Raw genomic sequence first — 285,000 nt, 5'->3', positions numbered from 1 at the left:
AAAATATATACTTAAATTTAAGTAGGCCTACAAAAAGTAGAGGTAGCCTACTCTTTATGCAGAATGTCAAGTTTGAAGTTTCAAAAGTATAAAAAAAAATGTATAGGCGGGCCTAAATGTAGGCTATAGTTTAGGCTGCTTTCTTTTCCAGTTTCCATGCAGTGATGTGCACATGACGAGGCCTGGGCTCTACGGAACCCTCTCTGCACGTCTGACATAACCAGCAAACATAATCACCATTCTATCTGTCATGTCGTCGGCCCGGGATAAGCGGTAATGCCGCATGGCATGCGCCATAAGTCATAATGGACGTGTCACGTGCGTGGTGGTGGGATTGTGTGCGTGCGTGCGCGTGTGTGTGTGTGTGTGTGTGTGTGTGTGTGTGCGTGTCGGTGCCACTGCGCTGGGGGCCTATTATTATTAAGCCTCATTTATGCTCCGTCGCACGACGGTGTTGCGCGCCGAAAATATCATATGCAGCAGCGAGCTGTAATGTAGGCTAGCTGTAGCCTCGCGGCTAGCTATAGCCTACATGTGTCGGCTATACTTTCTACGCGCGAATGGGGCTTTAGTTTAGAGCAGGCATGCGCGCGCTCGTGTTGGGTGGGTAGGGGGGGAGGGGTGGTGGGGCTTGGGGGGCATTCAAATTTCCGTCGGTCCTCCTCCTCTGTCACAAGGAGGGATCCCCCCCTCCTATAGCTGCCCCCCCCTCCCTCTCTCTCTCTCTCTCTCTCCCCCTCGTCTCCCTTTCTTTGTTCCCCTCCAATGATTCCCTTCACTGACAGGGAGGAGGGGGAGGGGGGGGGGGACAGGGCAGGGAAAAACGCAAAACGCACCTCAGTCTCGAACCACAACACTGCCACCCAGCGGCGACGGTGGCGCGCGTGACCGTGCGTCATGCGTGTGTTCTTTGTTGTATGGCTGCTCGAACCTATAAATCCACATGGAGATTTTATTTACCTCTGCCCAAAAATGCCGTGCAATAATAATATTGCCGCTATATTACCCTATATTATAGCCTATATCCTATATGCGATACGTATAACAGTTGTGTATTCTTCGATGGGAGGCCGTATATCTTCCTATGAACAATGAGGGGATCTTAATTAATCAATGAAGAGAATTATATAGCATATATAGCAGCCTATCTAATTTAATTAGATCTATACGGCTAGTGGTTAACGAGGCAGCCTACTTACCGCCGGGTGATGTTAATTACAGTTTCTATATAACCCTTCATGATTTGACTCCCAGGGCATATAATTCCGTTCAGCACCTTTAAGGGAGATTAATCAGTCATATCTGTATTTCCCACAGTAATTAATTTATTATAAGGCTCCCTTCGTTCATTTTCAGGTGCAGGATTTCATATATGAGCCTATTTATACTACGAATAAAACATGCTTTGGTAAGGTACAATCCAGCAATAAATTATCCGAATCTCTATTTTTGCATTTCGCAAATCATCATCACCGGTCATCACCGGCTTCACCGCTGCAAAAAAAGTATTAGCTAGCCGTGTGCACGTGTGCAAACTGTGCATGCATGTGTGTGTGTGTGTGTGTGTGTGTGTGTGCGCGCGCGTGTGTGTTGTAATTTTTTTTTAAGCTAGCCTGTTATAGCCTGTTATTAAAATAATAAACACTCTGCCTCAAGTGGCCGAGCAAAAATATGTGTAAAGAAACAGATGCAAAGATGAATGTCTGTAGTCCATTTCCAACAGAGGGCAGTCACTCTGTAGCCTACAACAATTCTGTTCTGAATGCTCTCTCTCTCTCTCTCTCTCTCTCTCTCTCTCTCTCTCTCTCTCTCTCTCTCTCTCTCTCTCTCTCTCTCTCTCCCTCTCTCTTTTTTCACAATTTTCACATCTCATCCAGCTGAGCTAAGAATAGCTTTATAAATAGCCTCGCCCATGCACATCTTGTAACGCACTGTGTGTGTGTGTGTGTGTGTGTGTGTGTGTGTGTGTGTGTGTGTGTGTGAATTGAATTGAATTGAATTGAATTGAATTGAATTGAATTGAATTGAATTGAATTGAATTGAATTGTGTGCGTGTGTGTGCGTGTGCCAACCAACATAAATTGGGAAAATAGTATAGATCTACAAATTCACAAGACATGCACAGCTATTTGTCTCTTATGAACATCTGGTTTGAAGGAGTATGGGGACCCCAAAAAAAGCACTTATTTTCTACACACCCCATGAAAAAAAATCTCCCTGAATTCAAGGCTTCATGATGTGTGTTGATAGAAAATAAGTACATTTTCGGGTGAACTACTCCTATAAGTGCACATGGTTAAAATGCATTCAGAGTGTGTCAACAAATAGCACATTCATGAAGGGTTGTGTGGGTTTGTATAGATTGGCTATAAGACAAAGTTATGGGATTTCAGATGCATTCAGAGCGGGTCAACATAGCTGACAGAAATACACATTCTTCTTACTCTCCGGGTTGGGGACCATGTGACCTGTGACCTTAAGCCCTTCAAGAAGCAGATGCATCTTCACAGCTCATAAATAACATGACGTAGCATTAGATTCTTACCTCATAAATGATACGACTGTTGAAAAGAAAAATATATGTTTTGAAATAATTATTTTCAGTGTTGTTGCTACGCATGGGCTGGTCTATTTATTGGGCTATATACCCAATCAAAAGTGTGGGATCGGCCTGGGCCGTGGCTCAGTGCGGTCCAGGCACCTTATGGTAATCCAGTCTGGCAGTGTGTGGTTCGACTCCCGATCCCAACACCCATTACTGCATGTCACCCCCCCCCCCATCTCTCTCCCCATTTCCTGTCAGCCTACTATCTATCCCTCTATAAACAATATAAAATATAAAAGAAAGTGTAAACTATAATAATTAAAGTATATATTATTAAATCAGGTTACTGCATGGTGCATGATATGGAAAATAAGATTTGTTCCACTCAATGAAATCTACTTTGGGAAAACCAAGGACATTGCCCTTCTGGTTACAATTTACAATTTAGGCATTTAGCAGACGCTCTTAATCCAGAGCGATTTACATTAAGCAATTACAAAAGCATGGCATACATCACATATATAAAAAGTAGTTATCATGAATCATGCGTAAACTAAGAACGTAACAGTGGAGTATCTATGTAAACTATGCATACTATACTATATCATATATTATACATGTGTACTATAAAGTGCTATGACTGCATAAAGTGCAATTCTAGAGCTGTCTACGTAACAAGCTATAAGTCTGTTTAAAATACTATCTAAGTCTCAACTACTATCTAAGGTTCTCAACTGAGCCCCCCAAAATAATCAAATTTGAACTGGGGAACCCCCAAAATAGTCATATTTGAACTGCATGGGACACAGACACTCCAGTTTTCATAGTAGTTTATTGATTACATTTGGAGCAGTATATGCCTATAATGCTGCAGGTCTTAATTATTGTCTTTCTTTGAGATAAGATTAGAAAGGTTTCAAAAGTCTTTAAATTGTCATTTCACTTTCATCTGGGGACCCCTGACACCCCCCCCCCCAATCATGTGGGGACCCCATGAAGGTCCCGACCCACAGGTTGAGACCCACAGCCCTAAAGCATACAGAGAGAGTCAGCTTTGATGTCACGAAAGATGCCCTTTGTGTCTGACCCATGCACTGACATTGTATGAGATATACCCAAGCGATGCTTTTCTGGGTATATGTTTCCTGCTTTGGAAGTTGGAACCATTAGTTCAGTGGAGTGTAAAAAGACTCACACAAACATTTAGACACTCCACCACACCATGCATGTCATCAAAGACTCCAGTTTATCTGCGTATAGGTATTTTGTTGAGACGTTGACATTCATTGATTTCCACAATTGACTGAATTATCCACGTATAGTGGTGGATAAACGTACTAATACTCAAAGTTTTTACTTATGTAAATTATCAATACTGCAAGAACTACAGAATGTGAATTTAAAGTTGTCAAATGTATAAGCATATTTTGAGCTTGTAGATCAGCTATTATCAAATCGCCAAAATGTATATATTGCTGAAGTGGTTAATGTATGTTTTCATTGTTTTGTAATAATAATCAAAATCTACAAAGTAGCCTATAGTAGGCTAACACAAGTTTTCAAATAAATAAAAAGTACAATATTTGGACCTTAAAGGAACACTTCAACACTTATCTTCATATAATTGGTCCTCACTAATGTTCATGATAAAATACCACCATTTTCTTCTACTCAGTCTGTGTCTTATATAGTCAGGGGATATTAATACAATCTGGGAATACATTTCTTACCAAGAATTCTCTTCACCAATGTGTTTGTAAAGGTGTCTACTAACATATCCAAAGTTGGGGTACCATACAATACATTATAAGGCAAAATGTTCTAAATTTCATTATGCTTTAAGTAGCATGTGACGTGTCAAACTAGGGTGTTTACATGATTCTGAATCCATTCCAAGCATTCGTTTAGCTATGGCTAAAAATAGCCATAGCCGTCATCACAAATGTGATGAAGTCAGCACATTTGGGCATATTTGGGCAAGTGGCTATGGCCAAACTAGTCTATATGGCCAAACTAGGGGTCAAACTAGGCGTTTTTCATTATTCTGAATCCATTCCAAGCATTAGTTTTGCACGAAAAACACTCCTTGGGCTTAAAAAGGTCATAGCCGTCATCACAAATTTGATGAGGTCAGCACATTTGGGCACATTAGGGCACATTTGGGCAAGTTATATGGCTGAATTTAGCCTAAACGAGTGCTTGGAACGGGTTCAGAATCATGAAAACCCCCTAGTTTGACCCCTAGTTTGGCCATAGACCCCCTAGTTTGGCCATAGCCACTTGCCCAAATATGCCCAAATGTGTTGACCGCTATGGCCGTTTTTAGCCTAAGGAGTGCAGAACTAATGCTTGGAATGGATTCAGAATGATGAAAAACCCCTAGTTTGACATGTCACATGCTACTTAAAGCATATTGAAATTTAGAACATTTTGCCTTATAATGGTTGTATGGTACCCCAACTTTCAGCAGCTGTCAAAAATTCCCCTAGGGTGGTTGAATATAAACCAATGTGGGATATGTTAGTAGACACCTTTACAAACACATTGGTGAAGAAAATTCTTGGTAAGAAATGTATTCCCAGATATACATGGGAATACTGATAATATTCCCATAGGAGGGCTGTGGGCAGTTCAGAAACCCATACACCAGTGACATCATCATTAGGCAGATATTTTTTTAAATAAGATTACAAAATATATATTAGATTTGTATATTATCATAAGAAGATGGCTTCCATTATCGTATATTGCAACTTTTCAGGAATAGAAAGCCTGCAGTTTCTATTAGCTTGGATTCCCCATCGATGATGTCACTGGTGGATGGGTGTCTGAACTGCCCACAGCCCTATATGAGACACAAACCGAGTAAAATTGTGGCATTTTATCATGAACATTAGTGAGGACCAATTATATGAAGGCAGGTTGAAAAGTGGTGAAGTGGTCCTTTAAGAAGTAGAAGTAAAAGTATTGGAAATTGGAAATACTCAAGTACAAATATCTCAAAATTGTAATTAAGTAGTCATATACATGCAGTACTTAAGTAAATATACTTATTACTTTACAACACTGCGTATATATAGGCTACACATTAATTTGAAAAACGTGTATTTGATTAATTAACTTACATTGTGTGTGTTTCTATTCATTCAAACACATCATAAAGAGGTGTAGCATTTGTCAGATTGTGACACCAGCAGCCAACATGAACTGGACAGCTCCGAAGTCTCCAAACACAACAATGACCTTGAGTGGTGTTGAGCTGTGACCTCTACTGGGCACCGCAGATTCTGCAGTGTTCCGTTTCTCTTGTTATTATTAACATTATTACAGTGTATAGTAGGCATAGGCCTATTCAATGCTTAATCATATTTAGGTGATATATGTCATGTTTTTGAAGAACTTTGGAAAATCACCAGTCCTTTCATCTCGTTTCGATTTTTTTTAATTATTTTTCCTTCCCTTTCTCGATCCATTTCTCCTATTCTACTCTTTTCGAAAACTGTGATGGGATGAATGTGGCTATATATATATATATTATTAATGAATGAATTAGCTATATGTAGCTATCAAATGCATACAACATAGGCTACGCTTTAACACTGATGATGTTTATGGTGGGTCACTTTTTAAAACGTATACGTAGCCTATACACTTTAAAGTTGGGAATAGGCTAATTCTCTCCCGGAGGTTTGTTGACGCAAATAAGCATGAGGGGAGGGCCAAAATAAATAAATAATAATAAAAACTGTCCAAGAACATAGCCTAAGCATTTGGCCTGCAGTGGGATATAAGTGAAAAGTTGCGGTTTATAGTTTATTTCTGTCTCACTCTCATTTGATCTCTTGTAGCCTATACTGCCATACAAACTATATGCAAAAAAAAGATTTAAAACGTTTCAATTCATCAGCCAAATATAAGTGATATGCATATTTGCATGCTTGTATATTCTTGACATGTTTCCCCCCCAAATCATGACCTTTGAGACAAATACGTTCAGTGTGAAACGTGGTTACTGCACTTTGGCGTTTGGCTATAGTTTGTAGCCTATAGGCTATATGCAGAAAACTGAAAAGGAGTTATTTTTGCTTTAACCAATTGTTGGTTTATTAAATATGCTATGTTGACACTGCGCATGCGTTGGATATAGTTCTTTGCGGCCATAAGAATATGATTAAGGGCAGGTCGCTAACCCGGGGGCCCATCTCCTAAAAACAGCTGAACAAAAAAATGTAAGCTTATATATAAGCTATGACTCACTATAGCCTATAGCCATATGAATATGATTGCAGCCTATACCTAAAAGTTAAAATGTGACAGCTTTATACAGGATAAGGAAAGTAACCATCAAACAGAATATATAGCATCATACTGATATGGCATGCAATACTATGTTGCAAAGACGGTGTTGTCTGTCTTTCTTATAGTGGTTTGTTGATGTTGGGTTTGAGACTTTCCAGTTCCTCTGTTTTTGGTCAAGGATTCCAGATTTCAAGCTGTCGTGATGACCCATTCGTAAGCTACGCTTTATGGGAAGAAAACGAATAAAAACTTCGAGGAACTATAGCAGAGATTTAGCCCACAAGTTGAAAACTATATATATATAGGCTTAAAAAAGAGACGAAAAACATTTGGGCTAAATGAGATCGCCAGTCTCTCTCTCTCTCTCTCTCTCTCTCTCTCTCTCTCTCTCTCTCTCTCTCTCTCTCTCTCTCTCTCTCCGTATGGCCGTCTCAAACAGTAGGCTATAGCTATAATTTGATGTGATTGGATATTATTTCTAATGTAGCCATACCTACTTTTTGAGCATATGCACTCAATTGTCAAAGGTCACATGCAGCAGCTTCTTAAAGGGAATGTCACAGCTTGTTCTATATGGCGTACAGGCTATCGTCTGCAATGCTCTGTATAATATCAAATATGTGATGATACATTTTTGACAAAACAATGTCAATAATAATAGCGTTTTGAGTCGGCTGCGATAATTGATTAATTACTGAGTGTAGCCTATACAAACCACGCCGATACAAAATTACCTTTGATGTTGCTTGAAGTTGAGTTCAAAGGATTTTCTTTTTTGCGTATTTTAAACAATTAATTGAAAATAAAAATTCTCAACTATTGGTCCGGGGACATCCAGTGGTCCTTGAGGAGGTTCCAGGTGGTCCCCAGCTAAGATAGTTGGTAACCAAATTGACCTTTATAGATCTTGAACTCTCAAGAGTTAAATTATTGTTAAACATCGAGCATGACTTAATTTACAAGAAGTCTAGAGAATAGAAGAATTTTCAACGTTTGTCTGTTATGGGTACCACATCACCATACTACAGCCTGTATGGAATTGTGGACAAAATCTTATCCAAGGATGACAACATATTCTTTCGTTCTGGGTCTGAGAGGCTAAATCCCATCACTTGGTGCATGTGCCGCATGGTCCGTGGCTCAAATGCAAAATAAAAGATAGTCCTTATATGAAAAGGGTTGAAAACCACTGAGTTAGAGATACATAAACGTGCATTATAGCCTTAGCCTATACAAGGTTTCTTTATTGTTACATTTTGTTTGCTACATGTGAGTATAGCCTATTTATTTTGTCCTTGACTGCCCGGGATGCCAATATAAACACTGTCAGGAATATGATCATCTTTTTTCCACGCACTACAGCTATTTTTTCCATTGGGGATATGATGTGGTCTTACAAACCCTTTCAAAGAACCTCCCCACAGCAAATATGGAGATTTATACAATTGTATACTGTATATTAAAGACCTTTATTTAAACGGATTGAAATCACTATATATCACTATATGAGAGGCCTGGCCCTGTGGCCCCTCCAAAAGGGGATATAGAAAATTATAGCTAGATAGGCATCAACAGGCACATAGCAAACGTGCAGCAAACATGATCAGAATATCATTAAAGTTGTCCTTTATTATTATTATTATTATTATTTATTTATTTATTTATTTTACTTTTCACTCAACTTTATATAGAAGGTTACGACCTTTGCATATTTTGCAACCAATATAATAATTGAGATTAAGATTTGACTTGGTTATATCACAAAGGTGTAATAAAAACTTGAAGTGGGTGAAATTATTTGTCGTATTGTAGGCTCTTTTGATCTTTGTCGTGAATCAATGCTGCCTGTCACTTCCTTGCATGAGCCTTGTCGTCACTTTTTTGGCTCACTAACGCCAATGTAAAATGACTGTGACGTGAGACCATCGTAACCTGTGTGACTAATCATTGTTTTTAAATCGTTGAGGTCTATTCTGTCAAAACTGATGCCGCTATAGCCTAATTGATTTATAGTGGTTTCGTGGATGTTCCTTGGATCAAAGTTCATTCAAATCAGCTGTAGTCAACACGTTTCTGTAGTAGGAGACAGACATCCTCTTCCTTTACCATGCTGAAGTTCTGAAGTTCACGTTTTCGGATGAATGACTATATAACCAATAACTTTTGAAAAAAATATTGTAATAAATATTGATTCAATATTTTCTCAACATATAGACTTTAATTGTGGACTTAATTTCTGAACACACTTGTAATAATGTAGTTTTAGTGTTCTTTTTCGTTCATGATCTTGTCACGTGTCTCACTCTCATTATTTATTAATAATTTATTATCTCACTCAACATATAGGCTACCTCGGTCTTGTGCTGTGCTCTGCAGCCTTTGCTCATGGCAACACATCAGCGCTTTCAAAATGAGTCTGACATCTTGCTGCCTGCACATCCTTTGTCCAATGTCCTCTCTCTCTCTCTCTCTCTCTCTCTCTCTCTCTCTCTCTCTCTCTCTCTCCCCCATCACTCTGATCCCGCGTTGACCATTCATCAATCTGAACTCACACATTTATCTCAATTTCCACCCCTCCCCAACGTACCAGAGTCAATTATCGAATCTGCATAAATCTGCATCATAAGCAGAAAATCCTGACGCCCGAATCGATTCACAGCCTTTATGCACAGACGATATCCCATGCATTCACAGATGTTGTGTCAAGGACAGTCATGCAATATATTGTATTTGGTCGCGGAGGGCGGACCCCTGTAGAGTTCAGTTTGTGCCTGCATGCAGGGTTTGTGCCGCGGGACCACTATACAAGATTGTGTTGTAATGTATCAAAAATATTCAAAATTAAAATAAGTAAATAGCAGATCTACAAGCTTCACAAGAATCACATCATGACAAGTCGTGAAGCTTAATTGTAGATCAGCAATTTTCAAATAAGCTACTGTATATGGTTAACTATCATTTTGCGGGGACCACCGCGCCGCCTCGGGGCGTCCCCGGACCCCACTTTGAGAACCGCAGCCTACTACGTCACCCCCGTCACACCCAGACCTATTTTTGAGGGGCTAGCCCCTCCTATATACACAGGTTTAATGTTTGTCTTTAGTTCATTTTTTATTTGTAAACGCTATTGACAATGAAGGGAAAATGTTGTCATAATGTGCCTCATTACGTCATAGTGTCTCTTTATTGTTAATGGCGTTTAATGTTTGTGTTGGCACCGTTTGTTTTACATCACCATTAGGCTACATCACCTAATCAACATGCATTAGACTTATATCAGCGCCCCTCATCCTCACTTCACACGGGTGTGATTTTTTCCCTTCAAGTGACATATTTCGTGCCACTCATGGTCATGCATGGCGCAATTAATTCATAAAACGCACCGCAGGCTATATATAGCCTATATTATGCTAAAGGTGCTCAAGCAAAAATCAAAGCATGACTTGATCTTGTCATCTTGATCAAGATATTGCACTATATCATTCGTAATTTAATGACCAAATGACTATTGCATAATATTTTCCACTGCATAGTATCCCTATACTGCAGAAATGTAATTATAAACTAGTTCAATTTGAAACGCCACATTCTCAGTCAGATGAGTTGGATTATAGGTCGGATGTTGTGCTTGTGCTGCAGCTTTCAGTGTTGGAAGAAGTAGCATACACACAATTAAGTCACAAGTAACTTAAGTAAAAGTCTACCACAATTTAGAAATACTCAGTTGCAACTAAGTAGGCTAAAAGTCCGGTACAAAATAATAAATATGCCTTAAAGTAGGCCTATAAAGAATGTCCCATGTCACAAGTTCAATACAAATCTTTTGAAAATAGCTGAAGATAAATCAATTTTAATCAAAATCTACAAAGTAAGTTTTCAAATGATTGTCGTGGAGTAAAAGTAGGCTACCCTACAGTATATTTTCCTCTGAGATATAGGCTAGTCAACCTGGGTGAGATCGGGCTGGGCTTATATGGAGTGTAAGTATTGAAAACTGGAAATAATTCAGTAAAGTATAGGCTATATAACACCACCAAATTGTACTTAAGTATAGCCTATACAGGTGTAGCCATAGGCTACACTTTAATAGTTACATTCCCTCCACTGGTTGGCTGTTATTTAATATTTGGTCTGAATGCAGTGAGGTGGAGTGATGAGAGAACATGCATGTGTTATGCTATTGCTTTGGAAACATCAGTTTGAATATGTGGATTTTCTTCATATCGATCAATCCTGCTGAGAGCCTTCTAGAGCAGCTGGTTTTCAAAGTGGGGTCCGGGGACCCCCGGAGGTCCTTGATGGGCAAGGGTTCCAGGGGAATGCGGTCCCCTGTTTTCTTTTTCTTTTTTTTTAATTGTCGACATACAAGCTCTCATGCGACGCCAAGGTAGTCGAATGTAGCCTACCTACACTACAATAATTCAGATCAGGTTTGGTTTCTCTCTTAAAATTCTATAGCCTTGATGCAAGGCTAATTCCCATGTAGGCTATATAATTCTATACTATTACTACATCTAATCAAATAACCAGATCCCTGGCACCAAATAGTTTCAAATCGAGGGTCCGCGGATTAATAGGCCTACGTGTGGTTTTAACGTGGGAATATTTGAGAAACACAGTTCCAGAGAGAGCAGCTTCATTTTTCTTTCTTTTTTTCTTCTTCTTTCAAACAGCTCCATGCGCGTCAGCTGATCCATCACGTGATCCTGTGTCGTGTGGGTCACTTTTCTCTCTTCCCTCTTGTTCAAAATGGAGTTGTGCGCGTCGGTGCAGAGAGGACTGCAGTGCATGTCGGACCCGGCCGTGTTCGACCTGCCAACCTTCGCCGCGCTGCTAGACGCCGCGTACCGTAGCCTGCTCTCCGCCCACTCCGATCGCTCTGTTCTAGGTAAACAAATAAAAATAAAGCTTCAATCCGCGATGTCTGTCTCCCGACCGTGTCTTTTGTCTAAAAGGCTGCTTGCTTGCTTCCCACAGCTTCCGGTGTTCTTCTTTCTCTCGGTTTCTCTCGCTCATCTCTCTCAAAGGAGAGCAGCTATGTCTAGTCTAGCTGTTTGCGGTTTGGACAAAAAAAGGCGGATGACGACCGCTGTTTGCAGAAAGCTTCGCGCAGGAATCTCCCAATCTCTCAACCCTAAACGCATCCTGTTCTAATTCACTAGCCTATAAGCTAGCTCTAGACAGCAGCGTATGCTAACCTTTATATAAAAAAGGTATATCTTCGTTATAAGCTGTTAAAAAAAATCTCATTGGTTGGCTATGCGAGCGTCTGTTAACTACCAGATCGCAAATCATCGCATGGTAGTTGACAGTATTCAGTATTGTACTCTATTTTGGTGCATAATAATGACCATTAGTTAAAAAACGTACAATGGGGTGCCTGGCTGATCAATGTGTAAATTGGGCAGTTGATGTGTTGTTTAGAAGTCACTAATGATCAGTTGATTACTGCTGCTCGTGATAGTCCAAATGACACCAAATTAGTCAACATTTGCATAATAGCCTTATTTATGCTAATTTAAAATGGATGCTTTAACAGAATTGAGGCTTTTTGTCCAAAGCAAGCATGCAAGACATGTCTTCACTGTGGCTGCATTTAACAAAACATTTTACTGAAATATTGGTGATCATGAATAGACCCACATTCTGTATACTTACATACAAAAGTGGGGGGGGGGCTATTGCTTTTAAAGGTGCCATTCACATGCAAATGATAGATTGTCATTGTGTGTAGGCCTATGCCTATCTGGAAGACACACTTTATAAAGCTGACATTATAAACTGAATGTATAATTAGAATGTTGTCAAATAAAACTACCACCAACTAACATTATAGACATGGCTATCTTTGTGTGGGCTGTGGGGGTGCATATAAGTGCTTGCTTTATAGAATAAAACAAGGAGTTGTTCCTGTTTCAAGCATCAACACACACACATGCACATGCACTAGTCTCGCACCCCAATATACATACACAATTGAAGCATCACTTAAGTTTAGTTTATTGGGAAGGTTGACTGCACTTGGAACAAAGCACCTTTTGTTACAAGTCATGCATGGGTTGTTCACACATCATTCTCACATACTTTCCTCTGATTATTATTATAGCTCAGCCTGAGTTGAAGCATGTGGACCAGATTCTCCTGAAACAGTGTCACACAGCAGTCACCACTTTCATACTGGAGGGGGTCAAACAAAATGCAGACAAATCAACAATAAGGTAAACTAAACTACTATACAAAACAAGCCCGCAAAAAAGATTGATTGATTGATCAGTGATATTTTATTGTTCTGTGTAGAGGTTCTGAAATCTGTGTCTTGCAACAAGGAGTACCTAGACCAGGGGCGCCCAAAAGGTAGATCATGATCTACCAGTAGATCATAAAGCCTGTGCAGGTAGACCACATGACATGCCTACAAATATATTATTTAAATGTAAAAAAAAAAAAAATATACATGCAAGAAAACTACCAATTCAAAATGTTCCCTCTGTATTTCCCATTCCAAGTGCGTTAGTCTTATATGTAACACCATCGCCATTATTCCAAAGCCCACTCAAGGACATTGTTTAACTATTTTCAGCAATTGGATAACATTTCTTTGGTGGGTAGATCTAGTTGAGCTTGTCATTTTGAAAATAGTTCTCAAGTCAAAAAAGTGTGGGCACCTCTGACCTAGACCTTTACTGATCTCACAGGAAGAAGAAGCAAAAGTCGTTATGGCAGTGCCACAGTTATTTGCAAAGAAAATAATTGCACGTCGACTTCATTCAGATGCAGGTGCGATGGACAGTGACAAATGCAGCAATCGTGAACAAACATCCATGAACAAAACTCCCTGCTCCTGCTCAGCAGCATCCGCTTTTATTCAAACTGACATGACGTTTCTGTCCCTCTGGACCCTCATCAAGAGTGTCTTGTACCACAGTTATGAAACACAGCAGAGATACAGACAAAGAGATGCAACTATATTGGTTGGCAGAGGGAGTGTAGTGCCCAGGATTACACTAGACTATAGACAATTGACACATGGGTGAAAAAAATGGCTTACAAAAATGGTGGGGTAAAAAAAAAATACTTTCCAGACAAGATACATTTAACTTAACACTCAAATTTGATCTGGATTCCATATTTGATTTTAGGATCAGCCTATTTTGGTTATAATGGATACAGTTAAAAATGCCCTCCAAAGCAAGCCAGAGTTATCTCCTATATTTATAGTATTAAGACTGTGAGAATGCATGGTGCAGGCGCTGTGCAACAGTTCTGTTTTTAGATCATGACCTTTAAGGTCTTAATCAGAATGGGTTTTTACATTCTCCATGCACTAATAAAAGGTTTGCACGGCATGCAAGGAGCTTATAGACAGTCTTGTTCAATTTGTACTAATGTTCTTTGTCATGTTCATGTTGCCATATATGAAAAGAGAAGGGAAGCCGCACACTCATATGCTCCAAAGGATAAATTTATTGACAACGTTTCGAGCCAAGGCTCTTCATCTGGACCAGATGAAGAGCCTTGGCTCGAAACATCGTCAATAAAACGAAACGTCGTCAATAAATTTATCCATTGGAGCATATGAGTGTGCGGCTTCCCTTCTCTTTTCCTATGTTACTTTTTGAACCCAGCACCTCCATGAAGTGATGTGCGTATTTTACTATAGTTTATGTTGCCATATATGCCTGCACAGCAAGATCCTGAGCGTTGTTTTAACTTTGAGAGAGCGTCAAAATGGACTTCAAGGTGTAGATTATGGACTATAATATGTGACATATACCTCTTTTAAAATGGACTCTGGAGGTTTATGTAAAACCGCAATAAGCAAGATGTCGGTTCCAAATCCATGCGACTGAGTTTAAACATTGGTTTTACTATATACACGGAAGCTTCCATAATGCTGTGTTATTCTCATGGACAAAGTCATCTGTAATTTATATGAGGTTAAATACTGGTTATATGACATTCCACATATGCACTAATAGCAAGCAAGCTCCCTTTTAGAGTCAACCCCTGTCTCTTAAATGACTTTCTACAATGTTTGGTATAACAAACTAACTTATGACAGATGTTAAAAACATGAAAGATTATATATTGGATTGTAGAGAACATAAACAAACAAAACAAATTGTTTCAATTTTCATATTGCCTTGATGTGTCATCACCCTATTTTTATGCTTCAGCTATTATCAGAACAGTCTGTTGATGGGATTAAACTATTTGTTCTTAATCAGATCTATGGGGCTAATATGATGATGAACATACGGAGTTTATTAATAGAACTTACACAAAAAAGAGTTGATGATCTTATTGTGACAAGAGAAATAATGTTTCAACAGTCCATGCTGTCTTAATCATGACTTCCTCAAAGTCATCTGAGGCTAAATGTCATGTGTGTCGCAGAGATATGTAACTAAGTAACTATTAAAGTACATTTACTCAAGGGCAGTATAAGTAAAATTCTGAGGTATGATTTTACTTGAGTATTTCCATTTTTGTATACGTTGTTCTTCTACTCTCTACTTCTACTCTTCTAATCTCAGGAGCAATTGTTGCACTTTTTACTCCATCATATACGAAACATTTGCTTTGGCTATTTGAAAATATCCAATGTGATGCTTTGTGAGCTTAGATCTTATTCTCATGAACATTTTAGAAAAGTTTGAGCACTTTATATTTTGTACTTTATAGAGTTTGATGCCCATATACTTCTTTTTTAATATACAGTATTTTTCTTTGTGGTTTACTTTTATGTAAAAACACTGAGTACTTTTTCCACCACTGAATTTAAAGTAAAATATATTGGATAAACTATACTAAAGGATTGTGTGTATGTGTATATGTACATGTGTGTATATATATTATATATAAAAAAAAAAAATTCTCTCTGCAAAATGAGAGATGAGACATTTTGCATATTCTGGCATTAAATGCTTCCCCATGCACTCTCTTTTTTTGGTCCTTGCAGCTCATGTCTTGAAGATGTCTCATTTGATCCGGAGAGAACTGAAATATTGTATGACTCTTTACAGGTGATGGTTCATATGATCATGTATTCCAATTCTATATATAGCTTAGCTTCCAATCTGACCATTTCTTGTCTCAATCAATTTGTATTTTATAGAAACATAAAGATCAACTAGAGGCTCTTTTGACCAGGTAAGTAAAATACACATGAGTCACCTCAGTCCATGACCACATAACAGTGGAACTTTTAGTAAACCCAGACCAACATTTGCACAATGCACAACCTTTGTATTTGTTCACTGAATGTTTTACCTCCTTAAAGGGGCATTCCACTCATTTTCAACATTTTACTATACTACTATACTATATACTAGTATACTATACTACTACCTTAGAGCTGTTGTGTGGAAATAGTAAAAAACGTCCCCCCCATTCTGTGTTTTCTAGAACTGGAGATCATCAAGATGTGTTTCACCATGTTAATGATTTTTTTCATACTTACAGTTCTAGGAAACACAGAATGGGGGGACTTTTTAAAAAATATTTCCACACAACATGCAGCTCTAAGGTATATTAATAGTAAAATGTTGAAAATGAGTGGAATTCCCCTTTAACTCTTCTTTAATTAGCCTATTGTTTTGGTTATAGTCTATTTGTTGCGTTGCGATTTCTATATAAATCTGCTGTTCTGTGATTTAGATTAAATATAGGTCGTTTAACTGTTTGATTTAAAATACTAAATGTCATTTTGAGAGAGAGTCGAGAGTCGAGACCGCGTACGACGAGCGTGCATGCATGTGTTTATGACGCGCTATAAAGTGCAGCTTCAACTACATGTGATACTGAATCATGCTGATCCTTCCCTTAAATCCTTTGTCATCGTGTTGGCACGCATGCTTGAGAAAAACAATCTCTGTTTTCACACCGACCGGACTGAAGCGCCGTGACACGAGTTATGCGTAAGGTCATGACATTTCACTGCTTGTGCCCCCAAAACAAAAAACAAAAACATTTTTTAATAGGCTATACTTCATGCTGTTTTATATAGGATTTAGTCGTGCATGTGCATTTGTGTTCACGAGTTGTTAATGTTGCTGATTGCATAATCGCCTCTGTCGGGTGGAAACCTTGTAGATTATTATTATAGGCCGTTATTAAAATAGCCAAAAATGCAGCGTTTGTGAGCTTGTAGGCTAATTGGCTATTTTCACTACCTGTGTGCGACATGTTCTATGACCTATATAGGTCTATGAAAGAAGAAAAAAAGTTGATATGGAGATAGGCTAAGGTTTCTGCTTGTGCATTCTCTGATTAGATTAATTGAAAATGGAGGACCCTTATGACTATATTTTCTGGTTCTATCCTCAAGTAACAGTTTTTGTATTATAGGCTACTTTCGTTTGAAATGTATACCCATTCGGCATACTGTGAAATTAAAATTTCTATCAATCAATCAGCTTTTTCTGACTTGTACTCTTCTTTACGTTAGCATAGGGAGATGTCCACCGCACATTAACGATGTATCATGGCGTCTGCAATACCACATGAAGGTAATATATAGGCCTCTATACTCTCAGGTTATAATTTAAGACGAATACAAAAAAATCCCTTAAGACATTTTTGTTACACTTGACTTAGCCTCACTGAGAATTTGACATCATAGGTTGCAGTTTTCGTGTGCCTTCCATATATATGCAACCAACAAGTCATTTTATTTATTCCCATCACAGAATGGACACATGCAGAAGGTCAACGAGCCTTTCTACCTCCTTTCATTGAACGTCGAGGTAAGATATAGGCTCATTATTGTAATGTAGGCCTACACGAATCATGATTATAGCCAAAATACAGATTTAACTTTACCCCCCCCCCCTTCTGAAGAGTTAAATTAACTGTGCAATGTCTCCCGTTTGATTAAACAATCATGTTTATGTCTACACATATACGTAACTTACTTTTGACAGAATGCTGGCATGATGGGAGCCACTGAGGATATCAACTTCAGCTGCTCAGTGGAACAGCTACAGGTGGAGTATTATAACTTCTGGGAAGTGCTTTTTAGCACATGCACGTGGTTATTTTAGTGATAGATTTACCATTTTACTTTTATTCTAATCCCTTTCCTTCACGAGGAAGTTATATTCACTGCTGGCTATTAGCTCTCTGAACCGAATTATTTAATTATGAATACGTCTTCATGCAGCCAAACAAATAGGCTAAATAAAACATGAAACTAGAGTTAACTTTTTGCTGCAAGCCCTAATAGACGGATATACCAAATCCAATGATGTACAGTTTAGTCTAGGTTTGCATGTGTTGGCTATTTTCTTTATTTTCAGTTGTGTTTTAAGGGGTGATTGAATGCCAATAATATAGACTCCGCTACGTCATATGTCAGACACAAACCAGCTATAGGTCCATTTAATTTGAGAGTGTGAGTCTTCAATATTGCATTGTTTTCAGGATCTGGTGGGGAAATTGAAGGACGCGGCCAAGAGTTTGGAGAAAGCCACTCAAATGTGATGAGATGTTTGCTGGACTGGAATCACCTGCTCGATGTTTTGTGACCTGCAGTGGAGTCCAGTTTCACATGGCTCTGCACCGCAAGCAGCCAAGCACTGAAGTTCAACCGTTTCAAGCTGCACTGTTTATTTGTGATATATTTTTAAATGAATGTAACCGCACAGTGAACATCCCCTGTTTTTATCTGAGAGTATAAAAAAGGTAGCCAAATAGACATGTATGGGTCCAACGGTCCATTTGGTTATTTGTATTACTCCCAGAGTAAAAACAAAAGTAATAAATTAACACACTTCACCTGCTTAGAAAAATCTGACATTCCAACTTTGTTGCCATTAAAATTAATTATTAAAAAATGTATCTTGCGTTCTCCCGATAAGCTAAGTTTTGTTATTTCTTGCACATTTTAGCCTAGTTTATAAACACCAGGCTATTTCAGGTACGTATAGGTTTACCATAGCCTATATATATGAGTCATAATGTCAAGAGAGGAGACAGGTTTAGCTAAAAGATTGGGCGTCCGTATAGGTGCATGGTTGACAGGCCAAACATTTAATCAAAAATCAATAGACGTTAAATGTTTTTTATTTCCCCTTTTTTTTGCCATGTAGCCTATATAGTTGCATAAGGGCATAGCTCGTGTTTCCGCAAACGTGCTGTTATGGGGCAGTGAAAGTGAGAGGAGAGGAGAGACTATCTACTTCGGTTCAGACGAGCTGCTGAACCAACGCACTCCGATGGCTCCAATTCCATAAACATCCGAGACCTCTTTTATTTCAGTCCCGGCTAAAGCCAATGAATGCAACACGCCGGGCAATATTTCAAAGCCCCGCTATAGCCTATACAGACCGCAGCCACTATAGAAGTCACATTTGTCACAAAGGTTTATTTGGCAAGTGCGTGGTTTTTAAAATAGTGCAAGACTCAAAGAGCACTGGCTGAGCCTCAACACGGAGCAGAGAGCAGTCTGCATTAAACCCGTAGGAAATAGGACCTAACAGACGGATGCTTTGGCTATAATAAGTTAATGTCTGCGACATATAAACGGATCACATCTTTCTGAGTCGATGTATGGTTAACACGACACCACCAGACTTATATATATATATTTTGTCATTTCATCGCCGTGCACATTTCAACAGACCAAGAATACACCGACATTAATTTCTAGGCACCCTTAAGGAATGAGACCACGTGATCGTCGCGGGGCGGTCGAACTACAAGCCATTTTGGGGACGGCGGTGTCGGTTACCACAGAACAGCAACACACACACACACACACACACACTGCTGCAGTCTGCTCCCTCTGTGGGGACACCAACTTATCATCTGGTACCCGAACTGTGAGCTTTTTTTTGCACCGCTGTTGTGTGGGAACACCGATCATCAGGACCGTCCGGCGACAGAAGAACCGTAGCCTCGGAGACGGGAAGGAATATAAAGGGATTTTTTTTACGCGCATGTTTCACGCGCTCCCACCGGTTTCGCCGTGCGCGCCCCGCGTCTCCTCTGCGCTACTGACAGCGTCTGCAGCTCGTTACAAGATGGCGGCTCGGATCGTATGCGTTTGCTGCTGATCGCCGTATAACCACAACTTTCATTGTCTAATTCCGGCTCCAGCCCCGCAGTCCGGCGGTCCAGCTTCGTGGGTATGTAATGTTCGATAGCGGCTCTCGGCGAGCCGCCGATGCGCCGTGTTTCTGGGGCGGCCGATCGCTCCCTTGCGACGGGGTAAATAAAGACGATCCAGCGGTGGATGTGTTGGGGTTTGCTTGCTTTGGATGGTATATGGCTGCAGCCTCTCATACCGACGTGGAGAGAGCTGCCTGTGTGTCTGTCTCACGGCGGAAAAAAAGCTCCGATCTCTCACACGCACGTCGATGAAACTGCACAAACACGCACATCGCATGCTTTATTCTTCATAGATTGTGGCGTTTTGAGTTCGCCCCAGTGCGGGGGTCGTTTTGTGTGGTTTAGATTTGTTCGAAGCGGGCGATCTCGAGCGAAGCAGGCTGGGATGGGTGAGATGTTTACGGCGTCGGAGTCTTCAAGTCCCCCTGCTCTGGATATATGTTTATGTTATGTCTCTATTTTATAGAGTTGTGATCTTTGGGCTATAGCGGACTGGGCTGCGTGTTGACTTTGGCCACACATGGCCAAATGCTGGTTTTATTAACTTAAGTTCCCGCTTGGACGGTGTGGGTCCCATGGAACGTGACAAGTCTTGTAAATTATTCACAAAATATGTGATCACGGTCACTTGTTCAATGCGGGATCGAAGCTGAACATGCGCTGACAATGGGATAATTCTGGTGCACGGTAGCCCCCATGGTTCAGAGGTTTTGGCAATTTTAATAGAAATTTTAAACCAAGCGATAACTTGTCCACCAGGGCATGTGCCAAAGGCAATGGTGATAGCGTCGTTATAGCCAGCTGCTATGCACGCAGAAAACATAATTCCAGTTGGAATAATGTTTACCGCAAAAGGGATATATCATTTGCGTTTTGTTTAGGCATTTTAAGATTTGTTGTCTGTTTGGGGTGCCCTTAAAACGCAGGTTGTTGGAACGGCAGATCAAAGCTTTTTTGTTCGTGCAGTTCGTCTTTGGTTGACAGTCTGTCATTGTAAATTGCAAGGCTTTCTTTCTATGAAAATAAGTGTGTGTGAAAATAAGTGTGTGTGTGCATGTGGTCGGTCACCGGTCAGTTGGGAAAATTGTTGATTCACTCATGACTCATCTTATAAGTCAAATATTTGAACACTTCACGATGACGGTGCCACATCTCGCCAAAAAGACTGCAATTTATGATTCTCATTGCGAGACCTTTTAGAAGGCTCATGCAGCATGCATGCTTTGTAGGCTAACAAAAGCCTAAATCCACGGTTTTGACACTGTTCATTCAGGTTGCCTGTATATACATACTGTTCAGTTTTGCACTGCATGCATGCCATTTGATTTTTTTTTTTTTTTAAATAAACGAGTGACAGTGGCTCGTTTGAGGTCAATGGGGTCTTTCTTTCCCGATCATTGTCAGTGGCTTATTGGGGTTTTCCATTTGATATATGATATAATCTGCTTGTAACGGAAACCTCTGGACAGGTGAAACGGTATAGGCTATAGAACCTGAAATCTGAATAATGTTAGAACATAATATCATTCATGCCTATACGGGAACGTGTAACCTGAATGTTATGTCAGAGTCCTGCGTGCAAGCGTATGTTATGTGTGCTTAATGAGGTGTTCAGCTCGTATACATTTCCACTTTGGGTCATTGGAAAAACTGAATGCAATGGTATGTTTTTAATGTGTGTGTGTACAGGGGGTGGCTCTATTGGGGTGTCAGCATAATCTATAACATTGATTCGGCTATAATCTGGGCCACTAAAGACATCCAGGCAGCGATGTCTGGTATAGAATTTAAGCTAAATAGACCTTTACGTGTAGAGTAGACTATCGTGTGTGTGTGTGTGTGTGTGTGTGTGTGTGTGTGTGTGTGTGTGTGTGTGTGTGTGTGTGTGTGTGTGTGTGTGTGTGTGTGTGTGTGTGTGTGTGTGTGTGTGTGTGTGTGTGTGTGTGTGTGTGTGTGTGTGTGTGTGTCATTCCGTGCGTTGCTTCAATGCAGTCGCCTGTATAATCAAGCTCCCATAGGACGGACAGAGGGAACAGTTGCGCAAACAGCAACTAATCGATTAATGGCGTATACGCTGTTTATAACCGCTCAAGTTGCTCAACCCTTCTCCCCTCATGTCCACTCCAAATGTGCTTGCTTACTGCTTAGCCTATATAATATATCAGTATAGAATCAAAACCAAAACGGTACATAGAACGAGCCATCTGGGTCCTATGTTATATTGGTATTAATTTATAAACGTCAGTTTCAATCAAGAGGAATGCATGGTCTCAGATATAGTTCAACCCCCTTGAGAAGAACTCTCATCCCATGAATGGCTGCATGCAGGGCTCCGATCCAACTTGTTGACAATATTATGCTTTCACATATTAGGCTATACACGGTGATTGTGTTCATCATGTGTAGCCTATATATTCACAGGTTTAAACTTCAGTTGTTCGCGGCGTATATCTGTGGCTCTGTATACTATATTATAGGCTCAAAGCAGCCAGTTATTTAGCATATATGATGTGTAATAACTATTTTGATGACGCGTTATGCACTGGCTATATTCTCAGACACACAGACATGTATATCCTAGACCTGAACGGATCAGAACGGGATACTTTTTGGGGGTCAGGGGGGGGGGGGGGGGGCACTTAATTAATTTCACGTTGGATCTTGATACGGCGGTTTCCCCCCACTTTACCACTGGTTTATCTGTTTTTTTTTCTTCAAGTGCATGCCATGGTATTGTGGAAACGGCAAAAACAAACCACAGATAGGCTATAACCTATATATATATATATATATATATATATATATATATATATATATATATATATATATATATATATATATATATATACACGACTCACGAGATGCGTCTCCCTCCGTGCATGCAGGGGGGCAAGTTGGGCAACGACGCCGAATAAATTAAGAAGCACTCGTGATGCGACGTGTTTCAAGTTCAGTTCAGGCACACAGACTGCAGGGTCCGTGCTGTGTCCATGTTGTTATTGCACCGTGTGTGCAAACTGTGCATGCGCCGTGTATATGTTGTAGCAAGCCTGCACAGAGAGAACTTGGTGCTTGCTGCCTGCATGCTGCGCAAGCGTGCGTGCGTGCGTGCACCGTGCATGTGTGAAAATATTAAATGGAAAACATGCACCCCGAACTGTTTATTATTATTCCTCCTAATAAACCTAGATGCGTTTCAAACCGTTCCGGTGAGAAGCAGAGAGGAACCCAAACAGAACGCGTTATAATATTGCATCTATATAGGCTGTATGAATCCTCCTGGATGTGGATCGTAGTAGTGGATCGGGATCTTGAAGAGGGAGAGAGGAGAGGAAAACAAGCCCCAGTCCGCTGCCTACAGTTCGCTCCAACCAGCAGCAGCAGACGGGGGTTTCTTTCACAAAATGGCAGCCGTGTGTGTGCTTGCCTATATCGGCAGCACGGCAAAATCTATGTGCGGCGCTGCCTTGTGCATGCTGCTATCCTTTATAATAGTGACGGACAGACAGGGCTGAGCCAAAATAATGTTCAATAAGCCTATAGGTTCGGCTATACTTCGTCACTCAGCGTCGCTCGCCGACACGAGCTTGCAGATCGGAAAGCGACGCCTTCGTAGGCTACTAGGCTACTGACTGTGTAGCCTTTAGCATTAATCAGGCTTTTGTATAGAATTCTTAATTTGCCACATTTTATTCCCGAAGCGCCCACACGTGATTGCCACATGGGATTGCCTATCAAGCCCGTTTGGCAAAAACCCACCGTCTTGTAGTTATTTATCTCTGCTGGCAAGATGCCAGGTGGTCGAACGAACGCCAAGGAAGTTGCCATAGAAACGCTTAAGATATTCCATATGTGGCACACCTGACACGGAGTGAATATGGACGGATGGATGACGGACGACGTGTTCATCTCTTAAAAAAAAAAACCTCGGTCTTTTTTTTGGTCCAACAATCCGAACCACACCGAACAGAACACATGGCTCCGTTGTCGGGAAAACGAGTGACCCGCTCGGTCAATGCGTGCATGCCTGCGTTCCGGTTCTGCACAGTCATACATGCACACATAAGAAACTTTGAACCTTCGGGCTATGTTTGTGCTCATCGCCTGTTGTGCGCGTGTGCCTGTTGTGCGCGTGTGCGTGTGTGTGTGTGTGTGTGTGTGCGTGTGTGTGAGAGACAGTGATAATGTTAACGAAGGGAGAAGCACCGCGATGATGCTATATAAGCGTGTGTTTTTCCACACGTTGTGGAGCAGGCGATTGACGATTGATCACCCTGTGATTGATTTATGATCGCTCATTGAACCCTCCTCGCCCAGGTCATTCGGTAGGCAGGCATGACAGCACGGAACATGTTGCCTCCCACCGAGCCCTAGGTTATTATAGACTATTAGCATAAAGTATATGCCTGCTTGACACAGTTAAATAAACAATATAGGCTATAAACTATCCTCCAAATGGCCCATGCAGGTCAAACTGCAGTAAACCCGGTTGTGTTCTGTATTTTATTTAGTTTTTTTTGTTCAACATGAAGACTTTTTCATGGATTAAATTTCGACTGATTTCAGTCTTTGGGATTCCACAGCAGCAAAGTCTTCTGTAGAAGCATCTCTTGTACTAAAAATAAACTAAGCTCACATCTTGTATATCTATTTTCAGTTATGTTGTTTCAAGATTAAAGGGTATTTGAAGTGGCCAAACTAGAAAAGTTGTTCAGAAGTATATATCTTCCATAAAACAGCCTCAATCTAGAAAAAATAGAATGATATCATCACAGTCCTATAATATTAGTTCATTGCTGTTTCACAAATCACAGATTTGGACTGACAAAACTCCTAATCTGGTTTCAGTCGTGAGATTTTACTTAGCTTTGTTCCATGCTTTTTCTTCTTTTTAAATAGTAAAGGTGTTTATTTTTTTTCCATCTGTCTCTCCAGGGCAGTCCATTTTTCTATTGAACCATGCATCGAACGACCAGGATAAAGATCACAGAGTTGAACCCTCATCTCATGTGTGTCCTGTGCGGGGGATATTTTATAGACGCAACCACCATCATTGAATGTCTACATTCATGTAAGTAAGCTATATGTATGTATGTATATATGGTGCTTCACACAAAGTTGAAAAAGTGTTGAGTTGATGCTTCTAATGTACACTATGGCCTTTTGACATGGCTTCAAGCAATTTATTTGTTTTGTTAAAATGCATTTTAATGACTATATTCCCTATAGATTGTTAAAATAGAAATAAATACATAAATTGCTATAGACTGTTCAGTAATCGTGTTTGTTCAGTATAACAGGGGCTCTCCAGGTCTTTGGTGAACAGAAAAATAAGGCTACATCTTATTGTGGGTTACCAATTTCATCCAATCAGCAGAGAGAACGCCACACAGGTCATTTGTTAGCAGAGAAACCCCCACAAAGGCCAATTTTGTCTTAAAACATTGTTTTTCCTTCCAACTTCACTTGTTTATCATGCATCCTGTATGTTCTCTGTCCTGATTGGATATAATTGGCATCCCGACCTGAACATTTATTTTCTGTTTATAAGAGCTGGAGAGATGGTAGACCCCTGTTACAGAGCAAACACTATATAGCAATGAATATATCAGAATTTAAAGTTATTTTTAATTTTTTGTTTTTTTTAGTTTTAACCAAGAAAACTAAAAAATATATTTAAATACATTTTTTTTTAAATCCAAAACATGCAACTTCACTAGCAGGCAAGTCTTATTTATCCTGGTTTATACTGCTCAATTATGGGATTTTCTTATCCATGGCAACAAATTAGACACATTTGATAGTTCAAGCTATATGCCTTTTGTGTCTAGTGCAATTGACTGAGTAACTAATGTTGTTGTTCATACTATTGTTGTGTGTTTCTGTGTGTGTTCCAGTCTGCAAGATGTGCATTGTGCGCTACCTGGAGACCAGCAAATACTGTCCCATCTGTGATGTGCAAGTCCACAAAACGAAACCTCTTCTCAACATTAGGTGAGCTTTGTGATTGTCTGCATGTACGTACTCTTATTTAATATGCCATGTCTTTTTTGTGGTTTGAAGTAGTTGTCTGTGCATACCCATTGTATTTATGGCTTAAGCTGGTGGACCAGGGGATCCCCAGCAAAATGTAGTTAATATAGCGTCACAATCATTTTAACCACTTTAACCATATTTTATGCTTTGGTTATGCGCTATGCTCGTATAATTGCTATTTTTGAAAAATCTTAAAACATTGTGCAAATCTATATGTATCTATTTTTAACAAACATTGTTAACTCAAATCTTTGCTTCTGGAGGTCCCTGGCACAAAATACTTTTGAGATGGGGGGGGGGGGGGGGGGGGGTCCGAAATACATATCAATCTGGTTTAATCAAGGGAATCTTCCTGTGAGATTGAAGTATTTTGTCTAGAATTGTCCCGTAGAGTCTATAGACTAAACAAACTAAACAAACAGTGTTGCCTCCTTGGCTTACGAGTGCCCCCTCTGGGCATGGAATGATTGACTGTAGTATTTTCATTTCAATTTGTGGTGTATAACTTTCCTGAGGGTGAAAGTATAACTTCTGTCTTGTATGACTTGGTGAGATCTTTCCTCACTTCAAGAGTCACACACAGGTCCTTGAGTGTTTGGATACTAAACTTGATGTCTGTCAGTTTATTCTAACCTGTTTTTCTTGTTTTAGTCACAAACTCCATATCCAGACATTATTAAACCATCATGTTATGTGTGCATTTGGACTTATGTAAATGTTTTGAGTATCTGTATACTTCACTTATTTGCATTTTTGGATATTTATTACTTTCACTCCACTACATTTCAAAAAACAAATACGGTTTCAAGGAAGGGAAAAAGTAGGCTATACTTAAAAAGCTTTTCTTAAAAAGCAACTAGGCTACTTTAACTCAGGTACCCATTTTGATGTTTAGCACTTTGTCCACCACTGTAAATTAAGTGTTGGGTTTAATAATCTAAAACAGTGGTTCTCAAATTGGGGTCCGTTGACACCCAGTGGTCCTTGAGGGTGTCCCCAGCAAAATGAGTAAATATTGTTGTTGTCGGGCAGAAACCTTGTTATTTTAATCCTGAAAAGTTTACAGTTTAGGACATTATGAGGTATGCAACCGACAGAGACAATATATCAAAATCTGTAGGGTAAGTGATTTTCTTGTGTTTGTTCGGTAACAGTACATATCCATGACTCTCCAGCTTTTTATTAAAAAGAAAATGCATTTTCAGGTCAGGATACCAATTTTATCCAATCAGGATAGAGAACACAGTCAGGATACAGATGAAACAAGTGGAATTGTAAATTATGACAAATAAATGAGCAGACAGAATTGGAACTGGAACACAAAATAAGCTGATAAATGGCTACTTTCTACTGATTGGCTGAAATTTTGTCACTATACCTGAAAATGTATTTTCTGTTTATTAAAGAACTGCAGAGCTAAGGAAACTACTGAACAAACACGCTATAGCAATGATTACCGTATATAGTATATAGTCAGAATAAAGAGAATTTAACCTTTTAACAAAAAATATCACTTACCCTATTTAGCTACTTTGACCCCTATATAGCCTGCAGTAGCCTACATCGTGAATGTGTGTAATTTTTATTTCATTATTTTTTTAAACGACAGTAAGCAAATCACCCTGTAGATGGTGAGTTGTTCAAACACATATTTTTTCAGATGCAGCGGTTAGCGGCCAAATAAATCAATTTGGGGGTATTTGACAAAAGTTTGATAACCACTGGTCTAACATCATACAATTGTCCTTTTATCTTTCTCTCTGAAGGTCTGACAAAACTCTACAGGACATTGTGTACAAGCTGGTCCCTGGGCTCTTCAAAAGTAAGCACAGAGAATGCAGTAAAACTGTGCATGCATTCAAATTTAAATCCAAATAGACTTTGTCATTATACAGCAGCACAACAGACTTGAAAATGTGCTATGCCTAAAAGATGCCTTCAACAGTCTAAAATTAAGTTGCAAATGTATGCGTACATTAATAATTAAAACTGTGTGTGTGTGTGTGTGTGTGTGTGTGTGTGTGTGTGTGTGTGTGTGTGTGTGTGTGTGTGTGTGTGTGTGTGTGTGTGTGTGTGTGTGTGTGTGTGTGTGTGTGTGTGTGTGTGTGTGTGTGTGTGTCAAAGGATGGAAGGTTAATTTGGTTCCATTTGTACTCTCTTCAGAGTCAAATTAAGACTTGAGGATTTTGCTGTGACGTCACAATAGAACAGCGCAGATGCCTTGCTAATTACCATATTGTGTATGGATTCATTCACGTGGCAAGAGTTCACTGATCAGAATATCACCATTTACTTAAATATCAGTATATAAACATAAATGTGCATATTGTATAGTAACCCCACTCCCTAAATAATTATAATACATAAATACAAGTCCTTCTCAGTGTTTGTTCTCATCTAAAACATTGGTGTTAAAAACGCAAAGGTAGTCACTAAAGCTGACACTACAACACGTACAACAGGAGGAGCGTGGAAACTTAAGCGACTTTAATAATTATTCATTAATGAGCAGCATGGCTCAGAATGACAACATAAACATGACTGACGTTGAGGGTGAACAGGCTTATGATGAATCCCTGTGCTTTGCAGATGAAATGAAGAGGAGGAGAGATTTCTATGCGGAACACCCTGTAGACGGTGAGTTGTTCAATCCATGCACAAATGGATTGATTGCAATGGGATTGTGTTTTATTGTGATTTGTATGGTTCCAATTAATAAATAATGGCTGTGTGAACTGATTTTTGTTTTTACGCTTTGATATTGGTGTAAAATTGTTGTTTTTTGGCGTGGTTAGTTGGTTGATTATCTTCTCCCGTGTTAATGACTTGTTTTCAATGTATTTGGTGACAGCGTCCAACGGATCGAATGAGGACCGGGGAGAGGTTGCAGATGAGGACAAGAGAATCATAACAGACGATGAGATCATTAGCCTGTCCATCGAGTTCTTTGACCACAACAGGTAGACATTTAAACACACTTATAGAATCCTTACATCTCCATATTTCAACATTCTTTGTTTTTTCTTTCTTTTTTGTGATCAAGTTTTTATTTTTATTTTTTGTTAAAAAGGGGGGTTTCCCCACCCCACAGGTTGAACAGCGAAACAGATAAAAAATTACAATACATCAAAAAATAAATAAAGCAAGACAGGTACTTTACCATTGGGAAAAAAAAAAAAAAAAAAAAAAAAAGAAAATAACAGTCATCAGAGATGTTGGCATGATTTAAGTTTTTCTAATGCTGTGGATAAGATGTCAAGTGTGTTTTCTTGTGCCCCATTGGATCTAGCTATAGAGAGAGAGATCATGTCCATTAATGAGAGGATCCATTGTGAGACCTCAAGTTTATGGGGAGGTTTCCATCTTAGGACGAGCAATTTTTTTGCAGCTGTCAGCCCTTAGAGCAGGAGTCTTCTACGTGGCATTGTCAATGTCAACCCAATCGCTGAATCATCATTCAACAAAAAAATATTAGGCAAGAGGGGAATTCTGGTTCCCATTACCTCAGATAGTACTTCTGAAACTCTAGACCAAAAACGATTGACATCTGGACACTCCCACATCATGTGCATGTATACGTCCCCAGTTTGTTATTGTTGCATAGGGTGCAAACACTGCAAATTGGTGTCGTACAGAGCCGGAGTTGAAAACGTTTCCTTGGAGTCAAATAGAATCTCTGGATACATTTGAAATTCAACATTTGATAGTTATAATTTCGTGATGAGAGAGAAATATTTTTCTCTCTCATCAGAAATATTTTCCAATTCGTCGGCCGCTGCCAACTCTTTAAATCGACATTCCAGACTCTAGAGACACCCATGTAGAGACACCCATACACAACATGTAGATTATCTTAACTTCTTATACAAATAAGATACAAAGCCTTCAGATTTGGGAATCTTCAGATTTGGGAATCTTCAGATTTGGGAATCTTAGTTATGTAATCAGTAGGTGAACAGGTAGAGCATTTCTCCACGGCACCTCATGTGCTTGAAGAACTGCTCTTAACTGTAAATAGAAGAAGAAACAACATTCTGTGTTTTTTCATAAATTAATGCCCCATGCTCATCGTGCTGATCTACAAGCTCAACCATGCGACAAGTTGTTGAGATCAATCATCGCATACATTTAATCATTGTTTTTAATCCAACAATGCCTGTCAAAATGTCTTGTCATCTGTTAAAAGTAAAATAGGTTCAAAATCATTCAAACCCAGAAAGAAAACATGGTCCATCTTTTGTCCAAGATGGACCATGTATAGCAATCCTTTACTTTAGTATTACAGTAAATTCTTGTGTTCATTTATGCATTTAACTCAAAATGACATCGGATTAAGCCAAGGACAACTGGCTTGCATAATGAACGTGTCTGACCAAAATTGAAAATAGTTTTTTTCCCAGTCAGTCACTCTAGTAGTCTGCATGAATCAACTACTAATACGTCTTATGGCTTTATATTAGTCTTATCATAAATACTCACAAAGGGTATCCCTTGTTGACATTTTCATATATCTATAGACACACATACTTATCACTTGTCATATTGCAAGAGTATTGTTTCCTTGAAACCAGACCACTGAGACGAGACATTATTGTATTTCCTATATAGCATTGCCACTGAATTGCATTTAGTTAGAAACTGGAAATTAAATTATGTTAATGTGTGTAAAGTGGTGCTCATATATTTTGATGATTATCAATGATCACTTCTATTATTTATCCGTTTCCCCATGTGATCTATAGACTTAAACTGGGCAGTGGGCCAGAAGACAGGCCTTCTAAAGAACAGGTAAGAAAATGTCTACTTGTTCACTTCACTAATCATTGTGAAAACAAATATGTGATACTGCTTTTCCTTTTTTTGTTATCTACAAAAATAAGTTGTTCATCTTCCTTTTTTAAGGTGGACCGACCTTCTGTAACATGTTGATGCACTGACATTTATATACATATTTCTTACGATGTCTATTTCTGGTACTGTTGGATTGTATAAGTATTGTATAAGTAGGGGTGCCCACAATTTTTTGACTTGAGAGCTAATTTTAAAATGACCAGCTCAACCAAATCTACCCACCAAAAACATTATATACCATTGCTGAAAATAGTAAAAAGTTTACCTTTGGGAAACAGAGGGGGGAGGTGGATGGAATTGGCAGGGCTTTTTATATATAACTTTGATATTTGTGTGCAACACTCTTGAAAACAAAGTATTGCATCGGTTTGATTTGACAGGCCCTTTTTTAAGTGACAGATGCCAAAAAGATTTTTTTCTTTTTAATAATATATATATATTTAATTATATATATATTTTAGGTGCATGTCATCTGGTCTACCTGCACAGCCTTTATGATCTTCTAGTAGATCGCGTATACTTTTGGGCACCCCTCTTGTATATTGTGCAATATGCATTATAGCCTATCATTTTGTTGGATTATGATGAATTGTAAATTCTGTTGGATTATATGGTGCATTTCATTAGTAAATCTTATATTTTGTTGTATTATGATGCATTTTTAATGTTGTATTTTATAGGAGTATGATGCATTGTAATTGTTATATTTTGCTGTGCATTGTAAAATAATTTTTTACTTTCAGGTGGCTAACAAGAGATATCTCCAGTGTCCGGCCGCCATGACAGTCATGCACCTGAGAAAGTTCCTCCGCAGTAAAATGGACATCCCCGGTACCTACCAGGTATGCATGTCCTCAATGACAAGTAATGCATAAGAAAGCATAGGAATTGTTAAAATGGTTGTAAATCCCAATCGTAATAACATGAAGAAAGTGAAGTTGGCAAACAAAATGGCACAGAGTCATCCTTTTTAACACGGGATAATGTCTTATCATTTTTGTTTCTCTCCAAATGAAAAATAATGTTAACATATTTTAACCCACATTTTAGGTTGAAGTTATGTATGAAGAAGAGCCACTGAAAGATTACTACACGTTAATGGATATAGCATATATTTACACTTGGAGGAGGGTAAGAGAACACTTTTGTTTATTTGTGTTTTTAATATAATCTATGTATTTATAAGTAAGGACCATTCATATATTATTATTTTTTGAATCCCAAATATTGTTGATCTTTTAAGCATGAAATTAGACCAACTCACTGGTGAATTGATGACTATATATTGTGTTTTTCACCACAATGTAGGAATATGTTTAACCATATCATTGTTGATATTATACTTTGCCTAAATGGAGTGCTGATGAAAATCAGCTAATCAACTTGGCAAGTTGGCAGCATTTACATTTGTCTTTAACTTTTCAAATAAATAAATAAAATAATAAATCTTTAAATTAAGTAGGAAAAAAGAGGTTGCGCATCAACAATGTGTTTTCTTAGTGAAGTGCTAGACGCAAGATCCAGTATGCATGTCATCCAAAGTAGGAATTGGAAAAAAACCTTAAAAGGTAGCACATCCGGGGGCGCCCGCTGGCCAAGTGGTCCAGGCGCATGCCACATGCACAGGCTTTGGCCTGACAACGTGTCACGTGGTCGAGTCCTGTTCATGACGACCTTTGCTGCATGTCTCTCCCCTTCTCTCTCTCTCCCTCTTTCCTGTCAATCTTCACTTGATGCTATCAATAAAGGAAGAAAAGCCAAACAAATCTTAGCACAATATTTCAAATAAATGGAGGACAAACACCGTTTATTGGTGTGTGTGTGTGTGGCAATACAAATGTGGAAATGTGAGGACTTTGTCCTCCATAATACATATGAGTTGAACATATAACCGGTAGGCTATATACTCAATGACATGTCATAATATGGCTTTGGGGAAATTAAACCGTTTAAATTCCATCCGTCCTCCCAGAACGGCCCGTTGCCACTGAAGTACCGGGTGCGACCCAACTGTAAGAAGATGAAGACGGACCACAAGCAGCAGCAACAGGAGGGCCAGAACAGCACCGGGGCGAGGTCCGGTCCGGAGAGCGACTCGGCCAGCGATAAAGCCAGCAGTCCGGCCAGGGGGGGCGTGCCATCCACGTCGTCGTCGCTGCCCAGCCCCGGCACCCCGCACGCCCCCCAGTCCCCCCACCATCTGCACCCTCCGCACCCCCCGCCCCAGTGCCAGCCCGCCCACAACGTCACCACGCCCGCCAACGGCGCTTCCACCTCCACCCCGCCCCCGCCCCGCCCCTTCGCCGGCAGCAAAACCCCCCGGAAGGCGTCGGCGCTCATCGGCTCGACCGGATGATGACTCTAGTGGATGGACGGACGGATGGATGGACGGACGGACGGACAGACGGACGCGAGCGACTCGGACGTCGGGCGGCCAACGCCAGAACCCCGTCGGCTATAAAACTAACCACTTTAAAGCCCTATTTTCGAAAATCGTCCGAAACGTTCAAAATGTTTGGATTGTTTTCGAAAATGTTTTGTCACGGCAGGCCCCAAAAATAGGGACGCCAGGGACAAAGTGGTAAAAGGATTAGTTCAAAAAACAACTTATTTTCTATCAATTTAGTGAATTTACACACCCCATGAAGCTTTGAATTCCTAAGCCGATGATGACCGGCGGAATCTCTGGTATACAAGACCCGGTCGAAATTTCGAATTATTGGCTTTGACAAAAAGAAAAAAATCTCCATCAATTCAAGGCTTCATGGAGTGCATGTGTAATTGATAGAAAATAAGTAATTTTTGGGGTTGAACTATTCTTTTAAGCTCAATTTAAACTCCATTGTGCGACGGTATATATCGCTTGCATTGCTGACGACAAACTGCTCTACATAGATGCTATACAAGTTCTTGCTTTCGTTTGTAGGTCACTTCCTGTTGGCAAGCGCCACTGTCGTATATGGGGAATAAATTAGGCGTCACTGTTTCCATGCCAATTGTAGTTCCATTGTCGTAGAGGCTCTCTTTCTTTCTCTCTCTCTCTGTTTTTTTTATTACCATTGTTATAAATATTATGGAATATGTAAGTTTAACTGTTAGTGGGAAGTGAAACATTTCAACAACAAAAAGAAAATGAAAAAAAAGAGAAGGAACTGGGTGGGGATTTTTATAACTTTTTTTTTGTGGAAAAGGTGGCATTCATTCACGGTTTGACATTGTATACAGAATTTACAGGAGAAACAACGGTAAACATGTATTCCCCATGAAGCTACACTTTCAGTTTTTTTATTTTACAAGCTACACTTTCAGTTTTTTATTTTACAGATGACTGAAGATGGTCTTTTATATTCTTGGCTTCACTGATTCTATATATATATTTTTCTTTCCTTCCAAATCGAATGTGTTCATATGTGTTTTAAATTGTTAGAGAAAAATGTCAGCTATAGGCCTAAAGCATGCTCATAAGACACCCGCTTTTTTTTTTCTTTTAAGAAAATAAAAAGTTCATGGAGGGTCTGCCTAAAACTTTTTAGTTATTATTGTATATTTTTATTATTTGTATTTGAGAGAGGTTTGGTTAAAGTGAACAGTGCGCACCTGCAGAAGGAACTTGTAAAGGTGGCTCTGGAGAAATTGGAAAGGAATTAGGTTAATATTGAAAATAAATATGAATCTTAATTGAGAAGGAGATATTCAAATATCTCCATAAATTAATTACAACAGTGCTCTACTCCCCCTCCCCCCCGTGTCCTTTTATTCGTTGTGTAGCTGCAGTGGCATCCAAATATTCTTCACATGTATCTTTTAAAACTCGAAAAACATTTTTTTAGAAAACCCACATGTAAATAGACACCAAGAAAAAGCATATTTAATCAGCGATGACATTAATCTGTTCCCATTTTACCCCGAGGAGAAGGCCGGGCATAATACAACAAACAAGCATCTCATTCTCAGCGCCATTTCATGCTCAAAGACAAATGTTTTGATGTCTCCTGTGTTTCCGTATTTGTATCGCTCGATTGTATGATCAACTATTGTATTGTTACTGTTGCACAGTATAAAGACGTCTAAATAAAACATTTTACACTTATAAAAACACGTGATTTTCAGTCGTTTTTCTTTCTTGTTTTAGACCGCAGACAGAGTAGACTGTTCAGGCTGGGGGACATGATGACATTATAGCGTGAAATGAAATGGCAGCGTCAGACAATGCAGGGCAACACCACGGACAGATGTCTCCTAGTGAACCAGCACTTATTTAAGTTAATTTAATTTAAGAAAGGACGGCAACTTGACAAAACAAAACAGACGTGTTTACATGTTCAAATCATTTGGATTAACTAGCCTACTTGAATGTTTTCAAGAAGCCGAAAACGGCAATGCGTGCGAGAAACATCTAATAATTAAGATATTGTGTTCTATTTTTTTCTGTTTTCCTACATTGATTGAATGTGTTGTAATGTATAGGTATAGTGAACTTGTCTTGTGGGGACAGGTGCTCTGACTTTTGACAGCAGGCATCGCGGCGGGATATGAGATGTATAGGCTACATTTGATTGCGAGAGCGATCATAATATACATTTCTAGTTAATGATTAAGTGGTTAATTAATTGAGCTTGCATTGAACATTGGAACATATAACATTAGAACAAAAATACTTTTATTTATATTTTTGTTGCCCTTCGTGACGCTTTGTAAGCAAAAACTAGACAGATATGACAGTTCAATTAACTATAGACGCATATTGCTGAAATATGCAACGAAACGACTTGCAGTTTTGCTTAAAAAAAACACATTCTTCTACACTTAATATATAGTTAACAAAAATAACGAAATTGTCGGATCTACAAGCTCGCGATTTTTTCAAAACAGTAATGTTTCAATAATAATAATAATCATCATCATCATCATCATAATCATACGTAGGCCATCATTTGCCATAAATTCCCAAAATAAACGCCAGGATAAAAACTGTGGATGTAAATGTGACAATTCTATTCCAGCTGTTTTCATTAAGATGAATGGAAGGGAATTTGGAACCGTTTTGTTATCATACGATTATTTATGTATGTAGCTGTCATGCTGTGTCCAAACCCTGGGTCGGTAATTTCAAAAGATTTTCAAAAAGTAAAAGCATTATGATAGCCTTGATAGGCATATTAATACTAATACATTATTATAATAATTGCAAAAACAATCACCTTTATTTTTTTTAATGGATATTTCACCTTAAAAAAACATTTGGTCATTTTATCATCTACTCTGGCTTTTATGAAAACCCCAGGCAGTTTATAAGTTACTTGATTCAATATTTAGATATTTTATATTCATTTTAGCTGCCCCGCCCCTTCCTATACAAACCAATTGTAACTTCAAACTTCATTTTAACCATGATAGATTAATCGAAAACACCCGACTTTTTTCAGTTGACTGATATTGCCCCTCGAGGGGCCATGGTTTTTTTTTATTTACTGTTTTCATTTATTTGTAATATTTATTTTGGGTGTTTTTCTGGAGCATTGCGTTGATGATTTACCCCGAATATACGTTTAGCCGCCCGTGACCCAAAAGAGGATTACTCCCTTGGACCCAAAGCAGATCTACAAGCTCACAACGCGTCGCTTTGCGCCACGTTGTCAGCTTGTAGATCGTCTATTGTCACTAGACATAGCCTGCTACTAAAAATTACTTGAAATTACTGAAAAATAAAATAAATAATTGAATTTGTTTTTCATTCATGAAAAATGTATAGCTTTTTATTGGAACGGTTTAAAAAAAGAATGCTTTGAAATGATAATAATTAAAAACAAAATGTAGGAAACAAAATATAAAGGGACTCGTAAAATGAGTTTGGGAAACAGTGATGTGATGACGGTGCATTGATTGTGCAATCATGTGCATTATATATAGCCTATACATTCATACACCGATGGCGGAGGAAACCATGCAATCCAACCTGCACATATAGGAGCAATAGGGGTTCAGACGTCTTGCTCTGGGGCGGCGCCGCGGCGGTGCATGGTCGAGTGGCCGGATGGGTACCGGTTTGCAGTTGATCGAACCCGCGGCTCCCCCAGAGTTAGTGTTGAAGTGTCCTTGAGCAAGACACTTAACTGAACCCCTAATTGCTCCCGATGTGCAGGGTGGTGCCCTCACTCAGCCTTGCATGGTTTCCTCCGGGCTCCGGCATCGGTGTGTGAAAGGGTGACTGTATGCACAATCTATGACATCATGTAAAGCGCTTTGGATAAAGGCGCTATATAAATGCACAATTTTGCTCAAGGACACTTCGACACTATAACTCTGGGGGAGCCCGGGATCGAACTGCAGCTCTACCGGGCCCGGTCATAGGCTATACACCTGAGCCATTATGCCCTGATAGGACAACAGAGCCGATTACATTTAAATTGCTTCAGCTTAATACAGGCAGCATGCACTGGAAATCCCCCATCTGCCACTTATTAGACAAGACAGTTCTTCACCTCAGCACTGCAGATGTAAGCTGTTCACCTTCTCAGCCTTCACACACGCACACGCGCACACGCGCGCACGCGCACGCACACACACACACACACACACACACACACACACACACACACACACACACACACACACACACACACACACACACACACACACACAATGGGTGAATTGATGCACAATCTATGTAAAGCGCCTTGAATAAAGGCGCTATAAATGCACCATTTATATTACCATCTCTGTTCCCCAGTTTATAGACATGACTTGCACGTGGTAGATGTGGTTTATGACAGCTTAAAGCGGTTGTCATGCCAATCTCTATATTATATATTACATGAATGTATTTTATTTTTAGACTTAAATGATTTATTTTCATGTGATTATCTCGGTTGAAATACAAATTTAGCAAAATGACACATTTGGACTTTTTGAGTAATATTTCTTCATACCTTTCAGTAGATACTGCCACCTCGTGGTAGATGCCAAAATTGCATTGGGCAACCGAATACTCAGTGCCACAGCATGTTTTATGGAATCGAAGGATTGTAATTTGAATGCACATGACCAGAGAGGTTGTATTACAATGAATTAGAACAGGATTATAAGAATGACAAATAGTCCTATACTGGTTGTACTTGTAATTGAACACGCCTGCACCTGATATGATGCTATATGCCGGATGTCCGTCCACTTTGTGACGTCCTCTATACCCTTGCTTTTCACATAATTAGGCCTATGTCCCAGCTGGCTGCTTTCCTCTAAAAATCAATTTCATAAGCGGTAAGACAATATATTATAATTAGATAATAATGATCACTAAACATACAATTCAGATTCGGAATTCTTTATTATTTTTGCCAAGTATAGGCTATATTTGCAGATTTAATAATAATAATAAAAAACTAAAAAACGTGAGTTTGTGGTAATAAATGTTTTTTACCAGTGTTGCCATGTTTTGATTGATTGATTGAAGAATTTATTAACAGTTTGCAGAATTACTGCAGACATTACTGCAGACATTACTGCAGACATTGCAGAATGTCTGCTTATAATAAGTGACTTTGGGCTTGTTTTCAAAGTGTAGTTGCTTATTGCGGTTTGCTTCCTTATATTGTTTAGTGTTTGAGTGGTTCCCACATTTTTGTCTGCGGACCACATCTTAAAATACTGTGCCAGAGACCCACATTGGTACCTTTTACCAAAATAGCAGATCTCTTCTTCTTTTTTTTCTTTTTTATAATGTTTTATTGGGTTTTTCTTTTTTTCTTTTTTTTTTAATACAAGACATACAAGGAACATATACACAACACAACAAAAAACAACAAGCCTTACAAAAAATGATTAAGAAAGAAAGTTGTAGGCAAGAAATGACCATATAAAAGAATGGAAAGAAGAGAAAGGGATATTAATTGCAGTTAATTAATATATGAAAGAAAAGGGTCCCATGCAGGTTGTAGAGAAATTATTCAATGAGCCTCTATTGAGAATTGTATTTTTCTAGGTGGGTAAAGGATGACAGCCAGGTCTTTTAGCCAGGTGGCAGGGCAGGGGGGCTAGGATTTTTCCAGTGAAGCAAAATGCAGCGCCTGGCTGGCACCTAATGTCTGAATCTGCCCACCACATAACAGGAGACATACCGAAAATAGCAACTAGGGGAAATGAAATGAAATGATTACTATATTTACCCAGGGTATCTGGGCTAAGCTCAAGAACTTGTTTCCAGCCAGGCCCTGCTCATAGAACACATTTCATCGTAGTGGTTCAATGCCTTGTTCAAGGGCACTTCAGCGGTGGTAATTTTAACGGTGGTAATATATATATATATAATAATATATATATATATAAGCAGATCTACAAGCTCACAATGTGTTGCGATGTGACACGTTGTGAGCTTGTAGATCTGCTATTTTCAAATAGCCATTATTTTGTTTGTTTTCATAGACCTAGTCCTAGTCGCTTGTTTCTGTTGAAAAATCTGGCAACACACTGATTACCTGCATTACCCCTATCCTATACTAATGTTGCGTTTACACGGGTTAGATTATATATGCCGTCTACCATTCATTGTCAAAGGAAGCCGCTTTGGTATGACGCTGCAAAGGCTCAACAATGCATGCAGTAGCTGCTCCAAATCAACTCACAACGCGTCTTTGCATCGTTTCAACTGCCCGTGTGAATCCACCAGGGAGGAAGTGAAGAGATTGATAAGAACGACGCAGGCAGAAGCAGAAAAAGGCTGATTGATTGGAGAAGGGCCAAGATTAAGGTGAATATAGCTTTCTGCCTATAAAATGTAAAGCTATTTTAAAATATATTCCTGTAAACGGAAATGCCAGCTTCTTCCGATTTCGGGAGGTGTGACAGAGGGGTCAGACTTCCATAGCCTAAATACTTTTGCTTATAGTGGCACAGTGGCACTATGTAACTTATTTTAATGAATAAAATGTACATTTGTCCAATCTGTAATTCTGTATGCAGACTAGAGAAGAGGCGAATACTGTCGTCAATACAATATAACTTTAATATGAATTCAGTTGCCAGTGTAATTTTGCCATCTGCCAGAAGGTGGCACTGCAGTATCTGCTCAAAAGATTTTGACAAAGAAACATTACTCCATGTGTAATTCATTTTTTTTGTTTTTTTTCTCAATGGAAATAGTCACACAACAAAAATCAGTGGTAGGAAAAAAAAAATCACTGTACACAAGGTGTGTGTGTGTGTGTGTGCACGCGTGCGTGCATGCGTGCGCAGGAGTAATGGTACTCTTCCTTATTTCCTGGTCATTTTTCCTCAAGCTCAGACAGGTTAAAGGGATATTTCACTGTCCAAAAAACTTTTGGTAATTTCATCGCAGTGACAGTGACAGTGATTGCAACTCTAGAGTTGCAAATTGTGGCTAGATAATTGATATTCATTTTTGCTGCCCCGCCCCCTTCCTATACAAACCCATTGTAACTTCTAACTCCCTTTTAACCATGATGGATTCATCAAACACCTGTCCTTTTTTCTGGTGACTGACATCGTCTCTTTAATATGTGAGGGGGGCGTGCTTTGTCATTTACTGTTTTTATTTATTTTTAAATATTGTTTTTGGGATATAGCATGTACCTCCACATGCGTTACGCCCCCCTAGTGAGACCTTTCACTGTCGGGTGGAAAGAAGATGTTGGCTTGATGGCCCGGGTATCGGAGGAGACCCGAGGCTTTCTTCACCCTCCCAATGACTGATTGTGGGGGTTAGCAGAGATGGAGTACTTGTAGAGAGGCTGGGGAATTGGGAATTGGCTTTACTAAATTGGGACTTGTAGTAGTAAGTAAGTAAATTGGGACTTGAAGGGGAGAAAATGTTTTTCTTTTGTCTTGAAGGGGCATGTTTTGCACAATAACAGTCTTTTCATTATTATCTGCCCACGATCTCTGTGATTCATACAGTAGGCTATGTTTGTTTACCTCAGTCACTGATACTAAAATCTATCTATTTTTTCTATGAACCTGTGACTTGACACCCATACTGTTATAAAACGAAAATAAAAAGATTTTGAAAGAAAAAATATTGTTTTTGGAAAATAATTAGGAGGAGGACTACTCTGCTGCACGACGGAGGAGACTAAAGAATCAAAGCAATATTTAAACATAAATGAAAACAGTAAATGACCAGACAGCCCCCTCACGTTTTAAAGGGACTATATCAGTAATCTAAATACTGAATCAAGTGACTTAAAAACTGTCTGGGGTGTTCACATAAGACTGAATAGATGATGAAATGACAAAGTTTTTAAATAAACTTTATTCAAAGAGTATGAGCATGGCATCATATGCAAGTTTCACAAAAAAGAAAATACAACTCTTTGTTTTTATATTTTTCTCTCGCAACTCCCTTGCACCCACCCACCATCTTTCCCAACGAGGCCAGATGTACAAACAACATACAGATATAAAACGAATAGATTGAGTACATAACTAAGATACAAAGACAGGGATCACATGGTTATGTTCACAGAAATAATTAGTAAACAACTTAAAAGGGGGGGGGGGTAAAATAAGAGGAGGCAAAAAAAAAAAAAAAAAAAAAAAATATTTTTAAAGTGAAATATTCCTTTCACCACTTATGCCCTCTGGTCCCGGACCTGAGATGTACTTGGATGGTGCTCTCTTTCATCTCTCTACACATCATGTCTTTAATAGCCAAAGAAAATTGCAGATCAAAATATTTTGAATTCAGGTCCTTGTAACTTTTTTTTGGTATTGATATAATTTTACACTGAGGCCACGGAGGAAGGGATGAAGATCTTTTAGCTAGAAGGGAGTTTCAACCGCGCCTCTAGCCTATGGCAGGCCAGTCTGGTGCATCTCAGAAGCAGGACAGGTTACATGAAAAAGAAGGCACTGGGGCAGCTCAGACAAATCAGGCCCTTAATTTAATAACAGGGTGCAAATAAAAGTGACAACGTTTCGATGTTTAAGTTACATCTTCGTCAGGCCATGATCTTTAAGCAGAACACTCAGCTGTAACAACAAACAGAAACAAAAACAAGGGGTCATTAGTTGGCAATCTATTTTTTTTATTTTATCCCACAATCCCACAGCAGTCCAAGCTGCTACTTTTCACCTGACAGGGGGGAGTTTCCCCGGTTGGACATAGACGTATTTATTTAGACATTTAGCAGACTCTCTAACCAGAGGGACTTGCAATAAACAAGGTAAACGATAAACATACATCAAATGCAGAGACGGAGACAGTTCACAGTGCCTCAGTAAACTAAGAACATGAGTATATAGGCCTACTATACTTGTGAGGGAAAATTGACCGTGAGAGGCCCATAAAAATGGTTGATTCATTGATATATACTTTAGTTTAGTTTTAGTTGTGCGATACTGTCCCACACCCAAAATAGCTGACAGTGATACTACATACAAGCTCAAAATGTGATTTGTGTTCCAGTGTGTGACACCAGCATGCAATGATCCATTTAAACCCCATACGGGTGACCGGAGCCCCTCTGGGCTCTATACTAGAGTCTTTTCTGTTAAAGGGGGGGTAGCCGTTCGACAAGCCTAATTTATAAAATGACTGTTCTAAAACAGGTTCCAAAACAGTGGGTCGGGACCCATTTGTGGGTCGCGGATAACATTTTTATGGGTGTTCCCCCATAAATTAATTAATTAAAAAATATTTCCAAAAAAGCAATTTTTTTTCATTCATTGTAAGTAATTTCTTGAAGAAAAAAATAATAAATTAGAAGAAAAAAACAACTAGTGAAAACAGACGATCCTTAAGCGCACACCGTGGTGAAAAGCAACGTGTTGTAAGATACCCATAGATACGATATTTTCACTAGTTTGGATTCCGGGGAGACGTTTGGGAACCACTGTCCTAAAATGTTGACGTCCTCCTCATGTATATTAATATTAATATTAAAAACATGACCCACCGCTCTTCGGCAGCATCAGGATGTTTTCACTGAGAACCCCGGTGTCCAGCGCGAACTGCACAAACTTCTCCTGCAGGTCGGCGCTCACCTCCTGGGACCGACCTGCAAGCATAAACAACATGCCTCCGTTTTCAAAGTCAAGTATTTGTCTTTGAAATGTAGTGGAGTGAGTCATGAGAACCCCAAAATACAAACACTCAAGTAAAGTACAGGTACTCCAAAAATTAAGTAGTAAAACAAAAAAGTACAGTATGTAATGGTCCATCAGTGGCTTCTACAGGCCCATGATACTCACTGTAGAGCTTGTTCATAACCTCAGGCACGTCGCCAACAGTCTTGATGGTGTGGAATATGGCGTAGCTGTCATAAACAGCATCCACCACACGCATGTCATTCTCATTGTTCCAAGCTGTGGAGCAAAGACAGAGTGTGTGTGTGTGTGTGTGTGTGTGTGTGTGTGTGTGTGTGTGTGTGTGTGTGTGTGTGTGTGTGTGTGTGTGTGTGTGTGTGTGTGTGTGTGTGTGTGTGTGTGTGTGTGTGTGTGTGTGTGTGTGTGTGTGTGTGTGTGTGTGTGTGTGTGTGTGTGTGTGTGTGTGTGTGCGCGGAATTATTGTTTTGTAATAATGAAAATGCTTAAACAGTTTCTTTCTATCAATTAAACACCCTATGGCGGCAGTGGCTCATGAGGTAGACCGGCCGTGTGATTCAATACTACGGCCTGGTCTCTCGTGGCTCAAGTTTGCTAGAGACGGCACCCCTCCGTCTATAAAAAAAAAAAACTAGTCCGCGGTTGTTGGAAAAATAGTCACGGTGTTAAAGAATATAACATATATAGGGGTGTATATTCTTTTGACCTTGTGTCCTAGTGTAATCATATTGACCCGTGTGATATTGTACACTATATGATATTGTATTCCAACTTTGTACTACCAGTATACTTGTACCAGAATTGTTGCGATACAGAGTTGTTTTGTCCAATTGTTTTGTTATGTTTGGTTTCGTGGGTTATGTGTGTTCTCACTTGGTACCAAGTGAAATCATCTAGTTTCATAAGCCAGCGAACTTCTCTGGCACATCCAGAATGTTCTGGGATGGTATGTGTTTTTGTGGATAAGTTCTGGCGCAGGCCTCGGAACATGTCTTTACCGGACCTGGCCGTGGTCTAGGAGTAGGCAGAGCGGCCAGTTCGATCCCAGGCTCCACCAGAGTTACTGTCGGAGACACTAATTGTTCCCGATGAGCAGGTTGGTGCCTTGAATGGTTTAGTTCCGCCACTGGTGTATGAATGTGTGTGTGTTTGGTGAATATAATACACAATCATTGTAAAGCGCCTTGGATAAAGCCATATAAATGTACCATTTACCATGAAGCCTTGAATTCATAGTGTTGTTTTTTTTGTTTTTGTCATATTCCAGAGCCAATTATTTTATGGCCGGCAAAATCTACAGAGCACCCACCCAGTCCTCGAATTATTGGCTTAGGAATAGGAATGCGACAAAAACAATAGCATCTCCATGAATTCAAGTCTTCATGGGGTGTGTAATTCATAGAAAATAAGCCATTTTACGCCTTTAAGCTCAGTCACTGACTGCTTCTGCTCTTCTCTTAGCTAGATCACTCCATGTGGTGCATCCTTTTACTCACCTTTTCTATTTTGTAATAAACATTTTCGTATTTTGATTTGCTTATAGCAGGATACAGTTTTCCATATCAGCTCGTGTGCCTGCCTGCCTGCCTGCCTGTGTGAGCTCTACTCACTGTGGCTGCGGAAGCTGAAGCGTCCGGGGGTGTCTGTCTTTTTAGCGAGGTGAGTCATTCTCCAGCAGGTACCAGCAGGACTAGTACAGAGAGACGGAGAGACGGAGTGGGGGACTTCAAATAGAGCTTGTGCTTTTCACTCATGATACATTTGTTGAATGTTTGCTGTGGTTTTAACAGCTCACGTGAGGTTGGCATAAGAGACATCGAGGTCTCCTCCAGGAGTTGGTGCCAGCACAGTAGTACCAATCTTCATCGTTTCCTTGTTTGTCACAAACCACTGAGCATTGGTGGCCAGTCCAACCAAATACCACTTACCAGCCATCTGAGAGAGAGAGAGAGAGAGAGAGAGGGAGATTAAATTAATGCCCTGACAATGTCAAGTATCAAAAATAGCAGACTTCTGAATAGTAACAGTTTTGGACATATCTCCCAACAGAGACGATATGGAACAAACTCCCAGAAAACAAAGTAAAATATATGTTTACTGAAAAATATCTTCTTCACTGTAATTTTAATGTTTTGCATAAAACAGTTTGTATGTTTGTATGTAGATAATCTGTGTGTTTTCTTTGATCTCCCCCTCTTCCCATTATGTTTTCGGAAATAACATATGATGGAACTATGCACAAAAACTAATTTCACCCACTTTGTTTTTTTAATGCTGAGGCAACACTATTTTCAGTGCAATATACCCAAAAGTATTATGTCTGAACAATAAAAAATCTCTCTCTCTCTCTCTCTCTCTCTCACTCACCTTCTCCAGGTCGAAGTCAGCAGGAGGCATGACATTGATGCAAGTAGCCAGTGTGCACAGCAGAGCTGAGAGCATCAGCAGAGGTGTGGTCTTCATGGCTGCAGCTTGGCCTTGTGTGTTTCTGTGCGTATCCGTAGCAGGTAAGGACAGAGAGGAGCCGAACCAAACTCCTTATATCTCCTAAATTCCTGACCATTCGGGCTCCTCCCCGAAGCACATACACACACAGACACACAGAACTCCCTATGTCCCTCCCACTGCACTATAAAATATCCCTTGCGTTGCACAACTGGCACGCACGTGAGGATGGAGACAGAAGTGTTACAGAAGGAATGAGTGATAGCAGAACTAAGGGAATAAACAAAGAGAAGGAGGCAGTGGTGTAAAATAACTAAGTACATGACATATAGTCAAGTCCTGTAGCCCTTAACAATATTGAGGTATTTTGAAGTTTGAAGAGGAAGAAAAACTTCCAATCATTCACTCAGGAATAGTGCTGACTGTTGACATATTTTGAGATTTAACAGTCCATTCTCAGTTTGTAAAACGTGGCTAATACTCTTTCTACTCAATGGTGGCATATTTGTGTCCCTATAATGCACACGAGAACCTGAGCCCTTTGTAAACTGAAGAAAAGAAGCATCTGTTTGTGACTGTGTGTGTATAAGAATACAGGGCTACTTCCATGGGGGAATTCTTTCAGAGCTCAAGGATATTGATGGAATTATCAGAGCTCCCTTTGTTATAGGAGTCGGACACAAGACCGGCACTGACTTGCAAGCAGCTGGTTACATAACTCGTGCTCACACATGCACGCACACACGCACGCACGTGAAGACAATTGGTCGGGGCTAGGGTTTTGTAAACCTCAATTTAGTAACCTAGTTTTGTAATCCAACTCCCTAACCCCTCATGGACCCAACATCTGGTCTTTATTATCCTCCAACGCCGAGCCTCTCACACACACATTGAGTGAGAGAGAAAATGCACGTGCATACATTACAAACCACAAACCATATGACACACACACACACACACACACACACACACACACACACACACACACACACACACACACACACACACACAGAGAGACACAATATGACACCAATATCTCACACCCCCAAAAAGAAAGGAATTGCAAAGAAAAACAAGAGCTAAGTGTTTGTATAGCTACATTTGAGAGCATGTAGATCAGCTCTTATTTTTTTTCAAATTTACATTTTGCAAATTGTATTCACACTTCACACTAAATTAGCAGTGTCAAAATTTAGTTGGAGTCAGGAAGCCTTCTGAGAGCTTCCTGTGCAACGATAATTGACTTAAAAATCTCAAAATTGTCCAGGTTGACGGCTCCGTGATGCAAGTGTTTAATAGATGGACCTAAGCCATAACCAGTAAGTAGCCTGAGTAAGGGCGAGGTCGCGTGCACTGGCCATATATGGAGCGTGTCTTGAGTGTACAGGGTGCGATGAGGTCAGATCAATATATGGAATGTCAGAACAGGTCAGCTCCATATATGGAGATCTAAGTGTGGCAGCCGGGGCAGTGTCTTGAATGTACAGGGTTTGATGAGGGCCCAGGTAGGGCCGGGCCTTAACTTTCTGCCATGTTGAGAACTCTAGTTTTCGCCGGCTTCCAGGCGCGGCTGCACAAATAGCTTTGGGGCAGGCCCGTCTAGAGTTTAAATGGACACGTATCAGTCAAAAGGGAGACATCGAAGAGGAAGGATGGATGGGGAAGGGCTTAATTGGGGAAGGGCTTGACGTGACGTGACGTGACGTGACGTGACGTGACGTGACGTGACGTGACAAAAATGCAAGGTTTCACAGTTATCTGCGACCTTTGGTTGCAATAAGCCTATCTCACAGAATTTCCCCGCCCCCTTAATACGCCCCCTTTCGGGTTAGTGGTGATAGCGTGACGTCACTCCATAGACGCTACATGTTAACAGAGGTAATTTAAGAAGTCTACAACTTTTGTTTTCTCAAGGTAAGGTTTGTTCTATCTGTTCGAGCTGATTTACCATCTTGTTTGCTTCATAATAATATTGGTCTGTCACATTTTTACATTAGAAAATGTACTTAGATTCTCCAGAGAAAAAAACGTGTAAATGCTAATGTTAAATGACACCACTATTTACCGGAAGTGGGCGTGGAAAGCGGGCTGTGAGATAGGCCTATAAGAGATCATTTAACTTCACTTCATTCAAAAGTCAAACCACCTCGTTTTATTCTAACAACTTTTATTGTGTCTACACTCTCTGAGGAGAATCCTGAAAATTCACTGGCCGGACAAGATAAGCAACAACGATCTCTGGATGCAAACTAAACAACTCCCTGCAACAGAGGAAATTGGACAAAGAAGATGGAGATGGATCGGGCACACACTGCGCAAGCCAGTATCAAACACCACCAGACAGGCTCTGACTTGGAACCCTCAGGGAAAGAGAAACAGAGGCCGGCCCAAAAACAGCTGGCGGCGGGATCTCCAGGCAGACACCAAGAGGCTGGGATGCACCTGGTCGCAGATAGAGACGAATGCCAGTGACCGAGAACTCTGGAGGACCCTTGTCGACGGCCTATACCCCAGTAGGGGTGTCAGGCGTAAGTAAGTAAGTAAGTAAGTACACTCTCTTTAAATGATCTTTTAAGTAAGTTAAATCATAGAATAATCAAATGTTAGGCACATCGTTGCATAGATATGTCCTGCAGATAGATATACGCTTATTCAGCATGGGGTGCGTAGACAATCTGAGAGGGAAAGAAAGAAAGAACATCACACAGGAAATTATGGAGGGATTGTTGCCAGGTGACAATTTACATTTTATTTAGCATTTATCAGACGCTCTTAATCCAGAGTGATTTACAGTAAGCAAATACACAAGGTAATGCATAAAATGCATCGAAATAGTCATCTTGGTAGGATCATAGGTATACCAAAGAACCTACCATCAGTCTCAACTATATAAAGCCTGCCGGTAAATCAACTAAAAGAACCTACCATTAATCTAAACGATATATAGCCCACCATAAATGAACGACAAGCCTAATGTACTTACCGATGACGTGGTCCTCATCCACAGAATCACAGTAACCTAACAGACGAAGAAACACTGGGTTATTGATTCTTTGATTTTTACTTATGACGATACAAGATAGACTTAACCACATTAACGCTGCATGGTGTTAATTCTGATGTAAACAAGTCTCAGTGCTTTTTCTGGTTATATCCTCAGTAGCAGGTTTTGTATTGACCTGTACCCATTCTACAAACTGTGAATACAAAATGTCAATCAATCAATCAATCAATCAATCAATCAATCAATCCCTATTGCACATTGTCCACATTACATTAGCTGTGAATGCATCCAATTTTCACTATACTTTTGTGCGATGCTCTTGTATGACGAAGTATGGTAGTTTACTAATTTATGAAAAATAAAAATATGGTTTATATATGGTTTCAGTCACATTTTAGTCACCTGGAATATTTTCCTACACCAGGCTTTTCAGTTCGCGTTTATGCGAATACGCACACACGCGCCCGTGCAAATTTAGGTCCAGTCCTATTTTAAGTACAAAACGTGCGTGAAACGTACGCTTAGTTTTAGTCATCATAGCTTAGTTTTCATTTAGTTTCCATGTAGTATTCGTCAGTGGAAAAAGGTAGTCGACGAACATTTTCCGCCTTAGTTTTAGTCAACGAAAACAACACTGAATTCAAGAATAAAAAGAGTCCGCACACACACCGAACTGGCAGTAAACATGCTGTATGATGTGTTGTGTTCATGTACTGTAAATGTACAGTATATGACATTAAACATACTATATGTTGGAAAGGTGACGAGCCAGTTGAGATTCAGTCCTTTCTTCTCCGCAGCCATCTCATACTTCTCCAAGATGGGTTCTGGTGGGACGTTCTTTGATCTCTCTGCATACAGGGAACCAAACGGTACTGTTATGATAAACGGTACTATATTCAACAATTTCAACATGAGTAATATATAGCATTGTTCACCAAACAGGTGAACAATGCTATAATGCTATGAACAACAGACCAATTTTGGGGGTTCTTGACTTGAAAAAGCTTGAGAACCACTGCTTTACAGAATTACAGTTACGCATACATCTCATGTTACCCTCCCGGCTGCGTCAAACCAAAGAACCGACGGATATGAGGACCTACGGTAGAACTTGACGGTGACCTTTCCCCGTCTCTGATAGTAGAGAATAGCATAGGAGTTGTAGTCTGTGTCTCCAATCACTACATCCGTGTCCATCTCTGATCGCCGGCCTGGAGGTTAAGCATAACATTCAATTCAATTCAAAGGAGCTTTATTGACATGAGAAATACATACATTTACAAAACAACCAAGTTTTCCAAACATGCAGATAAAAAATAAATCACACGTGTGAAGTGAGGGGCGCCACATGACCTCACGGGGGGCCATGCTGAAAAGGGGGGGTGCTTAAAGCAAACATTAAAAGTCCATAGACTTGGCTGCCATATGACGTCATGTCTGAAAGCCAGACATTGGGAGGTGATAGCGCCCCTCATAAACAATTTAAGGGGAAAAAAGGGAAAGTATGTACATTTGGAGGCGGTACAGCATTGCGTTAAACAGAGCTATGTCACATTGATTGCAATGTTATGTTGGCAAGGGTATAAAGCTTTTTGAGACAAATAGCACCAATCTATTGCAGCCACTAAAACTAGCAGCTCTTTTTATATGTGCAGTAGGTCTATGTCAGAGGTCCACTTAGTACGATAGTGCAGGAAACACAATGGTTAAGTTGTAGGTGGTCGCATCCATGGCGGCTTCACTGCAGTTGATGTGTGCGTCGTTGTGTTTGCGACTTTGCGTGTGTGCATGCGTGAGTGTCTGAGTGCGTGCACCAGGAGACTGACCTTGAATTCGTAGGAGACCTGGTGTTTTGGTTTGACTGTAGGCTTGTCGTATCTCCCAACATTGGTGATTACTGGAGGAGAGGAGAGGAGAGGAGGGGGTAGTTTGTTTTTTCTCCTACTGCGTGAGGGGAGTAGGAGAAGATCAGCTGAAAAATATACTGCTGCCAAATATTACTATGGATGTTCTAATCTAATCCATAAGCGAAAACATGCGCTCTCTCTCTCTCTCTCTCTCTCTCTCTCTCTCTCTCTCTCGTGTTTGCACCAAAAAAGGCAGCAGCAGTCAGCAGAAACTAGAAAGTGAGAGCAGCCCGTGGCCTCAAGTCATAAACCAAAGCGTTCCCCTCCCGCCTGGGAGTGGGGCTTTCTGTGGTTCAGTGTTGAACAACACATGGGAGTGTTTGTGAGAGAAGAGGTGTTTAGGGTGTTTGCACATGTGGTTATACAGATGAACCAGAGCAGAGAAACTGGCTGCCATGTTTTTGCACACTGTGTATTCACGCAAGTGCGAGGACAGAATACTGTGGTTATATAGAAATGCCAATCTGGGAAGTGGGAACCCGTCAGCAAAAAAGAAAAACTGCGCTCTCTGCCTTTGAATTTACCTCTGGTGGCGGCACGCAATAGAGAATGTGGATAACGGCATGTTTGGCCGCCCTCAGCCCTCCTTTTCCCTGTGGGGCGCCTATGTTTTCAAATACTCACTGGTGTATTTTGGTGCTGACATTCATGGGCTGGGTGGAGTGGAATACTCACTGGCATGTTCTGGTGCTGACATTCATGGGCTGGGTGGAGTGGAATACTCACTGGCGTGTTCTGGTGCTGACATTCATGGGCTGGGTGGAGTCGAAGGGAGGGCTGATGTCGATAAGCGTCGGCTCCACCCTGGACGCGTGTTGTATCAGGCGTTGACATTTGGAAGCTGCGATGTGCAGGTACCAAATCCCTGCCATCTACAGCACATGAGGGGTGGCCATTATACTGTGTATATAGAGAGAGACTGCACTTTGGAACACATAGGATAAAGTAAGGAAAGAGAGAGAGAGTGAGAATCGAGATAGCGGTACATTTGAGGTGTGTCCACCATCAGAGAGAGAGAGAGAGGGAGACAGCATCTGCCCGTCTTGGCCAGAACCTTCTTGTAAAATAAGTAATTGGCAAAAAAAAGAAGGAAGAGGATGTAGGACACACAAGAAGCAATGTTTAAGGAAAGAATACAATGTACATATTTGTGCTCTACTCACTTATAGTTTTTACTTTTGTTTTCAATTTGAGTTTAGTTGTAATTAGTTTGTGAAGTGGATTTGCTAGTTTATGTTTTGAAAAGGCTTATAGGCTTATTATTATTACTTTGGTGTTAGTTTTATAAAGCCTCGTTTTTGTTTTTATTTTTATTTCAGTTATCTGAAATGTTTTGTCAATTATACTTTTTGTTATTTGTTAGTTTTAGTTAACTATAATAACCTTGGCACTTTACTCACTCATCAGTATCATGATCGGGAATGATCAATCAATATCAATAAGTTATCTAGCTTAACTCTGGCTTGCAGTGAGGTGCTGTGGTTTGGTTCCAGTAAGGTGCTGTGGTTGCGATATCCTGGCAGAAGGTAGTCAGACTCAATCTCTGCAGCTGAGCAAAGGTCAAAAAGGTCACAGAGCCTATTTGTCTCACTGTTGCAATATGTTGTTCTAATACTGAAGCTGTGTCTAGTTGCCTGAAATATGTTCTTTCCTTGTATATGCTTTGTTTTTGTTGGGCATGTCATTCAAGATAATTAAGAGCCTGATCAAATCAACTCACTATATGCTCCAGTGTTATTCCTACAATTTTCCAATCAACTATAGTACAAGCTCTGTTGAAAAACAAATAGAGTAAATCAAACCTTGATATATCCAATTTTAGACTAATTTCAAAATTACCCTTTCTTTCAAAAGCCGTATATTCACAACGTTTAACTTTTATGAATGACAACTCACTTTTTGAGATGTTTCAGTCTGGTTGAGACTTGACTTCTGAATGTTCTAAGCTCTTTGTTGTACTGTGTTGGAGGTGTTGCTTGACAATCAACCCCAATATTTGATTGGATCGACTGGAAAACCAGGTCGGTGTGACTGGGACTGGGACCGCACTTGATTGGATTAGGTCCTACCTGAGTGACGGTCAATCCTTGGTCTGTTATTAGTTTTATTTTCTTCCTCTTAGGTCAAGTTATTTGCAAAATTTTAAAAATGTCTTCCATTTTTATGCTGACAACTGGTCAGCTTCCACAAAGCATTTAGAATCTTAATGCATTGTGAATTATCTAAATTTGAGATGATCCCTGTATTCGAGTAGGACCACTGCTGGTTGATAAGAGGTATTGCCTGGAAGTCAATGGAAACAACTTGCCTTGCCAAACACGTTCTCTGTTGTAGCTCAACAGTAGGCTACATGTTGGCTGAGCCGGGACCAAATCCCGGGGTAGAACATGAAAGTTACAGATTTTGTTTTTTTACTTACTCATACATTTACTCATACATTGTTGTATTTCTTGAATTTCTCATTTCTCACCTGTTGTAGGTCTACATCCATTGCAGGTTGTACATCATCGAGTGGCTTTGGTGGTGTCTTTTTTTTAGGTTTGGGGGGCCTGGGTCGACTTTTGGCCCCCGCAGACTCTGTGTACCCCCAGAGACAAACGCACATCATCAACACCATCAACAAGAGACACCGTACTCCAGCCATGCTAGACATGGCAGAACCGCAATGTTCAGTCGCGTTGTCTTGGTGAATGGAGACAACCGTTTTGCTGTACTTCACTTTACTCCCTTTTTGTGTAGTGGTGTCTATCACTCTGTTTGAAACATGCCCACTCAGTCTCTGACGTTTTCCATAAATAAATACGCACAGGCAAACATAGCTATGCAAACACAGAAACGAGACAGAGATACAGATAAAAGTCACGTGATGGAGAATGGGAGTAAACATTGAGTTATTTATTATAGGACGACCTCACCCATTTCTGATTGGCCCTCACTAATGCTCGTTATAACATGGTACACTTTTTGTCTATGCCATCTGTGTCTCAGAGGAGGGCTTTGGACAGCTCAGAAACCAGCCTACCAGTGACGTAACCAACAGGGAATCCAAGCTAATAGAAACTGCAGGCTTTCTATTCCTGGAAAGTTAGCATGCTATAATGGAAGCCATTGTTCCCACGATAATACAAAACTAAATAAAAGATGTGAAATCTTGTTTATGGGAAGAAAAACAATCATGAGCATTAGTGAGGGCCAATTATGGGCATGCTGTAGTGTTGAGCTTAATTATTTGACATACCAGCAGAGCAAACTAAGATCCAGTAAAATATATTTATTGACAAAGTTCCGTTATTGAAACATTCATATGTAATGATACAATGTGACATAAAGAGGATGTTCTGTTATTGAGACAAACATGTTTGAGATTAACGGCAAATTCCACAAAACATCAACAGTCAAAACGTAACCACTTTCAACATGGCATCCCTATTTTGTGCATGTGGTGAACACACAATTCCCCAAATGTCAAAAACACTTTGGTTACATTTGTACACTCTCAGAGTTAGACACTCAGGGCCATTTGGAACCCACTCAAGGACACGTTGAGACACACTGGTGTAGCAGAATCTTTCCAGTAAGCCAACATGCACAATAGCAGCACTCTGACTCTGTTTGACCAGAATGGAACCTTCATTAGTATCATCGGTGAAGGAATTCAGGGAAGGGGCCCAAGTTCTTTCCAACATGGCATGTGTGCATAGAGCCCATTGCAACTAACATGAGCAGATTGTAAGTTATTCTGGTAGGATGGGGGATGAGGGTGTTTTCGGACGTTCTTCTCATGGACAAGGATATTGTGTGAAGTTCTACTCGTCTTTGTCTGGTTTCTTGTCCTCTCTGGGGTGGAAGTCGAGAGCGACACTGTTGATGCTGAACCGCTCGCCCGTGGGGTCTGGTCCGTCTTCAAACACATGGCCCAGATGTGCGTCACACTACACACACACGCACACACACACACACACACACACACATGAACGCACGTGCACACAAAGACATGCACATCATGCACATGCACAAAATAAGAAATTGTATTTTATTCAACAACATTCTATACATGGATGGATGTAAATAAAAAGGATGTTTATGTTTTCTAGAAAATGTGCACGTCTACTCGGTTAAAAAAGCTAAAAGTGATTCTTTATTCGTATTTTTTGTAAAACAAAAAGCTAAAGCTCTATATTCGCTTGTGAAAATACCCCAAATCTCATATGTTTTTCTTTTTTTTTTAAAATAATTCCATGAAAACAAAATCCAATAATTAGAGACATCAAATTTCTCTTTTGGGTCTTGAGTTAAAACGTTTGGGAACCGCTGCTATAGTGTTTGTTCAGTAACAAAGTAAAAATAGGACGGCAATTTTATCCAGTTAGGAGAGAGAACCCAAAAGATCAGCTTCAATTTGATTGTGTTCCAGTAACAATTTTGTCGGGTCATTTTTGTTATAGTTTCATAACTTCTAATTGCACCTGTAGCCTCTATGCGTTTTCCCTCCTGGTTGAATAAAATTGTATTTTCTGGTTACTAATGAGCTGGAGAGACTGGGAGTCCAGTGGTTCTCAAAGTGGTTCTCCCTGAGGGGGTTCCAAATGGACCCTTATAAAGTTTGGAACTCTGTGACTCACGAGAGTCCTTGAAATTAAAAGGTTTTAGAGCCACTGAGTCGGTCAGAGTAGACCTTCGCTCTGAGAAAACAACTCACGTTTTTGCACAGGACTTCTGTCCCGGTACTGCCCAGGCTGTTGTCTGGTCGACGGATGACGGAGGCGTGGCTCTCGTCGCGCCCCCACGTCCCATGAGCCTCTTTAAACGACGGCCAGCCCGTCCCCGAGTCATACTTAGCCTCTGAACTATCCCCGGAGATACAGAGATAGAGGGAGAGAAAAGAGAATAGCTGACTGGCACTAAGAGATAACAGGTAAAAGGTTGGGGGGGAGTTTTGGTGAGTTAGTGTTTTGTTTTTCTAGGACTGGACAGGGTCTGTAAGTAGAGTAGTGCATAGTGTATATCGGCCACAGGTCACGCCCCTACACATACGGCTAGACTGTTGAACAAGACCTGTCACCTGGCTGGCCATGGACTTTACTTTTCCAATGCATCGATAGGGCTATACTCTTTTTGTCAAATGTCACACTGCTTACCAACTTGTCACTACCGCGCACCTTATATTTAACCTCATGTACATACTGTACCTGCCTATGGTATGTGTACTGTATAGCCTATGTAGGTATCTTTGATTGCTTTCTTTACGTGTCGCTCTTTACTGTTAGATTTGGTATCCTTGCTCTCCCTGCCACCTCTTCTTTTCTTTTCTTTCTGAAAACAACAAAAAAACAAATTTCACCCACTTCTCTTGTAGTGGTCGTCGTAAAGGATACAGAGCCACCTCCCCGACAATATGTTTATTTATTTTTGGACCACAATGCTTATATGAGATGATTTTAAGATGACCCAAACTCCTGCAAACCAGGACATCAGGACGGGAAGAAATGTATTAGCACAGGGCCATTCAGGTTCAGTGGGCTCAACAGATTAAAATGCAATTTCTAATCCGTGTGATAAGGACATGTCTAACCAATGACTAGTCTAAACTAAGTATGCACCCCCATGTGAACATGTGTTGTGTCTCAAGAGCTTCCTCCTTCTGAGGCCAGATCTAATTGATGCTACAGAACTGAACTGGTCATGAACTGGTTGACCCTGATGAAGGCCCATGCAGGCCGAAACGCGTTGGTCGTGTTTTTAACCCTTGTTTTTAATATTTAACTAATTAATGCAATGGGAAAGGGCCTTTCTGTGTGGAGTTTGCATGTTCTCCCCGTGTCCCCTAGGGTAGGTACCCTCACATGTTCTTCCCGTGTCCCCTAGAGGTACCCTCACAAAAGCATGCCGTAATCCTGGTCTCTAAAACTACCTCCCCCTGGCCAGCCAGGGCGCCTGATGGAGGGAAAAGGAACTGGTAACTTCCACGCGCTACGTCCGGCCGGGGAAATTCCCCCCTGTCAGGTGAAAAGAAGCAGCTTGGACTCCTCATGCATAGAAGGAGGCATGAGGTCAGTCCGCTGCCCCCCTCCCCCCCTAGCGCCCAGGATTACATTAGATAATTGGCACTGGGTGAAAAAACTGGGTACTTTGCTACTCAGTCTGGAAAGTCTCCTATCTCCAAGGTAGGCGGGACATGCCAAAACTGAGAATCGACTCGAGGCTTCTGAGTGGTCTGTGGTGCGGGTTGGGGCAAAAACACCAGTTTAACGTCTTATCGATGCGAAGCTACAGCTGTTGCCCTGCGATGCTTCGTCCCCTTTTCATTCAATAAACTGCACTCCACATAGCCAGCAGTTTTTTGTACTACTGAATCTGACATATAGTGGACTAGTGAATCAAATCAAACTTTTTACCGTAGGTATTATTCTCGAGTCTCGAACTGGCCCTTTTTGTTTTCAACAGTGAGAAAAGCATGGACAGAGTGGCGCTGGCTGATGACGTATCAGCAACAACGTGGCTACGTAACAGGTGACGTTATGAAATACGAGTCAAACAGGAGCCTGGCCAGACCTTAGAGTATATTAATAGAGACGGCACCGGATTTCTCCTCCCATCCACTTGCATTAAGTTGCTCAAAAGCGCATGAGGCGATTTCACTCCTCCTTCCGGGTAGGAACAGAGTGCATTCTGGGATTGATTGGGCCCAAACACATGAACGCGCTGGCCGTTGACTATCATTGCACACGTTCAGCGTTCACGTGTCACCATGAACGTGCGCAATGATAGTCAACGGACCAGCGCGTTCATGTGTTTGGCCCAGCGCTGCAATACCAAATTCGGCCACTATGTCCATTTCGCCTCAGGGTTTCCTCCGGGTGCCGTCTCTATTAATATATACTCTAAGGGCCAGTCCCGGGCCAGACTGAGTAGCGAAGTGACAACAAATCACGGAATGCAGCGAATCACGCTGGAAGGCGGCTAACCTTTAGATGTTTTGAGCAGAGTGTTACCTGAACAGTGGGACGTTACAGCAGACACAGTGGTACATCCCCACCTCACTATGGTTCAGATAGACGCCACTGAAAGGCTGGGAACAAGTGCGCACACACACACGCACGCACGCACGCACACACACACACACACACACACACACACACACACACACACACACACAACACAGATGCACGCACGCACGCACCACAATGCACACAAAGTCAGTATAGCATATATAGCTGTGAGCCAAACTAGTATCAGAATGTTTTGAATTATGGAATCGAGCATCTCCCATCAGTCAGTGTGTTGTCGGGTACCATATATGGTGCCCAGGTCTCGTGACATCATGTGACATCATCAGGGATGGAAATGTGGAGACCCTGATGTCATAGAAAATGCGACCTGCTGTCGCAGTTAAGCCCATATATGGAGATCCCTGATGTCATCACTATTGGCCAGCAACTCTACATCTGACCTCGAAACCCTTAGATCTCCGTATGGATATACTGTATTTCTTGCACATCTGCTATTTTTGAATAGCCAACGCAGAAATCTAAAATGACACAGATGCTTTCCTGGTTTTAATGGGTTAAACAAAGTCATGTGACCAGGCTTGTGTCAATGAATGTTTTTTTTTAACCCTTGCACAGAACTGGACATTGTCATTGCCTTACAATCATCTGCAGTGGACAGCAGATGATGAAAAAAGTGTTGCGTTGCAAGCTTGTAGATAATCTATGCCAAAAACACAATTAAATCTCAATTATTTGTGTGACAATTAATCGTCATCTTAAATGTGTAATCGTGACAGCCGTAGTGTTACAGGTTGGCCATATAAGCTGGACATTGTATACCGGTAGTTCAAAATGCCCACGTGCCTTGTAAAAATTTAACTTCTCTCAAAGTCCAACTGTGCCAATCCCAATGGCCCTGTGTGTTGAAAAGGTTTATGATGAGGTTGAAATCTCTCGGTGGAGTTTTTATTTTATTTTTTTTACAGTTTTTTGCAGTCCATGTGAATTTGTAACATTATCTGTGCTTTGTGCTTTGAGAGAGAGAGAGATAGAGAGAGAGAGAGAGAGAGAGAGAGAGAGAGAGAGAGAGAGAGAGAGAGAGAGAGAGAGAGAGAGAGAGAGAGAGACTCACCTCTTCTGTCCCCTTTTCTCTGGTGACCACAAACTGTTCAGGGCTCAGTTTTTTATGCCAGTCTGTAGTTTTGTTATATCTAGTGAGAGACTTCAAGCCTGAGCAAAGGCACAAATGAACACCCAAGTCAATTGCAGGATATTCAGTCAAATGCATTATCTCTTCCCAGCAAAACAGGCCTATATGCTATACTGTTTTATTCATAGTTGGACTTGGCTGGTGATGGATGGCTGTTTGGCACCTTCAACCGTCCCCCCCCCCTTTTCTGCCTAATTGAAATAATCTGCTATTACATGAGAGAGAGAATAGAGTAGCCTACAATTGCCTGTTTATGATCAAAGCTAGGCTAAACAGTGCATTTAATCACACGCAATTACTAAAGAATTCCCCCGAGGTAACACAAGCAGCACAATAGCCTACTGCCCTACTCTTTACAGATGAGTTGACTTTGACTTGCACTTGCAGCCTGAGGCGAATGGTGTCCACACACAGACACAGCTCAGACAATATGGCAACAATATACCATTCCATTTACCTTGACTTGTGGAGACAGGGCAGATGCACACTACTGGAATTCTCTTTGGTAATAGCACAGACTTGGCTGTCGCTCGCTGAGAAATAACGTGGGAAACACGGGCGATGAAACGAGACATGTTGTTTTTCCTTCTGCGCTGCGGTTCCACTGCGTAAAAAAAGTCAAGTGTTGTTTGCTTGCGCTGCGCGCACAGAGTGAGTGGAGTGGACCTTCACTAATCTGAGACAATCTCAGCCTTGATGGAGGCCGGCTGCTCCGGTCCTTACTTGTCTGTTCTGGACTGCAGTGTGTGTGCGTGCGTGCGTGTGTGTGTGTGCATGTGTGTGTGTGCGCGTGTGTGTGTGTGCGCACGACTGTGTGTGTGCAGCAGTGGTATGATTGATAATCATACCATCCATGACCATTATGTAGGTCACGCCTGTTGATAAGAAGACTAGATAGCGGCCTATGTTGGTTGAGCGGATGTTTATTGCTGGACAATGTAGGCTACCTACTACTAGTGCACATTTATTACTGACCGGGTGTGGGGGAGAGATTTACAAGCAGTAAGCAAGAACAAAAACATGGTTATACATCAAATATATCAAATCTATTGACAGATGTGTGTATTCTCTGTGTTCATGTCAATGTATGAGTTTGTCCATGTGTTCAAATATAATGTCTATGTATTTGCCAGAGAATCACTGTGTTTACTTTAATTTATATTCATAATAATAAATGTTTCCCTTAAAAAAACTGCACTATCGCCATGAATGAACCAATAGCGTCCATGTATCGTATCATCAACCATGTACCGTGATACATATCATGCCGTTACACCCCCATAACATTTCCAGCCTTTGTAAACGGCATGTTTTGAGGGCTAAACAGCAGATAATATGTAACCTGCTCTGACGTGCAGACTTTGGCTCTGGCTTGCACGTATTACTGTTTGCCCTGCATGGCCTGACCTATAGCCTGCTGTCGGCAATTACAACGTGGAGCAGCATAGCTGCAATGTTTCATTAACCCTTAAGACCTGCAAGGCAGATTCTACAAATGCCTTCTAAATCAGTGTCTTTCAAACTCTTTTGTGGCAAGGCAAGGAGGACCCCCAAATTGATACATTTGAACGATCACAAAATCATGATGTAGTGATTATCTTGAACAAACATTAGCCGCTTGGCTGGGCACAGAGAAATCATTTTTGACTCGTTCAATGTCCAAACTTCAACCGCCGTCGTTGGGTGATGTTCCCATTCATTGTGTTAAACAGGAACTAACAGCATGTTGTGGCATGTTGTGAGTGCCCAAAACTGCCCATGCCACCCATCAACCAGCTTGCTGCACCTGTGTCCCTTATCTTATCTCATTACCTGCGGCACCACCGCCCACAACTGGCCAAAGGCACATATACTTTAGGTCAAATTGTAAATTGTCAGGGGTTTTCAACAGGTGGTCCGTGGACCACTGGTGGTCCGTGAAGGTATTGCATGTGGTCCCTGACCATGCATTTAGTAATGTAGCAAAGTGAAGATTTTGTATTTTCTTCCACGGAACAGTGCACTAAGCTTCTGTGCACTGTTCCTTGGAAGTGTGTCACTGTTATCAGAATTACTGGGAAGTCTGAGGTTAAGAAATTCCACAGAAAAGGCAGTTAGAATCTCAAGAAGGGTAAGTGTACCAGCTTGCCTGATTGAGCCATCATTATTAGTGTGTGGATGTAGATCGGCTAGTTGAACTTTTTTTAAATATTTTTCAAGATAGTAAAATATGGCAAAAAAGTTTAGGGCCACATGTGTCAGTACTGTATATCAGTTAAGTCCGTGGACCATCGTTTGAGAAACAGTATATACATGAGATGCATTCCATAGCAAGTGTTATGAAAGCACTAATCTTAGCCCATATCCCATTGCAACACAACAGTGGTCCCCAGGTTGATTCTTAGTCAAGGTGGTGGTCCCTGGTTCACAATCAGTTGAAAACCCCTGCTTTAGGTGGAATGGGCTCTATGCATACACACAGGCTACCGATGATACTAATGAAGGCTCTGTTCCATTCTGGTCAAACAGTCAGGGTGCTGATATTGTGCATGTTGGCTCACTGGAAAGTGGAAACATTCTGCTATACCAATGGGTCTCATAATAGTGGCTCCAAATGTCTGTAACTCTTAGAGTGTACAAATGGACCTTGAAATTAAAAAGTTTGAGAACCACTGTGAATTTGTATCATCGGTAACACCTGTGAAGGAAGTAAGGAAGGGGCCCGGAAGTAGGACAAGTTATTCTGTGTGCATGGAATGCATTTAATAGTATTTAGCCATCCACATTGTGACATTATTCCAGATCTATATAGTCTGGTACTGTATGGCAGCTGGCGTGTTGGATTTCAGTAGTCTCCCAGGCTGGTGCATGAGGTCTACTATGTAGGCAGTGAGCAGCGGGGTGCGGTGCCCACGGATGTGGGGGGTCCCCTCATCCCCCTCATCAGGGAGTAGAACCTCGTTCCAAGCCCGGTTGTACTCGCCTCGAACCAAAGTACAGCTCAGTCCAACACGGTCAGACAGACACTAAGAGATACCAGAGAGAGAGAGAGAGAGAGACGGAAGACTGTAGTGAGGAACTCAGATCATGGAAGGAACGCGTGTGGAGTCTTATTGAGCTAATAGCTCCAGACTGCTTGCTCAGGGGACACATTGAATCTTGACCCATCAGGTCAAAATTCGTCAGATCCTGTGTCTAGGTGAGACATGACCTTTGACACGATCTAAATGTCTCAATAGAAGAGCAGGGAGACAGTGTTGTTGTATTAACAACAACACAAAGAAACGCGATCACATTACACACATCCTAGCTGCACTGTTAGCTTTAGAATAGATTTTAATTGGTAACTTTTAAAGCCCGGCAGGGATTGGCAGTTGGCACCCATGCAGCTACATCAAAGCCTTTCTGCCCCAACCAGGCCGCTGCCTTAGATCCTCGGGTAAGGCCCTCTTGAAAGGCCATTTTGCCATTCGGGCATTTGCAATCCGGGCACCCACGCTTTGGAATGCCCTGCCTGTGGAGCTGAGGCTAGCAAAATCAGTGTCTTCTTTTAAATCACGTCTAAAAAGCTATCTTTATGTTAAGGCCTTTTCTTAGTGGTTCTGCTTTTGTTATAAGGTTTTTAATTGTTTCTTCTCTGTTATTTCTTGTTACCCATTGATTTATGCATGCTGTTTTAACCTGTATTGTTATTTGCTGCTCCTGCATATGTAAAGCACTTTATAAGGTTGTTTGGAAAAGTGCTATATTAACATACTCTACCATACAGATTGGACACAATGCAGTGTGTACCTTGTAGAGCAGAGCCCTGTGGCAGTAGATGCCCCTGCAGACACGACCGACAGGGATGGCGTTGGAGCGCAGCTCGGCCTTCAGCTGGCTGAGGTGGAGCTCCCAGGAGAACTGGTGCCACCTCTCCGCCTCCACTGCCCCGCCCATGGCCTCGCTCACCAGCCTGTGACGACCAATCACACGCGAGTTATAGCTGACTGACAGTCATACAGCCTGGGCACACTTGAACTTCCATGCATGCGCAGCCAAAGGAAGCTGTGTTTTGCGTCATTTCCGAGTTTTTAGACAGCTGGTGGATGGAAATGAAGCTCCACCCACGCGGCAGAATGCCGCTGGGGCAAGCTTTTCCGGGAATCTGGCCGACGCGGCAATCTGGCATGGGTGGAGCTTCATTTCCATCCACCAGCTGTCTAAAAACTCTGAAATGACGCAAAACACAGCTTCTTCTGTCCACGCATGGAATAAAGTGTGCTCAGACCCACAGAGGTGGTATAGGTAACATTTACTACGTACACTACGTACGGCCGGGGAAACCCCCCCTCTGTCAGGTGAAAAGAAGCAGCTTGGACACCTCATGCATAGAAGGAAGCATGAGGTCAGTCCGCTGCCCCCCCAGGTTGGCAGAGGAAGTGTAGCGCCCAGGATTACATTAGATAATTGACACTGGGTGAAAAAATGGGTTGCAAAATCGTGAAAAAAAAAAAAAAAAAGGTGTAGCACCTGCCGTAGCACTTGCACTAGCCTCAACGACCTTACAGGTGTATGCAAAGGCTACATTTATGTAATTTAGATTTATAATTTAGCATTTTATTAGATTTATAATTTAGTATTTTATATAGACGTAGCACATAGTCTAATGTGTACCGTATACGTACTTACTGTACAGATAATCTACTGTTAGACAGATTAGGTTTTTACCATGTGTTCTTGCTTACTGTAAATCACTCTGGAGTAGTAGTAGACAAAAGTATAGTGAACATTGGGGGGTGGGAGGGAAGGGTAACTTTTTTGTATGCTATTGTTTTATTGACCCATCATGCGATTTTGAAAATAAGGAGGACTTTGACGTATTTCTTCCCCAAGGGCACTGACTGCCAAGGACGACTTTGAGGACTTTTTGGGGGGGTTTTATATATTAGATCGCTAATTTCACCATCGTCTGGATAGCTTTCAGTTACTAGGCGATGGATGAATCGGAAATGGTCCGTCAGTGGAAAAAGTTCCCCTCCGTCCACTTCAATGTTAACTGAAAACTTTAAACCCTTTTATCTTGGATTCTTTTCCCAGATTGACTTTTTTGATCAAACAAGCTTTATTCACGGCTCATTATTAGTACAGTGTCGCTGCATGGTCAAAATGAAAGGCGTGTCACCTGGCTAAGGCAGCGCACACGTCACCCTGGTCACCCAGCGGGAGGATGGACGCGCTGGCCTGGGCGCAGAGTGCCCGGAACGAGGGGTCAAAGGGCACGCTCCATGGCTTCTCCGTGGAGGCCTCCTGCTGCTGCTGCTGCTTGATGTCGCTCTCATCCTTGCGCTTGTCCTCGTCCCGACGCCCTCTGCTCTTCCCTCTGCTGCAGAGAGAGAGAGTCTTTTGACATATCTTTTATTTATTTATTGATTACGTTTCATAACGCTGTGCTGCATGTGTCTGTATTACTCTGGTTGCCGTGCGATGGAAGCAGGCTAAACAGGACAAAATTGGAAGTGAAAAGTCTGCTGGCTTTGATGTCTCATGGGAACAGATTTTTTAGAATCCATAAAATCCATTTTTGATCAAAACAAGCTTGATTTGCGGCTCATAACTAAAGCAATTATGATCGCCGGTTACAATATGTATGTTTTGGGTGAATTAAATAACATTCACGGGACACATTACATATTTTATTTTACACTTCCTTTTTTTCCGTTTCCGAGTGAAACGGCTTTCAAAATAAGACGGTTTTCCGTTGGTATGTGCTGGCGGCAGTGCTCGAGTATAAATTCAGCCCCTCGATGGTGGTGATGGCGGCGAATGAGTGTTGTCACAAAAAAACGTTTGAGTAGCACCGTGCTAGGGTCCATGTGGCTAACTCCCACCAAGCCTCACAAATACACACCTTGGGGTCTTGGAGCGCATGCTGGGGGGGCTGTCCGGCCTGGCCTCTGAAGGGTCCACGTGCACCCTGGAGGAACGCAACAGTCACATGCGTTGGCTTTATGTAACACAAAACAACATGCATGTATATTATGTTGCGTGTGTGAAATGAAATGAAATGAAATGAAATGAAATGAAATCTATATTTACCCAGGGTATCTGGGCTAAGCTCAAGAACTTGTTTCCAGCCAGGCCCTGCTCATAGAACACATTTCATCGTAGTGGTTGATGCCTTGTTCAAGGGCATTTCAGCGGTGGTAATTTTAACGTGTCGGACGGCTGGTTCGAACTGGGAACCTTCCGGTATCTAGACCGCGCCGCTATCCGTTCGGCCACCGCTGCCACTGTGTGTGTGTGTGTGTGTGTGTGTGTATGTGCGTGTGCGTGTGCGAGTGCATGCGTGCGTGCGTGCGTGCGTGCGGAGAGGGAGAGAATTGTACTTTAATTCCCCCACAGCATTTCCCCAGAAGAGAGCTGTTTGACATGCAGCAAAAGTAGCAAACACACGAACATACGTATGCACCACGCACGCACAAGACCATCTTGTGTGTGTGTGTGTGTGTGTGTGTGTGTGTGTGTGTGTGTGTGTGTGTGTGTGTGTGTGTGTGTGTGTGTGTGTGTGTGTGTGTGTGTGTGTGTGTGCGTGCGTGCGTGCGTGCGTGCGTGCGTGCGTGCGTGCGTGCGTGCGTGCGTGCGTGCGTGCGTGCGTGCGTGCGTGCGTGCGTGCGTGCGTGCGTGCGTGCGTGCGTGCGTGCGTGCGTGCGTGCGTGCGTGCGTGCGTGCATGTGTGTGCGGTGTGCGCGTGCATGCATGTGTGCGTGTGTGTGTGTACTGTGTAGTACAACAAAATGAGGTGTGAATGAGGCTCCCCTCAGGGGGCACACTTGTCTCTTTGGTTGGTGAACATAATTAATCTAAATGCTAAAAGCTTGGACAGGAACACAAGCGATCGTGCATGGCTCTCTGTGCACTGCATATATATGTGTGTGCGTGTCTTTTATGAGTGTATGTGTGTGTGTGTGTGAAAGTAACACAAAGGCTCTTTAGCTGTGCATGGGTCCGTCCCTGGCTTGGAGGAATGGGCTCGCTTGTGGGGCCTAATGGGGGGGCGGCGGACCCCCCAAATTATTTATTCAGATATTTATTCAGATGAATAGTTTAATGTGCATCTTTGTTTTCTCAACCAACTGTAAACAAACCGCCATGCAGTATAGGTGTATAGGGTACAGGGTATCTGCACATTTCTAAAGTTACAATTTAATATCTTTTAAGACATCTTTAATAGTACTATCTAACCTCAGATGAGGTCCTAAAACTAGTGACCTCTACTAGACCTACCACCTGCCCTCTGGGCCCCATCCCTTCTCCAATCTTCCACACCACAACCATGTTTTTGTTCTTGCTTACTGTAAATTGCTCTGGATTAAGAGCGTCTGCTAAAGGCCTTAATTGTAAATTGAAATTCCAAATTGGCCAAAATGTCAAATATTATACGTAAGAAAGAGGCAAACATTGTGAAAATAGCTGATCTACAAGCTCACAACGCCTCGCAGTGTGAGCACTGGCGTAGGGCGGCATAGGATGGGCAAAATGTCAGGATCGGGTTCATTGCCCAAGTTTCCCAATGGCCGCTTATACGCTTGTGAGTGCGGCCATTTTCACAATGTTTATCTGTGGAACCTATAGTCAAACTAAATGTAATGCCTGCAATTCCAAGTGCTTGTCAGGGGGGGTGGGGGTCCCCAGTTCAAATAGGATTATTTTGGTGGGGGTTCGCACGGCCTGAAAGCATTGACCTAATGCATATCAAACTGGGGGTCCTTGAAATTAAACGGGTTGATTTAAATCAGTGGTTCTAATCTCAACCAGTGGTCCGGGAAACCAATGTCCACCGTGGTCCTTGAGTTGGTAAGCAAATTGACCCCAAATTGACCCTCTTTAACTCTTGAGAGTGTGAAATGAAACCAAATGTACCCTTACGGGTCCATTTGGTTTCATTTTACAGTCTACACAAGTGTACCTGTTATCTCTCCTAATGGTACCACATCAATACAGCATGGAATTGTGGACAAAATCGTATTCCAACGACGACAAAATATTCTACATTTTGGGTCTGAGATGGCCTGAATTTTCAATTTGTTTCACTTCATTATTAATGAGCGTGGCTAGGGATTCAGGACTGGAGCCAGGCAAGGTCTGACATCAAATGGTGGTCCGTGGCCCAAATGCCAACTAAATAATGGACCTTGATATGAAAAGGGTTGAAACTGACTTAAATGATGAAATGCAACAACATGTCATCATGACATTCACTGATGTGTGCAAGAAGCTCATACTCTGCTGCTGCGTTGACAAAAATGACGGGTCGCCACTGGTTGACCGGCTGTCTGGACAGCTCCTCTAGCGAGAGCACCTTCTGACCCGCATGGACCTGACGACAGACAGACAGACAGACTGTAATCCCATTGGGAACAAAGCCAATAAGTCATAATAACCATAATAAACCATAATGACATTTCATTATATTGACTTAGACCAGTGGTTGCTGTAATATTTAGTTTTAGGTGATTCTGTTGTGGAAACTCTCACCCTCACTCTCTCTCTCTCTCACACACACACACACACACACACACACACACACACACACACACACACACACACACACACACACACACACACACACACACACACACACACACACACACACACACACACACACACACACACACACACACACACCTGTCCAGCGTCATAGAAGCCGTCGGAGGTGATGTCGGTGGAGGCCAGTCGGCCGGTCAGGCTATATTTGACGGACAGGTTGGAGTCCAGTAACCGTAGCAACGCAGTCTCGCTGAACCTGCTCCTGCGACTCAGCGACTGGTTGATCTCCTGCAGCCATTCCAAGGCTCTGACGTCATGTGACGCACACACAAACCAGGGGTGGAAAAAGTACTCACATTTTACTCACTTTAAGTCAGTGGTTTTCAAAGTGGTCATTGAGGGGGCTCCAGGTTGATAACCAAATGGACCCTTAATAGATCTTTAACTTTCAGCGGTGGCCGGACCGGCACGTTAAAATTACCACCGCTGAAGTGCCCTTGAGCAAGGCATTGAACCCCTACCATGAAATGTTCTATGAGCAGGGTGTGGCTGTAAACAAGCATCTCGAGCTTAGTCCACTTCCCTGGGTAAACAAAGAACTTTTCTTTTCTAACTCTTGAGAGTGTAAAATGAAACCAGGTTTCATTTTAAGCCCTCAAGAGTTAAATTGTTAAACATCTGCATTACTTAATTTACTCTACACCAGGGGTTTTCAGCAGGTGGTCCGTAGACCACTGGTGGTCCGTGGAAGTATTGCATGTGGTCTCTGACCATTCATTTAGTAATGTAGGATTTGTTGATTTTTAAAAATGTCTTTCCACTATAGTTGATAAACAGTGATCTGAATGACCTGGTGGCGTATGATGGCCGTTGGGTTGGAGGTCAAGAAATGTAACAGAAAAAGGGAGTTAGAATCTCAAGAGGTGGAAGTGCACCGGATTGTCTGGTTGAGTCATTATCATTAGGAAATTATAATTATAAATAATTAGAGAAACAGTGGGATGTACACACATGGGATGCATAGCAAGTGTTACAAAAGCACTAATCTTAGCCCATATCCCCACTCAACAGTGGTCCCCAGGTTGATTCTAAGTCAGGGTGGTGGTCCCTCGTTCACAATCAGTTGAAAACCCCTGCTCTACACAATTAGAGGATGTAGGCCTAGAAGAATTGTTATTTTGATCGTTTGCCTGTTATCTCTCCGGGGCTAAATCTCATCAAATGGTGGTTGATCGTGGCTCAAGTTACAAGTAAAAGTCTTGAATTCAAAACTTGCTTGAGTAAAAGTACTAAATTATTGGCATAAAAATGTACTTAAAGTACCAAAAGTAATATGGAATGTCCCATTTCGAGTTTTCAAGATGTAGGCCTATAGAAATCTGTATATTTTCACTAGTTTGGTTCCTGGGGAGACATCACATTTCTCTTTAGGGTCACGTAAGGTGCTAGATTAAAACGTCTACAAAGAGGTACACTCAATACTGTGTTTTACCGCCATCTACTGGCTGCTCAGCAAACTGCACTGCTGCCAAAAAATTGCACTGTTGCTGGGCAGTGGGCACTCAATCTAGTATTCTAGAGTCTCATGACCTTTAGTTTAGACTTTAGATCAGGGGTTTTCAAAGTGGGGTCCTTGAGGTGGTTCCAGGGTGGGTCCCCAACAAAATGTAGGCTACAATACAGCATGACAATCATGTTAACCCCTCTATCCATATAGAGCAGCTATTAAAACATAACAGATATACAAACTCACAGCGTGGCACTTTGTGGCGGCTATTTTCTCAAGGTTTTTATACATTTTATACATTTGAAAACTTGTCACTTCGCTCCACGTTTCGAGTTTGTGGATCTGCTACTTTTGATGCTTTTGTGTGACACTCTAGTAAAGCAGGGCATTCATTTACGAAATGAATTTCCCGACAGCAAAGTGACATTATTCTCTCACCCATGTCTCCACATCTCCACTGCAGTAAGCTCGTCGTTGGCACAGACACTGACGGCCCAGCAGGCATTGCAACGCACCTCCGCGTGACTGGAGCGGAGCAGATTGACCAATGGAGGGATGGCGCCGGCACTTCTCAGCTTAACGCGCCACAAGATAAATGATTACATTATTTGATTCCACTGATACTGTTTTGTACTGTTGTTCGATAGAGCCTTAAAAAGTAAAATAAAAGTTCAGGATTATGATTTAGAGTGAATTATCTTTTATTGCGTGGCTTATCTTTTATTCTTTTCTTTATTTTGCTGCAGATTCTGGGCTTTTCTATGGATTGTAAAGGATCACCCGTCAGACTCTGTATGAGGGATTACCAAATAGCAGCCAGGAGAATGAGACTATAGCGGGACACTGCCAAAGGCATCAAGAACTGCCAGCCAGCAAACTGGTGCTCTGGGAACCAACACACGGGCATCGATCACAAACTGGTGCTCTGGGAACCAACACACGGGCATCGATCACCAGGACGTCCCACGCTAACATACGTGGATGTACTCAAGAGCGATGCAGGAGTGCAAAGCACCAACGAGCTGGCCGGATGTATGGAGAACCGGGATGACTGGAAATGACGATGGAGGGCTCGTCTGAGGACGACCAGAGATCCGTGGCACTTATGGTTAGTGATGACTGAGTCAAGTCCAAGTGAAATTGAGGGCGAGGCCGAGATGGAGTACATGAAAATGTGGACTCGAGACGAGTCAATGATCCCAGTACTACAACACTACACACACACACACACACACACACACACACACACACACACACACACACACACACACACACACACACACACACACACACACACACACACACACACACACACACACACACACACACACACACACACACACACACACACACACACACACACCTGTGCCCTGGCCTCTGTGTTGCTTGCCAGTACGGCCAGACACTGCGTCACTGGGACCAGTACGTCCGTGTTCCTGGAACGCAGCGGCTCCACCAGGGCCCGCACGGCTCCGCCGTGCGACAGGATGTGACCTCGCAGGGCTTCCTGTTCGGCCATGTTGGCGAGGGCGGCGGCGGCATGGACCACCGACCCGGGGGAGGAGGCTCCGGCGCTGAGCAGCCGTACGAGAGGCTTCACCCCGTCTGCCTCGTGCACTGCGCTGGAAAACCACGCACACACGCACGCGCGTGCACACACACACACACACACACACACACACACATGCACACACGCGCGCACCCACAATGGAGACACATTAATGTGTGTAACGGACCTTGCGTATGGCCCCCCCTCCCCAGATTACGTAAAAAAAACGAATCTAAATTATTCAAAATCCTCCAAACATTTTCCGATATTTTTTCTGTATCGTGCCTTCCGCACTTCCGCCCTCATGTCGATACACCTCGGCCAATGAGGCTTCTATTTCTTTTTTTTTTATATATCTATGCTTCTTACTACAAGTTACTATAGTCCTTTCCGGGCAGTGACGGATTAACCCCCATGAGGGCCCCTGGGCCGGTAATTTTCGCAGGGCCCCCATAGCATGCGTGCACGCAACATTTTGTGTTTTTCAGTGTTTTTATCACCTTTTTGACCTAAATTTAACAAAATCAATGGCCAATGAAGGGCCCCAGGAGCCCTTTTCAGGGCGTCAAACCGAGTACCTCACGGTCCAATTTCCCTGAAGGGCCCCTGAGAGCCATGGGCCCCTGGGCCACGGCCCCACTGGCCCAATGGCTAATTTGTCCCTGTTTCCAGGTCTTTACACAACCGTATGGGAGCTGTGAATGACGCGGTAGAGACAGCCTGTCTGTCTACCTGTATTGTATAAACAGGCCGTAGTATGAACTACATGTACTCAAGTACTGTACTTGATTACATTTTTTACTTTACTGGAGTATTTTCAATGTTCTGTACTTTTACTTCTACTCCACTACTCAATGGGGAAAATATTATATACTTTTACTCCACTACAATTATTTGAAAACTTTATACCAGTTACTTTGTTGGTTTTTATTATTATTACAAAACATACATTATCCACTTCAGCCCTATATACATTTCGGGCCATTTGAAGATCTACAAGCTCACAATGCGACACACCGTGACGCATTGTGAGCTTGTAGATCAGATATTTTGAAAAGGGACGTTCTTGCAACAAGAACTTTTGATATTTTAAGTAGGCTTACATTTTGAGACCAATACCTTTGTACTTTTAGTTTTACTCATGTACTCATTTTTTACTCCGGACTTTTACTTGTACCAGAGTATTTCCACATTGCAGTACTCATCCTTTTGCTTAAGTAAGAAATTTGAGTACTTTTTCCCCCCCACCACTGTGGTGTAGGAGATGTTTATGATTCATGCTTCATTACCTGTCTGTAATGACGCATGAATCCTAAAACATCTACTCGAAAACAATCAATGTTTAGAGATTGTAGACCGGTCACAAATGGCTCTACAACTGTGGCTGTAAACAAGGACCGTCGCTAAGGCTAATTTCACACTCGTTTCTAAACGCAGCCGACCGTGCATGTTTATTTGTGTCGTCTTTAGCACGGAGGGCATGCACTTTTCATGTTTTCTGATCGACAGAATAAAAATCACACCCGTGTGAACTGAGTGGTGTAAGGTCTTAGATAGCCTGTCTGACGTAATGAAATCATGTCTGACGTAATGAAATCACACCCGGGTGAACAGGGTGAACATAGCAACCATGTTCATTTTTTCTGCACAGACTAACAAAGCCAGTTGTAGGAGTGGTTTACACCACTCAAATCACACCCGGGTGAACAGGGTGAACATAGCAACCATGCTCATTTTTTTGCACTAACAAAGCCAGTTGTAGGAGTGGTTTACACCACTCAAAAAAGGAGAAGAAGCGACATTGCACAGTAATGCCCCATCAGCACAGGGAGCGAGCGTTCCGAATAGGGGTGGGCAAAATAATCCATTCAGGGATATATCCCGAATTTTAATGCCACGATATTAAAAGTTCAGAATCGATTTTTATTTATGTACGGTATTTATTTATTTTTATTTATTTACTTTTTCACGTCAGAAAGACGTGTTTTTTATAGTAGAGTCAAAGGTCACTCACAGGGCGTTGGGCTGGTGGTCGTGTGTGAGGTTGGAGAGGGCGTGGCCTGCTGCCTCTCTCACCTCCACACTATCACTGTTGCCTAGCAACCGTACCACTGCAGGGATGCAACCTGAAACACACGCGCACACACACACACACACACACACACACACACACACACACACACACACACACACACACACACACACACACACACACACACACACACACACACACACACTGATGTGAGCACTGGAGGTGTGTGATTAATTTGTTCCTGTGCACTCATTAGTGCGCCATGTGCACGTTTATTGCTGTATAGTATATAGCCTGCTGTGTGTGTGTGTGTGTGTGTGTGTGTGTGTGTGTGTGTACTGTGTGTGTGTGTACTGTGTGTGTGTGTGTGTGTGTGTTTCTGACCCAGTTCTCTGAAGGTGTCCTTGCTGGACAGATGGAGACTCATGCCGGCCACGGCACGGCAGGCGGCCATCTTTACGTGGTCCCCGTCACCAGACAGAAGCTCCACCAGGGCCTCCTCCACACCCTGCTCATGGAGCAACCTGCGCTTCTCAGCTGCACGCATCACACACGCACGTACGCGCACACGCAGCCACACACACATGATTTGAGACTCTGAGGGAATGAAACCGGAACCGACCGTCTGTTTCTCATTTGGCTGCGAAATGACAGCAACGAGGAGTTCATCATGGACCATGAGCAGTTCTGTTCTGTTGTGCTATCTGTCTGGGTCTGCCCAAGCATCCACAGACTGTTCCCTTAGGCCAGTCAATCTATAAGGTTTGACCCAAAAGGAATTGCAATAGTAATCGTTCAAGGTTTTTTATGTCCCTTAGGGTCATCCAAATAATAAATAATAACAATTGTGAATGAAATACTTAGTGGATCATGGTAAATTCAGGGGTTGAACGTTCGGGCACCATTAACAACGTACTGTATATAAAATATATGACATTTCATGTGGGGGGTTTTCATGATTCTGTATCCATTGCAAGCATTAGTTTTGCACGAAAAACACTCCTTGGTCTAAAAACGGCCATAGCCGTCAATGTGATGAGGTCATCACATTTGGGGTTGGGCCATGGCCAAATTTAGCCCAAGGATGTTTTTCGTGCAAACTAATGCTTGCAATGGGTTCAGAATCATGAAAAACCCCTAGTTTGACACATCACATGCTACATAAAGCATAATGGGCCTCATGCGCCAACCGTTCTTAAGAAGTTCTTAAGAGGAAATTTGTTCTTAGACCCACTTAGGACGTTTTTAAGAAGGTTTTGGGATCCCTCAATCTTTTCTTAGCTGTGATTTGTTCGTAGGTAAGAACAGAATCTACGCACACTGTAGAGCACTCTTAGGGTGCCTTTTTCGTTCTTAAATGCAATCTGAAAACATAAAGGAAAAACAGCGCCATCTGCATGATGCTCAAAGTTTGGTCTGAGGACCTCAAGGGGTCCTTGAGGAAGTTCCAGGCAGTCCACAGCAAAATATGGAACATTTTACCACTTTAATCCCATTTTATACTTGACAATACTGAAAATAGTCAATCTACAAGCTCACAAACGCGTCCCATTACTGCCCATTTTGAGCCCATTTTGAGCCCATTTTGAGCTAGTTCAGTACCTCCACAGTATTATTGATTTTTAATAATGTTTGGAGTTTGGTGTATATTGAAAATATGAACATTTCTGTTCAGTTCAGTACCTCCACAGTATTATTGATTTTGAATAATGTTTGGAGTTTGGTGTTCCACCATATTTAGACTTTAGTTTAGGTATTCTTGACTTCACTCAACTTTATTTCTATGTGTGAGGTCCTGTGATTTCTGTGTGCTGCAATCACACACAGGTGTGACTGCAGGCAAGGCCATGGAGTCATGCAAAACCACACCCACCTGGGTGAACACAGGTAGGAAAGTGAATTCCCAATGCCTTATATGGGATTGGTGGGGTGGTTCAGTGTCTGTGATTTCTGACCTGGCGTGAGAACCGAAAGCTGTTGAAGACTTGTCTTCAGTTTCTGGACTACTCTACTCACTCTACTGTGACACTCATGGCCCTTTTTTTGCCAGAGCGGCAGTGCCTTACTCCTTATCCCTAAACTTCTTTGCCTTTTTCTTTTACTATTTTACTATAAAAAATAAAAAAGGGCAAAGAAGTTTAGGGATAAGGGGAAAGGCACTGGCGATAACAGGGGCCTCAGTCTCCAGCTCTAATCTTCTCACAAGCTAGTGAACGCCTCCACAAGCTTCACTAAAGCAGAAGAGCATAGCGTCCATTGGGCCACTCGGGGACAGGCCCAGTCAATTGAGATCTTGCCCAGGCTAGCTTCTGAAATACTGGGGCGAAATAACAAGAAAATATGTTATTTCTTCATTCAGAGCACACCAAGCCCAATACATTACACAGCATAAGAGAGGTGATGGAGCAATCGGTGTAAATGTATGACAGCTATAATTTCAATAAACATGGACATGACATGGCGTTGAAGACACTACGTGTAAGTGTAGGTTCTTCCGTAGTAGAAAGGGCTGGAGACGGCAAGCAGGATTATGTATCGAGCACTGATCCATTTCCGGTTGCCGGAGCCGACTGCCGTAGCCGTCGTTGCTTAAAGTCCCTATTGGCAGCCCCTCACCCTGCATGCGGAGAACAAATTTCACTGCGGTAACGTGTGACAAATCGTACGACTTTGCCCAAAATCACACCAACCACAGCAAGCCGCCCCCCATTAGCAAGTCGGCAAAACCGGTCATGATGCTAATTGGCCCAGTCAACATTTGAATCCACGCTATACGCAGCTGCACTGAAGACGTATTTCTTGTGGGTGTGCATTCCGTGCACGTGTGCGTGCGTGTGTTTTTGCTTACAGCTCTGTGCGGTGCGGGCGATGCATTTGAGAGCGTTGGCGCGGACCTCTGGCGCGGTGGTTGGCGACAGGATGAAGCGCATCAGCGCGCTCACGCCTGCCACCTTGTGGATGAAGCGGAGACTCTCACCGTCCTCCATGCAGTTGCACACCACCTGCAAGGCTTCCGCATGGAGCTCACTGAAGTCCTGCTGGCGGTGGTGGGGAAAAAGCACTCAAATGTTTTACCTAAGTAAAAGTAGGCTATCAAAAGCAATATAGAAATACTCTGTTACAACTTACAAGTAAAAGTCCGGAATTCAAAATGCACTTGAGTATTCCAAAAGTACTCAGAATGTCTCATTTCAGGTTTTCAAATGTATATCATTCTTTTGAAAATAGCTGTACCTCTGAGATGTAGTGGAGTAGAAGTAACTGTAAGAGTATTGGAAATTGAATTGAAAGTACAAATACCTAAAAATTGTACTTAAGTACAGTACTTAAGTAAATGTACATAGTTTCCACCACACAGAGAGGGACAGTACAAGTTTGAGGTATTTTTACTTTCTTCAATATTCACTCATCCAACCGCACACTCACTCCATCTTCATACCGGCAATTTAAACTGGAAGTTCCTGTTTGCTTGCTTGCTGCTGCTCTGATTCTGCTGTGCGACTGTCTGCTAAACTTTGCTGCTCACCCTCCTCCAGCCCAGCTACCACCTGTCGTTATGGATCTGCTGTTTAAGTATTGGCGATTCGGAGTCCCTATAGTTGGGACTGATGCGCTTGAGTACCTAAAAAGCAGATACAATTCATCGCCAAACCATAATTAATATATTGTTAATTTTATATATTATTCAATAAATATATATTCCATTCATGAGTTGTCCTGACTGAACTAATTCTCAGAGGGAAATATTGTAATTTTATGAAAACTAGTTACTACGATTATAATTATTATTATAACAAAACACACTAACCACTTCAGCCCTCTCTGATCTACAGTACAAGCTCCCAATTGTGAGCTTGTAGATCGGTATTATTTCTGAAAAGGGACATTCTACACAATGAGTACTTCAACTTTTGTATGTTTACTTTTAGGTAAAACATGTGCGATTGTGCGTAGGCCTGTACTTCTTCCATCACTGCACTGGTTCTGACTAATAAGGTATTCAATCAATCAATCAATCAATCAATCAATCAATCAATCAATCAATCAAAAAACAATAACCTTGTTATTGAGGAACTCCATGAGTTTCTCGAAGCCCCGCTGGTCTCTGAAGACGGCGCGCGCGTCTCTCTCTGCAGCGGTTAGGGCGTCCAGGGTGTTCAGGGCTAATCGCTGGATGTCGGGGTAGTCTGACGTCACCATGTGCAGCAGTGGAGGGACCCCGTCCAGCTCCTGGACCCCCTGGCGACTGGGCTGGTCCTGAACATTGTCATAGCAGACAGACCTCTTATCTCCATATTATTTCCACTTTTTGTGCTTTCTCGTCAATTAACGCCGCACGAAAGCATCAAAAGTATCAAATCAGATCCGCAACCTCGAGCTAATTGTCGGTTTGCTACTTTTGAATTTCAACCCTGAAAAGTAACAGTTTTGGACATGTCAGGTCTTCTGATATCGAAGGGATGTCCGCACACTGTTTCACTGCTCCCAGGAAAATTCTTTATTTATTGAACAACATTCCGAAACATTTTCCTTTTCATTGTACGTATATTTTTGACCAGCACCTGTAGAATTTCTGGAGATGTGCGTGCTTCCTGTTGGATCCTATATAGGTCTTCTGATATCGCCATATTAATTATCTCTTTAACTTGTGGATCTGCTCATTTTGATACTTTTGAATTTGAATCCTGAAAAGGAAAGGTTTTGGACATATGTGGTTTCCACCTGCGAGAGCCTTTTTGTTTGTTTGCTTTAATTTAATTTGTTTGTTTGTTTTTGGTCATTGGGTCGATTCCACATGTTGTATACATTATGCATGTTCACACCTGAACCATGTTGAAGATGGTCTCCAGTGTGTTCTTCTTGACGTCAGGGTCTGGGCTGGACAGAAGCTGGATCAGAGGAGGCAGCCCCTTACTGTCAAAGATCTTCACCTTGCAGTCAAAATCCACGGACAGAGATGCCAGGCAGAGAGTAGCAAACTCCTGTACTACTGAGTCCTCTGAAAAAGAAATATCACACCCGTGTGAACTGATCGAGCGGTGCAACTACCAGTCCAGTATACTGTCTATTATTGTTATAGTTACTGTGTGTGTGTGTGGGGAGCATGCCTCCCCATGCCTGATTGATTGACAGCCAGGGCATGTCATGTCTTTCCTTGGTGATTGTGATTTTCTTTTTTACCAGGTTATATGAGAGCCACAGCAGAGAGAGAACAATACCATAAGGAACTGAGAAGCGGTTTTGTACCAATGCAGTAATGGATGAAGTTAAGTAAAATATGCAAACCAAATATGATATACAACCTGTGTGTGGTGTGGATCGATCAGTGCAGGTTTTGTTGACTATCGTTAAAATGTTTGGAGCCGACAAAAGAGCCACTTCAGGAGACATTTTAACTTTTTCACCAGAAGAGTGCCTTGTTTTTTTGATTTTTTACAAGTGGTTCAATCATACTCATACAGTACAAGAAGGTAGATGTGTCTAATTAATTAATTAAAGCAGCATTTTGCAACATTCTTCTTCTTTTTGAACACTATACTGACATTATTATTATACCATTGATCATGCCTGCTTCTCAGGGGATAAATTGAATCTTGACTCAAAATGTGTGTCAGATCCTGTGTCTAGGTGAGACACGACCTTTGGCACAAACTAAATGTCTCAATAGAAGAGCAGGGAGGCGGGGTTGGCGAAAGGGCCTTTCTGTGTGGAGTTTGCATGTTCTCCCTGTGTCCCCTAAGGTAGGTACCCTCACAAAAACATGCAGTAATCCTGGTCTCTAAACTGCCTCCCCCGGGCCAGCTGGGGCGCCTGATGGAGGGGAAAGGAACTGGTTGGAATAACGTGTTCCTTCCACGCGCTACGTCCAACCAGAGAAACTCCCCCCTGTCAGGTGTAAAAGGAGCAACTTGGACACTCGGGCATGAAGGAAGCATGAGTTCAAGTCCGTTGCTCTCCCCATGTCCCCCATACTGTATATGGGGACTAGGTTGGCGAATTGTATACGTTATATGTGGTATTCATTTCTCACAAAAAGTGTTTATCCATAATAAAAGTTACATAGTGCTGCTTCCATCCATTTGTTATGTTACTATTAATCAGCAGTTGATCTAAACACACACTGAGGACCACAACGTACCTTCAGGTGACAGTTTATCAATGATTGACGGGATGATGTCTAGCTTCTTTAGAGCACTCGTTACATCACCTGTCAATCAAAGCAGAAACAAAGGTGAAATGACATAATATTAACATTCAGTCCGTTTTACTCTGACTGCCTGTGGCTGTCCAGCCAACTAACCAACCAGTATACATCAAATCAGTCACTACAGTTAAACCATTGGCCTTGTGGTTTGAGTGTCCGCCCTGGGACTGGGAGGTTGGGGTTCGATCCCTGGCCGGGTCATACCAAAGACTCTGAAAAATGGGTCCCAGTGCCTCCCTGCTTGGTACTCGGCATCAAGGGTTGGATTGGGGACGGGTAAGTCCCTGCAACATAGCGTCATGTCCAGGGGGTGTATAGTGTATACATGTACTTGTACATCAAGCTGCCTCACGCTAAGCAAACAGGAGATAGGCTCCTGCCCTACTGTATATGGGCCTCATGGCTCGGCAAGACTTACTTATCTCAAAGTGGGGTCTTGGGACCCCCAGGGGTCATTGAGAGGGTTCCAGGGGGTCCCCAGCTAAATGTGTTAAAGGTATACTTGAAGTTCAAATCCAACTAAGAGTTTGCTTTCCCCCCTCCCCTCAAAAATAAAAAAACACGACCCTGCAAAGGATGAATGTCAACTTAAACATAGGAAATGTCAACATAAACAGTGGAACAAAACCAAAATACACCCAGAGGGATGTGTCTGTCTGTAGGGAAACACAATAGTGCATGGCTGATGGAAAGGAAAATATTTATATAGGCCTACATATATTTTAAACTTTATCTATCTTTCAATAGCTATTTTATATCACTCTGTATATAATTTAGCTCCATTTTGGGTTACCATATTGACATACAGTAGGGCGATATGTCTCACGCACCGTTGGTGGCCATGATGCCCAGCGCCATGACAGCGTTACGTCTGACCAGCTTGTCCTGGTGGGTGACCAGCTCACAGAGGGGCTCCAAAGCCCCCAGCCCCAGCAGACACAGCTTGTTCTCATCTCCTGCCACCGGGGGGAGACAGACAGCAGTGGATGTATTTTAAAGCATGGATGGACAGGAAAGGCATGTGTGTGACCTTGTGGTAGTGGTGTTGTAGTATTGCAGTATACCGTTATGTAGCATGTATTGTAGGCCATTGGTTCTCAAAGTGGGGTGTGTTAATATAACCACTTTAACCATATTTTATACTTATATATTTTATACTTAACCATATTTAATACAGCTATTCAAAAATAGCAGATATACAATTTACAATTTAGGCATTTAGCAGATGCTTTTAATCCAGAGCGATTTACAGTAAGCAAGAACAACACATCGTAATACATCAAATACATACAAAATCACACTATATATGGGGTAGGCCTACACACTAACACTGGGCATATAGTCATCAAGAACCATAAGCAAGCTAAGAACCTAACATCTGTCTAACAGTAGTATATCTGTACAATGAAACTGAGACTATAGACACTATAGAGTGCTATGTCTACATAAAATGATCTAAATCTAAATTCTAAATTACATAAGTCGAGCCTTTTCATACGCCTGTAAGATCGTCGAGGCTAGGGCAAGTGGCAGTGCTATACTGCAAGTGCTATATACGGGCTAAGGTGGAGTGAAGAGGTGGTGTGATGCAATCTGCATGTGTAATCTGTGTAGGCTCATAGCGCAACATGAAGAGCTCTCTGTATAGTTCTGCTATTTATTTTGAAAGATCGTGAAAATGTGCGCAAATTTTTTGAATATAGATTTTTAACTCTAATCTTTGTTATAGTGGGGGTCCCTCCCCGGCACAACACACGTTTTCAAATAGGGGTCTATAGCGGCCAAATCAATTTGGAGGCAAAGGTTTGAGAGACACTGTGAATGTGACTGCATCAAAGCCAACACCCGGCGTGTGTGTGTGCGTGTGTGTGCGTGCGTGCATGCGTGCGTGCATGGGGGGGTTGCAGTAACATGTTGTACCTTTCTCTGCAAACGTATAGATTGCATCACAGGCTTTGATGAGGACATCCTCCTCGGGAGAGCTTAGCATCAGCACCACAGTGGCTGGCTTTTTACTCTCGATGGGGAGCGGGTCAAACTGTCAGAACACAGAGATGCTTAATGCTTATCATATAGGTCAATTCAAGTATTACAGGTCAATTAACCCATTCTGGGCGGGAACCCCTTTTGGTGTTTAAAGCATTATGTTATACTTTAGCTATTGAAAAATAGCAGATCTACAAGCTCATAGCGCGGCACCGAGTGGCGCGCTAAGAGCTTGTATAGATCTTTTTGAAAAATCGTGAAATGTAGTGCAAATCTTTATATATATTCTTTCAGAGTGAACATTTTTAACTCAAATCTTTGCTTCTGGGTGGGGGTCCCTGGAACAACATATTTTCCGATGGGGGTCGGCAGCCAAATACATATATTTTTGGGGGTCCTTGACATGAAACCGTTTGAGAACCACTGACATAGAAACATAGGTTTTTTCAGAAAACTGTCAGGATTTAGAAGACAATTTTGTAGAATCGGTCTACAAATATTAGAGGTCAATATTACAGGTCAATTAAAGCAGTGGTTATAAAGTAACCTCATGTATTCAAGTACGATTTTGAGGTATAGGCATACTTTTACTTTTACTCTTACATCTCAGAGGCAAATATTGTACTTTTCACTCCACTTAGTTTTTCTTATAGGCTAGATTTCGATTATTATTACAAAACATACATATAGCCTCTTCAGCCCTACATACACTTGGGCTATTTGAAAATAGCTGATCTACAAGTAGCTAGATCTGATATTTTCAAAAGATTTGTATATGGGACATTCTGCATAAATTAATAAAATATGCCAAAACTTGTGTACTTTTACTCAAGTGAATTTTAAAATAACAGATTTGTACTTCTACTTGTATATAGTTTTACTTACCGGTATAAGTAAAAGATATTTGAGTACTTTTTCCACCACTGAATTGAATTCACTGACTCACTGAGATCAAGAGGTTATCAATCATCTAGGGGTACTTGAGGGAGTTCCAGGGGGTCCCCAGCCAAATGATAGTTAGGAACCAAATGGACCCTTATGGGTCTGTAACCCAGAGAGCGTACAAATGGAACCATTGGGTTCCATTTGTACACTCTCAGAGTTAAATCAACTTTGATTTTACAATATAAATTGGGGGTCCCAGAGATAGAAATGTCATTCAATGGGGGTCCGTACCCTATTGCATATCAAACTGGGGGTCCTTGAATCACTGCTAGAGCCATACAAATCTTCTCTTATGGGGGTCCCTGGCATGTTTTCAAATGGGGGTCCGCGGTCTATATGAGTGTCAATTTGGGGGTCCTTGACATGAAAAGGTTTGGGAACCACTATCTGAGGCACTTACTGTGTCCTTGCATAGGGCATCATTCTCTTTCTTCACTTTCTTTCCCATTCTGAAACAAAGTGAGATAGCACAGGGAGCTGAGTTATCGTAGAGTGCAGGGCACCTGCAATGAGAACTCTGCATGGGCACCATATTCTTGATATGTATTCAGCTGTGTTATAAATAGGGATCTGTATCTGTTGGGTAATATTTTTTTTTAAATTGCATTAAGGCATAATGTTTTTACAAATGCAACAAATTGCCACAAAACATGTGGATTAGCCATGCAGTCACTACAAGAAGTTGGAGGGTCGTGCCTCACTGCCTCCAATGCATGTTCAACATAAATCATCCATGCAAGGGTAGGCCAAGGGTAGGGTAGACCTTTTTATTAGCCTATATATTTCCGACCATTTTCCAAAGCATAGCCCATGGCCATTCTTTATTATTTTTTTTACATTTGGGGATAAAATAGGCTCCAATTTATCATTTCTCAATTCAATGTGCTTTACAAAATACTACAAGTATAGCCTACAGGAAACACAAATTATACAATGGCGGGTGCATAACAACACCGACTTCAGGCTTAATTCTTGGCTTGTCAATGTCTGTTAACTTCAATTAGGCTACTATAATCCAGCTACGCTAAAAATATCACTTCTGTTACGAAATGTTTTAGTCAATCAGTTGTGTTTGTATTAATAGCTAGAACCGGCCGCCATCACATCAATTCGAAAGAAAGAATACTGACATTATTTAAGCCTATAGGCCTACTAGCCTACCTGTTATTCAGCCCAACTGCAGGTTATTGTATTTATATTAGCCAGAGTGCCAGACTCAAACAGCAGTGTTTTGGAAGGTAGGCTACGTTGACATTACGTTGCTAGGCAACGGTCCACGTTGGTTCGAAAGAAGGAGGGTTTCAATTGGACTTGTATAGTAGCCTAGCACAATTTGTGTGCCTCGATAAATGTCTCTATGCCGTAATATGATTTGTCTGAGAAAAGAAAAAACTAAGAAAAGTTTATTTTCTTTTTAATGCGTTAATTGCAGGCTTGCAGCTTGTGGGGTTGTTAATTTATAGGCTACTGTAGGCTACTTGTTTACGGAGTATAGGCTAGCAGCGCAGCGGTTTGTTATGATCTCTCTCTCTCTCTCTCTCTGTGCGTGTGTGTGTGTGTGAGAGAGAGGAGGAGAGGACAAACAATATATTGTGCATGGTCATGGCTGATGACTGACCAAAACTGCAATGTAGAAAGTTTCTACTGGAAATAGTAACACTGAGTAAAAGTCCAGAAATCTAAAAGTAAAAGTACGAAAGTGTTCAAATACTTGAACTTGAAGTAGGCTACCAAAGGTAAAAAAAAGTCCTCATTGAATGTCCCGTTTAAAGGTAGGCTACGTATAAAATGTATTAAAAATCTTAAATAGCAGATAGCTCACAACGTGTCACATCGCCTCACATTGTGAGCTTGAATATCTGCTATTTTCAAATATCCAAAGTTTAAATAGGGCTGAAATGGTTAATGTAGGATATGTTTTGTAATAATATACAAATAACTATAAGTAAAGTTTTCAAATAGCCTAATTGTATAGTGGGGTAAAAAGTACATAGACTATTTGCCTCTGAGATGTAGTGTATAGTTGAAGTATAAAGTAGCCTATTGAAAATACTCAGGTAAAAGTAAAAAAGTCAAAATTGTAGGCTTACTTAAGTACAGTACTTGAGTAAATCTTAGTTACTCAATACCACGTGCTGCAGCAGACATATATAATACTACAACATGACGTAGCGATATCATCCGCTCCCGACCGGTTCATGAACCTGAAATGGAATGGTGCCCAGGCTAACCTCTGTCACATGGCACGTTCATTCATCTCACATCAACCAATGTAAGGATGGGGGATGGGATGTTCATGCTTTAAAGCAAACGCATTAATAGTAATAATATTATTATTAATAACCAGTAAGATGCCTGAGGGCGAGAACGTGTGTCTTGAGTGTACAGGGTTTGATGAGGTCAGATCAACATATGGAATGTCAGAACACCTCAGTTCCATCTATGGAGATCAAAGGGTGGCAGTGGTGGCAGTGTCTTGAGTGTACAGGGTTTGATGAGGGCCCAGGTATAGGGCCGGGACTTAATTTTCAGGCCTGTTGAGAATGCGGCTGCACAATTAACTTAAGCAGGCAGGTATCAGTCAAAAGGGAGACATCGAAGAGGAAGGATGGATGTGGAAGGATCAACATATGGGACCATATATTGATGACATCAGGGATCTCCATATATGGGCTTAATTGCAACAGCAGGTCGCATTTACTATGCGACCTGATGATTTACTATCATCCCTGATGATGTCATATAGTGATGTCACGAGACCTGGGCACAATAGAGCGTAGCGGTCCCGCCCCCTTTCATGACGACGCCAGGCCCAGGAAATAATTCCCAATGCATTTTTCCCATAGACATTTCAAAAAGTATTTATTTAAAGACCACAATTTTTTGGGACGAACAAATAATTAGAAAGAAGAAAAAAACGGCAGGTTACAACAATTTTTGTTGTTGTTTTTCTTCTTTGTAATTATTTGTTTGGTCCAAAATATTTGATTATTTTTGGAAAAAGGTTACCGTGTGAGACAAGGTGGTAGGAGAGAGAGAGAGAGAGAGAGAGAGAGAGAGAGAGAGAGAGAGAGAGAGAGAGAGAGAGAGAGCAATGTTGTGATTTGTTTTGTTGTAGGCCTATGTAGGCTATGCTTTGGCAATGTAGAACACATTATTTTATCATGCCATGATGCCAATAAAGCTTGTATAACATTGAAGTGGATCATCCATCAGGTAGTCCTACATAGTGCAGGTCAAAAAACTATGTATTTTGGTCGAGGCAATAGGCATCCTTTTTTCTCCTTTTCTTTTTTGTAAATACATTTTTGTAAGCGAAAGGATTGTGTAAGGCGCAATTTCAGTGTCACCAGAAATGATTACAAGTAGCCTACACATCAATAACAAGTCATCTTGATAATTTGGGGGAAGTTATTATTATTATTAATTCATGAAGGGAAAACATCCAAAACATTTGAAACTTGAATTATTATCATCTTGGTGAGTGCAATTAGAACAATATTTTCTGCTCTGACTCTCTTCCCCCTTTTGAAACATGTAATCATAATAATCTTTGGTTTATAGTTTATTCTTCATTTCAATCAACTAACATTGGAAAAGGAAAGGGGGTGGTGGGCGAGTCTGTAGCACTTCCGCTACCTAGACTCAGAGGGAGCCATAGACGACACTGAGGGGGCAGAAAACTGAGCGCTCGAGTGCTAGCTGTTCATGCAGCCTGGAGAGTGACAAGCTGGAGTTTGAAATACATTGTTTTCAACGAGGGCGGCGCAAATATCAGTATGACAACTGTTTTAAAGTATTGTACAGTGACGACTAAAGTCTCTGTAATATGTATGTTGTACTATTACTAAAACACTGTAAAACGTTCTAAAATAAAGGGATTTAAGATCATTAAAGCTGAGCTGTTGCCTGAGTCCAGTGCATTCTGCCAACTTCCGGTCCAGGACATTGTCACTCTTCGGCCCAATACTTTAAAAAAATGCTTAGTATGAGGTATAAAGTATAGCAGCCTTGTGTTCATAAAACAGAAAGATTGGGTATTGGGTAAGACTGACGTTATGTATCTTTCAGGACCTTTCACTGCTTTGTCTCAACCATTACTCAATGGCTCTGGTCTCAGCCACCACGGATATTTTGACATTCCCTTTTTATTTTATTTTTATGTTGCCACTACTGTTGGAGCAGCCATAAACTACACAGGTTCATCCTGATGTTCTGGACATCTTTGTAATGTTAGTGTTAGTAAAAAGCAGGTAAAAGAGTAACGTGTGAGGCAGACTAACATCAGTCACTCTACCGTTCACTGTAGTAGAAGAGGTGTGCCTGGTGAGGGTTTAAACCCCGCAGCTATGTCGAGTCCGCCTCTACAGGAAATACGTAAGCTGCGACCATGAGACCTGTTTCTGAATTCGTCTACAACAGTGACACTTGGTTTTGAAAACCAACCAAATGCAATTTCCGTGCTCAGACACAGCCAGCCACACACAAAGCTACTTAAGGAAGTGGTTGCACTACTTAAAAAGGTTGCCAAATTGTGTAACATTTTAAAGCACCAGCCTACCCTCTTGTGGAGTAGCGAATGTTCTCCAATGTCAAATGATGTGTAGAACAACATCATTAACCCATGATTTAAAGGTTGGTGCGAATTTTTCCTTCCATTTAAATAGTATAGAGCGTCGCAGTCCCGCCCCTTTCATGACGACGCCAGGCCCAGGAAATGATTCCCAATGCATTTTCCCCCATAGAGTATAAAAAAGGATAGAGACTGATCTGGCGCGAAGCTCCACCAAAATTTGGTGCCCAAAATGCGGAAGTGCAAACGCGCTCAACGTTAAAGCCCAGCTGCACGGGGTTTCCTCGTCATACTTCCACGGGTCCGCATGCAGTCCCTCCTCTTACCGCTAGGGCCCAGTGCTTCAACGTTGGAAAGCCTCACTAGCCCCTTGATTTTCCCCAGACATTTCAAAAAGTATTTATTTAAAGACGGTTACTCCACGGACAAAGCCAACTCGAGTTGTGACAACTCATGACAACAAACACAATATTTTGGACCAATCAAATAATTACAAAGAAGAAAAACAACAAAAAGTGTTGTAACCTGCTGTGTTTTTTTCGGCTTAAAAGGTCTTTACTTTTTGAAATGTCTATGAGGAAAATGAACGAGGAATCATTTCCTAAATTCCTGGGCCCTGGTAGGGGGCAACCGCCATTGGACTGGCCCCATGAAGTGAACGGAGTTGTCGTAACTGTGTTAATCTATGGCTCTGGCTAGACTGACAACTGTTCTGTAGACGTCACGTTAGCATGTAGCTCGCTCGCTAGCGAAGGTCGGGCACGACAGACAGGCAGAGAGACCCACAGTAACAGATACATAGGAGACTGGAGAGCCCATGTTAGCTTTCCTTGAAGCGTACATGCATGGTGTTGTTTGCAACTACTGTTTGAAAGCGTCGTTTTGGTTTACTTCGTGTATCGTAGTTGTCAAACAGCATCGTGGAACATATGGCTTATGGCTACTAGCCTATGGAGCAATATGGCACCTATCGATGACAGACTTGAAGCGGACATACGATTGATTCTACTTTCTATTCTATTCAAAATAAAACAAACTATTTTATATCGGCCGTGCACTTAGTTGTAGATTATATATTTTGTTTTACTTTTCACAACATGTACCCAATAAGATAAAAAAACAAACAAAAAACACAGACTTTTCCATTATAAGACAGCATGCACGTCAAACGTCAAAATATCCTTATGGAGGAGGATGGCACATTATTAGCCAACAACACGCATCCGTTTATTTTGAAGTCCACCGTCCACGTACAGGAAACACCTTGTTGTATTACGCCTGACTTGACGCAGGCAAGTAGTGTGTGTGTGCGCGTGTGTGTGTGTGTGAGTGAGTGAGAGAGATACACTCACAGACCTGGTGGGGAGGAGAGAGAGAGAGCGCGCGAGCTGGAGAAGGAAGAGAGGAAGAGGAGGCGAATTATGATGTGGACTGACGATGAAGGGAGAAGTGTGGGATCGATAAACGAACGCGAGCACGTCGTTATCAGCTGAAGGAAGGAAGGAGAGACGTGTATGTACTGTATATATTTCCATTCCTCCCGCAACGGGACAGTCAGAAATCCGCGGGGCAGCAGCAGCAGCAGCAACACCGCCCAGCTATACTATAGACCCAGACACACTGCTGCTGTGCTGGCGTGCAGCGGCGTTGGACCGCACCAGAACCGGGGGAGATATATACGGGGGATCGGATTGGACACGTCGGACCTTTTGTTGGTGAACCTCCATGCCTTAAAGCAGAATAATGGTGATAATGACGACTACTAGAAGATCCCGTCTTCATTGAAGACTGGTGCTGCTGGGTGCCCCCCCACCCACCCACTCACTGCCTGCTGCCGCTGCCAGAAGCGAGCTGTCATCGGGACTGACACACACACACACACACACACACACACACACACACACACACACACACACAAACACCACTGCAACAGCAGCCAATAAGCCGGGTTGTGGGAATTCTCTGTTCCCGGCCATATCATTATTATCACCATTATTATTATTATTCCGATAACAAAAAGATGGCCACGACGGCGAGCAGCATTGCCGCATCCATTGCGAGCAAGACCAAGACCAAAAAGAAGCACTTCGTCGCCCAGAAAGTCAAGCTGTTCCGTGCCAGCGACCCCCTGCTGAGCGTGGTCATGTGGGGAGTCAACCATTCGGTGAGTACGTGTTGTCATTCAGTGACCCATCATCATCCAGTCAGTTAATGATCCATATGATCCATGCATGGGCATGCACAGCAAATATTTAACTCTGGGAATGTACAAATACAGGTAGAGTTCATCACTTGTCTTGAACCCCATATGCTTGAGCCAACACTGCTGCAAATAAAATAGACCACAAGGGGTCCCTATGAAGGGACTCTTATTATTAGAGCAAGCCCCCTCCAGTCCATTTGATTTCATTTGTGTGGCTCACAGAGTTACAAGGGTCCAGGGCCTGAGGGTGTGTGTGTGTGTGTGTGTGTGTGTGTGTGTGTACCAGCCAGTATGTGTAGACGAATCAGAGATGACAGCTGTCCAGCTGTCGCACACAGTGACAGTGCTGTCAATGCAAATGTGTGGCTTTGACTGAGCGTGTGTGGCTGTGTGGGTGCAACAGCGGTTATGTTTGCTTTAGTAAGGCTTGTGCAATTACATTTATATATTCCGTTGCTGACGGACAGAAACCTCTAATATGTCCATACTTAAACTTTTTCTGTTTTTGCAAGCTCGAAACGGGGCGTGTTTTTTTTTTTAGCTTGTGGATCTGTTATTTTTGATATTTCTTTCAATTTGAACCCTGAAAAGTAACAGTTTTGGACATGAGGTTTCCACCCAGATGTTGCTGTAATGCAGTGGTTCTGCAAAGTGAGGTCCAAGGCAAGCCCGGTACCCTCAGGGTTCCTTGACCTTGAGGGGGTGTGACCCTTACAGGACTGTAACACATGTTATGGGGGTATTACAAAAATACAAATTAATTAAAAAAAAAAAACATTTCAGAACCACTGCCTTACTATTTTGGCAGGCACACTCATGGCTATGTGCGTGTGCCTCCCGGAAGCCAACCCTAGTTTCTCCCTTGCATCCTGTTGTGCACATGTACTGTAAGGATAAGCTCTGAGGCCTCTGCATGTCATGAGAGAGAGAGAGCTTATCTCAGTTCCATGACTCTTCCTCAATGAATTCTCTCTGACACAGCAGCAGCTACGCTCACATCAGAAAGGGACAAGATTGTGAATTTGGCAGAGTTGTGTCTTGCAGGCCTGTAAAGTCGGTCTTTGTCAGCAATCTTCTAATCTTGATTTGTTTTTGTTTTTTCCCCACATAAAAATAAAATTAAAGTAACTCTACTCTTCTACCCAGGATTTAAACCAGGAGCTAATATAGCCTGCCGGCTTGCTCTGGGGATAAATTAAATCTTGACCATCAAGTCAAAATGTGTGAGATTAAAATAGGGTGCATTTTGCATCCCAAAACACAGTTTATAGTTAATAAAACAACGACCTCTGCATCCATGGGATGCACTACTGTACTCAGCATGTACATGTAATGTCGTTGGGGGACTCATACAAGTGGGACTCATAAAATAAAATCATAAAATGTCCCTGGGACTCATCTAAAAGACCATCCCTGCATCCCGGGACCCATTACATTGAAAACCTATTTACATCACTGTAAATGTATAGATTGTATTAGATTAACATACTCTACTATACAGCTTGGGTACTACAGAAAAAACTAGATATCCAACATCAAACGTGTAACGTTTGTTTCAAGCACGTTCATTGACATGGAGTGTGTTTTCATGGCATAACAAATAGCCTACCCTTCAATATTTCGTTCAGCAGAAGAGCCCAGACACACACTGCGGTTTGTTTACTAGAAGTCTTAATGAGGTATGTTAGATTGGACAGAAAGGCTTCTGAAACGTAAACAAAGATGTTTAGCGGCTCATTTATCTTGTCAGTTTATACATTTCGGTTCATGCGCCTGACATTATTTCCATGTAGGCCAAGCATATGGTTTTAAGGGATATGATTGGCTAGTTTACACAAGTTGAGCAAAAAAATAGTAGTTATTTTCTTTTTGATGCAGAGGACTTCTAGTCTTCTCTATTTTGTGTGTGTGTGTGTGTGTGTGTGTGTGTGTGTGTGTGTGTGTGTGTGTGTGTGTGTGTGTGTGTGTGTGTGTGTGTGTGTGTGTGTGTGTGTGTGTGTGTGTGTGTGTGTGTGTGTGTGTGTGTGTGTGTGTGTGTGTGTGTGTGTGTGTGTGTGTGTGTGTGTGTGTGTGTGTGTGTGTGTGTGTGTGTGTGTGTGTTGTTTGTGGAGACCTGTAGTCTAGTGTGTGTGTGTGGTGCACATAACAGTAGAATATTCAAATCCAGCTTTCGTTAGGGCTGTCTCCGACTCAGGCTTTATCTACAATGTTCGTGTTTATGATCCGTTCAGGAGTGGATTCTAACCAATGTCATGTTGGTTAGAACGTCATGATGACTACTGGTTTGTAGTCATCAGGCCGAAACAACCAATCCAACCAATCCATCATAAGTACTTATTGGAATAGTTTGTTTGGTATATCCATCTTTTATTCTAACTCGTATCGACTGGCAAGACTAGGGGACAAAGGAGGAGAGAGAACGAGTAGCCACGGCAGGGTTTCTGCATTAGTCCGACACCCTACCCCAAATCCTAGCCTAACCCTAACCTCACAGGGAAGCCACGGGTGATTTTTAACCGGCAGCGCATGTCGGGAGCCTGCACGGTATACTGCCGTGGCTATTATCGGGAGTTGCGGCGTCTGGACCGGCAGCCGGCGGACGGACCGACACTGCCGCGGCAGTGGAGTGTCATAATCTCCCCCCACCCCTTCCCCGGCAGTTGCCGCCCCTCCCCCGGCAGTGCCAGGATCACACAGGCCTGGCTTTCCTCTGAGGTGGAAAGTCTGGTGACGCGAGGTTAGGCTTTATCTAGTCGAATGAATCAGAGTCGGAAGTTTAATGCGACTCGTGCAAGACGAAAGAAATAACAGTAAAGAGAAGACAGAGAGATATATATACCTGATAATTGCACAGTCAACCTTTTATCAAAACTACAGCTGTGTGCATCTCTTTACTGCTGCGCTTTACTTTAGCCAGCATGAGATAATTAAAACCACTCACCTAATTATACAGTTCAACGACCGAGAGCTCCACAGTATAGCCTACATTAGTAACTGAGTCAAACTGACTCAAAAATAATTGAAACAAATATATAAAATAATGCCTCGAATCGATCAATCAACTGAGGGGGGTCTCGATTGACTATTCGAATCGTCGACTGGCTGCTTCGCCCAAGGCAGAAGAAGTTTTCTCCCCTTTGGTGCAGGTCTGCAGGAATACCTAATAGACATTAGACAGTTGAATGGTGTTATTTTGTGCATCTATGTGACCTAATGCAAGGGTTCCCAACAAAGTAGTCATGGTTCACTAATAAAGGAAGAGATAATGGCAGACAAAAACGGTCTCTTTATCTTTAATCAAATCGATGGAGAAATTAATTATGTCACTCACAACAGATTTCCACTTCCTCTGACAACATAGACAGTAGAATACAGTACTTAAACGTCAAATCCTAATGTCATATATTCAACCAGTGTTGAATCAATAGTATTCAAACAGGTTATGTTGGATGTCTGTGCAGCATGTGATGTAATTGATCATATCTTGCTTTTAGATAAGCTACAGTGTTATGGTTTCACCTCCAATGCGTTGCCATGGTTCATGACAATAGAGTCTTCTTTAATGGTAGCTATTCAAACTGGAACACCATTAACTGTGGGGTTCCCCGGGGCACGGTGGCACAGTCGGTAGTGCTGTCGCCTCACAGCTAGAAGGTCCTGGGTTCGATTCCCGCTCGGGACGCTGTGGGCACTGGCGGCGTGTCCTCTACTCCGCATCATCAGTGCCCATACCCGAGGTGGGGTTGGCGAAAGGGCCTTTCTGTGTGGAGTTTGCATGTTCTCCCCGTGTCCCCTAGGGCAGGGGTTCTCAACCCGTGGGTCGCGACCCCTCGGGGGGTCGCCAAATTATTTTAGGGGGTCCCCAAATTATTTTCCAAAAAAAAAAAAAAAATGTTTTAATTTTATTTTCACGATTTTTCAAAAATAGCAGACCTACAAGCTCGTAGCGCGCCACTCGGTGGCACGCTATGAGCTTGTAGATCTGCTATTTTTCAATAGCTAAATTATAACAATGCTTAAAACACCAAAAGGGGTTCCCGCCCAAAATGGTTTAAGGTTATTGTAGCAGTCAATTTATATTGGGGGTCGGGACTCGGGAGGGGGCGGGGCGGGGGTCCCGAGACATTGCCAAAGCATTTCCGGGAGTCCCCGGCCAAAAACGTTGAGAACCCCTGCCCTAGGGTAGGTACCCTCACAAAAAACATGCAGTAATCCTGGTCACTAAACTGCCTCCCCTGGCTAGCTGGGGCGCCTGATGGAGGGGAAAGGAACTGGTTGGAATAACGTGTTCCTTCCACGCGCTACGTCCAACCAGGGAAACTCCCTCCTGTCTGGTGTAAAGGAGCAACCTGGACATGCATGCTTGAAGGAAGCATGAGTTCAAGTACGTTGCTCTCCCCAGGCTAGGGTGTGTAGAGCCCAGGATCACATTAGATAATTGACACAGGGGTGAAAAATGGGTTACAAAATCGTGGGATAAAAATTATTAGAAAAAACAACAACTGTGTGGTTCCACAAGGTCCAGTAGCTGCCTACGGTCTTTGTTATACTCCATCTTTACTTAATGATTTACTGATGTGTGCAAAAAAAAAATATATATATATATATATATGCTGATGACCCAACATTATACAGTGGCGCTACATCTGTGCAAGCTTTCCGCTTTCATCACTCCCTCCACATTTTCACTCTTTGGTTCTGTCTCATTTAGACTGCTGCCCTGTAATCTGGTCGTCAGACAGCTACAGTACATAATAGAAGAATAAACTAAAGCGGCTCGTCTGGCACTAGGCTGTTCATACAGGACAAGTATTAGCTACCATATATGCCTGAACATCTGGCATGGTTAACCCATTTAAAAAATGTCTTTTTAAAATGTATATTTTTCTGAAAAACCTCGCAGACCTACAAGCTCGTAGCGCGGCACTCGGTGCCGCGCTATGAGCTTGTAGATCTGCTATTTTTCACTTAAAAGTATAACCTAATGCTTAAAACACCATATAGTACGTCTATAGTTCTCAGGATGCTGGACTGTTGGATTTGATTTTATAATGTTCATTTGTACTTCTGTATTGTATTCGCTTTGTTCAGGAGCCCAGGGAGACTAGAGGCTCATTCATGTGTGTCTAATGGGGATCCTTTGATAAACACAAACATGTCTCCCGCCCGTGACCCCAAAACGGGTCTTTGACCCACTGTTTGTGAAACACTCCATTAGAGGGCTGACCCCTAGAGTGGACATTGATATGGCACACAGTAGCTGACTGGACCTTACAGCGACTGACCGCATCCCCGGTAGGGATGTAATCATGTAACCGTATACCAGTTTACCCTCTACTTGGTAAACTGGACCCAAGTTGTGTCTCTCTGTACTGTACTTGGACCCATTTCTTCTGTCTAACACCAAATCTATTTGCCAAGAATAGCCAATTTACAAGCTCACAAAGACGTTGTCGCAAAGCTGATCAGCTATTTTTGACCAATGTTCCCACAGAATATGAATGCCAGGGTTCAAGTGTTTTACGACTTAAGCCTAGTTGAGGCTTACTGTACATCGTGCTGTGCTGGTGAAAATGGTCAATCTACAAGTAGGCCTGTCACAATTATTATATAATTACCTAATCACAATTATTTAAGATAATCGCACATTTTGTTGCATAATTGTCATAATCGTGATAAAATTTCAATGTTGAAAAATTATCATATTTAAATCTTTAAAAACAGTGCAAATAGCAGATCTACTGTACAAGCTCAAATCACGTCACGTCGTGACTGCTACTTTTACTCTTTTTGAAAAATGGCTATTTCCACTATTCATATAAATTATAAAGTTATTTCATTATGTAAGTTATCTGTCATATCTGCCCCATGCACCTTTTGTTTACGAAGTCGTATTGAACGACAATTTAATCATCAATTGCGATCTTTTGTATGAAAATTGATAGTCAAGTAAAATGTCATAATCGTGACAGACCCTCAAGTAGGGGCATTTATTTACCCCAAAAAACACAAAGTTAGAATATAGAGATAAGAGGTTTCTGCCTGACGGCAATGATAATAATAAGATGGAAGAACAGAAATAATTTGGTTTTCTAAACCATCTGTATAGTATACATCTGTAAGTATAAATCCAAGGCAGTGCTGTAAACAGATGCACCTTCTGGACCTTTGATTTGTTTTCATAATGACGATTTGGGAATACTTTGCATCTAAGCGTTTATTTTGTCCATGGAATGTAGTGGAATTCATCATAGTATTACTATTTTTGTTATACGCCTCTCTCTCTCTGATGTTTTAATCGCACTGCAACGCTGTCTCCTACCCCAACAACCCCCTCTGTCCTCCAGATATTCAAACGTAATGAAAGTTTGTTTCAAACGAAGCATTATGTTTCTTCAAAGCAATATAATATGTTCCCTCCAGTTATTTTCACTTCTTCTCAGATAGGAGACTAGCATAGAAAGACAGGAAACCAATGGCAGAGAAAGCTAGAGACATGCAATGCAAGACTGGGGGTTGGAATCGAACTGGTCCTTGTGCCTCACAAGCAGCAGCAGCACATGGTCCTTGCACTTTATTATTATTATTTTTAATACATTTAACCCATTAAGACTTCTATGAATGCCGTCTAAATCAGTAGTTCTCACACTTCCTAGATGTGTTCAAAAATAAGCTTGCGAATAGCCAACAATGACACAAATGCTTTCCCAGTTTTAATGGGTTAAATTAAGAATTCCGTGACAAAACTGTAAGCCGCCATATTTTCAATATTTTCGTAGTAAAAATGTCATACCGTTACAACCGTAATTGTCATTGCTCTCCTTTACCCTCAGCTTCCTGTCTCGCTATCACTAAGCAAAGAAACAACAATAAAAGCCTCAACAATTATATACACTAATAAGGATGAGGTACATGGACGTTTTTTATAATCTTGATCAATTTAGTCAGCCACATTGTGACGTTGGACCTAATGTCAAGGGTGGTGGATGATGCATAGCCTGCTGTCCTTGAATCCAAGGCTGCTTCACATCCAAAGCAGTTCACTCAATATGTTGAGGTGTTGTGGCCTCAGCTGTAGTGGCCTCAGTCACCACACTGACATTTAAAATTGTAAATGCAGCTTTGCCCTCTATGCCCTTAGGGTTGGGATTCGGAACCGGGTCCGTTTCAGACCCGGTTCCGACATTGCGGATCCGGAGCCGGTCCAATCGTTTTTTTATTAACAGTTCTCCAAACGGTTCTCATCAGTCGTCATTTAGCTCCACTGTGTCTGTGCGTGCATGCATGCAAGCAGAGCCAAGTTACTGGGATGACGTCACTCACAACATGAGTGAGTGGGGTCGGGGAGGATACCACTGTTCTGTGCATTCAGCGACCGGTCACCGTCACGGAGCGAGCGCGACAGTATGTCGAAGAGATCTCCAAAGTGTGGTTAACAGAGAGGGAAATGACTCTGAGGCTCAGCTGAGCACGCAAAGTGCAATAAATGCATGCGATGCCATAGTTCCCTGCAAAGGTTGCACGTCCACATTGAGGAAACATCTCAAAATCAATATGCCTACACGAGTCCACAACTCACAAGATTAATCTAGGCACATCGTTTTTGAGAGCCTGCGGAAAGCCGTGCCCGCACTCCCCACAGCTCCTGCACAGCCGGCGGGGGACGAGGATGATGAAAGACTGGTTCACTTTCCCCAGGCTAGTAACGTTAGAAAATAAAAACTACTAACTTCTACAGAGCTTTTCATTAGGCGTATTGTACAACTGTTGTTAATGGTGTTAATTTAGAACACCAATGACTCAACGTCTTTCTGTCTGATATTTTATGAATCACGTTAACTATAGAGCCATGAATTAAATAAAAATCAATTTGTCTGCACTTATTTTTACAACTTATAAGCAACTCAACTGCTTTTGATTTGGCTCTAAATGAATCGCGCAACTGTTGAGAGCCCAGCCTTTAGGTGCATATATAGATTGATTACTTCATAAACAGTTTGCAGAAAAAAACACAGGAACGTAGCCTACAGTTCAATACAAGGTCTAGCTAAGAGGATTTTATAACCCAAGAAAGCAGTATGGCTTGTTTCCATTAGGGTAACTGGGGTCCTTCATATTAACTTATCCTATACTAATGAATCCCAACCCTATATGCCCTCTGTACCTGACAAACTACCTAAAAAAAGTGAGTAAAAGAGAGGAAGCGAGAACAACGATTTGGTACCACCCACTTTCAAAACAAACATGGGCAAATTCTCCTTCTACAGCACTGCCACCCAAGTGTGGAATGCCCTGACTCCGTCCCTTAAAAAATGCAAATCCCTGGCGTCCTTTAAAACAGGCCTGAAAATCCACCTTTCAGCATGCCAAAGGGAGAGGAAATGATCCCCCCCCCCCTTAGTCTAGTGCAGGGGTGGGCAACTTTGACGATGGAGGGGGCCGCTATACTTCCACACTCACTCCAGAGGGCCACATTGCATATTACTGTCGTAGCAAAAATAGCCGATCTACAAGTTCAAAACGTGTCGTGCTGCGACGCGTTTTGAGCTTGTAGATCAGCTATTTTTGCTATTATTTGAATTGAAATACTGAACTGAGTTTTTGCTATGTTTCAATTGGAATCTAAATACAAATACATTGAACTTAATAAAAACATAATAACATTTAGTACTACTCATTAAGCTACTAATTTAGACTGAAGTAATTAAAGCGGGTCATGTTTGCAAATCAATAATATATCGGTATTCTGATATTGACCTGATGGCCACATTAAGTGAAGGTGGGGGCCGCATGTGGCCCCCGGGCCGCCAGTTGCCCATGTACGGTCTAGTGACTACCCCCTTATAACCCCTTCTTTGTTCCCCAACCTGTACATATTTTTGGTATTTTTACCTTTTTATGATGATTAGATTTTTTGTTGTTATTTTTTCATGTCATGATTATGAATTGAATACCCAGGACCTGAATGGAAACAAGACCGCAAGGACTTTTTCCGGTGATCCCATTGGACGTGTATCGCACTGCATGATAAAAATCAAACCCACTGCTGTGGTGTTAGGCCTTGAAGAGAAAAAAACAATACAAAGTTACACAAGAGTGTTTCTTCCACACGGGCAGGCAGCAGCAGCAGCACATTAATCACTCCCTGAGCATCTCGCCTTGTCTTTTGTAATGTCTCAGAGGGATGAAGTTTTGAACGCAACGAACCACTTGGTGCCCCGAGTTGTGAACGAACGTTTCATATCGGAGAAGTCATCAGTTAGGCTTTATACTCACATTTTGTACTAGTAAAAGTACCAATACCACAATGTGGGAATACTCTGTGACAAATAAAAGTCCGGTATTAAATATGTACTTGAGTAAATGTACAAAAGTATTCACATTAAAAATATACTTGTATATTACTGAAAGTAAATGTTCTACAAGCTCACAACACGTTGCAAAGCGACATGTTGTGTGCTTGTAGATCTGCCCTAGTATACTTAGGGCTGAAGTGGTAATGTTTTGTAATAATAATCAAAATCTACGAAGTAACTAAAGTTTTCAAATAATTGTAGTGGAGTAAAAAGTACAATTTCGGCTGTCTCTTACTCTCTTGAGATGTAGTAGAGTAGAAGTCAAGTATTGGAAACTGGAAACACTGCAGTAAAGTAAAAAAAAAAAAAATCCTCAAGTCAAAAGTGTACTTAAGTACAGTACTTGAGTACATGTACTTAGTTTCTTTACACCAGTGCTTATACTGTACCAGTTGCCAGCCAAGTAAGTAGGCTGCACGTCTGCACAGTCATATAATAGTGTAGTTAAAGTGAGCCACAGACTCCCTGCGATAGAAGGCTGAGCTTTTGGCATCGTTGTTGTCCGATGTTGAAAAGTGTCTGGGCTGGGCCAGCATCTTTCATTCTGTGTGTGTGCGCGTGTGCTTGTGTGTGTGCGTGCATGCGTGTGCGCGCACCTGCTCAATGGATCAAGCATGCAAGTGTACTGTAAGTCCTAAACGGTCCATGGGCTCCCCAGAGTGTCAAAGATAAGCCTCAGTGGGGCTAACACAGCCCTGACTCCCGGACTTAAAAAAACGTGCATGAATTAGGCAAGGCTAACGTGTTCAAACCGTTCTCTCACATTGCACAACACAGACCCCGCATATTTCCTTCTCATGCCTGAGGCTACTTTGTGCCTCCTGCTTTTCTCATCACCGGGTTGATGACCCCCTCTAAAAAGGCATCTTATGGGGATTATCCTTTCAATAAAGGTATATATATATGGTAGTAGTGGATACGGCACTCGTTTTCCTGCACCGCGGGCTATTTGCAAAAAATGACTTTTCCCAAACTTTTCACTTGAACATTCAAGTGACGTTCTTGTCATTGAGAGAGCATAAGAAGGGCTTTGCATCTTGGCATTGTCGATAGAGGTCCGCTTTCAGAGAGCGGAGGAAGTGGGCCTCTCTTTGCCCCAGGTTGGAGTAGGGGTCAGCTGGCCTGGCATGCCTGCTAACGACGCCAGCGTTCTGCGGTGGAATGGAGCAGAGGAGGGGGAGGTTCGAGAAAGGCGAGAATGCAACCCGACAGCCAGCGCACTGCTGTGACTGCTGCTGCAGACACCACATATACTTATGCACGCATGCACGCACGCACACGCATGCACACACAGAAACAGAACCCCCCCCCTCCCCTTATCTCCTCGGGGGGCCTATGAATCAAACGTGTCCACTCTCTGGAAACCAGCCCATTTCCCTGCATTCTTGCAGCTAGAGAGTGATGCATGGGAAGCTAGAGGGATGCCATGAAGCAGGCCTGGACATTCAGCTCAAGTTGTTGCCAGATTATTATTTTTTGCGAGAGAAATACGCAACCGGGTCCTTGAAAAACGGGACTGTAGGCCAGATGAGCACTTCAAACATAACATATATGCGTTGGCTATTTGAACATAGCAGATCTACAAGCGTTATGAGCTTTTTAAAAAGAAAAACCTTGAGGGGGGGGAAAAAAAGTGTGGAGTTCTTTTTTTTAATTGGCCTCAGGTCTTTATGGGTTAAACCATAACCCAAAGAAATGGCATGAGGCACTACACCACATGATGTAAGAAATGATGCCTGTAGGCTGTAAGCTAGTTCATGCAGATCAAGAGGTTTACAACACGCACAGGCAGCACTATGTGGGCGATGCACTCACTCACTGTATGTGATTGTGAAGTGCCAACTTGCCAAGCAGCTGAGCGTATTGGCGGTTTATTTAAACCTGCGAGCCACTGGAGCACGGGCGTATAGGCTCCGCATGCGTCGCGGTCTATGACTTGCGTGTTTGAAGTGTTTGAATGACACTGCACAGCGTGATTTAAAGATGACGACGGCTGCTTTACCAATAGCATTCCTGGAGCATACCGGCAGGCAGGCAGCCCAGTTTGACTCCCAACATTTTCTTTTCTTTGACCCATTTAGGCCTGACGTCGAAATTTAAAAAATTACCTTTTTTATCGTTTTCTGAAAAACCTCATGTTTCTATATCAGTGGGTCTCAATATTTCATGTCAAGGACCCCAAAAAGTATATGTAATATGCCTCCGCCCCCCCATCTGAAAATATGTATAATAAGATTTGAGTTAAAATGTTCACTCTGTAATAATATATATTCAAAGATTTGAGGCACATTTTCACGATTATTCAAAAATAGCAGACCTACAAGCTTGTAGCGCGGCACTCGGTGCAGCGCTATGAGCTTGTAGATCTGCTATTTTTCAATAGCTAAAGTATAACGTAATGCTTTAAAACACCAAAAAGGGTTCCCGCCCAAAATGGGTTAATCCCAGATGTCCCAGAGGTGTAAATATGCGTCAAGTCTTCACAGCCAGGGATTAATAAAATGACAAGATTCCATTGAGTGGAAAATTCAGGTCAGTTGTAGTAAAGCTTAAACAATGACAAGATTAAAAGAAAAGAAAAAGAAAACAAAGAAAGATGAAAACCTTCACTGGAGCAACTCCCTGTGTCACCCTGCTTGACTTTACACTTTGCTGTCTATTAAAAGTTCTACCCTATATTTTGAGAGAGCATTGATCACGTGCGGCGGTCCCTCTACTGTACCCTCTACTGTACTGTCACTGTACTGGCACACCCGAAAGCATCATATATACAGTTAATATGTGCGTGTGTGTTTGTGTGTGCGCACAGGTGGTGAAAAACAACCATGTTGTTTTCGTGCTCATACCCAGCCAGCCAGCCACCCACACACATAGCTCCGTAAGGGAGTGGTTGCACCACTCAAAAAGTTTGAGAACCACTGACACAGAAACATAGGTTTCTCAGAAAATGAGAACTGATTTTAGACATTTGTTTTCAGAATCGGCTTCAGGTCTTGGGTTAAATCTCACTGGAGTGGATAGATGGCACTCCGGGTAAGAGGACAAACATGTTTTTTTGGACTTTGGGTGAAGTGCCCTTTGTAACCAAGGGTTGTCGTGAACCTTAGCATCCCTATTCTGGGCATGGCACAATAGGTTGAACATTTTACCAGCAAAAACAGGCTAACTACAAGATCTCAATTTTAAAGTTTTTTATTAAGCATAGTAGAGGGGTTTGGACAGGGAAAAATGCAGTACATATGTTATGTTATGCTTCTTTTTCTATTACAAAACAAAACAAAACAAGACAAAAACAACCCCCCACCCTCCCACTTGGAACTTTGACACCTTCTCCTTTCACCGTATAGTTTTTTTTTTTTTAATAAAATAAATAGTAGCAATAGCCAGCAAGGATTTCATGAGCATGAGAGAAGAGAATAAATATATGAGAAGTAGAAAACAACTACAATATCTCAATGGGCCCGATTCACTAAGCTGTTTACACCCATATTTTGGGGGTTAAGGAATTTTCCGAACTTCCCACGTTAGTAGTCTGATTCAGTCATTTATTTTTGTCTGTGAATTTTGCGGAGGGCTGCTCTTTCTCAAGTCTGCCGCGATGCAGAGCAGACTTTCATGGGACCGAAGCTTGCTGAATGTCATTATTCTAGACCACTAACGTGGGAAGTTTGGTAAAATTCCATTATACTCAATCAAAATATTGGTGTAATCATCTCAGTGAATCAGGCCCAATGTGTCTATTGTCGGCAAAAAGATTTGGTGGTGAGGGGAAAAGAACCAAAGTCGGAGGCCAAGTACAGATTCCTGGGAGATCCCAGTCTACAAAGTGGTTTAAACCATTTTGGGCGGGAACCCCTTTTGGTGTTTTAAGCATTCTGTTCTACTTTAGCTATTGAAAAATAGCAGATCTACAAGCTCATAGCCTGCCACTCGGTGGCGCGCTACGAGCTTGTAGGTCTGCTATTTTTGAAAAGTCGTGAAAATGTGGCACAAATCTTTGAATATATATATTTCAGAGCGAACATTTTTAACTAAAAATATTGGCTTCTGGGGGGTCCCTGGAACTACATATTTTGAGATGGGGGTCTGTGGCCCTATAGAGATAATTTTGGGGCTCCTTGACATGAAAAAGGTTGAGCACCACTGACAGAAACATGGGTTTTTCAGAAAAATGTTAGGATTTAGAAGACTTTTTTTTATCGACCTCAGTCCAAAATGGGTGCTTCTGAGAGACGACGTGAGCTTGTAGATCTGCTATTTTTTAAACTAAAGTTCTCCTGAGACTAGTGATGCTATAGGGTTCAAGAAGTGGTTAGTGTAAATTCTTCTGGCAGATGTGGCAGACCCCCTGCAGTGACTCTTGAGGACCCCCTGTTGTATAGAACCCTGTGGACTATACACGCCGTCCCAATAAAGCCATGGCGTGAGCGTAACATGTCAACTCTCTCTTGAGTGGCGTAATGTTCACCTTCAAATCAGTCCATGTGAAGAAAGAATAGCTGCTCTCTCTCTCTCTCTCTCTCTCTCTCTCTCTCACCACTGAATACCCAGAGGATATTGGAGGCGCCTGGCCGCCTGCTGTGCTAGCTGAAATAGAACCAGCAACCCAGCGGGCAATGGTGCCACTCTCTTAACACACTGACGCCAGTGGTGGACAAAAGTACTCACATTTTGCACTAAAGAGTAAAAGTATCAATACTGCAATATAGTAAAATAAGTAAAAGTCTGGAATTCCAAATGTACTTGAGTAAAAGTACAAAAGTATTGGCATCAAAATGTACTTAAAGTACCAAAAGTAAAAGTACTCATTTCAAGTTTTCAAATGTTTAAAAAAAATCTTTTGAAAATAGCAGATCTACAAGCTCACAATGCGTCATTGCATTGCATGCATGCATTGTGAGTGAGCTTGTAGTTCGGCTATATCCAAATGGCCGGAATGTATTTAGGACTGAAATGGTTCATGTATGTTTTGTAATAACGATCAACATCTACAACGTAACTAGTAGCCTAACTAAAGTTTTCAAATAAATGTAGTGGAGTAAAAGTACAATAATTGTCTCCGAGATGTAGTGGAGCAGAAGTAAAAGTACAAATACCTCAAAATTGTACTTACACCCATTTTGGGCGGGAACCCCTTTTGGTGTCTTAAGCATTATGTTATGCTTTAGCTATTGAAAAATAGCAGATCTACAAGCTCATAGCCGCGCTACGAGCTTGCAGGTATTTTTTAAAAATCGTGAAAATGTGGCACAAATATATATATATATATATTCTTTCAGAGCGAACGTTTTTAACTCAAATCTTTGCTTCTGAGGGGTTCCTGGAATAACATATTTTCAGATGGGTGGTCGGCGGCCCAATTACATATAATTTTTGGGGTCCTTGACACACTGATACAGAAACATACGTAGGTATTTCAGAAAACTCAGCATTTAGAATGAAATTTTTTAAATGTTGACGTCAGACCTAAATGGGTTAAGTAAATGCACTTGGTTACTTTTCACCACTGCACACTGACGCCAAGTAGTGTCTGCAGCCCACAGGACCTTGTCCTCCCCTCCTGGGTTGGATAGATCTGGTCTGTAAGAAGCACAACGTCACAGCAATCCATTCCTGTCCTCCAGTGTTTCCTCTACTTTCAGGCAGTGCCAGACAGTAAAGCCTGAGTTATACTTGGCTGCGAGCAGGTGTCGCGCACCAAACAAATAGCAGATCTGCAAGGTCATGACGTGTCGCAGCACGGCGCGTCAGGAGCTTGTGGATCTGCTATTCTTCCGTTGCGCAACGCTGGCACGTAGCCAAGTATAGGTCAGGGATACTGCTGCTAAAGCTACTGTATGTAAAAAAATAAAAATAAAACAAAGCTGCAATCATTAACCCTCCAGTGCCCAGTGTTTAACATATCAAGAAGTGTCGCAATTGGAAAAGCGACAGATGCAGTTTCTGGACTGAAACAATGTTCGCTTAATGGTTAATGTGGTTAAACGCTAACGTGACATGGATGCGTTCCAGGTCTCAATTGATTAAAGAGTAAAAATGGACCTACGCTGATCTGACTGTGAGATGGGGCCAACAGAGGATGAGCGAGCATAAAATATAAACCCTACTTAAGTTACTCACCTGCAATTATGGATCGGAATGGATCTTTTCTTTCTTACCGTGGAACAGAGAAATGAGAGAGGTAGTCCGATTTAGAATCCATGCTGTTCTCATTAAAAGAGGGAAAAAAGAAAAATGCCAGTGATCGATCTTCGGGGGCCCCATGCAGGCCTCTGATGGGGAAAAACCTGATATTGCTTGGCTCGCCCAACACCATTCTGGTGGGGTTGTTTTGAGTTGCCAAGCACGTTTTGTTTTGTTGCAGAAGTATTTCCAACCGTGTTGTGATGTGTGGGGAAACGCTCTGGAAATGTGACCTAACTGCTTGGCCTCATATACACCACTTCAAGGCTAACTGTGTCACAAGACAGAATTCAGTGAAAGTGCAAAAGTGTATCATTTTGGTTCCTGTGGGGAATCCTCCTTGTTGCTGGTGGTAGTGCTAACCTAAGATTTAGACTCTTGTAGTCTCATTTTATTGACATTTGACATTTTAAGTCTACGAGAGTCTAAGTACCCTTCCCCCTGTGGACACTGCAGGGATACCAGCTGAGATCCTGCAGCTCCGAACATGTACAAATGCAAAATATAAAGTGCTTACCCTCTTGCCCCAAATGTTAGAGAGGCTGCCGGATTTCTTGTGCAATGTATCAGTCCGTAGTTTTCAATAAAGAAGTGTTTTAACCCCGCAGGTGGTCGATTCTGTCAGAAGTTCCCAATGGCGGTAGTGAGTAGGCGCATCCGGAATTACACTCAATGTGAACTGGAGGTAAACGACGAGGGGCAAATGGCGAATTGGGACTAAAACACTTGACAGAGCAATTGCAAATCAAATTATTGATAGTCGCTGCCCCAGATTTAATTCTGGCCAACCTTAACCTGTGAAATAACATTATTTTCCAGTCACGCGACATTAGGAAGACTCAGAAACCTCCCGCGGTTCAATAATGAAACAATAATTTGTGGATCGATGGAAAGCAGCAGTGGCTTAATGTAGGACAGGGTTCCCCAATTAATTTTCCTCAAGGGCCATATTTTGACTAGGGTACCAGGCTGGGGGCTGAGCCCACGCGCATGAATTATTTTTTTTTTTCATTAATTAATTAAGCTTAGAATAGAGGTAGAACAGTGGTTCTCAACCAGTGGTCCGGGGACCACCAGTGGTCCTTGAGGGGGTTGGTAACCAAATGGACTCTTATAGATCTTTAACTCTTGAGAGTGTAAAATGAATTCATTTTCAGGGCAAGACACCATTTGAAAAGATATGGCAGTGCTCTAGCAGTGATTCTCATCAATTTAATTTGAAGGGATGCCCACTTTGACATGCATAGGCTACTGACCCCCATTTAATGCCATTTATATCTCAATTTTTTATAACTTATTTATTTATTTTTATATCGTAAAATCAATGTCAACTTAACTCTTGAGGTTGGTTCCATTTGTGCACTCTCCATTTGTACACTCTCTGCCAAAAGCCCTTGAATTATGATTAGATTACTGTCATTATGGTAATCTCACACTTCATATCGCACATCTTTTATTTTTTTATTTGCCCTAAAAAAATAAAACCCTAATAGGCGGGCCGCCTATTAGGGAACCGTGATGTAGGAAATAACATGTCTTCTCAACCATTACACTGTACATCCAAATAAATGATCCATTCCAACATAATCTCTTATATATATGTATATTTTTTATTTACTTTAGTCGACAAAGCATGCATGGGCCCTATGGATGGGCCGGCTGTTGACCAGCTGTCCTCCCTGATATGTTGATATATGAACTGTCAACCTTTTTCTTTTCCTTTTATATTCTTCTTTAATCCATTCTCCAGCCTGGATCTCTTGTCTCTCAATCATAACACTCTACCTCTCTCTCGCTGTAAATGGTAAATGGTGCATTTATATAGCGCCTTTATCCAAGGCGCTTTACATAGATTGTGCATTACATTCACCCATTCATACACCGATTGCGGCGGAAGCCATGCAATGTACCAACCAGCACATCGGGAGCAATTTGGGGTTCAGTGTCTTGCCCAAGGACACTTCGACATGTAGACAGGAGGAGCCGGGATTCGAACCGCTGACCCATGGATCGTTGGACGACCTGCTCTACCTCCTGAGCCACAGTCGCTGTCTCTCTCTCTCTCTCTCTCTCTGTGACTCAGAGTGTCTGTCTGTGGATTGCATGAGAGAGAGAGAGAGAGAGAGGGAGAGGGGGGGGTGGTGGTGGGTTTGGCGGCTTGCGGTAATCTATAAATATCCACAGGAGCCGACCTATAGCTAATGTGATTTGATGAATATGGGTGAGGAGAACAGAGGAGATGATGAGAACTCACAAATAAGACTTCTAGAGAATCAAACACAGGCGTGTGCGTGCGTGCGTGCGTGCGTGCGTGTGTGTGCATGCACCTGCCCTAGCCCTTCCAATATCTGCATCTACAGATTGCACTATATTGATCCTTGGTGTGCTGCTTCTTCAGCATGCAGCATCGCATGCTTATGTGCATGGCATTACTGTGTGTGGGTGTGTGTGTGTGTGTGTGTGTGTGTGTCCTGTGTGTGTGTCTGCAGCTATTAAGCACAAAGGCTCTCTCCTGATTGCTTGAATGCAGTGTGACATGTCTTTGTCAGACGCCATGACGTTTTACTTGATGATCAATTGTCACTCAAACAATTTGCGATTTCATTGTGTTTCTGTCGTCGAACATTATTGGAACGTTATGAATAAAAATAGCATTTCTGGTTACGCCATAGGACACTGACATGGAATGGCATTGATGTGTTAGACATGCAGGTCTTGCTTAGCTGGGCTACGTGTAGTAGCGTGCGTGCGTGCGTGCGTGCGTGCGTGCGTGCGTGCGTGCGTGCGTGTGTGCGTGCGTGAACAGGAAAGGTGCTAATTCAGATGTCTCCTGAGTCAGTGACAGAATAGACTGTGATAAGCTGTTAGTGGTGCTACTGAACAGGTGCAGGAGATCACACTGTATGTACTCTAATACTCTATGTATTTTTCATATCTTATTTTCACGTCTCACGTGTTTTGGAAGGAAGTGAATAAAAAAGGTTAAACTTTTAGCTGAAACAAACTAAAACCAAAACGAAAAACTATGCGGAACAACCCATTTGAAGAGCGGTGACGGGTGATAGTCTGATAGAGCTGTGCAACACCTCATGGCAGAACAACCCATTTGAAGAGAGGTGACAGGTGATAAAGCTGTGTAACACCTCATGAGTATTGAGGCTTGGCTGAGCGAGGATGTCCCGTTTTGCAAATCGATCCCTCCGTCCCGGCGTCTCACCCGCGCCATGTTGAGTGCAAGGACTTGAGCTGCAACTATCCATTATTGTCCTGCCGATTTATTCGATCTATTACTTTTTGGATTTAGCAAATAGGACAAGAGGTGGGTTTCTTCTATTTGGGAAGTGGGAACACCGTTTTTAGAATCGTAATACCTTGGATTCTTCTTTTTGGCTCAAAATATTTTTCAATTTCTCAAGACGATATCCCCGGTTACAAAATGTATGTTTTGGGTGAATTGGGCGGCACCTGTTGCATAACTCACTTCCTGGGTCTTAGTTTCCGAGTGAAACGGCTTTCAAACTAAGAGTCTCGCCGCATTAAATGACTGGCTGACACCAGACGGGGTGTCGGTAAATTAGTTAAATGTATGGACATTTTTCAACATGGAAACGATTGACGATTATGCAAACATAATTGTGATTATCGCAAATAATTGCGATTTAGGCGATTATGTAATAATTGTGACAGGCCTATTAAATCATTATGGCCAAGCAGCACAGAGAGAAAGACAGAGGGGAAGAAAACGAGAGCTTGCTCTATGATTTAGGATTTTTACTAAGATGTACAGTACACTGCAGGGAGGGTTGGCACATTTGCCCTGAAACTGCAAGGGATTATCTTAAACATAGGCCGTCACGTATATTGTCACACGCACCAGATGTTTTGTAATCGCCCTGAACTGAAATTGTCAGGTGTGAGTGCTGAAACACAGCATGACGCATCACGCCGCGGATTAAAGCTCTCAGTCGCCAGGGCTGATTTCAGTCATTAGGATTACATGCAGTCGTCATGTCTCTCTCTAAAAGGATGTTTGATTGTACTCTGTTGCAAGCCGGAGTCCCGCTGGGTGGCGTTGTGATCTTGTAGATCGGCTACCTTCGGTGCAACAACTACAAATTAGGCACAACCCTAACCCGTGTCGCTGTGAATTTGTATGTCTGCTATATTTGAATAGCAAACGCAAACAATCTACTGGTTGGCTGCATGTGGAACAGCAAGAACATACGTCTAACCAGCTTGTGCTAATTGTTTAGGAAACACAGCAGCGCTATCAGTGTTGCTTGGGTTCCTTTCATTCAGTTTCATAAATCAGTGGTTCCCAAACTTTCACGTCAAGGACCCCCAAATAGACACTAATCAGCCCCGCGGACCCCCATTTGAAGAGATATACCAGGGACCCCCATAAGAGAAGATTTTTAACGGCTCTAGCAGTGATTCTCAAGTATTTTAATTTTAAGGACCCCTAGTTTGACATGCTTTAGTCTACGGACCCCCATTTATAGCATTTCTATCTCTGAGACCCCCAATTTATATTGTAAAATCTATGCTAATTTAACTCGGAGAGTGTACAAATGGACCCGTTAAGGTCCATTTGGTTCCATTTGTACACTCTCAGAGTTACAGAAATATAAGGGTCCATTTGGTTCCAAATTATCATTTAGCTGGGTCCCCCCTGGAACTCCCTCGGGTACCCCTGGGACCCACTGTCATAAATCACAGATTGGGACTTGGAATCAGATGTTGATTGTTAAAACTATGACGAAAAATATTCGTCGACTACCTTTTTTTCACTGATAAAAACAAAATAAAAACTAAGCTATGATGACTAAATCTGTGACTAAATATACTGACAATTTCGTCAACAAACTAGACTAGAATGTTAGTTAGGGAGGGGCTAGTGGAGAAGAGATCCAGTAGAACTGAAAGATAAGTAATTTTATGTTTGATGTTGCACTCTGAAAATGGCAGATCTACAAGCTCACAACGCGTCGCACTATTGTCAGCATGCCAGCAAGTGTATAAAATCAGGCATTACGGCGCCATCAAGGGCCACTAAAATACATTGTAGTCGACTAAATCTACAGTTGATTTAGATGACTAAAAAAATGTGACTAAAACTAAATTACATTTTATTCAAAATACTATGACTAAACTTAAATAAGAATTTGCTGTCAATATCAACACTGCTTGGCATGACATAATTTGTCATGCATAACGGAGGAACCAAACCAACGGCTGGTTTTGTGGTGACCCTTGCCGTGACCTATTTCAGGTATAGTAGTCGGGTGACTCATTGTGGGCCTAAAAATCACACCGTTAGCTAATGTTGCTTTCCCAACATGTTAACGTTAATGACTCACGATGACTCGAAAACAGAAAAGCGTGTTGTAGTGGTAAAATAAATGGACGCCCTCTGGTTATTCAAATACTTGAATACTCCCACACCATACTCACTGTGCACTATCGGAGCATTGAAACCGTGTGAAATTATCTCATCCAGAGCACCGGGCCCTTTTAAGGTTCTGCCTGAGGTCAGACCACATTTAACGGTGATGGGAGATGTCATCGCGGGGAATGTGGCTTGAGCGTTTTGGTGCCAATGTTAGTAGCACTCAAAACCCATGTGGTGGTTACGCAATACATGTTTTTCTTGGGCTTTTGCCATGGCTGCAGTCAGCATCTATATGGGCCTAATTTAGCTAGGTGCTGCTGTATCAAGCACTTTGGTGGCATAAACAGCCAGCCATTGCTCAAAGGTCCTATTTTATATCAGCTATAGACATACAGTATATTAGGCCAAGAACACTGGTTCTCAAAGTGGGGTCCGGGTTCATTTGGGGGGGGGGGGGGGGTACCAGGGGGTCCCCAGCAAAACTAGCATCACAGTCATTTTATCAACCACTGAACTGAACCACTGAAAAAAATCTTCTAAATCCTCCAGTTTTCTGAAATAAATATTTTCACGATTTTTAAAAAATAGCAGACCTACAAGCTCGTAGCGCGCCACTCGGTGGCACGCTATGAGCTTGTAGATCTGCTATTTTTCAATAGCTAAATTATAACAATGTTTAAAACACCAAAAGGGGTTCCCGCCCAGAATGGGTTAAGGAATATATTTAAAAAAAACCTGACCAACCAAACGGAAATTTCTAAAAGTAATCGAGTTGTCGCAAAGTAAACAATCGATACTAGTTTCAGACTACAGTTTAAATCGAACAAGTCAACATTGAGCCGGTATAAGGTTCTTGATCTCTCACCGTGTCTTGCAGCCAAATGGAACAAGGGAGACATACTGTATCCTTGGTGGACTGCACTGCCAATGGGGAGACCAACCAACCCCCTGTAGATCCCACACCTAGTTACCATGCCTCGGAGGAAAGCACAACAACAGTTTATACTTCACAAAGTGAACAGTGTATAATAACATATAGAGCATATACAGTAGGCTTTGGCTAACTTTATATTCATGCCCTTTGGTTAAATGGCTCCGGGCTCTTGCAACAGGTCAGGTATAGTGAGGTGATTGCATTGTTAATTGGCCAATAAAAAGGTCAAGTTTAGACTTGCAGTAAACTCGGTCCATTACAGTCCATTGCAGTTACAACAGCACATTAGACCTTAGTCTCGTTATCTGGCAGTGAGGTTGTTCTGTATGTCTTTTTTATTCATAATGCGATATAGCAGGGGTCTTCATTCAACAGGTGTCCCTTTTATGTCCATATATGTGTCAGAATGATGTCAGAACAGTCCAGCTCCATATATGGACGCTGGGCAGGGGCCCTGTCCAGAGCCCGGGCAGAGGCCTTTTTGTGGCGGTTATGGAGAACCGTGGGTCCGACCGACTCGACACCGGGCACTGCACTCCCTGTGGGGGTGTGGAACGCACGCGTCGAATTTGAAGTCGGTGGGGCGAACAGTTCTCGAGTTGCGTGGATTACACACGTACGTACAGTACAGGTGCATTTATAGATAGATATTTAAAAAAAAATTATAATAATATTTGCTTTTACTCACATGTTAGACAGCTAAGATGTGAAAGCTAAAATAAAATAAAAGCTCACTTTGTGACCTTGTAGATCGGCTATTTTCGGAGAGTGACACCTGCTCACAACAAAGCATGAAATAACTTGTCTTAGTTCTACTGGATCCCTTCTCAAATAGTCCCTCCCTAAGATTTTAGTCTAGTTTTTAGTTGGTGACGAAATTTATTTAGTCATAGTTTTAGTCATCATAACGTACTTACATTACTTACGGTGGTATAAAAAGGTAGTCGACAAACATTTTTCATCATAGTTTTTGTCAACACTGCTTGCCGACTCCCTGTGCAGTCCGGCCTCTTCTATGTAATAATGTGATGGCCGGGTGAGTACATACATAATTGGACCTAATGTGGATAAATTGGATTGGTTTGTAAGCGAGTCTGTCTGCCAGCTAATCATCCATCTTGATTATATCTTCATCACAGCCGCACGCACGCACGCACGCACGCACGCACGCACGCACGCACGCACGCACGCACGCACGCACGCACGCACGCACGCACGCACGCACGCACGCACGCACGCACGCACGCACGCACGCACGCACACACACACACACACACACACACACACACACACACACACAGGTCACATCATGTAAACAAACATATGCTTTGAAGGATGAGCACTAGTTAGCAGGGAATCCGGGGACCCCCAGGCCAGGGGTCCTTGGGGTGCAGGGTTTTCACTTTCAGTACACAAATGCACTTGAGTACATGTATTTAGTTACTTTCCACCACTGCCTGCTACTAAACATTCCACATCAATGCTTCTTCTCAGCATGGTGAAAACGTGAGCGTCACAAGCTCCTCTCTATACTGTCAACATTATCAGGGAGGAAGCGAGCATCTCTGAGGTCTGTCGTGTCGTTTGTTCCACGTTGATAACCCACGGCCGGGTTGATGCTGACTGAGCACGCTCACTACACACAGCCACTTCCTGTCCTACGTAGACAGACAGCACTGTTACCAAGTCTGGTTAGCCACCTTGACTTGTTTTTCGGTAAAAGTCACGTAGCTTGTTCAAATATTGGTAGTTGTGTTTAAAGCAGTCATTATCTAAACATTTTCATCCTACTTACCCCCAAAATAATATGGGGGTGGGTCCTCTGACCCCCATTTGAAAGGTTTTTTGACCAGGACAATGTTGTTGTTGTTCTTCACATTTTCTGTCAAAAATAGCAGATCTACCAGCTCGCAACGTGCGACTTTTGTTGAAAATAGCTATCGGTTGAAAGTAGTTAAACTTTCTAGTCAATCATTTTTGGGCTGCTTGTTTCTTCTCATAGACCCGGTGGGTCGCGTGCATTTCTCGACGAAATCTGGCAACACTGTCTGCCACAGGGCTCGACAGACGGCGCTCTGCTTCGGAGGGCCGGAAAACAAGCGCTGGTCACCATGGCAACAAACAGGAAGCTGCGGTGTGAAAGTTGGCTGCAGACGAGCAGATGGCTGCAAGGAGATAACGTTAGGGTGACATTGCCCTTAGAGTAGCATGATTAGGCTAAACTAGCCAGAGAACCCAAGAGCCTGCGTGAATTAACCCATGAAGACTGATTCTACAAATGTCTTGTAAATCCTGACAGTTTTCTGGAAAAAAAACGTAAATATTTGAGTTAAAAACAGATTTGCATACATTTTCAAGATTTTTCAAGATTTCTTTTCAACAGCTAGTGTCACAGATGCGTTGCAGGTCTTAACACTTTTAGTGCCACTAAAGTCCTTCAGTCAGTGCTCTCGCTGTGGTGCCAGCCGAATGCAGGGAGCTTTTATTCTTTCCACTTCCCCCAAAAATCAGGAGGTGAAAGTAACTTCACGCTAGTCACGCTAATATATTGATTTATCTTTAGAAGCGTTAATACATTTGTAACCGTGATGCAGCATGAAGTCAGAAATGAGCCCAGAACATCGCCGATATGTTCAACCTGTATGCTTTGTCTAAATGGGTTAATATGTCTCAACACATAATAGCACAAACAAATGTGCAGTGTGACTCACTCCGTCCATAAGGCCTGTACTGTGTCTTCAGAGGTTCAACCACAGCAGCAGCAGCAGCATTAGGAGGAGGAAAGGGTCATGGCTGAGGGGAAAACACATTCCAAAATTCCAACAATTAATTTTCCTTATCTTTCCCCGCCAAACATACAATCAAGTAGAGGACTTTTTTTGAGAGGGAGAGAGAGAGAGATCTTGGCATCACATTTTTTCATATCCGTCCATTCCAAAGAAGAACACAGGCCGTAATAATAACTGCAGCACAGAGAGAGAGACGGACGGCTCTCCCTTCCCTTGTCACCACGAGATCCCTTTGGCCTCGCAGCACCCATTCATCTCTAATGAAGGCTCCGTTCCCCATGCCGTTTCCTGCCAGTATACGGGCCATTCAAAGTTGATGTTGATGTGTTTTTTTAAGCATCGCCCCCAATTAAATCCTCCATTGTCCTCATAGGACCTCGGACTGTAAAAATACAGTCGGTGGCAAGCTTTGAAAATACATTAACTTTATGGTGAGATTAACTTTATTGCAAGTTCACTGCAAGGTGTTTGAGGAAGGACAATGCACCAAAAGGTGCGTTCAGACTTGGATGGTTAGAGTGGCGCGATTACATACAAAGTCAATGCAAAGCTGAGAAGTTGCGCGAACAACTATATATATATATATATATAGCTGAAAGCAGCTTTAGAGTTCTCTCTTTTGCTGCCTCAGTAGGTATGTCCTTCCTGGCACGCGGAAATGGCTGGTCTACAAGCTCCGCAACGCATCCAGGTTTGGCACATTCTTGGCTTGTAGATCCGCTATTCTCCAACTAAGGCTCGAAAGGTGTGTACCGGCTAATGAGCCTTCACAATCAAAATACATTACCTGTGCAGCTGGGAAACATACAGCTCACACACACACACACACACACACACACACACACACACACACACACACACACATGCGCACACACACATAGAGCAGGTAAACAACCTGAAGGAGTCGGTGTGTAGACCTCATTAAGGGGAAAAGGCTCCGGTCCTTTGGGGGACGTCCCTGCCTGCCTGTGCCCACACCTTGTATACAGTAGGTGGTGCTCATTTGCAGTGGTGGAAAAAAGTACTCTCAATGTTTTTTACGTAAGTGAAAGTATCAATACGGCAATATAGAAATACACCGTAGTCTCCGTTACAGTAAAAGTCATCAAACCCGGAAGTAGTACTGAGTGGCAAAAAACTACTTTCTGGCCTTGGCAGCCCATACATCCAAACAGAAAAGTCCTATCTGATTGCATTAAACGACATTAAACAATGTTAAACTCACTTTGCCTGTCACTTTGCCACTCGATTTGCCACTCGATTTGCCATTCACTTTATGCATGCGCATACCCTCTATTAGGCATCAAAATGTACTTAAAGTACCAAAAGTAGGCGTTTGTCTCGGACACTCTCATAAATGTAAGTGGGGGACCCCATATGGTGACTCATTTCTACCGTTTCGGACGTGGGGCGGCTCGCCGGTCCTATGGGTCTGGAACTTCCGGGGTCCCCCCGGGGACCCCCACACAGAGTTGCACCACTCACTTCACACGGGTGTGATTTTTTTACATTATTGTGTTTAGTGTGTAGGAGGACACACAACGCTAGTGTGTGGTGGCTCCTTTCACGCTGTTTTACAAATTACATATTAGGACTTGGCCTAGCAAATTTTTATTTTATTTTGCTTACGGCATGGGAGCTGAGCAGGCCTTTATAACGCTCACTGCTCCATTATTTAGTGTTCTGAAAGAGCGCATATGCGCTTGCCGCTTAGTACTCAATTGAAAAGTATAGGATTATGAGAGGACGCTTAAGGCAGTGGTTCTCGAACTTGTATGCGCCAAGGCAAGGACCCCCAAATTGGTGTGTAGTATTTGGCCGCAGACCCCATCTGAAAACGTTTCGTGCCAGGGAGTGGGGATCGGCCCCCTGAAAAGAAGATTTTGTTTGGAAAAAAAAACCTTGTGTGTAATGCCAGCCTGACAACGTGTCGCGGGTTCGAATCCCGATAACCTTCGCTGCGTGTCGCTGCTCATCTCTCTCAGTCTACTGTCCTATCAATAAATGCATAAAAGCCCCAGAAATGTATCTTAAACCATTTAGGCCTGACGTCAAAATAAATAAAAAAGTCCTCTGAAAGAATATATTATATTCAAAGATTTGTGCCACATTTTCACGATTTTTCAAAAATAGCAGATCTACAAGCTCATAGCGCGCCACTCGGTGGCGCGCTATGAACTGCTTGTAGAACTGCTATTTTTCAATAGCTAAAGTATAACATAATGCTTAGTTAAAACACCAAAACGGGTTCCCGTCCAGAATGGGTTAAAAAAGGGGGTTAAAATGAGTGTGATGCTGTTACATTTTGCCGGGGACCCCCTGGAATCTCCTGAAGGACCCCTGCCAGTCATTTCTTTGTATACAGTATTTAATTTAAGTTATTTGTCATATCTGCCTGTCCTGTGCTACTTCTGTTTACGAATATACAAAGCCTAAAAAAGCCTTTATATATATATATATATATATATATATATATATATATTCAATGCCAAACACACAATAAAATTGTATTATTTGTGTGAAAATGTATCACAAGTTAAATGTAATCATCGTGTCAACCCATAGCGGAGAGTCATCCATCTTGATTAAGAGTCACTTCCCCCCGGCAAGTATGAATTAGATCTCGTCCGCTGAAACATATTAGCATTTTAGCAATCTGATTTTGTAATGTAACCTTTTTGATGTAACCTTCAAAATAAGGAGCAATATGTATATCCTTCCATAGGCTACATTTAATGTGTGTGTGTGTGTGTGTGTGTGTGTGTGTGTGTGTGTGTGTGTGTGTGTGTGTGTGTGTGTGTGTGTGTGTGTGTGTGTGTGTGTGTGTGTGTGTGTGTGTGTGTGTGTGTGTGTGTGTGTGTGTGTGTGTGTGTGTGTGTGTGTGTGTGTGTGTGTGTGTGTGTGTGTGTGTGTGTGTGCGCATGTGATGCATTTGTAATGTAACCTTCAAAATAATCAGCAATTTGTGTGCGTGTGTGTGTGACTGTGTGTGTGTGTGTGTACTGTGAATGTGTACCTGAAGAGGTACCTACATTGTAGTGTCTCTATGAGTGAGTTCCTCGCTGTCTTTCTATCAATGGGCTGTGTGTGTGTGTGTGTGTGTGTGTGTGTGTGTGTGTGTGGCAACATAACAGTAGCAGTAGCTACATTGTCTCCTCGTCCTCCTATACCTCCGTTGTGAGAGACGCGCATGCGAGTGCGTGCGTGGGTGTGCGCGTGTGTGTGCGGTAATGTTGTGAGACCGGCCTTTGTTGTTTAGGTGACGTCTCCACGCTGAGTGAGCACCCACAATGCATCTGTGCCACACCGCGGCAGCAGCACTGTGGCGTCTCTGCCTGTCACGACAAGGCTCTGAGACGTGCGCGCACACGCGCACACACACACAAAGCTGTCTCTCTCTTCTCCCGTCTCACTCTCTGTTTCTCACGCTCTCTCAACACGTACATGTTGTATGGTTTTTTTTGGCCCCTTTGGGCCTTTCATCCTCAAACAAATCTAAAAATGCCTTTTTTTGCGTTGCCGTGTGGACAAGGTATGACTGTGTGTTAATTAGGCACTTTCAGCCTGGTGTGGTGTCATGTTATTATAGGCAAGCATAACATTAATCACCTGTGAGTGGGTGCAACAGCACTGTACTCTGTACTTCTCGTACTGTACTGCACTCCACTGGTATTGCTGAGGTGTTTCAGCTGCCTGTCCGTGCTCGGACAGACACAGGGACACGCATACATAGGGACACACATAGCTGCGTAATGGAGCGGAGGCACCGCTCCATTACGCAGATCAACAAGCTCCAAACACATTGCGGTGCAATACGTTGTGAGCTTGTAGATCAGATTATTTTAGTTTTTCATTTATAGGGCTCACAAGTGGGAAAAGGTTATATATGTATTGCTTTTACCCTAATATATGCTTGGTATCGGGGCAGAAAAACCTTAGCTCCATATTCTTTTCGTGAATTAACGAAACTTGTCAATACTACATCGTCACACAAAAGTATCAAGGGTAGCAGATCCGCAAGCCCGAAGCACTTGTAGACCTGCTTACTTTGGCTGTTTTTTGGATTTGAATCCTGAAAAGTAACGTTTTGGACATGGATTTATGAGGTGTCCACCCGACATGGACCACGATATTTACTATGTGTGATCCTTGCATTTAGAAAGTGAGCATCTTTAACCGTTTCCACCCATCCAGTAAAAGCATGTCTTTCCCGCACCCCAGGGATTCTATTTTGAAGGAATCCCGGCACTGATTGTGTTAAAAACGCTGTGGTCGTTGAACTCCAGAGCATATCGTCTCACGTTGCCAGACGATTAGCCTCGCGTAACCAGACAACTATTCCAACCTCTCTTTAAGTTTTTTGTTTAGATTTGTTTTTCGCTTTTCTGCCTTTATTGATAGACAAGTGAAGATGGACAGGAAAGAGGGAGAGAGAGAAGGGGAGAGACATGCAGCAAAGGTCGTCATGAACGGGACTCAAACACGCAACGCGCTGTCAGGCCAAAGCCTAAATTTGGCATGCGCCTGGACCACTTGGCCAGCGGGCGCCCCAACTATTCCACATTCTCTGAATGCTATAGACAGTACAGTCTGGAACTACACCTCCTGAATGCTATAGACGGTACAGTCTGGAACTACACCTCCTGAATGCTATAGACGGTACAGTCTGGAACTACACCTCCTGAATGCTATAGACGGAACAGTCTGGAACTACACCTCCTGAATGCTATAGACGGTACAGTCTGGAACTACACCTCCTGAATGCTATAGACAGTACAGTCTGGAACTACACCTCCTGAATGCTATAGACGGTACAGTCTGGAACTACACCTCCTGAATGCTATAGACGGTACAGTCTGGAACTACACCTCAGGCGTTGCCTATCATTGCTACGCCGATGACACCCAGCTTTATTTTTCTTTCAAGCAAAAAGACATTGATAAACTATCTACCCTACGTGATTGTCTCACAGCAATCAATAATTGGATGGCCCAAAACTTCCTTCAGCTAAATTCCAACAAAACAGAGATCTTAATCATAGGCCCTGAAAGCATCTCCAACGCCGTACGGCTCTCCCTAGGCCCTCTGGCATCCAACATAAACGATTCCGCTAGAAATCTGGGTGTCCTCTTCGACAACCGCATGAACCTGGAATCCCATGTTAAGAAGGTCACCCAGTCATGTTTCTTTCACCTTCGTAACATCTCAAAAATCAAACCAGTCCTCACTCCCCAAGACTTAGAAAAAAATCATCCATGCTTTCATCTCCTCCCGCCTCAACTATTGTAACGGTCTCTACACCACCCTCAGTTCCTCCTCAATCCATAAACTTCAACTAGTACAGAATACAGCTGCCAGGATTATCACAAACACACACCGCAGATCTCACATTACTCCCGTGCTTGCTGCACTCCATTGGTTGCCAGTCAAATCCAGGATCAATTTCAAAATTCTCTTAATAACATATAAGGCATTACACGGACTGGCTCCACTTTACATCTCTGAACTACTGCATTCTAAGCCAAATACACGTTCTCTCAGGTCCTCTGATAAAGGCCTTCTGTCCATTCCAGCAACTAGGCTCAAAACAAAGGGTGACCGTGCATTTGCAGTGGTTGCCCCCACTTTGTGGAATGCCCTGCCCTTTGTGCTAAAGAATGCAGAGTCTGTCGACTGTTTTAAGAACTTGTTAAAAACGTTTTTATTTCGTCAGCACTTTATTTTAGGATGTATTTTTTCTTTGAAAAGTGCTCTATAAATAAAATGTACTTACTTACTTACCTCCTGAATGCTATAGACAGTGCAGTCTGGAACTACACCTCCCGAAATCCGAGCAATCCGTTCACGGAAATATATTCTCAAATATCTTTACTTAATTTTATTTATTATTATTTCGTTTTCTGCTAAGCAGCAAGCTATATATGCTTTAGGTTATTTCTATTTATATGAGGATAAATTTGCACGACTGTAAAGACGAAAGGGAAGTGGGGAGGAGGCTTTATGGCGTACTCATGATCCAGACTGATAACATTTTAGTTTTTAAAGTATTATTTTAACGCCACGTTTTGAGCTTGTGGATCTGCTGTTGTTGATACGTTTGTGTGACGCTGTAGTATGATCAAATATTTGGGCGTTAAAAAAACACAATGTTAAAATATGGAGATAAGCATGTGTCTATACCTGCACACTGCCATGGCTGGGAGCAACGCACGCACGCACGCTTTGGATGACACAGGCTTTGGATCATGCTTGTGACAGGTTGTGGGTGGTGGGTGGCCAGCTCCAAATGGAAACTCTGCCACACAATCTCCACCCTCATGTGGTTCATTGAGCATTGCTCACTCGGCTCCGGCCTGGGCCGTGGCTGAGCGGTCGAGGCACCTAGGCCGGTAATCCAGCATGACGGCGTGTCGCTGGTTCGAGTCCCGAGCCCGTCGGCCTTTGCCGCATGTCTTCCTCTCTCTCCTCCTTTCCTGTCTAATTACTGTATCCTACCAATAAAGGCAAAAAAACACCCCAACAAATATCTTAAAAATAAACAAATAATGGTGGTCCCTTATTGGCTGTTGATGGTGACATAACTAAGGTACGTTTCAAAGTTAAGGTCAATAACGGGTCTAAAGCAGTTGTAATAGACATTAGTTAGTAGCAGTAGTTGCGCGCTCTGATTGTGTGCAAGTTGGCACCTCGACAGTGCATTTCTAGTGATTATTATTATTAGGTCCACTCCACACTCCTTTGCATTTTTTCTCTTTTCTTTTGTCATTTCATCGTCTACTCGGGCTTATTGGAGCACCCCAGACTTATTATTATTCATATTTTACTGGAATTTATTTCATATTTTTGGTTTCTTAACGGTTGGACTTGGCAACTCTCTCCAACTCGTCCTTCTTCTTGATGGCGTATGAGTTGGACGAACCCTTGGCTGCATTGATCAGCTCATCGGCCAGACACTCGGCGATGGTCTTGATGTTCCTGAAAGCGGCCTCTCTGGCCCCCGTGCACAGCAGCCAGATGGCCTGGTTGACCCTGCGGAGGGGGGACACGTCCACAGCCTGTCTCCTGACCGTTCCGGCACGACCGATACGCGTGGAGTCCTCGCGTGGTCCACCGTTGACGATGGCGTTCACCAGCACCTGGAGGGGGTTCTCTCCGGTCAGCAGGTGGACGATCTCGAAGGCGTGCTTGACGATGCGCACGGTCATCAGCTTCTTGCCGTTGTTGCGGCCGTGCATCATCATGGAGTTGGTGAGACGCTCCACGATGGGACACTGGGCCTTGCGAAAGCGCTTGGCGGCGTAGCGGCCGCTGGAGTGGGGCAGGTACCTGGCGTGCTTCTCTTTCACGGCAATGTAATCCTGCAGGGAGATGTCATTGATCTGGACATCATCAGTGCTCCACTTCCCAAAGAGTTTAATCTCTGGGGTCTCGGCCACAGCTGGGACGGTCCCGAAGTTCTCGGTCATTGTTTCTGCCGTTCTGCACCACACTTCTCAGAGACGGAAAGACAGATTTTTTTAAGTTGCTTGATTCAGTATTTGGATATTGATATTTATTGCCGAGGTCCTCTTGTTATCTTGGGGGGACCTGTAGCTTAGGACTGTATGAAGGCGGCTGATTAACGAAGCGACGAGCGGAGAAAGTCAATCACATTCCTGGATACTCCATAATTATACTCTTATTAGATTAACTGAGCTATACTACATCGTACGCCAGTTTATATAAGGCTATGTGACGTCATGCTGTGACGTTGCACTGTCATCGGTTTCCATAGTTACAATATAAATCTTAGCTGCCCGCTCCCTTGCTATACAAACCCATTGTATATCAAACTACTATGACTTGCCGATCTGAACTGCGGACGAAGTGTGCACTCACAACTCGTTACCGTCCCAATCTAAAATGTTTCTGTCTGTACGTGTGTACGGCTGTAATCCACGTAATTCGAGAACCGTTCGCCCCACCGACTTCAAATTCGACACGTGCATTCCGCACCCCCACGGGGAGTGCAGTGCCCGGTGTCGAGTCGGTCGGAGCCACGGTTGTCCAGAACCGCCACAAAAGGCCTCTGCTCGGGCTCTGGCCAGGGTCCCATGGTCCATATATGGAGCTGGCCTGTTCACAACACTCCATATTTGGGCATGCCTGACACAGAACTCCATATATAGGAATAAAGGGACACCGAGAGACAGATCCAGATATCTCCATATATGGGTATAAAAGGGACACAGACAGATGGGTGGAACGGGTACTCTGACATGGGTACAACGAGCATTGCATAGCCGGGTGGGGGCATGGATCTCCAACTTCCATCGTTACCGACTCGGTGCTTTACAGCCGGTGACCGGTCTAGTTGTAGGATATATACACATTATACGTATATAATAATAATAATAAACTTTATTTATAGAGTGCTTTTCAGAACAAAATTCACAAAGTGCTTTACAATACAGTAAGAGGTAGAGGTAGTTTGTGGGATAAATCAACAACAAAAAAAAACTGTTTAAATCATTGAACGGAGCCCAGGCGGTGGCGTAACCGTCTGGGCACCCGACTGGTAATCCAGTCGCAGTGTGCCGCGGGTTCGACTCCCGAGCCCGACACGGCCTTTACTGCATGTCTTCCCCCATCTCTCTCCCGTTTCCTGTCAGCCTACTGTCTGTCCCTTCAAAAACCAATAAAAGGCGTAATCCGCAAAAGAAATATCTTTAAAAAAAATATATATATATCATTGAACGGACAATAAATAAAATAACATAACACCACATAATAAACAATAAACAGGCTATCTATGGGAAAGCCTGTGTAAAAAAGTTTTTTTTTTTTTTTTTAAAGACAGCCACTGAGGGTGCGTCCCTCAGGTTCTGGGGTAGGGCATTCCAGAGTTTCGGTGCCCGGGCTGCGAAGGCCCTATCGCCCATGGTAATAAGTTTTGTTTTAAAAGGAGTCAGTAGACCCCTGCCTGCCGATCTGAGGGTACGTGTGGGGTCGTAAGGGCTGTAACATAGCTAAAATGTAATTTGGGGCCAGCCCTCGCACAGCTTTAAAAGTAGTCAATAAAATCTTAAAATCAATTCTAAAATGTACTGGCAACCAATGCAGGGAGGCCAGTACTGGAGTAATGTGTTCACACCTCCTGGTGTTGGTCAGTAGTCTTGCTGCAGAACTTTGCACTAGTTGCAGGCGGGCTATGGCTTTTTTGTTGAGTCCGGAGTACAGGGCGTTACAGTAGTCTAAACGTGAGGAAATTAATGCATGGATTACTTTTTCAAGATCTGTAGATGTGAGGAATGGTTTTATTCTGGCGATATTTCTTAACTGAAAAAAGCATGTCTGTACAACCTTTGTTATTTGGGCATCAAAAGTGAGGTTAGAATCAAATAACACGCCCAGATTTCGGGCTGAGGTTTTAACATTATTTGCTAGGGGTGCGTGCCTTTACTGCCTTGAGCCCCATAAGGTTCTTGAAGGAGTGCTGTGGATGTGATGAGGCTTGTGCTACTGCAGCACACACACCCTGTCCTCCCCCAGCCCTTGATTTACTATTCCTCCCACACAGTGCTAAGTGAGAGGGCAGCTGAAAAATACCAGCACCAGGCTTTCTCTCTCAGAGGCTTGTGCTTTATTGTTGTTATTTTTTTTTGGGGGGGGATTTGGTTGTGATCTCAAAGAGATTTGGTTGTGATCTCAAAGAGATATGGTGTAAAAACAAAATCACACCCGTGTGAAGTAAGTGGTGGGTCCCCGGGGGGGCCGCCCCGCGTCCGAAACGGTTGAGAAATGACAGTTACCGTGTGGGGGTCCCCAGGGGGTCCCTCTACTGTACTGTACTGTCACTGTACTGTACTGTCACACCTGAAATCATCATATATACAGTTAATATGTACGTGTGTGTTAGGCTGCACAACAGTGACACTTGGTTTTGAAAACCAACCAAATGCTATTTTCGTGCTCGGACAGACCCAGCCAGGCAGCCAGAGACTGACCCAGCCAGGCAGCCAGAGACACACAAAGCTCCGTAATTAAGTGGTTGCAAGACCAGTACTTGATTCTGATTTCAGATGAAAACATTTTCAAAACATTTTCTATATTATACAAAAAAAGAAAATCTTCAAAAATAATAGCCGATCTACGAGCTCACAGCGCGGCACGAAGTGGCAGCGCTGTGAGCTTGTAGATCTGCTGTTTTTGAGTAGCCAGCGTATAAATGGATATTAAGTGGTTAAAATGACTGTGATGCTATGTTTGTGGGGGACCCCCTGCATCTGTGTGTGTAAATAAAATGCTACATATTACGTTTTGGTCATGAAAAAACATCCCTAACCCCCCTCCCTCTCTCTCTTCCTCTCTCTCTGTGCAGATAAACGAGCTAAGCCATGTTCAGATCCCCATCATGCTTATGCCCGATGACTTCAAGGCCTATTCCAAGATTAAAGTGGACAACCACCTCTTCAACAAGTGAGTCATCCTTTAATCCCTACCTAGATTACATAAGTATACACGCACGCACGCACGCACGCACGCACGCACGCACGCACAAACACACAGTATCGCCAAGAAACAACAAAGTCTGTTTCATCTGAATAGCGTTGGAAACCTTGTATGTCCAGAACATGTCCTCCCCCCCCCCCCCCCCCCGCTATCTTAATAACATTTTAAAGTAGTGAAAGGAGCCGAGCTGTAGATCTATTTTCACTACTTTTGTGTGACACTCTTGTATGGTGATATAGGGCTTTTATTTATGAAAGAACATAAGTTCAAATTTGGAGATGGGAGGATAGCAACGATGTGCTTTTATCTGCCCTTCAAGCTACTTTTATCTGGTTTTATTGCGCTCTTTATCTTGCACTTATTGTCTTTTGCAGCTTGTTTTCTTTGACTATATGAAGTCTTCTATCTCGCACCCTGTCCACTGTCTTGTAAAGTCGTTGGAATGCTCTCTGTTCTTGCATGTGTTCTTCCAAAATCAAATTCCTATTTGACAAATAAAGAGGTTCTGATTATTGTGATTTATGTACCGATGTGGTCACGCCAAACTTTTATGACTTTTCTACCACTGTCTGATGTGGCGTGCGTGCGTGCGTGCGTGCGTGCGTGCGTGTGTGCGTGTGCGTGTGCGCGTGTGTGTGTGTGTGTGTGTGCGACTGTGTGCATGTGTGCGCGTGCGTGTCTAGGGAGAACATGCCGAGCCATTTCAAGTTCAAAGAGTACTGCCCCCTGGTGTTCAGGAACCTCCGAGAGAGGTTTGGCATCGATGACCAAGATTTCCAGGTGCACACACACACACGCACACGCACACACACACACACCAAAAACGTTGAGAACTACTGGTGTACAGGGTTTAAGTGCTTAAGCAGTTAAAACTCAAAGCCTAGTATGCTACTAATAGTTTCCAAAAGTTATTGGACCTGGCCTATCAGCACCGAGCTGTTGCTCCGCACTCCTTTTTCCTTTTTCCTTTACTTCCTTTGCCCTCCCCCTTTCTCTCTCTCTCTCTCTCTCTCTCTGTTCCTATCTCTCTCTATCCTTCTTTCTTTTTCCCTCTCTGTCTCTCTGTCTCTCCGTCTCTCTGTATCCCAGTAAAGTCCTCCTCCCACGGCGAGGCAGAGAGTTGGCAGAGCGTGTCGGTGGAGAGGTCAGACCGTCCCGGGCTCTCTGTTGCAGCTGTCGTTGGTTCCTCTGGTGTTTACATTAGCGCGCGGCTGGCTGACTCCAGCCAACGGGCAGTGGGTGGGTGGCTGTCGGGAGGAGAACGCCCTTAGCGCTCAGGGACCAAACAGTGGTGTCCGTTTGTACGTTTTGTACTTAATATCTGTCTCCGTCATGGCGGGGTCTCTCGTGTTATTGAGGGAATAGCTTTCTCACATATTTCCACATTCGCCAACACATTTCTGTCTCTTTGGCGCTATTCCTCGATATATACTGGCAGCGTTCCTTAATGTAATAATAACCAAGGACTTGCCAGCTGTGAGCTAGCGTGCTAGAAGACGGCTAACTGTAGCAGAACCAATTGGTTTTAATTGGGTATTGTAACAATGTTAACAAGAAAAAAAGTGATGAGGAGGTGATAATAAACCCTGCGCTCCACCTTTTCTTGGGGTAAAAAGATGGCATGACATTGAGTTTGAAAATGTGATCCAGCGACAAAATAACTCCCAAATGGGCGTTTCGAGCTTGTGGATCTGCTACGTCGGATACGTTGGTGTGCCGCCGTAGTATGACCAAGACAAGTGGGTCGTTCATTTACGGAAAAAACACCCAAACGTTAGAAAATGGAGATTTCTGGAGGTTTCTGCGTGAGAGCACTGACACGTACAAGCTCTCCGCGTGTCATAACTGCCATAATTGTGTCACAAGAGCTTGTAGATTAAGGGTGACGGTGCACCAGTACACTGCACTGTCCTGCAGACACGCCGGATGTTCAGCCCAGAATGATAGGGATGATAAGGTGGTTCATGTGGTTATTGAACACAATACAGATGAAATGCAATACTAACATGAAGGATTACATCACGGATGGAATACAATACTAACAGTATACATTATAACATTGCAGATAATGTTCAGAGGATGCGGGCACTTTCAGGGAAAGGGGTGGAGGGGGGGTGGCAGAGAGTTCGACATGGCATGTGTAGGATCGTGTTACATTTTGGGCTCAATGTTGTGGTCAGCAGCTGTTTCTGTGTGTGTGCGTGTGCGTGTGCGCGCGTCCTTGTTCATATGGAGGATCAGCTGGACAGCAGGTGAAGGGTCGCCAGGGTCGGACGCTGCTTGTGGGCCATGGAAAGGTTGCTAGGTTCAGGACAGGTCCTCCTGGGCCATTGCTAGGGGTCCTCCTCGCCCATGGGAAGGTTGCTAGGTTCAGATCCTCCTCGCCCATGGGAAGGTTGCTAGGTTCAGGTCCTCCTTTATTGAAGTGCTTGTAGTCCAAATAGAACAGCTAAAACTTCAACCACATGAATCCTATGCGTCCGGGGCGTCCGTTCTTGGGGCAGCCATTTGCCAAATATACTGTGGGCCCTATCTTGCACGCCGCCTTACCCCTTATGCCTAAACTTTTTAGTCTATGGTCTTTATAGCTTGTGCTTGTAATCACTTTAACTACCACTTTATTATTTAAATTTTTAACTGTTGAAAAATAGCAGATATACAAGCTCCAGGTCTTTGGAACAACATATTTTCCGATGGGGTTCGGTGGCCAATTATATATAATTTTGCGGTTACTTGACATGAAATAGTTTGAGAACCACTGATATAGAAAGAAACAAAAGTTTTTTTTTAAGAAATTGATTTAGAAGACATTTTGTAGATCCGGTCTCAGGTCTTAATGTGACGACGACATACAAAAGCAAACAAAGACTTTACACTGTTGCAATTTAGACTTTTTCCTATATTTTGTATATATATGGCCTCATAGACTTGATTGACGGCATCATCAGTGTTATGTCAATTAATATATTTTTTTGCTTGTTTCAAACATTTAACCACTTGTAAGTTGTAGTACCCTCAATACTTAGTAAACTTTACCTTTTGGCTCTGCACTTGCACGACATATCAAAGGCCTACTTACCTCATCACCGAAACCTGGAGTATGAATAGGCCATCAGTGGTTAAAAGTTGGTCTGTCTGTGACCCTTTTCCAAATGCTGTGGGGGGGAAAAATATTGCATACAGTAGCAAACTATCACATTCACAGTATTCCTTGTCGCTCAATATGGGCCCCCGATCCTGGACCGAACAGCTGTAATTGAGCCTTTCTTTCTTTCTTTCTTCCCCCGCAGAACTCACTGACGCGCAGTGCTCCCCTGATCAGCGAGGCTCAGGGGCGGAGTGGAGCGCGCTTCCACACCTCGTACGACAAGCGCTACGTCATCAAGACCATCAGCAGCGAGGACGTGGCCGAGATGCACAACATCCTCAAGAAGTATCACCAGGTGCGCTCCCTCTCTCCGCCGCGCACGTCACTCACCACCTCCACCAATCACAGTTCATAATAACACGATACATTGTGTAGAAGTGTTGTAGCCTCGGCCGGGAGGCGAACCCGGCGACTATAAATCCTATGGCACGCACGCTCCAGTGCCGCTGGGATCACAGCGTTGGATCCTATTGGTTCACCCATCTGAGCCCCCCCCCCCCCCCCCGAGGCTACAGGGAACCCCACACCGAGTGAGATGAAAGTGCTATATCTTTATTTAGAACTATTATTTTTGTCAGTTGGTTCCATGTACTGCAGTATAACGTTATATCAGTAACCCCGTATCTAGGAAAGACTTCTGGGATATCCATAACGTTGCTGTCGGGCAGAAACCTATTATCTCCGTCTTCACAACTCGTTGTGTTTTTTTTCATAAATTAACGGCCTACTAGTGTCACACAAAAGCGTCAAAGAAGCAGATCTACAAGCTCAAATGCGTTTCGAGCTTGTTGTAGATCGGCTATTTTTTTGCTTCTTTTGAATTTGAATCCTGAAACGTAAACTGTTTTTGGACTTTCCACTAGACAGAAAGGATATTTGGGCCAAAGGGAACACAGACGGACACACAGGGATTTGCGGGTTAACCAGCTGGATTATGCAACTGTCAGATCAGAGCTCAATCAGCGACTCTGAGAGATAGAGTGGAGAGTGGGATGAAGTGTGGTGTAATGGCTCAGACAGTGCAGCTCAATAAGCCGAGTGATGCGACACATTGTTTGTCAGCTTGTTGGTAGATCAAATCGGGATTTTGCCTGGATTATGTCCAGGGTTCGCCAAAATGAATTATATTCGAACTGGGGACCTTCCCACCCAAACAAGCACTTGGAATTGTAGGCATTACATTTAGTTTAGAGTATAGATGTCCCGATACTGTATCGGTATCGGTATCAGCCCTTATTGTGGTATCGGAACGGAAAAAGTGTATCCCGTCACCCCCCCCCCACACACACACACGTACACACACACAGTTTTTGGGAACCATTGCTTCATGTGGTCGACGGTCGGACACACAATCTGGTGAGCTCAGGGTGCACGGATGCGTTGTGAGCTCCCAGGGTGCACGGATGTAACGCGAGGAAGGAGGGAGGGATTCAGGCGGTCTGCAGGACAGTGCAGTGTACTGGTGCACTGTCACCCTTAATGGCAACGACACCCCATATCCCTGCACTGGTCGATGAATCATGAGACAGCAGATGTCTCTCTCTCTCTCCCTCGCTCTCTTCCTCTCCTCTCCTCTCTCTCTCTCTCTCTCTGTATCTCGCTCTTCTTGTGTTTCGTGCATATACGCACTAAAGTCCTCCTTTTTAGCCAACATTTTAAAAATAGCAGATGTACAAGCACGATTGATCGGTTTCATTTGGTGGCATAAAAAAAGAGCACAAAAGCACTTTCTGACATACAGTCATTGTATCACCGAGGATGAAGACACAGTGAAACGTTGTTGTGGTCGTCTTCAACAAAGAAAACACTAAACGGCAAAACAAACGACAACACGTCAACAATACATCAGACAGATATGCATAAGAAACATGCAAATATATATATATATATATATATATATATATATATACACACACACACACACACACACACACACACACACACATACACACACACAAGCACACATTCTTTTTTATTATTATTATTTTGCATGATTTGACTGAGAGATTGGCAGTGATTGCATAACATTTTTGCAATAGAGAATCATTCCATTTGGGCTGTGGGGGTGCTTTAAGGGCCACTTCACCCCTTTTGCAACCAGATTTTTATTTGAATGATGTTTGGGAGATAAACACTTTCCTGGGGTTTTTATGTGGGTAATGTGTGTTTTTAGATATGTCAGTATTTCAAAGTGTCCATGGACTCCATGAGTCATGGACACTGGGCTCACTTACTTCCTGGACTACATGTTGTCTCGGTAAGACAGTCCTCCCCCTATCCACAAGGAGGAGCAGTGGACCAAAGCATTATGGGAATTGTAGTCCATTTTGGGGCGGGAACCCTTTTGGTGTTTTAAACATTATGTTATAATTTAGCTATTCGAAAATAGAAGATCTACAAGCTTGTAGGTCTACAAGCAGACCTACAAGCTTGTAGGTCTGCTATTTTTGAAAAATCGTGAAAATGTGGCGCAAATTTGGAATATATAACGTTTTTAACTCAAATCTTTGCTTCTGGGGTGTCCCTGGAACAACATATTTTCAGATGGGGGTCGGAGGCCAATTACATATAATTTTTCGGGTCCTTGACATGAAATATTGAGCACCACTGATAGGAATTTCAGAAAAATGTCAATTTATTTTATTTATTTATTTTTTTAATTTCGACGTCAGGCCTAAATGGGTTAATCGAGGTCAGCCCTAGTAGACTCAAATTTGCGATAAAAGTCCTGAAAAGTTGGATGTTTTTTTTTCTTCTTTTCTTCATCAGTTCATCGTGGAGTGCCATGGCAACACGCTGCTGCCTCAGTTCCTGGGGATGTACCGCCTCACGGTGGACGGAGACGAGTCCTACATGATCGTCACGCGCAACGTGTTCTCCCACCGTCTCTCCGTCTTCAAGAAATACGACCTCAAGGTAAGGGGAGGGCGGGGGGTAGGGTAGGGGGCAAAGGAAGGAGGTTCACAGAGAAATAAATTACTGTTGTTGACGTTTGTTACAGCCCTTGACTTGTCTAGCCGATAATCTTTCTCCCTGACACAAATTCAAATCACACGACGAGCCCAACTGATGAGACAGATTTTTGTGTCCCATGCCGTCGATCCCCAGACTGAGATCCAGACTGAATTGCTACGTTCGGCAGATATTTTTTGTGTGTGACATCATCATCATATTTATGAGTTATGCGGGAACGCCTACTGAGTGGCAAAAAACGACTTCCTGGCCTTGACAGCTCACACAAAACATTGTAAATGCAACCTTGCCCTCAGTGCCCGCATACCTGACTAAAGGCTCATTCATAGTCTGGACTTTCGGTGGTGAGGTGACCACCGCTCCGGTGGTGAGGTGACCACCGGAGCTGAAATAACGTTGAGTGGTGGTGAGTAAAAACAGAGAGAAGGGCTGGGGCGGTGGCGGTGGTTTGCTCTTCACCGCGGCTCGTGACGTCATGTTGTAGTTTGGTGGTCACCCCACCACCAAAAATCCAGACTATGAATGAGCCTCAATAAAGTGAGGGACACCCACAGACACAAAACTAGAGGGAGTGAATACAACGATCTGGTACCACCCACTTTCAAAACAAACCTGGGTAAATTCTCCTTCTACAACACTGCCACCCAAGCGTGGAATGCCCTGACCCCCTCCCTCAAAAAATGCAGATCACTTGCATCTTTTAAAAATCCACCTTTCAGCAGGCCCAAGGCAGAGGAAATGATCACCCCCCCCTTCCTTTTTCCCATCACTGTATTTGCAGTGTTTTATTTTTTACTGTGACTATTAGATTTTTTGTTGTTTATACCTGTGATGATATAGATTGTTGTTGTTATTGTTCATGTCATGTCTATGAATCGATTGCATGGGGCCCAAATGGAAACAAGACCGCAATTTTGGGCTGAGTGTTTGACTGTACTCTGTTGCTGTTTATACATGCTTTAAGCAACTAGTCGACTATTCAACTAGTCTACCTGTAAATCCACTAGTCGACCTTGTTGGTACTAGTTGACTAGTTGAAAAAAAGGCGTTTTTTTGGGGGGGGGTTTCGTAGTGTACACAGTTTTTAAATGTACAAATATCATAATAGGTTAAACAACAAGAAGTGAAAGCCCTAATACATTCTGTCTAATAAACTATTCAATCAATCAATCAATCAATACATCCAAACAGAAAAGTCCTGTCTGATTGCATTTACCCATTTTGGACCTTCTAAACCTGACCTTCTCCTGACCTTAAGTTTTCTGAAAAACGTCAAATATTTATATAGCAGCATCACATTTTTTGAATACTGTACATACTGTACAGAAGCCCCAAAAGGGGTTCCCGTCCAGAAGGGTATAGGGTTACAAAAAGGGGTTCCCGCCTAAAATTGGTTAAAACTATGTTAAACTCACTTTGCCTCTCGATTTGCCACTCGCTTTATGCATGTGTAATACCCTCTACTCAGTGTGGTCAGGGTCCTACTATTTGACTTGTACCCACACCCCCTCACCGACCAATCAGAAGCCACGCACGGGCCGTTTTCTCCTGTTTCCTCCCGACTTTTAAATAGGAGGCTTACCAGACTTGAGTAGCGACGTGAGAAAACAAATCCCCGGACATAGTGAATCATTCTTGGATTCTATGCTAGTCGATCTCAATTTTGGATCAGCATTTTAAATTATAAGCAAAACAATATAAAACTAGAAGAAGTGCCCTTCTGGGCACAGGTCTCCACCAGGAGGATAGGACTGTGTGAGATGTTTGGCAAAATGTTTAGGAGTAATATAAACATGTTTGCCTTTGATGGAAATTGGATGATTTGAGGCATTTTGTTCCAAAAATGTGTTTTGCAAAAATCAACCTGTTGGTGGCGCTATAACAGGCCAATGTGAAAAGGGTGGGATATATTCCTCAGCCTAGTAAGAAAATGTGTGAAAGATTTCACGTAAATTGCATGCTGCGTTCATGATTTGAGGCTATTGTTCAAAACGGGGCAATCTTGCAAACTTTGAAAGCCAATTATAGCCAATTAGGATGGAATATGAAATATGGGACAGATCCAACTTGAGCACATGACCATAGAGATACTGTGTAACGATTTGTGAGATTTTTGGACAGAATCTGGAGGAGTAATGTAAAAAAATGTGTTTTACAAAAGTCGGCCTCCTGGTGGCGCTATAAAAGGCAGATGCGGAAATTGCAGGTCAAAGGTTTGTCCTTGGCCTCTAGGGAGTGTGCATGCAACGTTTCACGCAGATCGGTGCAGTTTTAGGTAAAAATGTGAAAAGCTGCCTCATGGTGGCGCTATAACAGGCCGTTCTGGAAAATGCGGGGCAGAGGTTCATCGTTGCCATCCAGGGAGTGTGTGTGCAAAGTTTGGCATCGACCGGGTTAACGGTGCCGGAGATTAGCTGTACACAGACGGACGGAAGGAAGGACGGACACACACACACACGGACGGACGGACACACACACGGACGGAGTGCAAAACATACTCTCTCCCCATGCCTTCGGCCTGGTGGAGACAATAAGAATAAAGACACAAGATATACCGTATCCTCTTTATCGGGTGGACAGTAACACCTCATGGGACCGCCAGCTACGATATACAGTATAAAACTTCTAAATGGCTGCAGGCAGGCCTTGGTAGTTTGGTCCTCACATGCAGAGACAGAAGAAGGCAGGCCTTGGTAGTTTGGTCCTCACATGCAGAGACAGAAGAAGGCAGGCCTTGGTAGTTTGGTCCTCACATGCAGAGACAGAAGAAGGCCTTGGTAGTTTGGTCCTCACATGCAGAGACAGAAGAAGGCAGGCCTTGGTAGTTTGGTCCTCACATGCAGAGACAGAAGAAGGCAGGCCTTGGTAGTTTGGTCCTCACATGCAGAGACAGAAGAAGGCCTTGGTAGTTTGGTCCTCACATGCAGAGACAGAAGAAGGCAGGCCTTGGTAGTTTGGTCCTCACATGCAGAGACAGAAGAAGGCAGGCCTTGGTAGTTTGGTCCTCACATGCAGAGACAGAAGAAGGCCTTGGTAGTTTGGTCCTCACATGCAGAGACAGAAGAAGGCAGGCCTTGGTAGTTTGGTCCTCACATGCAGAGACAGAAGAAGGCAGGCCTTGGTAGTTTGGTCCTCACATGCAGAGACAGAAGAAGGCAGGAATGAGTCAGGAAGAGAAGAAAGAAAGCATCCCCCATCATGCTCCCAAACAGCATCGCAGACACCATGACTCATTTATTATTTTTCCTGCCTTTGGTGTATAGGGTTCCACTGTGGCGAGAGAGGCCAGTGACAAGGAGAAGGTACGCACACACACACACACACACACACACACACACACACACACACACACACACACAATATGCCAGCTAAGCACAACACACAGCAACTCGCACTAATGATGCACTGGCACCGTTGCAAAATGTGTTGCATTTTCACTTGTTAGTGCGACACACACACACACACACACACACACAAACACACGCACACGCCCACGCACACGCACATGCACACACCTTGATACTTACTTGAGTCACAAACGTTTTAACCTGTTTAACCTCATCCTAACCACTCCCCTCTCCCGGTGTCTCTCTCTCTTTCTCTCTCTCTCTCTCTCTCTCTCTCTCTCTCTCTCTCTCTCTCTCTCTCTCTCTCTCTCTCTCACACACACACACACGCACACGCACACGTGCACACACGCACCCAATCCTCTACCGTCTCCACCAAGCTAAAACACTGAAAATGAAAGTCATTGATTGTGGATGAAGTTGCCCGCCCCACTCCATGTCCGATATGAACGCCATGGGGGAGAGTCTGTGCTTTTCTTCCAGTAGCTGACTGACCACCGCCCACTGCCAGTCTACTGTCATCACTCAAACCAAACGGACCGCCCCCCAACGTCTGGCATCACTCTGGATGACAGTAGCAGATATCCATCTCCATCCCTACAGCCACTCATTGTGCCACATCCCTCCCTCTCTCTCTCTTCTCTCTTTGTGTCCAGCCCTCCTGCACGCTCTGGTGATATGTGTGTGTGTGTGTGTGTGTGTGTGTGTGTCGTGTCCCCCCATCCCTTCCCTTTCCTATTCCTTGCTTATCAACCCGTGCTTCGGCTGTCTCCCATGAGTCCCTCTGCTTGTGGCGTGCGTGTGTGTGTGCGTGTGTGCGTGTGCGTGTGTGTGTGTGTGTGTGTGTGTGTGTGTGTGTGTGTGTGTGTGTGTGTGTGTGTGTGTGTGTGTGTGTGTGTGTGTGTGTGTGTGTGTGTGTGTGTGTGTGTGTGTGTGTGTGTGTGTGTGTGTGTGTGTGTGTGTGTGTGTGTGTGTGTGTGTGTGTGTGTGTGTGTGTGTGTGTGTGTGTGCATATTGAATTGTAGTCCTCCCTGTGGAGTTGTATTGTAGTCCTCCCTGTGGAGTGTATAGTGATTGTACCATGCCAAGGGGATGGTTGGACGTAACTGTGTGCGTGTGCGCGCACGCGCCTAACATAGTTTGTGGTTCAAAGGCACTGGGAACTGTTTCATACCGTAGTTCAGAGGAAGGTTATTTTGAGTTTGATGGAGTGGTTTGGTCACAGAGCCACGTGTCTCCAGAAAGTGATGTCATTGAAATCACTGAGGCAGCAATAGTTCCGCTCAGGGTTTTTAGAACTTAAACGACCCAACGTACCGACAAGAGTAGTTTCAGGACAAATCGCAGCTGGCTCGCTTTACTCAAGAATAACTCTCTGGAATAAAAAATACTGTATGATTCCCACTCGGGAAGGAGCAACTTGGACACTCAGGCATGAAGGAAGCATGAGTTCAAGTCCGTTGCTCTCCCCATGTCCCCCATATATGGGGACTGGGTTGGCGGAGGGTGTGTAGAGCCCAGGATCACATTAGATAATTTACACAGGGGTGAAAAATGCTGTATGTACTCTGTTTGTTAGCGAGTATGGTTCAAGACAGCTACTATACAACAGGTAGTTCCAGCCAAGCAATCTAATTGGTTGAAATAGGCTCTCTACCTGTGCTCAAACGAGCATGTCAGCACACTTGAAATCCAAATGAATCTAATATGAAAATAAGCAGAGCCGATCAGACGGCGTCTCTACAGAGCAGAGCTGGCTCATTGGCTAGACTAAGCAGTTTGCATGGGGAAGTTTGCAGACGTAGTGGCTAAATCTGGCATTAAAACAATTTGTATTTCTATTGAGCATCTTAATTATACTCATGAACTCTGTGTTCATAATGAGAAACCATCTCAATGCTGGTAAAAAGACAATAATAGAGACAACACGTGCGGAAAAGGTTGTTTTTAGAGAGCGAAAGAGAAACGATATGAATACATGGTTTTATTTTGATGGTAGCTGTTGCTTAATTGAGGGTGACGCTTGCGACACTCGGCCTCCGCCTTGTTCCTGACCACATAACTGTCGTGCCAAAACTCACTGTTCACGCACATCACACTCCCATGTAATATTCCTTAATTGACCCGACATCGTGAGGTAATTGTTCAGGGCTCTGATAACCCAAAGGGACAAAGCTCTTTGCACAGTGCTTTGTTCTTCAATCTAAAGGCCATTCTGCTCCCATCATGTGAAACCACATCTAGGTTCTTCTGATGATGATTCAGTGCATTGTGTACTTTTCACCTGGCTCATTTAGTTTTCGTGTCTGCATCAACACGTGCTCAAACAAACACTCGTGTTGACAGGCAACAGTCATTTCTTTGGACTGAAGAGGAAGCTCTTCGTGTGTACCGAAATGAAGAATGGAAACTCTTATGTTGAAAATGCAGAACAATCTGGCAGGAAATGTGTAGAGTTTTCCATCACATCCTTAAGAGAGCATTAACCCTTTTCTAGCACGAACATATGAACACATCGCAGCTAGCACATTGTGACTTGTGAGCTTGTAGATCGTTATTATTTTGCCGAAGAGATTCGATGTAGAGCAGTGGTTTTCAACCCTTTTCAAATCTAGGTACATTTTTTCCCGGCATTTGAGCCACCATTTGATATTTAGCCTTGCCGACCCAAAACTAGAGAACTTTGTTACCATTAGATAAGATTTTGTCCACAATTCCATGCTGTATTGATGTTGGTACCGTAGGAGAGATAACAGGCAAACATCGATCAAAATAACAATTATTATTCGTATTAACATTCTCTAATTGTATAGTCCATTTGGGTTCATTTTACTCCTCTCAATAGAGGTCTAATGAGGGTCCATTGGGTCCCGGACCACTGGTTGAAAACCACTGATCGTAGAGGGAAACACATACTAGCAGACTATGGAGCCCTGGGGGATCCCGGGAGTGGTTAAGAGAATGCATGTCAATGGTATTTACAAGCACGGCTTCCGAGTAAAACACGTAAAGCCAGCTTATTGCCATAATCACACTAATGCTATGCATGGAAATGCTTCAACCACATGACTTCCAGCAGCAGATTGTTCACTGTGTACTACTGTCTGTCTGCAAGGGTTATTATAGTTAACTAAAACTAACGAAATAACCAAAACTAGAATTTGACAAAACCTTTTAGTTTATTGGAATAAAAATAAAAACACAATACTGAAACTGTATTTTGTGTTTTTACAAAACAAACTGGCAGACAGAGAGAGAGATTTGTCAGCATCCAATATTTGTCTTAGCTCACAACATGTCACAATGTGAGCTTGTAGATCGGCTATTTTCACAATTTTTTTAATCTTTCCCCACTGAGACTATCCCATATTATACAAAAAAAAGAAATGATCACATAGTGATATTTGTCAGGTGAAAGAAGCACTTGTTTCCTTATTTAGTAACGAATGCTCCTCTCAACCGGCCGGTCTCAATCGTAACATTACGTTACATAACATTGGGTGTCTCTAAAGATTTCTGTTACCTGCTTCCTGTTACCTGTCATGTGACCTGAGTAACCAATACATGACAGCAGCGTGTGTGGCAGCCAATCAGGACTATGTCCTCAGTATGACTCATGTATGACTAGGTCTTCTACATTCCATGAGCTGTTGTTAGTCAGGTTTCACCTAGCCTCGGAAACCCAGACGTTTTTTTTCCAGGGAGAAAAAAAAAGTCTGGGTCCGAGTCCACTTCAATTCGGCATAGAGTAGCTCAAACATCTCTCACTCTCTGCTGATTTCTGATCGTCTGCACCTTTGTTAAATTGACACACACATGTACACACACACACTCCTCTCTCTCTCTGTCGCTCTAAGTAATTAGTCTCATGTCGTGCAGCTGCGCATAGTTTCTCCCGGCGGATCCTGCCGGGAGCTGCCTATGCCATAAAAAGCATAGGTGAGTTCCAGGCTAGGTTTCACCTGACAAAAAGAACAACAACAAACACAAAATAAGCCTTTTTCACAAAATAGAAACTAAACTAAAATAGCAAACCCACTTAAAAATAAATAAAAGAAACCTACAGTAACAGGAATAGCTAAACGTGGAGTCAAGACTACATGAAAAAGGAAAAAAAAGGAAAGCTATAATAACCTTGGTGTCTGTTTGACTGGCTGGCTGTGTGTGAATATTATAGTCAGACTCTGTGCAGGGTCATGGTTTGACCGTGAAAGGTCTTAACTTTCCACTGGACCTTGTGCTGTAATAGGTGGGCTTAATCAGCAAGCAGCAGAGCATAGCGCAGACTCCAAGGGGAATCCCCCCCCCCCCCCACAACAGACACACACATCTAAATAGAGGCTAAATATAGAATGGAGGGGGGGTTAAAACACCTGAGGATTAAACCCCCTCTGTGTGTGTGTGTGTGCGTGTGCGTGTGCGTGTGCGCGTGCGCGCCTGCGTGCGTGCCTGCGTGCGTGCGTGCCTGACCCCCCCAGAAGCAAAGATTTGAGTTAAAATGTTCACTATTGAAATATTAGAGGCACATTTTCACGATTTTTCGAAAATAGCAGAATAGGCACCGAGTGCCGCGCTATGAGCGGCACTCAGTATAACATAATGCTTTAAACACCAAAAGGGGTTCCCGCCCAAAATGGGTTAAAATGGTTGTGATGCCATATTAATAATTGCTAACCATTATATTACATTATATGTTATTAATTAGTCACTATGGATGATCTGTCTTGGAAGAGCCACCCATCGACTAATCTAATATACGGCAACCTTCCCCGTGTTTCTTCACTATAGTCTGACAATGAGGTTATATCTTCTCTTCTTCTCTGGAATCCTGCCTTAAAGCAGACTTTCCCTGATGTCATCGCTGCTTTTGTCGAAAGACATATAGACACAGTATAGGCATTATAGGGTTTGATAACGACCTTCAAAGACACAATGACTATTAGTGCGTATAGAGATCACATGAGAGAGAATGGAAAAGTGACAGCTTGCTTCTCCACAGGACACAGTATACCTTCTCTCACGTACACATGCATGCACGCACGCGCACACACACACACACACACACACACACACACACACACACACACACACACACACACACACACACACACACACACAATATGCCAGCTAAGCACAACACACAGCAACTCGCACTGATGATGCACTGGCACCGTTGCAAAATATGTTGCATTTTCACTTGTACTAAGTGGGGATTAGCATACAACAGTAGTCTGTGTAGTTTGTGCCATGTAGAATATGGATATGCGTTTGTTGTTTATTTTTATTTTTATTTTTTTGGGGGGGGAGTGGGTTGCTCACGATGCAGTGTGTGCCGCTGTTGTTTCACACACGGGCACACACACACACACACACACACACACACACACACACACACACACACACACACACACACACACACGAGCACAGCAGAGTTCTCTCCTGACTGCATGACTGACTCCCTCCCATGCATGCGTATGTGTGCACATTGCATGGTATCTCCTTTTTATATCTGTGGCTATTGTGTGAACCCGTGTCCCCCTGCATCATGTTGCATGTTGTGGACATGTCCTATTTATTACTTCACAAATGACATGTACAGTATTTGATCCATCCTGTTTGTTTTGGTGTATTTCTACCACGAAATATACAGTAGATGTGGTTTCCGGTAATTAGTGCTCCCGGGGCGCAGCTGGCCAATGGCAGCGGATTGCTCCGAGGTCAACTCGGTCTACTGCGGGCCTAGTATTTCACAAAGCAGGACTGCCGTTGACTTATGTGACTCATCCAATTAATCATCTACTACAACTCCTCTGCTTATGGTCTGTTATTATTTTCTTTATTTATGACACAACATTGCTCCCCATGGCGACTAGGCTTGTCTTATCCAGTAAGGGCACATTTATTCATATAACTCTAGGTTCCAAGAAGCTCAAACACAAAAATGAGTTTAATTAAACATACCAATGCTTTTTTCATGTGGGGCACTGGGCGCCCAACCATTTGCACATGATTAGTTCCGGGGTTGGGGGGCAACCCAGCTTTAAAAGGATAGTTCTGTCTTTTATTTATATTTGGGTTTGATGTCGTACATTCCAAGGTTCTGGGCAAGCGGTTGAAAACCATCGGCACGGCGGTTGCTGAGAAATGTCCGCTGGAAAGATTGTGCTAATGGAAATGAATGGTGTTTAGTGCGTGTAGCCAGTATCTAGAAGATACTATATATACTATTTGAGAAGAACCTTTTTATGTACGATCTCAAACAACCCGGAAAAATAGAATAGTCTTTAACCCCTATTTTGGGCAGGTCATTATAGACAATCTACAAGTTCAAAAACGCATCGCATCACAAGGCTTTGTGAGCTTGTAGATCGGTTATTCTCGCTATCCGTCGTACGCCAAAAGTGCATCGATCTTATGTGGTCAAGGAGCTGTTGTAGGTGATTCTTGTTGTTGTTGTAGCGTGCGGGCTTTATGAAGTAGCGCCTGTAGCAACTTCCATCTCTGTAACTCTCTGCCTGCTGCTGCCACCACAGACATAGAAAGGTTATGTCCAATAGAAAGCCTCATTCGGGCCTGGGCCGTGGCTCAGCGGTCCGGGCACCTTGGCCGTTAGCCCGAGTCTGCATGTCACTCCCCCATCTCTCTCCCCCATTTCCTGTCTGTCTCTCTATAAAAATAAAAATAAATAAAGGTGAAAGCCGCAAAAAAAAAACGAAAGCCTCATTCGCCACTGCAATTAATTGGAGTGACTGAGGGCAGAAGTCCGTTATATGGACATGAGTGTCATGGCGGCCTCCAGGCACGTGACTCACGTCTCTTCCTTTCATTGCGTTCCTTGGGACCAACCAAGGAAGCTTGCCCTCACTTGAGAGCATTCGCCCCAGAGCCGAAAGAGCCGTCTACCTTTCTATGTCTATGGCTGCCACTGTGTCTGTAGCAGCTTTCAGCTCTGTAGCTCTCTGCTGGCTGGCTGCCACTGTTGTTGTTATTGTTGTTGTTTACGCTCCGCTCTCCATGCCCCGGCCGGCTGGCATCTCTGGTGCGGGTCCATGGCTTTAAAGCAGTAGTTCACACACAAATATATATTTTCTATCAATTTCGCACCCATGAGGCCTTGAATCCATGGAGATTTTTTTTTGTCACATTCCTCCTGAGCCAACTATTTAGATGACCGGTGTGGTCTATCCGGTAGACTCAAAGAGACGATCTTTTCTTGGGTGACTCAAAGAGTCCTACTCAACTGAGCAGCCCACCCGGTCATCGAATTATTGGCTCAGGAATGCGACGAAACCATAGAGTAATAAAAGGATAGAGACCGAACCGGAGCGATAGGTTCAACGTTCGAAACCCCCAAACTCCACGAATCAAAGGCTTCATGGCGTGTGTAATTGATAGAACATTTCTGGGGTGAACTACTCTTAACATGGCGTGGTGTGTGTGATCTGTACTTATGTAGCTCGACGACGCTGACCATTTCAACAAGTGCCAGTCAATGCCGCATTCTCCGCTGAAACTGACGCACTGCGACTCTATTCAAAGAGAAGGATCTTCATAGATTTCATGGATAGCTTCATAGACTTATAAAGAGGGAATAACCAGATGCTCACCAGAGATATAAAAAAGGTGATAATGGTAAAAAGGTGCTCACACGGATCAAAACGGGATCAAGGCATAGAAAAAAGAGAGACGATCTGGGCACTCAAAAGTTAAAAAGAGAGAAAAGCCTTTATTAAATTAAAAAGGACCAATGGTCGAAACATGTTGGCAGTTGCAAGGCTTTTCTCTCTTTTTAACTTTTGAGTGCCTGGATCGTCTTGTCTTTTTTTCTAAGCTTCATAGACTTGTTTGACAGCACTAACGTGTTGGATTAATGTTCATGTGTCATTTCAGACATTTAACCACCTAAACCGTCAACCCCCCCCCCCTGTTAGTAACTTTGAGGATGCCCCTAGGGGTCCCGGACCCCCTGTCAAAGACCCCATGGTGTAAAGTTTTGTTAAAAGTCGGGGTGCTGGGGTTCAGTAGGTTCACTCCATGCAAATGAGCCTGGCGTAGCATAGTGGACCCGAGTTCTGCTTCTTTCCCACTGGACATGTGCCAGGCTGCCAGCTTTTCTCTGCTGGGCCAGGTGTCCATGCCAGCGACGCTTACGGCATAGAGTAGACAAAACACACACACACACACACACACACACACACACACACACACACACACACACACACACACACACACACATTCTTCTATCACTGATGGCTCTCAAGAGACATTTGTTTGTTTGACTGATTGAAGAAAAAAAAAAGCAGTTCAAGAATTTTACGGCTTATAGATCCTTTGTTTCTTCTTCAGTTTTTCTTTTCATTTACATCTACAGTACCATGACATCCACATTATGTTGCGGCAATGCAAAAGGTGGTCAGTTTCTCTGTGCTTGTCTATAAAGGAGGGCATTGCTTCTCCCGTGTTCTCCCGGCATTGGGGCGGCTTGGAGATCGGGGAGTTCAGGGCCACAACTTCAGACCTCCTCTCTGTGTCATGTCGTCTCCATAACCAGTTGTGTACACTGTATTTCTCTTAAACACTCTGCCTTTACTTCCAACTTCCTTCCTCCTCCTCCTCCTCTCTCCCCTTCTTCTCTCCTCTCTCCCCTTCTTCTCTCCTCTCCTACACCTCCCCGACGTCCCCTCCCAAACACCCACCCTTGCCCCGCCCCACCCCCCAAAACGCCCACCCCACCCACCCCCGACACCTCCCCTCACCCACCCACCCCTCTCTCTTAGCCGCAGCGCCCGCCAGAGGACACGCCCCCGCGCCCCAAATCGAGTAACGTTCAGCAAAGGCTGCAAACGCTGCGGATCGCCACGCGCTTTTACTGCGCTATGAAACACGTAAGAGATGTAAGGGAACCTGGACGGCTCATATTTATACCAGGCATGATCTATATCATATCAAAGAACCTTTAAGAATTGTGTTATCGCCTTTTTTATTTCATTTCTCCCCAACCAAACCTCTCCTCCACCTCCAAGCAGGACACAGCTGTGGTTTTTAAAAAAGACACATCTTCTCACACTCACCCTTTGTTTCTCATCTGCAGTCAGTCGCTCTTCCTCTGTCAGCCCCCCGTCAGTTCATTCCTCTTCTGGAACAAACGCTCTAGACGTTATTAGACAAGACATCTTGTCGCTGGGGTGGGTGATCGAGGAGACAAATTGTAGAGCTTGATATACAACGACCTTGAGTGCCCTGAAAGGCGCCTTATAAATACAATGTATTAACAATGGTCGTCTCTCTTTGGGGTGGAAACCTCATGTGTCGAAAACTGTTCCGCTTTATGATTCAAATTTAAAAGTAGCAAAAGTATCAGATCTACCAACGCCGTTTCGCACAGCGTTTCGAGCTTGCGGATCTGATGCTTTTGATGCATTTGTGTGATGCTGTAGTATGATCGTTAATTTATGGAATGAAAAAAAAAACCCCACAAAGGTTTAAAAGTCGGAGAGAGGACGTTTCTGACCGATATCAGGTTTAACTGTGTACAATGTTGGATTCACACTTGGTCAGGAAAGGATAATGGGTACAGAGAGACCACACACACCCACAAATGCACTTGCACTGACCCTCCAAAGTTTGAACTTTGAGAGTATTGCGTTAGTGTCTCTCTAAACCCTGTTAATGCTGGCCCGCTCACAGAGAGGTCTCCATGCCTTGGAGGAGTGTTGAAATGAGGCCGTTAATGTGCTGCTTGGCTGTCTGGCCCGCAATCCACTGTCGCCTACACAGCTCTGTTTTGCAATACAATGTTTATTTCACAGTCAACAAGTTGTTGGCTAAGGACAAACAGCTCCAGGCCTAGGCTAAGAGATTAGTCATTTACTGTTTTCCTCGAGGCATAGTTAGAATTAGAGCTTTTTTCAAAGGAACAGTGTGACTCCCTAGCATGCTTTTATATTGACTATAGTCCTGGGCATTTGGGGAAGATATCAGTATTTACATCACTTCCCGAGTGGAAACCTTGTGTGTGAAGAACTGTAACTTCTCAGGAAATTGGAGGACACAAAGTATCAGATCAAATTCCAATGGTTCTAATGTAGTTATTTATTGGGGTTGTTATTTATGCACAAGCTCTTTTTAAAAGCCCACAGATACACTTAACCACTTTCACTTTCAAAATGTTTCCAAAAGCCGATCTATAAATTCCCAACACGCAACACGTGTGAGCTACTGGATTGGCTACATACACTAAGTAGTAGGGCATATTCACAAAAAATATAAATAAATAATAATAATAAAAAGTTGAAACATGGATATGCAAGTTTTCTACCCGACAGGCGACAGATATGATAATGCTTCAGGAACCCATCTAGTTATTATTCGTCTCTGTCGTGTGGAAACCTCATGTCCAAAAGTGTGTCATTTCAGGATTAAAAATCACAAATGGCAAAAGTAGCAGATCTACAAGATCAAAGCGGCCCGCATCGGGCCATGTTTCGAGCTTGTATATCTGCTTCTTTTGATGCTTTTGTGTGACGCCGTAGTATGATCGAGTTGGGCATTAATTTCCGAAAAATAACACAAAGTTTAAATATGAAGATAAGAGGTTTCTGCCCGACAGCAACATATTATTCTTGTATTGATGTCAGTAGTGTAAACTAGAGACTGCTATTTAGGAAACAATGTTCACCGCGAATCTTATGTTGTTTCCCAATGTTGTGCCGCATTTACATACTCGTGTTGGCGAGTTCCATACATATTTATGCACATTGTGGTATTACTACTTTTACTTAAGTAAAAAAATCTGAGGGCCACTGTTGCATGTACATAATTCGGTACACATACATTCTTCCCATGTTGCAATCTCTTTGCAACTGCAAAACAGCCTTGAGCAATGCATGTGCATGCTCTCTCTCACACACACACACACACACACACACACACACACACACACACACACACACAGTCACACACACACACACACACACACACACACACACACATACACACACACACACACACACACACACCCAAACAGTTCATTATGGCTGTATGACAGTACAGTATGCGAGTATAGTAGTTGTGTAGCTCAGGGGTCGTGGCTGACCCAGATTCTGTGTCGACAGGCTGCAATGACGCTGATGGCTGGCTGTGTCAACTAGTAGGCAAAAACCTGAGCAAATAAGACAACTACTGTTGTCATAGAGTAGTGGTTCTCAAAGTGCACACCCCCTTCGAAAATGTTCCCCTGCCTAACGAGCCTTAATACATTATAATTGCCCTCTATAACTAAAATTAAAATCTAAAACACCTTCAATATTTTCATTATTTTGGAAGAATACTGGAAAGCTTGCCTCAAAACCGTTACCCCGGGGCGCACAGACAGCAGAACTGCTCAGCCAGTATTCCTAAACGTAACCTCAGTGAACTATGCTTAAATGGTTCAACCTAACCTTATTCCCAACCTTAACCCCAGTAAAACGGTGCCAAAACCTAACCCTATTCCTGATCTTAACCCAGGTGCAACTGCCGTGAGTGACTATGAAATGTAATGTATGTGCTAATAAAAACATTTTAAGTATTGTTTTGATGCTCAACCTTAGGAAGTGTTAAGTTATGTTTAGGTTTACAGTTTAAGTAAGATTATGTATTGCTGGACTACAGGTGGACAAAGATAGCAGCCTTTGTAAAATGTATCTAGGGTTCAGGCAAATAAAAAACAAACAAACTGTGAATGCTTCCTTTTAAAGTGGAGTATCAACTCATTAAAAAAAAGTCTTCTAGCCTTCTAGCCTCACAGCTAGAAGGTCCTGGATTCGATTCCCGCTGTGGGCGCTGGGGGTGTGTTCTCTCCTCCACGTCACCAGCGCCCATATGGGGTTGGCAAAAGGGCCTTCACCCTGTCAGGTGAAAAGAAGTGGTTTGGACTCCTCATGCATTGACGGAAGCATGAGGTCAGTCCGTTGCTCTCCCCAGGTTGGCGGAGGGAGTGTAGATTCGAGCCCAGGATTATATTAGATAATTGACACTGGGTGAAAAAATGGGTTACAAAATCGTGGGATAAAAAATATAAAGAAAGTAAAAATAGTCTGAGTAGAAACATGAAATATGCTTTTGATGTTCGGAGAGGTTTTCATCTGTTTTCCAACTTCAACTCGACTTCAGTTTGTTGGTGTCTCTCTCATCACAAGTTTACACCAGGTATAATAGAGCTTCTGTCTTTCACTCCCAAACTTTCCCTTTGTTCCTGTCTCTTTATTTAATTTTCATACAATACCTTTTTATTCTGTTTTCTCTTCCATTTCTTGTCTTGTTCTTTTGTTTGTCTCAGTTTCACACACGACTCAGGCGTCACAAGTTTGTTTTTTGAAGCAAGGGAGGAAAATCAGTGACACTCCACGAGTGATCGAAATCCCACGACCGTCTGAGATAACAACATATTAAGAACAGAATTAAAAACAGGCAGGGTTTAGAAAAGCGTCCACGGCAGCACGGAAAAAAGACAGATGGAAGGAGGGATGAATGGATGCATAGGACGGTTGAATGAGAGAGAGCGAGAGAAAGCGCAGACGTGCGTCTGGAATAAGCGAAATTGGCTGTCAAGTGGAGGTGACAGTTCTGCAAAGTGCTTTTCTTTGTCTAAGCCAGTCTTTGCAGTCGAGCCTTGCAATGCATTCACATTTTTGACCTTTATGTTTACCAACACCTCAGCCTTAGTGAGTTGCAACACATCATATATTGTTTTAGTTCCCAGCCAATCCAAGGTCTATGTCTGTGTATATATGTGCTCAAAGGTCCTATCTGTGTTGTTTCATGTATTTGTCTGTCCCTGTGTATTCTATGTTGTCTGTGTGAGAAGTGTGTGTGTTTCTGTCCTCCGAGGCTCATTTCTAGTTCTGTTTCGTTTTGAGACTGCCCTTCTCCCACTTACAAGTGGCCACAACTGCTGCCCTGTTGCCTCATTTCCTGCTCTCTCTACTTCCTCAGAGCCTCAGAGCATACACCCCCTTCCTTCCTACCTCACATGACACATCTGCCCTCCACAGTCCATTGGCGGTATTACAACGAAGGACATTTGAACAAAAAAAAAAAACGGCTTCATTCAGCCTTGCTTTTTGTGAGGCTGAACGATGTGGGGATGCAGGAGAACACTATGGATTTAGAGAGTTGCTGCCCATACATTATCTGAACTGTGAAATGTCTTTTTTGAAAAGGGACCAAAACAAAACTAACCACAAAAGGCATCTTATCTTGTCATTCGCCCCCTGTTTCTACTGTATATACGCCAGACGAGAAGTGACTGGGAACCCAGGACCATTTTAATGAGGACATTTCACGCCGTTCAGATGGCTTTTCATCAGCTAATGCCTGATTTACAGTCTGTTGCGAGCTGGCCGTTGTGCACTGAACATAATAGATCTACAAGCCCACCACCCGTTGTGAGCTTGAAGATCGGCTATTATTGGTGCGAGTTGCCGGCGCATGACTATGTATAAATCTGGCGTAAGTGTACAGTTCCACCAGATGCTTTTCTTTTTTCTTTTTTTTTCACAATATAGACATAATGAGTTTCATAGTAGAAAGTGATAATCTGCCAAAAAACGATTATGCCCAGATTATGTCTATATAGCTGCGTTCATTTGGATCAAATGTGCAAAGACACGTAATATTATGTCTGTGGCAATAGGTATGTCTTTGAAACGGAATGATCACAATTGTGGTCAAATAAGTATTTGCTTCTAAGTTTCTATATCATATGCATAGTGCGTACTACTACTATATAGAGTCCGGGTAGTCCGCCTCCTTCCTGAACGCAACAACGTGTGAAATCGATCTTGCGTGGGCGTGAAGCGTTTGCTTACTTGCACAGACAAGTAAGCAAACGCTACAATTACACAAAGACATACCATTGCTATGTATGTGCACTATTTTCACATTATGAACGTGTGATGGCGATAAAAGAAGCACAGCTGTGGACTGGCCGGACAGGCGCTCACATTTATTTTTTACATGACACCACCTGTCATCCAGCTGGGTTGATGCATGGCATGATGTGACCACAGAGAATTTAAACAATAAATATAATATAATAACATCTCTCTACACATTCCACAGCGTCTCTGTCAGGTGGAAACCTGTTACGTTTTTCGGATTCAGATTAAAAATATTGCCAAAATAGCAGATCTATCTGTAAGCTCATATTTGAGCCTGTAGATCTGCTATTTTTGCTACTTTTGCATGGCACCATAGCAAGAAGTAAGGTATTAATTTATGGAAAAAATATAAAAGTTAAAATTCTGCCGATAAGAGTTTTCTGCGCGACAGCAACGATAGGCAACAATAATACTCCAAGTTTGTTTGTTTCACACTTGGAAAACTTTTTTTTATGAAAGTATACATGTACTAGTGTACAAGTATGGCGGAAAAAAATGCACCAGGTGGATCTATGCGCTAAACGTGTGCATGCAGCATGCACGTGAACCTGTGAAGTCATTCCACAAGCACCTCCTCTGTTCCGTTCTGGGACGAGGTCAAGCTTTGGTTTGGCAGTTTGGAACTTCTGTTTTTACCCTACACACCTGTATACGGTGTTTGGCTGAAGCAGACACGCATGTTTATTAATCAATAAAACACATGGTGTATTAATAACAAAACGATGTGCGAGGGGTTTCAATAAGGCATGAATTCATAGTCAGCTACAGTAGGTAACCGTGGAGCATTTTAAAATGACATCAAATATTTGAATGTATCATTATTCTTTTTTAATCCAGTAATGAACCTACAGTTAGCATCCTCATTCTGGGGGGAAATCGCAGATCTACAAGCTCACAAACCTCTCAAAAATCGTTGAGAGTGACACCTTTTGAGCTTGTACTGTAGATAGGCTATTTTTGCCAATGAGATTTGGTGTAGAGGGGGAAAAAAGGGGACCAAGGCCAGAGCCCTGGGGGACCCCCAGCCAACTCAATATATAGTTTTAAGTGGTTAAAATACAAATGTAGTAGTTTTATTTATTTAGTTATCTAGCAAGCTGACTTGTAGTTCATCCTTCTTGAAATCCCACGCCTCTGTACTGTATATGTCTGAATATGTTTTCTATGCTTAATATGTTTTCCAGACCTGGGCTAATATAGTGATATATACTTTTAAATTAAAACAACAACATGCATGATGATTTAGAGATGATCGTGCTGTCACCGCAATTATTTTTAATATGATTTGATTTTAAATGAGTGACTAATACTCACAGATTGGATTCCTAAACTCTATATAAAACATTCGAATAGATTTTTATAATCAATTAGTATTATTATTATTAATCGATTAGTCCGATTAACCACTTTTTTAATATTTCGTCATATAACTGGGTCAATACCTAAAATAGCGAATCTATTGTACAACAGTACAAGCTACGTGTTGAGAGCTTTCAGTCGGCTATTTTCTTTCTTTTTGAACATTTTAGCAACGTTTTTTGGGGGGGGAGGGGAAGAAAGGCCATTTCAGATGTTTCTCCAAAATCTATTATTATTTCATTTAAATCGATTCTTTATTTATTTTTTTGTAGTCGATCAAAACAAATTAGTTGGATTAAAACTGCTGCAGATCAGATTTGTTTTGTCAGCAACAGGAACGAGCTATATTTAAACCCAGGTCTGCTGAAGCCCCCTCCCTCCCTCCCTCCCTGCCTGCCTGCCAGACCAAAGCAACGTGGTCTGAACGGTGCAGGTGTCATGTTTCTGACTGCTTCTGTGTTGTTGTTCACCCCCCGGGGGTCCGGGGGTGGTCCTCCTGCCCCACTCCTCCTCCACTACTATAACGGACCACCACCAGGCCAAGGAGCTGCCCACGTACAAGGACAACGACTTCGTGAGCGACGGCCAGAAGATCCACATCGACGACGAGAACAAGAAGATGTTTCTGGAGAAGCTGAGGAAAGACGTGGAGGTATGTACGGTACAGTACAGTAGGTGTGTTGGTTGGATAATATACCAATGAATAAATGAATAAAAAACTGAAAAAATACTAAAAACATATTAATAACATTTTTAAATTGTGGCATTAAAAATAGCGATATCAGTGCCCATACCCGAGGCGGGGTTGGCGAAAGGGCCTTTCTGTGTGGAGTTTGCATGTTCTACCCGTGTCCCCTAGGGTAGGTACCCTCACAAAAAACATGCAGTAATTCTGGTCTCTAAACTGCCTCCCCCTGGCCAGCCGGGGCGCCTGATGGAGGGGAAAGGAACTGGTTGGAATAACGTGTTCTTTCCTGTCAGGTGTAGGAGCAACTTGGACACTCAGGCATGAAGGAAGCATGAGTTCAAGTTGCTCTCCCCATGTCCCCCATATATGGGGACTAGGTTGGCGGAGGGTGTGTAGAGCCCAGGATCATATTATTAGATAATTGACACAGGGGTGAAACAAAAGGGTTACAAAATCGTGGGATAAAGATTATAATTAAAAAAAAAATAGCGATATATAATATTTGAGTGAATAATATGTTTTTGCCCACCCCTACTTATTGCTTTGCACCGCTGCTTCCCGTCCTGTGTCCCATCATGACAGTTCCTGGCCCAGCTGAAGTTGATGGACTACAGCCTGCTGGTGGGCATCCACGACGTGGAGCGGGCGGAGCAGGAGGAGGTGGAGAGCGAGGACAACGACGGCGAGGACGACGGCGAGAGCGACGGCGGCGGGGGCATCGGCACGCCCCCCGACAGCCCCAGCAACACGCTGGACAGCAACAAGCCGCTGTCGCCCGGAGAGTTCGACCCCACCATAGACGTCTACGCCATCAAGAGCCACGACAGTGAGTGCTGCCGTGGCCAACCGTGTGCTTCAGGGAAACGACTAATAGATATAGGCTCGAAACGTCGTCAATATTTTTTTTCTATTGCAACACTGTGCTTCAGCCATGATCTTGTTATTACCCAGGGGTCTTCGACAGAGGGATCCGGAACTAGGCCAGTCACAATGATTACATTAATTATTTGAGACAATCGCAATTATTTTTTTGCAGAATCGTCAATCGTTTCCATGTCGAGAAATGTCCATACAGTTTTTTCAAAAATGACATGTTACATCACGTCACTTCGTGACAACTATTTCCGCTATTTTATAAATGTTTTGTAAAGAAAGAAATATTAAATGTCAGTGATTTCTTTGCATATTTAAGTAATTTGCCATATCTGCCCGGTGTAATTAAATCGTTAATTGTTTTTTTTTGTTCTGTTTGAAAGTTATCCGTTTCAAATCAATATATTTTGGTTTAATTGTCCAGCCCTAATGCATTGTGGGTACGTTGCTCTCGCCCTCCAGACGCTCCCAGGAAGGAGGTGTACTTCATGGCCGTCATCGACATCCTGCAGCACTACGATGCCAAGAAGAAAGCCGCCCACGCTGCCAAGACCGTCAAACATGGGGTACGTACGTATACTATATACGGAGCTGTGTGCTGCCTACCTGTCATTCATCATGAATGCAGACAGGCTTCTTCACAGTATGTGTGGTTGAGACATTATCTCCTTAGTGTCCGGGTAGCTCAGTCTGCGCAGGGGTCTAGCGCATTGTTACGGGGACAGACTCCCACGTGTGGAATATTTGTGAAACATTTTAACAACACAAAACTTGTACGGGCGTCCCTGCCTGCCTGGCATAAAATCTTTTCATATGGGTCCATGGCCCAATCCTGCTATAAATGCGCCACGTCTCTGACTGCGTGCGTGCGTGTGTACGGTTGTAATGCACGTAACTCGAGAACCGTTTGACCCACCGACTTCATATTCGACACACACGTTCCACACCCCCACAGGGAGTGCAGTGCCTGGTCGGACCCACGGTTCTCCAGAACCACCACAAAAGGCTCTGCTCAGGCTCTGCCAGTGGGCCTAATCAGCCTAAATCCCCTCACCTGTGCAATTTCCAGCCTCTGCCTCAGCCAATTGATTGCCATGGCAACCCCACACCTGACAATTGATTAGCCTACTTAACCACAGTCAGTCAGTTTGCCCTCTTCACACACAGGCAGATACAGAGATCTCCATGTGGGACACAGACAGACAGTTAAAACGGGTGCTATGACAAGTTGACAACGGGTATTATTAGGTTCCCAAGTTGCATCGTTCTCAAGTAGTCCGGTAGCCGACGGGTCACGTACAGGTCTAGTACATATTAATGTAGGGTCCTTGACATGGGGGGGGGGGAATTGATAACCACTGACCCATAAAAACTGGTAAAAGACAAAACCGTCACTACAGACACAACCAGATGAAACTCGTTGTTTCCTCTATCCATGATTTATGTCTGCTGGCTCTGACAAGTACAGTAAGTACAGTATGCCAACTATACTGTATGTAACAATGTTCTGCCGTTTATGCACTTTGTAACTAGTGGCATGTTCTCCTATTGTCTTGACAGCACTGACAGTGTTTATGTCCTTTGTACAAGGCATCCTTGTACTTCTGTTTTTGTGGACATAAATACACATTTTGTGTGTGTGTGTGTGTGTGTGTGCATCGCTGGGAGCGGTGGCCGAACGGTTTGTGGAGCGGTCTTGATACCGGAAGGTTGCCAGTTCGTATCCCCGGACCGGCACGTTCAAATTACCACCGCTGAAGTGCCCTTGAGCAAGGCATTGAACCTCAACCATGAAATGTTCTATGAGCAGGGCCTGGCTGTAAACAAGTCTCGAGCTTAGTCCATTCACCCTGGGTAAACAAAGAACTTTGCTTTGCTTTGTGTGTGTGCGTGTGTGCGTGCGTGTGTGTGTGCCCGTCCCACAGGCTGGAGCAGAGATCTCCACGGTGAACCCAGAGCAATACTCCAAGAGGTTCTACGATTTCATCACCACTATCCTGTCATAGCCCCGCCCTGCCCCGCCCGACCCACCCACCCAGGGGGTGGGGTGGGGGGGCACCCACGGGGACAGACAAGTAGGGAGCAAAGGAGAGGAAACACATCCACGTTGAGAGAATTAGGTGCTGTGATGGTCTTTGTATCAGTCTCTCCCTCGAGCCGTTCTTCCTCTTCCCTTCATCTCTCCCTGCTTCCCTCTGTCCCGTCGTCCTTCTCTCCTTTCAAAAAGGGGAGGCATCGCATCGCGCTCTGCAGCTACGAGGGAAAAGAAAAAGAAAAAAACATAATTTGTTTACATTTATAACCTCTCCTCCGTTTTGTTTTGATTTATTTTTGTGGTTTTCTTTCTTTACGTTCGACGAGGAGAGCTGTGGGTTTTCAAGTCGTGTTTTGTTTTTTGTTTTTTTATAATTTGTTTTGACTTTGTCTGATTTGTTCATGTTTGGGAAATATGGCTTTTATTATTGCCTGCTCTAATGCAACGTCCCGCATCCATGGAGTTGTGTAGTTTTTTTTTTCCTTGTTTTTGTCATTTGTCACGTTCTGTCTGTTCCCTTTCCAAGGGCAGGGGGGGATGGGCAGGTCCACGGGGGTGTCAGAGGTCACAGCGAGTAGGAGAGGGTCCGACCAGGAAGTAACCAGGGTGTTTACGTTGAGCCTCGTCCAATGCAATCGCTTCGCCTCAAAGGAAGCAGGAAGCAGTCTTCCAATGGGCCAACAGCCCGATATCCCTCACCCAATCGCCATACACATGTTCTCGGCCAAAACTATTCGTCCCACTCATCCCACCAATCACCTGCTAGCACCTCCCCACCCTGGCTTGTTCCTGGTTGTTCCTTTCACCCGTTTACATTTGACCCCCGGATCAGAGTCCCCGGGTTATTGTCCTGCCACACACACACAAACAAACACACACTCGTGCTCTAAACGCACACCCCGCCTCTACTAAGTTGCTGTCCATTGCCTACCAGCTCGCACCGCGTTAGCTCGTAGGTCGGCTATTCTCGACGGGCGACATCGGCGCGCAAAGAAAGCATGACTCCGGCTTCGCAGTCAGTATAAATCACAGCAGACATTTGCAAACTCTTCCTAAAAAAAAAACAATCTGTGAATGGAAGTTGTAATGAACGGGCGTCATAGTGCCGGCACCGGTCTATGTTCCCTCGTAAGGAACGGGCGTCATAGTGCCGGCACCGGTCTATGTTCCCTCGTAAGGAACGGGCGTCATAGTGCCGGCACCGGTCTATGTTCCCTCGTAAGGAACGGGCGTCATAGTGCCGGCACCGGTCTATGTTCCCTCGTAAGGAACGGGCGTCATAGTGCCGCCACCGGTCTATGTTCCCTCGTAAGGAACGGGCGTCATAGTGCCGCCACCGGTCTATGTTCCCTCGTAAGGAACGGGCGTCATAGTGCCGGCACCGGTCTATGTTCCCTCGTAATGAACGGGCGTCATAGTACCGGCACCGGTCTATGTTCCCTCGTAAGGAACGGGTGTCATAGTGCCGGCACCGGTCTATGTTCCCTCGTAAGGAACGGGCGTCATAGTGCCGGCACCGGTCTATGTTCCCTCGTAAGGAACGGGCATCATAGTGCCGGCACCGGTCTATGGTCCCTTGTAACTGTGGGAAGCTTCCCACAGAAGACTTGGCAGGCCACGGCATTTGGTTGGTAACTGGTTTGAGGTCATCTCATAATAGGGTCTCATTTTGAAAACGTCATCGGCCCCTTAACTTTCCACTGACATCAGCACCTTATAAATACAAGACAAAAAGATTGCACTTTTTCTTTTTCTTCTTCAAATGAGTTGTTATACAATAGAAGCTAAATGTTACATGCAACGCAGCAAAAATAGCGCCAATCGAAAGCAAAAAGGAAAGAGCAGTGCTTCTGTAATACAATCTCACGGGCCCATGCAGCCGTCCTTTCTTAATTCTACCCTTAATACACGTCCGAAAGGACTGGATGGAATAGAAGTTATGGCAATATTTAAACAGGGCGCAGTACACGTTAAAATGGTGTGGAGTGCTCATTCAGAACTGGGACAGTGGGGCGACCGAGGCCCACTTGGCCACGCCACTCCACGCTTCTAGGACAGACAGAGATACAGACAGCTCCTTAACGCCGGAATCATACCAGCTGCACACAAAACTAGGCTCATTTAAAATTCATCAAATGGCTGCATCGTCCAACCAAAAATGACTTGTTTTGAACAACAACAAAACAACAAGCCGATGGGGGGGGGGGGGGGGGTGTGTGTCGGGAGAAAAGATAGCAAGACAAAGGTTGGAATGGAACAATATAGTTGTTTTTCGCCTAATCGTACGGCAATGTCACACGTCGGAAATAGTGGGGTCGACCTACAAGCTCTCAACACGTCGAGGATGCAACCTGTTGTGAGCTTCTAGCTCTGCTATTTTGCGACAAATCAGGCTTTTTGTTTTGGTGATTTTGTTTTTTAAGCAGTCATGACACGCCAACCCAAACCCCCCCCCCCCCCCCACCATTAACCTCTAATCTAACCTGGCTGTGAGTTTGTTGTTCTTCATCGATGTTTGTGTGTTGATGTTGATGCTGACGATGATAATGTTGAATAATTGTTGAAAGGTGGTTTACCTGTGTTTTTGAATTTAGTGGACTTATGAATCAACATAGTAATCTTCTCTATGTGTGCGTGGTGTGTGTTTTTGTTTGGGTTTTCTTCTTTTTTTTTTGTATATTTTGCACAAAAGGAAAGGAACCAAATGTTTATGCATATGATTATCCCGAGTCCCGGGTCCATGTGGTCTTAAAACAAGGGAAATGCAATATTACCTGTGCATATACGTGAGGAGAACCTTTTTGGCGCGTGTGTCAGTCAGTCGGTGGGATTTTAACCGACGTATTAAAGCGTCTGTGTCCTCTCTCAACGACACACACACACAAAAAGAAAAAAAAAAAGACTTCCATCCATGCCAACGTTTCGTTCAGATATCACAGATTATATCCACATTTATATTTTTACATTGCAATTTTAGTCGTGTATACATAGTTGTATTTTAGTCAGGGGAGGGGGGGGGGAAGAAACTAAATATAATGTAAAGAAGTGAAAGACGAACCCATCTTTGTGAGTGAGTGAATGTGGCATTTGTGGTTTAAATGAAGAAGCGTTCTGAAATGAAAGCTGTACATGGCTTACTGTTGTACTGTAATGTACTGTAAAGTTTAAAAACAAAAAGGCAGAAAAAAAAAAGTTAAACAAAATGCATGTTGCGGGATGGCGTTTCCTGCACCCCCCCCCCCCTCCCCCCACCCCCAAGTCTGTGGTGTTTGCTGTTTCCTGCATCTGTTCCACTTTAACCTCTCTGTGTCCCTCTTCAGTGTAATAATAATAATATTAATGATATTGATAATAATGATGATAATAATCAGTCCCTGCCATGCTTTAAATAACTGTTTTTTTGGTTTTGTTGTTGGGTTTCTTCATTGTATACACTGTGGAAGAGGTGTGCCTTTATACTCCAAGAATTATTTAATTTTGTATTCTTTTTTTCTTTTCTTTTTTTCTTTTTTTTTTCTTGTTTTTGAACAAAGGCTATTTTAATAATAGGGTGTTTACTTTAACATGTGGTATTATTCCCCGACTTTTGCCCCATTGTTCCAAAACGTATGTTTTTTTTTTTGCTTTGTTCACGTTAATCAAAGTGATCAACGACAACGACAAACGTCATTGATGACAATAATTATGTTTGAACAAAACAAGCAAAACGTCTCTGTCGGGTGGAAACCTCATTATGTTTAAAACTGTTACTTTTCAGGATTCAAATTAAAGACAAATGCCAAAAGCTAGCAGATCAACAAGCTTTCCCATGTGCTACTTTTGATGCTTTTGTGTGAAGCTGTGTAGAGTGATCAACTAGAGCAGTGGTTTTCAAACATTTTGATACCATTTTGATACCAGCGCTCACTATTTATTCTGCATTTTAGCCACTGACCACCATTTGATGAGGTTTAGTTCTCTCAGACCCAAAACTAAAGATTGTTTTGTTTTTGTCCACAATTCCATGATGTATTTAGGAGAAATAATAGGCAAACGATCAAAATAACAATTCTTCTACATTGTCTAATTGTGTAGATTCTTGGAAATTAAGTAATTCAGATGATTAACAATAATAATTGAACTCTTTGGGAGCGTAAAATGAAACCAAATGGACCCGTAAGGGTCCACTGATGGTCCCCGGAACACTGGTTGAAAACCACTGAACTGGGGCGTTCATTTATGAAAAAAACACACAAAAAGTTTAAATACGTATGGAGAGGTTTCTACTGCCCGACGGCAGCAAAACGGAGTCGATGGTATGTCTGTGAATTGAAGGTTCAGAGTCGAGGTCTGATCTCAGGATCAGTGGTCGTTTTGAGGTCAATCCTGTTCATCAATCTGATCGTTCAGTTCATCTGGGGACATTGTCTACCTCCGTGGTCGTTGACACAGTTTCTGTGCTCGTGTTAAACCCCTGTCCGCCTGTCTGTGTGTGTGTGTGTGTGTGTGTGTGTGTGCATGCGTGTGTGTGTGTGTGTGTGTGTGTGTGCGCGTGTGTGTGTGCGTGTGTGATCCGCCATCTTCACGTATTGTCCAAGCATTAGCCCCAGATGGCAACGTCACACATCAGGGATGGGGGTTTTCCTACGTCTGTTACTCAAACCACATGTTATTGCTAAGAGATTTCTTTTTTTACCTTCTTGCACTTTTACTTTAACCTGGATTCATGTTGTCCAGAGTAGACCACGTCTGCCTGCCCGCCCCGTGTGATTCATAAAAGAAACATCTTGACCCTTTTTTGGCTTTCACTAAAACGGGCTACCGATATTAGTGTTTTCTTTTTCTTTTTTTACTCTATACTATAAACATCAAGCAGGGATCACGAGTGATTTCCAGTCCCACTCTGCTGTTTTGGCCCTGGAGGCCTCCTGTAGTCACGAGAAAGGTGCAAGCTCACTTATAGAACCAACAGAGTGCATGCTGGGAGAGCGAGTTTTCCCTTTTTTTTTCTTTGTTGGGGGGAGGTGGGGGATGATGGTGCGGGTCGGATGTCATCAGACACAAATGACAGACGATTGCACGCACATTTCAGCCCAGTACACACACACACGCACGCACACACACACACCCTTCGCCTTCCCCACTGCGCTCACCCCGTGTTCATCCCCTCACCTCCTTTTCAACCAGTCGGCTGCAGCGAGGATTTTGCCAACAGCAGTTGTCACTCTGTACATCCCACTGACGAGTCAAAACTACACAGCAAAATGCTCAGCGTTCATTGAGTGCTTAACCTCAAAGTTAAACCCCTGTAGTCCTAGAGAGCTGGACTTGATGAGTTACAACTATTGTTAGAACCTTTGCCATCCACTCTTTTTTTTGTGGCTTTCGCCTTTATTTTATATTCTTTATGGAGGGACAGACAGTAGGAAATGGGGGGGGTGACATGCAGTGGGGGCTGTCGGGATCGGGAGTCGAGCCCGCGGCACACTGCCAGACTGGATTGCCAGCCAAAGTGCCTGGACCGCTGAGCCACGGCCCAGGCCTGCCATCCACTCTACACCAAATATCTTAGTCAAAAATAGCAGATCTACAAGCTTTATGAGCTTATAGATCAGACAATTATTTGGCAAATGTTCCACTCAGAATATGGACACCGGGTTCAAGTGGTTAAGCCCTGTATACTTCGCCGTACGTACTGTACGTTGAATAGAAAAAGTAGCAGATCTTTGCTTGTTGATCGGATATTTTCGCAATAGATAGATAGATCTGAGCTTATGGTGTTTATTAACAAAACACACAATCTGGTATTTTTGACACGCAACCTCCCCCACCTTCTGACAAAGTATGAATTGGGCTGAGATTTTCCAGAGTTAACCCTAAACGCCGAGCATTCTGCTATGTAACCTACATTTAGCTTGAATAATATCGTACGGTGTGTAAATGTATAATGTTTGTTTGAATCAAATGTATTTTTTTAACGTGTGCTTGCTTGGGGGACGGTGGGATTTGTCCAAGTTACAGGGAACAAAGTTTTGTGTTTGACATGGGATTTAATTTGTCAAGTGCTTAAGGGAATTAAATGGAGACTGTAAATACGATAGGTGACCTGGGGGACAGGCAAAATCTGGCAGGGCTGCGGCAATTTCCTTTGGCCTTTCCGATTTACGAAACAAAAATGTCTCCAAAAATGTTATTGGGAGACTAATCTGTTGAATTTGCACACGAAAACAACTTGGGCAAGGAAACCCCCTAATAGGTTATGCCTCCCCAGAGTTAACATTGCTGTGTGTGTGTGTGTATGTATGCGTGTGTGCGTGCGTGTGTGTTTGTGTGCGCGCGTGCGTGGTCTGCGATGATGGTTGTTTGGTGGACGTTCCCTCTCCCATGAGAGAGGCCAACTCATGTTCTGTGATGTTTATTGTTCTACACATATATTGATGAATATAACGATAATAATACACTCCCTTCCATAAGCGTTCACTCAAACCAATTAAAGCACTTGTTCTGCTCAAAGCAAAGTCTAGTGAAGTGGTTTGTGCTTTTGGCTAGTGTTTATACACATCTTTTCACTGCATAATCAAGGAAAGTATTGATTATAATAATTGTTTGGGTATTGGCCCAAACCCAAAAGTGTGTTGGCATATACCTCATCTGGAATGTGTCCTCTACAGATATATCAGGGGTCTTCAACAGGGGTACGGGTTCTTCAGGGTCATAGCAGGCTATATAATCTTTTTCCCTTTTTTACATTTTGGAAGAAAAACTAACTTAACACAAGGTTTACAAGCCTAACACAACAAATGTCTCACAACAGCTCAAAGACCCAAACATCTGCTTTAATATACAAGGCTGAGACTAAATCTGCTTTAATAGTATAAGGCTGAGACACATCAATCTTCATAATAAAACATAGTAATGAGACGTTGGGGATATAGGGTTGTCCCGATCCGATCACGTTATCGGAAGTCGGGGATGATCACGTCATTTTTAAATGATAGGAATCGGATTGAGAGCAAAAAAACGTGATCGGGACATCCTGATACAAGGATTATGTTATGTATCATGTCCTATGATATTAAACTGGATATTGTCTGTGATTTTGAATATTTTGATATGGCATAACTTCTATAAAAATATAAATGTCGGATCGGGCAAAGATCTAATGATCGGAATCGGATCGGGAGCAAAATAAACATGATGGGGACATCCCTAGTTGGTTATCAAAGTGGGGTCCAGGCTGAACCCTCATGGTTCTGTAACTCTGAGAGTTCTGGGGGTCCTTGAAAGGATCAGGCTCCCGGCTGGTAGCTCTCCACTCTGGCCAGTAATACCTCTGAGTAGCCGGGGGAATAGTACCTGCAACGACACAACACAACGGTCAATGTACTGTACCATAGCAGTGATGTAGATAGGTCTTCAATGTAATGAGTCCCGGGATGCAGGGATGGTCTTTTAGATGAGTCCCAGGGACATTTTATGAGGAGTTTTATTTAGGAGTTATATTTTGCCATTTTTACAAATTGCAGCATTTTTTTAACTGGTTATATTCATGTAGAAAACAGAACAAGAAATTATTATTTTAACTAAAGCTAGCAAAATAAACTAGAATAAAAAAACAGTACAGTAGTGCATCCCGTGGATGCAGAGGTCGTTGTTTTATTGCGTCCCTTAACTATAAACTGCGTTTGGGGATGCAAAATGCACCCTATTTTAATCTCTGCCATAGTAGATAGATAGATAGATGGATAGATATTGATTGACTCAATACATTATTGAGTCAATCATTGTGGTACAATCTAAATAAAAGGAAAACATGATAAAGTCCTGGTGAAGACAGATGGCCACCAGAGGTCAGTCTAAACTCAAACTCAGACACAAGACGGTGCAAAGCTACAGGTATACTACAGTATGGATAAACCTTATTCTGCTTCTTTATGCGTTTATGCTTCTTAGTTATTGCTTTTGATTGTGTGTGTGTGTGTGTGTGTGTGTGTGTGTGTGTGTGTGTGGCGTGCGTGCGTGCGTGTGTGTGTGTGTGTGTGTGGGGTGAGTGACAGTGAAAGGAAAGATGGCAGAGTGGGAACAATATGAAGCAAATGGCGTGTGGGCGTAGCGTGCAAGCTGTCATCCACCTGATGATCTCCTCGGGGTAACATCCGTTGATGGTGTTAATGTGCTCCTGCAGGGCGGAGCCGGGTTCGACCTTGACCTCCAGGACCTTCTTCAGACCCCCGCTGGTCACAAACAGCCGGCGGGCCTTGCTGTCGTGAGGCAGCACCTGTTGTAGAGGACAGGAGGATGAGACACAAACCAAAACCCTGCTCCTTCACACTGGTGCATGGCCACTGACTGGACACAAGAGCCACTGGAGCAGAACGGGGGGGGGGGGGGGGTATTTAGGGCTGCTCAAGGGTAGGCCTACTTCAATGTAATGGTTGGCGGTATAGAGCGTCGCAGTTCCGACCCGGAAAATAAATCCACGTTCATTTTCCTCATAGACTTTTCAGAAAGTATTTATTTAAAGACGTTTACGCCGCGGACAAAGCCAACTCTTGTCGTGACAAATCATGACAATAAACACGATGTTTTGGGCCAAACAAAGAATTAGAAAGTAGAAAAAAACGGCAGGTTACAACTTTTGTTGTTGTTTTTCTTCTTTGTAATTATTTGTTTGGTCCAAAATATTGTTTGTTGTCATGATTTGTCACGACTCGAGTTGGTTTCGTACGACGCTTAGAAGGTCTTTAAATAAATACTTTTTGAAATGTCTATGGGGAAAATGCATTGGGAATTATTTCCTGGGCCTGGCGTCGTCATGAAAGGGGGCGGGACTGCGACGCTCTATAGAGATAGAAGCAGTGGTTTTCAACCTTTTTCATATCAAGGACAAAATGGGGGTCCGTGGCTCAAATGCAGAATAAATAATATTCAGCATTTGAGCCACGGCCCACCATTTGATGATGAGATGTTAGCCTCTCAGACCTAAAACTAAAGAATATTTTGTTATCGTTGACACACAATTCCATACTGTTGGCAAATGTTTATCAAAATAACAATTCTTCTACGTTCTCTAATTGGGTAGACTTCTTGTAAATTAAGTAATGCTAGATATTTAACAATAATGTAACTCTTGAGAGCATAAAATGAAACACTCTTAAGATCCATAGGGGTCCCACTCCTGACTCCTGAGGGTCCATTTGGTTACCAACTCTCCATTAGCTGGGGACCACCTAGAACCCCCTCAAGGACCACTGGTGGTCCCTGGACCACTGGTTGAAAACCACTGGTATAGAGTTCACAGTGGTGGAAAATGTACTCGCAAGTAAAAGGCTACATAAGTATTGGTATCAAAATATGGTCAATTATGTGACCATGAACCAAGATGACAGATCCTAATTTGTTTGTTGTTGTTTTCTGACTGGTTTCCAGGACTTTTTTCAAATGACGGACCTGGAAGGACCCGAAAAAATGGTTCCGAGATCCGAGTGGACCCAACATTCGTTTTTAAAAGACGTACGGGCCGAGATCCGATTTGTTCCGAGATATACTCCCTTTTTTCTATTTCTTTATTATAAAAATAAAAAAATAAAATCTATTTTTCAGTTGCCAAAGCAATTCCTTATAGTTTGGGAACTGCTGCTGTATAGAGATAATATATATTTGCAAAACTAACAACTAACTAACTAACTAACTAACTAATATATATTTGAATATGGGGACTATTTCACATTTGCGTGCCAATTTAAGCTCAGATATGTATGTGAATCATTCCCTTGTATTACAGGATTGTGACCCTTTTCCGGGACTAGAGTATAGTCTCTATAGAAACTAGTTCTCAAACACTTTTGGCTCAGGTCTGGGCCCTGTAAATATCTTTTTCATCCATGGCATGCTGTAAAGTCGCAATGTAACTAAGGGGGAGTTACATTGTGACTTTACAGCACCTTACATGTACTAGACTTGTACTTGCCCGTCGGCCACCGGCCTACTTGGGAACGATGCAACTTGGGAATAACCTAATAATACCCGTTGTCAACTTGTTATATAGCAACCATTTTAACTGTCTGTCTGTGTCCCACATGGAGATCTCTGTATGTGTCTGTTTGCCTGTGTGTGTAGAGTGCAAACTGACTGTGAAAAGTGGACTGATTAAGTAATCAATTGGCAGGTGTGTGGTTGCCATGGCAATCAATTGGCTGAGGCAGAGGCTGGAAATTGCATAGGTGAAGGGATTTATGCTGACTAGGCCCACTGGCAGAGCCTGACCAAAGCCTTTTGTGGTGGTTCTGGAGAACCGCGGGTCCGACCGACTTGATGCCGGGCACTGCACTCCCTGTGGGGGTGTGGAACGCGTGTGTCGATATCCCTTTTCATTATGACAGTTTGAAAATTAATAACTTTATACTTGACGTTTAACCACATGTACCCCAGCATCCCTAGTGTTGTGGACTTGCTTGTTCAGCTGTTTTGGGGCGAAGAGATTCGGTGTAGATTGAAAAAGAACGCAGCAAAGGTACAGAGCAAATCAGGTCAATTTATTTGACTAAATTGTTGTTTAAGTGGTTAAACTGAAGTGATAAATTCCAAACATTATCAAAGTATTCTGCGGCACCCCTTGACCTGCGTCACAGGCCACGGCACCCAACACACACAGCCAGGGGCAAAGACGGCCTCACCTCCACCAATTGTTGCCTTAGTTGTCGCCACACACATTGCTGCGGGAAAGGTAAGTTCACCGAAGTCGGAACAATACACAAATCCATCTCTGCCAGAGCAGATGAAACATGAGATGGCAGGTCTGTCATGTTCCCTGCAGGATAAACTTAGCTGGAGGAGATGGATGACATGAGCAGCAAAACCAAAACATGTGGGCAGCAGCCATGCTCACACCGCCTCATTTAAAGTGGATGCTGCACACCTGTGTACACATCATTTTCATGTTGTTCTGGGGCTCTGAAACAGCCCATGCCAGGGGAATCAGGGAGGGAGAGGGACGCCTTCACTATCATCTGCCTGATCATGGTGTCATGTGTGGGAAACTTTCTTTATTTGGTGCATTATTCTCACTTTGGCTGGTCAAAAACTATTTTCACCTGACACCAGCTAAAGCACTTGCTGTATGTTCATCACTGTGGTCAGTGGGTTGGTACAGCATCTGCTGTACCTCTGCCGAAAGACTGGCAAACTGCCCTGTTAAACCTATAGACGATACATAAATAATCACACAGTGAACTCCTAATATATTAGTTCATCAAGTGGCTACAAAGTGACTAGTAGACAGTTAAAGGGACAAATAAAAACAAATATGTTAATGACGTTTAGAAGATTTAGAATACTTTCCTGGGGGTCTTTAGGTGTGTAATATGTGGTTTTAGATATTTTAGATTTCAGCAGTGTCTGGTCTACATGTTGTCTCAGTAAAGGCTCATACATATTTGGATTTTCGGTGGTGGGGTGACCACCGAACTACAACATGACGTCACGAGCCACGGTGAAGAGCAAACCACCGCTCCAGCCCTTCTGTCTGTTTTTACTCACCACCGCTCAACGTTATTTCAGCTCCGGTGGTCAGCTCACCACCGGAGCGATGGTCACCTCACCACCGAAAATCCAGACTATGAATAGGCCTTAAGACAGCACTCACCCTATCCACAAGGAGGAGCAGTGCACCAAAGCATTATGGGAATTGTAGTCCAGGAAGGAAGTGAGCCACTGGAGCAGCACCCAGAGGGCTCCAGACTTCCGTCTTCAGAGCAACATTAGTAACTTCCTTCTGGCGGATCCCGAGGCATTCCAAGGCCAGTGAGTCGATGTAATCCCTCCAACTGCGCCTTGGTCTGCCCCGGGGTCTCCTCCTAGTGGGACGTCTCTCGTGTGACTGAAATTCTCACCCTATCTCTAAGGGAGATGCCAGCCACCCGTCGGAGAAAACACATTTCAGCTGCTTGTATTCGCGACCTTATTCTTGACTTTCGGTCTTGACCCACACATCATCACCATAGGTGAGAGTAGGTATGAAGATTGCACAGTAGACAGAGAGATTTGGTGGCAGCGGTGGCCGAACGGTTTGCGGAGCGGTCTTGATACCGGAAGGTCGCCAGTTCGTATCCCCGGACTGGCACGTTAAAATTACCACCGCTGAAGTGCCCTTGAGCAAGGCATTGAACCACTACCATGAAATGTTCTATGAGCAGGGCCTGGCTGTAAACAAGTATCTGATGCTTAGTCCAGTTACCCTGGGTAAATATAGTAACTTTACTTTGCCTTTTGGCTCAGCTCTCTTTTTGTCACAACAGTGCGGTACAGCGACTGCAATACTGTCCCTGCCGCTCCGATTCCCCGGCTGATCTCCTTCTCCGTCCTCCCCTCACTCGCGAACAAGCCCCCGAGATACTTAAATCCTTCGCCTGCAGGGGTAATGTCTCATTAGCTACTTGGACTGCACAATCCATCGGTTTCCTGCTGACAACCATGGCCTCAGATTTGGAGATGCTGATCCTCATCCCAGCCGACGTACACTCGACTGCGAACTGGTCCAGTGAGAGCTGAAGGTCTTGGACCGATGGTGCCATCAGGACCACATCATCTGCAAAAAGCAGTGATGCAACCCTTAGCCGTATACACTCTCCGCCACGACTTCACCTCGAGATCCTGTCCATGACCATGCAAAATCACAAACAGGATAGGTGACAATGCACAACCCTGGCGGAAGTCAACCCCCCACCGAAAACACATGTAGACGGGATATGCATACGCCCAGGCCTTCTCCAGAATCCCTGCAAGAGTATATATCTGGTCAGTTCCACGGCCAGGACGGAATCCACATTGCTCCTCTTGAATCTGAGGTTTGACTATAGGCCGGACCCTCCTTTCCAGTACCTTGGCGTAAACTTTCCCAGGGAGGCTGAGTAATACCTCTGTAGTTGGCACACAGTGCGGCAGTGGCTCAGGGGTAGTGACCGGATGGAAACCACAAGGTTCCCAGTTCGAACCCGGGCTCCCCCGGAGTTAGGGTCGAAGTGTCCTTGAGCAAGACTCTGAACCCCTAATTTCTCCCGATGTGCAGGTTGGTGCCTTGCATGGTTTCCTCCGGCATCAGTGTGTGAATGTGTGTGTGAATGGGTGAATGTAATGCACAATCTCTGTAAAGCGCCTTGGATAAAGGCGCTATATGAATGCACCATTTACCATTAACCACACCCTCTGATCCCCCTTTTTAAACAGTGGGACCAGCACCCCGGTTTGCCACTCCCTCTGCACTGCCCCAGAATACCACGCAATGTTGAAAAGACGTAACAAACCAAGTCTATAATGTACTATAACCAAGAATATACACATAACTATATGTATTGTATATTATGCCATTTTATACTATTTTCTTTTCATCTAATCATTCTGTTTCTTGTCTTATTCTGCTGTTTGTTTGTTTTTTGTAAAGCATATTGTTTTGTTTTTTGTAACTTTGTTTCCGAAAGGGCTGTAGCCTATAAATAAAGTTGAATATTGTTGTAGTGGGTAGTAAAAATATATAATGCACATTTTGGCATTGTGTGTAATATGATGTGTTTTGGCTGCACCATTTGGTTGGGTTATTAACTTGTTTCTGTTCCAGTGTTGGCTATTTCTAACCTTCACAAGTAAACTGGCTACTGGCTAGCTATCTTACTATTGTTGTCTTCGTCATTATCATGTTCTCTCATAATCTCGATTTAATGGCGTTATACGTTTGCTGCTACAAACTGCAGGAAAATTCTGGGGGCTATAGAAACTTGTAGTTCTTTATTAGTGAAATCTCTCTCTCTCTCTCTCTCTCTCTCTCTCTCCCTCCCTCCTCTGCACCCTCTGGTTTGCATTACCTCATCATTGTCTCCACCAGGCCGAAGGCATGGGGAGAGAGTATGTTTTGCACTCCGTCCGTGTGTGTGTGTGTCCTTCCGTCCGTCCGTCCGTCCGTCCTTCCTTCCGTCCGTCCGTTATCAGCTAATCTCCGGCACCGTTGGCCCGATCCATGCCAAACTTTGCACACACACTCCCTGGATGCCAACGACGAACCTCTGCCCCAAATATTCCTCAACGGCCTGTTATAGCGCCACCATGAGGCCGATTTAGGCAAAACACATTTATGTAGATTACTCGTACACATTTTATCCATACATCACACAATTCGTTATACACTATCTCCATAGTCATGTGATCAACACGGAGCGGCACCATTTCCCATCTTCCATCCTGATTGGCTAAGATTGGCTTCCAAAGCTCACACGATTGGTCCGTTTCGAACAAAATGCCACAAATCACAAACAGTGTGCAATTTCCGTGAAATTATACACGCACATTTCCACTAGGCTGAGGCCACAATTTTTTTCCCCAAATCAGCCTCACGGTGGCGCTATAACAGGCAAATTCCTGTTTTTAGCTATAACTGCATCGATCTGTATACAACTTATGTATGTGCACTCCCTAGAGGCCATGGAAAAACATTGTCCCTGCATCCCTCCACATCTGCCGGTTATAGCGCCACCATTAGGCCGATTTCTGCAAAACACATTGCTTATGTTAGTCGCACAGATTTCATCCAAATCTCACGCAAATCGGTCCACATGATCTCTGTAGTCATGTGATCAAGACGAGTCTGTTGGATTTCTCCGATTCTACACTGATTGGCTAAGATTGCCTTCCAAAGTTTTCAGGAGTGGCCCGTTTCATTCAAAATGCTGCACATGTCCTGCTCATCCAGAATTCTATCCTCAGAGATGCTATGAGTGGATCTGCATTTCCTCAACAAAATGAAGAAAATGGTTGCAAAAAAACTAAAACTAAAAAACATGTTTATATTACTCCTAAACATTTTGCCAAACATCTCACACAGTCCTATCCTCCTGGTGGAGACCTGTGCCCAGAAGGGCACTTTTTCTAGTTGCAGCTGGTATCATTACAATACGTAGGCTATTACTGCTCACAGGGTTCTGTTTAAATACCTGCATGACTGTAAGTCTGGATTTCTGTCTGTCTATGTTGAAAGCTATAATTGGCAGCATTGCCATGGAGTTTGCTGTGTGAATCTTCTTTCTCCTTAGAGCACAGATCTTGGTGACCCAACTGGTTGATTTAGTGCCACCTTGAGGTTAAAATAAATTCCAATTACACACATTACGATGACCTCGCTTAACCCATTCTGTACGGGAACCCCTTTTGGTGTTTTACTTTTAACTAAGCATTATGTTATACTTTAGCTATTGAAAAATAGCAGATCTACAAGCTCATAGCGCGCCACCGAGTGGCGCGCTACGAGCTTGTAGGTCTGCTATTTTTTTTAAATCGTGAAAATGTGGCACAAATCTTTGAATATATATTCTTTCAGAAGACTTTTTTTATTTATTTATATTTAAATGTACAGTATGTACAGCCCATCCAACCTGTTATGAGAGCCAATCTGCACCACAATAAATATGCATGCAAACAAACCACCAACTTTACATTATAGTGGCACAATATTGTCTAGGCTGACAGTACATGGAGGGAGATGTAGGCTAAATAAACGGATGATTACATCTGTAACAGACATTTACTGTAGACGTAGTGGTGGCACCACTGCCGTATCTGTCTGTCTGTCTATCTATACTGTATTATGAGCTATCTTTCGTCAAAGTTTAAATTATATTTAAAATTATGTCCTATTGTCACAGACCAATCTCGCTGCACAATGATAGCAAAAACCACATAGAAAATATAAGCACTAATTTTAAGATATCGCAATAGAATATAATAGTGTATATTTATATATAAAGTCAAGAGGTACCACTTTCCATTTCTAATTATTTTGCATTTCATCTACATTACTCACTGTTTCAATTCATCTAAATTGTTATGCAAATGAACACTGATGCCCTGTCAGAGACTCAGAATATGATAACTATTTTGCATATCAGCCTCCTTCAAAAGTGCATGTGTGGACAGCAAAGCGCACTGACAAGAGGACACAACAGGTCAAGGTCTGGTTGCAAGTATTATACCTACCATTTTATCAGTATTATAGTTATTTTTTATTAGTATTATGTTGTAAAGGTGTTTTGATTAGTATCATGTTATGTGTTTTGATTTGTATCCTATTACAGTATGTTACAGAGGAGTTTATCTAATCAAAGTGTCTCTTATGTCTCTCTGTCTCTGTCTCTCTGTCTTGTACTGTCCTTTGTTAGTTTGTCTAAAATAATTTACTGAATTGTGAAAAGACAGAGCGCACTACAATCAAAGCTGCCAGGAAGATGAACACGTCAAATGAGTCCTCCATCTACAGCAACGCTAACATTGTACTCATCACCAGCACAACAATCAACCTGGTCCTGGGAGCCCCCATCAACAGCTGGGTTATGTGGCTGGTATTAACCGGACCAGCTGGAACAATGGCCTCAGAGTTCTTCACACTCAATCTGAGCGTATGTGAGATCATCTTGAGCTTGTTATATTCCGGCTATCTTCCGGTTTATATCAATAATAAAATTATCCCGCTTGGAATATTCATTAATGGTTTGCTGTTTACCGGACGTCCCGTCTTCCAGTGCTGTATGTGCGTAGAGAGGTTCATGGCAGTCGTTCACCCAGTGCTCTTCCTCAAGTACAAACCCCTCAGGTACAGGGTGGCTTGCTCCGTGGTGGCCTGGTTGATCATTATTGGAGCTTCGCTGTTAAATGTTCTGATATACATGCTGGCTAATATGAGAATTTATTACGCTTATTTGATTGAATTCCTGTTTTTCATGTCAGTCATGCTGTTGTGCAGCCTGGCCGTTCTCAGGGCTCTGAAACAGCCCATGCCAGGGGAGACGGGGAGGGAGAGGGACAACAGCATGAAGAGGAGAGCCTTCATTATCATCTGCCTGATCATGGGGTCATTTTTAGGAAGTTACTTACTTTGGTGCATTTTAATTATTTTTTTCATTCAAGGGCTAGATCTAGACCTTGAACTTGGGAGTGCAGTATGTCTGCTCATTGCTGTGGTCACTGGGTTTGTTCAGCCTCTGCTCTACCTCTGCCAAAAGACTGGCAAGCTGCCCTGTGTTAAACCTATAGAAGATACATAAATACCGGTAATCACACAGTGAACTCCCAAGATATTCATTCATCAAGTAGGCTACAAAGTGACAACTTAGATTTATTAATTGATCCCTATATTTAAAGTTACCGACCAACTATATGAATAACTATATAATGCCATTTCATACTATTTTCTTTTCATCTCATCATGCTATTTCTTGTCTTATTCTGCTATTGTTTATCTTTTTTCTTTTTTTTTGTAAAGCACTTTGTAACTTTGTTTCATAAAGGACTGTACCTATAAATAAAGTTGAATGTTGTTGTAGTGGGTAGTAAACATATAATGCACATATATTGTCATTGTGAACACTTTTTTGACTGCACCATTTGGTTGTGTTGTTTCTGTTCCAGTGTATTTCTAACCTTCACAAGTAAAGTCGCTACTGGCTAGTCTCTTACTATTATTGTCTTCATCTCTCGTTTAAATGGCGCTATACGTTTGCTGCTATAAACTGCAGGAATATGCTGGGAGCTACAGTATACAAACGTGAATCTTCTTTCTCCTTAGGAGATTATTAGTACATATGTTGATTTAGTGCTACCTTGAGGGTAAAATAAATTCCAATTACACATACTGTATTAGCGATGACATTGCCTAAAAGTATCTACAGCCCCGCGCCCATCATCTGTACCACAATAAATATGCACCACCAACTTTATACATTATAGTGGCACAATTGTCTGGGCTGACAGTACAGGGAGGGAGATCTACAGTAGGCTAAATATACAGGCATCAGTGGTGTGCGTGCACAGACATTTAGAGGGGCAGGTGCTCAAGTGAAAAAAGGCACTTTGTGCAGCGCGTGGAACAGGCCGGTTGCCTTAATAGTGTGAGATTTATAGACCAATTATTTGTTGGGAGACCCGAAACCCCGATTACCTTGGGATGTATTTTTGTTTTAGTTATTCTATTTATAGTGAGTCAGTGACTCATAGGAATAGACTACGTGACAACCAGGAATAGTCTGGTGACCACCGGAGAGACGGGTGGCAGCCGGAATGTAGACGGCACCCGGGAGCAGTATGGGTTGGCGCCCCAGCCTGTGTTTTCTGCTGTTTCTTCTAGCAGAAAATATTTTCATATGGGGGTCTGCAGAATGCAGACGCAACGGGACTTTGCCGTTTTATCTGGAGATGGTCGCCGTCTAAAAGAGGCCTTAGACTTTAGTTTAGGTATTCTTGACTTCACTCAACTTTATTTCTATGTGTGAGGTCCTGTGATTTCTGTGTGCTGCAATCACACACAGGTGTGACTGCAGGCAAGGCCATGGAGTCATGCAAAACCACACCCACCTGGGTGAACACAGGTAGGAAAGTGAATTCCCAATGCCTTATATGGGGTTGGTGGGGCGGTTCCCTATGGTAATTAGGATGCTAATTAGGATATGTGGGGCATCTACCTATGATAATTTGAATGAACTGGCACACCCCTTCAAGTTACGAGGATTTGGATTAATCATCATAAGAACATGCTTATACGAACAATTCTGCCTACTTAAGAATGTTTCATGAATTTGACTGGCCCATTGGGCCTCATGCGCCAATAAGTTCCTAACTTTTCGTCTTACATTTCTTCCTAAGTGAATTCCTAAGAGTCAGATTCCTGAAACGGTTCCTGAAACAGAATTGTTCGTAAGCATGTGGGTATGGTGCGTTTGTTTGGGTTGGGTTGTAAACTCTAAACCACCAGTGGTTCTCAAACATTTTCATGTCAAGGACCCCCAAATTGACATGCATTCTGCAGACCCCCATATGAAAATATTTTCTGCTAGGGAAATGTTTTGAAGATTTATCAAAATGTCTCGAAAATAGCCGATCTACAAGCTCAAAATGGGCAGTAATGCACGCGTTTGTGAGCTTGTAGATTGGCTATTTTCAAAGTATAAAATGGGATTAAAGTGGTAAAATGTTCCATATTTTGCTGTGGACTGCCTGGAACTTCCTCAAGGACCCCTTGAGGTCCTCAGACCAAACTTTGAGCATCATGCAGAGGGCGCTGTTTTTCCTTTATGTTTTCAGATTGCATTTAAGAACAAAAAAGGTAGCCTGGCTAATAAGCCAGACTCAAATCACACTGTCGTGTGGTATTTGAGTCTGGAGATGCTGTGTATGGATCTTGTTTCCCGGGGGGCGGGTTCAAACATTTTCTCTTTGACGCAATTGGTCAGAGCTACTGTCAGTCAAAGGTCTCAAGCATTGAACGTCACTGTACCAAAGCCCACCCATATTGCATACCGTGTCCCGATTGGCCACACCAGTTCTCTGGTGTAGGAAATGGGCGTACAATTGAGCCTCTCCAGACCGTAATCCGCCGGCAGGCAATTTTATTTTTGCCAACGGCTGATTCGATCTGGCTTATTAGCCAGGCTACAAAAAAGGCACCCTAAGAGTGCTCCACAGTGTGCGTAGACTCTGTTCTTACCTACGAACAAATCACAGCTAAGAAAACATTGAGGGATCCCAAAACCGTCTTCCTTAGTGGGTCTAAGAACAAATTTCCTCTTAAGAACTTCTTAAGAACGGTTGGCGCATGAGGCCCAATGGGACTGGGCGCACGGGTGACTGTTTCATGTAATCAATTCCCAACAGATCTCCAAACCTGTTGTTTTGGGGAGCGCTGGTTTCAGTTCATTCAACCTCCTCTTGTGTGTTGGCTAGTGAGGTGCACCCTAGGAGACATTTATACTTCAAAGCGCAACAGTATTGCGCACAGAGAACAGCTAATATACAAGCTCACATCGCATCGCGGATGCGACTGTTGTGAGCTTAGAGTTCTGCGCCTGAGACACCGTCGCGGGACGAAGCATTAATTATACTTGATGGGCTGCAGGTGAGGCTCTGCTGCCGTGAACAGCGACTGGAGGTGTGGTTGAGGACAACTGATTTGAATTGCTATTATTGTTCAAACACAAACAGAAACCAAGGATTATATATTTCAAGGGCGAGAGATCACAATAATAAACCTAATCATTCTTCCTCCACACTGGGAGAAAAACAACATCTGAAAGTTTGATGGTGCATCTTTTACACGTGAGTGCAGTTAGAACTTTTCCATTGCCTCTTATGAGTGACAGGGTTCTTGTGCTGCCGGTATGCGCGCGCATGCTGTTGCTTATCAGTGTGACGTCATCTGTTAAGGCGTCTATAGATTTTGGGGCCTAAATAATATATTAGAAGCTTTTTTATCAAGAATTGATCAATGTCACCATGGTCCACATACTGTACAGTGTACACTGTACAGTATTTTTAAAGGGCACATTTGTCCAGAGGGAAAAGGGCAGGGATTGCTCTAGCACCCGCTAGTGTCTATCTGTGCACACCACTGACAATTGTGTACAATTGTGCATTTACTGTAGACATAGTGATGTGATACTGTTGTATCTATACTGTATTATGAGCTATCTTTCTTCAAAGTTTAAATTAAAATGATGTCCTATTTTCACAGACCAATCTCGCTACACAATGATGGCAAAAATACACATTGACTCTCACAAAATATAAGCATATAATTTGAAGATGTCTTATTAGAATATAATACTGTATATTTATATATAAACTCAAGAGGTACCACTTTTCATTTCTAATTATTTTGCATTATATCTACATTATTCACAGTTTCAATTAATCAAATTTGTTATGCAAATTTCAAGTCACTCTTCTGTATATTTCAGCTGCCTGAGTGACTGCCTCCAAATGTTTGTTGATGATGGATGAACACTGATGACCTGTCAGAATATGAGAACTATTTTGCATATTTCAGCCACTTCAACAGGTGGTACATTGCATGTGTGAACAGCAAAGTGCACAGACAATTGGACACAGCAGGTCAAGGTCTGATTGCAGGTATTATACCTACCATTTTATCAGTATTATAGAGTCATTTTGATTAGTATTATGTTGTAAAGGTGTTTTGATTAGTATTATTGTTGTGTTTTGATGTGTAGCCTATTATTTGAGGTGTTTAGCTAATCAATATGTCTCTTATGTCTCTCTGTCTTTGTCTCTGTCTCTCTGTCTTTTACTGTCCTTTGTTAGTTTGTCTAAAAGACTTTACTGAATTGTGAAAAGACAGAGCGCACTACAATCAAAGCTGCCAGGAAGATGAACACGTCAAATGAGTCCTCCATCTACAGCAACGCTAACATTGTACTCATCACCAGCACAACAATCAACCTGGTCCTGGGAGCCCCCATCAACAGCTGGGTTATGTGGCTGGTATTAACCGGACCAGCTGGAACAATGGCATCAGAGTTCTTCACACTCAATCTGAGCATATGTGAGATCATCTTCAGCTTGTTATATCTACCGGCTGTTATCAAGAGTAACATTTTCCCGCTTGTAGTATTCGTTCGTGGTTTCCTGTTAACCGGACGTCCCGTCTTCCAGTGCTGTATGTGCGTAGAGAGGTTCATGGCAGTCGTTCACCCAGTGATCTTCCTCAAGTACAAACCCCTCAGGTACAGGGTGGCTTGCTCCGTGGTGGCCTGGTTGGTCATTATTGGAGCTTCGCTGTTAACTGTTCTGATATACATGCTGCCTAATAGCCAGATACTTTATTACGCTTATTTGAGTGAATTCCTGTTTTTCATGTCAGTGATGCTGTTGTGCAGCCTGGCCGTTCTCAGGGCTCTGAAACAGCCCAGGGCAGGGGAGACGGGGAGGGAGAGGGACAACAGCATGAAGAGGAGAGCCTTCATTATCATCTGCCTGATCATGGGGTCATTTTTAGGAAGTTACTTACTTTGGTGCATTTTACTTATTTTTTTCATTCAAGGTCTAGATCTAGATCTAGACCTTGAACTTGGGGTTGCAGTATGTCTGCTCATTTCTGTGGTCACTGGGTTTGTTCAGCCTCTGCTCTACCTCTGCCAAAAGACTGGCAAGCTGCCCTGTGTTAAACCTATAGAAGATACATAAATACCGGTAATCACACAGTGAACTCCCAAGATATTCATTCATCAAGTAGGCTACAAAGTGACAACTATTTAAAGTTACCGACCAACTATATGAATAACTATATAATGCCATTTCATACTATTTTCTTTTCATCTCATCATGCTATTTCTTGTCTTATTCTGCTATCGTTTATCTTTTTTTTATTTTTTTTTGTAAAGCACTTTGTAACTTTGTTTCATAAAGGACTGTACCTATAAATAACGTTGAATGTTGTTGTAGTGGGTAGTAAACATATAATGCACATATATTGGCATTGTGAACACTTTTTTGACTGCACCATTTGGTTGTGTTGTTTCTGTTCCAGTGTATTTCTAACCTTCACAAGTAAAGTCGCTACTGGCTAGTCTCTTACTATTATTGTCTTCATCATTATCATGTTCTCTAATACTCTCGTTTAAATGGTGCTATACGTTTGCTGCTATAAACTGCAGGAAATATGCTGGGAGCTACAGTATACAAACTTGTAGTTATTTATTAGTTATATCTCTCTCTCCCTCCCTCCTCTTACCTCATCATCATTGCAGCTAGTATCATTACAATACGTAGGCTATTACTGCTCACAGGGTTCTGTTCTGCATGGCTGTAAGTCTGGATTTATGTCTGTCTCTCCACACCAAGATATGTTGAACACTATTGCCATGGAATTTGCTGTGTGAATCTTGTTTCTCCTTAGGAGATTAATAGTACATATGTTGATTTAGTGCCACCTTGAGGGTAAAATAAATTCCAATTACACATACTGTATTAGCGATGACATCGCCTAAAAGTATCTACAGCCCCGCACCCATCATCTGTACCACAATAAATATGCACCACCAACTTTATACATTATAGTGGCACAATTGTCTGGGCTGACAGTACAGGGAGGGAGATCTACAGTAGGCTAAATATACAGGCATCAGTGGCGTGCATGCACAGACATTTAGAGGGGCAGGTGCTCAAGTGAAAAAAGGCACTTTGTGCAGCGCGTGGAACAGGCCGGTTGCCTTAATAGTGTGAGATTTATAGACCAATTATTTGTTGGGAGACCCGAAACCCCGATTACCTTGGGATGTATTTTTGTTTTAGTTATTCTATTTATAGTGACTCATAGGAATAGACTACGTGACAACCAGGAATAGTCTGGTGACCACCGGAGAGACGGGTGGCAGCCGGAATGTAGACGGCACCCGGGAGAAGTATGGGTTGGCGCCCCAGCCTGTGTCTTCCGTGAGGAAGAAGCCCAACAAACCCACGGTGAGGCCTTTATAGGAGGGCCATTCAAGCCTCAAGCTCAAGGCTGGGTCACCTGAGTGAGGGGTATGATGTTGGGAGACCCGAAACCCCGATGACCTTGGGATACATCACTGAGGATACGTCCCAGGTGCATCCATGCGATGTATTTTAGTTTTTTTGTTTACAAACATTGGGCCTCATGCGCCAACTGTTCTTAAGAAGTTCTTAAGAGGAAATTTGTTCTTAGACCCACTTAGGAAGTTTTTAAGAAGGTTTTGGGATCCCTCAATATTTTCTTAGCTGTGATTTGTTCGTAGGTAAGAACAGAATCTATGCACACTCTGGAGCACTCTTAGGGTGCCTTTTTCGTTCTTAAGTGCAATCTGAAAACATAAAGGAAAAACAGCGCCATCTGCATGATGCTCAAAGTTTGGTCTGAGGACCTCAAGGGGTCCTTGAGGAAGTTCCAGGCAGTCCACAGCAAAATATGGAACATTTGACCACTTTAATCCCATTTTATACTTTGAAAATAGCCAATCTACAAGCTCACAAACGCGTCCCATTACTGCCCATTTTGAGCTTGTAGATCGGCTATTTTCCCTAGCAGAAAATATTTTCATATGGGGGTCTGCAGAATGCATGTCAATTTGGGGGTCCTTGACATGAAAATGTTTGAGAACCACTGGTTTAGAGTTCACAACCCAACCCAAACAAACGCACCATACCCACCACATAACCCCCCCCCCCACCCGCCATCACCCCCCCCCCCCCCCCCAAGTTGACTATTGTGAGATAAATAATAAAATACATTCATGAATATTGAAAATATTGAAAATTTGAAAATTTCTGTTCACTTCATTCAGTACCTCCACAGTATTATTGATTTTTAATGTTTGGAGTCTGGTGTTCCACCATATTCAGACTTTAGTTTAGGTATTCTTGACTTCACTCAACTTTATTTCTATGTGTGAGGTCCTGTGATTTCTGTGTGCTGCAATCACACACAGGTGTGACTGCAGGCAAGGCCATGGAGTCATGCAAAACCACACCCACCTGGGTGAACACAGGTATGAATGAATGAATGAATGAATGAATGAATGAATGTTTATTTCGAACTCTTTTAAATAAAAATGACAATAAAAATACAAAATATACAATAATGCATTAAAAGAAAAGAAAAGTTAAAACAAAAGCAAAACAAAATATAGTACAGTTCGAAAAGGAGCAGGAATGAAGCCTGAGCTTATCTGGTCCTACCCCTAATTATACAATTTAAAAATAAACAAATGTGTCAAGGTTCCCTTTATATAATATTATGATTTGTCTATTTATTTTAGCACTAAGTGGAACCATAATGTACCCTCAACCCCCCCTCCCCCCCTCATGCTTCTTCTCTGTAGCTCATAAGCAAAGTATATTTAAACCTCTTCTTAAACAGTGCAATAGTTCCACTATTTTTAATTTCATCATCCAGACCGTTCCACAGAGTCACTCCACCATGTGAAATGCTCATGTTCTTCAAGTTTGTACGCCCAAAACGTTTCTCAAAATTATTTTTTCCTCTTAAATTATAAACACAGTCTCTGTCCTTAAATACATTTTGAATGTTCCTAGGAAGTAAATGATTCTTTGCTTTGTACATTATTTGAGCAGTTTTGAACTTGACCAGATCCATAAACTTAAGACACTTGGAATTCAAAAACAGTATATTTGTATGATCCCTGTACCCAACATGGTGTACAATTCTCAATGCTCTTTTTTGTAGTATACATAATGGTTGTAAAGTTGTTTTATAGGCATTACCCCAAACCTCCACACAGTAGGTCAGATACGGCACTACAAGTGAACAATATAAAATATACAACACCCTCTGTTCTAGTAAATGTTTGGCTTTCCCCAGTACAGCAATGCTCCTTGATATTTTGGATCTTACATATTTTATCTGCGGCTTCCAAGAAAGCTTGCAGTCTAGAAATACCCCTAGAAATTTTATTTCATATACCTGCTCAATAGCAACCTGGTCCACTACCAGTTGCACTCTTGCATCTAATTTTCGATTTCCAAAAATCATTAATTTGGTTTTATTCAAATTCAATGATAATCTATTGACATCAAACCATATTTTTAATTTATTTATTTCTATTTTAATCATCTCTAAGAGCTGCTGTAAATTTCCTCCAGAACAAAGGATGTTGGTGTCATCTGCAAAAATGACAAATTTAAATTGTTTTGATACTTTATATATATCGTTTATATACAAAATAAATAGTTTTGGACCAAGTACCGACCCCTGCGGGACTCCACATTTAATCTCTAAGCATGATGATTTGTGATCTCCCAACTGCACAAATTGTTGTCTGTTGCTGATATAGCTTTTCAACCACTTAAGCCCCACTCCTCTGATTCCATATCTTTCCATTTTACTAATTAATATATCATGATTAATTGTATCAAACGCTTTCTTTAAATCTATAAATATTCCTACGGCATACCTTCCCTTATCGATGCAATTGGTTATTTCCTCTGTTAGCTCCATTAATGCCATATTGGTTGACCTGTTGGCTCTAAATCCATATTGGCTATCTGATAACAAGTTATGTTTCTCTATAAAGTTGTCTAACCTATCAATGAAAAGTTTTTCCAAGATTTTAGAGAATTGTGAAAGTAGGGACACAGGTCTATAATTAGTGAAGTGGTGCTTCTCCCCTGTTTTAAATACTGGGATCACCTTTGCAGTTTTCATTTTACCTGGAAATATACCCTTTTGAAAAGACAAGTTAAAGATGTGCCTTAAAGGTTTCACAACACTCTCAATGACTTCCTTGATCACGGTCATATCAAGCCCATTCCAGTCAGTAGAGGTTTTGTTCTTACTCTTGTTGATAATATCAATAATCTCGTGCTCTTCAACAGCTCTCAAGAACATTGAGTGTGAGTTTATATCTATCCCATCTCCCGCTGCCTCCGCTTCTCCTGACCGATCTGGGATGCCGTCAGCCAATCTTGGTCCCACGTTCACAAAAAAATCATTAAACTCATTGACTACCTCGTTCATGTCGTTTATAGTCTTATTATTCTCAACAAAATAGTCAGGGTAATTATTATTTGCTGTTCCTTTCCTAATTATATTATTTAATATGTTCCATATCCCTTTACTATTATTTTTATTTTTCTCTACTAATTTATTATAATAATCCTTCTTACAACTCCTCATAATGTTTGTAAGCTTATTTTTATATTTTTTATACTTTAATCCAGCTTCAGTGGTTCTATGTTTTATGAATTTCCTATATAATGAGTTCTTCTTTTTGCTGGCATTTTGTAACCCCTTTGTAATCCATGGTGATTCTATGTGCCTTTGCTTCCTATTGCATTGTTGCATTGGACAGTATTTGTCATATAGTGTTTGGAATCGTTCAAGAAAGGCATCATATGCTCTGTCCACATTACTCTCCTCATACACTCCTTCCCAGGCCTGTGCCAATAGGTCTGTTCTGAGTGCACTGAGGGATTCTACTGTTCTCACTCTCTTGTATTTGATTATGTTATTTTCCTTCATATTCCAGTGATCACACTCATACACCACAAAAACAGGCAAGTGATCACTTATGTCATTTAGAAGTAAACCACTGACTATACTGCTGTCCATGCAGTTGGTATAGATGTTGTCAATTAAAGTGGCACTGTATGATGTCACTCTACTTGGCTTAGTGATAATTGGAAAAAGGCTCATAGTTAGCATTGCATCAATAAACTCATCAGTCCTTTTATGCTTATTGGGATTTAAAAGATCAATGTTGTAATCACCACACATAAAATGTACCTTCTGATCTATTTTAGCAAACATTCTCAGGTAGGAAAGTGAATTCCCAATGCCTTATATGGGGTTGGTGGGGCGGTTCCCTATGGTAATTAGGATGCTAATTAGGATATGTGGGGCATCTACCTATGATAATTTGAATGAACTGGCACACCCCTTCAAGTTACGAGGATTTGGATTAATCATCATAAGAACATGCTTACGAACAATTCTGCCTACTTAAGAACGTTTAATGAATCTGACTGGCCCATTGGGCCTCATGCGCCAATAAGTTCCTAACTTTTCCTCTTACATTTCTTCCTAAGTGAATTCCTAAGAGTCCGATTCCTGAAACGGTTCCTGAAACAGAATTGTTCGTAAGCATGTGGGTATGGTGCGTTTGTTTGGGTTGGGTTGTAAACTCTAAAGTCTAAACCACCAGTGGTTCTCAAACATTTTCATGTCAAGGACCCCCAAATTGACATGCATTCTGCAGACCCCCATATGAAAATATTTTCTGCTAGGGAAATGTTTTGAAGATTTATCAAAATGTCTCGAAAATAGCTGATCTACAAGCTCAAAATGGGCAGGAATGGGACGCGTTTGTGAGCTTGTAGATTGGCTATTTTCAAAGTATAAAATGGGATTAAAGTGGTAAAATGTTCCATATTTTGCTGTGGACTGCCTGGAACTTCCTCAAGGACCCCTTGAGGTCCTCAGACCAAACTTTGAGCATCATGCGGAGGGCGCTGTCTTTCCTTTATGTTTTCAGATTGCACTTAAGAACAAAAAAGGCACCCTAAGAGTGCTCCACAGTGTGCGTAGATTCTGTTCTTACCTACGAACAAATCACAGCTAAGAAAACATTGAGGGATCCCAAAACCGTCTTAAAAACTTCCTTAGTGGGTCTAAGAACAAATTTCCTCTTAAGAACTTCTTAAGAACGGTTGGCGCATGAGGCCCAATGGGACTGGGTGCACGGGTGACTGTTTCATGTAATCAATTCCCAACAGATCTCCAAACCTGTTGTTTTGGGGAGCGCTGGTTTCAGTTCATTCAACCTCCTCTTGTGTGTTGGCTAGTGAGGTGCACCCTAGGAGACATTTATACTTCAAAGCGCAACAGTATTGCGCACAGAGAACAGCTAATATACAAGCTCACATCGCATCGCGGATGCGACTGTTGTGAGCTTAGAGTTCTGCGTCTGAGACACCTTCGCGGGACGAAGCATAAATTATACTTGATGGGCTGCAGGTGAGGCTCTGCTGCCGTGAACAGCGACTGGAGGTGTGGTTTTGAGGACAACTGATTTGAATTTGCTATTATTGTTCAAACACAACAGAAACCAAGGATTATATATTTCAAGGGCGAGAGATCACAATAATAAACCTAATCATTCTTCCTCCACTCTGGGAGAAAAAAACATCTGAAAGTTTGATGGTGCTATTTTTTACACGTGAGTGCAGTTAGAACTTTTCCATTGCATCTTATGAGAGACAGGGTTCTTGTGCTGCCGGTATGCGCGCGCATGCTGTTGCTTATCAGTGTGACGTCATCTGTTAAGGCGTCTATAGATTTTGGGGCCTAAATAATATATTAGAAGCTTTTTTATCAAGAATTGATCAATGTCACCATGGTCCACATACTGTACAGTGTACACTGTACAGTATTTTTAAAGGGCACATTTGTCCAGAGGGAAAAGGGCAGGGAGTGCTCTAGCACCCGCTAGTGTCTATCTGTGCACACCACTGACAATTGTGTACAATTGTGCATTTACTGTAGACATAGTGATGTGATACTGTCGTATCTATACTGTATTATGAGCTATCTTTCTTCAAGTTTAAATTAAAATGATGTCCTATATTCACAGACCAATCTCGCTACACAATGATGGCAAAAATACACATTGACTCTCACAAAATATAAGCATATAATTTGAAGATGTCTTAATAGAATATAATACTGTATATTTATATATAAAGTCAAGAGGTACCACTTTCCATTTCTAATTATTTTGCATTATATCTACATTATTCACAGTTTCAATTAATCAAATTTGTTATGCAAATTTCAAGTCACTCTTCTGTCTAATATTTTAGCTGCCTGCGTGACTGCCTCCAAATGTTTGTTGATGATGGAAGAACACTGATGCCCTGTCAGAATATTTGAACTATTTTGCATATTTCAGCCACTTCAGCAGGTGGTACATTGCATGTGTGAACAGCAAAGTGCACAGACAATTGGACACAGCAGGTCAAGGTCTGATTGCAGGTATTATACCTACCATTTTATCAGTATTATAGAGTCATTTTGATTAGTATTATGTTGTAAAGGTGTTTTGATTAGTATTATTGTTGTGTTTTGATGTGTAGCCTATTATTTGAGGTGTTTAGCTAATCAATATGTCTCTTATGTCTCTCTGTCTTTGTCTCTGTCTCTCTGTCTTTTACTGTCCTTTGTTAGTTTGTCTAAAAGACTTTACTGAATTGTGAAAAGACAGAGCGCACTACAATCAAAGCTGCCAGGAAGATGAACACGTCAAATGAGTCCTCCATCTACAGCAACGCTAACATTGTACTCATCACCAGCACAACAATCAACCTGGTCTTGGGAGCCCCCATCAACAGCTGGGTCATGTGGCTGGTATTAACCGGACCAGCTGGAACAATGGCCTCAGAGTTCTTCACACTCAACCTGAGCGTATGTGAGATCATCTTCAGCTTGTTATATCTTCCGGCTGTTATCAAGAGTAACATTATCCCGCTTGGAATATTCGTTCGTGGTTTGCTGTTTACCGGACGTCCCGTCTTCCAGTGCTGTATGTGCGTAGAGAGGTTCATGGCAGTCGTTCACCCAGTGCTCTTCCTCAAGTACAAACCCCTCAGGTACAGGGTGGCTTGCTCCGTGGTGGCCTGGTTGGTCATTATTGGAGCTTCGCTGTTAAATGTTCTGATATACATGCTGGCTAATAGCCAGGTATTGTGTTACGCTTATTTGAGTGAATTCCTATTTTTCATGTCAGTCATGCTGTTGTGCAGCCTGGCCGTTCTCAGGGCTCTGAAACAGCCCAGGCCAGGGGAGACGGGGAGGGAGAGGGACAACAGCATGAAGAGGAGAGCCTTCATTATCATCTGCCTGATCATGGGGTCATTTTTAGGAAGTTACTTACTTTGGTGCATTTTACTTATTTTTTTCATTCAAGGGCTAGATCTAGACCTTGCACTTGGGATTGCAGTATGTCTGGTCATTGCTGTGGTCACTGGGTTTGTTCAGCCTCTGCTCTACCTCTGCCAAAAGACTGGCAAGCTGCCCTGTGTTAAACCTATAGAAGATACATAAATACCGGTAATCACACAGTGAACTCCCAAGATATTCATTCATCAAGTAGGCTACAAAGTGACAACTTAGATTTATTAATTGATCCCTATATTTAAAGTTACCGACCAACTATATGAATAACTATATAATGCCATTTCATACTATTTTCTTTTCATCTCATCATGCTATTTCTTGTCTTATTCTGCTATTGTTTATTTTTATTTTTATTTGTAAAGCACTTTGTAACTTTGTTTCATAAAGGACTGTACCTATACATAAAGTTGAATGTTGTTGTAGTGGGTAGTAAACATATAATGCACATATATTGTCATTGTGAACACTTTTTTGACTGCACCATTTGGTTGTGTTGTTTCTGTTCCAGTGTATTTCTAACCTTCACAAGTAAAGTCGCTACTGCATGGCTAGTCTCTTACTATTATTGTCTTCATCATTATCATGTTCTCTAATACTCTCGTTTAAATTGCGCTATATACGTTTGCTGCTATAAACTGCAGGAAATATGCTGGGAGCTACAGTATACAAACTTGTAGTTCTTTATTAGTTATATCTCTCTCTCTCCCTCCCTCCTCTTACCTCATAATCATTGCAGCTAGTATCATTACAATACGTAGGCTATTACTGCTCACAGGGTTCTGTTCTGCATGGCTGTAAGTCTGGATTTATGTCTGTCTCTCCACAACAAGATATGTTGAACACTATTGCCATGGAATTTGCTGTGTAAATCTTCTTTCTCCTTAGGAGATAATAGTACATATGTTGATTTAGTGCCACCTTGAGGGTAAAATAAATTCCAATTACACATACTGTATTAGCGATGACATCGCCTAAAAGTATCTACAGCCCCGCACCCATCATCTGGCAGCCGGAATGTAGACGGCACCCGGGAGCAGTATGGGTTGGAGCCCCAGCCTGTGTCTTCCGTGAGGAAGAAGCCCAACAAACCCACGGTGAGGCCTTTAGGAAGGCCATTCAATCAAGCCTCAAGCTCAAGGCTGGGTCACCTGAGTGAGGGGTATGATGTTGGGAGACGCGAAACCCTGATGACCTTGGGATACATCACTGAGGATACGTCCCAGGTGCATCCATGCGATGTATTTTAGTTTTTTTTTTTTTTACAAACATTGGGCCTCATGCGCCAATAAGATCCTAACTTTTCCTCTTACATTTCTTCCTAAGTGAATTCCTAAGAAAAGTCCAGTCAGATTCATGAAACGTTCTTAAGTAGGCAGAATTGTTCGTAAGCATGTTTTGCATGACTCCATGGCCTTGCCTGCAGTCACACCTGTGTGTGATTGCAGCACACAGAAATCACAGGACCTCACACACAGAAATAAAGTTGAGTGAAGTCAAGAATACCTAAACTAAAGTCTAAATATGGTTTAACACCAGACTCCAAACATTAAAAATCAATAGTACTGTGGAGGTACTGAAGTGAACAGAAATGTTCATATTTTCAATATTTTCAATATTCATGAATGTATTTTATTATTTATCTCACAATAGTCAACTTTCACCACTAGACATCAATGTAAATTTGCTGCAATTAGCATATTAGCCATGTCATGTTCAGAAGTAGTAGTAGTGGATATACATAGTGTTGATGGTGATGCAAAGGGTGGGATAGGGGGGGCTTGCAGGTAGGAAGCTTACAGGAAAATGGAGGTGGTGGCTGTCGGTACATGGGGTGGGGGTGTATGGGGGGGGGGGGGGGGGGGTGATGGCGGGTGGGGGTTATGTGGTGGGTATGGTGCGTTTGTTTGGGTTGGGTTGTAAACTCTAAACCAGTGGTTCTCAAACATTTTCATGTCAAGGACCCCCAAATTGACATGCATTCTGCAGACCCCCATATGAAAATATTTTCTGCTAAGGAAATGTTTTGAAGATTTATCAAAATGTCTCGAAAATAGCCGATCTACAAGCTCAAAATGGGCAGTAATGGGACGCGTTTGTGAGCTTGTAGATTGGCTATTTTCAAAGTATAAAATGGGATTAAAGTGGTAAAATGTTCCATATTTTGCTGTGGACTGCCTGGAACTTCCTCAAGGACCCCTTGTGGTCCTCAGACCAAACTTTGAGCATCATGCAGAGGGTGCTGTTTTTCCTTTATGTTTTCAGATTGCATTTAAGAACAAAAAAGGTAGCCTGGCTAATAAGCCAGACTCAAATCACACTGTCGTGTGGTATTTGAGTCTGGAGATGCTGTGTATGGATCTTGTTTCCCGGGGGGCGGGTTCAAATATTTTCTCTTTGACGCAATTGGTCAGAGCTACTGTCAGTCAAAGGTCTCAAGCATTGAACGTCACTGTACCAAAGCCCACCCATATTGCATACCGTGTCCCGATTGGCCACATCAGTTATCTGGTGTAGGAAATGGGCGTACAATTGAGCCTCTCCAGACCGTAATCCGCCGGCAGGCAATTTTATTTTTGCCAACGGCTGATTCGGTCTGGCTTATTAGCCAGGCTACAAAAAAGGCACCCTAAGAGTGCTCCACAGTGTGCGTAGACTCTGTTTTTACCTACGAACAAATCACAGCTAAGAAAACATTGAGGGATCCCAAAACCGTCTTCCTTAGTGGGTCTAAGAACAAATTTCCTCTTAAGAACTTCTTAAGAACGGTTAAGGCGCATGAGGCCCAATGGGACTGGGCGCACGGGTGACTGTTTCATGTAATCAATTCCCAACAGATCTCCAAACCTGTTGTTTTGGGGAGCGCTGGTTTCAGTTCATTCAACCTCCTCTTGTGTGTTGGCTAGTGAGGTGCACCCTAGGAGACATTTATACTTCAAAGCGCAACAGTATTGCGCACAGAGAACAGCTAATATACAAGCTCACATCGCATCGCGGATGCGACTGTTGTGAGCTTAGAGTTCTGCGTCTGAGACACCGTCGCGGGACGAAGCATTAATTATACTTGATGGGCTGCAGGTGAGGCTCTGCTGCCGTGAACAGCGACTGGAGGTGTGGTTTTGAGGACAACTGATTTGAATTGCTATTATTGTTCAAACACAAACAGAAACCAAGGATTATATATTTCAAGGGCGAGAGATCACAATAATAAACCTAATCATTCTTCCTCCACACTGGGAGAAAAACAACATCTGAAAGTTTGATGGTGCATTTTTTACACGTGAGTGCAGTTAGAACTTTTCCATTGCCTCTTATGAGTGACAGGGTTCTTGTGCTGCCGGTATGCGCGCGCATGCTGTTGCTTATCAGTGTGACGTCATCTGTTAAGGCGTCTATAGATTTTGGGGCCTAAATAATATATTAGAAGCTTTTTTATCAAGAATTGATCAATGTCACCATGGTCCACATACTGTACAGTGTACACTGTACAGTATTTTTAAAGGGCACATTTGTCCAGAGGGAAAAGGGCAGGGATTGCTCTAGCACCCGCTAGTGTCTATCTGTGCACACCACTGACAATTGTGTACAATTGTGCATTTACTGTAGACATAGTGATGTGATACTGTCGTATCTATACTGTATTATGAGCTATCTTTCTTCAAAGTTTAAATTAAAATGATGTCCTATATTCATAGACCAATCTCGCTACACAATGATGGCAAAAATACACATTGACTCTCACAAAATATAAGCATATAATTTGAAGATGTCTTAATAGAATATAATACTGTATATTTATATATAAAGTCAAGAGGTACCACTTTCCATTTCTAATTATTTTGCATTATATCTACATTATTCACAGTTTCAATTAATCAAATTTGTTATGCAAATTTCAAGTCACTCTTCTGTCTAATATTTTAGCTGCCTGCGTGACTGCCTCCAAATGTTTGTTGATGATGGATGAACACTGATGCCCTGTCAGAATATTTGAACTATTTTGCATATTTCAGCCACTTCAGCAGGTGGTACATTGCATGTGTGAACAGCAAAGTGCACAGACAATTGGACACAGCAGGTCAAGGTCTGATTGCAGGTATTATACCTACCATTTTATCAGTATTATAGAGTCATTTTGATTAGTATTATGTTGTAAAGGTGTTTTGATTAGTATTATTGTTGTGTTTTGATGTGTAGCCTATTATTTGAGGTGTTTAGCTAATCAATATGTCTCTTATGTCTCTCTGTCTTTGTCTCTGTCTCTCTGTCTTTTACTGTCCTTTGTTAGTTTGTCTAAAAGACTTTACTGAATTGTGAAAAGACAGAGCGCACTACAATCAAAGCTGCCAGGAAGATGAACACGTCAAATGAGTCCTCCATCTACAGCAACGCTAACATTGTACTCATCACCAGCACAACAATCAACCTGGTCTTGGGAGCCCCCATCAACAGCTGGGTTATGTGGCTGGTATTAACCGGACCAGCTGGAACAATGGCCTCAGAGTTCTTCACACTCAACCTGAGCGTATGTGAGATCATCTTCAGCTTGTTATATCTTCCGGCTGTTATCAAGAGTAACATTATGCCGCTTGCAATATTCGTTAATGGTTTCCTGTTAACCGGACGTCCCGTCTTCCAGTGCTGTATGTGCGTAGAGAGGTTCATGGCAGTCGTTCACCCAGTGCTCTTCCTCAAGTACAAACCCTTCAGGTACAGGGTGGCTTGCTCCGTGGTGGCCTGGTTGGTCATTATTGGAGCTTCGCTGTTAAATGTTCTGATATACATGCTGGCTAATATCCAGGTATTGTATTACGCTTATTTGAGTGAATTCCTGTTTTTCATATCAGTGATGCTGTTGTGCAGCCTGGCCGTTCTCAGGGCTCTGAAACAGCCCAGGCCAGGGGAGACGGGGAGGGAGAGGGACAACAGCATGAAGAGGAGAGCCTTCATTATCATCTGCCTGATCATGGGATCATTTTTAGGAAGTTACTTACTTTGGTGCATTTTAGTTATTGTTTACATTCAAGGGCTAGATTACATTCCTTTGCCTGGGGCTGTATGTATGCTCATTGCTGTGGTCACTGGCTTTGTTCAGCCTCTGCTGTACCTCTGCCAAAAGACTGGCAAACTTCCCTAATTTAATTTGAATTGTTAAACCTATACAAGGTATGTACTGTAGATACTGTAATCACATGGATGAACTCCCAATAATTATTTCTGTAGTTGCATTTATTAATCAAGTATAGTGAGGGGTCATGTCTATAGTAGGAGTTCAATGAAATGTAATCCTATATTGCGTTTATTTTATTATCTATTTTTATTCTTTCATCTCTATGCCATGTTTGCTTGTTTTGCTGTAATTTTAAATCGCCTTGTAACTTTTCTTTGTGTGTAACAGTGTAACACTATACCGTAAATAATGTTTATTATTGTAGTGGGTAGACAGATAATACACATGCTATTATTGTGAACACTTTTATACTGTAGGTATGATGTGTTTTGGCTGCACCAGTTAGTTGTTTCGCTAAGGTTGGACTTTAGATTTTGAAAACTGGTCCGCACACACTACAAAATAATGAAAATAAATCTCCCATCAGAAACACTCATCAAACACACTACCCAACTTTAAAACAATGAGGCATTTCTATTCAGCTTTTCCACTTGCTGGTTGTTCAGTTTGAGGGTCCTTTTTTCCACATTAAAATGTTTGAGAAACACTGGTCTGTGACTGTCTTCCTATGTCTAACCTCCCTTTTATAAATGGTTTATTTGACCCAGAGTACTCACTATACTCTCCACACACAAAATACAGTTTACACTAGAAAGGAGGCGTCATAGAGGTATGTATTTCATAGACATTTTTTAAAGCATATGTCTGTCTCTGTACCTTCGCCTCACTGATGGCTTTGAACTTTTCAAAGCATCAGACTATCAAAGTACCTTCCAGGGTTGTAACAGGGTTACAAATTGCTCCATCTACGCCTTCCTTCTCAGCTTTCCAAATTATTGTCTAAATAAAAATCTAATTATCCAAAACAATTATTCGACAGCTTTATTTAGTAGTCACTTTGCAGATTTAGTTTACTATTATAAAAATATATAATAACCAACCACTTAAGACCCTATTTTATACTTCAGCTATTCAAAAATAGCCCATCTACAACAAGCGTTATTGTGACATTCTGCATGCGTATTGGGTGGGCATTTTTCTGCCAATACTCATTCAAGTAAAACTACTCAGTATTTCTACATTTTCTTGAAATGTACATAAACAAGAACTGTGAGTGCTTTTTCCATCACTGGTTGAACCCCCCCCCCCCCCCCCCCCCAACCTGACATGCATGCAGTGGAACCCACTCACCTTGCTGAACTGGCAGACCACGTGTTTGAGGATGTTGCTTGGAGCGTCATACAGCAGAGGCTCCAGGGCTGGCAGGTACGTGCACTTCTGTAGGACGGCCTTCAGAGCCTTCTTACACTGACAACAACACAACACAACACATTTCATACACTGACAACAACACAACACACTTACACTGACAACATAACAAAACATGCATGCTTATTATATGGAACAAATACACCATTGGACCACCTAAATCAGTGTTTGTCAACGGTAATTTCTTCCTTGGAGCTCACCTTCATACATCTGACAAAAGCTGAGACACACGTGTGCACACTTGTTTTTGTCACTGCCTTACAGTAAGCCCTATAGGCCTATACTATGAGCTTTTTCTTTGTACGTTTTATAGTGGCATGCAATAGTCAGACTCTGAGACTAGAGAGATACTCGCGGCCGGGTGATCACATCAAAACCTTTTTTCCAGTGTTTTCAAATGTTTTCAGTAATGGATGAAAGCAAGTTGTGATTTTGAACATATTTTACATTTTACACTACCTCCTCAAAACAGACAATTAAAGGTGTGTCTTCTCTTGTCTCACCTTGACCTGCAGGTCTTCTGACCTGTTGGCGTCCATGTAGAGTGCCAGCAGCTTGGGCAGCAGGTTGGCTGTGGCGACCGCCCTGGCGTGTTCGGGGCTGTGGCGCCCCACCTGGCCCACGGCCCAGGCCGTCGCTGCCTTGATGTGATCTTCGGGCTCCTCGGACAGACACAGGGCAAGCTGGGGCACCCCCTGCACGCATGGGGGATGTGAGGGTACACACACAGCAGGCATGCAGGTTTCTCAAACTCAGCATATTGATTAGCCCCTTTCGGGACTTTTCATCTATTTGGGACGTCGGTAGTTAACCAAGGGTCCCGAAAGGGGCTACGTGTTATCAGTTCTCACAAGATCCTGGGATTCATTCCTGGCTCATTGAGCAGTCTATGTCCTCATTCATGATGACTCGTGACTAAAACAGTGGTGGTCAAACATTTTCATGTCAGGGAGGGACTCCCAAATTGATACTATATGTATTTGGCCATGCACGAGTGCCTGACTATGATACTGACATGATACTGGCCATGATGCTGACCATGATACTGACTATGATACTGACATGATACTGACCATGATACGGACTATGATACTGACATGATAGTGACACGATACTGACCATGAACCTGACATGATACTGACCATGATACTGACCATGATACTGACTATGATACTGACATGATACTGACCATGATACGGACTATGATACTGACATGATACTGACCATGATACTGGCATGATGCTGACATGATACTAACCATGATACTGACATGATGCTGACATGATACTGACCATGATACTGACAATGATACTGACCATGATACTAACATGATACTGACCATGATACTGACATGATACTGGCATGAAACTGAAATCATACTAACCATGATACTGACATGATACTGACCATGATACTGACCATGATACTGACCATGATACTGACCATGATGCAGACCATGATGCACACCATGAACCTGACATGAGACTGATCACCCTGACCGTGATACTGAGCTACAAGTTCACAACGCATCTCACACGTGGAAGACACACACAGTAACAGAGACAATACACAAACCTTGGAGACAATCACAGCCATCGCGAGGGTCTCAGTGTGAGCTGCTACGTATCCTAGCATCATGATCCCCGGCAAACGCACATTTCCACGGCTATCGCTCAGGTAGTCGACCACCGCCGCTACACCGCCACAATTCACAATCAGCTGGGACAGCTGGATGGACACACACACACACACACACACACACACACACACACACACACACACACACACACACACACACACACACACACACACACACACACACACACACACACACACACACACACACACACACACACATACATATTTGGAATTGTGACAGCCCTACGCCTAGCCTCGGTACCCAGGCTTTTACTTTCGTTCGCCCTGCCCAAAGCTGTGGGGGGGTTGGGTGTTAGATGTGTACCTCGGGCGTGTGCTTCACCACCTCCCTCATCAGGGTGGCGGCGTTCTTCCTGACGTACTCGTCGGGGTCCCGGAGACAGGCCAGCGCCGCGGGGAAGATCTCCGCCTCCACCACCATCTCTGCCAGACTGATGGAGTGCTTGCTGATCTGACTCAGAGCTGACAGCACCTGCCTCTGCACGGAGGTGGAGAAAGAAGGACCATGATAATAATTATGAACTATCTGAAGCACTATATGCGTGCGTGCGTGTCTGCGTGTATGTACGGTTGTAATGCACGTAACTCAAGAACCGTTTGCCCCACCGACTTCATATTCAACACACGCGTTCCACACCCCCGCAGGGAGTGCAGTGCCCGGACTCGAGTCGGTCGGACCCACGGTTCTCCAGAACCACCACAAAAGGCTCTGGTCAGGCTCTGCCAGTGGGCCTAATCAGCCTAAATCCCCTCACCTGTGCAATTTCCAGCCTCTGCCTCAGCCAATTGATTGCCATGGAAACCCCACACCTGACAATTATTGATTAGCCTACTTAACCACAGTCACAGTCAGTCAGTTTGTCAGTCAGTCAGTTTGCCCTCTTCACACACAGGCAGATACGGAGATCTCCATGTGGGACACAGACAGAGACGGATGCTATGACAAGTTGACAACAGGTATTATTAGGTACCCAAGTTGCATCGTTCTCAAGTAGGCCGGTGGCCGACAGGCACTTACAGGTCTAGTAGTTTCAATGTTCATATTATTATTTTTTTGATATTATAATGTTTAGACTGATGATTCTTTATTTACCAATGATCCTATAGATTATTGAGGCACTACACTGTCTCTTTGCATTTGATGTATTGCCCTGCTTACTGTAAATCGCTCTGGATTAAGAGTGTCGGCTAAATGCCTAAATTGTAGATGCATTCTACTCTAATGTATCAATATTTTTATAAGGAAGTAGACTATAGGAACTCAAAAATGTGTTGCTCGCTATTTGTCTCCATCATCAAAGGCTCACAAATGTCTGCCGTGAGCTACAGCTCAAGAAAGTTGCAACACAAATAAATGAAAGTCACGTGTCCTTGCATGTTAGCACGGCCTTGCCTTGAGCTTGGCGTCGGGGTTGAGGATCATCTGTGCCAGGTGGGCGATGGCGCCGGCATCCACCACGGTGTGTGCCAGCTCTGGGGTGTGTTTGGCGATGTCGCTGAGGGTGGAGGCCGCGATGCGTTTGAGGGCCATCTCAGGCTCCTGTACAGACAGCACCAGCAGGGGGATGGCACCCGCATCTACGACCGCCTGAGCCAGCTCTACACAGGGTTGGGAGAAACCTGTTATGATGTCATGGGGTATAGAAGGAAGGCACTGGAGCAGACTTGGACAGTCATGACCTGACGGAGATGTTATAGTTACATCGAAACGTCCTTTTTTTTACTTGCACCCTGCTAAATAAAGGCTTTAACTGTCCGAGTTTTCTCCAGTGCCTTCCTTCTATATCTCATACCAGTCCTGCTCCTGAAATGCACCGGACCAGCCTAAAATACGTAGGCTTGAGGCGTGGTGGAACCCCCTTAATTGTGATGTGATGATGTCATCTCAGTCTGTCGGGTGCGGAAACCTCTTCAAAAATTTTAAATTGCAAAAATAAGAGAACTACAAGCTTCCGAGCTTGTGGATCTGCTACTTATGAATACTTTTGTGTGACGCTGTAGTATGATTAAGTAGGGCATTCATTAAAAAATCACACCCGTGTGAACTGAGTGGTGTAAGGTCTGTCTGACGTAATGAAATCATGTCTGACGTAATGAAATCACACCCGGATGTGATTTCACAACTGGCTTTTTTTGTGCAGAAAAAATTAGCATGGTTGCTACGGTCATCCAGTTCACCCGGGTGTGATTTAATTACGTCAGAAATTATTTTGAACATAGCAACCATGCTCATTTTTTCTGCACACAAAAGCCAGTTGTAGGAGTGGTTTACACCACTCAAAAAGAAGAACACACACAAATAAATATGGATATAAGATGTTTCTTCCCGTCAGCAACGATATGATATGTTATGCTATGCTATAGCTATGATGTGATCTCTTGTTTTTCGATGTGCACAATTTATACTATTTATAATAAAGGCAGAGGTGGACTATGATAACATAAGCATGTCTGTGGGCTCGGTCTTACGTGCGTTGTGTCGTGCGATGTATCCCAATGCCCAGACCGCGGCCTCCTTCACCCCGGGGTCAAACTCCTCCAAGCAGAGCACCAGAGCGTCCACCCCGCCGCTGGTCACCACCGCCCCGGCCAGCTCCGGGGAGTGCTTGGCAACCGCACGGAGCACGAACGCTGCAGCCTTCTTATAAAACCTCTGCACGCACGCACGCACACACGCACACACACACACGTCAGTGCACAGAGGAAATCAAAAACTTTACCCATCTTTGGCAGCAAGGCACATTGCTCTCTCTGTGCATGGAAGACATTTCAGGATCCAGAGACCAAATCTCAGGATATATATATATATATATATATATATATATATATATATATATATATATATATATATACATATCTCCTGAGATTTGGTACCTGATCACCCCTATATCTCCATATATGGAGCTGGCCTGTTCTGACATCACAACACTTCATATTTGGGCATGCCTGACACAGAACTCCATATATAGGAATAAAGGGACACAGAGATACAGAAATCTCCATATATGGGCATGCATACAAGGGACACAGACAGATGGGTGGAACGGGTACTCTGACACGGGTATACAACGGGCATACATTGCATAGCCGGGTGGGGCATGGAAGAGTGGTAGGGCAGTTGAAGAGGGGGGAGACATGAGAGAGGAGAGGAGAGTCAGAGATTAATAAAAAGAGGGCTTACAGTAAAAGGGGCTCTTGTTCTGAAGGCAAAATGGCACAACATCAGTCATCATATATTCACCATTCAAGACTCCTTCAAAACCGTTCTCAAAGAGCACTTACGGGCGTCTGCAATTTGAAACAGGCCCATGTAAACAAGTTAAAATCCCTGTGCACATTTTCCCTTATTTTTTAACCATGTTGATGATTTTTGTTTATTTTTTTGTGTAAATGTTGTGATGAATTGAAAATGGAGGACCCTTTATGCATGTATAAACATTGTCTTAGTGCTTTTGCTGGCTTTATCCTCTTCGCAGATTTTGCATTGACCAGCCTACCTTCCTTGAATTGTACCCATTCAACAAACTGTTAATACAAAATATGAATCAATCAATCAACTGCTGCTATAGTTCTGCTATTTTCACTGTAAAAATAAATAAATATGGAATTACTTTTCTTAATTTGTTCTTTTTTTTAAATATATAATTAGGCCTATACATTTTTATGAAAAACGGGGGGAAAACATGTCCTCTGCAACAAACAAACAAACACTGACGTTCTGTGAGGCGAGTGAGGAGACCAGCTGAGGAAGGACGTCTCCTTTCACCACGGCCTCGGCCAGATCATCACTGTAGTTGGCCAGCCGACCCAGGGCTAGTGCTGCTGTCTGCTGGATGCTGGGCACCACGTCTAACAGCAGAGGGCGCAGCAGGGACATCACACCTGGAGCACGAGAGGAGATGAGAGGTATATTTTTGTATAACGTATTTATATTTGTATAGCATAGCTTTACACAAAACATTGTGAGCATATTATGACTACTTTCAACCTGGCGTCCCTATTTTGGGCATGTCATTATTAGGCAAGAATTTTCAAAACATTTCAAAAATAGCCAACAAGCTTTTCAAAAACATTTTAAGTTCGATGTTCACGTCTACACTGCAGTAAACCGTGCATGTATTTCAAATGCAATGCTTAATGTAGATTATAGTGAAGTAACTGGTTTAAAGACAAAAGAACACCTAGGCTACAGTTAAAATAGATAACAAATAGTTTGGAAAATAAGAATAAGCAAAATAAAAGATTACAGTGCGAGTGCAGCCAAAATAACCCTCAACAGCTGGGACGTGGATGTATTTTTACAGGCTACTTTTCTTACCTGCGTTTTGTAGCGTCTGTATGTTCTGCGGTCTATTTGCCAGTTCAGCAACAGTCTGCACAAACTGCATCCTGGACTGCTGATACTGCTCAAAAGCTGCAGAACAGATATGGAAATCAATGGCATTGAACAAGTCAGGTATAATCTCAAAATAGATCATATAGAATAGAACGTATCCTCTGTTCAAAGAATAATGCTATAAATGAATCTCATCTCACCTTGTAAAATCTGTCTCTGAGTCATTATTGCGGGACGTTTTCAAACAGACACTTATCTTAATGCGTTAAATGTTTAAACTACATGTAACTGGATTTGTTTGCCACCAATTTAGCCACAAAATGGCATTTATTATAACAGGCTACTAGACTATCGCAGCTGCTCTCCTTTCAAGTTTTAGTTGGCATTACTGTTGCCCTGGCAACAAACCGGAAGCACAGCTGGTGTTAGGGGTAGTTTTTGCCTTGCAGCCTATTCTTCTTTTATATTATGCTTGCATCTCAACAATTAGTCCTGACATTATTTGTCTGTCTGTCTGTCTGTCTGTCTGTCTGTCTGTCTGTCTGTCTGTCTGTCTGTCTGTCTGTCTGTCTGTATGTCTGTCTTTTTAAGGGACCAAGAAGTCACGAAGTGACTTTGGTCACTTATTGTTTTTGTGTTTTTAAGAGACCAAGAAGTCACGAAGTGACATTGGTCACTTATTGTTTTTGTGGGTTTTTTTTCTTCTTCTTCTCCTTCCGCCAAAAATAGCAGTTCTGGCTGAACCGTGCAGTCGGTTTTCGCGAAACGCGGTAATCTGGTAGAGGGCCATGTCAAACGGTGACTATGTGAAGCCCATGACGATTGGCAAAATGGTGGCGCTATAGCACTCAATTGAAAATGCAAACTTTGAACACGCATAGCTCATGAACCGTTTGACCGTTGGCAATGACACTTTGATACACATGTGTCTCCTCATGCCGAACAACTTTCGTGTTCTGACTTTTGACCTCTGATCTTTAGATCACCCGCCATTTTGAATTATATGAAAAACAGTTAAAATGTATCTCCTCCCAGGATCTTTGATAAAAATGCACAAAAACGTCTACACGTGAACTTTGGACCTATACAGACAAAAAAATCGTAGTACATTTTTTTTAAGTGAAAAAATGTTTTTTTATGAGCCAATGAAAATTGCTGTTTTGTGAAAATTCTTCTTCTGCCTCTAATACATACATGCAGCGTCATATGCTTACCGGTATGTCACTTTACAGTATAGTAGAGGATCATGCCAAATAGCACTGAAAGTAGTCTTACTCCAATTGGCCAAAGGGGGGCGCTATAGCAATTTTTGGAAAATGAAACCTTTGAACAGGCTTAACTTATGCCTCATTTGGCCAAAAGTCATGGCACTTGTTTCCACATGTTCCTTGACTCATGTGGAACACATCTCTCACTTTGACAAATAAGCTCCACCCTCAGATTTTCCGCCATTTTGAGCAGTTTGAAAAATGTCCTACACACAATCTATGGACCATTACCTGAAATCCCAGTTGAAGAGAAGTTTGTACGTGAAAACATTTACAGCAAAACACACTGTAGTAATAGACATCCCCAAAACCAGGACACACATAATTGTGCCCTACCAAACTATAGGCTAGCAAAATAGGTTGGAAAGAGCAGAGAAGTAGTCACATTTTGTTTTGGGAGGTATAAAGCTTAGTCTTCAGTGACATTGAGATGCTGGAGAACCAAGAGGTGGAAGCATAGTCAAAGGAGGGCTGAATTACGGCTCCGGCAAGATAAGAGTCCTTGTTGACAAAAGAGAAAATTCTGCCCAGAAATCCTGTTGATTTTGATTTACTTTTTTGATCACCCTTGTTGCCATGCATGCTTTCACCTCTCACCTTGTTGTCAATAATACAGCCCAGATATGTAATCTCGTCTTTGCTGGAGATGACTATTTCATCAACTTTCACCTTGAAATCATTTACATTGACCTTACTGAGCGAATGTTTGGAACTTTGGATCCCCAAAAAGTAGATTCTGTCTTATCACGGTGTAGTGAGAGTTTGCATTTTGTTCTCGCCTGAGTCGTCCTCGAACAAGAACAATTTTCAGTTACAGGCAGCATTGATGTCTGATGTCATTGATGCATTGATAGAGCAATGTAATGGATGCATATTATAGGCTTTAAGTGTTGTTGTCACCATCATTTTACTTGACGATTCGTTGTCACATAAATGATTGCGATTAACACATTAATCAATTGTGGGGGTTTTGCATTTAACACTATAACATTCTTTTAGGCTTTATTAACCAATAACTCAATCAAATATAACCATGACTAAAAAAGGCCATATTTAACACATCTATGGAACTTGCTGCAAGTGCACACTGCTGCGTCTTCGAACCCGAATATCAGAGCGAATTTTGTTCCCTCCGCTCCAAACGTGTGCAAACACCTTTACTCAGAATGTTGTTTAAACAGCGCACACAGTTGATGTGCAAGCTCACAACGTGCCACGAGGGAGCTTGTAGATCAGCTACACCAGTGTTACCTGTTCTGACTACATGTCATTTTTGGAGTCCTGTTATGAGTTCTCTGGTGACGTTTGAGATGACCCATTTGCTAAACCATTTCCCACACTCGTCACAGGCATAGGGCTTCTCTCCCGTATGAATTCTCTTGTGTTTTTTTAGAGTACTGATCTGGCTGAACCTAGTCCCACACTGGTGACTTTTGAGATCGCTGCTGGTGCTGAACCATAGGGGCATTTCCTTTAATCCACCCGACACTGAAACATATCATTATTACGTCACCATCGAGAGCCAGTTATACCCTGGCATTGGTACATATCTTCATCACGTCATATGCAGCCACGGCATACGCATCAAACGACCCAAGTAACCACAGTATACTGCTAATCAATTTACAAATTACATATACATATATATACATAGAGGCATTTCCTTTAATCCACCCGACACTGAAACATATCTTTATTACGTCACCATTGGGAGCCAGTTATACCCTGGCATTGGTACATATCTTCATGTAATGATTAATTTGTTCTTGATATGGCATTGGTTTCAGATTACATACATGTATACATAGGGGCATTACCTTTAATCCACCCGACACTGAAACATATCATTATTACGTCACCATCGAGAGCCAGTTATACCCTGGCATTGGTACATATCTTCATTACGTCATACGCAGCTACGGACATACGCATCAAACGACCTATTAACTCTTAATCCACCGCCATTAATTAATAGCGTACTGCCAGGGTTTTATCGCGCGTAACACTTACTTTGATGAGCCAAATATCCGTAATTGTAATGTTACAGTGACAAACTGCTGTGTTTGTGGTGTCTTGACCGGTTGTTGTTCTCTCGGTCGGAGGTGGAAAAACCCGACCGCGAGTATCACAGCGCCTGCTACAGGCCGTTGAAAACACTTGTCTGGGCAAAAAACTGCCCCTTAATGTCGTTTCTGAGATACAGGGCTTTGAATGCAGGGCTTAGAATGGAAGTGGATGTGCGCATTTTCAAAATGGCCGCGGCCACTGTCCTACTTGGTGTTGTTGTGTTAGCGAGCGGTGGCTAACGATACAATCGGAACAAAACATGGATTAAAGAATGTAAACCCTGGAACACGAGAAAGCCGCGTTTGGCGGGCTAGGGTACTAATTTAACCCTCTGTGTTCCTCGTTTCTGGCGGGCTCCTTGTTAACCAATAACTATAGCTGATGTGCAAGCTCACAACGTGTCACAAGAGAGCTTGTAGATCAGCTACACCAGTGTTACCTGCTCTCTGACTACATGATATCTTTTGAGAGTCCTGTATGAGTACTCTGGTGTTGTTTGAGATTACCGCTTGTGCGGAACCATTTCCCACACTTGTCACAGGCGTAGGGCTTCTCTCCTGTATGAGTTCTCTGGTGACATTTGAGATTACATCTCACACTGAACTGTTTCCCACACTGGTCACAGGCGTAAGGCTTCTCTCCTGTATGAATTCTCTGGTGAATTTTGAGATCACTTTCCATGCTGAACCATTTCCCACACTGGTCACAGGCGTAGGGCTTCTCTCCTGTATGAGTTCTCTGGTGACATTTGAGATTACATCTCACACTAAACTGTTTCCCACACTGGTCACAGGCGTAAGACTTCTCTCCTGTATAAATTCTCTGGTGAATTTTGAGATCACTTTTCATGCTGAACCTAGTCCCACACAGGTCACAGTAGTAGGGCCTCTCTCCTGTATGAATTCTCTGGTGACTTTTGAGGTGACTTTCCATGCTGAACCTAGCCCCACACAGGTCACAGGCGTAGGGCTTCTCTCCTGTATGAATTCTCTTATGACGTTTGAGATGTCCGTCCTGGTTAAACCGTTTCCCACACTGGTCACAGTAGTAGGGCTTCTCTCCTGTATGAATCATTTGGTGACTTTTGAGATTACCGCTTTGGCTGAACCGTTTCCCACACTGGTCACAGGTGTAGGGCTTCTCTCCTGTATGAATTCTCTGGTGCCATTTCAGATGACATTCCTTGCTGAACCTAGTCCCACACTGGTCACAGGCGTAAGGCTTCTCTCCTGTATGTATTCTCTGGTGACATTTGAGATTACTGCTCTGAATGAACCGTTTCCCACACTGGTCACAGTAGTATGGCTTCTCTCCTGCATGAATTCTTTGGTGACTTTTGAGATTACTGTTGTGGCTGAACCATTTCCCACACAGGTCACAGGAGTATGGCCTCTCTCCTGTATGAATTCTCTGGTGATTTTTGAGGTGACTTTTCATGATGAACCTAGTCCCACACTGGTCACAGGCGTAGGGCTTCTCTCCTGCATGAATTCTCTGGTGACGTTTGAAATTACTGCTGTGGCTGAACCGTTTCCCACACTGGTCACAGGTGTAGGGCTTCTCTCCTGTATGAATTATTTGGTGCTGTTTCAGATGACTTTCCATGCTGAACCATTTCCCACACTGGTCACAGGCATAGGGCTTCTCTCCTGTATGAATTCTCTGATTACATTTGAGATGACTGCTCTGGCTGAATCTAGTCCCACACTGGTCACAGTAGTATGGCTTCTCTCCTGCATGCATTCTTTGGTGACTTTTGAGATTACAGTTGTGGCTGAACCGTTTCCCACACTGGTCACAGGCGTAGGGCTTCTCTCCTGTATGAATTCTCTGGTGACGTTTGAAATTACTGCTGTGGCTGAACCGTTTCCCACACTGGTCACAGTGGTAAGGCTTCATGCCTTTGTAAATTATCTGGTGTTGGTTGATATGACAATTTCTGCTGTAGATATGTTTGAGTTGGGCAGGAACGACATCTGGGATATGGAGAATGAGGAGAGAGGAAAGAAACAAATAGAATGTTTTAAAATAACATGCAAGCTGTGTTGTATTATTACCATCTGATACCGTCGCTAGTAAAATATGACACATAACAATGCAGAATCACATGGTATCCAAAAACATCTTATGTCTGAGGCCATTTACCCTCAACATCTTATTTATAAGATAGAGTTTCTATTTTACATTACCATTAAATTAAGCCAATACAACTATGTCTGTACTGGCATGCAGGATTGTAGTATCAAGAACAAAGGCTTGAATATTTATTTATTTTAAAATTACCTAATTGAGTTTAAAAGGGTACCGTTCCTTTTAGACTGACAAATGTGTAGCATTTTAATCAAAAATATATGCAGTCAGAATAAGAGTAGCCTAAAGGTACCATGGGTGGCTTTAATCAATTTCAAATTTGTTTGTCTTTTATTTGAATAGCAGCCTAATCAGCAGCTAAGCAAAATGTAATAAACAATGTATTTCTGAATGAATTATTCGTCTTTAGCAGCACAAACATATGCGTAGGGCAACCAAATGGTCTCTCTCTGAAGAGGCTACTACTCAGGAGAGAGTAGTAGGATATGACGTAAGCCTCGTATCCAAGGAGTTGCTATGCAGGGAGTAGGCAGAAGTGCACAGTAGAAATGAAGACACTGCTACTAGTGCACGCACGCACGCACATGCACACATACACACACACACACACACACACACACACACACACTCACACACACACACACACACACACACACACACACACACACACACACACACACACACACACACATACAGAGTGCTTATCTACAGTTTAGTGCTCGGAGGAAGCATTACATGTGTTTTCTGTTGAAGATGAAATCAAAGTGTACAGTGACATGAAAACATGCACATACCTTTTCTGTGTAACTTCATCACAGGCTGCTTCAGCATGGCTGCCTGGTAGATCTGTTCCTTCTCTATTCTGTGTAACTTCATCACAGGCTGCTTCAGCATGGCTGCCTGGCAGATCTGTTCCTTCTCTATTCTGTGTAACTTTATCACAGGCTGCTTCAGCATGGCTGCCTGGCAGATCTGTTCCTTCTCTATTCTGTGTGACTTCATCACAGGCTGCTTCAGCATGGCTGCCTGGTAGATCTGTTCCTTCTCTGACACAGCAGCTGAAAAGCTGTCTCAATTTTATTTTAAAAAAAAACAATTAGTAGGCCTACATCTCCTTCGACCTCTGCTCTGCTCCTTGACTAAACTCCACCCACTCTCCGCCCACTGCGCTCACAGTCACATATCAAGTACCCCCCCCCCCCTTTTGTTTTCTTTGAGGCTTTTATTTTGACGTGTTTCCTGCCCCAAGTCAGTTCTCCAGGGCTTTTATTTCAAGGGTTCAATCAATCAATCACTCAATCAATCAATCAATCAATCAAACCCCCTTAAGTTATAATAGGTCTAAGGTCTTCCACAGCCATTTACAAAGTGCATACATAGTAAGTGAATATTATCAGAAGAATGTCCAATCTGGGAATAAATTCCTTACTAATTAATGTCTTCACCATTGTGTTTGTAAAGGTGTCTAGTGACACATCTCACAAAGATTGAAATTCAGTTTCCCTAGGGGAATCTAGACAGCTGCTGGAAGTTGGGGTACCTTTTAATATTGGCCTGTAAGGCAAACTTTTCAAATTTTCATTCTGCTTTAAGTAGTCTATATGTGACGTGTCTTTAGGTATAAGGAAACATTACACAAAAAGTCAAAATGTGTCATTTTGCTACATTTTTATTTCAACCGAGATAATCACATGAAAATAAATCAGAAGTCTAAAAAAGACATTAATGTACAAAAGATATAGAGATTGGCATGACAACCCTTTGTGTGTATGCACACATCACACGTCTGCATTTGTTTTGTGCTGAGCTGGGATTCAGTCTCCCACTTGCCAAACCGACAAACTATCTACAGTGCCAATAGAGCTGAGACCGATTGGCAGAGTTGACAGAGTCAGAGTCTGGGGCTGGGGCACTACACATGCGTGCATACGTTTGTGTGTGAGTGAGTGTGTTGCGGGGCAGGCGTATTAGGTAGGTATATAGGGGAGGACACTCTCCTTTATTCATTCCCATTCTTTTGCCCCAAGCTCAGAAAGGTTAAGGGCTGACTTCAGTTTGATGCATGCTTTAGTGTGCTTCTGGAGGGAGCAGATAAGGGCTGCCTTGGATCAGTGTTCGGTATGGCATTGTGCACGTGGTTAAGCTGAGGGCTGTTGTGTGTCCTCATGGTGCAGCTTTCAGTGGTTGCAGACAGAGTCAGGAGGTGGACTGATGATGCGTCAGGACACTTACATGTGAGGACTGCACTCACCTGTAACAACAAACATGAGAAAAGAAGAGGAGCCATCGGGGAAGGAGATCAGAAATGCAAGAACGGACAAATGGACATAATAGGCTTAATTCAAAACCGCATCGAGCCCTGCCTCCCGAGTATAAAACAAACATGCAAATGTCCAGTCGATCAAGATCAATATGGATGATGAGTTGACGCTGAGGGCGATGATTATTAATAATGGGTGCAGATTGAGAGATTCTATAATCTCTCTCTGAGACATGACACTAAATTCCTTGATCGTCATCGACCTGGGAACCACGGATTGCTGAACCATTCTCAGTTTTCGTATAAACAGGACGGTGAAGAGACTGACGCAGAGTTTTCTTCATGATGGAAATAACATCCATTGTGCCTTTGTGTTCGGCCGAAATATACTGTGTGTGTGTGTGTGTGTGTGTGTGTGTGTGTGTGTGTGTGTGTGTGTGTGTGTGTGTGTGCGTGTGCGTGTGCGTGTGCGCGGGCACGTGTGCGTGCGCATACTTAGGTCTATCAAAAATATCTACCGTTCTTAGGCAGGATCAGGATGTTTTCACGGAGAACCCCGGTGTCCAGAGCGAACTGCACAAACTTGTCCTGCAGGGCAGCGCTCACCTCAGGGGATCGACCTGTAAGCACGACAACACCTCCTTTACACACAGGCCTGGAGCAACATGCCTTTTTAACGGCTATTCTATGGTATGGCTCATGTGTGGATGAGAGAACCTTACTCACTGAAGAGCTTGTTGATAACCTCAGACACGTCAGCTGTGTCTGTGATCTTGTTGATGTGGACAATAGCATAGCTGTCATACACCACATCTACCACTCGCAAGTCGTAGTCGATGTTCCAAGCTGGGGAACAGAGATGGCAATACATCAACAAGTGTGTATATATGCGTGTGTGTGAGTGTTGTAGTGATCAAGCGTCGGTATGGAAGCACAATTCAGTGTCATCCAGCTTCCACACTTACTGTACAGTTATGAGCAAGTTCTCCTGTAGAGGTGGAGCCAGAGGATGCTTTTTGCCCTACAGTCCACCCTCCTGACCTGTTGACCCTCAACAATGTTCCTCAAGAAATGGGACATGGAAGTTGCAGCTTCTAATGTGAGTGTGTCCATGCGTGTGTACAGTATAGGCGATCTACTCACGGTGGGCACGAAAGCTGAAACGTCCGGGTGTTTCTGTCTTTTCAACGAGGCGAGCCATTCTGTTGCAGGTACCATCAGAACTATGAGAGAGAGAGATCATGCTTTCACTCACAGTTAATTTCCATTTCCATTCAGCATATTGCGTTGCATGTGGGTTTCAAAGCTCACTTGAGGTTGGCAGAAGTGCCATTGACGTCTCCTTCAACAGTTGGCTCCACCATAGTAGTGCCCATCTTCATCGTTGCCTTATGGATCACAAACCACTGAGCATTGGTGGCCATTCCAACCATGTACCACTTACCAGCCATCTGAGAGAGAGAGAGAGAGAAAGACATTTTGTTAAATTGTTTTTGTTAACAGTATTTTGATGTATATCTATCTTAGAATTGCCCTCAGGCTGCCAAGCCAGCCGGACGGTGTGCCGGGGGTTCGACTCCCGAGCCCCGACGGCCTTTGCCGTGTGTCACTCCCCATCTCTCTCCCCTTTCTTGTCTGTCTACTGTCAATAAAGGCAAAAACAAATGATGATCGGTTGGGGTCCACCCATAATTCCGACGACCCGGTGTTCTGAAGGGTCGCTGTTCCGAAGGGCCGGTGTTCCGATGATATATTTTGGGTCGGTGTTCCGACGATATATTTTTGGGTTGAACTCTGCAGTCTGCATGCTCTGAAGCTGCGCTGCAGCCCTGCCTCTGTCAGACCATGCAATGAATGTGATGAAGGCATGTGGATGGGTGCAGCAGTTCCCACACTATCCCAAACTGGCAGTTTGGGATAGTGTGGGACGGTGCACCAGGGCAGGCAATGTTTTGGAGGTGGAAGAAAGCTGTTTTGGTAATCTGGTTGACGTGGGACTGGATAATCAATGAATATGTTTTTTTCATTAATCAGTACTGAAGTATGCTCGCTTTTGATTTGTTAATATGGAACCAACACAGACATTAACATGTTGGTAAAGCTGTATGAAATGGTTACATGGCACATGTCTGAACCAAATTAAAATATAGTTAATATTCTGTCAGTCAACTAATTAATTATTCAATTCATTGTCGTCGTCCCCTCTCTCTCTCTCTCTCTCTCGCCATTCAATTTCAATTCAAAGTGGCTTTATTTGTAGGCCTATGAGAAAACATACGTTTACATTGCCAAAGCAAATGCTGGAACAAAATAAAATAATGTACCATATGTAGGCCACTATAGGCCTACAATTAAAATAAATAAATAAATGTGTAAACAGAGCTGTGCCTGTGTTACGTTGCAACTTAGAAAAAAGCTTACAAAGCCATACGAATTGCACATTTGCTGTCAGAAATAGTAGATGTAGGAGGTTAGCTTGGGATATATCTCTCTCTCTTCTCTCTCTCTCTCTCTCTCTCTCTCTCACCTTCTCCAAGTTGAAGTCAGCAGGAGGCGTGACATTGATGCAAGTAGCCAGCGTGCACAGCAGAGCTGAGAGCATCAGCAGCGGTGTGGTCTTCATGGCTGCAGCTTGGTGTCTGTCTGTCTGTGATGTGTATCAGGATCAAGAGCAGGTATAAGGACGCTGAGCTGACCCAAACCTTATATATCTCCTAAATGTGCAGCCCCCACTAGACTACTGCCCCATTTCAGGCCCCTCCCTGAAGTGCATGCACACACGCACGCATACTGAATAAAATTTCACTCCCACTGCACTATAAAAGATCCTAGCCTGGTGTTGCATTACACGACTGGCACGTGCTGGCGAGGATGGAAGGGTTCAGAGGAGTGAGGTGAGTAGAACTAAAGGAAATAAACGAAGAGAAGAAGGGGGGCAAGAAAGGAGATGTGGGATGACCTCTCTCTTCCTCCCACCCCTGTGACCACACAGCGTTCCACACTGTCCTATGATAAATATGACCATGACAACTGCAAAGACCCGGTCCCTACTGTATATACTAACTCCCATGGTTTATGTTTACATGCACCTAGTATACTAATCATTATTCTGTTATGCACATGTTTATTACTTTGCTTTGAGTGTGTTCACTGTTTTATAATTTATTAGGTGCAGGTGCAGGTGCAATTCTGCAAGATGCAACATTTTATTTGACCTGAGTTTCGGGCAATGACTTTTAAAAAGCTGAATGTCTCTCTGTCTCCGTGTCTCTCTTTCTCTTTCTATGTATCTCTGTTCTTTCTCTTTCTATGTATCTCTGTCTACACCCCCCCCCCCCCCCCCCCCCCCCCCCCCCCGTCTCTCTCTCCCTCCATCCCTCCGAGTTGAAGCTTAGTCATTCTTCAATGACTCAACAGTTTAACTTACTAAGTACTAAGTATTCACTCAGGTCAAAGCTGACATCAATTCCTACTTGAAAGTTTGGGGAATTTACTGTCCATTCTCAGTTTGTAATAAAAGTGGCTGAATAGAACCCTGTGGTCAACTCAAAATGGTGGCATGCGTCCCTATTAATAAGGTGAGGACCTAAGCCCTTTGTAAACTGTGAACAAAAGAAGCTTTGTTTGTGACAGTGTGTGCGTGCGTACTTGCGTGCATGTGTAAGAATATAGGACTACTTCCATGGGTGAATTCTTTCAGAGCTCAAGGATATAATTGATGGATACATCAGAGCTCCCTTTGTTAAGACAGGAGACAGGCACCGAGTTGCAAACAGCTGGTTACACAATTCTCTCTCTCTCTCTCTCTCTGTCTCTCTCTGTGTGTGTCTCTCTCTCTCTCTCTCTCTCTCTCTCTCTCTCTCTCTCTCTCTCTCTCTCTCTCTCTCTCTCTCTCTCTCTCTCTCTCTCTCTCTCTCTCTCTCTCTCTCTCTCTCTCTCTCAGGTCTGAGGTCAAAAGTCAGAGCACAAAAGATGTTCAGTGAGGAGACGCATAATATGCGTCTCCTCATGCTGAACATCTTTTGTACACATATTATGTGTATTGAAGTTTTATTGCTGGCGGTCAAACGGTTCATGAGCTGTGCCTGTTCAATGTTTGCATTTTCAATTGGTGCTATTGCACCACCCTTTGGCCAATGGTTGTGGGATTTGTGTCTTCACCGACATTTGGCATAGCCCTCTCCTCTACCATATTGCAGAACTGCAAAAAGTGGAAGAAGAAGAAGAAGAAGAAGAAGAAGAAAACAATTAGGCTATAATAATAATGGATTGCATTTTTAAAGGCGCTTTTCTATGTACTACGTGCTTACTCAAAGCGCTTTACAATGGTCCATTCATTCATACATTGGGAGGAAGCGGCGAACAGTCAGCACCAGCGTCCTCACTTCCCACATTCACACACCAATGGTGGCGACCACTGGAGGCAAGGTGGGGTGGTGATATGACTGGTGTCTTTAGTGGGCGTATAGCTTTGTGTTCTCGCTGCTGTGTCCAAACGTATCGATAGGCAGACATCTCTGATCGTCTGGCAACCGCAGGCTACTAATGAAACGGTAACATGTTCCGAACTCCCGTTAGTCCGACCCATCCGGCCATATTTAACTATTTATTTTTATTTTATTATAGTTTTGTTAGTTTTAGTTAACTATTATAACCTCCCCAGTGCCTCCCCAGTATCCCCCAGTGCCTTCCCAGTGCGCCTGCCCCAGCGCCTCCCTAGTGTCCCCCCAGTACCTCCCCAGTGTCCCCTCAGTGTCCCCCCAGTGCCTCCCCAGTGTCCCCCCAGTGCCTCCCCAGTGTCCCCCCAGTGCCTCCCCAGTGTATGCCCAGTGCCTCCCCATTGTCCCCACAGTGCCAAGAGGTGCATAGTTGAAGAAACCTTGTACGAGGGCTCCTGTTTGTTGACCAGTGAGGAGATACTGTAAAGGAATCTTGTTCTTTGGTTGACTTTTTTGATTACGTTGGTGGCCATTTTATCACCGGAAAGATTAGCCTCTAGGATGGAACCTAGGTAGGTAATTTCATCTTTTCGTGTGATAATATTGTCACCCACTCTGACTCTAACCAAGAAGCCATCTGCCTTGCTGAGATTACTATTTGATTCCAAAGAGAATGGATTCAGTTTTTCCCAGGTGTAAGGATAGTTTGTTATCAGCGAGCCTGCAGGTGCAGATTCTACCCACCGAGTTCAGAGCTAATAGTGTGGTACGAGACGTCAAAAAAACAGCTCCCGTATGAGCTGTGAACCCCAGCAACTATGAGAAAATGCTGGGGTTCAAAATTCCGGGCCCCCACCCCGTTTCTGGGGGGGTCATCTATTTGGAAATAGTAGCATGCCAAAGTTTGTGCTATTGCCATTGAGAATGCATTGGGCGTTTAAGTTAAATAACTCCGAAACTACAAATCATTTCAAAGTAAAAGGTTCCAGCATGTGTCTCCACAGTAAGCTGAATTATAAAAATCACACCCGTGTGAACTGAGTGGTGTAAGGTCTTATATAGACTGATCAGCTGTGGTCTGACGTAATGTCTGTCGTAATGAAATCACACCCGTGTGAACTGGGTGACCATAGCAACCATGCTCATTTTTTGGTACGAACAGACAGACAGACAAACTAACAAAGCCAGTTGTAGGAGTGGTTTACACCACTCAAAAAGTGTGAATGGAGTTTCTAGGTGAAAGTGCTTTTTTGACGTGCCAATATCTGCCATTGAGCCCCATTGTGAATTTCTCAAATTTGAAAGCACTATATTTCTAAAACTATGAAACATTTCAAAGATTTCTTTTCAGGCAAACATGTCCACTGTAAGATGAACCTAAATAGGTTTGAATGGGGTTTCTAGGTGTAAGTATGTAGGACTAGTAGCATGCCAAAGTTTGTGCTATTGCCATTGAGAATGCATTGGGCGTTTAGGTTAAATACGGGGGGGACATATTTTGACAGCAGAAACTGCCTGTCATAATTCCAAAGCCCCCCCAGGTACATTATATATTTAAACTATTTTCAGCAATGGTACACTTATTTTTTCAGTGGGTAGATCTTGTTGAGCTGTTCATTTTGAAAGTAGATCTCACATCATAAATGTGTGGGCACCCCTGTTTTAAAACATTCTGAGTTGATTTCCTAAACTTTTAAAGTGAATCTTTATACTGACTTTTGGTAGGGGTGTTTCCTCACCTGGGTCCCCCCGGACTGACCCCTGTGCCAATAAGTTCTCATTACATTCCTCGCTCTGCTCCTGTTCCAGTAAAACCAAATAAATAAACTGGAGTTTAGCGTAATAGCGTTAACCACTTCACTAATCAATGACATGATGTATTTGTTTTTGCCCTGAAGTAGGGCAATTGAAAGGCAGAGAGTTGACAAAAGTTAGCCTTTTTCCTTGAAAATAATGAAAGGCAGACCAAATTAAACCTGTGAACATTCCCACCTCAGAAGATCACACTTCTTGAGAAAGTTGTCAGCGACATTTCACGACACGTCGACATTTCTGTCGACGTCTGCTCTCGGCAGGTTAGCTTGAACAATTTCCAATTGAGATGTCTGCTCTAACACCTTCACTAAGACAGAGGGAACTAGCAGGATTGAGGAGATGACTATTAAATGAAAGTAAATTGGGCATCACACTGTGATGATGTGGAGCAGACTCCATGTTTCATCTGCAGGAGCAGAAAAGAAAGACTAAATTTGCAGGCAATCAAAAAGTGTGATCCTATGTTCTACCTGAGTGTTCATAAGATTCTCAATTTATCCGAACCCTTACTGTGACTGTGATAGGTATTTCAAGTGACCGATGATAATTGTCAGACTGGCCAAATTATTCAAGCTTGCAGTGGTGGACATAGTACACAAGTACTGTACTTAAGTACATTTTTGGAGTACACTCGGTCTCGATCCTCCCCCCCACCCCCTCGGACTTGTTCTTTACTTGGACTCGCTTTAGGTGGACTCGACTACAACACTATAACTGTGTAACACAAAATGTTATAAATAATACTGAGAATACTAATAAACAATCAAAGTACAATACATACACCCAAGACACATAAAAACATACACAACATTTCTAATATTAATCAAAAATAGTTAGAAAATCACAGAAATGGGTGCAAGAGTAGGGCCAAAACTGGTCCCGGACCCCCTGTGGAAGACCCCTGGTATTAGCTACTACTCATTTTTGTTATCAGAGCCCAGCTACAAAAAACGTTTATGCTTCAATTATGATCTAATTTGACATTGTTCTGCAACATAGTCTACTTGCCAGAATGTGAACCTGGACGTTTTGAGTACCCTACGTTTTTATGTTAGAAATGTTGAGTATGGGTCCCCAGCTTTTAGAAATTGCCGGATGCTAACTTGCATATGTTGAGCAATTTTTATAATTAGCATAATAAGCTGGGGTACCATAGGGCTGCCAAGTCTCACGCTTTGAGAGTGAGAGTCACGCAATTTGACCTTTTACCACGCACCACGCCACACCTCTCATTTCTCACGCACGCACAATACGCACGCCGAGGGGGGCATAAAATGTGCCAAAAAAGCCAAGCCGGCTATCATAATAACAATTTTCTCCGCGGCTCCGCCGCGTAATAACGCGCGCCCATGTGTGCGTCCTCACAAACGGCAAAATAGCCGATCTGCAGGAGATCATGCAGCGCTGTTATATGCAGTAGAAGGGTAACCAGGCAGTGGACCACCAAATCGTCAGCAGGGTCCCTGACTGTGACGCATGGAAATGAGCCATGCAGAGTTTAACATCGCATCGAAATATTTTTCATGGAAGACAATATAGCCTCCACAAGTTACAACATTAAGTGAGTAAGTCACAAGTGACTATCTCTCTTCTATACTGGTGTGTGGCGTGACTGGCGTCTCTTGCGTGATATGAGGAACGGTGCCAGTATCCTACGCACATTATAGGGACAAAGTCGTGTGTGTGTGTGTGTGTGTGTGTGTGTGTATGTGTGTGTGTGTGTGTGTGTGTGTGTGTGTGTGTGTGAAGGGGGAGGGGCCGCATCGCAACTTGTCGTTATAGTTCTGTTCAGAGAGGGGGGGGGGGGGGGGGGGAGAGAGAGAGAGAGACCACAGATGTGTGGGCATGGGGAAATTAAAAATAATAATAATAATAATTTCCACTGAGATTATGGGGTGAATGAATGTGGCCAGACCCATCTTCTCTTTCTGTCATAGTGACATTGTCCTGCATCAGATCATGTCCAAATCAGGTTCTCCAATCTCCAGTAGCCTCTTCAGTTTTTTGAAGATTTTTTGAGTGGTGTAACCACTCCCTTACGGAGCTATGTGTGTGGCTGGCTGGGTCTGAGCACTATGTGTGTGGATTGCTGGCTGGCTGGGTCTGAGCACTATGTGTGTGGCTTGCTGGCTGGCTGGCTGGGTCTGAGCACTATGTGTGTGTGGATTGCTGGCTGGCTGGCTGGGTCTGAGCACTAGTCCATGAGCCAGAATTTGCGCGTTAATTACGAAATGGGTGGGCAAATTCTTGTTTGAATTTTTGACTAGCTGTACTTGTCTACTTCACATTTTTGTATGATAACAATCGCAGACTAGCAGCTTAGTGGTAGTTATCATGCATTGAGTACATGCACCCCTATATTGCCACATGCAAATTGTGACAACAAATATATGATCAACTTTTGAACCTTACTTTGTGCAGAGACCAATGAAACCACTTTTCTGCATAATTCAAATATGGGGAATTGATTGGAATGGTTATTTTACTTCCACAAAACTTCCATATATGCTTAAATGGGCTTTTAATGCAGTATTTTGCACACACATCTAAGAAATTTAAAATAAGGCTTGCAAATATCCCCATTTTGGAAGTGTGTGCTAAGAACCAACATGTTCCTAATGGCTATAGAAAACTGCTCACCATTCTAAGCTTTAATATGAGTGGTAACATGTGTTTGTACGTTTTGTAACTCTAGAGATACAATCAGAAACACTATTATAGTGTGATAACACGAGCCAGGGCCATAGCTATAGAATCAAATCGGTGGGCAAAGCTGGTGTGATGTTTTTGACTTGTTGTGCATCTCTACTTCACAGTTTGGCATGATAACCATTGCAGACACATAGCTTAGTGGTCGTTATCATGCATTGAATATGTGGCCCCCTATATTACCACACACATTCTTACAAAGATATATGATAAACGTTTGAGCCATTATTGTGTAGAGACCTATAATCACACCTTTCTGCATAATTCAAGTATGGGTAATTGACTGGAATAGTCATTTTACTTATTCAATACTTTCATATATGCTTAAAACTCGACACCAGGCTGGCTGAAGAAGTTCCTCATGCAGAAGACCCCAACACGTTAGTGTCTGGCCCTTAGACTTATTGACAGTCATGCCGAAGCAGGGTCTCACTGAAAACTGGTGGGGCAGAGTGAATGGATAGATGATGTTGGTTGGACACAGGGTGATGCGTGGTCGTGGACTGAGAGTGCATCCCGCATTGACACCAACCACAGATCTTGCAGCTTTAGGCGTGCATCTCGTGCTTTGTCTGACTCAGCTCTCTATGCACGTTGTTGTGCGTCACGCATCCGGTTGCAGTATAGGCTCGGGTACCTTTGGGCATATTGGCATGTAAAAAAGGTGATCTGTAACTGCCATCTATTAGCCAATTCATCGTTCTGTTGAGCTGGTCAAGTCATGGTGATGTCAGCGGTATCACCTTTTATGCCCATCTTTGTCAGGCATGCCCAAATATGGGGTCTATGCAGATGTCAGAAGTCGGTGGGACGAACCCGTATTTAGGCATGCCCAAATATGGAGTTGCAGAGGCAGAGGCCTTGTGATGTCAGCTGTGGCCCGGGCAGAGGCCTTTTGTGGCGGTTCTGGACAACCATGGGTCCGACCAACTCAACACCGGGCACTGCACTCCCTGTGGGGGTGTAGAACGCGTGTGTCGAATTTGAAGTAGGTGGGGCGAACGGTTTTGGTGTTACATGTATTACAGACGTACAGCTGTACAGACACAGAGACTTTGCATTTATAGTTAGATGATACATTGGCTACTATATGGACATTGAATATTCCCTCATTTAAAACCTTTGATTTTGACATGTTAACAAAATGAAATAAGAATGTTGACTCTGTCAATACAATATTCAATTGACAGTCATGCAAAATCAGGCATATTTACCTATATAATGCCTAATTTGCATATTTAAATATACAATTTCAGAAAACTTGTAATACAATAAATCATTGTTTTCATGTAATTAATCAACTATAGGCCGTGTTGGGACCCCAGAAAAAGTGCCTAGAAAATGAATTTCGTTCCCGCGTCATGGGCACTACTCATTCAATGCATTTTTTCAAATCAACCTGGGGACCACTATTGTGTTGGGTGGGGATATGGGCTAAGATTAGTGCTTTTGTAACTTAACACTTGCTATGCATCCCATGTGTATACAACATCCCACTGTTTCTCAACCGTTGACTACTACTGGTAAAATGTCCTAATAATAATGACTCAACCAGACAATCCGGTGCACTTCCCCTTTCTTGAGATTCTAACTCCCTTTTTCTGTTGAATTTCTTGAACTCCAACTTGTCAGTAAATGACTACATGGATGGACTCATCATAGGTCACCAGGTCATTCAGTGCACTTCCCCTTTCTTGAGATTCTAACTCCCTTTTTCTGTTGAATTTCTTGAACTCCAACTTGTCAGTAAATGACATGGATGGACTCATCATAGGTCACCAGGTCATTCAGTTCACGGTTTCTCAACTAGTGGAAAGAACATTTAAAAAAATCAACAAATCCTACATTACTAAATGCATGGTCAGGGACCACATGCAATACCTCCACGGACCACCAGTGGTCCACGGACCACCTGTTGAAAACCCATGGTCTACTAGATGGACGTGTGTATGCACGTACAGAGATTTTGTGCATTAATTATTTAATACTCCTATCTGTATCAATATGAATGTGTATATTAGAGTGTTCTAGATAGATGTAATCATACATCAGAGCATTTCAATGTGGCCTACTAGGGAAGTTTCATGGTGATCACTAGTTCTTAAGTTTTTTCATCCTATTCACATGTATATAGGTGAAAATAACAAAATGTGTGATAAATATGAAAAAGCTGCTCCTGTGGAAGTGTTATCATATATTAATTTACTTATATTGACCTTCTAAACAATTTAATATAGGTAAGGTTTTGCCCACTCATTTCGTAATGAAAACTTGTCTGGCTCATGGACTATATGTGTGTGGCTTGCTGGCTGGCTGGCTGGGTCTGAGCACTATGTGTGTGGCTGGCTGGCTGGCTGGGTCTGAGCACTATGTGTGTGGCTTGCTGGCTGGCTGGGTCTGAGCACTATGTGTGTGGCTTGCTGGCTGGCTGGCTGGGTCTGAGCACTATGTGTGTGGCTTGCTGGCTGGCTGGCTGGCTGGGTCTGAGCACGAAAACAGCGTGGTGGTTTTTCACCACCTGTGCGCAACCAAACGCAAACACAAACACACATGCACATATTAACTGTATATATGATGATTTCGGGTGTGCCAGTACAGTACAGTACAGTACAGTACAGTACAGTACAGTACAGTAGTGGGTCATTTCTCTACCGTTTCGGACGCGGGGTGGCTCGCAGGAACCGGTCCGGCACCCTGGGCTCTATCCTGTGGGTCTGACCCCCCCCCCCCCCGGGGACCCCCACACGGAGTTGCACCACTCTAGGGTGGGATGTCTGTATTCCTCTAAAATTGGCCTTTTTTAACATTGATTTAGAGTCTAAATCAATGTTAAAAAAGGCCAAATCGACATTAAAAAAGGCCATTTTTTTTCCGCGGCCGCCCGGTGGGCGGCGTCGAACACATTAAGACACTAAGGTCTCACTCTTGGCATTTTCTGAAACTTGGTAGCCCTCGCCGCCGGCAACATTTTCAAAATGTAATTATGCTTTAAGTAGCAAAAAGTTTTCAATGATTCTGAATCCATTCCAAGCATACGTTTTGCACAAAAAAACACTCCTTGGGCTAAATCTGGCCATAGCCAGTGTTTAGCCGAATGAATCAAAACGTCCAGGTTCACATTCTGAATGAGTGTGCATCCGGCAGTTTCTAAATGCTGGGGAGTCGGGACCCATACTCAACTGGCAAACAGAGCGAGGAATGTAATGAGTTGATGAATTGAACATGGTGGACCCTCTTGTAAACAAGTGTAATGCTTAATTGGTTCGTCCACTCACAGTTAACAGTCTTTGTATTGAGTTTGTGCTTGAAATGTACTGTAATTCTGCAAACTGTTAATAAATATTTCAATCAATCAATCAATCAATCAATGAGTACTGAGATGAGTCCGGGGGTCCCGGGTGAAGAAAGACCCTAGCCAAAAGTCAGAAAATATTATTCTGGCTACTTTAAGCGTTTCTTAAGTGTAAGAAATCAACGTAGAATATTTGAAAACCTACAAAACAACACTAATATTATGAAAATCGGACATTAATTGTCTGGCAGATGCCTACTATAAAGGGATGGGGGTCGGGAAAATTTGAACCCCATCATTTTCTGACAGTTTGTCCCCTATAAAAGCCAAAACAGCAAAACAATCAATTTTAGCAAAGACATCCTACGGAAGTACACCTCGTACCACACTATAACTTAAGGGCCTTTTCAACCTGCAGTTTGTTCCTGTCCGAGACCAGCAGACAGTGCTGACTGCTGAGTCATCTGCGAAGATCCAGTCACAACTTTACTCAGTTTAAATCTGCGCTGAGTTAGGTTTGTCCCCGTCCGGCCGCCGTAGAAATATGCGTCAAGTACGTAACGTCACGTGACCAAAACATTAACAACAAGCAGAAGAGTGAGTCAGTGACTGTATGAGCGACGTGAAGGAAAAAAACAACAACAACAACAACCACCCAACCAAGTACACGGTATGTGCGTGTGGCCGTGGGTGTCCGGAGTCCAGAAGACTGTGTGTGACATGTGCGTGCTTGTGTGTTTGTGTCGCTAGTCGTCGCTACATTCTGTGTTTGTGTCTCTCTTTGTCTGTTTGTGTTTTTGTGTTTCCGTCTGTCTGTCTGTCACCTTCGTCTCTCTCTCTGTGTGTGTGTGTGTGTGTGTGTGTGTGTGTGTGTGTGTGTGTGCGCGTGCGCTGCCTCCAATTTAAACGCACATTACACAATTAATATATCGAGCTATTTAACAGGTTTTCTCTAAATTGTGATAGTATAGTACTCATCATAGTGTTTGTTCAGTAACAGTGTTTAATGGCTCTCAGTGGTTTTCAACCAGTGGTCCAGGGACCACCAGTGGTCATTGGGGGGGATATAGCTGTTCCCTAGACGCAATTTGCAACTCTAGATTTTTTTAATGATGGGATTAATCTAGAGTTGCATTGCAATACCCTCCATTGACTCCCCATTCATCCAATTTGCGTTTGCGATCTGCTTGTATTAAACAACGTTAAACTCACCAACATTGCAGCTCTAGGCCAGGCTTGAATTATCCTCTTTCAATCTGCCGAGCTTTTGTTTCATAAAAATCCACCTTAGACATGTTATGACTTATGAGCTATACATTCTGTCAAGAAATGATGTGCAGGTGATGAGAAAAAAAAAGAAAATTGCTGTTTGACACATTGGGAACTTCTGCGTTAGATAATGAATCGGGCTCTCTCTCTGTCTCTCTGTCTCTCTCTGTGACGGTAGTGATGTCGGAGGAGAATCTTGAAGCTAAGCTGAAACAGCATCTCAAACAGGAGAAGGTTGAGTTATGGAGTCCTCCCTTCACTGAAGACACAAAACCTGGACTGCAACATATGCAGGTGTGTAAAAAAACTGGACTCCATCACATGCAGCTGTGTAAAACCTAGACTCCATCACATGCAGCTGTGTAAAAGCTAGACTCCATTGTGTGTGTGTGTGTGTGTGTGTGTGTGTGTGTGATAGGAGCTAGCAGAGCGCTATGCCTCGCTGCTGTGTGTATCTGTGGGGCAGGTAGGGGGCGCTCTGGAGCGCATCAGAGCTCAAGCCGTTCACAGAGGAAGAGGAAACCAGACCTACAGAGAGACCAACGTCGCCACGCTGGAGTTACTACTACCTAGAGAGTACAGAAAGGTACTTTTACTACTATACTATTACTACAAGAATGTACTGAGTACTTTTACTACTATACTATTACTACAAGAAGGTACTGAGTACTTTTACTACTATACTATTACTACAAGAAGGTACTGAGTACTTTTACTACTATACTATTACTACAAGAAGGTACTGAGTACTTTTACTACTATACTATTACTACAAGAAGGTACTGAGTACTTTTACTACTATACTATTACTACAAGAAGGTACTGAGTACTTTTACTACTATACTATTACTACAAGAAGGTACTGAGTACTTTTACTACTATACTATTACTACAAGAAGGTACTGAGTACTTTTACTACTATACTATTACTACAAGAAGGTACTGAGTACTTTTACTACTATACTATTACTACAAGAAGGTACTGAGTACTTTTACTACTATACAATACATCGTCACCACCATTCACTGTGAGTACGTCGCGACACACCCACTCTCACAGATTGATTGTGATTTAATCCCCCCCACTTTTGACCACCCGACTGTTTTTTTGTTTGTTTTTTCCACTTGGAAGTCAGCGACAACTCTGTTTCCCCTATATGAAAGCCTATTGGCCCATTTAAGATTGATTGAAAGGGGACTGTGCCATTTTTGCCTAGCCAAAGCATGCCTACCTGGGAATTTTGGCCGGGAATAGGCTAAAAATAGAACACAAATATATAAAACATCCGGCGCGCGGGCATCGTCCCCTCGCCATGCTCACCACCCCCCACCTTCAGATACCCCATGACACCCCTGCCTGAGTTTAGGGCTAACCTAACCGGATCCAACATTGAGGAACCAGGAATCGGTTCCATAACATTTGGGACCGTTTCCGGACACCGGTTTCATCACACTGTCAGAGCTGGCATATGGACTTCATGCTTTGTGAACTGGTAGATCTGCTATTTTCACTAGTTCGGATCCCGGGCAAACGTCTAATTTCTCTTTTGGGTGTTGAGCTAAAAGGTTTGGGAACCACTGGTCTAGACTCTAGAGGGTGGACTGGACACCAAAAGAAGAAAATGCATGGATTCAAGTTCTCAGTCACCACGACTGATTTCAGTCATTTAGATTCCATAGAAGCCAGCATGCCTTCTATGGAAGTGAGTTGCTCAGCAAAAACGACAATCTACAAACTCTCAATGCGTCTGAGAGCTTGTAGATGATCTGTTTTTGGTTATTAATTTAAGCATTTGTAGTGGTCAAACTAGCAATATGTTCAGAAGCATTTCATGAAATCTAAATAGTCTAAATGTGATATTTCATACTTTTGTATAAAAGCAAAGCTTAAACTCCTTAAAGCCTCAGTATGTGACTTCTTCACCTGGTTGGCTGTATGTAGACCAGCGATAATGTTTGTATGGCCACTTGGCCATACAAATATTTTCAGTCGTGAGATTTTATTTTGCCAGCTTGTGGCAAGCTAAACCCTTACTAGGTTTGTAATAATAACTGCAGTTTTAGGCCCTGCCCCTAAACCGATGAGATTCCAGGCCTGCCTGACACACCTGGTCAGATGGGGGTCTGTGGACAACATACTGTATACATTTTGGGGGGGGTTTATATGAAAATGTCTGAGAACTACCAGGATAGGAAACGCAGCGTTAGTGATGACTCCTCTCACAATGTTTCACTAATCAATAGTAGTACTCATAGATTTGAACTTGACCCAACAAATGTTTTCAGTTGTGATAGATTTGTTTTTATTTGATCTTTGGGGGGAAATAAAGAGTACAAATTTAAAGATTGTTTTTGTTTCTAGGAAGCTAAAAAGAAGCATTACCTGGAAACTAAACTGGACGTTCTGGCTCAGGAAGTCATGGACAGGTAAACACACACACACACACACGCACACACGCTGATCACCACGGACAGTGCATTCGTTTTCCGAGAAAAAAGCTTGCAAAGGCGCGGCCTAAAACGGAAGCTAACGGCTATTGAGAAACTTTTGCATTGTGGGCGGGGCCCTGGCAACCGTGCATAGCAACCGGATCGGTTCCAAAAATGAAACACAGCGAGGCAACGTCATATAGCGATATCAAACGCCTCAAGACGAGCCTGCTCGTCATCTGTACCCGTCATTCATTTATAGGACAGGTATACTGGTCATACGGATCCAACGTGTTAACCCATTTTGGGCGGGAACCCCTTTTGGTGTTTAAACATTGTTATAATTTAGCTATTGAAAAATAGCAGATCTACAAGCTCATAGCGCGCGACCGAAGCGCGCCACCGAGTGGCGCGCTTACGCGCTACGAGCTTGTAGGTCTGCTATTTTTGAAAAATTGTGAAAATGTGCGTGCAAATCTTTGAATATATATATATATATACTTTCACAGTGAACATTTTTAACTCAAATCTTTGCTTCTGTCGGGGTCCCTGGAACAACATATTTTCAGATGGGGGTCGGTGGCCAAATACATATAATTCTAGGGGTCCTTGACATGAAATATTGAGCACCACTGATACAGAAACATGAGGTTTTTCAGAAAATTGTCATGATTTAGAAGATATTTTTTAAATATCGACGTCAGGTCTAAATCATGTTAAAGATTGTCAATGAATTGTCATGAAAGCAATTCAAAAGGAAATCTCTTGTTCTCTGGTTGTTGTTTAGGATCGCAGAGGAATACGGACTGAAATACATCAAACTGATTCTGAACGGAAGAACTCTGTCAGCTGGTGAGAGCGCGCACACACACACACACACACACACACACACACACACACTGTCTTCATGTGGGAGAAAAAGAAAGCGCTCAGTCCTGGAGTCAGCGTGTACCAGGTGTGTGTGGGGCGGCCGCACGCCACAGAGCTTCCTATGATTTGGACGAAAAAATCATTTAACCGATCACTTCATCCTGGCACTGTGTGATAGTAGACAACCAGAAGGTTAGAAACTCCGGTAAGATCATGGTCTTGAAGCTCAGAGTGGCGTTGTGGTGCGTATGTTTTGTAGATCTGCGTTTGGACGAGCAGACGGTGAAGAACAACAGCAAGGTGATGGTCCTGAAGGTCAGCGAAGAGGACAGGAAGCGTCAGATCTCTGAGGACCAGAAGAAGAAGAAGCAGAAGAACGACATGCAGAGAACCAGCAACGCCTTCACCATCCTGTCTGAGAGAGGTCTGTAAGATCTGCTATCTGAATGATTCACCGTCCTGTCTGAGAGAGGTCTGTAAGATCTGCTATCTGAACGATCCACCGTCCTGTCTGAGAGAGGTCTGTCATCTAAGGTATACGATTATGCAAGGGATTATGTATGACGCGGCGGTAGTTGTTGAAAAATAATGACCGACAGGATGTTTAAGTTACACAATGAATGTCACCTGGTGGACGAAAGTGGTGGTGCTTGGGTGCCACGTGATGAGAAGCAATTCCACTATGACCCGCGTCCGGTTTTGGATGAGCAATAGTACCAATGCTAGCAAGCTAAGGCGAGGGCCATCCTTGCTCTAGAAAACGCCAATGCTCCAATCGCGATCACCGGATAATCAGAAATGACCTCCAAACATCGGCAATCTGTTCAAAACCACGGACAGTATTGTATACTGTAGTTTCCGAGAAAAGAGTGTACAAAGGCCGTGGCTAAAACACGCTAATGTGGTTGGTCGCGCAGACGAGGCCCCAGCAATCGTCCCTATCAACCAGAGGGCACCTTAGGACGAGTATACCCGTCTTTAGCATCATATGTGTTAATACTTGGCATCCAAAGTTAAATCCCGAGGCCGATTTTACAAATGGTTCTAAATCAGTAGTTCTCAAACATTTTCGTGCCAAGGACAAATGTAATATGTGTGTTATTGCAGACGGTACTGATGATCCTGGCACCACCCCCTTCCTGGAGATCGCTGACCAGAAAGGAAACCCTTTGAATATCCCCCACGAGGAGAAGAAGGTGTGTGTGTGTGTGTGTGTGTGTGTGTGTGTGTATAGATGGTGATGGTTGAAGAGTTAGATTTACAATTAGGGAAATTTAGTTTTAAATATAATCTTAAAACTACAACCTGAATCTTTTCCTATGTTATACTTTGTTTTGCGTCACACACCGGAAAAATACGCAGATCTACAATCTCACAACGTGCTGGATTCGATGGCTGACACGTTGTGAACTTTAATGTGTCCTAAAATGTGTATGTAGTAATACAAACCTGTGTGTGTCTCCAGGCCTTGATCGTAGCGATGGGTCTACATGAGAAAGGTCGCGCTCTGATGAAGAGGAAGCTCTACGATGATGCTCTGTGTCATCTGGTTCAGGCTGACCAGCACTTTGGGTATGACACGCACGCACACGCACACACAGTATTTGTGAAAATGTGTCTGAGTTAGGGCATTCACTTCTAGTCATTTTTACTAGTTTTACTAGTCTATTATCTTTCTTATCAACTAGTCAACTAGTACCAACAAGGTTGACTAGTGGATTTACTAGTCAGTCGACTAGTTGCTTAATGCCCTCGTCTGATTCACATCAAAGGACTAATGTCAAGTCTCACCTGTTTTCATATTTATGTGAAATGGCCTCTATAACTTATATAACGCTATCAATCCCGCACCAACCAACCTATGTGTCGTCAAGTCATGGTGTCCCCGAGCAAGTCTTGGTTCTACTGGATCTCTTCTCCACTCGTCCCTCCCTAACGTTTTTTTTAATAAGAAATTGTCAATATATTTGTTTAGTCATAGTTTTAGTCATCAGAGCTGAGTTTTTTTTTAAGTTTCATCAGTGAAAAAAGGTAGTCACTCACTGGTGTGTGTGTGCGTGCGTGTATGTGTCGTCTAGGAGGTGTGACTCTGCTCTATTGAACACAGTAGACAACTATGCAGTACTGCAGTTGGACATTGTGTGGTGCTATCGCGCTCTGGAAGCGCTGTCCTGTCTGGATGACGGGAAGCTCCGCCTCCACAGGGCCGAGGAGTGTTTCACACAGTGCTACGGAACGCAGTACACACGCCTCATTAACATCAAGGTGAAACACACATGTTTTCAAAAGCCGTAGTCTAGCTTTTCTCAGACAGAATACCATAATTATTCTTGTTGTCGCGCGTTCAAAAAAAGCACATCACTGGATGGAACTATTCACTCGACTCCGTATTCGATACGATTCATCACAATAGACAGTTGAGTTCACGCTACAATTTCCTCTGTGTGTTTCAGGGGAGTACAGGTAAAGAGGAGGTGTTGTTTCTACGCCTCTACCTCCTGCAAAGTCTGTTGTCCTACATCGATGGAAATGACGCTCTGGCCAGAGCCAAACTACAGCAGGTAAACCTTTTTTTTATATTATTTTTTAATAGAGGGACAGACAGTAGGCTGACAGGAAATGGATAGAGAGATGGGGGGGGGACTACCGGCCAAGGTGCCTGGACCGCTGAGCCACGGCCCAGGCCAAGCAGGTAAACCTTTTTTTAAAGACATGGCCAAAGTATCTTTGGGGATCCCCAGCCCAAAATGTTGAGAACCTCTGTTTTAGGTGTGGAGCGTTGTCCAGGGTGTTTTTATGGGGGGTTCAGAGTGGCAGCTTCTCTATAGTGGTTATTCCATTGTATTCCAGGTGGAGGCGCTCTACAGCAGGCTTAGTGATGACTCGGAGAAGATGAGTCAGTTGATGTTGATAGGCTTCAGTGAGAGAGAGAGCAGGCTGGCTCTGAGGGCGTGCGAGGGAGACATTCAATCATCTGTCGGGTACATCACTACCAGGAGACAGGTAATACACACACACTCAGAGTATATTTCTATATTGCAGTAACGATAGTTTTACTTAAGTAAAAATCACACCTGTGTGAAGTGAGGGGCGCTCTTATCATACATCAGTCAATCAAATCATTACATTCCGTGCTACAAACACACCTACACACAAAGCTGTGCATAGGAGGGGCTAGCGCCCCTCAAAAATGGTTTCCCACCACTGCGTGCGAGCGTGTAGGAGCGTGAGGACCTGAAGCAGAGGGAGAAGCAGAAGAGGAGGTCCAGGATGGATGCCATAGCTTCACTCACCTCCATGGGATTCAGCCGGAGAGACGCAGCCAGGGCTCTGCAGCAAGCTGACGGAGATGTCAACACTGCTTACAATGTATGTGCCTGTCTGTCTGTCTGTCTGTAGGGTTGTCACGATTACTAATTAAATTTGACGATACATTGTTACACACATATTTGTTATTAACGATTTAATTGTGTTTTTGGCATTGAACATCGGAACATATGAATAAAGAATAAAATTCTGTTTGCCTGGTAATCAAAAAATGCACAGGGCAGATATGACGAATAACTCCACTGAAATATACGGAGAAATTATTAACATTCGTTATTTTTGTTATTTATTTTTATTTATTTAAAAAAGCGGAAATATCGTGATTTCATAACTCTGCAAGATGTTAAACTCTGGGAACCTCAGCTTATTAAGCAAATCAGAATCGCCTAGGCGAGATCATCGCCTGTCGCCATCTTGTGGTGTTTATGCCACGCGATGGCGGCAACCCCTTAGGTGCTTCTCGAGTGAGAGAGCTTAAATAAACTGTTTCATGCTTTTATCTCAAGTAGCAATATACTCCGGTTCTCTCCTAGATGATCAGAGATCTGTCTGGTGAAACTAGTGGAAACGATTTAGATACATTTATAAAGAAATACCGGCTTCACAAAGCCGATGCAAAGACTTTAGGGTGCTTCTACATATACATATCTCACAGCCCTTCCCCGCCCCCTTTTCTGAGCTAATGGTGTTGACGTGATGTCACTCCATAGACATTACATGTTAAAATACCTACATTCAGAAGCCATAAACAACGCTTTTTCTGAAAGTAAACTTTATTCTATTTGTGTTAGCTGTCTTACCATCTTGTTTTCTTCATAATAATTTGTCTTTTACATTTTAACATTTGGAAACGGCCTTAAATGGTGCAGAGAAAGCAGGTAGGGATGTAGCTCTGGTCCATGAGAAAGGCTATGGACCAGAGCTACATCCCTACCTGCTTTCTCTGCACCATTTAAGGCCGTTTCCAAATGTTAAAAGACCAATATTATTATGAAGAAAACAAGATGGTAAGACAGCTAAAACAAATAGAATAAAGTTTACCATCAGAAAAAGCGTTCATGGCTTCTGAATGTAGGTCTATGGAGTGACGTCACCGTCGCCACGTCAACACCACTAGGTCTGGAAAGGGGGCGTGGAATGGCTGTGAGATAGGCCTATTGGGATGGTATCGGGATTGGTTTTCAAAGCACTGGGTGTAATTATAACTCAGTAAATGACAGTAGACTGAGCTCTCTGGTCTTATGGCTAGTTGGCTACATGTCATATCATAATGGGACTAGACTGCTGACAAAAAAAAGACACTTTAGCCCATTGTTCTAAACGTCTTTCTTCTATGAAGCTCTTAAAGTATTATTGTTGTGATTATGTTGACAGATCCTGTTAGACGCCCAGGCCAGCGAGGTGACCAACCTGGGCGAGGTGACCAATAACAACACAGGAGAAGTGGTCAGCGAAGAGAAGCTGTCTCAGGTTGGCTGATATTAACTCACATTTATGACCTGATTGGTTGGTTGGTTGTCGCTGTCAGCTGGAAACCTTGCGCGTCCAAAATACATTGCAACACCCCATGTTTTGCACATATTGATGAAGTATGAACACGACCCATAATGGCTTCCCAGGTTGCGTCAGAGATATCCTCCTCCAGGTCTTGGGGCCCAAAGATGTTTATAAGCAGTGGTTGAGGGTAAATGAAGATCAAATAATGAGGTATAGACTCAGTAATGATATCATTACCTTAAGACTAAGATGAGCTGATGCTATGAGTATGTCTACGGGTGAATTAGGTGGTATAGTCGGGAAGCTAGTAAATCTTTGACGAACAAAATCACGGACTTGCAAGTAACGGAAAAAGTGGGTTCTGGGTAGATCGTACTTTCGAGCACTCTGTTCAAATGAAGCAAATGTGCCACCGTCAAACAAATCTTTGACTGACTTAATGCCATGATCATACCACATTTCTGATCTTGTAAGGAATAAGGAAATAATGGATTTGCATACAGCGGGGATATTAACCGTTTCCCTGACAAACCCACTAAACCCGCCATTTGTTTTGTTTAATTCGCCGTTTTTTGATAACTTTTAAGACATATCGGCCTCGTCGCGGACATCGTGACGAGGACGACGCTTTATGATGACGTAACCGGAAATTGACCTATCACTGGCTTGCAAGGGCTTCTGGGAAACTGAGGCCAATGCAAGAGTTTCACGGCTGCATCCATCTGGCTCATCTGCTCTGTGTCGTTGTTTAGTAACAAACTCGGTAACAAACAATGGGACTATTTTCAGCAGGATTTTCAGGAAATGGATTATGGAGGTACAATTACGAAGCCTTTATTCTTCAAAGGTTCATGAACAAACAGGTCATATTATTTAGATCTGAATCCGTCAGACAATGCTTCATGTATGTAATGATAATGAATTAAAGGTCAGAACAGATTGAGATTAATCCGTCATACAGCATTAATAAAGGAAATGTCAATAACTGTTGTCAGAGCATGACTTGGTGGATATCCTAATCCTTCCACTATTACACTTAAATGTAGTTATTAAACCAAACCACACCAAAGCCATGTCTAAACTTAAAGGACAACTTTTCAACCTATCTTCAATTCTTCATATAATTGGTCCACACTAATGCTCATGATAAAATGTTGCCATATTATAAATGATGAATTGATGAGTGATCATTTCAGCTATTGTGCACTTTACAATAATGAATAACGCATTCAACCTGAGAAACAACGTTTTTCCAAAAAGGCATAGGCCTACGATGAACAATAATGTAATATTTACAATGCCATTTTCTTTTTTTATGATCAGTACTTTATTTGGATTTTTTACAAATACAGAAAACAGGAAAAACGAACACAAGCAACAACAACAGAATACGTATGCATGGACATTATGTATGAACACAGAAACATAATATAAAACTAGGATAGACAAGATAAAAATACAAATAAATCAAATTAAAAGTTTAAATTAGTTTACACGACCAAACACGCAGCATCATCAACCGTATCATATGTATCTAATACAGTAAACAATCAAAAGGGCATTGCCTGACCATGGATCACATCAAGGACCTGCAACATGACTGAGGAACACGTTCCACTTCGAATCATATTTATCCAACTGATTATTCATCTTAAAGGATAACCTCTCCAAAGCAGCCACAGTACCAAGCTGAGTGAACCATACATGTGCTGGAGGCAAAACCTCAGACTTCCATTCCTTAACAATGATTTTCCTGCCCACCATTAATGCTGTATGAATCCAGTCAGCTAGAGGTGCGGGGAGGTGTTTTAATGGCGATGGATCACCCAGAATAAAGAGAGCAGGTGTGTAAGGAATATCCTGGTTTGTGATTTGCATTATATTCTCATGATCGAATAGCACACCATAACGTCTGTACCCTAGGGCACTCCCACAATACATAAATAAGTGTACCGGGGTCCTCATCACACCTCCAGCAAACCGGACTATCTCTGAGCTTAGCCTTGAACAATCTTGTCCAGTAGACTCTATTCATTATTACATTGCCATTTTCAAAATACAGTTTTTTCTACCACGAGTAATCCAATAAACAACAACATAACAAATGGCGGAATCATTGAAATATATTCCTCTCTCCAGTGGGAGATTTAGATTAGATTTAAACCATAGCATCACACAGGTCTGGGGAGAGAGCACGGCAGCTTCCCAGCTTTGTGCATGTAGAGCAAAGGATGAGCAAACCCTACCAACATGGCTATTGCATATGTGATAGCAACAACAACTGGGAAGATATTCAGTAGATTCAGCAGAGTAGTGGGAATGTAGCTCATTGTAGTCATTGACATCACCACCGAGCTGACCAGAATGATTCTAAAAGCTCTTCTCTTCAGGTTGTTTCCGTCCCCACCGTCCCTCTGTCCTTCTCCTGGTCCAGGCCGTTTCAGAGCCCAGAGGACCGAGATGCAGCAGAAACACACCACGGAAATGCACGCCACGCAAAAGCCCAGGAAGATGTAACAATATATTCTGTTTAACCAATATTCAATCAAGCTGAACGTGAGCCCCGTCAGCCAGACCGCGCAGCAACAGGTCACCTTGTACCGAAGAGCTTTGTACCTGAGAAACACCACGGGGTGAACCACCGCTATGTAACGCTCCACACAGATACAACACTGGAACGACGGGGCATAGAAGACGAAAAACAAAATAAAAGTAAAGTGCCAAACCATGTACAAAATTGAGTCGTATGTGAAGAGCCATGCAAAGATTAAGGAAGAGGCCAGGGAAGAAATGGTCACAGATACGATCAGGTTGAGATAGAAGAACTCGGAGGCGATTGTCCCACCAGCTCCACTCAGTATCAGCCACAGAACGTAGCTGTTGACTGGGAGACCCAGAATGAAGTTGATGGAGTGGATGGTAACCAGTATTGCCTGACTGGTGTCGTATGCTGAGGATGTGAAGGGGATGGAGGAGTTGGTGCCATTCGCCAGTGTGTCGTTCATATTAAGGCTCTGGGTGTGCCCTGTAACTGGTATAGAAGATGGATTTGAGTGCAGTTGATTGACTATAGCAATGACACAATTAAATTAAACATTTAACCCATTCTGGACGGCAACCCCTTTTGGTGTGTTAAGCATTATGTTATACTTTAGCTATTGAAAAATATCAGATCTTCAAGCTCATAGCGCTACGAGCTTGTAGATCTGCTATTTTTAAAGAATCGTGAAAATGTGGAGCAAATCTTTGAATATATATATTCTTTCAGAGTGAATGTTATTAACTCAAATCTTTGTTTCTTGGGGGGGTCCCAGGATTTTCAGATGGGCGTCGGCGGCCAATTACATATGATATTTGGGGTCCTTGACATGAAATAGTTTGAGAACCACTGACTGTCTTCAAAATCCCAACAGTTTTCTGAAAAACCTCATGTTTCTGTATCAGTGGTGCTCAATATTTCATGTCAAGGACCCCAAAAACTATATGTAATATGCCTCCACCCCCCATCTGAAAATATGTAGTTCCAGGGACCTCCCCAGAAGCAAAGATTTGAGTTAAAATGTTCACTCTGTAGTCTGTAATAATATATATTCAAAGATTTGAGGCATTTTCACGATTTTTCTAAATAGCAGAGCTACAAGTTCATAGCGTGGCACTCGGTGCCGCTCTATGAGCTTGTAGATCTGCTATTTTTCAATGGCTAAAGTATAACATGATGCTTTAATACACCAAAAGGGGTTCCCGCCCAGAATGGGTGAATGAACACGTTAAAGTGATCTCACCTTTTAGATGCCAGGTGAGAGTCTCTGAGTTGGGTGTTTTTTTTTGGTGAAGTCTCTTCTTCAGATGGTCACTTTCTTCCTGATGAGAGCAGATCCTTAAATGATGGACTCTAAAAACATCCAAGAAGAGCTGCCTGACTCCCAAGTGGTGTGGACTGCAGACACAAAAATTATGAACTCTCTACTTTGCCTTCCCTCTATCTATTTGTTTCTCTCCTCCTCCTTCCACTTGTATTGCTTGTTGCACACCTGCACTCACAAGCATTTTCATATTGCTTTGGATGTTTAATCCATGGAAATGTATATTTAATCGTCCGTACAGTCGCTGTGCAAACTTTGACCGTAGTGGGATAATCTCAGGCAACAACCACGTGGCGATAATTTGTTTAACACACTTCCTACAGTATGTAGTCTTTAGCGGCCCTGGGTTAAAGGGACATTTCACTGCTGGCCTGCTCGACGTGTCTAAAAAAATGGCAACAAAAAAACACGGTGAAGCAGCTTTCTGCTTCTATGGACCGACGGCGTGGAACAAACTCCCACTACACCTTCGACAGGCAGCCTCTGTAGACATCTTTAAAGCACAGCTCAAGACATAATTACCTACACTCTTGCTTTTTAGTTTTTTTTTAGGCTATACAACAGTACTAACGGATTTGCAAGTTTTATTCCTAAGAAGAAAAAATAAAAACTGCTGACATTGTGGGCTTGTAGATCAGCTATTGTTTTAGGTTTTAGACTCAAAATAGCAAAAAGGTAAAAATGTCATTCATAAAACCGACATCCTGTGTGTGTGTGTGTGTGTGTGTGTGTGTGTGTGTGTGTGTGTGTGTGTGTGTGTGTGTGTGTGTGTGTGTGTGTGTGTGTGTGTGTGTGTGTGTGTGTGTGTGTGTGTGTGTGTGTGTGTGTGTGTGTGTGTGTGTGTGTGTGTGTGTGTGTGTGTGTGTGTGTAGCTGCTATACATGGGCTTCGACAGAGACAGCTGTCAGACGGCTCTCAGACTGACAGACGGCGACGTCCAATCAGCCACCCAGCTGCTGCTGGACAGCCACGGCTTCCTAACTGGAAGTCCCGACCCTTCCTCCTCCTGCTCCTCTGAGGAGCCTAGCACCTCCTCCAGTCCTGAAAAGGAAAACACAGGTCAGACACACACACACAGGTCACACACACACAGTTGACCTTAATATCAGTGGACAGTTGTTTGATTGTGTAACGCCTGGGATTCTAACCCAAGTCTCTCACGTGGAAAGCCAACCTCTTAACTATCTCTACCGCTAGCTGTTAGCATAAACCCCAGTTCCAGGGGCCAGCATACGCGTTCACTTTAAATAGTCTGAGTTTGCCCTGCCCCCGCCTCCCACACACTCGCTACACACACTCTAGTTAGTATCATTGGAACACGCACACACTCTCAACCTCTTGTCATAAGCTTTCTTGGCGGCAGCGTCGCGGTACAAAGGCACAAATTAAAATCCGAAATGTGGATGGCAGAAAATCCACCAAGGACAGCGATCCAAGAATCCGAGTTATGGCGGTTTGAAAATCCTGCTTTCAGCTGCTTTGCACCAAGGGGGCAGGCAGACTTTCCAACGTTGAAACTCTGGGTCCTAGTGGTAGGAGGAGGGACTACAGGCGGACCCGTGGATTCATGACCGGGAAACCCCGTGCAGCTGGGCTTTAACGTTGAGCGCTCGGTTGCCCTACGTCACTCAGGACCTCAAAGTTGAGGTCCGGGGAGGGACTTCCGGCAGTCTTCCGGGTGCTTCAAAACGCCACTGAGCAACTTCCACTGACATGAATAGCTGGGGGGGGCGGAGCTTCGCGCCAGTTCAGTCTCTATTATATATATACTCTATGCTTTGCACTGTGAATATATTTGCAATCCCATAGTTGGAACGGTGGGGCGTTGCTATAGGAACCGGTCCAATGTTAAAGGCTTCCGTAGGCATCAACCATTATATAGACCATTATATATACTCGGACTTGGGATATGACGATATGACGCCACCTAGCGTCGACGTACATATATATACAGACTTGGGGAAAAAAAAGTTAACTGCTAGCTTTAGATTAGCCAGACTGTTGCCTCTCGCAATTTTCAAATGCTTCCGTCATACAGTCTGGAGCAACGGAAGTTCTATCATGAGTAAGCGATGAAGCAGAAGTGGAGACTCCTCTCCACTTCCGTATTGTCTTTACAGTCGTGCAAATGTATCCTAATATAAATAGAAATCATCTAAGCTGCAGCATATAGGCCTATAGCTTGCTGCTTAGCAGAAATTGAAATAAAAAACACACCCGTGTGAAGTGAGGGACGCTCTTATCATCGTACATCATCATGACGTAAAATAGACACTGTCTATTTGCTCAGACAATGATGTACAATTGTCCATTCATTGTCAATGTGAATGTATTGTTTGTTTGGCTAGTGCCCCTCAAAAAAATAAAATGTAAAGATATTTTAAAATATATTTTCGTGAACGGAAATGGAAGCTTCCTTCCTACTCAGTTTTCGGGATGTGTAGTTAATCTAGACTCGGAGCATCCATTTAAAACAGGATTTTCCCTCGCTCTTTTCTCTGAAACTACGAGCGCTGTCCGTTCGGATCTGATTTGTGATTTTTCATCGCATTGCGATTGAAATATTAACATTTCTGGCGAAAGATCAACATTGTGAGCTAATGCTAAAATAAGCCGTTTCTTACAATGGCGGTCTGCAAGCTGGGAAAATGACTGAATATGACCAATTCCGACTGGCGCAGCTCCTATGGATGGCCACAAGGTGGCAGTAAACGTTGATATCCTCACAAGCATAGTGCCTGTAAGTCCATATGGGCTGAGCTTCTTTGGTAGCATGACACTGACTTCGATAAAGAAAAATCGTGTGTGTGTGTGTGTGTGTGTGTGTGGTGTGTGGTGTGTGGTGTGTGTGTGTGTGTGTGTGCAGAGGACATGGTGAACGAGGTGCTTGATGACATCTCTCGTCATGAAGAAGATTACTTGAACGTGGATCTGGAAGAGGAGAGAGTGCTGATCACCAACCTCAACAGCTACCTGAACATGCAATCCTAATAGACGCATGCACGCACAACACAGGTTTTTGTATTACTATACTTGTGAGGACGTCAATGCTTTAAGACAGTGATTTTTGTGGATGTAATTTTCGAAATTGCGATTTCACTTTCACAGTCTCGAAACAATCCAATTCATACTTTGAAAACAGCCACGCCTACAAGTTAACAACATGTAGCGGATGCAATAAGCAATAATATTGCCTTTTTTCTCTCAAATTACACTCACGAGTATAGAACCTACTACAGAATACTTCTGACTTTTCACTTCCGTTTTTTTCCTGTTTACTTCCGTCGCAGGCAACCAGAGCGATACAAACGGGTTGCAGAACAGCGTTAGGAAACGTAATCAATAAATATAAAATAAGACGTCAAAAGACGATCTCTGGAGCAAGTGAATTAAAGGTTAAAATAATTCTTATTCAAGTTTTTCAAGTTTTTTTTTCTCTCTCTTATCTGTCAAAAATGACGTCTTGATTTATTGGTTTATTTTTAGTTTAATTAGGAAAAAGGAAAGTATTATTTACCAACCTGTTGGATCAGGAATTCTTTTAATTTTAAGTGTAAAAATAGAAGCAGGTCAAAACAGTTTATGTTGATATTTATTTAAATTAAATATTCTACGTTGACATGCACCGAGTTACGTTCGGATGGTCATGTTCAGTGGTTCTCAGCCTGTGGCACGGGCCCACTGGTGGGTCTCCAATAATTGGCAAAAAACACTAACGATTGGTAACGATTACAGAGTACCAAACACCTGACGCCACTTCCGCTACCCATGGATTACGGGAAGTATAGGCCTATTCTTTTTTTTTTTTAAAGTTGGCCCTGATTGAAAAAGGTTGAAAACCCCTAGTGTAGAGCAGGGGTTCTCAACCCGTGGGTCGCGACCCCTCGGGGGGTCGCCAAATTATTTTGGGGGGTCCCCAAAATATATTAAAAAAAAAAAAGATTTTTTTTAAATTTTATTTTCACGATTTTTCAAAAATAGCAGACCTACAAGCTCGTAGCGCGCCACTCGGTGGCGCGCTATGAGCTTGTAGATCTGCTATTTTTCAATAGCTAAATTATAACAATGCTTAAAACACCAAAAGGGGTTCCCGCCCAAAATGGTTTAAGGTTATTGTAGCAGTCAATTTATATTGGGGGTCGGGAGGGGGCGGGGCGGGGGTCCCGAGACATTGCCAAAGCATTTCCGGGGGTCCCCGGCCAAAAACGTTGAGAACCCCTAGTGTAGAGGGAGAAAAAAGGTTGGGAACTGCTGAAGTTGTTCACAGCATCCAGTTTAATGTGTTGTTTTGACTGAAGAAAAAAAACTTGACCTTTTTTGTTTTTTATTATTATTTTGATTACATGTATGTTCATGTAATAATGCTAATGTGCTGCAGTTGTCACAGCAGATAGAGGTTTGACATTGGTTTCGTTTTGTGTATTTTTGACTTCATGTCAATAAAGTAATGAATGTTAAACACTTTTTATAATGAACTGTTCTCTCTGTGTGTGTGTGTGTGTGTGTGGGGGGGGGGTGTTGTATTACTCCACAGGTTATTGCACTTTTTGCTCCACTACAATTCTTTGAAAACATTAGTTACGACCAGTTAACTTTGTAGATTTAGATTTATTACAAAACATACATTAACCTCCTCGGCCCTAGACTACAATGTTTGTTGGCTATTTGATTATAGCAGATTAAGCTCACACACGTGTCGCATCATCAAATATTGTGTTTATTTGATAAACTTGTTTCTGAATTGGACAGTCTATTTGATAAAGTTATTTTTGATTGGACAGCATATGATTAAGTTGTTTTTGATTGGACAGCCTATACGATAATGTTTTTGATTGGACAGCATATTGATAAAGTTGTTTTTGATTGGACAGCCTATATGATAAAGTTGGGTTTTGATTGGACACAGACAACAGATCGCATCCAGGCGGTTACTTTAATAACTAAACTCTGCAACAAAAGTGAAACTTAACTTTGGTTCATTATTTCTCCACTTTAATAATACCAATTGGTATTGTATTTTATATCATTTTAATCGTTGATTAGTCACCTTTACAACGAGGTATAGATTGTAAGGATCGCTCGTTGAAGGAGCAACACAGCTAATCGTGTGGGTAGCGCCTCCAAAAAATGTGCCAAAATGGCAAGTGGTTACTTGATATTCAACCTTGCTTTGAGTTGCTTAGTGGATTGGATGATTGCACTCTCGCACAGTAATAAAACACAGGCCACTGGCTCTCATCCCGATATCTCACTGCATTTGAGATTGCCTTCAATGATGACAACCTCAAGTTCTGTCTTGCCTGTGAGAGAGATACTACCCCATACTATGCCAAACTGTTGCAGCTGCTTTTGCAGCTTCCACCCGCTACTGAGTTCCCTAACATGAGTGTAAAATTAATAAAGTGTAAAAATGGCCAATATGTGTTTTTTTCCTTAATACTGAGAGTGCAATCATCCAATCCACTAAGCAACTCGAAGCAAGGGTTGAATACCAACCATTTGCTATTTTGGCAAATTCTTTGGTGGCGCCACCCACACGTTTAGCTGTGTTACTCATTCCACAATCCTTACTGTTGTAAAGGTGACTAATCAACGATTAAATTGGAATTATTAAAGTGGAGAAATAATGGACCGAATTTAAGTTTCCGAACTTTTGTTGCCGAGTTTATAATGGATGTGGTCATCTGGCGGTGGGTGCAATATAATCCGCTATTCCGGCACCACTACATCTAAGCATCATCATCATCTGCTAGTTGGCTCGAGTCTGTCAGCTCTGCTCTCAGTCTGAACTAGGCCTGTCACAATCTTATCCTGTCCTAAAATTGGCTAATGGGAGGGCAGGACAGGAGGACCTCTGACTCAGCCATGGCCATCAAGAGGTCCCACTGCAGCTACGCCCAAATATGGAGTGTGTTGTCTAACCTCAGTGTGTCGTTATGGCATCAGCCGCAAACAAATCACTCAGCTCCATATAATATGGGCACAAAAGGCAGAATGCCCATATATGAGTATATCTCCATATATGGGCATAAAATGCACATGGACTGACAGATACAGATCTGGCGGTCCACAGCCACAGTTCTGACCGCTATGGTTTTGAGACCCAGGTAAAACAAATAAGTTGTCCAAACTTGTTTTGTGCGCCTGAAACATCTATATACTCCAGGACCTGGCTAAGATATGTATGCACTTCATTTAGCGGAGAATATCTCAACTGTTCTTGGCTAATATGACCCCCGTGAAAAACTTAGAACTGTGAAAATGTCTCTTTTTCGGGCGAAATACCCGGAAATGACCACACCCTTTTTTAAACGACCGCTACTTCAAACGGCTCTATCTTCTAAACAGATTTCTTGAGGTGCTCAAAATGTTCAGAATACTCAATAGTAGGCAACAAAGTGCAGACGGTGTGTGGGTCTTTGTGCACTTTATGTGCATTTTTCTGAATACTCAATAGACCATATGCACACGGTGGTCATCTTTCCACAAGTTAATGGCAGGGTGGAAACTAGCTGCAATTTGCCAATGACCACCCATACATGCAAACAGACAAAGTCCTATCTAATTGTATTAAATTACGTCAAACTCACCAACATTGCAGCTGTACGAAAAGCTTGAATGATCCTCTTACTATCTGCAAAGTGTTTGTTTCATAAAAATCCACCGTAGACATGTTATAAGCTAGTTTATGTCAAAGAATTCCTTGCAGGTGATTTTCTTCTAAGTGTTGGAGTTTGGAAGCGCTCGCTTTCAGTAAAGCAACCTCCTGCTTTTTTGATTGATTGATTGAAGAATTTATTAACAGTTTGCAGAATTACAGTACATTTCAAGCACAAACTCAATACAAAGGCTGTTAACTGTGAGTGGACGACCCAATTAAGCATTACACTTGTTTCCAATAGGGTCCACCATGTTCAAATCATCAAAACATTTAGAGACGTTCAAATAGACACTTCTATAGACAGAACAGGAATTCATCATAAAGGAGGTAAAAAGGGAAAAGAAACATATACAGTGAGGGGGAAAAAAAGGGGTGGGCGGTGGGGGGGGATTCACGCTCAGCTCCGTTAATTTGTTTGTTTTCCTTGGAGGAGCTGCGTTGGGTCCCCAAGTTTGCTCAGTGGCCATACCTTGAGTTGGCTGTGTGGCCGCGACCGTCTCTTGTGTTGTCCATGTGTTCGTGTTTGAGGGATTCCGTGCAATGCCTCCTGCATTATGTGCAAATTCAAAACAGGTGGCACGCAGGGCTGTTGAGGGATTATCCAACGAGCGCTAACAAACGCCAACAACAGAAAAATCACACCCGTGTGAACTGAGTGGTGCAACTCCGTTTGGGAGTACCCGGTGGGTCCCCGGAACCTCCAGACCCACAGGAACGCGCCCAGGGTGCCGGCCCGATTCCGGCGAGCTGCCCCACGTCCGAAACAGGTCGAGAAATGACAGAGTCACTGTGTGGGGCAATTAGCAGACACCCCTCTCTCTCTCTCTCTCTCTCTCTCTCATTGTAATTAGAAGGCAACAGTGCAACACTATCTCTCTCTCTGTTTCTAGCACAACACTCCTTGGAGTGGTTGCACCACTCAAAAAATCACCTGCAAGGAATTTCTTGACATGAAGTAGCTCATAACATGTCTACCGTGGATTTTTATGAAACAAACACATTGCAGATAGAAAGAGGATAATTAAAGCTTTTTGTACAGCTGCAATGTTGGTGAGGACATAATTTAATACAATTAGATAGGACTTTGTCTGTTTGGATGTATGGGTGGTCAATGGGAAATTGAGGCTAGTTTCCACCCTGCCATTAACTTATGGAAAGATGACCGCAGTGTGCATATATTTAAACATGAGTATTCTGAATCCATTTTGAGCATCTCAGAAAATCTGTAGCTCCAACGGTTTAGATTGAGGCATGTTTTCAGTGGCGGTTATTCTAAAAAGGGCGTGGTCATTTTGGGGTATTTCGCCAAAATGAGTTCCTAAGTTGTTTGCGGGGGTCATATTAGCCAAGAACAGTTGAGATATTCTCCGCTAAATGAAGTGCATACATATCTTAGCCAAGTCCTGGAGTAATAAGATAAAATAATTTATTTCTACAGAAACTCTTGCTAATGTTGTTAACTAACTAGAAGTTCACATGCCTTCTACGTGCTCACGTCTATAGCTTAAAAAAGATAAACACAGGCATTCAGTTCCTGTTTCTGTGCCGTGTTAAAAGGCTGTTTTCTCTGAATCTAGGCTGCATCTGCCGTGTTTCAGCAGAATGCGGACATTCTGGGATAATTTATGATGTTGTGCTGTGTCGAGGTTACAATATTAACACTGTATTGTCGCTTGGAGGGTCAACACAGTAGCTCACATATACTGTAGCAGGGTCAACATTACCCAAAGGTATCAGTGCAGGTCGACCATAACAGAATGGTTAGAGAGCCTGCCTGGGAAGCTGAAACTCCCAGGTTCAACTACAGGCCTCAGCTAAAGTGATTTGAGGCACCACCCCTGTAGCGCCTGCTGCTCCTCTTACTTATGATATTGGATATTATTATTATTATTAACAGGCCCTCAGTCTCAATACAATCTTCTTATAAAAAAGAACACACACAGACACAGGAGGTTTTTGATTAAAAACATGTTCCTTTCCTTCTTTTTTCTTTTGTTTTCTTTTATTTATTGTACATTTCCAGAGTGTTCCAGAGGAGTTCAGAGTTCACTCGTGGTCTGGGTGGGGGGTGGGGGGGAGGGGGCAGGGCTTTTTGGCTCAGTTGTTCGGGTAGAGGGGAGAAAGAGTCGACGACCCCACAGATGGACTGCATGCTGGTGTTATAGCGGGCGGAGTCAGGTGTTTGAGGGGGGGTGGGTTAGAAATAGTTGACGACCCTGCGGATGGACTGCATGCTGGTGTCGGGGGGGGGGGGGGGGGGGGGGGGTCAGGTGTTAGGAGGCAGCGTTTAGAAGTAGTTGCAGACCCTACGGATGGACTGGATGTTGGGGTTCTGGGCCTGCCACTCGTTGTGGCTGCAGTAGTTACCCCTCTCGACGATGTACATACGACCACGGAAGTTAGGCTCCTCGTACATCACCCAGCTGCATGGAGAGAGAGAGAGAGAGGTGTTCATGCTTTGCTGTCATTAATTGGCACACCTAGAAGTGTAATATTGCAATTATACAGTTTCCCTTAAAAACAAATAATAATTAAAAACCTTCAATTCTATTTCACTAAAACTAACTATTAAAAAAAATCACTACTTTTTAATGACAGATGTAGCCAATACGACTGGAAATGTCCCTAGAAAATATCTCGCCTAGACCACCCAGAGAGCTCCGCTCTGGGAGAGCAGCGAGACTCTGCACAGCTGATTTTTATGTTTTGAGTAGGCCTTCATGCTCGTTTTAAGTCGTGTGGTTCTTACGCTCCGTCTCCATAGACTCTGACAGAGTTGATGCAGTTCTTGGAGAATCCGCGGCTCTGCAGGAAGGGACAGTCGTCACAGATGTCCACACACTGACCACTGAAGTTACAGGCCTCGAACAGCTCTATGCGATAGTGCTCTCCGTGCTGAGGGACACACAGAAAACAGAACACATAAGCAATAGTCCATATACAGATGGGACATCTGACAAAGGGCCTGTCGTTGGCGAGAGAGAGAGAGAGAGAGAGAGAGAGGGTGTAAAATGAAACCAAATGGACCCTGATGGGTCCATTTGGTTTCATTTCATGCTCTCAAGAGTTACATTTTTGTTAAACACCTGCATTACTTAATTTACAAGAAGTCTACAGCATTAGAAATGTAAAATAATTGTGTTGATCAACGTTTATCATCATCAACCAACATCAATACTTGATGAATTGAATTGTGGACAAAAACTTAACCAACGGCAACAAAATATTGTCTGAGAGGCTAAATCTCATCAAATGGTGGTCCGTGGCTCAAATGCCGAATAATGAATGGGCCTTGATATGAAAAGGGTTGAAAAGCACTGTATGTCATGACAGATCTCCTCACCATGCGGATGGGCTTACAGGAGCCCATGTGGTCGTTGTGGGAGTTCCAGCGCTGGAACTCTGGGTACTCTCCGTGTTCCAGGATGTACTGCTGACCCTTAAAGTCGGGATGGTCGTAGCAGACCCATGCTCCGCTCTCAACTCTGATAGAGTTCACCCTGTAAACATAAATATACATATTTAGATAAATATATATATAAAATACATACATCTAAATCCTTGATTCTGATTGGCTTGGTTTAAAAAATATATATATAGGAGAAGATTATATATATCAGTATATCAATCACAGGTGCAATTGTTTCTACAGTGGTGCAGCTGGTCAAGGGAAGGGGAGCGCTTCTTTTCCTTACAGGCCCCAGCCGTGCGGAGGCTTCTAAGCATCGACCGTGTGGAACGGTGAGTGACTGAGGGGCGTTGGGCAGGGCTTGTAAGGAAATTGAGCGCTCCCCACCATTCCTCCGCAATACCCTGGGATCCGAACCCAGGTCTCCCGCGTTGAAAGCCAACATCTTAACACCACTAGCGTAAAGGGAGAGTTCCTCCCTTAACCCGGTGAGAGCTATTATGCTTTTGGACATCTAGGACTATATAGCCTGTTGACAATTTCGTCAACAAAATGAGACTAAAACTATACGAAAATAGCCGATCTACAAGCTTGTAGGTGACATTGCATGCTGACAGCGGGACATGATCATTTAGGATTCTGCCTCTGTACGTATGCTACGTCTGGGTTTGAGAACGCCACTTCCTCATGAAAGTGTGGGGGCTATACGGACATCGTCCAATGACATCACGGCCGGGGTCTCCTGTCACGTCAAATGTGGTGTTGTTTGGTCACATGTCACTGTATTACGGTGTGTGCGTGCGTGTGTGTGTGTGACGTGTCACCTGTTCATGAAGCCACGGTCCTGGAAGTTATCACAGTCACCTCTGACCTCCAGCTTCCTTCCTGTGAAGCATTTGCCTTCAAAGAAGCAGATCTGTGATGGACAGACAGACAGACAGACAGACAGACATATATTAGATTGTAGGTAGCGTCACCAACTGTCCCTCGAAATACAGTCCCTTATTGAACTGATAAGGACCTTGTCTGTCTGAAAGGATTTCCTGTTTACAAGTGTTGCCATGTCTGCGTATTATAATCCACCTTAGGCTTATTTTTCTGTCACTTGTAAATATTGGTAGTTGCGGGTTGCTTTTTGTTATTACTTTATATTCAAAATAAAATTAAATAAAATTCAAAATATTTGTGAGTTAGATAGATCTGCTATTTTCAAATAGCTGATGTAAAGAGTAAAAACTTGCCATTTAGTCACTTCTTTTGAGCTTGTTTTCATAGACCTGCTGCTGATTATCTGCATTAAATATGCAGCCTACTAGGTCTAGGGTGGAAGTGACCACATATTGACTGAAGCTGCAGGAGGTCAATGGCACCGACCTGTAGCTCCGGGAGTCTATCACACATGCAGGCACTGTCATACAGAAATGGGTGGGCAGGCCGAACGGTCTATTTGACCTATTTTCGAGTGCAATATTAAAAGATTTAACACTGGTACAGGTAGAGTTTCTACATAACGTATTAGGTAAAGGAGGAGTCATTTTATAACGGATATTGTACATTTCTGTGTTGTCACTGCTGTCGTATCCTACTGGCTCACCTGCCAGTGAGGATCCCCCACCGGGAGGACGTACAGAGCCTCTGTCCTACTCCTTCCACCCTCTGCTGACAGGTGAAAAATGTTTAATCGGCTGCAGAATGTATGCAGAAGCGCGTGTGATAATATAGGGAGTGCGCTCCTGTTTCTGTCTTTACTTGCGTGTACTGTACACACCATCTTTTAAACTACGGTCATTAATGCTTTTAAACATAAGAGGAAACCAAAAACAGCTTGAGGTGTGTGTGTGTGTGTGTGTGTGTGTGTGTGTGTGTGTGTGTGTGTGTGTGTGTGTGTGTGTGTGTGAGAGAGAGTGCGCTTCTGTTTCTGCGTTTACTTGCATGTACACACATCGCAAACCAAAAACTGCTTGAGGTTGTGTGCGTGTGTGTATATGCATGTTTGTGTGTACAGAACAGTACAGTGAGTACAGTACAGTGAGTACAGTACAGGAGTACAGTACAGGAGTACAGTACTCTGAGTACAGTACAGTACACACAGTAGCCTACAGATCACTGTATGGTACAGTACAGACAGACTTCATTACAGTATAGTAACTATCACAATACAAGAATATAGCTGCACCGCTCACTTCACACAGGTGTGATTATTTGTTTACATAGACTTTTTTGGGGTTAAAATCTGTTTAGTTGTTATCGCATTTTAGTAACAAAATGTACAGTTGATTTAGTGTCAAATGTGCATTGTTTTGTTTTTTCGTACATATCTGTTTCAATTTGTTTGGACAGTGGAACTTTACACTCTTTCAGCGTGTCAATTCATCTTTTAATTTAGGAACTAAGTGGTGGTTTCTTTAGCTGTGTTAATTTAAAAGTTGAGCATGAACACACCAGCTAAATATAATATAAAATAACTTTTATCTTTTGTGCTTTTGCCTTTGAATGAAGACTTTCCACCCTTCTCCACTAGTCCCTCCCTAACATTTTAGTATAGTTTTTATTTGTTCAACGAAATTGTCAATATATTTATTCTTTAATCATAGTTTTAGCAATAATAGCTTGGTTTTTATTTACTTTTTGTTTAGTTTTCGCCAGTGAAAAAAGGTAGTCGATGAACATTTTCCCTTATAGTTTAAATCGACAAATTTAACACCGGCACTCACTCACACACCGTTAGGAGATTAGGATTTGAGATGTTTATATTTAATCATAGTTTTAGCAATAATAGCTTGGTTTTTATTTACTTTTTGTTTAGTTTTCGCCAGTGAAAAAAGGTAGTCGATGAACATTTTCCCTTATAGTTTAAATCGACGAATTTAACATCGGCACTCACTCACACACCGTTAGGAGATTAGGATTTGAGATGTTTATATTATACAGTATGTATTTTATCATACATTTTATATTATTGTTCATAATAATAATAATAATAATAGTATGCTTGTCACTCTGGATCTTATTCAGAGATAAATGCGGTGTCTCTCCTTGTCCCAAAATTACACCAATGCATTTGGAAGCAATAATTTGTAGCCAATCCACAAGTTTGGCTATTTTCACTGATTGTTAGATTGATTTTATTTGTATTATTATTCTTTTTTTTTTTTTTAATGTAAGGAATCTTTTTGATTATTATTATTAATTTTATTGTGGAACATTTCTGACAAACGATCACATTCTGACCCAGCCCTCTGCTATCTGTTCAAATTAGTCGAGGCATATTAACATAGCTTGCTTTTTAGCAGACATGAAAATTAAAAATATATATGTTTTAAAGATATTTTTAAATATATTTTCGTGAACGGAATTGACAAACAGATGACAGATTTGTGTCTCGGCTTTCGGGAGGTGTTGTTCCAAACTCTGTATAGCGTTAGGAGATTGTGGAACAACAACTTTCCGTTAACACACTCACTCACCTTTCCGGAATACTGAGACATGTTTCTGGATGTGGTCCAAATCCTCTCCCCACAGAACCAATAATGACTAGGCCTCTAACACTGTAACCGCCAAAAAGTTGGACCACCCAATTTATACTGAGGGGGGGCAGGGGCGCGGCCCACCAGGGGGCGAGGCCTCCCAGACCTAACAAAAGGCAGGGGGCTTTCAACGGTCTGCTGTGTGGGCACTTTCCCTTCAGTCTCTCCTCGGCCCAACTACCGCTGATGCTGCAGTATGTGTGTGTGTGACAGAGAGAGAGAGATAGAGAGAGGGGGGGAGAGAGAGAGAGAGAAAGGGAGAAATGGCGAGAGAGAGTGTGTGTGTGTGTGTGTGTGTGTGTGTGTGTGTGTGTGTGTGTGTGTGTGCGTGTGCGTGCGTGCGTGCGTGCGTGCGTGCGTGCGTGCGTGCGTGCGTGCGTGCGTGCGTGCGTGCGTGCGTGCGTGCTTGCGTGCGTGCGTGTGACAGAGAGAGAGAGAGGGAGAGGGGGAGAGAGAGAGAGAGAGAAAGGGAGAAATGGCGAGAGAGAGTGTGTGTGCAGTGTGTGTGTGTGTGTGTGTGCAGTGTGTGTGTGTGTGTGTGTGTGTGTGTGTGTGTGTGTGTGTGTGTGTGTGTGTGTGTGTGTGTGTGTGTGTGTGTGTGTGTGTGTGTGTGCGTGTGCGTGCGTGCGCGTGCGTGCGTGCGTGCGTGCGTGCGTGCGTGCGTGCGTGCGTGCGTGCGTGCGTGTGAGTGCATGCTTGTTTGTGTGAGTCAAACTGGGTGACAATAGAATGTGCTTGGCCTGAGCTTTGCAGGGTCAGATATTGAACACGCCACACGCTTCTCTGCCGGCCGGCCAGCGATACATACATACCTGTGTGTGTCTTTACACCTTGAAAACTGTGTGATGTGACAATAAAGTTGATTCTGAGGTCAAGGGTCAAAAGGTCAAGAGCAGAGGGTCAAGAGCAGAGGTCATTCCAGGCAGTGGTGGAAAGTACCTACCTGTATATGGCTGGGAGCTCTATACATAGGACAAGAAGTACCCTGAGAGAACAGTCCAGAGCATGAGAGATGGGCTATTCAGGGTCGGAAGCTAACTATGACCAGTTAGTGTGCAGATGGAGCCATGATTTGAGGTCTTTCCTAAATCTTGCAAGAGAATTTAGGGATTTCAGGGCTGGAGGGAGTGCATTCCACAGAGTAGTGGCTGCGTAGTAAAAAGCATTTTTTTCCCTTGAGTGTCCTGAAACTGGGGGGAACTAGATCATATGAACTTCCTCTGGTTGAGTACCTGTGAGCATCCCTCACTCTGGGCAGGTAGCCCAGCAGGTACTTAGGAACAGAGGCATAGGATCTTGAAGACCAGACACAATGAGAGCTGAGATACTCTCTCCTCCACTCTTAGCCATCCCAGGCTACAAGTGGGCAGAGGTAAGATGAGACCTGGGGTTCAATTTTAGTAGTAACCTCACAAGCTTGTTTTGGGAGGTCTGCAGCTTTGTTTTCAATGGCTTAGAGTGTGTGTGTGTGTGTGTGTGTGTGTGTGTGTGTGTGTGTGTGTGTGTGTGTGTGTGTGTGCGTGTGTGCGTGCGTGCGTGCGTGCGTGCGTGCGTGCGTGCGTGCGTGCGTGCGTGCGTGCGTGCGTGCGTGCGTGCATGCATGCGTGTGCACGCATGTGTGTGTGTGTGCGCGTGTGTGTGTGGGCACGTGTGCGTGTGTGTCTCAACAAACCACGTCCAACCCAGACTCAAACAAGGGATTAAACTACTTTCGCTCCTATGCCACTAAAATGTGGAACACCCCACCCAGCAGCCATTAAGAAATGTGAATCCCTTGACTCCTTCAAAACCGCTCTCAAAGAGCACCTACTGTATACGGGCGGCTGCAATTCGAAACTGGCCCCCTTAAAAAATAAAAGTCAAAGTCCCCCCCCCCCTTTTTCCCCATAGCCTACTGTACATGTTTTTACCTTCTTTTTTTTTTAACTTTCTTTGATGATTTCCTCTTTTTTATAGAAGTGTACATCTGTACCTCTTTAAATGTTTTGATGAATTGAAAATGGAGGACCCAGAATAAGTCTAGTGATTTTCGGTGTCGTCCTGAAAGTAGCAGTAGTTTTTATATTGGCTTTTGTTTGAAATGAACCCATTCTACATACTGTGAAATAACATTTTCAATCAATCAATCACTATACTGCCATGTTTATCATTCTGTTGCTAATGGTGTGATGTTGCCCTAAACTAAAACATTTTAACAAACTAGCTAAACCAAAGAATGCTATGTTATTAACATAAACCAAACTCCACATTTGTACATATAAACATTTATTTCACATTCATATATTAATTGGGAAATTACACAAAACATTCATTTATACACAAAGTTCATTTCAACTGAGTACAGTGACAGCAGACAGGAATAAGTAATAAACCAGACACTAGTTTTGCGTATAGCAAGACAACTATTCCACACATTTCTGAATGCCATATGGGGTCTTCAAGGGTTTTCAGGCCAAGGACCACTTAGCTGAGAGAGAGATGAAGGGACCCCCACTAGTAAGTGTTGCAAATTAAACCGTTTCATAGATGTCCTGCTCTTTCCCCCCACCATATACACCAAACCTCTTTGACGAAAGCAGCCGATCTACGAGCTGAGAGCTCACAACGCCTAGCAACACAAATATTTGGTGGCCCGGCCCCCTGTAGGGTATCAGATATGGTCGCCCCTAAACCATCTCGCCCCTCGATTCTTTCCGCCGACCTCGCGCTGAGCGAGGTTTAGGCATATTTTTACTGGGGTTAAGTTTAGGTATAGGGTTAGGTTTAGGCATAGTTTTACTGAGGTTAAGGTTAGGAATAAGGTTACGTTTAACCATTTAAGCATAATTTACTTAGGGTATACTTTAGGAATACCAGGCTGCGCAGTTCCGCCGGCTGTACGCCCGGGGCGAGTTGGTAAAGGGTTCCTAACTGGAGCTCCTGTTGAAGACTCCTCCTGCTATATAGACAAATCCACAGAGGGGTGCCCTGGACTACACCTGGCCTACAGGACACTGCTCCATGGATTAGTGCCCTGTCAGTTTAAGGGTACACCTCAGTAATGGCCGCGCCCAGGGCACCCCTGGCATTCAGACATTGTGGAATTATAGTTGTCTGGCAACGTGAGGCTTTGCAGACAGTAACAGAGCTGGACAGTGACCGGACACTTAAAACAGTGTAGTTTCCAGAAGAGAATTTGCCATCCATTTATACTCCAAAATCCTACTATTAACAGTTTTAATCTTGGAGCTGAGACAACGAGGATCCTGGTGAATCATGACCATAACACATTTGATTCTTCTACACCAATCAGAGATGACGCTGCTACACGTCGTTATGATGATTCAGGTTATATTAGTGAAGTCTCTCTGCATGACATCGCACATTTACACATGTCCTTCTTCAAACCAGAGTGTCATGACACCCTCCGGCCTCCGCACCTGGCTGCCCTCCCCCGAACAACACGGGACAATTGTGTTTGTGTAGAAACTGTAGACGCTTTGAACCCACAACCTCCATGGTGGTGGGTAGGCACTTCACCACTGCGCCGCCCAAGCACATTATAGCTGATAATGCAATTCTCCTTGGAGAAAATTAAGGGGACGTTTTCTTGTGGAAATTCACTCACTGTCGACGTCTAGTATTCATATACTGTAGCAACAGTGAGCAGACAGGCAGCAACACAGTTCACATCAGAGTAACTATTCACATCACAGTAACAATGCAACTATATTCACATCACAGTAAAAATACTTTGGCTCATTTGTTGTCAAGTGAAAGACTATTAAAAAGCTCTATTGTACCGTCAGTGTTGGCCAGTGACGTATTGCCAAGCAATATAACATTTAAGTAATCTTACTACTTTACCTATAGGAACTAAGTTAAGTAATATATTATTACTTTACTGGTGGAGTAAGAAGTAACTTCTTACACTTCCTGAGCATCAACACTGTGTATATACATCAGTGACTCTCAACCTTTTCTGGACCTTTTCAACGATCAATCACAATTGATTGTGTTCTGGCCTTAATGGGGAAAACACCACTTGCAATATATCCTCATGACCCACAGGTTGAGAACCGCTGACCATAGACAAATCCACCTTCACATGCGTCTATCATATTATTAAAACAACAAACATAAATGTAGCTACAACTGTATAAAAAAATAACACTGGTTCTCGACACCCGGTCCGAGGACCACCAGGAGTCCAAATGGACCCTTAGGAGGTCTGTAACTTTGAGCAAGTTTAAATGGAACCAAATGAGTCCTTTTGGGTACGCTCCAAATGAGTCCATACTACAAAATGACATAAGTCGCATTAATCAGACTGCCCAATCAGAGATGACTGACTGTGATGAGCGGTGACCTGCATGGTCACCTCAGCACCACACCTAGCTGTTTTTACTCTCAACCCACCAGACCCGGAAGGGTTAATGTTATTACACTCTCAAAGTTACAGACCTATAACTAAGGGTCCATTTCTACACTACAGTCACAGACCCGTAATTGGTTCCATTTGTACACTCTGAGTTACAGACCCTGTAAGGGTCCGTTTGGTGCCATTTGTACACTCTCAGAATTACATTCGGACCCCCAGTGGTCCCCAGACCGGACGTTGAGAGCCAATGCCAATGTCAAAAAATGACACAGTGACAGTGCCGCCATCTATTGGTCTGAAGCTTCCAGTTCAACATTTTGACCGTCAACACCACAAATAAAAAAATATTAATAATAATGTTTTGTTTGAAAGCATGATACAAACCATAGCTAATCAAGTCTGGCATTGTGATCGTTAGCTAGCATACAGGCTGACTATGTAAACGTTAGCTAGCCGAAAAGTTGAAGTCTCAAGATTTTAGCTAGTACACAGGTTGACCATGTGGACATTTAATGCCATGTGAACCGTTAGCTAATGTCAGTTAGCTAATGCCGTTGACCATGTGAACATTAGCTATCATTAGTTAGCTAATACCATTGACCATGTGAACATTAGCTATCATTAGTTAGCTAACACTGTTGACCATGTGAACATTAGCTATTGTTACTTAGCTAACACAGTCGACCATGTGAACATTAGCTAGCATACAGGTTAACTGTGTGAACGTACAGTACCCTAGCGTGAAGGTTGACACGTGAACAATAGCTAACATCAGCTAGCATGCAGGGTAACATTAGCTAACATTATTTAGCGTACAGGATAATGTTAGCTAACATAATCTAGTGTAAAGAGCAACATTAGCTAGCATTATTTAGCGTACAGGTGCACGCAGCGCAGCGTTCATTCCCAGGTACTCCAGGTTCTCGGCTGCAGGGAGGAACAAACTGCTGCGAGTGGGCGAGGTTACGTGGGGTGGTGGCAGGAAGTCCTCATGGTAGTCGGGGTTGTCCAGGATGTCGTAGTACGCCGGTTGCAGCGAGTTGCGAGTGTTCAGGTATTCAGGTCCCTCGGAAACACATGCTGGGAGTTTTGGTTCCTCCTCGTAGGCCTGTAACGATCATGAAATGAGGACGGTTAATTGTCATACAAATCATGAAGATTTTAATTGTTTTTTTGGCATAGAACATGTAGTAATACTTGATGTAGTAACAGGTCTCTACCTCCAGGGGGTCAGGGTGCTGGGTGGCTCCCCAGTCCAGGTCCAGGTCCTCATAGTTGGGATTCACTACCTCCGAGTGCCTGCTGCTCTGGCCGGGTCCACCCACACCCTGGCTGGGTCCACCCATACTCTGGTTCATGTACTCTGGAGGAGACAGAGAGAGAGAGTGAAAAGTGACACCAACTTTTCATTCCACGGCCAGCGCCAGGGGGCGATAGTTCAGCGACCGCCACCGTTCACCACCATTCTATTTGGTTGTAGAAGAAGAGCGCCTCCTCGTCTCCCGAACGAAGGTGGTCGCGCTGATCAGACTAATCACTGGCTAAGAGTCTTTAGATTGGAGTTGCTATTGAGCCACTAAACACAGTCATTTATCCAGCGCGATTTGAAAAAGTCATAAAAAGTCATAAAAAGGACTAGAAAGGCATCATCCACCACCTTCATCTTTTTTCAATGCATTGAGGCTGAAGGGAAAGCAATAGAACATGGAGCTGCCGATCGACGAGAGCTTTGATATGCGGTAAGCCAACTTTATAGGTTGTTTAAGTCGTTAGCCTGGAATGAGTTACGATAAGAGCTAAGATCAGACTGTGGTGGTGGGGTGTGATTTGGGCTCTGCTGTAGGTGGAGATGGGGAAGTGGCTCATGGGAGCAGTGTCAGGGTTTCATGGCATGTGTTTTGTGTTTGTGACTAACGAGGTTTGTCCCTATTTAGTAGAGTGTTGGGCCCGGGCGTGGCCGTTGGCCACACAGACTGAAGACACAGAACTATTTAGTAGAGTGTTGGGCCCGGGCGTGGCCGCTGGCCACACAGACTGAAGACACAGAACCAACTGAACTGAAATCCACGTGGCAGGCAATGTTCCCAGCATGGCTGGGCTGACCTTATTTTGCACTCAGAGTATTTATGTTATGTTTAACCAAGTGTCTGTGCGAGCCAATTAATGCATCCTGTGACTGTCCTTGGAGAGGATTCAGTCACCAAAGCAATAGGCACTGGGCAGCATAGCAGCTTTAACCACTAAAAGCCCAAGATCCACATTCTGATGAAAGCTTTCCCTAAGTGGTTAAAATAATACTTCCTATCAATTACTCATCCCATGAAGCCTTGAATTCATGTTTTTTATTTATTTATTCATATTTTGTTGTGACTTCATGAGCCAATATAATAATTGAACATTTGTGATATTTGTGGTGTCGTCTGCGGTATAGAGAGAGACCAATGCAACACGATATAAAATAATATTATAAACACTCACAGTGTAAATAATAATAATAAGGTAACACACACACACACACACACACACACGTGCATGCGCGCGCGTGCGTACATACGTACCAGGTCCGGAGTAGAAGTGGTCTGTAGGGTTTGTAGGGTCTGTGATGTAACGAAGTATTACACTGTTTTCTCTCACTGGGTGACCGGCATGACCATTCTGGAGAGCAAGAGAGAGAGACAGACAGACATATGGAGACAGAGAGACAGAGACAGACAGACAATAACGACAATGAACAATGTGGACTGTCCAGTTGCAAACGGTTGTGTTGCAAGTGGTTGGACGTTGCAACTAAAACTCAGCACAAAAGATTCTGAAACTTAACTTTGTTCTGTTGCGGCTGCTTTCGGATCTTTTAGCTGTGTTGCTCATTCGGCAAATGCCCGGTCCTTACAATCTATACCTCGTTGCAAAGGTGACTAATCAACGATTAAAATTATATACAATACAATACCAATTGGTATTATTAAAGTGGAGAAATAATGGACCAAAATTAAGTTTCTGAACTTTTAGTTTAAATGGAGTTGGAACAACAGATGTTCAGGAGGTGGAGAAACACACATTGACCGTGCCCTTCACGCCACTCTCCGCCCTCCACGCCAATCTACCTGTCCCTATTTATACCCGCCCAATACCACCCAGAAACCTCCTTGTTTCGCGAGCCTCGCTGCGTCGCATAAAAGCCACTTTCCTACAGGCTTTCGCATCCCACCTCCACCCCATTCACCTCCATAGTAGCTCCTTTCCCTGCTCTCCTCAAAGGAGCTTTATCGGCTCTAGAAATCCTACATTCACATTGCTAAAGTGGAACAAATGATTAAAACCAAACTACCAAATCTTCTCTCCCACTTTCTTCCATCTCCCATTTCTCAGGTTCCTGCTGGGGGGGTGACCGTCCATGCGCGCCGTAAGACAAACGCCATACAACCTCCTCCCCAAAGACTTCAGGATCGGCCACTCCCATTGCCCCCCCCATTTTCACCAATTGGTATGGAAGCACTTGGTATGGTATGGAAGCACTTCATTCACATTTCAGCCTCCTACAGCAAATATTGCAGTTGCTAGAGGGTCGTTTAGGAGGATTTGACCAACCGCTGGTGGCCATTTTGAATTTTGGTGCATGTTAATGCATGGGGCTGGGTCATGGGCATTAACATGGGCTGGGTCCCATGTTAATGCACCCAGCCCAGTTCACAGAGAGGATTGTGTGCATATCTTTTGCCTTTATTTAGGTCAGGTGCACGCAGCCCACCCATCTGACCACGGTGCCATGTTTAATGGCAGGCGTCAGACGACAGCCCGCCGGGTCAGGTGCGTGCGTCGGTGTGTGTGTGCGAGGGTGTGTGTGTGTGTGTGTGTGTGTGTTTACCGCAGTGGTAGCCTTAGAGGGTGCGAGGTATTCATCATCGTCGTCACTATCATCTTCCTCCTCCAGGTCTTCAGGCAGAAGAGACGAGAAGATTCTACTGTCTGTAGGAGAACACACACTCCTACACTCATCTCCCTACACGCACGCACGCACGCACGCACGCACGCACGCACACACACACACACACACACACACACACACACACACACACACACACACACACACACACACACACACACACACACACACACACACACACACACACACACACACACACACACACACACACACACACACAGGTTGGTCGACTACCTTTTTTCACTGCCAAAAAAAATGGGCATCTTTGACAGACAGACAGACAGACAGACAGACAGACAGACAGACAGACAGACAGACAGACAGACAGACAGACAGACAGACAGACAGACAGACAGACAGACAGACAGACAGACAGACAGACAGACAGACAGACAGCTCACCAGTATCACTAGGTATCTTGAAGGGTCTCTGGCCATTTTAGAGAATTCCACGATGAGCTCTCTGAACCTGGGACGGCTGGACGCGTCGATCATCCAACCTAACACACACACACACACACACACACACACACACGCGCGCACGCACATACACAGGTTTGTATTACACACACACACATACATTAAGTGTGCATAAATACATTAAACAGTGTCTACATTTAACATAAACACCTATAGTGCACACGGAGGGTTGGGGGTTAGATGTGTGTGTATATATAGAAGATTATGTATTCACATACATTTAACCAGTATCATATACACGTCTATAGTGCACACGGGGGGTTGGGGGAGGCGCTCTCCTCTCTCCAGGATCGAACAGATCTCATTGGCCGGAATCCCATCGTACGGTTTGGAACCCCATGTCATCAGCTCCCATACTGTCACTCCTGGAGATAGAGAGACATAGTGTTATAACTAGAGAGAGAGAGAGAGAGAGAGAGAGAGAGAGAGAGAGAGAGAGAGAGACACTGTCATACCTAGATAGACCATAGACCATACATAGAGGGTATGCGTGTGACATCATCATCATACCCGAAGTTATGCGGGAATGCCTACTGAGTGGCAAAAAACTACTTTCTAGCCTTGACAGCCCACATCCAAACAGAAAAGTCCTTTCTGATTGCATTAAACGACATTAAACTCACTTCACCACTCGATTTGCCACTCACTTTATGCATGCGTATACCATCTATTAGAGCAGGCAAGGGTTCTCAACGTTTTTGGCTGGGGACCCCCGGAAATAGCCTGGCTTGGCCAGACTAATATCATTAGTCTGGAACTTCAGTGTGAAGGATTTATTTCCAAAAGGCGGTTACAAACAGATTGCAACGTCACAGCAAAAGAGTCTCATTTTGAATAGTACATTTCGAAATGTAATTCAAACTGAGGAGTGCCAGACCAATCTCCCCAGGGTTTTTTTTTTTCCTGTGGCAGATTCGTCTGGTATCCAGGCTACCCCGGAAATGCTTTGGCCATGTCTCGCTCTTGTGCATCGCTCCCACCGTATCGTTTGGGCACAGCGATCTCAAAGGGCATAAATCACAAGGAAGACATATTGTGATATTGCGGTGTTATGAAAGACCTATCCAGCCACAGTCATCAGGGAGTAGGATTGCCTAAATTGGCCAGAGCTGAAAACAGCATAGCCGATTAGCCGACAGGGAAGGAGGGCTGGGAAGACATGCGGCCACAGAAGCCCATTTCCAGGAAAGCGAGTGTTTACGCATGATACGCCTAATAACAAAGTGCGATGTCAGACAGATGTTAATGTCACAGCGATCTCAAAGGCACGTGTTCGTGTTCCAATAATCCTGACCGTAATTACAAGGGAATTAAGTAAAGGTCAGGAAGTGAACAAGAAGGGAGGAGGATGAGGCATTATTACAAAAAGACTGCAGGAGGAATATGAAATGCTACTGTGGGGAGAATGAAGAGAATTGGACGGAGATGATCTTGTGAGCATTGCCTGCTCCTGCCTGCCGGCACGCAATATACGTAGCTTGAAGAACCAGGTTGGACGGTGTCGTCCATTCAACTGGTTTCAGAGATGGCTTTGACAGAGCATCAGCTTCACATCCTACCTGGGTCACGTTTTTTGAGCGGTTCTACCCGCTCCAACGTGTGGCTGTGTGTGTGTGTACAGTATGTATGTCTGTCCACCCCCCCCCCCCCCAGATGGCTTGTGTATATGTATGTCCAGTACAGATAGCAGATCTACAAGCTCATAATGCGCCGTGACACGTGATGCTCTCTTACTTTTACTTAAGTAAAGAAGGCATTCAACTAGAACCCGGAGACCATGTGACCGATTTGGATATTCTAAACCTGGGCAACCCGTATCAAAAGCACTTCAAACATTGTTTCATGGTTTAACTACTGCATTTACGTATGCCCTGGCAGGCCTACAGTAGGTGTTTGTACTATTTCACAGTAACAAATCGATCAAAGCCAGTTGACACCACACCAGTTACATGTCACAGGATGTACATGAGAACAAGGAAGCTCTGAGAAGGAAGAGAAGTGGTCACGTGACTGGGCTGCACCATGACACTTTCATGGGAGCCAAACTCACACCGGAAGTGCAATGAATACATGGCAGTGAATGGAGCCGGCTGGACCAGCTCATAACAAACATTATTTATGAACAATTGAGACCTTTGCCATATAATCGGTTCAGGAATATAAAAGAAGACATATCACAGGTTGTTTTCTAATCACGTACTTTTCGATGTGCACAGTATATAATTTTATCTGAGGATCTAAACAGCAGCAGGTAGCCTATCGTTTCTGAAACGATGGGAAGTCTCGTGATACTTGGTACGTTCAGAAAGGTACTTTGTGCTCTTTAGATACCATACCTCTATAACAATTACACAGTGTACACATCGAAAAGCAACACAGCAGACAATAATGTGTTACATGTCTTCTGTTATTTTCCAGAAGTGATTACTTTACAAAAGGTCTCAGTCATTCATAAATAATGTTTGTTCATGAGCTGGTCACTGAGCTCTCATTGACTCCAGTGCATTCTGCCAAACTTCCGGGTAGTTTGGCTCCCATGAAAGTGTCCATGAACGTGTCATGGCGCAGCCCAGTCATGTGACCACTTCTCTTCCTTCGCAAAGCTTCCTTGCATGAGAACAGGATGGGGAATGTAACCCAGGTACCAAACATGGTGGTCTGTCAATCATGTGATGTCACTTCCTAGACTTCCACTCCCTCCTGTGCTTGAATGTTTGGTGGCAGCATGCTCTGCTGCTGTGTTTGATGATCAAACTCCTACTATCCAATTCAATTGCTACTCAACGGTGAGTTAAGAGTCACATGGTTAGGTTTATTGTCGATGTTTTGGTCAGTTGGTTATGTGTAAATGTTTTGAAATGCATCTGCTAACATGCTCTTCTGTAAATGCTAGTGGAGCTAACCGAAAAGCCAGTGTTAGTGTAACGACTATCATTTTAATAAGGGAAAATTAGCTAAATGTGTGGCAAATCTGCAAAAAAAAAAGCTTACCACTAGCTTTCTTCACAAATGTGTTTATAAAGGTGTCTACTATCACAGAAAAATTTGACATGTCACATGCTACTTAAAGCATAATGAAATTTTGGGAATTTTGCCTTATATTGGATGTTTATGGTACCCCAACTTTCAGCAGCTGTCACAAAGTTTCCCAAGGGAGTTGGGTTGGAACAAATGTATATGTGATTGTAGACACCTTTATGAACACATTTGTGAAGAAAGCTAGTGGTAAGCATTTGTTTTGCAGTTTTGCCACACATTTTGCTAATTTTCTCAAACTATTTGTTTGGGCGGAAGTTGCGGGATTTTAGTGTTGTGATTGGTCGGGAAAATATCGTATAAATCTGACGGATGTTCCGGAGGATACATCCGTAGCTTCTCTGCCTTAGGTTGTGACCAGGCTTTTCTTTTAGCAGATAAGTAAGCCTGGGACCGAGGCTAGTGTAACAGTGTGAAGTTACCATAGCTCCACACGTCACTCTGATGGGTGTAGGTCCAGTGAAGAATAGACTCCAGAGCCATCCACTTTATAGGAACCTGGGAGAGAGAGAGACAGGTACATGAGCTGCCTGCCTGCCTGTATGTGTCACATTACATCAAAGGTGTGAGACAGAAGAAAGCAGACATGTCAAAGTTGTAGATTGGCACAAAACTAAACCAGCACAAAACTAAAGCTATAAAACAAATACGGAGGTGATCCGGGGAGGATATATGGTATGCAAGTCCACTTCAACCCATTAAGACCTGAGGCGCCGATTCTACAAATGCCTTCTCACACTTTCAAGATTTTTCAAAAATGTTTAAAAAATAACGGATGTACAAGCTCGCAGCACGGCACGAAGTAACGCTTTGTGAGCTTCGTTTACCTGCTATTTTTGAAAGCTAAAATCTAACATGAGACAGACGCTTTACCGGGTTCTAATGGGTTAAGTATAAATCAACTCCTCCAACTCATAACACTAACCTCTAATAATGGATTGCATTTTTATAGCGCTTTTCTATGCACTACATGCCTACTCAAAGCGCGTACAATGGTCCATTCATTCATACATTGGGAGGTGAAGCGGCGAACAGTCGACGCCAGCGTCCTCACTTCCCACATTCACACACCAATGGTGGCAACCACCGGAGGCAATGCAGGGTTCAGTGTCTTGCCCAAGGACACTTTGACATGTAGACAGGAGGAGCCGGGATTCAAACCGCCGACCCATGGATCATTGGACGACCTGCTCTACCTCCTGAGCCACAGCCACCCCTAAGTCCCTCTAAGTCTAAATGGCCATCCCACACGCATGCACCCCCCACCCCCCCCCCCCCCACGCACACACACGTACAGACACAGCGTACCTTCCCTCCATCAGCATGGTACTCCTTCTCGTCGTGGTTCAGGAGTTTAGCCAGACCAAAGTCTGTGATCTTCACGTGATGAGGAGATTTGACCAGAACGTTACGTGCTGCCAGGTCTCTGTGCACCAGGTGGCGCTGTTCCAGGTAGTTCATGCCCTGGAAACACAATAGGCCTCTAATGTTACTCATCAAGTGTGTATTTTACTCATTTATTTGAAAACTAGAGTGTGATTACCATTACAAAACATATACATGGACCACTTCATTTCAACCATTTGATAATAGCCGAGCTTGTAGATGGACTATTTTGAAAACGGGACATTCTGCATATAGAGTACTTTAGTGGTACCAATTAGTGGTCGAATTTTTATGCAAATACTATTTTACTTTCACTTCATTGATACTTTATACTTCAAAATTATGAGTGCTTTTTTCACCACTCAGGGAGTGAGTGTGTGTGTGTGTTCCTCTCTTACCTTAGCAATCTGCACACACCAGTTGAGCATGGTCTGTGATCCAACGTGGTCTCTGTTCAGTCTGACGTAGTCCAGTAGACACCCGAACGGCATCAGCTGAGTGACCAGCTGCACTGTCGAGGTCAGGCACACTCCCAGCAGCCTGCACACATGAGCGTGATCCACGCTGGCCATCACGTACGCCTCCTGTAACACACAACACACACACTATACTTGTGAATGCCATTTGTTTGCCAAATCATTTAGAAGACATTTTTAGAATCTGATCTCAGGTCAAAATGGGTTAAACGTGTGTCAGACTGACTTACGTCCAGGACGTCCTTGTTGGCTTTAGTAGACGTTGCTTCTCTCAGAACCTTGATGGCGACTGGAATCTTTATGTACTCTCCTTCTGGCACCCACAAACCCTACACACATCAAACCAAAATAATCTTTATGTACTCTCCTTCTGGCACCCACAAACCCTACACACATCAAACAAAAATTATCTTTATGTACTCTCCTTCTGGCACCCACAAACCCTACACACATCAAACCAAAAGAATCTTTATGTACTCTCCCACAAACCCTACACACATCAAACCAATCTTTATGTACTCTCCTTCTGGCACCCACAAACCCTACACACATCAAACCAAAATGAAAACATTGGGATTATTCTTCACCTCTTCATTTTATTGAATGTTGAGAGAAAGTTGAGATTATGTATACATGAAAATGTATACATAAATTTGGAAGCAAAATAAATAAATAAAAGTAAAGCAAAGTAACTTACACGTACCGGTAAGCAGTTACTTTCCAAATGGAAAAGTAACTAGTTACTTTTTGAGAGCAGTAACGTTAACAAGTTATTTTTTTAAAGTAACATGCCCTATAGAGCGTCGCAGTCTACATTTTTCCTATAGATATTTCAAAAAGTATTTATTTAAAGACGGTTACGCCGTGGACAAAGCCAACTCGAGTTGTGACAACTCATGACAACAAACACAATATTTTGGACCAAACAAATAATTACAAAGAAGAAAAACAACAAAAAAAGTGTTGTAACCTGCCGTTTCTTTCTTCTTTCTAATTATTTGTTCAGCCCAAAAATTGTGTTTGTTGTCATGATTTGTCACGACAAGAGTTGGCTTTGTACGAGGCTTAAAAGGTCTTTAAATAAATACGTTTTGAAAGGTCTATGAGGAAAATGAACGGGGAATCATTTCCTGGGCCCTGGTAGGGGGGCGGGACTGCAACGCTCTATACATTGATATAGATAGATCAAATCTACACTAGTAGTGGTTTTCTCAACCTCTTCGGTAACAGGGACCACTTCAAAATCTGGAAATGCGTTTGCAGTCCACCCATTCTGACCACACACTTTCAGAGCATGCTTATTTTAATGATCATTTAATGATGACAACCAGGACCAAATTTCATTCCGTACAGCACTTCTATGGAAAGGTAATGGAAAAAATCATGGCTCCCTCTAATGTGTGAGGAGACTTTGATTTTTCATTTATTTTAATATATATGTACTGTATATAAAATGTTTATTTGATTTGAAAGTGAAATAGGCCTTTAAATACCTTGTACACGGTTCCGAAGGCTCCCGACCCCAGGATTCGAACCCTCTTCAGCTCAGTCTCCTTCAGGATTCTCAACAGAGCCTGATTAGGAGCCTCACCACTAGGGGTCAGAGGTTCCACCAACTGCACACACACACACACACACACACACACACACACACACACACACACACACACACATACACACACGTATAGGAGTGTTTGCGTAAGAGCCTGCAGTATGTCTGAAGGTCATAAATGCAATATCTGCTCCATTTTCCCTCTTGTCTTGGCGGTAGATCGATGGTCTCTCCAATGGCAGGACACCAGGGTTTGAATCCAGGGTAGTTACATAATAGTAGTTACATAATGCAGCACAACAAGGAGCACTTCACCCATTTTCAACCCATTGGTCCTCACGAATGCTCATGATAATATGGCATCACTTATTCATTACCAACTCGCTCTGACTCCTCTGGTGCGTTATCCTCTTAAAACACGAACATTTGGCAAGAGCGAAATGTCACACTCAGAGTGACAAGATAAGCCACTTCTTTATTTTTCCATATGCCTTACGGTGATTAACAGATGATTAATCACTCATGCACGTGCGCGTATGTGTTTGAGTGCCACTGACCTCTCTTTCCTGTAGGAGGCGCCGTACAGTCCTCTTCCTCTTGATGTGTTTTCGCCGTAGCAACACGAAGGCAGCCAGTGATAGGACAACGACGAGCAAGAGCCCGCCCACAATGCCCACGGCAACCATGTTGTGTACGGGAGCCCTGTAGGGACAAACAACCAGTAGTGGACAAAGTATATACTCGAGTAAATACTCAACAAGTAGGAATTCTAGACCTTGAACTGTGATCATTGAGATTACTCATGAACTCTCGTGCTACTCCTCCGTCCCGCCCAACACTCCCCCCAGCCCGTCCGGTAGATGAAATGGCCAATATCACCCTGCCCGCCCGGCTACCCTCCCGCAAGCACGGGACAATTGTGTTCTCATACGCCACCCAAAAAATAAAATAAAGCTGGCTGCACCACGAAAAAGCCGTTAAAGCCGGTTGCACCACGGTGGATCCAATTCCGAACCCACGACCACAACCTCCGTGGTGCTGGGCAGGGACTGACTATTTACCACTGTGCCACCCGAGCGCCCCGTATTTCGTCCTCTTTATGTGTAGAAGTAGCCTACAGTACATGGGGAAAGTGACAAATAAAAGTGATTCTGATTCTGATGGAAAGGGCCACTAAATGGCCACACTGCCCCCAGGAGGTCACATTGTGTATCTGCACTCTTACCAGTAACACAATAATGAAGATACTGCCAATTAGTATTCAGTGTTAGTGCCTTCAATTTGAATAGATTGTAGTAATAATTAATTACATTTTAATTATCATGAATTCCTTGCTAAAAAAAAATAAATATGCATGGATGTACATGGTTTCTGCCCGGCAACGATAACATGCACCATAGGACTGTTTGTACACACAGTGTTGAACTGTAGATGTTGTGTAGATGGACATCTTACCCATTACACCTGGACAGTCCAGGACCCGTACACCTGAAACAACACATAACAATGTTAACCTCATTAACAACACTAATCAACAATCATGTTATTTTTTCCTATCCATATGACACATCATGATTAGAAATGTCATATGTGTAACTTACTTTTAGAGCATCTATGAAATCTATGAAAAAGCTTAATCTTTATACAATAATGTAATAGAGCGTCGCAGTCCCACCCCCTTTCATGACGACGACAGGCCCAGGAAATAATTCCCCAAGCTGTTTTCCCATAGACATTTCAAAAAGTATTTATTTAAAGATCTGTAAACCTCCAACAAAGCCAACTCGTGAAAAATCATGATGAAAAAAAGGGCAGGTTACAACACTATTTTGGTTGTTTTTCTTCTGAATCTCTATAGTCAGCTTGTTAAACAACTTTGAAGAGCCCTGGTTCAGATGATTATTAAAAACAATAGCTTTCATCATAGGGTACAATAGATTAAAGTTGAGAGTGATTGTCAGCAACATGAAAATGTCTGTTAAAGCAAATTTAGTGCATACATGCTTGTGTGTGTGTGTGTGTGTGTGTGTGTGTGTGTGTGTGTGTGTGTGTGTGTGCGTGTGTGTTGTCCCACCCCTGGCTACAGTTCCGGTGACAGTGTTGACACTGTTTGGTTTCGTCTGCGTATTTCCACACCAGCGTGTCTCCGTCTCCCGGGACACCTTGGGGACAGTGGGACACACAGTGGGGGCCGTCCTTAAAGTGTCCACACTGGACACACTGATCCGAGCCCTGGGAGAGAGACATAGATAGAGACACGGAGAGAGAGAGAGAGAGAGAGAGAGAGAGAAAGAAAGAGTATCTTACTTATTTTGCCAATAATTCATTTACCCCCGTTTGCTCCTAATTATGTCAATTAATCCCTCTCCCACACATTACTGTGTATCACTGCACGCACGCACGCACGCACGCACGCACCTACGCACGCACGCACGCACGCACGCACGCACACACGCACGCACGCACGCACGCACGCACACACACACGCACACACAATGTTAGGTACGTACGGCTCCAGTGCAGGTCAGGGATGAGTCCTTCAGCAGACACTCTGAGTGACACTGAACACAGCTGCTGTTCAACGCCACCTCTCTGTGCTCCCTGTGTGACGATACACGCACACACACGCACACACGCACGGACACACATAAAAAAACTACAAAACCCACAATCCCACATTTGATCTATACAAACAGTATAGTTAGGGTCCCATTTGTGGGTCGTGTACCCATTCTAAAGGGGTTGTGACTTGTGAGCATATATATCCTTCTTTTTTGGGGGGGCTGGGGCACGGGCACCCTAGACCAGGGCTATTCAACAGGCGGCTTACAGGTATGATGTGTGCGATATATAAAGTGCTAGCTAGATTATCATAATGACAGTAATCCTAAATTATATTCTATCATATTCAAGGGTTTTTGGAGATAAATTAGACAGACTCCTGCAGAGTGTTTGTGTGTGTGTGTGTGTGTGTCAATTTTCAACCGATCTTTGGTTTGTTATAAACGTCAGAGACGTCCGCATACTTATATGCTTTTATACGACGTTCATATAAAAAAAAAAATTAAGCAGATAAGCGTCCTGAATCATAGCCACGTTGACGTTTGTAATAAACCAACCCGTTTGTAAATCCGTCAAGATTTGATTAGTTGATTAGTTATGACTGTTTTTGTTTGAGCTGCCATTGAACATACTGTACTGTAGCCATGAAGCAAGATGGCCGCCGGTTGAACTACCTCAGAGACTCCGCCTTGAGCCATCTAGACTTTATATATATCTATGAGGATTGCTGCAGGTGAAGGCAGTTCAGTCTCACTTGAGGCTAGGTAAGAGACAACAAAGCAGAACTGCAAGCCAGGGAAAAGCCTGTAACAGTTTCTGCTTGTCTTGAGTGTACATAGTTTTCAAGTGTTCATTTTTGTTTCGGAACGTTTTACTTTTTTGGTGTCAGTGGTTTGTAGCTAAAAATCAGACTTGTCAGAAGTGAGTGATGCTGTACTGTACTTGTGCTGTACGTACTGTACTATACTGTACAAGCTCTCCTCCCTGGTGTGTGTGTGTGTGTGTGTGTGTGTGTGTGTGTGTGTGTGTGTGTGTGTGTGTGTTTGTGCGAGTGCGCGTCTGTGTCTGTGTCTGTGTCTGTGTCTGTGTCTGTGTCTGTGTGTGTGTGTGTGTGTGTGTGTGTGTGTGTGTGTGTTTGTGCGTGTGTGTGAGTGATAGGATGCACAACAGTAGGTGCGTTTACATGGACAACTTTCTTCCAATCTGATTAAAATAAACCCGATTGAAGGTTTTGGATCAAGTGTTTACATGGGGCAAATTCAATCCGATCAGGTGTTTACATGTGCCCACTTTTAATCAGATTAGCTGCTGTTTGTATAATGAAATCAGACCCATCTGAACAGAGTGGTGATGTACTCAGGGGCAGCCTTAGAGATCGGGAGGCCCCGTTCATGATGTCATAATTTTAATAATTAATAATTATTATAAAAAATAAAATAAAATGATTTATTTTCACTTTTTTTGTCAGTGTCTCAGCGCTGCTAGTGCAGTGAGTGCACGCGGGAGGCCCCGTTCATGACGTACTGTACTGATACCGTATTTGTACTGTAGCCTACTACATTGTACTGTACTGTACTGATACCGTACTTGTACTGTAGCCTACTACATTGTACTGTACTGTACTCGTACTGTAATGCACTTGTACTGTAGTCGTACTGTACTTACTTGTACTATACTGTACTCATACTGTACTACATTGTACTGTAGGGCATTCACTTCTAGTCATTTTTACTAGTTGACTAGTTGCCTAGTTTACTAGTCGACTAGTTGATTAACTACCTATTATGTAAAAGTATAGTACAGTACAGTACAGTAGGCTACGAGTACGCTCCACTAAAAAAATCTCAACTTCCCATCATGCACCTGTGCACGGTGTGAAGCTCGACAGCGCCACTTTGTCACCTGTTGGTACCCTAAACGGACGGACAGACAGACAGACAGACAGACAGACAGACATAGGGACACACATTGCCGTTCCTTAAGTGGCTGCACCACTCAATAATACATTATTATTATTATACACAGCTAACCCTATTATTATTAATAGGCCTATTATTACTATAAAATGGGTCACCACATGTGTTTTCCCACTTTTACCCATTCTTCCCTCCCGCCTTTACACACACTGAACTTTTTTTGGGGGGGGTTTTAATCGGGAGGCCCCCGATGCTCGAGGCCCGTTTCAATTGAAACGATTGAAACATATATAAGGCCGCCACTCATGACAACACAAACAATATTTTGGACCAAACAAATAATTACAAAGAAGAAAAACAACAAAAAAAGTGTTGTAACCTGCCGTTTTTTTCTTCTTTCTAATTATTTGTTCTGCCCAAAATATTTTGTTTGTTGTCATGATTTGTCACGACTCGAGTTGGCTTTTTCCACGGCGTAAACGTCTTTAAATAAATACTTTCTGAAATGTCTATGAGGAAAATGAACGGAGAATCATTTCCTGGGCCATGGTAGGGGGCTTTATAGGCCTACTGTTACAACGCTGCTGTTTGTGTAGGCCTACAGGCTACAGCCCTACTTGTAGATGGGCTTGCCCACTTCCAACCCATGCCAGTTAGCCCTTGTGTAGACCACTGGGACCTATATAGGCTTGCCCACTTCCAACCCATGCAAGTTAGCCCACATGTAGACCATGTTGGAACTACATGTTCCCAGTTCAAGCCCATTCCCACTTGTACCCATGTATCCCGCATTGAAACCACATGGGACCCAAGTGGACGTGCTGGCTGGGTTCCATCTCTCCTCTCTCATCTCTGTCGAGAATGCAACTAGCCTACTTGGACTGTGTCTGTTTAGCAATGGTAGGCTACTGACTGGTAGAGCCTTCAGACGTCGGAGTTGATTGATTTCCAGCTTATTTTGTGGCTAGTAATTAATAACCCTTATGGTCTGAGTCGTCTCCTTTATACTATTTATTATTAATTCAGCTTTCACATTTTACCCTACCCTATAGTTGCAATGGAAAGAATATTATATTAAATATCTATATACAATGAAAAATATTAAGAGTACATGGCATGCACGCCATTTAAAATGTCAAATAGGCTAATGTGGAATTTTACGCAGGTGGTTCCAAATGATTAATTGATTACATCACTAGCAAAAGACGTGAAACTAGGTCAAATCAATTACTGTAGCTGCAGCGGAGCTGTTCCAACTCTGACTTGAAGCAGCGGAGCTGGTCCGACTCTTGACTTGAAGCACACTAAACTGACCAGCACGGCTTCAAGTTTAAACCATAATGGCATGTAGGCATAGTATTGGATATCAACTTTCTTCAGCCAAACAGAAACAGATCTGCGATCACAGAGGCAGGGGGGGGGGGGGGGGGGGGCAGCGCATGCAACTTCAGGTAGCCTACGAGTGATTCTCATCATCCATTATCTCAGTGGCTGCAACACTTTTATTTATTTATACTTTTTATTTGCATGGGAGATTTTCGGCAATAGTGCCGTGTACACGTGTGTGTGTGTGTGTGTGTGTGTGTGCGCGCACGTGCGCTTGCAGAGAGAGAGGGGGGAGAGGGAACGAGAGAGAGGTATACCGCCTCATCACACTGCCAAAAACAAGGAGGTTAAGCAACAGAAATTGCCGACGATTTGATGTGCAGAAAGAACATATCAGATTCTAATCGGGTTAAGGTGTATACATGGAAGAAATGTCCTCTTGATCGGGTTTAAAAAAAGTCTAGACCACCCCTCTGCACCCGATTAGAATTTAAATCGGGTCGGACTTGATCGGGTTTATTTGGGTGTATACATGGATATTTTAAATCGGGTGTATTTAAAACCTTGTTTTAACCCGATTAGAACGTGACATGTAAACGTGCCTACTGAGTCTTGGTGGTGTGTTAGGCTGCACAACAGTGACACTTGGTGGTGAAAATATGCTATTTCCGTGCTCAGACCCAGGGACACAGCCAGGGAGTCCAGGGACACACATAGCTGTCTATAGGAGTGGTTGCACCACTCAAAAAGGATATAGGCTATGCTCGTGAGTTACTGTATCTCAGGTGAGTGACTCACCCTTCCAGTAGGTGGCAGTGTTTCACACAGCGGCCCCTGCGCTCCAGATGTTGACAGGAGAAACACATGGACGGACCAGGACCCCAGCAACCCTGACCTGTACACTCTGGGTCACAGGTTCGATTCCCATGTTCTACAGACAGACAGACAGACAGACAGGCGTGGAATATGGAATTTTATTCAAAAGCCTATGACTAAAACTTAATCAAGATTTGCTGTCAAAATGAACACTGCCGTGAGGGTACAATTTGGGGGTGTCCTCCTTACCACATGCTTCCTGAGAGAGTGAGGGTTCAATTTTGGCCACCTGGCCGGGGGTCCTAAACATGCGTGTCCAGTGGTCCGCCCGCGTGTAGCAGAGGCCACGGTTGACCTTGACGACGACATTTCCGTCGCTGACCTCCGTGAGTGACCTCAGACCCAACCAATGCACTGCTGTGTTCACGATAATCACACTGTAACCCCTGCAATGGACACATACATGTATGCACACGCACACTTAACCTCTGTAATAGACATACATGTATGCACACGCACACTTAAAGGGACACTTCACCCTTTTTGCAAAAAAATATATGTTAATGACGTTTAGAAGATTTAGAACACTTTCCTGGGGTCTTTATGTGTGTAATATGTGGTTTTAGATATTTTAGATTTTAGCAGTGAGCCCAGTGTCTCTGATGTCATGGACACTGGGCTCACTTTCTTCCTGGAATACAATTCCCATAATACTTTGGTGCACCGCTCCTCCTTGTGGATAGGGGGAGGGCTGTCTTACTGAGACAACATTTAGTCCAGGAAATGAGTGAGCCCAGTGTCCATGACATGAGAGACACTGGGCTCACTGCTAAAATCTAAAATATCTAAAACCACATGTTACACACATAAAGACCCCCAGGAAATTGTTCTAATTCTAGGGGTGGGACGATATGGGTACCTCACGATACGATATATATTGCGATATTAGGCCCTCGATAACGATAATATCATGATATTCAATATTGCGATATTTGCGATATATCAATATATTGTATGAAATTTCATCAACGATATATCACGATATCTGCAACTACAAAATACTTGGAACTGAAAAAATGCTATTTTCGTGCTTGGACACAAGGAGGGACACACACATAGCTGTCTATAGTGGTTGCACCACTCAAACACTAAATTAATAGAGTTTGAAAAAATATTTTAATATCGATATTTGAATAATCGATATCGATTATTTATCGCGGGAGGACGTATCGATATATATCGCCATATCGATATTTCAGCACACCCCTAGGCATTAACATATCTTTTTTGCAAAAAGGGTGAAGTTTCCCTTTAACCTCTGTAATAGACATATACATGTATGCACACTGTTATGGCCAGCCATAATTAGGTCTGTTTATATTTTGTATTATCTGTTGTTTCATGTGTTCTGAGGTGGAGAGTTGATGAGAGGTGGAGGAGACCAGCTGTGCCATCATGAGACTGATTACTGGAGAGTGCCTGCTGCTGTGGGGAATTGCTCCTCTCCACAGATTGGCCGGCTCTGATGAGCCCTATGACACCAGCAGTGGATTGGGTGGTGGCCACACCCGATCTACTATAAAGCTCAGTCACAAACAACTCTGCTCAGGACTGAGCTTCAGGGCAGCAGGGAATCGGTCTCCCTGTCCTCTCACCACAACCTGCGACCAGCCTGTCCACTTCTTTATTTGGGATAAGTTTGTGAGTTCTGTTTTTGATTTGTGTTCTTCTGTTTGTAGTTGTCTTTTGTTAGTTCAGGTTATATTTGGGTTTATTGTATATATTTTTGTAAATATTCTTGATTTTGGGCTGTAAATAAACGCATTCAGTTTTATTGCAATTGTCTTTCTGCATTTTATGTTGCTTCCCCTAACCCTAGACTAGGGTGCGTAAGACACACGCACACTTAACCCATTTTGGACTGATTTAAAAAAAGGCTTCTAAATCCTAACATTTTTCTGAAACCTATGTTTCTATGTCAGTGGTACTCAACCTTTTTCATGTCGAGGACCCCCAGAATTATCTCTATTGGGCCATGGACCCCCATCTCAAAATATGTAGTTCCAGGGACCCCCAGAAGCAAAGATTTTAGTTAAAAATGTTTGCTCTGAAATATATATTCAATGATTTGCGCCACATTTTAACAATTTTTCAAAAATGGCAGACCTACAAGCTCGTATGAGGTTGTCAATCTGCTATTTTTCAATAGCTAAATTATAGCAATGTTAACTTTAAAACTCAAAGGGGTTCCCGTCCAAAATGGGTTAACCTCTGTAATAGACACATACTATACACTTATCATACGGCTTGGTTGAATGCTTGATTCTTATTGGTCAATCGTCTAAATCAGCGGTGTTATTTCTGGATAATGACCACTCCGCACTGCACTGCTTGGATTTAATGCTGTACCCCAACATGACAGCCATGTAAACAAACACACAATGTCATTTAACTAAACAACATGCTTTCAAGACTGTTTTTGAAAACATTTGAAGAGAGAAATAGACTATCTACCCGAAAATGGATTCCATTTGATCCAACACTCAGTTCCCGTGTGTGTGTGCGCGTGTTACCTGTGTGCACTTCGTCCTCGGATCATCTCCAGGTTTTCAAACACAGACAGGGAGTCCAGTTCAGCGGGCCATGACTGGATCATCATGTAACCTCCACACACACACACACACACACACACACATTTGAGTTGAACCATATATTCAGTCAACTAAAATCCTATGATATTCAGTCAGCTAAAACTGGTCTAAAACAAAAACATTTCAAATGACTAAAATATGACAAACTAAATGGAATTTTATTCTAAAGACTAAAACTGCATCAAACTTTTCTGTCAAAATGAATGTAATCAATAGCAGCAGTACACCAGTGTGGCCAGAGGAGGGCAGTGTGAATCCATGCATAAACTGAGAACACTTGGCTACTAACTTTGTCTTAAACAGCTGTTCTACAAGCTCACAACATGAGATGTTGTACGTTTATTGATGAATTGAGTATAATGCAGGACCACAATGGAAACAAGACCCCTGGGGTCATTTTGTGTTAACCGTTGCGCTATCTGTGCTTAACAATATTGTGGAAGTATTCAATCAATCCTTTTATTTTTTATTTTTTTGTAAAACCAGCCATTTTTCAATATCAGATACTTTTTCATAGATAGCTTCATAGACTTATATTATTGTTATGATGATTTAATAACATTTATAAAAACATACCAGTGATTTCTTTAACAGTTCTGAAGTACTCCAGCTTGGCAGTATCCATCGGTGGTACGTTGTAATACCTGTCCCTGGATGAACCAATCACAAGACAGCTTACTGAAAGGCAATCCAATCACAATCCACCTTACTGTGGCGGGTCACCACAGACCTAATTGTTAAGGTTTAATCACACAATGATTTCTTTTTTAATTGACAAGTAAGCCTTGCCGAGCCATGAGGCCCATCTCGTGTTTCTGTAGCGTGAGGCAGCTTGATGTACTAGTACACCCCCTGGACATGACGCTAGTATGTCGCAGGGACTTAAATCCAACCCTTGATGCTGAGTGTCAAGCAGGGAGGCACTGGGGTACCTTTTTTCAGAGTCTTTGGAATGACCCGACCGGGGATCGAACCTCAACACTCAAACCACAAGGCCACTGAGGTTCTATTGTAGGCCTATCCTATTATAAATGCTCCACGTCTCTGTCTGCGTGCTTGTGTGTAATGCACGTAACTCGAGAACCGTTCACCCCACCGACTTCAAATCCGACACACGTGTTCCACACCCCCACAGGGAGTGCATTGCCTGGCCTCAAGTCGGTCGGACCCACGGTTCTCCAGAACCACCACAAAAGGCTCTGGTCAGGCTCTGCCAGTGGGCCTAGTCAGCCTAAATCCCCTCACCTGTGCAATTTCCAGCCTCTGCCTCAGCCAATTGATTGCCATGGCAACCCCACACGGGCCTTTCTCGGCCCCACCTCTCTCCCTGTGTTTTAGGATCCAAGATGGCCGCAGCACCAGGAGGGGGTGGCCTTACTGGGCTGCGTTCACAAATTCAAGACACCTGTCTTGCGTTTGTCTTGTGTCTGTGTTTAATGGCTACTCCAATGCATTTCCAATGGAACCCCATATGGTTTGACCAAACATTTTGTTTGATGGGGGGGAGGGGGGCAGAACACATCTATCAAAGCTGTGTTCAGACACAAGTCAGGTGTCAGACACAAGGCAAGTGTCTTGAATGCAGCCCACTAAGGGCATATGTCGACCCCGCCCGCTCACCTCTGCCCCACCCCCTCCTGGTGCTGCGGCCATCTTGGATCCTAAAACACAGGGAGAGAGGTGGGGCCGAGAAAGGCCCTTTGCCCTCTTCAGACACAGGCAGATACAGAGATCTCCATGTGGGACACAAGACAAACGGGTGCTATGACAAGTTGACAACGGGTATTATTAGGTTCCCAAGTTGCATCGTTCTCAAGTAGGCCAGTGGCCGACGGGCCCATACAGGTCTAGTTGATACAAATGGTATAAATGTAACTCTTAGAGTGAAATGAACATGGATGATTTTACAGTGTAGATTGGGGGTCCCACCCAGTGATTATAAAAGGTATCAACCCATTTGTGGGTCACAGACCAATTTTTATGGATCAAAGTAATTTGATAAGGGGGATGACAGATCAAAGTGATTGATAAGGGGGGATGACATCATACCCCAGGAAGGATGTGGGCAGCAGGGACACGGCTCCATTGATCTTGGTACAGTTCCTGAAGGACTCAATGTTGGAATCATTGATGGCGATGGCATCACTGAGAGACCCAATCCCTATCCCATCACACACTGTAGGGGAGAGACATTTGTATACATTTGAGGACTTGAAAGGGAACATTCTGCATAATGAGTACTTAGTTTTACTTTCGAGCAAAACATGCAAGTACGTTTTCCACCACTGCTCCCACCAACTTATTAGCCTGGGCACCATTTCATTTCGGGTATATGATCCGGTCGGGAGCGGATGATATCGTTACGTCATGTTGTAGTATTGTTTTGTAGTCGACAGGCATGGATCAATGAAACGGAACTTCCTTTTCCCTCAAACCGATTTTTCTCAATAAAAGCTGCAGGCTACGAGAGCTTTTATTGTTAATCTTCCGGTTTGAGGGAAAAGGAAGTTCTGTTTGATTGTACCTGCCTGTCGACTACAAAACAATACTACAACATGACGTAACGATATCATCCGCTCCCGAGTGGATCATATACCCGAAATGAAACAGAGACCAGGCTACCTCCGAGGTGGAAAGCCTGGCGAGGCGAGGTTACCAAGTACCAACCTATCATTGTGCCTTGTTTTCAAGATCCTTAGTGGTACCTGAGTTGTACCAGCTGTGGCCAGGTACTTGATCAACTATTTATCTGGAGTAAGACACATGTACTCCACCAGGGGACACGTTATCTTAACTCACCCATTGCAGAGTGCGCCTTTTTACGTCTATATTGTACCTCGTTGCCGATGACGCCTTATCACGCCTTTTTTAATATCAATTGATTATGGTCCAGTTTCCCCATGTAACATTCCCACATGAAAAAAGCTGCTGGCTTATTCTTTCTATGGGGACACAGCAACTTAGAACGTAAATATCTCGGAATCACTTTTTAGACCAAAAACAAGCTTGGATTGTGTCTGATTTATTTAAACGATAGTATTTCGCTTACAAAAAGTATGTTTTGGGTGGATAAAATGACAATCGCGGGACCTCAGTGTCACACACATACCTTTAGGACAAACTCCGTCACATTTCCTGCATCGTTGGACTCCTCCCTCCTGTACCTCGTAACTTCCTGGACTGCACGCACGCACACACATCCCCTGGTCTGTCACCACATAGTTATCTGTAACACACACACATGTACGCATGTTTGTTAAATAACCAACGACGGACTGACATTTAATCATGATATCAACATTGCTGTCTCGTCTGTGTGTGTGGCTATGTGCGATTGTGTGTACATGAGTGAGTTATTTTTGGTACTTCAAGTATATTTATTTTCATTTTCATGTGTGTGTCTGTGTGCGCGCGCTCGCACGTGTGCGTGTGTGTGTTAGGGCATTAAGCAACTAGGGTTTTTCTCGATTTTGTAGGCCTCAAGATCAGGTAGATTATAGTTATAGTCACCAATGTACACAGTTTTTAAATGTACTAATATTTATTTCCATTTTTATTTTTTTATTTTTTACATAACAGGTAGTTAAACAACTAGTTGTCTAGTAAACTAGGCAACTAGTCAACTAGTAAAAATGACTAGAAGTGAATGCCCTAGCACCTCATTCACAACAGCGTTTACGCTCATATCGTGAGCGGAGCGTGAGCGTACGGGCATTTACGAGGATTCCCACATTACGTGGGAATTCATGGCCATTGCCTTGAACTTGGCGTTGACTTCCGTTGGTCATAAACTCCGCTCAGTTCCGCGTCAGCTCAGAGGGTGGTGTAAGCTAGGGAATTCACTTCTAGTCATTTTTACTAGTTGACTAGTTGCCTAGTTTACTAGTCGACTAGTTGTTTAACTACCTATTATGTACCTATTTTTTTTTTAAATAAATATTTGTACATTGAAAAACTGTGTACATGGTGACTATAACTATAATCTACCTGATCTTGAGGCCTACAAAATCGGGGGGGGGAAAAGAAAAAAAAAATTGTATCAACTAGTCAACTACTACCAACAAGGTCGACTAGTGGATTTACTAGTCGACTAGTAAACTAGTCGACTAGTTGCTTAACCCTTAGAAGGTGAAAGACGCCAATTGGCGTCTTCATCAGAATTCCGTAAATGATCAATGACGCCAATTGGCGTCTTCGCCGTTTTTGATTAATCTAAACATATTAATATGCTCCGAAGCGCTGTTTAAATTCCTGAGCTTATATTCCAACTACATTACCCAGAAAACCCGTGTCACGTGACACACGTGTACGTGTTGCCATTGGAAGCTGGTCCCACCCCCTGTAAACAGTGGGGGCAGAGGGAGTCTTCATAGTTTTCATTGTTTTGCCTGTTTACCCGTCTCGCCCGAGCGATTTTCTAGCAGAAAAAGTTGAAAGCAGTACTATTTATTTGAGCGAGTTTTGTGGTAGTAGTATTGATCCATACGCGTCCCAGTCGCCTTCTCCAGGCGGAGTAGCCCTGGTCCAGTGCTTACAGCGAGACTCGCTGCTCCCTCCCTCCTTTTTTCATTGTCTCCCCATCGTCGTCCGATGAGCTATACCGGGAAACCATTGAAGAAGACGATCAACCCGGAATGTTTTGAGGTAATCTTATTGTAGAAAATGCCCTTCTATAGTGATCAGACATCATAAGATGATCGCTACAAATAGATGCTTGGATAATTACTACTACTAGTCAGATCATGACGCCAGAATGACTCACCACGATGGCCCCCAGCCATTAGCCAGCACCAAAGGTGCTGGCTAATGGTGTCGATCGGTTGGTCGGTGCAGTACAAATGTATCGTAGCAGGCATGCACGCATGGCAGTACAAGTATTTTATATTGTAGCGTGCCTTATAGGCGATCTGATCTTTAGAGTAATGTTCGCTCCTTTTATTTACTGTCTACAAAGACGGAGAACAAACATGCATCGTTTACTGAAGCAACGCGTGAATATGATGACCTTGCTACAAGGATCGGAGGGGGGACGGGGAGTGAAGCTAACAGTAGCGTATTATATAAGATCTGTATGACGTTTCATTGACGTCTGAGCTTGCATGATAATCGCATTAATTGAATATTGTATACTATCATGATTGTACATTGTTTAGTGTGTCTCCGTGTGATGATGATGATGACGATGATGTCAGATAGCCTACGTCCCCCCCCACCCCCAACTGGCTATTGGCCGGGCTGACTACAGCTAAATGTTTATTTTTATATATTTAGAACTGGCATCAGAGGAGGAGGATGATGATGATGATGATGATGATGATGAAGACGAAGAGTCAAGACTGCGATGGAGTTCTCCGACACTGAACCGGATGCATTCATTCATTTCAGTTGTTGTTTTTTTTAAATTTAGCCTACACACACACACACACCGTCAAGAACAACTGGAATGCAGTGGTTTGGGGACACTGGGGAGTTTGGGGACAACTGTTTTGTATGTAGGCCTATTTATTTTCTGTAATATTTATTATAATTGTATTATGTTAGTAGTCATAAAAAATAAAAGACGCTTTTACAATGAGTTAGACCTGTCATGGCTATTTTGTTCACTATTCTGAGGTTTATGGTTTGACTAAGCGAGTTTCAACTGTGATTTACTCTGTAACGGTAGATGGTAAGAACCCAATTTTTTGTTATAATACAGTATACATTCAAGTCTATATTTTGATACATATCATGGGCACAAAGTCATATCAAAACAATGTCCTTGGATGTGTTTTTTTATCAAAACTGTTTCTTCACAACAGGTTTTTGAGATACATGCATGAATAGACAAGGTACTGGTAAGACTATGTAAACATGGTATATATCAAAATGTGCGTTAGAATGTCTAATTTTACCCCAAAAAAGAATTGAGTTTATATGATGTTCCATTTCAGAGCTAGGGGGACTTTTAGCTGGATAGGTCAGATTGATCATGACTGACCATGCTATTTATAGATGGCAAAATATCTACAGTGGTACATGTGAGAAACTTTTTATTTTATTTTAATTGAACTAGACAACTCACCCTTTAAAATGAGATATTGCATGGCTATGTACGCCCAGCAGAAAAAAAGTTATTTAGAAAATAAAACTTCAACCGGGCATAACTTTTTTTGTTGTCCTAGAAACACTACCCAGTGTAAATGCAGGCTCTTTTAAATGGCTTCCAACACAAAAACTAAACATTTTATCAACTCAGTTCATTTTTTTCCTGGAAGCAGACAAGCCAAGCTTTCTCTGAAGGTCTTTCGTTGTCACACATTCACAACAGAGAATTTTCAATAAATCATTCAAAAACGCCATTCTGCCATAGAGAAGTCTAAAAACCATATAGAAATCCTTGAAACTCTCAAAGAGTTAATGCCCTAGTGTAAGCGCGATCAAGGCATGAAAATGTCAGGCCGAGTCGGGTAGGGTAGGGTACGGGCAGAGATTGAGAACTCTAGTTCCCACCTGATGTTGTGTGGGAGTTCAGACTGATCCAGACAGTAGTGAATAACTGCTAGCTTACATAATGTCTTCAGACTAGGACTCAAGTCTAAGATAAACAGACATCACTGGATCCTCCAAAGAGGATGATACGATCTCCCACCATGCAACAGCAGCCATAAGTCCTCCCGGGCAGGCTGCTCCCCTTGGGCTTAACCTTCTTCCAGGAGAAAGTCTCTGAGTTGAATTTCCACAGATCATTGAAGTCCTGGTTACAGGGGATACTGTCGCGACCACCAAGTATGTACAGCTCTCCATTGTAGGTAAAGGCAGAATGACCGTAGCGTCCTTCTGGAAGAAGCCGTGTAGAAGGTGTAATCATCCACTGGTCTGTCTCTGTGTCAAACACTCTGATGGGGTTGTAGTCTGATGGGGTTGTAGTCATCCCCCTATTGCCTCCAAATACAAACATCTTTGTCCCGATGATGGTGGCAGAGTGACCTTCTGAAGCTGGAGGTCCACTGGTGTTCATTAAAGTCCAGACCATTGTGCTGGTGTCCAACTTGTAGATGTCATTAGTGTGTCCAGTCAATTTGTTGAATCCTCCGTGGATAAACATGACCTTCTCAGAGACACAGGCTGAGTGGCCGTACCTCCCCTCTGGAATGGTCCCAGAAACCCTGAGCATTCTGTGGTCGTCGACATCAAATGCATAAAGCACCTTGCTGTGGTTCTTTGTAACAGTAAGTCCCCCCAAGATGTAGATGAAAGGGTCGATCAGCACAGCTGTGGGTCTGCAGTACATGGGGTGAACCTCAAGGGGGCGTTGTCCTCTTTCAGGTGTCTCTGGGGGCAATTCGGTCCAGCATAAAGACACTGTGTTGAAGACATGCACTTCAGTCCGACGCTCGGACTCGATAAAGTCTCCTCTGAAGCAGTACACTTTGTGGTCCACTGTTACAGCAGCATCATACGGTGTCTCTGGAAGCCCTTTTAGGTGCACCATCAAACAAAGCATTTCACACAGTAGTTTATAGGTTTCTCCCTGTAAAAGAATGCAGTTCCAAATACCTCGAACAAATGACTTGAGGGAATGCAGTCCTACTGTGTGGGTCAGCACTTATATAGGCTGGCGGGCCTATGTGTGACATAAGACATGACGTCACAGTTTGTTTTCCAGGCTAAATGACGTAACCGGGACCACTGGTTCACTGCCCCGCCACTAGGAGATGTTCTGGATAAGGGGCGAAACATCCATGAATGGTGGTCCCCAGCTGATGACCCTGCAGCAAAACTTACCTTTCTGGTATGCGGTCAGGCTGAGGCTTGGCTCAGGGAAGAGGATGGCCCTGCCATGCATAGTCCGCCATGGCACCATTGGAGGTGCGACAAAGAAAGCATGAAGACCATATGAAATAATAATAGAAATAGGTCTTCTTCTTGTCGTGTGCCCACATAGACAGTCAGTTACAACACTTGGCTAAATGTGGTTTAGCCACAGCTGAACACATTGCTGTCCCTTCTCATTGAACTCTGCCAAGTCCGATGCTGTGCAGGGATGTTCCAGCAGGGGGGCGTGTGAGGAGGTGCTGCATGGTCTGCGGTCTTAATCTATTCAAGCATGTCCACACTGCGCAGGTTGAGTCTGCTCCAGGAGGCAGTGCCTCGCTAGTGTGGTGTATCGGAACCACAATTCATTAATAATAGCATAATAATGTTAAAACCCTCGGACTGCCACCCCAATAGCAGCTTTTCAGTGCCTTCTGCCAGCTCTATTCATATTTTGAATTCATCATTTTTATGCCAATAGAAAAATCTGTTTTATAAACACTATCTCATTTTCTCACGGCAATCCTACAGTATTAGAGAGCCAGTTCTGATGGTGGCGGTAACTTCTAGCCTGGCTTGGCCAGCCTCATAGCGGGGATTCACTGAAGATTCTTCCCCGCATATGAGTCTGGACTTCGGCCATAGGCAGCTTGAAAAGTGGGCGTTAGTAGTTGCCTTGACAGACAGATCCATCTAGCCAATCAGCGTAACAAAAAGCTGACGTCACCACACAGTGCGCTGGTCCGCTCCTCATACCACGGCAACCACGCTAAAAACAACAAGGTCTGTTTAATAGTTTCTACTTTATACGTGAGCGAGATATGTCGGATATATGCCAGAGTCTATATCTGAAATAACTGCTGTTCTTATCGTTTCTGTGTAAACTTTTAAACTTGTTGCGTTGAGGGCAGCCATTGTTGTTTTGAAAGTACTGCAGCATGAATGTTACGTCACCATATACACATGAACCAATCAGAGGCTGCTTTTCACTGTTGTACGGACAGCCGTTGAAACGCAGTCACTGATTGGCCGCGATCATTTTTCTGATTTCTCCAGCTTCCGCATACTCTCTGTCAATGAGCCCGAGTCCAGACTCATATGCGGGGAGGAAACATCAGTGAACCCTCGCTATGAGTCTGGCCGTGCCAGGCTAGGTAACTTCACCATTATGCCGAGTTTGACCAAATAGAGCGAATCTGGCGATTTAATTTCCGGTCAAACGGATCACAACATCCGCTAGCTTTCTTCACTGTGTTACACAGTCAGATGTCCGGTATGCTAAGTGATCATCGTTTATTTTTATAACTAAGTCAAACGAAGCTCTAATCAAGCGTTGTTTGGATTAATTAATTCACTTTCACTACGTCAATACCTTCAATGGTCGTTCAAGGGTTAAACTAGACATAGCCTAAATTGTCTCTTCTCTAAATTAGTAGGCCTGAATAACTTGCTGACCAACGCCTAGTTTGGGGAGCCACGGGGTCAACATTGCCTGCCTGTCTGCCTCCGAACTTCTCCGTATTTTAGTCCAAGTATTTTGCAAGTCAAGTCTTTATGTTTGTTTGTGTGCTATAGAGGAGGAAACCAGTTTCTCTCTTTAGTTTATTTACTTCACTAGCCTTTAACTCCATCGTTGTAGCTGGAGGGAGGTTGCCAGTTCTTTAACTCCATCATTGTGGCTGGAGGGAGGTTGCCACTCATTCATGCCAATTGCCACTCATTCATGGCAATTTCTGACAGAGAGAGAGAGAGACTATATAAAATAGCCAAAACTGCAGCTAAGATGAGTCTAAACCCATTTCCTTAAAGGAGAATTCCATACTAGAAGGCTTTCTTACCTTTCTTTGTAGTCGTTACGTCCCCACCAAAGAGGTCCACGTGTTTTTTTGTGCAAAAACTCCTTATTGGCTATTTCCCCTACCATAAGCCCTCAATGAATTGCATTGAATTGAATGGGAATTGAATGGGGCTATGGGGTGTTGTGCTAATTCGCTTATTTCCATCGAAATAAGTAGTAAAGTGTGCCGCTTGGGATATTATTTACATTATGAAGAGAGGATATATATACAAAGAAATAATCACTTTGAGCGATGGAAATAAGTGAATTAGCACAACACCCCATAGCCCCATTCAATTCCCATTCAATGCAATTCATTTAGGGCTTATGGTAGGGGAAATAGCCAATAAGGAGATTTTGCACAAAATAACACCTGGACCTCTTTGGTGGGGACGTACTAACTACAAAGAAAGGTAAGAAAGCCTTTTAGTATGGAATTCTCCTTTAAGGCTGAAATCTCATTTGAAAAAATATCAAGTGTATGAAAGCCATGAATCCATTTGAAATGTTTATTATATTTTTGGCCTCACCACACCTCAATTAATTGCACCATCAGTGCAGCTGTGCAAAATAGATCAGGTCAAATCAATTAGGCTACTGGCTCAGCCACAACTGCGCAAATTGAGCCGGTGGGATTGAAATTGTAGGCCTATAGCAGGCAATGCAATTCCCGACCCACCTCAATTAAACTCACTGGATTATAATTTCTTCAAATAGAAGAAGAGGATCCCAGGTAGGCCTATGTAATTATCCAATTCAGGTATGAATGTGATTTCTTTATCGCAAACCGACAGTGTCTCTTGAGAGCCCGGCCTGCAGGCGACCCCCTCCCTCTCTCTCTCGCCCTAAAAGACGGACCGCATCAAGGCAACTCTGATTAAAAAATACATATTTGATATCTTTTTATATACCTCTGCAAAGGTGTGAATGAGCAATTGTTCAATAGAAAAGGCTTTATAATATAATTGCCAAGTAGCCTTGGTCCCGAACTTAACCCATTTTGGGGGCAGGAACCCCTTTTGGTGGCGCCACCGAGTGGCGCGCTATGAGCTTGTAGGTCTGCTATTTTTGAAAAGTCGTGAAAATGTGGTGCAAACCTTTGAATATATTCTTTCAGAACGAACATTTTTAACTAAAATCTTTCCTTCTGGGAGGTCCATGGAACTACATATTCCCAGGTCCCTGGAACTACATCATTTAAATAAATAAATGACCAAGCTGCGAGTAGCCTATATACTTTTATAACGTTCGGTCAGTTGACATTGCTGCAGCCGTGCGGAGCACGCGTTCACCGTTTTGTAAGCCTGGGAGAATTATTTATAGTTTAATGGTATAGACAATATAAAGAATCATGCACAAATGTAACGGTATGTGGATATAAAATAGGAGACTGCAGGTGGTGGTCGCCGGCAGCTGTCGCTCCGGCGCTTGACACGGTCAGATCATTTTCTTTTCATTTCCTTTGGTGTCCTTTGATGGATTGAGTGTCAGTTTGTAGTTTGTATAGTACAGTGGTATACTTTATACAATGGTGCAAAAACTTGTTTGTGGTCCTGTGGAATTATGAAATTAATAGAGGGCTATATTCATACCTCTGCACAGCACGGACTGACCGCGGAAGTGATTTCTTTCCAGCAATAATTTTTATTTTAATTTGTGAAGCCGCTAGTCACACTAGAAAATATCATTATTTTGTTGCATTCCGTCAGGAGGACCTCTATTTCGTTTGAGCTGTAAGGCCTATAGTTTTTTTTTACTGCTTTCTGCTGAGTCATGCTTGACGCCTTTTATGGTGTGAAATGATTTTCCGATAATTTGGCACCCGCTCGCATTTATTATGACATACACCTGTGTCCCTGTGGTACAAGGTGTATGTCATGAATGGCACGGGAGCTTATCGCATGGTTCACGGTAGGGCAGGGGTGGGCAATTAATTTTCCCAAGGGGCCGAATTAGAAACAGAAAATATTTTGGAGGGCCGGGCCAAAAGGCTGAACTTAATTATGCATAATATACATTTTATTTCTATATAAAAAGCAGTAAATGGCCATTTATGATGATGTACAATAAGAGCGCCCCTCATTTCACATGGGTGTGATTCTTTTACTTTCTACTTGCATGCTTGAGACGTTTCCTTTCCCAGTTGAAAACTATGTTTAAAAACTTTTGTTTAAGTTACAAGTCATGTAAATACTAGCATTTTATTTTAACAATGAGAACAGGTAGCTGTTTTAATAGTTGTTCTTCCATACGGAGGACCCTGGAGGTGCCACTTTCACAACCCACATGGCGCACTGTTACTATCAGCGTGAGATGAGTGTTGAGTCACTCACAACCATTAAACGACGTTCTGAAAACACAATAACAAGCCAACCAGTGATGATATTGTTGAGACTTGGCAGCCTGGCAGGCATTGATGTGTGCACGTTCTGCCAGATTTACTTTGTGGTACAACGGTGTCGAGTCGTGTGCCGAAAACAGACAATCCACAAGCTCACGGCGCATCGCCCAACGTCAGAAGCATGCCACATTCGGGGCGCAACACCGCCATACGACGCAGCATCTTAAGACATATTAAGTTAACTTTATTGGCGAGGCGGGTTAGAGCGGGTTAAATAAAGCATAATGGGATTTAACTTGTCCTCCTGCGAGGAAGTTTGGTAATCATGCGCCTGCCCTACCGTGTTGTGGAGCTGCATGCTTAGCTGGGCTTCATGGCTATTTGCATTCACCGACGCTGTTGTCACCAATAAATCCAAAACGGGCCCATAAGATGGTATGATAACGGCCATACTGGCCCCATTCAATGGTATGATACCAGTCGAATGGGGTGGTGAAGGAAGGAAGACAGGTTCTCAATCACACACAATTCATGTGCACAGTTGACGTGCAGATTGTGTGCAGTGTGAAAATACATGGGCTTCAAAATAAAAGCAATGCGGTTTTAGTCCATGCACCCATATGGTAATGAAAGTATGTTTTCTTTTCTAATTTTCAAGTAATCTTTCGCGGGCCGGTCAGAGTCAGGCCGTATTTGGCCCACGGGCCTTACAATGCCCAGGTCTGCCGTAGGGTATATACACACTCTTTTACACACTTCATTTACACCTGGTCGTATATCTGCGTTGTGAATTAGGCCCTGTGTGTGTGTGTGTGTGTGTGTGTGTGTGTGTGTGTGTGTGTGTGTGTGTGTGTGTGTGTGTGTGTGTGTGTGTGTGTGTGTGTGTGTGTGTGTGTGTGTGTGTGTGTGTGTGTGTGTGTGTGTGTGTGTGTGTGTCTCTCACGTGGACAGGTCGTCACACACGTGGATCCAAAGGTGTACTTGGCGAGTGGGTTCAGGACCACCTGGTAGGAGTTCTTATTGTAGGTCATCAGTGGAGGACAACTGTCCTTACATGTCCCCTCATCACTGAAAGACCTGCACGCCTGCAGAGACAGAGAGACGCAGAGAGAGAGAGAGATTGATAGAATTAAATTAATTATTTCTATACTATTCTGCCAACAAAATGTGGAATGCTCTACCACCAGCAGCCATCAAAAAGTGTGATTCCTTACCCAGCTACCCTCCTTCAAAACCGCCATAAAAGAGCACCTGTCAGCAATATGCAGCAAGACCTAGACATGTATTCTAGCTTGACACCACCAGAGTGTATGACTTAAGTACAGTACAGTAAGTAATTTTTCTTATTAGACTCTGACTTACTAGACACTGATAAGAACAACTACCATTGCATTAAAAGGTACATCTTGGCAAAAGTGTCTGAAATTATGAAATAAAAAACAGTCCTCTGGAAACTGCCCTTTGTTTAAGGCAGTGGGTGCTCAGTAGGCATGTAACGATATATCGTATATTTGTCTGGAAAATATTTTTTGTTTAAAATATCGTGAAAAATCGTATCGTGAACCTCATATCATGATACGAATCGTATCGTGAGTTGAGTGAATCGTTACATGCCTAGTGCTCAGCTGTGAAAATAACTTAACTCATAAACCAACTAAATGGAAAAAGCCGGCACTCTAAAATAAAAGATGCAATTTCTCATGTTTATCTGAGAATGCTGACGCGTTTCGGCAGTAGCCTTCTTCAGAGCAGACTAAAACGTTTTTTTAGTCTGCTCTGAAGAAGCCGAAACGTGTCAGCACTCAGCATGAGAAATTGCATCTGAGCCAGTCTTGCATCTTTATTTTGGAGTGCCGCTTTTTCCATTTAGTTGGTTTATGAGTTATGTCTGAAATAATATTAGAGCAAGTCTCAGAGATTTCCTTTGTGCATGTGTGGGTGTGGGTGTGGGTGCGTGCATGCATGCGCGCGCGCACGTGTGTGCATGCATGCGTGGTGTGTGAATGTGTATGTATGTTCATGTGTATGTATTGTCTATGTACCAGACAGTCACATGGTGTGTGCGTGTGCATGTGTAATGTATTGTGTATGTACCAGACCGTCACACGGTGTGTGCGTGTGCGTGTGCATGTGTAATGTATTGTGTATGTACCAGACAGTCTGCGGCAGTGGGACCGGTACAGCCGGCAGCACAGTGTTCGTTACAACATTCACCAGGTGAAAAACCACGACACCTCCTGCTGCACTGGTCTGCACACACCATGCTGGTTACTATGGAAACACAGACACACAAAGAGAGAGAGGTTCATAAACATCATACATCATTCAAAATAATTCAAAGTTGCCCTTTGAGGTTACTTAGCATTACTGTATGCTGCCTTTATGTTTTGTTAACCCAAATTTGGGAGGAAAGCGTGTTTTCCAATAAGTTTCAGCCATATCCACTGTACAGTATGTTGACTGTGTGAGATGTTTTTGTTACGTTAGGTTTCTTAATGCAGAAAACTTCATGAAGTTTTGTAAAAACAGTCAATCAAAAACTTGCCCCATTTTAGTGCCTCCCTAATTTAGTTTTTCTGTAATTGTTATGGAAAATCACATTGAGGTACAAATGTTAAAACTCCCAAATGTATTTTTTTTAGCAAGGTGTTACGGTTAGTTACCATTGTTTAGGATGTTGTTAGTTAAGACCCACTTACATGTCTGGCAGTGTTGAGGTCCTGCTGACCAGCATGACCCGTTGTAACAACTAGAGTCACACTTTAAACCTGCAAACACAAACGCGCGCACACACACACACACGCACGCACACACACACACACACACACACACACACGTCAATCTCAACATTCAGGAGTACAGAATAGAGAGAGGAGAGGAAAAGGGAGGACAGCGCTAAGGAAAGGAGATGAGAGGAGGAAAAGACAGGAGAGGAGGCGTGTCGTACAGTGTCGCGCAAAACCGGTCATGTTCAGATGCATTGTGGGACTTGCAGTTCTGTCTATGATGGCCGACCACTGAATGGTGTCCAGGTGGCACAGCAGAGGGTTGTTGGAGATCCTCACCCCTCCCCTCAGGATCTCTGAAAACACACAAACATACACGCATTATACAGGATACATTATACCGGTCAGTCCAGTCAGTTGCAGTTGTTTCAAACCATGTGTGTAGTTGTGTGTGGGTGTGTGCGTGCGTACCGGTCAGTCCAGTCAGTTGCAACTGCCTCACACCGTGTGTGTGTGTGTGTGTGTGTGTGTGTGTGTGTGTGTGTGTGTGTGTGTGTGTGTGTGTGTGTGTGTGTGTGTGTGTGTGTGTGTGTGTGTGTGTGTGTGCGCGCGCATGTGTGTGCGTGCGTACCGGTCAGTCCAGTCAGTTGCAGCTGCCTCAGACCATGTGTGTAGTTGTGTGTGTTGGGCGACGTCATGTTCTTCTCGTAGTTGGACAGAACGGAGAGAGCGTATTGGCCGCCCAGGAGGGCGTGGCCTCTGATCAGCCTCAGGTTGACCAATGGGACGATGGTTGCCTTGTTCAGGGCGATGAGTACGTACCCGCCCACTTCCTGGATGGTCTGAGAGACAGAAAGAGACAGAAAGAGGGAGAAGAACATGCTTCTAAATATCAAGTATCAAAAAGTACAAATTGCATATTCTTTATAATAATAGTTCTTTATAATAAATAATAGTGAAAGTAGGAGAGGAGTCACCTGCAGGAAGGAGAGGTCATGGTATTCCTCGGTGTAGGTCACCTCCAGATTCTCCAGGACAACCGTACAGTTACCGAACATCTTCACCATGTTGCCATAGTGGTCGTCTGCCCGCCCCAACTTGGTCAGGTGGTTACTGGTACCCTGACACACTGGCAGAGAGAGGAGAGAGAGAGAGAGTCCATGTTTACTGGGTTTTTTTCCCAATCTCTCCTGATCCGTTATTTATATAGGACACGTATGTCATATCAAAATAGTACAATATCCCAAATCACAGACAATATCCAGTCAAATATCATGATATGGATATAATATTGATACTATGGATGTCCCGATCACGTTTTTTGCTCCCGATCCGATTCCGGTCATTTGAAAATGATGCGATTGGCCCCGATTTCCGATCACGTGATCGGATCGGGACAACCCTAGATACAACCATGACCATAGAAAAATTCACTCCACCCACGCCTCATAGTCCCGCCTCCGAGCGAGGGGGATAGAACATAGAAGTAGGTGCAAGTCCAGAGGAATGGAACTGGTTGGGCTGACGGACACATGCATTCCAATGCTCACATGCCTGCTCACTTACTCGCTCCTCCTGCATGTATACCTGCATATTACTGTAGGCCTATTTCTCACATATTATGAGCTGTTTGTCCCCATAGAGTTGTATATAATGTAGAGAAAGGACAACACTGCCCCCAGCTATTCATTCAATGAATGGAAGTTGCTCAATGGCGTTTGAAGCACCCGGAAGTCTGCCGGAAGTACCACTGTTGGCTATTGTTGGCTCGCTCGCACACAGTCTCAACTTTGTGGCCAACTTTTGCATCATGACGTCACTGAACGTCATGATGTCATGATGGCTTCAACATTGGCCAGCCACTCTGGGGGCCTGACTGTCCCCCACCATTGTATGCAGTAATGTCACCCTGGATCTGGGTCTAGCATTTGGTCGATTTAAATACTTAATTCTTATTTAGTGAATTTTTGTTTTGGGGCTTTTATGCCTTTATTGATAGGACAGTAGACTGACAAGGGAATGGGGGGAGAGATGAGGAGTGATGCGCAGCAAAGGTCGTCGGGAGCAGGATTCGAACCCGCCACACACTGTCAGGCTAGCATTGCAGCCTATAGGGTGCCTGGACCACCACACCGGCGGCCCGGGCCTAAATATTTAATTCTTAACAGTTGTACAGTTGTTACTGTAGGTATTTCTATATTATTTTGTTATTGTCCCCCTCTCCCTGTATTCCTCAAGTATCTAGCCCCTAGTGTGGATGGGACACGCATATCCTACTTTTCCCACATTTTCTTGCAACTATGGGTGCTTGGATTGACATGCATATGGACACTCTTTGCACCATTGGGTACTTCTCTCTAGGTCGTCCTCAGATGAGCCCTCCATTGTCCATCCATCCATCCATCCATCCATCTTCAACCGCTTATCCGTAGTCGGGTCACGGGGGCAACAGCTCCACCAGAGTGCTCCAGACTTCCCTCTCCAGAGCAACATTAGTGACTTCCTCCTGGGGGATTCCGAGACGTTCCAAGGCCAGTGAGTCGATGTGTTTCCTCCAACTGCGCCTTGGTCTGCCCCGGGGTCTCCTCCCAGTGGGACGTGCGTCGAGGACCTCCCTAGGGAGACGCCCGAGAGGCATCCTAACCAGATGCCCGAACCACCTAAGCTGGCTCCTTTCCAGGCGAGAGAGAGAGAGGAGGAGGAGAACCGCTGCTCCTTCGCCCTCCATTGTCGCTTCCAGTCATCCTGGTTATCCATATACATCTGGCCTGTTCGTTGGTATTTTGCACTCCTCCCTCTTTCTTGAGTACATCCACGTATGTTAATGTGGGACATCCTCGTGACCGGTGCCCGTGTGTTGCTTCCCACAGCACCAATTTGCTGGCTGGCAGTTCCTGATGTCTTTGGCTAGTCTCATTCTCCTGGCTGCTATTTTCTGGCTCACCCTTGGTATTCCCTCATACAGGATCTTGTTGGTAACATGTACGCTCTTGCTGATGTTAAGTATTGCACACAACATGCTGGTGTAGCACCCGTCAAGACACTTCTGCAGGGTTGGCTTCAGGGTCCAGCATTCACTGTACTTGGACGGTACAGGACTGCAATGGAAATAAGACGCTTTTTTTTGCCTTTTATTTCGATATTGCTGTGACCATGTATGTATTTTCTTTTACATACGTTTTTTATCAATGAAGAGGTCAAAGTCATATAGGACTAACTTGCTGCAGGTCAAATTAAACACTTTACCCCTATAGCTGCCAACATATTTTGGCCCATCATTATAGGACAAAATGTTCAGAAACACACATCCAGAAGGTCACCAAATAGCACATTTATAGGGGTGTGTGTGTGTGTGTGTGTGTGTGTGTGTGTGTGTGTGTGTGTGTGTGTGTGTGTGTGTGTGTGTGTGTGTGTGTGTGTGTGTGTGTGTGTGTGTGTGTGAGTTATCCTCTGTGTGCATTCCTATTGGCTGAACGCCTGCAGTGATGTCACAACAAAAACACAGCTGGGGACCGCCCACTGTCTTAAACCTCTGAGGGACATGTCTCTATAAAGGTCCGTTATGTATTCAGCATTTGAGCCATGGACCCTGTAAGGGTCCATTTGGTTTCATTTTACGCTCTCAAGAGTGAACGATCTACAGTAACAACTTATAAGGGTCCATTTGGTTACCAACTCTCCATGATTTAGCTGGGGACCACCTAACCCCTTTGAGGACCACTGGTTGAAATCCACTGCTCTATACCGATAACACACGCACGCACGCGCACACACACACACACACACACACACACACACACACACACACACACACACACACACACACACACACACACACACACACACGTGTTGTCAGCTTGTAGATCGGCTAATTTAATTTTAAGTATAAATCTGCCATAAACTCCGACCCTAAACCCTAAACCTAATCTTTAAATGTCTCCTCCTAATCACAACCTGAATCTTTTTCTAATCATAAACCTATCTCTATTTTCTTTTCATGATAAAACATCCATTTCTCTATTTCTCATATTCTACTATTAGACCTCACAAGTATAGTAATGCATCAGTACGCACGCACGCACGCACGCACGCACGCACGCACGCACGCACGCACGCACCCACGTCATTTCCAGTTACTGTAGGTGTGAATCACTTCAGTTATCACTTCATCTTTTTTTCATCTGTTCATTAGAATTTTTTGGCTTTACAGGCATTTCAAGAAAGTTATCACTTCATCTAACTGCTTTGTTTTTATTTGACACTTGCTTTGGCACTGTAACTCGCTTTCCTTATAATTTAAGGAACGTGCCAAAATCCCCTGCCATATTCTTCTGTTGTGGTGTTCACTCTTGTTTTGGGGCTTCAAGTGCTGGCAGGTGTGTGCCAGTCACAGGTGTGTGAATGACATCTGAGGAGCGAGCATGAAACATGGGCCCTGCATGCTGCAACTTTGTTGACTTTGTTTTGTACTCCAAGCATGAACATGCCACGTTTTGTTTTTGACCCTTCAGGATAAGGCCCCGTGCAATTCTTTGAGACACACATACGGGTATTTCGGGCGGTGTCCGAATCCGCTATTGCTTCATGGGGTGAAAACAACACAGCTTACCGTTGGAATTGCATTATGGAACGTCACACATGGTTACATTTTATGGGGGCCTTATAGTGCAACATATGTGACCAGATTTGACTGAGAGACTGCCATCGCGCAAAATCCAGCTTTTCACCAGAGGAGAAAAACTATTCTTTTTTTCCCAAAAATGAGTTAATAGCACAGGCGCACTCTTCACATACTAGACTAGAGCATGTCTGAAATAAGTGTCAGAGCTGAAATCTGACACACGCTGAAATTAAAATGTAAATATGAAATAAATGC

The 285,000-nt window shown here is 42.9% G+C and overlaps 13 protein-coding genes across 16 annotated transcripts in view; 4 read left to right on the top strand and 9 right to left on the bottom strand.

The window, feature by feature from the left end:
* Positions 1 to 11,521: 11,521 nt before the first annotated feature.
* On the top strand, positions 11,522 to 18,707 carry commd3 (COMM domain containing 3). Its single transcript, XM_079490276.1, has 8 exons — positions 11,522 to 11,732; positions 12,951 to 13,062; positions 15,807 to 15,870; positions 15,963 to 15,997; positions 17,295 to 17,355; positions 17,536 to 17,592; positions 17,770 to 17,832; positions 18,269 to 18,707. The coding sequence occupies exons 1-8, from the start codon at positions 11,594 to 11,596 to the stop codon at positions 18,326 to 18,328; spliced, it is 591 nt and encodes a 196-aa protein (XP_079346402.1). The 5' UTR covers positions 11,522 to 11,593; the 3' UTR covers positions 18,329 to 18,707.
* Positions 18,708 to 19,538: 831 nt separating this feature from the next.
* bmi1a (bmi1 polycomb ring finger oncogene 1a) lies at positions 19,539 to 33,845 on the top strand. Its single transcript, XM_079490129.1, has 10 exons — positions 19,539 to 19,974; positions 24,893 to 25,028; positions 25,855 to 25,951; positions 27,760 to 27,815; positions 28,583 to 28,630; positions 28,845 to 28,953; positions 30,736 to 30,781; positions 31,588 to 31,686; positions 31,895 to 31,975; positions 32,817 to 33,845. The coding sequence occupies exons 2-10, from the start codon at positions 24,917 to 24,919 to the stop codon at positions 33,198 to 33,200; spliced, it is 1,032 nt and encodes a 343-aa protein (XP_079346255.1). The 5' UTR covers positions 19,539 to 19,974; positions 24,893 to 24,916; the 3' UTR covers positions 33,201 to 33,845.
* Positions 33,846 to 41,729: 7,884 nt separating this feature from the next.
* Positions 41,730 to 45,400, bottom strand: LOC306913013 (lipocalin-like). Its single transcript, XM_079489506.1, has 6 exons — positions 45,272 to 45,400; positions 44,700 to 44,839; positions 44,515 to 44,594; positions 43,052 to 43,165; positions 42,757 to 42,858; positions 41,730 to 41,830 (listed from the first exon to the last, which is right to left on the bottom strand). Exons 1-6 carry the CDS (start codon positions 45,365 to 45,367, stop codon positions 41,814 to 41,816), a joined length of 549 nt encoding a protein of 182 aa, XP_079345632.1. The 5' UTR covers positions 45,368 to 45,400; the 3' UTR covers positions 41,730 to 41,813.
* A 2,192-nt stretch (positions 45,401 to 47,592) lies between these two features.
* On the bottom strand, positions 47,593 to 49,561 carry c8g (complement component 8, gamma polypeptide). The gene is made up of 4 exons (XM_079489475.1): positions 49,460 to 49,561; positions 49,100 to 49,204; positions 48,333 to 48,368; positions 47,593 to 48,024 (listed from the first exon to the last, which is right to left on the bottom strand). Exons 1-4 carry the CDS (start codon positions 49,551 to 49,553, stop codon positions 48,002 to 48,004), a joined length of 258 nt encoding a protein of 85 aa, XP_079345601.1. The 5' UTR covers positions 49,554 to 49,561; the 3' UTR covers positions 47,593 to 48,001.
* Positions 49,562 to 53,519: 3,958 nt separating this feature from the next.
* msrb2 (methionine sulfoxide reductase B2) lies at positions 53,520 to 59,173 on the bottom strand. The gene is made up of 5 exons (XM_079489780.1): positions 58,920 to 59,173; positions 58,385 to 58,482; positions 57,256 to 57,332; positions 54,963 to 55,110; positions 53,520 to 54,195 (listed from the first exon to the last, which is right to left on the bottom strand). Exons 1-5 carry the CDS (start codon positions 59,035 to 59,037, stop codon positions 54,070 to 54,072), a joined length of 567 nt encoding a protein of 188 aa, XP_079345906.1. The 5' UTR covers positions 59,038 to 59,173; the 3' UTR covers positions 53,520 to 54,069.
* Positions 59,174 to 61,245: 2,072 nt separating this feature from the next.
* armc3 (armadillo repeat containing 3) lies at positions 61,246 to 82,650 on the bottom strand (the record flags this gene model as incomplete). Of its 2 annotated transcripts, none has more annotated exons than XM_079489353.1 (18): positions 82,356 to 82,650; positions 81,595 to 81,643; positions 80,184 to 80,301; positions 79,094 to 79,219; positions 78,198 to 78,266; positions 76,882 to 77,057; positions 76,118 to 76,315; positions 74,907 to 75,096; positions 72,443 to 72,595; positions 72,041 to 72,152; positions 69,841 to 70,099; positions 68,916 to 69,052; positions 67,109 to 67,277; positions 66,706 to 66,800; positions 64,332 to 64,397; positions 63,606 to 63,806; positions 62,234 to 62,396; positions 61,246 to 61,467 (listed from the first exon to the last, which is right to left on the bottom strand). In XM_079489353.1, the coding sequence occupies exons 2-18, from the start codon at positions 81,640 to 81,642 to the stop codon at positions 61,246 to 61,248; spliced, it is 2,502 nt and encodes an 833-aa protein (XP_079345479.1). In that variant the 5' UTR covers position 81,643; positions 82,356 to 82,650. The 2 variants fall into 2 exon arrangements, with proteins under 2 accessions (XP_079345479.1, XP_079345480.1); XM_079489354.1 differs by having other exon boundaries at positions 74,907 to 75,093.
* A 4,488-nt stretch (positions 82,651 to 87,138) lies between these two features.
* pip4k2aa (phosphatidylinositol-5-phosphate 4-kinase, type II, alpha a) lies at positions 87,139 to 154,637 on the top strand. 2 transcript variants are annotated; one of them, XM_079490115.1, is made up of 11 exons: positions 87,139 to 87,931; positions 122,985 to 123,082; positions 123,799 to 123,895; positions 126,406 to 126,558; positions 129,033 to 129,179; positions 132,500 to 132,538; positions 141,361 to 141,468; positions 148,403 to 148,516; positions 149,135 to 149,378; positions 149,888 to 149,991; positions 151,351 to 154,637. In XM_079490115.1, exons 1-11 carry the CDS (start codon positions 87,788 to 87,790, stop codon positions 151,429 to 151,431), a joined length of 1,329 nt encoding a protein of 442 aa, XP_079346241.1. In that variant the 5' UTR covers positions 87,139 to 87,787; the 3' UTR covers positions 151,432 to 154,637. The 2 variants fall into 2 exon arrangements, with proteins under 2 accessions (XP_079346241.1, XP_079346242.1); XM_079490116.1 differs by lacking the exon at positions 141,361 to 141,468.
* LOC306913456 (small ribosomal subunit protein uS7-like) lies at positions 119,476 to 120,115 on the bottom strand (the record flags this gene model as incomplete). Its single annotated transcript, XM_079490120.1, has 1 exon — positions 119,476 to 120,115. The coding sequence occupies exon 1, from the start codon at positions 120,088 to 120,090 to the stop codon at positions 119,476 to 119,478; it is 615 nt and encodes a 204-aa protein (XP_079346246.1). The 5' UTR covers positions 120,091 to 120,115.
* Positions 154,638 to 158,622: 3,985 nt separating the features above from the next.
* spag6 (sperm associated antigen 6) lies at positions 158,623 to 194,351 on the bottom strand (the record flags this gene model as incomplete). The annotated part of the gene is made up of 11 exons (XM_079489351.1): positions 158,623 to 158,795; positions 159,572 to 159,717; positions 188,054 to 188,170; positions 188,635 to 188,826; positions 189,707 to 189,859; positions 190,095 to 190,268; positions 191,184 to 191,389; positions 192,260 to 192,443; positions 193,506 to 193,672; positions 194,109 to 194,204; positions 194,327 to 194,351. The coding sequence occupies 11 exons, from the start codon at positions 194,349 to 194,351 to the stop codon at positions 158,729 to 158,731; spliced, it is 1,527 nt and encodes a 508-aa protein (XP_079345477.1). The 3' UTR covers positions 158,623 to 158,728.
* A 6,967-nt stretch (positions 194,352 to 201,318) lies between these two features.
* LOC306912955 (lipocalin-like) lies at positions 201,319 to 215,398 on the bottom strand. 2 transcript variants are annotated; one of them, XM_079489437.1, is made up of 6 exons: positions 215,280 to 215,398; positions 203,124 to 203,263; positions 202,956 to 203,035; positions 202,539 to 202,658; positions 202,331 to 202,432; positions 201,319 to 201,803 (listed from the first exon to the last, which is right to left on the bottom strand). In XM_079489437.1, exons 1-6 carry the CDS (start codon positions 215,283 to 215,285, stop codon positions 201,781 to 201,783), a joined length of 471 nt encoding a protein of 156 aa, XP_079345563.1. In that variant the 5' UTR covers positions 215,286 to 215,398; the 3' UTR covers positions 201,319 to 201,780. The 2 variants fall into 2 exon arrangements, with proteins under 2 accessions (XP_079345563.1, XP_079345562.1); XM_079489436.1 differs by lacking the exon at positions 215,280 to 215,398 and adding an exon at positions 204,340 to 204,445.
* nub1 (negative regulator of ubiquitin-like proteins 1) lies at positions 214,622 to 231,301 on the top strand. Its single transcript, XM_079489435.1, has 15 exons — positions 214,622 to 214,737; positions 215,515 to 215,630; positions 215,755 to 215,922; positions 217,699 to 217,763; positions 218,554 to 218,618; positions 218,896 to 219,060; positions 219,744 to 219,832; positions 220,102 to 220,208; positions 220,715 to 220,901; positions 221,090 to 221,197; positions 221,487 to 221,639; positions 221,859 to 222,005; positions 223,338 to 223,433; positions 228,196 to 228,382; positions 230,190 to 231,301. Exons 2-15 carry the CDS (start codon positions 215,517 to 215,519, stop codon positions 230,312 to 230,314), a joined length of 1,776 nt encoding a protein of 591 aa, XP_079345561.1. The 5' UTR covers positions 214,622 to 214,737; positions 215,515 to 215,516; the 3' UTR covers positions 230,315 to 231,301.
* Positions 231,302 to 236,271: 4,970 nt separating this feature from the next.
* On the bottom strand, positions 236,272 to 240,881 carry LOC306912986 (gamma-crystallin N-B; the record flags this gene model as incomplete). The annotated part of the gene is made up of 5 exons (XM_079489474.1): positions 236,272 to 236,407; positions 236,734 to 236,879; positions 237,328 to 237,484; positions 238,218 to 238,309; positions 240,861 to 240,881. The coding sequence occupies 5 exons, from the start codon at positions 240,879 to 240,881 to the stop codon at positions 236,272 to 236,274; spliced, it is 552 nt and encodes a 183-aa protein (XP_079345600.1).
* Positions 240,882 to 243,167: 2,286 nt separating this feature from the next.
* The window catches only part of LOC306913507 (melanoma receptor tyrosine-protein kinase-like), a 62,148-nt gene continuing 20,315 nt past the window's right edge, over positions 243,168 to 285,000 (bottom strand). Inside the window, exons 2-28 of the mRNA XM_079490206.1 lie at positions 281,102 to 281,253; positions 280,756 to 280,966; positions 280,346 to 280,480; positions 280,098 to 280,166; positions 279,551 to 279,669; positions 278,342 to 278,483; positions 268,533 to 268,649; positions 267,473 to 267,599; positions 266,000 to 266,073; positions 265,346 to 265,436; positions 263,022 to 263,218; positions 262,755 to 262,887; positions 258,663 to 258,753; positions 258,227 to 258,384; positions 257,608 to 257,640; positions 256,710 to 256,854; positions 256,094 to 256,216; positions 254,831 to 254,929; positions 254,523 to 254,708; positions 254,047 to 254,202; positions 253,161 to 253,236; positions 249,921 to 250,067; positions 249,625 to 249,722; positions 249,146 to 249,280; positions 247,839 to 247,935; positions 246,501 to 246,643; positions 243,168 to 246,388 (exon numbers count right to left, since the gene is read on the bottom strand). Of these exons, the coding sequence (XP_079346332.1) occupies positions 246,152 to 246,388; positions 246,501 to 246,643; positions 247,839 to 247,935; positions 249,146 to 249,280; positions 249,625 to 249,722; positions 249,921 to 250,067; positions 253,161 to 253,236; positions 254,047 to 254,202; positions 254,523 to 254,708; positions 254,831 to 254,929; positions 256,094 to 256,216; positions 256,710 to 256,854; positions 257,608 to 257,640; positions 258,227 to 258,384; positions 258,663 to 258,753; positions 262,755 to 262,887; positions 263,022 to 263,218; positions 265,346 to 265,436; positions 266,000 to 266,073; positions 267,473 to 267,599; positions 268,533 to 268,649; positions 278,342 to 278,483; positions 279,551 to 279,669; positions 280,098 to 280,166; positions 280,346 to 280,480; positions 280,756 to 280,966; positions 281,102 to 281,253 (3,491 nt within the window). The 3' untranslated portion in view covers positions 243,168 to 246,151. The remainder of the gene's footprint in view (positions 246,389 to 246,500; positions 246,644 to 247,838; positions 247,936 to 249,145; positions 249,281 to 249,624; positions 249,723 to 249,920; positions 250,068 to 253,160; positions 253,237 to 254,046; positions 254,203 to 254,522; positions 254,709 to 254,830; positions 254,930 to 256,093; positions 256,217 to 256,709; positions 256,855 to 257,607; positions 257,641 to 258,226; positions 258,385 to 258,662; positions 258,754 to 262,754; positions 262,888 to 263,021; positions 263,219 to 265,345; positions 265,437 to 265,999; positions 266,074 to 267,472; positions 267,600 to 268,532; positions 268,650 to 278,341; positions 278,484 to 279,550; positions 279,670 to 280,097; positions 280,167 to 280,345; positions 280,481 to 280,755; positions 280,967 to 281,101; positions 281,254 to 285,000) is intronic.

This window comes from Electrona antarctica (assembly GCF_951216825.1).
Source record: "Electrona antarctica genome assembly, chromosome: 20".
NCBI lineage: Eukaryota > Metazoa > Chordata > Actinopteri > Myctophiformes > Myctophidae > Electrona > Electrona antarctica.
Note: the sequence above shows the minus strand (reverse complement) of the source record. Positions and strands in the feature narration are given on the sequence as shown.

Excerpts from the sequence above, each read along its gene's own strand:
- commd3 (XM_079490276.1), top strand. The coding sequence starts at position 11,594 with ATGGAGTTGTGCGCGTCGGTGCAGAGAGGACTGCAGTGCATGTCGGAC. Across the intron at positions 15,998-17,294 it reads CTAGAGGCTCTTTTGACCAG|CATAGGGAGATGTCCACCGC; the intron begins GTAAGTAAAATA and ends TCTTTACGTTAG. Across the intron at positions 17,833-18,268 it reads GCTCAGTGGAACAGCTACAG|GATCTGGTGGGGAAATTGAA; the intron begins GTGGAGTATTAT and ends CATTGTTTTCAG.
- bmi1a (XM_079490129.1), top strand. The coding sequence starts at position 24,917 with ATGCATCGAACGACCAGGATAAAGATCACAGAGTTGAACCCTCATCTC. Across the intron at positions 31,687-31,894 it reads ACATCCCCGGTACCTACCAG|GTTGAAGTTATGTATGAAGA; the intron begins GTATGCATGTCC and ends CCCACATTTTAG. Across the intron at positions 31,976-32,816 it reads ATATTTACACTTGGAGGAGG|AACGGCCCGTTGCCACTGAA; the intron begins GTAAGAGAACAC and ends CCGTCCTCCCAG.
- LOC306913013 (XM_079489506.1), bottom strand. The coding sequence starts at position 45,367 with ATGAAGACCACACCTCTGCTGATGCTCTCAGCTCTGCTGTGCACACTG. Across the intron at positions 44,595-44,699 it reads GTCTCTTATGCCAACCTCAC|TCCTGCTGGTACCTGCTGGA; the intron begins GTGAGCTGTTAA and ends TCTCTGTACTAG. Across the intron at positions 42,859-43,051 it reads GGTTATGAACAAGCTCTACA|GTCGGTCCCAGGAGGTGAGC; the intron begins GTGAGTATCATG and ends TTATGCTTGCAG.
- c8g (XM_079489475.1), bottom strand. The coding sequence starts at position 49,553 with ATGGACACGGATGTAGTGATTGGAGACACAGACTACAACTCCTATGCT. Across the intron at positions 49,205-49,459 it reads GGTCACCGTCAAGTTCTACC|AGAGATCAAAGAACGTCCCA; the intron begins GTAGGTCCTCAT and ends CCCTGTATGCAG. Across the intron at positions 48,369-49,099 it reads CGTCACCTTTCCAACATATA|GTTACTGTGATTCTGTGGAT; the intron begins GTATGTTTAATG and ends TTCGTCTGTTAG.
- msrb2 (XM_079489780.1), bottom strand. The coding sequence starts at position 59,037 with ATGTCTCGTTTCATCGCCCGTGTTTCCCACGTTATTTCTCAGCGAGCG. Across the intron at positions 58,483-58,919 it reads CCCTGTCTCCACAAGTCAAG|GCTTGAAGTCTCTCACTAGA; the intron begins GTAAATGGAATG and ends GCCTTTGCTCAG. Across the intron at positions 55,111-57,255 it reads TGTAACGTCCCACTGTTCAG|TTCAGAGGCTAAGTATGACT; the intron begins GTAACACTCTGC and ends CTCCGGGGATAG.
- pip4k2aa (XM_079490115.1), top strand. The coding sequence starts at position 87,788 with ATGGCCACGACGGCGAGCAGCATTGCCGCATCCATTGCGAGCAAGACC. Across the intron at positions 132,539-141,360 it reads AGGCCAGTGACAAGGAGAAG|CCGCAGCGCCCGCCAGAGGA; the intron begins GTACGCACACAC and ends CCTCTCTCTTAG. Across the intron at positions 148,517-149,134 it reads AGCTGAGGAAAGACGTGGAG|TTCCTGGCCCAGCTGAAGTT; the intron begins GTATGTACGGTA and ends CCATCATGACAG.
- LOC306912955 (XM_079489436.1), bottom strand. The coding sequence starts at position 204,435 with ATGAAGACCACACCGCTGCTGATGCTCTCAGCTCTGCTGTGCACGCTG. Across the intron at positions 203,264-204,339 it reads CTGACTTCAACTTGGAGAAG|ATGGCTGGTAAGTGGTACAT; the intron begins GTGAGAGAGAGA and ends TCTCTCTCTCAG. Across the intron at positions 202,659-202,955 it reads TTTCAGCTTTCGTGCCCACC|CTTGGAACATCGACTACGAC; the intron begins GTGAGTAGATCG and ends TCTGTTCCCCAG.
- nub1 (XM_079489435.1), top strand. The coding sequence starts at position 215,517 with ATGTCGGAGGAGAATCTTGAAGCTAAGCTGAAACAGCATCTCAAACAG. Across the intron at positions 219,833-220,101 it reads TCCCCCACGAGGAGAAGAAG|GCCTTGATCGTAGCGATGGG; the intron begins GTGTGTGTGTGT and ends GTGTGTCTCCAG. Across the intron at positions 228,383-230,189 it reads TCCTGAAAAGGAAAACACAG|AGGACATGGTGAACGAGGTG; the intron begins GTCAGACACACA and ends GTGTGTGTGCAG.